Source organism: Emys orbicularis, chromosome 12 (assembly GCF_028017835.1).
Source record: "Emys orbicularis isolate rEmyOrb1 chromosome 12, rEmyOrb1.hap1, whole genome shotgun sequence".
Lineage (NCBI taxonomy): Eukaryota > Metazoa > Chordata > Testudines > Emydidae > Emys > Emys orbicularis.
Window position 1 is genome coordinate 31301088 of NC_088694.1, and position 239406 is coordinate 31540493.

At 50.1% G+C, this 239406-nt stretch overlaps 2 protein-coding genes across 3 annotated transcripts; both read left to right on the top strand.

Annotated features, from left to right (window-relative positions):
• The first annotated feature begins 81355 nt into the window (after window positions 1-81355).
• Window positions 81356-204377, top strand: NDRG3 (NDRG family member 3). Of its 2 annotated transcripts, XM_065414965.1 has the most exons (17): window positions 81356-81434; window positions 137111-137153; window positions 155563-155668; window positions 162714-162749; window positions 184349-184454; window positions 185371-185491; window positions 186035-186097; window positions 186423-186483; window positions 191586-191672; window positions 192417-192473; window positions 195384-195487; window positions 196356-196421; window positions 197471-197522; window positions 199016-199063; window positions 199925-199960; window positions 200042-200093; window positions 202746-204377. In XM_065414965.1, exons 3-17 carry the CDS (start codon window positions 155612-155614, stop codon window positions 202922-202924), a joined length of 1125 nt encoding a protein of 374 aa, XP_065271037.1. In that variant the 5' UTR covers window positions 81356-81434; window positions 137111-137153; window positions 155563-155611; the 3' UTR covers window positions 202925-204377. The 2 variants fall into 2 exon arrangements, with proteins under 2 accessions (XP_065271037.1, XP_065271036.1); XM_065414964.1 differs by lacking the exon at window positions 137111-137153 and having other exon boundaries at window positions 81386-81434.
• A 13199-nt stretch (window positions 204378-217576) lies between these two features.
• On the top strand, window positions 217577-228307 carry SLA2 (Src like adaptor 2). The gene is made up of 7 exons (XM_065414970.1): window positions 217577-217664; window positions 221381-221480; window positions 222197-222283; window positions 224465-224568; window positions 226663-226812; window positions 227653-227785; window positions 228160-228307. The coding sequence occupies exons 1-7, from the start codon at window positions 217577-217579 to the stop codon at window positions 228305-228307; spliced, it is 810 nt and encodes a 269-aa protein (XP_065271042.1).
• The last annotated feature ends 11099 nt before the right edge of the window (window positions 228308-239406 follow it).

A 239406-nucleotide genomic window follows, 5' to 3' on the forward strand; every position in this document is an offset into this window, starting at 1 on the left:
CCTGCAGTCTCCGCCGCCCATTGGAATTCTGGGTTGAGCTCCCAATGCCTGATGGGGCAAAAACATTGTCGCGGGTGGTTTTGGGTACATGTCGTCAGTCGCCCCTCCCTCCATCCCTCCGTGAAAGCAACGGCAAACAATTGTTTCTCGCCTTTTTTCCTGAGTTACCCGTGCAGACGACATACCACGACAAGCATGGAGCCCGTCAGCTCACCGTCACCGTACGTTTCCTGGGTGCTGCTGGCAGACGCGGTACTGCATTGCTACACAGCAGCAGCTCTTTGCCTTCGTGGCAGCAGTACGACTGCTAGCCGTCGTCGTCATCTCCTGGGTGCTCCTGGCCGACCTCGTTGAGGTCGGTCAGGGGCGCCTGGACAGACATGGGTGCTCCTGGCAGACCTCGGTGAGGTCTGTCAGGGGCGCCTGGACATAAATGGGAGTGACTCCAGGTCATTCTCTTCTTTACGTTTTGTCTCATGGAGATCCAGTCCTGCCTGGAATATCATGCGAGCTGGAGGCTTCTGCCTCAGGCTGCTCTACCAGCCGGCAGCACCGCGCGGTCGCACCTACCCCAGCCTACCCCTTGCTCCCATGGCTCATGAAGCCTCTACAGTAGTAAGGAGCAGTTCAACTATAGGCTGAGCAAGTGCAGAATGGTGGTAGAATGTGCCTTTGGACGTTTAAAAGCTCGCTAGCACTGTTTGCTGACTAGGCTGTTTGCGATTAGAAGAGCACAGCAAGCAGGGCCAGCTTTAGCAGGTGCGGGGCCCCACGCCGGAACGCGAATTGTCTCACGCCCCCCCCCCCGCCCCAACTCCGCCCCCTCCCTGGCCCATTGGATCCCTCCCCAAATCCCCGCCTTGGCCCCACTCCCAGCCCCTCCCACTCACTGCCCCATTGGATCCCTCCCCAAATCCCCACCCTGGCCCCGCGTCTTCCCCAAGCACGCCGCATTCCTCCTCCTCACCCCTCCCTCCCAGGCTTGCGCTGATCAGCTGTATGGCGGCACAAGCGCTGGAGGGAGGGGGAAGAAGCAGGCCGCGGCTTTTTTTTTTTTTTTTCCTGCTCCGCCAGCAGCCCCGGACGTTGCGGGGCCCTCTTAGGCGCGGGGCCCCATTCCGGGGAATCGGCTTAAAGCTGGCCCTGACAGCAAGGCGCGCTGCGCATCACAGAGGCTTTGAAAACCAGTTTCATGACTGGCCAGGCTTCGGTGTGACAGTTGTGTGTGTTTCTCATTGATGCAAACCCGCCCCCTTTGTTGCTTTTAATTCCCTGTAAGCCATGTCGTCAGTCGCCCCTCCCTCCATGAGAGCAACGGCAGACAATCGTTTTGCGCCTTTTTTCAGCGAAGACGCCATACCACAGCAAGCGTGCAGTCTGCTCAGCTCAGCCGCCGCTGTGTCCTGGGTGCTGCTGGCAGCAGACGGTGCAGTAGGACTACAAACTGTCGTCATCAAACGACCACTTCCACTGCCACTCTGCTCTCCTGCAGATGCCATACCAAGGCAAGCATGGCACCCGCTCAGGTCACCGTGGCAGTTATGAGCACTGTAAACACCACACTCATTATCTTGCAGTATATGCAGCACCAGAAACTTCAAAAGCAGGCGAGGAGACGACGGCAGCGTGGTGACGAGACTGATGAGGACATGGACACAGACCTCTCTCAAAGCACAGGCCCTGGCAATTTGGACAACATGGTGGTAATGGGGCAAGTTCATGCTGTGGAATGCCAATTGTGGGCCCAGGAAACAAGCACAGACTGGTGGGACCGCATAGTGTTGCAGGTCTGGGATGATTCCCAGTGGCTGCGAAACTTTCGCATGCGTAAGGGCACTTTCATGGAACTTTGTGACTTGCTTTCCCCTGCCCTGAAGTGCAAGAATACCAAGATGAGAGCAGCCCTCACAGTTCACAAGCTAGTGGCGATAGCCCTCTGGAAGCTTGCAACGCCAGACAGCTACCGGTCAGTCGGGAATCAATTTGGAGTGAGCAAATCTACTGTGGGGGCTGCTGTGATCCAAGTAGCCAACGCGATCACTGATCTGCTGCTATCAAGGGTAGTGACTTTGGGAAATGTGCAGGTCATAGTGAATGGCTTTGCTGCAATGGGATTCCCTAACTGTGGTGGGGCGATTAGGGAGACCAGACAGCAAGTGTGAAAAATCAGGACAGGGGGTGGGGGTAATAGGATCCTATATAAGAAAAAGACCCCAAAATCGGGACTTTCCCTATAAAATCGGGACATCTGGTCACCCTAGGGGCGATAGACAGAATGCATATACCTATGTTGGGACCGGAGCACCAAGGCAGCCAGTACATAAACCAAAAGGGGTATTTTTCAATGGTGCTGCCAGCACTGGTGGATCACAAGGGACGTTTCACCAACATCAATGTGGGATGGCCGGGAAAGGTACATGACGCTCGCATCTTTAGGAACTCTGATCTGTGTGAACGGCTGCAGCAAGGGACTTACGTTCCAGACCAGAAAATAACCGTTGGGGATGTTGAAATTCCTATAGTTATCCTTGGGGACCCAGCCTACCCCTTAATGCCATGGCTCATGAAGCCATACACAGGCACCCTGGACAGTAGTCAGGAGCTGTTCAACTATAGGCTGAGCAAGTGCCAGAATGGTGGTAGAATGTGCATTTGGACGTTTAAAAGCGCACTGGTGCAGTTTACTGACTCGCTTAGACCTCAGCGAAACCAATATTCCCATCGTTATTACTGCTTGCTGTGTGCTCCACAATATCTGTGAGAATAAGGGGGAGACGTTTATGGCGGGGTGGAAGGTTGAGGCAAATCGCCTGGCCGCTGATTACGCGCAGCCAGATACCAGGGCGATTAGAAGAGCACAGCAGGGTGCGCTGCACATCAGAGAAGCTTTGAAAACCAGTTTCATGACTGGCCAGGCTACGGTGTGAAAGTTCTGTTTCTCCTTGATGAAACACCCCTCCCCCGCATTGGTTCACTCTACTTCCCTGTAAGCCAACCGCCCTCCCCTCCCCCCTTTGATCACCATTTGCAGAGGCAATAAAGTCATTGTTGTTTCGAATTCATGCATTCTTTATTAATTCGTCACACAAATGTGGGGATAACTGCCAAGGTAGCCTGGGCGGGGTGGGGGAGGAGAGAAGCACTGGGTGGGGTGGTGGAGGAGGGAAGGACAAGGCCACATTGCACTTCAAAACTTATTGAATGCCAGCTTTCTGTTGCTTGGGCAGTCCTCTGGGGTGGAGTGGTTGGGTGCCCTGTTAGAAGGGAAAAAGGATGGAAAGGCAAAAGGAGGAGGGAGGGGGAGCGGGAGGGGGTGTGTGTGTGTGTGTACACAAGAGACCCTTATGCTTTTTGTCTCCCTAGGTTCGGTCTCCCTGTCCAGCGTCTGTCATCTGGTAGGATCCCTTCCCCTGCAAAGAGGACCCGTCCCACCCTAAATAATGAGGAGTCAATTAATAAAGGTAAAATCAAATAAAGTGCATTGAAGAGTTTATAACAAAGAGTGGGGCAGATAAAAGGGGGAATAAACAGCAAAATGGCACGATACAGTGATTACCCCCTCAAACTCAACCCAATAAACAAATAAAAAAAAAACCTTCTTCATAGATCAAAGCGACGGCAGGTGCTTGGGACCTCAATCTTCTGGCTAATGGCAAGCCTTTGGAGAGGAGCTCCAAGGAATCCCTTGATGTTCCTTCGGGATCACGGGAAAGCAGAACAGATGGGACACTCAGGAGATGTTGTTTCTTCTCTTTCTTTCTTCTTTTTACAGGTGAGGAAGCTGTTGGAGAAAATCCCTAACCCTTCTACCACCAGGATGGATAGATACCTGCAGGTAAGACCCGTGACCCGTGACCATCCCTGACTGTCACTCAGATGGATAGCCCTGAGGCCCTGTCCGGGGCAGCCTTTTATACACTTGCTCGGGAAACCCCTTAGAAAAGGCGGGATACCCCTTCTGAGAAACCCCTTAGGAAAAGGGGGAAAAAACATTCTGACTGGAAGTTGTTTACAACTCCAGGAGAAATAAAAGAGCAGGAAAATTAATCCATAGCTTATGTGGGCATAAAACTCCATTTTGGAACCAACATGGATTCTTGTAGTCACAAAACATCTGAAAGTGAACCCAACCTAACAATCCCCTCCTTGGGACCTTTTTACTTAACCAAGGATAAAAGGTCCCAAAACAACCTTAATATGATGTAGAACAGGAAAACATGAACAGAACAATAATGCATATACATAGTTTACAGACAATATAGTAGACAAACATTTACAGGGTATCTAAGACAGAAATATTAAAGAGAACCTGTTTAAATTTTCCTTTAACCTTTTTATGCTTGCACAAGTAAACAGTTAATATTATTACATATATGATTAAAAGGAACTGAACAATTCAGAGTACCATGATTGGGTGCAAAAGGATGTACCATACCGATCTTACGTTTCCCATATCAGTGTTGAAAATTGCTTCCCACCAATAAGTAGAGGTGGTTTCATCCCTAATTTTCTTGGAAATACGTTTTATTACCGAGGTAGACTGTTGAACCATAAGGAGGGTTTTTTCCCTTCAATTTTTAAGTTATTTAGGTATTGAGCCAACTTTTGGTGGTGTAAAAGCTTTTGAATGGCCTCCAAATCTGCCCCAATATGGATTGGTGTTACCGCATGGTACAGTTTATATTTGCCATGTACATTATTGGTATGCACATTATGTACCGTCACATTGATATCACAACCAATAATTTGCATGGCGTGGCATATACACAAATTTCCTATCCCTGTGTTATTGATCCTATAGAAGCTATTTACTAAAAAGTGTGAACATAAACTTTGAATACAGAAACAATGAATGTCTATTTGGACTATTGCCGAGGCTTTGCTAAGGGAATGATGAAATATCTCATAATGACAGGCTCCCTCTATGGGATTTAAACAGGTAGAATCTTCTTCCCACACCTGAGTGGTACAGGTGTATCCTAAATTGAGTTGTTCTACACATGCTTGGAGGTTAATGGGGACATAAGAATTGTTGGCATTCACATGCACCCATTTGTGTTCTTCCACAGGCACCAACAAAGATCAATTGGCATATATTCCTAAAGCAACCAAAGGATATATTGTTTCCTGATTGGCTGATTTTAAGGTAAGTACCAATGCCATGATAGTATCATTATGCTGAAAATAGGTAAAAGTTAATAACTGCCACCATTGATGGTGAGCCTTTTCGAAGTCATTGGCATCTTCATAGATAATTTTCTTTAATTCCAGAGGCAATTGTTGATTAAAACCATCCCTAACAATGGATTTAGCTACTGTTATTAACCATTGTTGTGCTTCTATACAGGCCAGAGCCTCGGAAAGATTTGATTGAAGAATTCCCAAAGCCCCCAAAATTTGCATATGATCTTGCTCTTGAACCTTGAACCAATAAGGAAGAATCTCGGTGATATTGAATGTTGTAGTGCCTAAGGCTTAGAATGCAGATGTTAATGACTCGGAAAGGGAGGCAGCATCATGGCCTAAATGTCCAATTCATTGCGCCAAAAGTTGCTGGTCCACTGTATTTAATACACCTAGTCCAGCTCCAACCCCTCCTAGGATCTTTGCGACCAAGTCACGTTTTTGCCTTTGGGATGATTTGTAGGAAGGAGGTAGCACTCCTTGCACCCAGGCTCTCCATCCCACTAACAATGGTTCAGTATATTGCACACATTGATTATATACTGATGCAATTGACAACTGTAAAGGCATGATGATCCTTTTGATGGAGTACTGAGGGTCTATCATTAGAGTTCTTGCCACATCCCTTTTTACCATTAGTGGTCCCACATGATGAATAGAAGGTGGTGTCACCACTTGTATTTCTATTGTATGTTCGAACTCTAGTGGGCCTCGTATAGTCCATAGTCCAGAATGTGTTAAGGTAACATTCATTATAAGAACATTTGTACACAATTCCTTAAATTCATTGATTTCGTTATTAGAAATACAAAATTTTGAGGTGACGTGATTCTTCAAAGAGATGTTATAACCCAATGGGGAAGAGTTACAGGTTAATCTTAACACAGTATTATTGTGATTAGGAGGTTTTACATAAATGTCTACTAAATCCACGTGAGTTTGTTGATGGTACATTTGCATTGATAAACTCATTTCTCCGGGCATTACCATGGAGGGAAATGAGATGTTAAATGAAACGCATTGGAAAAGATCTTCATTGCAATTGGTGAACATTACGGTGGGCATATGCCATACACATTCATATCCTGGGCGTATGGGACCGAAAAGCTGCACTGGGTCATAGGTAGTAACAGTGTCAGACAAAGTGGCAAATTGATTTTGAGAATATTCGGAGACGGCTAAGTAACAACGTCCCATTAATTTGTAAGCCCTTAGTGTTACCCACTCCCAATTTTCATGATTATTTACATTTCTTTTTCCTCTTCCATGATGCCTTACTCTAAAGAGTTTATTTCTTTGGCTAGGTCACTTGAGGATTTTTTGTTGTACCACTTTCTTTTATGGAACTTCCTTGCTGTTTTTCCTGGCCTTGAAGCCTTCTTGGATACCTTTCCGTACGTGGTGAACTTCTCCATCGATTTATTATTGCTGGGTTAACCTGACACTTTAAATACTGATTTACCTCGACTGAGAAAAATTTATTTCCTTGAAGAGACACATTAAGAGCAAGTTGAGCTGGCGGTAGGCTTCGTCTTCCCCGATGGCCGAATCCAAGAGTGCGAATCTTGACTGGTCCCTTAGGTGATGGTTCTGTTTTAACACCTTTTGGGACTTCAATTAGTACCTTTCTTCTCATTTGGATTTTGGCTTCTTTGTCATTATACTTTCCAACTATTAAACATTTATAAGTCCATAGGCATAACCATATTATAACTATATACATTAGAGACCTTCCAGAAGTGTTCATACTTTTCCTTTTCAGCATCCTATGAAGGAAAACAAAAACAATTAGTTTTATGTACGGTGGTTTCTGATCACTTTTCTTATTACTTTCCTTTTTAGATGGATTAGTATAGACGTTTCCCTTCCATGATTTTAGCTGTGAACTATGGAACCATTTAGTTGGCTTGTTCTTTTCCCCATTATTGATCTCAATTTGATACACAGTGGGTCCAGCCTTTTGTATAATGACTGCTGGTCCCATCCATCTAGGACTTAGAACATGGTATTTTTCCGAATAAGATTTGAAAAATACATGGTCTCCTATGTTCCATTCCTGAAATTTTAAATTATTATTTGAACTGTCATCTACTGTCTTGATGTTGCTCTTTAAATGAACTGCAGCTGCCTTTTGGATTTCAGAGATAGTTTTAAGGAGGTGTGTAGCGGGGTGGACACCCGCTCCTGCCTGAAAGGGCCTGAAAAAGCCCTGCAGAAGGCTGTTGCAGGCAGAAGCAGCTACTGGGCTGACTGGGGAAGTAGCTGCAGCTAGGCCACGCCCCAATCAGGCCTCAGCTGGCCTGTATAAAGAGGCTGGGAGCCAGGAGCCCAAGAGTCTCTCTCTGCCTTCAGAGAGAGAAGGGCCTGGCTGCAGGGAGCTAGACACAGAGTACCTGGGTGGAGCAGGGCTGGGGAAAGGCTGAGGAGCTGGGGAACTCCAGCCTGGAAAGCCCAGGCTGCGGCCTAGGAGAAGGTTAAGGGGTACTGGGGGTTGCAGAGGGCAGCCCAGGGCTAGGCCAAGGCAGCAGGTCCAAACCCAACCTTGCCGATGATGAGTGGCCTATACTGCAGTCTGCCCCAGAGAGTGGGGGCTAGTTGGTGACTGGCAGTGGCCTTATCCTGAGGTGAGGTGGGGTTAGTGGGTGGGGGTTCCCCTGGGAGGGGAGACCAGCGTGTGTGGGTATTGCCAGGGGGCAGCACCCAGAGCAAGGGGCACCGGGGTCCTGGGAGGGACACGGGGCCCAGTGGAAGAGGACAAGGCGGATCACCGGCCGGCAGAGGGCGCTCCAGAGGCTGGTAAGCTAATTCCCTGGACGACCAGCAGGAGGCGCCGCAGGGGTGAGTCCGACCTCCTACAAGGTCTTTGATATATTCACCTGTTGTTTGTCTTGGCTTAAACTCATCCGGGGGAACCCCTCCTGGCAACCACTATGCCTCTGGAGTCCTCATTGGCCTTCCAAAGAGCACTTCAGGGGTGTAAATCCATGAGTCCCTATGGTTGATCGGATGGCCATTAGAATCATGGGCAGATGCCTGTCCCAATCTCATCCGGATGATTCTATTACCTTCCGTAGGGCAGTTTTTAGGGTTCGGTTTGTTCGTTCAACTAACCCAGATGACTGTGGGTGGCCTGCTATATGAAACCTTTGCTTAATTCCAAGGGCTACATATAGTTGTTTTGTTACTTCTCCGGTGAAGTGGCTTCCTTGGTCCGAGTCAATAATGTTGGGAATCCCAAAATGGCTGAAAGCATGTTCTAGCAGCAACGTGACAGTGTTTAATGCAGTACATTTTCTAGTGGGGTACGCCTCTATCCATTTACTAAATGAATCCACCACCAGTAGGCAATGAATATTCCCATTTTTGGTGCAAGGAAGAGGCCCTATATAATCTATTTGAATACGATGCCAAGGACCTCCTGTAGCCTGATGTAGCAGAAGGCCTTTTCTTATACGGAGGTCGGGGTTATTTGCAGCACACTGAAGACAGTTATTAATATGATATTCTGTGTCCCGTATGATACTAGGCCACCATCCTACTGAAGACAGATGATGTAGGGTCTTCTGTAATCCGAAATGTCCCTGAGCATGCGCCAGTTGAATCAATTCTCCCCTCAATACTGATGGGACAACCAATACAGGAAGTTGTATTTCCTTATCTTTATCGCTTTCTTTCTCTGCCATCACTAGATCTGAGCTATGTTGATTGATGGTCCACAGCTTACTTTTGCCATTTTTGAGGAGTTGTTGTATTTCTGGGTCTTTTCGTTGCAACTTGATGATATCGCTACAATCTGGTGGAATGGAATTAGTCAAGGCCTGGATAGTAGATCCTACTTTGTCCCATAGCGATTCAGGGCCCATTTTAGCAGCCTGCTTGGCTAATTTGTCCACCTGGTTGTTGCGTATGGATATCTCCGCCAAGTTCCTCCGATGTGCTCGCACCTTAAACAGGTAAGTATCCCCTGATCTTTGCTCTGCCAATTGCCAGGCATAGTGAAGATACCCGGCATAGGCCACTGGGTGATCATCGCTAGTCCTCATGTCCCTTGTTTTCCACACGGGCATCCAGTTAATGAACGCTCTGGTAACCCAATCTGAGTCTGTACAGATGGTAATATTGACGGAAGGATCCGCATTTTCCAGTGCTGATATTACCACCACCACTTCTGCAGCTTGAGCTGAATGTTGTCTGATGGTGCCTTGAAACACCTTGCCCGATGCAACATGAATGGCTGCGAATCCCGTGGCTGCCTTTCCATCCACATACAGACTGCTGCCATCCACTACCCTGAGATCCCTTTTCTGGGTTTTGGCATCCTCAAATTTCTCCTCCAGCTTGAATGGAGATTGGATTTCTGGTGGAGTTGTTGGAAGGATAGGACATTCATGATCTGTGATGGAATCACTATCTGGGACTGTCACACAAAGTGCAAAAGGGATCTTGCCTGGTGTGTTGTTTTTTTCAACAATGATGTCTTTGTTGATAAGGGCAAGGGTCCAGTTCGCCAGTCTGGGATGGCTCACTCTCCCTGAATTTGCTTGGCCAGAGAGCACATACCTCACTGGAGTATGGGTGGTCCTCAATAGGATAGGTGACATTCCTATTATGTATTCCCAGTGGGCCATTGCCCAAACAAGGGCTAGCACTTCCCTCTCGCAAGCAGTGAACTCTGACTCTATTGGTGTCAGAATTCGAGACCCATAGGCAACCGGTTTTACAGATGTCCCTTGTTGTTGTAGCAGGACTGCACTGATGGCTGATTTAGTGCTGGCAATTTGCAAGTGGAACGGCTTACAGGGATCAGGAAACGCTAAGGCAGGTGCTTCCATTAAGGCCTTTTTAAGCAGCATAGTCGCTTCTTGTTCCTCTGTTCCCCATCGCCATTCCTGGTTCTTTCTTAGCAGGTTGTAGAGGGGTTTACCTTTTTCACTAAAACCTTCGATAAAATCCTACCAGGCCTAGGAATGATCGTAATGTGCTGATGTCTGATGGGGAAGGAAGGTTGGAGATTAATTCCACTAGGGCCTGATCAAGTTTTCTCCCTGTGGGACCCAGCTGCACTCCAAGATAACTTACTTCCTGCTTCAGCAGCTGTGCCTTCTCTGGATTTATCAGCTGTTGTTTGAATTGCCTCCAGCACCTCATCCAGTGCCTTAAGGTTGTCTTCCCTGGTGTTGGTCGCAATCAGGACGTCATCCACGTAGCTGATTACACAGTCGGCGTACCTCAGGCTTTTCCACATTGCGGCCACATGCTGATGGCAAATGCTAGGTGCATTATGCAGTCCTTGTGGTATCCGCGTAAATGTAATCTGTCTATTGTCATAGGTAAAAGCAAATTTATGTTGACATGATTGATCAAGGGGTATCGAGAAAAAGGCATTTGCCAGATCTAATACTGAGTACCATAGCGCTCCTGTTGTTATCAGAGCCATGATCTCAGGAAATTTGGCCACCACGGGTGCCATCCTTGGCGTCACCTTATTTAAGGCACGATAGTCTACAGTAAGGCGCCAGGATTTCCCATCCGATTTTCTCACTGGCCATATGGGGGAGTTACATGGGCTATCACAGGTGATCAGCACTCCTTGCTGCATTAAAGCCTCTATAGTTGGTTTAATTCCCATTTGTGCCTCAGCTGAGAACTTGTATTGCCTTACAGGCTTAGGGTCAGGTCCATTGACCTTCACCAGTGCTTTTATTTTTCCACAGCTCAATTTGGAAGTCGCAAAGGCTTTTAGATGTTTCCCAGCCACTTGGACTACTTCCTCTTCCCACTTAGGCAGGGAGAGAGCCTCGGGTGCTTTGGTGGCTGCTCCCCGGTGTGCTGCTGGGATGACATTGCCTGCTTCGCCTTCCTCAGCCTTGCATAGTGCTCTGTGCAGTAAGTCCACAATCACCCCAAATTTCCTTAATAAATCGATACCCATTATTCCTTGACCATCCAGGTCTTGCAGACCAAACAATTCTTTTGTTCTTAAAGGTCCCAATATGCACATTAGTTCCTTAGTGAAAGGAGTTAAACTCTCCTTTCCGTTAAAAGAGACTAACGATCTAATCTCTTTAATTGGAAAGTTCTTTTTGTCACGTCCTTTTATACAGAGGAGGCTGGTGGAGGCCCCAGTATCCACCAAGACTCTTTGTGTTATGCAGCCGAAATCCCCTTTCAGTAAGATGTTCACCGTGGGGCGTCCCCAATGATCATTAATCAGGGGTGCCACCATGCCAGGGCCTTGGGGATCCCAGCACCCTCAATATGGGCTTTCCAAAGAAGGTCCTGCTGAGGCAGCAACCACTGACGTTGCTGGTTGCTTAGATTCATATTTGGTTAGTCTTTTAAAAAGTTCCTCAGCAGAGAGCTTTGTTAGCTGGTCTTCAGGCTCATATTTGGCTAGTCTCCGTGCCAACACTCTTTTCATTATCTTCATCTCCTCAGAGCTACCTCTAAACATGTATTTGTCCTGGTTCACCTGCTTCTTAGACTGTTGGGATTTTTCCCTATCTTCGTTACCATTGAAAGCGGCTACTCGCTTTTTCACGGTTAAATTTGGATTGGTCATTTGCTGTAATTCATAAATTTCTTTTACTCTCCCTTCCAGATCTCTTAAGTTAGTCCGGCGGGTGTTTACATGGTCCATTGCCAGCCTTATACCAGGGTTTAATCCCTGTAAGTATAGCTCCCGCAATTCTGGGGTGTCATAGCTGACAATACCTCCTCTATCCACTCCCATACCTGCCAACCAAAATAGTAATTTTTTCCTGAGGAAATATTTCTCAGGTCTTTCATCATTCCTTTGTTTTTCAGCATAAGCCCGACCAATCACATTTTCATTAGGGTAAAATATACGATAGATCTCTCTATATGCAAAAACTTGACCTTTATCCTCATTAGTTAACACATCATAAGGAACATTTGCAAAATCTTCAGGTGACATACATTCCCTTAACATGATAACAAAATCCTCATGAGTCAAATTAAGTGTTGCAGAAACTTTTGTTAACCAGTCTAATACATTCTCTTTATCACACTTCCCAAACTGTTTACCCAGGGCCCGTGCTTGTTCTGGGGTTAAGGCTTTATTCTCTCGTTTTATAGTCGGTGGGTGATTGGTACCTTCATATCGGGTTACTGACGGTAGCACAGGGGCCAGAGGGAGGTTTTGATGGGCATTTGCCTCCTGTATGTACCCCTCTGGGGCTGAAGGGGTCGCCAGTTGAGGAGTCTCCCTGCTGTATCTGGGAGGAAGATCCTCAACCTGAGTCTGGGTCGGTGTCTTCCCCTTCTGCGTGGTAAGCAGCGAGCGGGTCACTACGGGTAGCTCTTTTTATTCCCTTTTCAAGCTGCAGTTCCTTCTGTAGCTTGCTAATGCGGTGCTGACATTCCGCATGATTTACTTGGGAGGTTTTGTGCTTATGCACCTCTTTCATTAGCGGTCTGATTACAGCTTGGGCTTCTTGTAACTCTAGAGCCCTTACTTCAGCTACTTTCTCGGCAGCTGAGGCTCTTTCACCTATCTCCCTAATCTGGGTCTCCAATTGGGAGACTTGGAGAGTCAATGATGTCCCTCTTGACTTTTCTGCTAGCAGGTCTGTTAGCTGCTGCTGAGCTAATTGTTCTGCCTGTTGTTTTCCCTCTTGGGCTTGGTCTTTTTCCTTTTTCAGCAAGGCAACCTGCTGGTGGAGCTCCTTGCTTACCATAGCTAATCCATAGAGGAGGGCACTTCGCCGCTCACTTTTTTTTGGGAGGGGTTTACAAATGGAATATCTCTCCCACAAAGTATTAAATGTTTTCAGGGAGTCCACTCCAGATATGGACCCCTGCTTCCAGGGATTACGACCTTTCCCAAATAACTCAAGACCGTGATCCACTGAATTTTTATTGTGCTCGCTCTCCCATCCTCTCATGCTGAAAACTCGATCCATGCTGTATCTAAGAACTGCTTACCCTCAGTTCTCTAAAAAAAAAAATGTTCGGGGTCTGTATTTAAAATTCAAAGGTAAAAGGGTGCCAGTACAGAGACTACCAATGAAGATAGCTCCCCGGCTGTGGAGTGGCTCACAGCAGTCCCGAGTAGGCCTTACGGGCTATCGCCCTCCCTGCTCTACTGTCTGCGATAGGGTGCCAGCCCACCTTCAGAAAAGAAGACGTCCTGCCAACAATATGGCCGACGCTTCCCCGTGACGGCACTCTTGTCCTGTCACTAGCCGATCCGCAGGGGCTTGGAGAACACGGCTACCTGCTACCGGTCAGGGTCGGACTCACTATTGGCCATTGCCCTAATTCCTGATTGCAGGATTTTTTCCTTAGACCCGAATAAGAAAAAAAATGGGAAAGAAGGTACGGTTAATCACCCCTTGCTCCGTCAGAAATGGCTTCACAGAGAAACTGTGTCCAGTCTTCGCCAGCCGTCAGGTATGGAGACACGGTTCCCGGTCACCCCGCCCCACACCGCCCATGCGGCTGACCAAGATGGGACCGCAGGATGACCCCAAAGCCTTTTTGGTGACTTTTGAAAGGGTGGCACACGTCGCAGGGTGGACACCCGACCAGTGGGCCACCCTCCTGGCCCCGTATTTGACGGGGACGGCCCAAACTGTGTACCGGGGGCTATCCGCGGAGGACGCCCGGGACTATGCCCGGGTAAAGGTGGTGATTCTAGATGCCTTAGACATCAGCCCGGAAACCTTCTGGCAGCGGTTCCAGAGTCTGTCCTACTCCCCGGGCACCCGACCCCGGTTGGTGGCCCAGGAGCTGAGAGACCTGTGCAAGCGATGGCTGCAGCCCGACAGGCGGAACCCCGAGGAGCTCACTGAGCAAGTCATCCTGGAACAGTTCGTCCATATCCTCCCGTCGCGGGGTAGGGCTTGGGTCCTCCGTCATCGGCCTCCAATGGTAGACGCCGCCGTCGCCCTCATGGAAGACTTCCTTGCGGCGGAAGTCCCGGTTGGACCGGCTACTTGGGGCCACCCTCCAGGGCTCGAGAGCCCTAACCTCGAGAGGAAGGCAAGCGCCCGGGTCGAAGTGCAAAATCCTCCGCGGAGTCAGGAGCCCCATTATAGATGTCCCGAGGGACCCGCTCGCGTGGGCCCGGAGACCGGGAGTGTCCGGGTCCCGCAAAGTCCCCCCAGGGGCCAGGGGGAGGCTCGGCCCGGCCTGGACGACCAGAACTCGGGCCCTGCTTCTCCTGTAGGAAACATGGACACCTGCAACGGGCCTGCACAGAGATGGATTGCAGCTTTGGGCACGTTTGCACAGGGGAAAACCGTGCCCAACCACCACAGGCCACCAAGGTCACTGTGCCCATAGTGGTCGGGGAATGCCTGACGCAGGCCCTGGTTGACTCTGGCTGTGACCAGACCCTAGTCCGCCAAAGTCTAGGCCTCCAGGCGGACCCCCACCTGGGAACCATCCAGTTGCAGTGCATCCATGGCGAAGTCCGGCCTTACGCCAGTGCCCGAGTCCAACTAACCGTGGATGGGGTCACACGGACGACGGTGGTTGGCCTGGCCCCGTAACTCGCCTACCCCATGATCGTGGGACGGGATTGGCCAGAGTTCCCTGGAGTCCTTCGTTCAAATGCCGAGGAAAGCCCCGACGTCACCCCAGCATTGGAGGGGGACTGCTGCGAGGACCCCGCCGAGGAGGCGGAAGAACCGGACCCTATTAGACAGGAAGGAGCGCCCGAGGACCCCTCGCCAACGTCTGCTGATGACCCCAGGGTCGACACTGACTTCTGCCGGGACCAAAGGGGGTCACCCTACCCTTAATCGGGCGTATGAGCAGCTGGCAGCCGTGGATGGCGCTCTGATTGATCCAGGCTGGGCCAAGGTCTGTCCCCATTTCGAGCTACGCCATGACCGCCTCTATTGGGTGGACCGAGATCCCCACACCGGAGAGGTCCAGACCCAACTGCTGGTGCCTCGATGCCACTGACGCGTGGTGATGAAACTCACCCATGACGTCCCAGCTGCAGGGCACCTGGGTCAGGAAAAGACCCTTGCCCGAATCCTGACCCGATTCTTCTGGCCCGGGGTGCACCAGGAGGTACAGGAGTATTGTAGTTCCTGTCCGGAGTGTCAGCTGGCTGCTCCCCCACAGACAGCCCCGATCCCCCTGATCCCCATGCCCATTGTGGAAACGCCTTTTGAGCGAGTGGCCATGGATTTGGTGGGACCACTCCCAAGAAGCAGGGCAGGGTTTCTGTACATCCTATTCATCGTGGACTCTGCTACCCATTTTCCTGAAGCCGTCCCACTCCGGAGCATCACCGCCAGGGCCATCACTGAGGAGCTCGTCAAGGTCTTTGCCCGCGTGGGCTTGCCCCAGGAGATCCTTACTGACCAGGGCACCAACTTCACCTCTAGGCTGCTGCGGCAGGTGTGCAACCTCCTGGGGATTAAGCAACTACGCACCTCCATTTACCACCCGCAAACCGACGGCCTGGTCGAACAGTTCAACCGTACCTTGAAAACCATGCTGCGCAAGTTTTCCCCAGAGGACCTGCGCCGATGGGATCAGTTGCTCCCGCCTCTGCTCCTGGCCGTCCGCGAGGTACCCCAAACTTCCACGAAATTTTCCCCTTTGAGCTCTTATACGGCCGTCGTCCGAGGGGGCTGCTGGACCTCATGAAGGAGATGTGGGAGCAAGCCCCGTCACCAGCCCAGGGCCTTCTGCAGTACATCCTCCAGCTTCAGGGACGTCTCACACAAGAAGGAGCTCTAGCTCGGGAGAATTTGAAGGCGGCTCAGGAAGCTCAAGCCCAAACGTATAACCGGGAGGCCCGAATCCGCGAGTTCAAACCCGGCGACCGGGTTCTGCTCCTCTTGTCCTCCAGCGAGTCAAAACTACTGGCCCGGTGGCAGGGGCCATATGAGGTGGTTTGGAAGGTTGGGCCAGTCACCTATGAGATTAACCAGCCGGACCGGCGAAAAAGAGCCCAGCGATACCATATTAACCTCCTGAAGCTCTGGTGAGAACGAGAAGGCCTTCTAATTAATCCCTGTCCCCCGGAGCCTGAGCTAGGACCCCGTGTAACCCCGACCAAGGACTCTGCAATGCCTCAGCTCAGAGAATCCCTGACCGAGGAGCAATGAAAGCAGACCGGATGCCTCCTGCAGGCATTCCCCAGAACGTTCTCCGCCCAGCCGGGTTACACGACCCTCATTTACCATACCATCCAGACGGAGCCAGGGGTGGTGATCCGGGAATCAAATAGGCCCTTGCCACATTGTATGCGGCAGGTCGTCGAGGAGGAAGTCTGGGCGATGTTGGTGCTGGGGGTTATCGAACCCGTCGCAAAGTGAATGGCGCAGCCCAGTAGTCCTAGTTCCCAAGCCAGATGGGATGCAGTGCTTCTGTATTGATTTCCGATGTGTCAATTCCATTTAGAAATTCGACGCGTACCTGATGCCCTGGGTTGATGAACTGCTGGACCGCTTAGGCAAGGCCCGCTTTCTCACTACCCTCGATCTGAGCAAGGGATACTGGCAGATCCCCCTTGACCCCGCCTCTCAGGAAAAGACCGCCTTTGCCACCCCCACGGGCCTCTACCAGTTCACTCGAATGCCCTTCGGGCTCCATGGTGCCCCGGCAACGTTCCAGCGGCTGATGGACCACCTCCTTCAACCTCATTGAGAGTACGCGGCCGCATACCTGGACGATGTCGTTATTTACAGCTGCCGTTGGGAGAACTACCTGGAACAGGTAGCAGCCATCCTGAGGTCCCTGAGGGCAGCGGGATTAACGGCCAATCCAAAAAAATGCCGTATCGGGTGTGTCATAACTATAAAGGGAAGGGTGACAGCTCTCCTGTGTACAGTGCTATAGAATCCCTCCTAGCCAGAGACTCCAAATCCTTTTACCTGTAAAGGGTTAAGAAGCTCGGGTAACCTGGCTGACACCTGACCCCAAGGACCAATAAGGGGACAAGATACTTTCAAATCTTGGGGGGGGAAAGGCTTTTGTGTGTGTCCTTTGTTTAAGGGGTTGTTCGCTCTTGGGACTGAGAGGGACCAGACATCAATCCAGGTTCTCCCCATCTTTCTAAACAAGTCTCTCTTATTTCAAAATTGTAAGTAAAAGCCAGGCAAGGCGTCTTAGATTTACTTTGTTTTCTCAACTTGTAAATGTACCTTTTACTAAAGTGCTTATCTTGTTTGCTATACTTTGAACCTAAGACAGAGGGGATTCCTCTGAGCTCTTTAAATTTGATTACCCTGTAAAGTTATTTTCCATACTGATTTTGCAGAGATGATTTTTACCTTTTGCTTTAATTAAAAGCCTTCTTTTTAAAAACCTGATTGATTTCTCCTTGTTTTAAGATCCAAAGGGGGTTTGGATCTGTATTCACCAGGAGTTGGTGAAAGGAAGGAGGGGGGAAGGGTCAATTTCTCCTTGTTTAAAATCCAAGGAGTTTGGATCTGTATTCACCAGGGAATTGGTGAAAGGTTTCTCAAGGCTTCCCAGGGAGGGAATTCTTAAGATGGTGGCAGCGGACCAGAGCTAAGCTGGTAGATAAGCTTAGAAGTTTTCATGCAGGCCCCTACATTTGTACCCTAAAGTTCAAAGTAGGGATACAGCCTTGACAGGGTGGCAGGAGACCACCTACCTGGGGTACGCTATCGGGAGGGGACAAGTGAGACCTCTCGTGAGAAAGGTTCAGGCCCTAGTGGCATGTCCACCACCCACCACGAAGCGCCAAGTACGCCAATTCCTCGGACTGGCGGGCTACTACCGACGTTTCATCCCCGATTTCGCCTCCATCGCAGACCCATTAACGGGACTCTTGACCAAAGCCAGCCCCCGACATGTGGAGTGGACCCTGGAGTGTGATTGCGCCTTCCAGGCCCTCAAAGAGTCTCTGCCGCGAGCCCATCCTATACAGCCCCGACTTTAACCGAGAGTTTATCCTCCAGACGGACGCCTTGGAGGTAGGCCTAGGGGCAGTCCTGTCTCAGGAGGTGGATGGAGAGGAACACCCGGTCGTATACCTCAGTCGGAAACTGTTTCCACGAGAAAGAAACTACGCGGTGATAGAGAAGGAGGCCCTGGCAATAAAATGGGCCTGTGACGCCTTGCGGTACTACATCCTGGGGGCCCTGCTCATACTGGTCACCGACCACGCCGCGCTACAGTGGTTGGCCAGAATGAAAAATAATAATATGAGGCAAACGCGTTGGTACCTGGCACTACAGCCCTATGCTTATACTGTCCGCCATAGGGCCGGTAAGGACCACGCGAATGCTGACTTCTTGTCCCGCCTGGGAGAGTTGGACGGTCTGGCCCCGATGGACAGGAGCCAGCCTTGGGGGGTGGGGGGGTGTAGTGAGGCGGTGGGATACCCCACAGCCCTGCGGAGGGACAAGCCTCCCCTAGCACCAACGTGGGCGGAGCCAGTGGGTCCTGTGCCCGCCCCCCAGAGGTCACGGCGCAGGACAGGAAGTAGAAAAGCCCCGCTGCAAAGCTCACTTGAAAGCCAGCCGCCGGAGAGGCCAGATGCCTGTGGCCTAGCTCCGGGTTGGGGAACGCCGGCAGGCCGCGCCCGACCCGAGGACTGGCCGGGCCAGCCGCGCCTACCCCTCGCCAACTACCCCAAGGAGCAGCCGAGCCTACCCCTCGCCAGCTACCCTGAGGAGCAGCCGAGCCTACCCCTCGCAAGTTACCCTGAGGAGCAGCCCAGCCTACCCGTCGCTAGTTACCCGGAGGAACCGATGGTGCTGGAAACCGCCGAGGACGCTGGCCAAACCCAGGTACCTTACAAGGGGGAGTCCGGAAGTAGCCCGGGGGCAGCCGACCCTGGCCTGGCTGCAGCAGGGCCAGAACCAATGTCAGTGTGTTGCAGTCAGGATCCCCACTGACACAGCAGCGGGTCTTCTGCCGCTGCTAGGGCCCCGGGCTGGGATGCAGTGGAGCGGGTGGGCCTGCGTCCCCCCTGCCACTCCACTCACGGGTGGCAGTCTCCCCCTTGCACCAGACGCTCAGAAGCCTGAGCTCCTGACTGTTTGTTTGGTGCCCCGCCCTGACCTAGGGCCAGGGCTCATACTGAACTATTGGCTCAGCCCCTGCCTAAGGGCCCGAGCTCCTGACTGTTTGTTTGCTGCCCCGCCCTGACCCAGGGCTTGGGCCCATAGCGAACTATTGCGAGGCAGTGGGACACCCCACAGCCCCGCAGAGGGACGAGCCTTGGCCGAGCCCTTCTACAGGCCTATTATATTTAACATTTTTATTAATGACCTGAAAGGAAATATAAAATCATTACTGATAAAGTTTTCAGATGACACTGTGTAGGCATAACTTGGTGTGAGTAGGCCTCAGTTACCAAGGACAAGGGAGAAGATAAGATGTAAAAATAACTGAATAAAATGTAGCAGTGGTAACAATGAAAGATCTGTTGAAGGACAACAAGCAGATAGGGAGGAAACTTATAAAATATGTTGTGTATAAGAACCATGTGAACAAAGCATGATATGTACAGGGATTAATTCTGAAAATAACTTTACCAATCCCAGAGCGTGTGATAAAATGTGCAAGGGAAGACGCATGTGTCAGTATACAGTTAATCCTGTATATAAAGTAACCAGTACCCATATTTTTGGATTTGTGGTGTTACCCTGTACCCTTCCCCTACACTTAAGCCTGATCAACTCAAGTGTAGTTTGATTGTATGCCAATAAAGCATAATCTGAGTGACGAGCCTGGAGTTTAACTGAGTCCTTGGGGACCCAGAAGAAAAGGACTCAGAGGGAATCCCAACATACAGAAATTGGGGGAGTGGTAAATAATGAAAGAGAACGGATCACTGGTACAGAGTAATCTGGATCTCTTGCTGAGCTGGTGCAAGCAAACTGTATGTTTTAATATGGCTAAATGTAAATGTATACACATAGGAACAAAGAAAGTCAGCCAAACTTACAGGACGGGGGGGACTCTATCCTGGGAAGCAGTGACCCTGAAAAAGATTTGCGGGTTGTGGTGGATAATCAGCTGAACATGCGCTCCCACTGTGGCCAAAAAGGCTAATGCCGTCCTTGGATGCATACACAGAAATCTTGAGTAGGAGTAATGAGGTTATTTGATCTCTATATCTGGCACTGGTGCAACTGCTGCTGGAATACTGTGTCCAGCTCTGGTGCTCACAATTCAAGAAGGATGTTGGTGAGGTTTCAAAGAAGAGCCATGAGAATGATTAAAGGGTTAAAAATCCTGCCCTACCAATTTCACGGTCACAGGATTTTAAAAATCATAAATATCACGATTTCAGCTATTTAAATCTGAAGTGTCACAGTTTTGTAATTGTAGGGGTCCTGACCAAAAAGCAGTTGGGGGGTGTTGCAAGGTTATTTTAGGGGCGGTTGCAGTACTGCTACCATTACTTCTGCGCTGCTGTTGGCAGCGGCACTGCCTTCAAAGCTGGGCAGCTGGAGAGTGGCAGCTGCTGGCCAGGAGCCCAGCTCTGAAGGCAGAGCCACCACCAGCACCAACGCAGAAGTAAGGATGGCATGGTCTGGTATTGCCACCCTTACCTCTGTGCTGCTGCTGGTGGGCCGCTGCCTTCAGAGCTGAGCGCCCAGCCAGCAGCTGCCGCTCTCCAGCCGCCCAGCTCTGAAAGCAACGCAGAAGTAAGGGTGGCAATACCGCAACCCCTCTAAAACAACCTTGTGATCCCCTGCAACTCCCTTTTGGGTCAGGACCCCCAATTTGAAAAACACTGGTCTCCCCCATGAAATCTGTATAGTACAGGGTAAAAGCATACAAAAGACCAGATTTCACAGGGGGAGAACAACTGTTATGCGTTTTTCATGGCCGTGAATTTAGTAGGGCCCTATTTATAGTGATAGACTAGAGGAACTAAATCTATTTAGCTTAACAAAGAGAAGGTTAAGGGGTAATTTGATTAAGTCTATAAATAGCTACACGGGGATCAAATATTTAATAATGGGCTCTTCAGTCTAGTAGAGAAAGGTGTAACATGATCCAATGGCTGGAAGTTGAAACTAGACAAATTCAGACAGGAAATAAAGTGTAAGTTTTTAAGAGTGAGAGTGCCAGAGGAGGAGATAGGATTTGAACAGGGGTCTCCACTCACAGGTGGATGCACTAACCACTGAGTTTATTCTCAGAATTTCTGATGTGAGGCTCCCTCAATCTCTCCTATTGAAGCTGTTCTAGTGGACACCAAAACTGAACACAATATTCCAGCAGCAGTCGCACAAGTACCACACACAGAGGTAAAATAACCTCTCTGCTCCTACTCAAGATTCCCCAGTTAATGTAACCCAGGATCACATTCGCTCTTTTGGCCACAGTGGGACCTCATGTCCAGCTGATTATCCACAATGACCCTCAAGTTCTTTTCAGAGTCACTGCTTCCCAGGATAGAGTCCCTCATCCTGCGTGTGCCCTACATTCTTTGTTCCTCAATGTATATATTTACCAATTCCTCCAGCAGTTTTGTGTGGAGCGAGGTAGGCACCTAGCACATTCCCGCAACAAACGGCTTAGGCCCTTAAGTCACCTGACTCCAAGCTGCTGGTTACTGTTCCTGGTTTGCTAAGCAGAGATGGGTACCTCCTGTGTTGCTGGCAGACCAAGTGCCAGCTCTTGAAAGGTTTTAGGCTTCAGCCGAACACTGACAAATCCCTTGCTGGAAACCAGTCTGTGTCACCTGTGTGCTAGCACGGTTAAGATAGGTATTGGATTTACAGCAATGTGTTTAGTGTTTAAACTTTAATGGATGCAGCAATTTACAAACATTTCATAATCTCACTTGTAATGGCTGTATGCCATGCTATAAGGAAATATGTCACTTTTTGCTTTGTAATTGTAAAAAATGTTTGCTCCAAAACTGTGAACCCAATCAAGAGGGATCATCTCCTCACCATCAAGAAGGCCTATCAAAACTAAGGCTATGTCTACACTGTGGACCTTACAGTGGCGCAGCTGCACCACGGTAAGGGCTCCTATGTAGCCACCCCATGCCGATGGGAGAGAGCTCTTCTGCTGGCATAATTAAACCACCCCCAACAAGCAGCAGTAGCTATGTTGGTGGAAGATGCTCTCTTGCTAACATTGCGCTGTCCACACCGGCGCTTTTGTTGGTGAAACCTATGTTAGTCGGGGTGTATTTTTTCACACCCCTTACTGACAAAAGTTTTGCCGATATAAGTGCTAGTGTAGACAAAGCCTTAATAGACCATTGTGGAACATCACAATACAAAGACTTTGTTAGCTTCTTCACGGGTGCCAGGGGGCAATTATGTGCAAAAAGGCTCATCCTATCATCTTGAATTCTGGAAGAAGGAAATAAAGATAGCTGACCAGAACATTTTTCATCCCTTTTGCTGTTTAGGTTCTCACAGGGCCGGAGCTATAAAACAGAAGCAGAGATCCCCAAGGTCAACCTCAATTAGCTCTGTCATAACTATAAAGGGAAGGGTAACAGCCCTCCTGTGTACAATACTATAAAATCCCTCCTGGCCAGAGACTCCAAAATCCTTTTACCTGTAAAGGGTTAAGAAGCTCAGGTAACCTGGCTGACACCTGACCCAAAGGACCAATAAGGGGACAAGATTCTTTCAAATCTTGGTGGGGGGAAGGCTTTTGTTTGTGCTCTTTGTTTTTGGGGAGAGTTGGCTCTTGGGACTGAGAGGGACCAGACATCAATCCATGCTCTCCAAATCTTTCTGAACAAGTCTCTCATATTTCAAACTTGGAAGTAAACAGCCAGGCAAGGCGTGTTAGTTTTATCTTTGTTTTCTCAACTTGTAAATGTACCTTTTACTAGGGTGTTTACCTCTGTTTGCTGTAACTTTGAACCTAAGGCTAGAGGGGGTTCCTCTGAGCTCTTTAAGTTTGATTACCCTGTAAAGTTATTTTCCATCCTGATTTTACAGAGATGATTTTTACCTTTTTCTTTAATTAAAAGCCTTCTTTTTAAGAACCTGATTGATTTTTCCTTGTTTTTAGATCCAAGGGGGTTGGATCTTGATCCACCAGGAGTTGGTGGGAGAAAGGAGGGGGAATGGTTAATTTCTCCTTGTTTTAAGATCCAAGGGGTTTGGATCTGTACTCACCAGGGAATTGGTGAAGAGTCTCTCAAGGCTACCCAGGGAAGGGAATTAGCACATTGGGAGTGGTGGCAGCGGACCAGATCTAAGCTGGTAGTTAAGCTTAGAAGTTTTCATGCAGGCCCCCACATCTGTACCCTAAAGTTCAGAGTGGGGAAGGAGTCTTGACATGGTGATAGCGGTGGGATAATTTTAAACCAAAAGCCAGTAAGATTTTTTTTTCTCCTTTCTAGCTGCTTGGAAAGCAGAGCTGAAGGTAGATGCATATCTTATCTATCCTTGCCTGAATGCAGAGGTGTTACGTTTTTTTAACAAGGGTCTTTGTTAAGAGAAGGGTTCAAGCAGTGAGCAAACAGCTGGCAAAAGGAATTTACAAGCGGAATTGTTTTTTTTCTTTCTACCTCTCGGGGATAGCTAGTTAGAAAGTCTCTTTTACCTAAGCAGCCCTGAGCTGAGTGCATCCCAGTTTCAGTGAACTGCAGAGGGGTGTGGCCCAGCACAAGAAAACAGGAAAATGACTACCAGTGAAGCAGCTAAGAAACTAGAACTGGCCAGACTAGAAGCAGAAAAAAATGAAAGAAAACATCAGAGACTGCTCCAATTAAAAAAACTTGAGAAAGAAGCTGATGAGAGAGCTATGGAGCAGAGAGAAAAAGAGATGGAGCAGAGAAAAAAAGAGATGGAGGAGAAAGAAAGAGAGAGGAAGCATGAACTGGAATTAGCAAGGGCTAGGCAGAATAATCCAGCCAACCCTAGCAACCCCTCTCCAGGTACCGCTTCCCATCCCAGAAAATTCCCCACCTACAAGGCAGGCGATGATACTGAGGCCTGCTTAGAAAATTTTGAAAGGGTCTGCCTGGGGTACAGCATCACTACAGACCAGTACATGGTAGAGCCGAAGCCGCAGCTCAGTGGACCCTTAGCAGAGGTGGCGGCTGAAATGCCTAAGGAACACATGAACAGTTATGAACTTTTTAAAAACAAGGCCAGAATCAGAATGGGGTTAACACCCAAGCATGCCCGTCGGCGGTTCAGAGCCCTAAGGTGGAAACCAGACGTGTCATTTAACCGACATGCCTACCACATTGACAAAAATTGTGATGCCTGGGTATCAGGAGCAAATGTTGAAGATCTGTTTTTCCTAGTGAAAATGGAGCAGTTCTTAGAGGGTGTTCCTGAGGAAATAGAAAGGTACATCCTAAATGGGAAGCCCAAAACTGTAACCGAGGCAGGGGAGATTGGAGCCAAATGGGTGGAGGTGGCAAAAAAGAAAAAAACTAGTAGCAGTTGGAGCGAATATCAGAAGGGGCAACCCGCAACAAAACCTTACCACTGGGGACAACCCAAGACCCCACCTACATCCCAAGGGAAACCCCAGACGCCTTCTCACCCCACCACACCAGTCTCCACCAACCAACATCGCCCCGGTGATACCTTAGCAGGGCGATGTTTTAAATGTAATGAACTGGGACATATAAAGGCCCACTGCCCCAGGAACCCCAACCGATTACAGTTCATTACACCACAATCACACCAAAGATCCCCAGGCCCAGATGCCTCTCAAATACCCTCGGAGCGAAGGGAAACCTTGAGAGTGGGTGGAAAGAAGGTTATCGCGTGGAGGGACACTGGGGCACAAGTGTCGACTATCCACCAATCCCTAGTGGACCCCAAACTCATCAACCCGGAGGCTCCAGTGACAATTCAACCCTTCATGTCACACTCTGTAACCTTGCCTACAGCCAAGTTGCATGTCCAGTACAAGGGCTGGTCAGGAATGTGGACTTTTGCAGTCTATGACAATTATCCCATCCCCATGCTGCTGGGGGAAGACTTGGCCAACCATGTGAAGCTAGCCAAGAGGGTGGGAATGGTCACCCGCAGCCAGGCTAAGCAAGCTTTCACACCCATCCCTGTTCCTGAGCCGTCCACCAGGGCCCCGTCTGTGTTACCAGAGACCCAGACAGAGGTGGTGGAACCGGATACCCTGCCAACGACTGCAACAGCCGTAGTGGATCCAATCCCAGAGACCCAGCCAAAGCCAGTCCCAGAACCGGAACTGGCAACACAACCAGCACCAGAACCATTGCCAGTACTGAGTACAGCGTTTGCAAACCCGTCTACAACTCCAACGCCAGAGGGCACCAGCGAGCCTGAACTGGCAGAAACAGTAGATAACCCTACCCAAGAGGCTCAGCCAGAGCCTGAAATACCACATAGTGCACCAGCGGACAGCGGTTCACAGTCAATGGAAACAGCCCCAGCACCTGCATCGCTTCCAGAGGGACCAAGCCCAAGTCCACAGTCCAAGGAGGAACTGATGTCTCCAGCATCAAGGGAACAGTTCCAGGCCGAGCAGGAAGCAGATGACAGCCTTCAGAAAGCTTGGGCGGTGGCACGGAGCACCCCACCGCCTCTAAGCTCTTCTAACCGATCCCGGTTTGTTGTAGAACAAGGACTTTTATACAAGGAGACTCTTTCTGGTGGGCACCAGGAAGACTGGCATCCTCAAAGACAGTTGGTAGTTCCCACTAAGTATCGGGTAAAGCTCTTGAGCTTAGCCCATGATCATCCCAGTGGCCATTCTGGGGTGAACAGAACCAAAGACCGGTTGGGGAAGTCCTTCCACTGGGAGGGAATGGGCAAGGACGTTGCTAATTATGTCTGGTCTTGTGAGGTGTGCCAACTAGTGGGAAAGCCCCAAGACCAGGTCAAAGCCCCTCTCCAGTCACTACCCATAATTGAGGTCCCTTTCAGCGAGTAGCTGTGGATATTCTGGGTCCTTTCCCAAAGAAGACACCCAGAGGAAAGCAGTACATACTGACTTTCATGGATTTTGCTACCCGATGGCCGGAAGCAGTACCCTTAAGCAACACCAGGGGTAAAAGTGTGTGCCAGGCATTAGCAGACATTTTTGCCAGGGTAGGTTGGCCCTCCGACATCCTTACAGATTCGGGAACTAATTTCCTGGCAGGGACCATGAAAAACCTGTGGGAAGCTCATGGGGTGAATCACTTGGTTGCCACCCCTTACCACCATCAAACCAATGGCCTGGTGGAGAGGTTTAATGGAACTTTGGGGGCCATGATACATAAATTCATAAATGAACACTCCAATGATTGGGAGCTAGTGTTGCAGCAGTTGCTTTTTGCCTACAGGGCTGTACCACATCCCAGTTTAGGGTTTTCACCATTTAAACTTGTGTATGGCCGCGAGGTTAAGGGGCCATTACAGTTGGTGAAGCAGCAATGGGAGGGATTTACGCCTTCTCCAGGAACTAACATTCTAGACTTTGTAAGCAACCTACAAAGCACCCTCCGACACTCTTTAGCCCTTGCTAAAGAAAACCTAAAGGATGCTCAGGAAGAGCAAAAGGCCTGGTATGATAAACATTCCAGAGAACGGTCCTTCAAAGTAGGAGACCAAGTCATGGTCTTAAAGGCGCTCCAGGCCCATAAAATGGAAGCGTCGTGGGAAGGACCATTCACGGTCCAGGAGCGCCTAGGAGCTGTTAACTATCTCATAGCATCCCCCACCTCCAACATAAAGCCTAAGATATACCATGTTAATTCTCTTAAGCCCTTTTATTCCAGAGAATTAAAGGTTTTCCAGTTTACAGCCCAGGAAACAGATGACGCGGAGTGGCCTGAAGGTGTCTACTATGAAGGAAAAAGTGACGGTGGCATGGAAGAGGTGAACCTCTCCGCGACCCTTGGACGTCTGCAGCGGGGTGTGGGAGCAGTTTTAATGCAGGAAGGACCAGATCAAGAATTCCATCCTGTCGTGTTTCTCAGCAAGAAACTGTCTAAGAGGGAAAGCCACTGGTCAATCAGCGAAAAGGAATGCTACGCCATTGTGTACGCGCTGGAAAAGCTACGCCCATACATTTAGGGACGGCGTTTCCAACTACAAACCGACCATGCTGCACTAACGTGGCTTTATACCGCCAAGAGGAATAACAAAAAACTTCTTCGATGGAGTTAAGCTCTCCAAAATTTTGATTTTGAAATACAACACATTTCAGGAGCTTCTAACAAAGTGGCTGATGCACTCTCCCGGGAAAGTTTCCCAGAATCAACTGGTTAAAAATTGTTCTTGGAATGTGGGACATATTGTTAGTTTTTATATAATCAGTAGTATGTCTAAAGGTGCATGTGTCTTATTAACACTGTTTTCTCCTAGAGCTCCAGGAAGAAATCACAGCCAGTGTGGAACCGGCTGTCCAACACTATCTGTGATTTGGGGGGCATGTCATAACTATAAAGGGAAGGTTAACAGCCCTCCTGGGTACAATACTATAAAATCCCTCCTGGCTAGAGACTCCAAAATCCTTTTACCTGTAAAGGGTTAAGAAGATCAGGTAACCTGGCTGACACCTGACCCAAAGGACCAATAAGGGGACAAGATACTTTCAAATATTGGTGGGGGGGGAAGGCTTTTGTTTGTGCTCTTTGTTTTTGGGGAGAGTTTGCTCTTGGGACTGAGAGGGACCAGACATCAATCCATGCTCTCCAAATCTTTCTGAACAAGTCTCTCATATTTCAAACTTGGAAGTAAACAGCCAGGCAAGGCGTGTTAGTTTTGTCTTTGTTTTCTCAACTTGTAAATGTACCTTTTTACTAGGGTGTTTACCTCTGTTTGCTGTAACTTTGAACCTAAGGCTAGAGGGGGTTCCTCTGGGCTCTTTAAGTTTGATTACCCTGTAAAGTTATTTTCCATCCTGATTTTACAGAGATGATTTTTACCTTTTTCTTTAATTAAAAGCCTTCTTTTTAAGAACCTGATTGATTTCTCCTTGTTTTAAGATCCAAGGGGTTTGGATCTGTACTCACCAGGGAATTGGTGAAGAGTCTCTCAAGGCTACCCAGGGAAGGGAATTAGCACATTGGGAGTGGTGGCAGCGGACCAGATCTAAGCTGGTAGTTAAGCTTAGAAGTTTTCATACAGGCCCCCACATCTGTACCCTAAAGTTCAGAGTGGGGAAGGAGCCTTGACAAGCTCTAATAGACATGCAGAACTGACACATTATTACAACTCTGTCACCTTTTAAAACCATAGACTGTAACCATTCTCCTGTGGGTATTCTGTGCCCCTGTGTGTCCATAATTAATGAGACATGCATATTTTTAGATTTTTTTTTGCGCAGAAAAAAGCTTCAGCTGGAAAGTGGCTGCAGTTCCACATTTTTCCCACCAGGGGGTGCTGTGGTGATAGCACAGAGAAGCAGCTCCCGGCCAGCTAGGGAAGAGAAAGAACATTGCTTTTTCACAGCGCCTGTTGGGCCAGGTCAGGAGTTAGGGACTATGGGGAGACAGACAGCGTGGGGCTGGTGCGGGGTCAGACAGTGGCTCATAAGGGCTAGTGGGGAAGGACAGACTGGGGCAGGAGCTGAATTGGAATGGACGCACAGGGCCACAGGGGGGAGGGAGGTGCAGGGCCACATAAGGATGGGGGAGGGGGTGCTGTGCCACATAGAGACGGGGTGGCTGAGTGGGGGAACAGAGACACATGGGGACAGGGGGAGGGGGTGTCTGAATGAGGGTAGAGGGACACATGTGAACAGGGGGTGCAAGGACACATGGGAGTGCAGGGACACATGGGGACAGGGGCAGATGTGCCTGACTGAATAGGAGAGGCTAGTGATCAGCCAGGGTCTTCATGGGAGAAGCTCCCTAACAATCCCTCCCTGCCCCCACAAAAAACTTGTTGCATACTTTTCCCACCCACAACAACCCTCCAAGTTCACACCCAGGCTCCTTCCCAGCAATTACTTCCCTCTCCCTCTGCTCCTCCATTACCCTTGACTCCCCCAAGCCTTTGCACTGCTTCTGAGGGGTGCAGGAAATACGTTTCTGTATTGTAATTTAAATGAATTATTACTCAGAGTTCTGTATTAATATACCTAGTAAGGAATCTATTTGTCAAAAAACATTTCCTGAATTTTTGTTGTCTGTATTGTTACAGACATACTTGCTGACAGATATTTTGAAATAAAAGACCAAAAATAATTGAAACTGGTGTGATTATATTGTGTTATTTTGACAAATAATATATGCAGAATTTGAAAATATTATGAACAGAATTTTTATTTTTTTGGTGCAGAATTCCCCCAGGAATATGTAACTCATTTGTGTATGTATGCCTGCTTTAACCCTGTAATAACTCTCTCTCATTTCTTTTCTTAGTTAATAAATTCTTAGGTAGGTTACTATAGGTAGGGCCCTACCAAATTCACAGCCATGAAAAATGCCTCACGGACCGTGAAATCTGGTCTCCCCCCGTGAAATCTGTATAGTATACAGTAAAAGAACACAAAAGACCAGATTTCACAGAGACCACCAGCATTTTTCAAATTGGGGGTCCTGACTGAAAAAGTGGCTGCAGGGGGATCACAAGGTTATTTTAGGGGGGTCATAATGTTGCCACCCTTACTTCTGCGCTGCCTTCAGAGCTGGGCGGCTGGAGAGCGGCAGCTATTGGCCGTGTGCCCAGCTCTGAAGGCAGTGCCCCACCAGCAGCAGCGCAGAAGTAAGGATGGCAATACCATACCATGTAACCCTTACTTCTGCACTGCTACCTTCAGAGCTGGGGGGCCAGAGAGCGGCAGTTGCTGACTGAGGGTGCTGCTGCTGGCAGTGGCTCTGCCTTCAGAGCTGGGCTCCCAGCCCGCAGCCGCCGCTCTCCAGCTGCCCAGGTCTGAAGGCAGCGCCGCCGCCAGCAACAGCACAGAAGTAAGAGAAGCAGTACTGCAACCCTGCCTACAATAACCTTGTGACACCCCTCCCCTCACCCCACCAACTCCTTTTTGGATCAGGACCCCTACAATTACAACACCGTGAAACTTCAGATTTAAATAGCTGAAATCATGACATTTACGATTTTAAAAATCCTATGGCCATGAAATTGACCAAAATGGACTGTGAATTTGGTAGGGCCTTAACTACAGGATTGACTACAAGCATTGTCTTTAATGTGAGAGTAACCAGAATATTTGTTGAACTTTGGTGTATAGCAACTATCTATCATTAAGTTCAGCTTACCTGGGTGGCAAGATAGACTGGAATGCGCAAGGGTAAAACTGTTATAGTGCTTTAGGAGTTCACACTTGTCACTGGGCAGGTGAAATCGAATTACAGAACATAAAACCAGTTTGGGTGCTCTGCCCTGCTTCTTGACAGTCTGCCCTGAGGTTGGTACTCATGGTAATGAGGCACTCCAGACAGTGTGACACATCTCTGTAGCCCAGCATTAGACTCCTATCTCTGCAAGAGAGGAGGAACTTGGCACACACCCCTCTGGTCGGCATCTCCCCACCTAGTGTGTTGACTTTTGTGGATCGCAGTCTAAAGAGCATCTGTCTCCTGAGTCATTGTACAGGGTGCCTGGGCATCTAACTCAGCTTTGTGGATAAGTGTGTCATACCTGTGATTTTCTAGATGCTTAAAAGTTAGGCAGTGTGATCTCAGAGCTCCCCAATACCAGATGGGAAAGGGCTCCCCCCCGTATGAACAATAAAACTCAGCTAACCTGACCAGCTCAGTACACCTCACACCCTGTCAACATGATACTTATTTGAAAGGTGTCGTGTAAGACATCATCTGAAAACTAACACCACACTGGTCATTAATACTCACTGAAATGTCTGTAACAGCACTTGAGGTGAAATTATGGACACTCCCTACATAACCAATCTGATTGTAGCCCTGACACTGCTTTTGTTCAGTTTCCAGTGTTGGATTTGGTGCAGTTTGAGGTTTTTTTTGCATGTTACACAGTCACATATTGTAGTAACTCCTGTCCTGAATCAGCAAATCCTCAGAGATGTGAGACATGCTGTTTTGGTTTCACTCACATGCAGCGGTAATCTAGAGAAGTCACCTAAACACAGGGACCCAAAGGGGAAGTGAAGGGGAAGTCTGGCACTTCGAGTATGAAGTCAGAATTTTTGGCTTGTTTCCAAACCTGAAGCTGGTTTCCTGGGGTAGTGCTTGTGTTTGATGGCCTTATTCAAGTATTCTGGATCTATATAAATCCTTAACTTGTTTGAGTTTATTACAATGCCCATACTGTTAATCTGTTCAGTCTTAATGTGCTCATTCACATCTAGTTTTACCATCCAGTCAAGTTCAGTTTTATTTCTCAGTGCTAATAGGACTTCCTGTGGTACATGCATTATATCCTTAATACACCACTAGTATGTTAAATAACTCATCAGATTCTTTGAGAACATACTTTTCATCCTGTTCTATAGGAAAGGTATCCTGCCTCCCTGCAGCCAGTGTAGTATGCCTCAGTTTCCCCTCTTTCCAGGCCCAGCTCTATTAATGGCCAAACACAATGTAAATCTTTGACATACACACTTCTCCTCCAAGGTGTGATGCTGGCAGACCAGATGCCAGCTCATGTCAAAGCACCAGGCCTCACTGAAAGCTTACAAATGCATAGCTGGAAGCCAGGCCAATTCACTTGTGTATTAGTGTAGATCAAAAGTGATTGTTAAATGTATGAGTGTATTTGGTGTTTAAACATCATGAAAACTAATGGGATACTGCATGCCTTGTTTTCATTTATCTGTATCCAGTTATAATGCAGTAGCAAACATTTACATTGTATATCCCCCTCTAACTAAATAACCCATCAATCAAGAAAGAAGCCTTGTGGAATGCAAATGAAGAACTTTAACTGGAAGGTGCTAATTTCAAAGCAAGTAGTCAGTGTGTGTGAGATGAGTGGAGATCAAAGACTTTAAATGTATTCCTCACTCTCCATCATCAAAGAAAGAGGCCATGGGGGTAGTGACCCTCTGTCAACTTGTTTTCTGTGAGAAGAAGCTATAAGTGTGGATACAGGAAAGGATCCTTCATCTCTGGACTGTCTGGATTCTAACAGGGCAGAATAACTGAACGAGAAGACAGAGATCCCCAGAGTTATTCTGGGTAACCCGGAGAGACTTTTGGGAAACTTGCAGATTACTACATTTCTGTTACCATTTGGAATTACAGACTGTGACTCCCCTGTACATGTATTTTACCTGCTTTAACCTCTCAGTAACTCTCATTCTGTTTTTTTAGCTAATGAATCTTTAGTTAGTTTAGTATAGAATTGGCTACAAACACTGTCTTTGGTGTGAGAACTAGGATGCAAATTGACCTGGGTCAGTGACTGGTCTATTGGGACTGGGGGTAACCTGGAATAAGTTGTGATTTTTGGTGTAAGTGACCATTTATCACATAGTCCATCTTGCCTGGGTGGTAAGATAGACTGGACAGTCTAAGGGAACGGTCTGTGACTTCATTACAAGACTATTGGGAGTTCACATTGGGTATTGAGTTGGTGAAATCTTATTATAGAACACACCAGTCTAGGGTGTCTGCCCTGCTTTTGACAGTCTGCCCTGAGGTAGGCACTTACGGGTGTGAGCCACTCCAGACACTGCAGAGTGACACAAGGGTTTAATTTATGACTAACAGAATATAAACACCCCTTCACCCATCTCAGGGCTCCAGTCTCAGTACCCTGCCCCTTCCTGTTTGAGTGCTTCCGAGCTTTCCTCAGCCTTTCTTCTTGGCCCTCCATAGAGAGCCTTTCCCACCACTTGCTCTGTGTCTCAGTGTGCTGGCTCCTACTGGAGGGACAGGAATATTTATTTCCTGTTTCCTATAGGTCACATGCTTGCTCCTAGTCATGTGTCCCAGGACTACAGCTCCAAACTGTTCCTCGGGACTGTATCTCCCAGAATTTTCAGCATTAAATAGCCGGGTGCCCTAACAGGCATGCATGCCACACATGTGCCCAAAGGTTCAGTGCACTGGTATAAGTTATATACCCATCTGACAACCTGTACTTGCAGAGTTTCTGTTCTGCTATTTCAAACTGCGAGGTGGCATCTGTCCTCACACAGATGTGCCAGTGTAGCTTTGCCACAGAGGCTCATTTTGTACCCACTTCATGAGATGAGCTTGTTTTGTTTTAAATGTGGTGGTCACTAATAACTTTGTGATTCCACTGTACTCAGCTCCAGGATCTATTTTGAAAATCACCTTTGGTTAATTCTTTCCAGTGTCATAAAACAACTTATTGTAAACCTCTTGCTTTGTAAACAAGAGAGCCAGCAAAGAACTCTGTTCTGCATCATTTTGGGAGCTTTGTCTTCCATCGGTATGTCCATTAATGTACAGTATCTTGCTTTTGTATTTCTTTACAACTTATGCTGCAAATGACAGGCTTTTGCAAAATGGTTGCTTCTATTGCATGAATGAAAATCCACCCTGTGTGCTAGACACCTCTGTCTTGTGTTATGACTGCCTGCAGACAAATCTAGTCTCTGCCATGTGTTTATTCTTGCTTTCTGTCGTTAAGCTTTGGGATACATGTTTAATTAGACACACGTCTGTTCTTTCAGTATTTGCTAGAACATTCATTTAGGAAGCAGCTTTCGCAGGCCCTGCAAATCCCCTCAAAAGATCACTCTTTGATCTGACCAGGTTATCAAGTACTTCAGGAATAATTCAGTTAGTCTACTTGGTGGATGTTCAGTTTTATACAATTTAGTTTGTTATGTAGCTCTGTAGCAAAATGATCAATGATCTCACATAGTTCCTTATTGGAAGTTTCTTCTAAAGAAAATGTGCTTTTCCCACGTGACATCTGGGCACTCTTGAAACTTCTGAATGCCTCTAACAGTCTGCAGTCATCCTCATGCTCCATGCCTCTTAGCCTGCTGATTGTGGTAGCGAGGGAGATTTCACCAACTCCTGTTTATCCACAATAGTACTTGCAATCCTACCACACTTTGCAAGAAGTAACCAAACATTTTCATCCAATTCTCAGCCAGGTTCCCTTCCAGACAGGAGGACTGTGGCAGTGGCTTCATTTGTTCTATTTTTGCCAAAAACAAGCCACGTTCAACAAAATTAGAGAAATTAGGTTCAGCACCATTTTGGTTTTAACTTTCGCTTTTCAATCGACACTTGCCCCTAACCTGTGTTCAGTGCCAACTCAGCTGCATCTGATGCTGACATCCATTATCAGCAAGGAGTTGTTTTTCTGGTGTAGGCAAACCAAGAGTTGTGCATGATATTTCCCTTCCAAATAAAGAACCACAGGAACAGAGGAAACTTCACAGCTAACGGTCTTCTGGCCTTTCAAGGGACTTGTTCCACTGGCAACTAAGGACTGGCTTTAAGTGTTCTTCTCCTTGACATAAGAACAGCCATATTGGGTCAGACCATTGTTCATCTAGCTCAGAATCCTGTCTCTGACAGTGGCCTGTACCAGAGCTTCGGGGGTGGGGTACAGAAAAGAGCAATCATGGAGTGACCCACCTCTACTTTTCACTCCTGACTTCTGGCAGTCAGAGATTTATGATGACTCTGATCGTAGGGTTGCATCCTTGACCATCTTGGCTAATAGCCATTGATGGACTTTGTAGCTTATAGAGATGATGCTTGTTTATGTTTATATAGAAATGTAAGTAGGCCCAAAAATCTATTTCTTAGGGTATGTCTACACTACAGGATTAATCCGAATTTAGGAAACCGATTTTATAAATTCGAATGTATTCGGCCACACTAGGCACCATTAATTCGGTGGTGTGCGTCCAAGCTACCATAGTAGCATCGATTTCCAGAGCGTTGCATTGTGGGTAGCTTTTCCATAGCTATCCCATAGTTCCCGCAGTCTCCACCCCCCTTGGAATTCTGGGTTGAGACCCCAGTGCATGATGGGGCAAAAAACATTGTCGCAGGTAGTTCTGGGTACAGCCTCCCCCTCCCTCCCTGAAAGCAACGGCAGACAACCATTTCGCGCCTTTTTTCCTGAGTGAACTCTGCAGACTCCATTCTGCATCAAGCATGGATCCCGTTGTGCTCCAGAACGCAGTCTTGAACATTATAAACACCTCGCGCTTTCTCGTGGAGTTTATGCTTACACAGGACCAGAAAAAAGAGGCGAGGAGGAGGAGGCGGCGATTGCAGCGCAGCGACCAGCGTGATGAGGACACGGACACGGACACAGAATTCTCTGAGACCGCGGGCCCCGGTGCTTTGGAGATTATGATGTTAATGGGCCAGGTTATAGGCTTGGAACGCCGATTCTGGGCCCGGGAAACAAGCACAGACTGGTGGGACCGCATAGTGTTGCAGGTGTGGGACGATTCCCAGTGGCTGAGAAACTTTCGCATGCGTAAGGGCACTTTCATGGAACTTTGTGACTTGCTTTCCCCTGCCCTGAAGCGCCAGAATACCAAGATGAGAGCAGCCCTCACAGTTGAGAAGCGAGTGGCGATAGCCCTGTGGAAGCTTGCAACGCCAGACAGCTACCGGTCAGTCGGGAATCAATTTGGAGTGGGCAAATCTACTGTGGGGGCTGCTGTGATGCAAGTAGCCAAAGCAATCACGGAGGTGCTGCTACGAAAGGTAGTGACTCTGGGAAATGTGCAGGTCATAGTGGATGGCTTTGCTGCAATGGGATTCCCTAACTGTGGTGGGGCAATAGATGGAACCCATATTCCTATCTTGGCACCGGAGCACCAGGGTACCCAGTACATAAACCGCAAGGGGTACTTCTCAATGGTGCTGCAAGCACTTGTGGATCACAAGGGACGTTTCACCAACATCCATGTGGGCTGGCCGGGAAGGGTTCATGACGCTCGCGTCTTCAGGAACACCAATCTGTTTAAACGGCTGCAGCAAGGGACTTACTTTCCGGACCAGAAAATAACCGTGGGGGATGTTGAAATGCCAATTGTTATTCTTGGGGACCCAGCCTACCCCTTAATGCCATGGCTCATGAAGCCATACACAGGCAGCCTGGACAGGAGTCAGGAGGAGTTCAACTACAGGCTGAGCAAGTGCAGAATGGTGGTAGAATGTGCATTTGGCCGTTTAAAAGGTCGCTGGCGATCCTTATTGACTCGCTCAGACCTCAGCCAAACCAATATCCCCATTGTTATTACTGCTTGCTGTGTGCTTCACAATCTCTGTGAGAGCAAGGGGGAGACCTTTATGGCAGGGTGGGAGGCTGAGGCAAATCGCCTGGCTGCTGATTACTCGCAGCCAGACACCAGGGCGATTAGAAGAGCACACGATGAAGCGCTGCGCATTAGGGAAGCTTTGAAAACCAGTTTCATAACTGGCCAGGCTACAGTGTGAAATTTATGTTTGTTTATCCTTCCTGAAAACCCGCCCCCTTTATTGACTCATTCTCTGTAAGGAACCCACCCTCCCCCTTCCCCCAGCTTGCTTTCAAAGGAAATAAAGTCACCATTGTTTAAAAATCATTTATTCTTTATTAATTGATTATAAAAAGAGGGAGAGAACCTGAGTGGGGTTTGGGAGGAGGATCTGCGGGAAGGAAAAGCCCAGTAAAAAAAGGTTAAGAAAATGGCAGCCTTTTGCTTGGGCTGTCCACTGGGGTGGAATGGGAGGGTGTACGGAGCCTCCCCCCCCGTGTTCTTACACGTCTGGGTGTGGAGGCTATGGAACATGGTGAGGAGGTAGGGGGGTTATACAGGGGCTGTAGCGGCACTCTGTTCTCCAGCAGCCGTTCCTGAAGCTCCACCAGATGCCGGAGCATGTCTGTTTGCTCACGCAGCAGCCCCAGCGTTGCTTCCCGACTCCTCTGATCTTCCTGCCGCCACCTCTCATCTCGAGCGTCTCTCCTCTCCTCACGTTGGTCCCTCCTGTCCTCACGTTGGTCCCTCCTGTCCTCACGTTGGTCCCTCCTGTCCTCACGGTCACTGGCTTCTTTCCTATACTTGCAAACCGTCTCCTTCCACTCATTCAGATGAGCTCTTTCATTCCTGGTGGATTGCATGATTTCGGAAAACATCTCTTCTCTCGTCTTTTTTTTACGACGCCTTATCTGGGATAGCCTTCGGGAAGGAGGAGGGAGGCTTGAAACATTTGCACCTGCTGGAGGGAGTGAAAAAAGGAGAGAATTTTTTTAAAAGATACATTTTTCAGAACAATGCTTATACTCTTTCACGGTGTATACTATTCACATTACATAGCACATGTGATTTCTGTGCAAGGTCGCATTTTGCCTCTTAATATTGAGTGCCTGTGGCTTTGCTGCTAGAGATCACAGACGCAGGTCCGGGCAACAGAATTCACCTTGCATGCTGCCATGGTAAGCCACTGTCTTTAGGCTTCTGCGCCCTGCTTTCCCACATACCAAGCAAAGCCCGTTGTGCTGCAGTTTTCCTGTTAGCTTATTTTCTGCTGCTGAAGGTTAACACCCCCCCCCCCCATCCAATTCTCTGGGATGAGTGCTTTCTCCCTCCCCCCACCGCGTGGCTGGTATCAGGGAACATCCCTGCAGGAACCAAACTAACAACACCCCCCCCCCCCGCCATGAATTCTCTGGGATGAGTGCTTTCTCCCTCCCCCCACCGCGTGGCTGGTATCAGGGAAGATCCCTGCAGGAACCAAACTAACACCCCCCACCACCACCACCCGCCATGAATTCTCTGGGATGAGTGCTTTCTCCCTCCCCCCACCGCGTGGCTGGTATCAGGGAAGATCCCTGCAGGAACCAAACTAACAACCCCCCCACCCCCACCCGCCATGAATTCTCTGGGATGAGTGCTTTCTCCCTCCCCCCACCGCGTGGCTGGTATCAGGGAAGATCCCTGCAGGAACCAAACTAACAACCCCCCCACCCCCACCCGCCATGAATTCTCTGGGATGAGTGCTTTCTCCCTCCCCCCACCGCGTGGCTGGTATCAGGGAAGATCCCTGCTAGCAAAACGCGAAAAGCTCTGGGCCAATCCTCCCCCCCCCCCCCTTTGCACTTGGCTAAATGCAGGGAAGGATTTCTTTTCAGCCACAGGCAAACAGCCCAGTAGGAACGGCCACCTCTGTCCCCTTAATTAAATTCCCTTATTTCAACCAGGTTACCCTAAACGATATCACTCTCCTGAGGATTACACAGCAAGATAAAGAACGGATGTTGCTTGAATGCCAGCAAACACCGGGACCATACGCTGCCAGGCTCTGTCAGGCAATGATACCAGATTACTTGCTACTAGCATGGCGTGGTCAAGTGTCCTACCATGGAGGACGGAATAAGGCTGCACTGCCCAGAAACCTTGTGGCAAGGCTTTTGGAGTACCTCCAGGAGAGCTTCATGGAGATGTCCCTGGAGGATTTCCGCTCCATCCCCAGATATGTTAACAGACTTTTCCAGTAGCTGTACTGGCTGCGAATGCATCCCAAGTGCTCAGGGCAAATTAATCATTAAAAATGCTTGCTTTTAAACCATGTTTTATATTTTAAAAGGTAAACTCACCTGAGGTCCCTTCCATGGGGTCATGGTCTTGGGTGCTGGCTTGGGAGGCTTGGGAGGGTACTTCAGTCAGGGTGAGAAACAGATCCTGGCTGTTGGGGAGAACGGAGAGCTGGGTGCTCTCTGCCAGCTCGTCCTCCTCCTCCTCCTCTTCCCCTTCCACGGAATCATCAGGTGTACCTGATGAGATTATCCCCAGCTCGGAATCCACAGTCAGAGGTGGGGTAGTGGTGGCGGCCCCCCCTAGAAATGCATTTAGCTCAGCGTAGAAGCGGCATGTCCGCGGCTCTGACCCGGAGCGACCGTTTGCCTCCTTTGCTTTTTGATAGGCTTGTCTGAGCTCCTTGACTTTCACGCGGCACTGATCTGTGTCCCTATTGTGGCCTCTCTCCATCATGCCCTTGGAAATTTTTTCATAAGTTTTGGCATTTCGTCTTTTCGAACGCAGTTCTGCTAGCACTGAATCCTCTCCCCATATAGAGATCAAATCCAGTACCTCCTGTACGGTCCATGCTGGTGCTCTTTTTCGATTATCAGCCTGCATGGTTACCTGTGCTGATGAGCTCTCTGTGGTCACCTGTGCTCTCCACGCTGTGCAAACAGGAAATGAAATTCAAATGTTCCCGGGGCTTTTCCTGTCCACCTGGCCAGTGCATGCGAGTTCAGATTGCTGGCCAGAGCGGTCACAATGGTGCACTGTGGGATAGCTCCTGGAGGCCAATAACATCGAATTGCGGCCACACTAACCTTAATTCGGATTAATAATACCGATTTTGACGCTACTCCTCTCGTCGAGGAGGAGTACAGAAATCGAATTAAAGGGCCCTTTAATTCGAATTAACTGGCTTCGTTGTGTGGACGGGTCAAGCGTTAATTCAAATTAAGGCAGCTAAATCCGAATTAAAGTCGTAGTGTAGACCAGGCCTCAAAAAGAGACTAGGCAAGTGAGTCTTGGTAAAATATGAGTGAAGTGAGACAAGTCAGAGGCAAGTTGGAGATAAGTTAGGACATAACTCAGGTCCTGTAAACATGTTTTGGTCCTAACTGATTTTTACAAGTGTTTCAGATAAATTGTTAATGTTTTGGAAAATGCTAATCTATTTTTATAGTTATTGGTACATGGGATAATTATGCATATGTTAATTAAGATGATTAATGTAAAATAGCAATGAAAAATTGGAAAATATTTAATTATGGTAAAAAGGTAGAGTTCATATTAATTAAGGGGTGTTATTATAATTGATTATAAAGAGGGTAGAATATTAATTTCAGATTAGGCACACCCATCTGCCTTCAAGGTATCATTAGAGAAAATATACCCATTCTCTTCAGTTAGGAATTGATCATCCCTAAATGCATTATTTCATTTTAGAATGGGAGTATCAGTGCAGTATGTGGTTCCATTGTAAGGCCTATTTGCTTAACTATTTCAGAGTAAATAAAGTCTTTTATCACTTGTGTCATTCACAGTCCTCCACTAATTAAATTATCTGTACCTGCCCTACAGACTCGAACCTTAAAGAATTCTGATTTTAAAGAATCCTTACTGAAGTTGCAGGAACAAACCATCCCAATGTGTAGAAAAAATAGTAAATATGGCAGGCAACCACCTTGGCTTAAACACAAAAAAGAAGCTTACAAGAAGTGGAAGCTTAGACAAATACCAGGGAGGAGTATAAAAATATTGCTCAGGCATGCAGGAGTGACATCATGAAGGCCAAATCACAATTGGAGTTGCAGCTAGCAAGGGATGTTAAGAGGAACAAGAAGGGTTTCTTCAGGTATGTTAGCAACAAGATGATGATCAGGGAAAGTGTGGGCCCCTTACTGAATGCGGGAGGCAACCTAGTAACAGAGGATGTGGAAAAAGCTAATGTACTCAATGCTTTTTTTGCCTTTGTCTTCACAAACAAAGTCAGCTCTCAGACTACTGCACTGGGCAGCACAGTATGGGGAGGAGGTGACCAGCCCTCTGTGGAGAAAGAAGTGGTTCAGGACTATTTAGAAAAGCTGGACGAGCACAAGTCCATGAAGCCGGATGTACTGCATCCGAGGGTGCTAAAGGAGTTGGCGGATGTGATTGCAGAGCCATTGGCCATTATCTTTGAAAACTCATGGTGATCAGGGGAGGTCCCGGATGACTGGAAAAAGGCTAATGTAGTGCCCATCTTTTAAAAAGGGAAGAAGGAGAATCTGGGAAACTACAGGCCAGTCAGCCTCACTTCAGTCCCTGGAAAAATCATGGAACAGGTCCTCAAGGAATCAATTTTGAAGCACTTTGAGGAGAGGAAAGTGATCAGGAACAGTCAGCATGGATTCACCAAGGGCAAGTCATGCCTGACTAACCTAATTGCCTTCTATGATGAGATAACTGGCTCTGTGGATGAGCGGAAAACAGTGGACATGTTATTCCTTGACTTTAGCAAAGCTTTTGATACGGTCTCCCACAGTATTCTTGCCAGCAAGTTGAAGAATGGGCTGGATGAATGGACTGTACAGTGTATAGAAAGCTGGCTAGATCGTCAGGCTTAACGGGTAGTGATCAATGCCTCCATGTTTAGTTGGCAGCCGGTATCAGCCGGAGTGCCCCAAGGGTCGGTCCTGGGGCCAGTTTTGTTCAATATCTTCATTAATGATCTGGAGGATGGCATGGACTGCACCCTCAGCAAGTTTGCAGATGACACTAAACTGGGAGGAGTGGTAGATACACTGGAGGGTAGGGATACGATACAGAGGGACCTAGACAAATTAGAGGATTGGGCCAAAAGAAATCTGATGAGGTTCAACAAGGACTAGTGCAGAGTCCTGCACTTAGGATGGAAGAATCCCATGCACTGCTGCAGACTAGGGACCGAGTGACTAAGCAGCAGTTCTGCAGAAAAGGACCTAGGGGTTACAGTGGACAAGAAGCTGGATATGAGTCAACAGTGTGTCCTTGTTGCCAAGAAGGCTAACAGCATTTTGGGCTGTACAAGTAGGAGCATTGCCAGCAGATCGAGGGATGTGATCATTCCCCTCTATTCGGAATTGGTGAGGCCTCATCTGGAGTACTGTGTCCAGTTTTGGGCCCCACATTACAAGGATGTGGAAAAATTGGAAAGACTCCAGTGGAGGGCAACAAAAATGATTAGGGGGCTGGAGCACATGTCTTATGAGGAGAGGCTGAGGGATCTGGGATTATTTAGTTTGCAGAAGAGAAGAATGAGGGGGATTTGATAGCTGCTTTCAGCTACCTGAAAGGGGGTTCCAAAGAGGACGGATCTAGACTGTTCTCACTGGTAGCAGATGACAGAACAAGGAGTAATGGTCTCAAGTTGCAGTGGGGGAGGTTTAGGTTGGATATTAGGAAAAACTTTTTCCACTAGGAGGGTGGTGAAGCACTGGAATGGGTTACTTAGGGAGGTGGTGGAATCTCCTTCCTTACAGGTTTTTAAGGCCCGGCTTGACAAAGCTCTGGCTGGGATGATTTAGTTGGGAATTGGTCCTGCTTTGAGCAGGGGGTTGGACTAGGTGACCTCCTGAGGTCCCTTCCAACCCTGATATTCTATGATTCTGTGTGGTTTTATTCCTTTTTTTTTTTTTTTAATTACTAATTGGGAACACATAAATCAAGGTTACATGGGACTGTGAAACCTGGGACTGAGCTGCATGATTGAGTGATTTGGAGTTTTATTGGGAAGTTTAGCAGTCAGGAGAGCATAACTTTTCCTTCTCGCTTCACTTGGAATCCTTAATAAGTTTTGTAACACAACTGCATCATTATTTTGAGCAATCTGTGGAATTCTTTTGTAAACACAGCATTTCTTGTGAATCCAGAGTACTCTCTCTTTTATTAGCACCTGCATATTTTTAGTCTTACACAAAGGAACTGATTTGATTTTTAGTGGTACTGAAGGTTATAGAAACCCAGTACTGGCTCAGGGACATAATGGGAATACCTGGATACCAACAAACAGTTATGCTGGGGCCCCGCATCTGCCCACAGACCTAACTAGGCTGAAGGTGCTGGCCAGAGAGGTAGTTTTCCTCTGGGACTGCCAAGGATGGTGACAGTGCACTAGCCTTTGATTGGCATGCCAAAGAGGAGGAATAGGGTTAACTATGCTTCCTACCCCCCTGTTGTTAATTCCAGCTCACAAAGAAGCCAAAGACCACTAATAAGGAGTCTAAAACGGGATTTATCACCTACTAAAATCTGACCCACAAAGAAGTTGAAGGCCCCCACAAGGGTGTCTTCCCCCGGCTACCTAAGAGGTGTTTTGGGAGTTAACTGCACTTCTTCCCTCCATCTATATTTCCTGGTACCAAGGAGGCATGTGGGAGATGACTATGCATCTATCCCCACCCATAGTGATTCCAGTCTAGAAAAACACTGAAGACCCTAAAAGAGGTATTTGAAAGGTGAACATGCACCTATTCTTAATTCTGGTAACTGAAGGGGGGATGGGTAATTGACTAATTCCAGTACAGGGTGACTGAAGACTAACACAGGTATTGGGAGGTGACTGAGCACCTACCTTTCATTCCCCCCAAAAATCTGAAGGACTACTGGGAACTTCCACTAGTGTTTGCATTTACTCTGGAGGATATAAAAGCCCTAAGGGTAAGAGTCTCACAGATTAAATATGTCTGGTTTCCAGAGTGAACAAGCAATTTTAGTGACCTTTAAGGGGAAAGTCTGAACTTATCCAGTTCTTTTTTCCTCCCATGGCAATGAGTTCCACGGGTTAATTGTGCATTGTGTGGAAAACACATTTTCTCTAGTTTTTATTAAACCTGCTGCCTATTAATTGCATCAGGCGATCCCTGGTTTTGTGTTTTGTGAAAGGGTAAAGAACACTTCTATATTCACTTTTTCTGCACCATTCATAACTGATAGACCTCTGTCATATTACCCCTCAATCATTTCTTTTCTAAGATGAACAGCAGTAATTTCTCTAGTTTCTCCTCTTATGGAAGCCATTCCATACCCTTGCTCATCTTTGTTACCCTTCTCTGAACCTATTCCAGTTCCACCTTTTTTTGAGATGGGTGATCAGAACTGGACACAGTATTCAAGGTGTGGGCGCGCACCCTATCTTTATATAATTGCATTATGATATTTTCTGTCTTATTTTTATCCCTTTCCTAACATACTGTTAGCCTTTCTGACTGCTGTTGTGCATTGACTAGAAGTTTTCAGATAGTTATCCATAGTGACTCCCAGATCTCATTCTTGGTAACAGCTAATTTAGAATCCATCATTGGATATGTATAGTTGGGATTATTTTTTCCAATGTGCATTTCATCTTCCATTTTGTCATCCAGTCACCATCTTTGTGAAATCCCTTTGTAACTCCTTGCAGTCTGCTTGGATTTAGCTATCTTGAATAATTTTATCATCATCATCTGCAAACTTTTCCACTTCGTTAATATCTGGGAAAGGGGGTGGCTAGTGAATATGTTGAACAGCATAGGCCCAGTTCAAATCCTTAGGGGACCCCCACTATTTACCTCTATCCATTGTGAAAACTGACCATTTATTCCTACCCTTTATAATTAATGGAGATATCCCATCTCCTAGAACTGGAAGGGACCTTGAAAGGTCATCGAGTCCAGCCCCCTGCCTTCACTAGCAGGACCAAGTACTGATTTTGCCCCAGATCCCCAAGTGGCCCCCTCAAGGATTGAACTCACAACGCTGGGTTTAGCAGGCCAATGCTCAAACCACTGAGCTATCCCTGTTTCTTGCCTTTTAACCAGTTACTGATCCATGAGAGGACCTTTCCTCTCATCCCATGAGTAGGTTCCTACCAAATTCAGTCCATTTTGGTCAATTTCAGTGTCACGGGATTTTAAAAATCATAAATTTAATGATTTCAGATATTTAAATCTGAAATTTCATGGTGTTGTAATTGTAGGGATCCTAACCCCAAAAGGAGTTGTGGGAGGGGACGAGGTTATTGTATGGGGGTGTTGCAGTGCTGCCACCTTTACTTCTGTGCTGCTGCTGGTGGCGGCAGTGCTGTCAGAGCTGGGTGGCTGGAGAGTGGCAGCTGCTGGGTGGGAGCCCAGCTCCGAAGGCAGAGCTGCCGCCAGCCGCAGCACAGAAGTAAGGATGTCATAGTATGGTATTGCCATCCTAACTTCAGCGCTGCTGCTTTCAGAGCTAGGCCCTTGGTCAGCAGCCATCAATCTTTGGCTTCCCAGCTCTGAAGGCAGAGGTGCAGAAGTAAGGGTGACATGGTATCGTATTGCCACCCTTACTTCTGTGCTGCTGCTGGCGGGGCGCTGCCTGCAGAACTGGGTGCCCAGCTAACAGCTGCCGCTCTCTGACCACCCAGCTCTGAAGGCAGTGCAGAAGTAAGGGTGGCAATACTGCGACCCCCCTAAAATAACCTTGTGACCCCCCTGCAACTCCCTTTTGGGTCAGGACCCCCCAATTTGAGAAACGCTGGTCTCCCCAATGAAATCTGTATAGTATAGGGTAAAAGCACATAAAAGACCAGATTTCACAGTCCATGATGCGTTTTTCATGGCTGTGAATTTGGTAGGGCCCTTCCCATGAGTGCCTACTTTGCTTAAAAACCTTTGGTGTGAGACCTTGTCAAAAGCTTTCTGAAAGTCCAAGCACACTATATCCACAGGATCACCCTTGTCCACATGGTTGTTCGAATTCTTCATCCTTACTACAGTCCTACCTGCACCTCATTGGCACCTCTGTTCCACTGGGTGCTGTGCCTGTGCGATGAGGAAGCAATGGAAAGGAATGCATGGCACTGGGAAGAAAAACAGGCCTTCTCCTTTCTGGGTTGGGAGGCAGAGTGTGTTCCCCCGGATTCTGCACCCCCAACCACTCTTTCAAAGAAGGAGAAAATGGGTTCCCCTAGCATCTCCACCAGTCCTCTCTCAGAGGCATCCCATATGCTTTCCCCTTGGATGAGGAAAAGGACAAATGCCAAGAACTCAGAATGTCCTACAATATGTGTTGAGACTCAGGGGGAGACTTGAGACTGTGGGAGCTCTGGCTAAAGAAAACCTCCTCACCGCCCAACAGACCCAGGAACTCTCCTATAACAAGGGAGCGTGGGTACCCACTTTCAGCCCAGGTGATTGGGTCCTCCTTCTACTCCCAAGTATGGAGTCTAAACTACTGGCCAAGTGGCAAGGGCCCTATGAAATTATGCGCCAAGTTGGGCCAGTCAATTATGAGGTCAGACAACCTGACAAATGGAAGCCCATCCAGGTCTATCACATCAACCTGCTGAAAGCATGGAAAGAACAAGAAAGCCTATTCATCGCCCCATACCCCCCAGAACCAGAACTGGGGCCACAAGTGCCTTGCGCCCTGTCCCCCAGAGGCTATACAAATGGGGGAATAACTTTGCCTTGAACAAAGGGCCAAGGTGAAGGGCCTAGTGAAAGCATTCCTGATGGTGTTCTCATCCCAACCAGGAAGGATCCACCTCACGCACCACCACATCCAGACTGAACCTGGACAGTGCGTGAGGCAGTAAAACAGGAAGTCCAGACCATGTTGGAGCTTGGGGTCATTGAGGAATCCCACAGGGAGTGGTGAAGCCCTGTCGTATTCGTCCCAAAGCCAAATGGCACTGTTCAGTTTTGCATTGACTTCAGGAAGGTCAATGCCATTTCCAAATTTGATGCCTACCCCAAGTCCCGTGTGGATGAATTACAAGACCAGCTGGGCTAAGCTCAGTATATCACCACCTTAGACTTAACAAAGGGGTATTGGCAAATCCCACTCACACTAGAATCGCAAGAATGCCACTCCATTCGGTCTCTACCAGTTTTGAACTATGCCCTTTGGACTCCATGGGGCACCACAACATTCCAAAGCCTCATGAACCATGTTTTGCAGTCCCATAACTCGTATGCCACAGCCTATTTAGATGATGTAGTTATCTACAGCCAAACCAGGGAAGAACATCTGGCACAAATTGCAGCCGTGCTCTGCTCCCCGCAGCAGGCTGGACTAACAGCAAACCCTGCAAAATGTAAAATAGGGACAGAAGAAACCACCTACCTGGGATACATTTTTGGGAAAGGCCAGATCCAGCCCCTTATAGATAAAGTCCAGGCCCTCAAGGACACCCCATGCCCTAACACTAAAACAGGTCAGGAGAGTTTTGGGACTTGCTGGCTACTACCACCGGTTTGTACAGAGGTTCGACAATTGCAGCCCCTCTCACAGATCTGGTTACAATCTACCAGCCCCACTCCGCCACCCCTGCAGCAAATGCTCCATCTGCTGGAGGAATTAAAAGGCAGGGAATTAGTCCATTTGGGTGGCAGAGCTGGAGGTGAGCAGACCTGCAGCCCACAGCTCCAACAGAGCAGAGGGAAGCCTAAGACCCTGACACAGCTGCCCCAAGGGGCCCTCCCTGAGGGAAAGGAGGACCCACCCTAAAGACAACCAGAGAGGGAAGTATCCTGTGGACTTTGCACATTGGTAACCCCCTTTACTTATTGTGGTTTGGGTTTCCCCACCAGGGGAAAGCCTTGGACTAAGCTGACCCCAGGGATTGTGGACAAGAGGAAGAGCCCCAAGGAGGACATTATTAAGCAGACTTGGTTGCCAGACTACTGGTAGCCCAAAGGGCCCTGGGTCGGACCCAGTGGAGTGGTAGGGCCCCTTGGCCATCAAGAGTTGCAGCCATGATCAATAGGCCATGATCCCCAAGAGAGGACTGTTACACCTTACATGACATACTTTGCACAAGATTTGTTGCAATTGTACAACAGTGGTAGCAACAATGATTATACATGGTCATATTTTAATCATATAACGTCACATCTGCAATGCACCCAGGCCCTAGTGTGTACACTGTGGAGAGGCTGGCTCATGTTTGTTAGCCACATACTGCAGAGAAACTTAGAAAATGAACAGGGGAAAGCTAAACACTGGCCAACCAAATACAGAGTAACGGAACATTTCTAGAGGAAAAACCAAGGGCTTTGTGAAGGAAGTGAGTTTTTACTCTATTTCAGGTGGGGGTGAGAAAAGTGTCTTACTTGGCATCACCTAGATGTGCAAACCGCAGAAAGCCTCAGCCTACCAGAGAACAATCAGTACTGCCAGATACTACTGACATGCAAGGAAGCACTTGGGGATTGTGCAGCAAATAGACTGCAGTGCATTCACAGATCCTAGACAGCGTCATCCACTGGGACTGCTGCAGAGGGAACCCAGGCCTTTTGGCTCTGGATCCCTGCAGTGTTTCAGACTCCTGGAGCCTGAGCAGAGTCCAGCCACTGCCCCAATCTCAGGGTCCCTGGCACACTCTACCCGGCACCCCCCTTCTGAGTGCTGGAACCTGCTGTCCAGCCACCTAGCCCCTCTGAACACAGCACTGACCCTTCTGACTTCCCAGTACTTAAACACACCCCTCTCCTAGGATTCCACCCAACAGGTGTGAAGCTTCTGGTTACAGTTTAACTCTCTCGGGGGTCACACAGCATCTGTGAAGCAGTCAACACACACATGCTGCCTAGTCTAACATCTTTATGCTCTTTACTTAGCAGCTATAGTGCAGGAGAGCACCGATCACACAAGACATCCTAACTGCAGTGTCCTTCACTAGCTCACCCTTCTCTTGGGAGTCCAAGGGGGATCATCTGTGCTCCAGCAGGCAGGCAAGATCCTCGGCCTTCTTGCCTAGCCTGTCCCTGCAACAGCGTCCCTCATCTTACTCTGGTGCAAAATGGCTCTCTACCTTGTTCTGTAGAGCAGAGTTCCCTATATATGTTTATTCATGCTTACTTATGCTTGTTTCACTGTTCACATTTGAATTTATTGTATTTGTATTAAAATAATTAGTTATACGGCATTTTGGACAATGGAATCCATCTTTTAAAAGGGAGTCCAGTTTTGGTTGTTTACAACTCACTTTCGCACCTTTTCGTTTGGCAGGAAACAGGGTTTGCCGCAGAAACTGCATCTGAGCAGATTGGATCAAACCAGTCTGGACTAGAACTTTCGTGACACAGAAGGCATAAAAGGGCTGCACGCGCTATCAGCGGGGCTGTCTGAGAGGCAGCCAGTGAGGGTCACGTTTGCATGGGCATCGAGGACTTCCTTCACCATCTTACCTGATCTGTCCCACCGATCCGGGTATCTTCCACCTGAATCCACTTACCTTGTTCCAGTGATTGTCAACATCATCGGTCTCCTGGTTCCAACACAGGGAAGGTCCTGAGCTCCTCCTGTCCCTGGTAACCCCTGGGTGCATAGTTGCAGGTCCAGGTCCCTACGAACCCAAGCAACGGAGAGACTGTCACTTAACACCCGCAGCTGATCCCACTCGAGATCCATCCTTCAAGATACAGTACAGTTCTGGGGTACCTTGGTTTAGTTTGTTTTGTTAGAAGTGTAAATTGCCAAGGGTTGTATTGGGGACCAGGCTTTAGGCCCATTTTGGGCAACCACATTGCTGTTTTATGGTTTTAATCTCCCCCGCCCCCTTCCCCCTGACATTGGTAGTAACCCTTTTAATAAATTTCCTGTTTGTTTTCGAAGAATTTCCCTCTCTAGTCTTCTGTTACTTACCTGGTGGGCAGTGGGAAGATTTCAGTTAACTTACTCCCCAGGTGATTAGATACTGGTATTGCCAGTCAAAGAACCTAGCCCTGTTACCTGAGACCATGTAACAGTTCCACCCTGGGATCCCCTTTATAGACTCCTGCTGGGGTCACTTGCTTGTTTTGTTCTGCCTTTTGGTAATTTTCCACAGCTCTAAACCCCCCTCCCTTCAGACAAGAGGAAGAAGTGTCTTCTCCGAGCTAAATCAAAGCCATTGTCCCAAGGTGTTTGACTTTGAACAATCACTCACCATTGTCTCTGGCCTGGCAGAGCTGTGACACAATCCTGCTAACTCAGGGGGAGCCACACATACGGGCTTTCCAGGACATGGTAATTTCATGCTACAGTGTCATAAAATCGCCTACAGTTCAGAAGTGATGCTGACAGACCCTTCAGTTCATCACAGCTCCAAGCTCAAATAACATGGAGAGCAGATAGCGGATGATTCAAACCAGGTTTCTGCTGCCTCTCAGCCCTGAAATCTCCAGCTGTGTTCACCAGTTTGGGCCCAAACAAGTTGAACTTTTGACTTCAGAACTAGTGTAGTCAGGCTTGTGGTTTGGTCTGTACTGTAGAATTAGAGTACCTCTATCCCACTAGTCAGAGCTAGAGTGATCATCCCATGACAACCATAGGTGGCAACTTTCCCCAGTGCCGGTGGGTGCTCGCGCGCCCCTGCCCCAACTCCACCCTTTCCCTGCCCCATTCCAACCCCTTCCCCAAAGTCCCCGCCCCAACTCCACCCACTCCCTGCCGGTATTGGACCCCTTCCCCAAATCCCTGCCCCAGCCCAGCCTCTTCCCCGAGCGTGCTGCGTTCCCCCTCCTTCCTCCCAGCGCTTGCCATGTGAAACAGCTGTTTTGTGGTGCAAGCACTGGGAGCTAGGGGGAAAAGCGGGCACATGGCATGCTCAGGGGAGGAGGCGGAGCAGAGGTGGAGGTGAGCTGGAGTGGGGGGGCGGTGAGCTGCCGGTGGGAGCCCCGGAGCACCCATTGAGTCAACGTCTATGGTGACAACAGTCAGTACAACTTGTAACCCTGCTGCCAGTCAGTGTTGGCAGCAACCAGGGCTGGGTTCAGTATCTAGGGGTTCTTTTTCAACAATACAACACAAAACCAGCTCAAGTCCCAACGCAGTGAGCTGGGACAATTACACACCACCCCCTGGGAACCTCTAAGAGCAATACTTCCCCTCTCGCAAGCACAGAGTCCAGGTGTAGCAAAAAAACTTAAGAAAAGGAGGGAAGTAATGGCATTAATTTGTGAAAACACCACAAACAGCGTTCATAAACATAAACCATGAGCAAAAGACCCACCCCAAGTAAGTTGTGCAGTGTCCTTTTCCCTCAGGTTCTTAAGTCCAGCAACCAAAAGTCCCTTTAACATGCCCATCCCTTCTCTGCAGTTGTCCTTGGTCAGTGCAGACCCAGAGTTCAGAGGTGCATCTGCAGAGTTCAGCTCACCCATGGTGTGTGTGTGGGGGGGTAAGAAGGTACCTTATTCGCTCCGCTGCCCAGGCTCCACTCCGATCCTCTCCACCAGCTGCCTTGCTTAGATATAGGTCAGGTCTTTGACTTAGTACTGCATAATATTCTGATTATTGATATTGCATAGTGCTATTTTTAGCGCACAGTAGAACCTCAGAGTTACGAACACTTCGGGAATGGAGGTTGTTCCTAACTCTGAAATGTACGTAACTGTAGAGGTTCGGACTCACCCCTGTGGCGCCTCCTGCTGGTCTTCTGGGAATTAGCTCTTCCAGCATCCTGAAGCACCCTCTGCAGGCCAGTGATCCGCCTGTCCTCTGGACCCCGTGTCCCTCCCTGGACCCCAGTGCCCTTTTACCTGGGGTGCTACTCCCTAGCAGTAACCCCTCAGTCTTAGGGTCTCCCCTCCCCAGGGAACCCCCACCCACTATTCCCACCTCACCTCACCTCACCTCACCTCAGCAGATGGCTACTGCCAGTCATTGTCTAGCCCCACACCCTGGGGCAGACTGCAGTATCAGCCTACTCATCACTGGCATCTAGCTCCCAGCCTTTATATACAGGCCAGCCGTGGCCTGATTGGGGCGTGGCCCAGCTGCAGCCACTTCCCAATCAGCCCAGCTTAGCCGCCCCCAGCCACAACCTTCCCCCAGGGCTGTTTTAAGCCCTTCAGGGCAGGAGTGGGTATCTACCCCATTACAGAGTGTGCTCAGTATCCTCTGGCTGTCCTGTTGGCTGGAGCTCTCTTTCCTTCTCCTTCTTCTCTCCAGCTACCCTGCTGGCTGGAGCACCTTCTCCCTTCCTTCCCTGGGCTGCTGCTGCTGGCTAGAGTGTTTCCTTCCCTGGACGACTGCTGCTACCACTGCTGCTGAGTGTGGGGTGGGGGGGCCTTGCTGGCCAGCCCCCCCTCCCCACCATCTCTGGAGGGAGAAGCCAGGACCCCACCTTCACCATCACTGCTACCACCTGTGGGGGGTCTTTCCTGCCTGGCTGCCAGGGTTGCTGGAGGAGGAGCTGCTGCTGCTGCGTGTGTCCTGGGGAGCTGCTGGAGCCTGGAGGTGGAAGACGAGGACTATGTAGACCATCGGCTGCTGGGGGAGCGCACAAGACTCTGGAGACCACTGTGGAGGGGGCCATTCAGGACTGAGTAATTTTCGAACTGTGCTCTAGTGGTGGGGGGTCTAGACTGTGTTTGTGGGGACACAGGGGGTGTGGTGTGGAGCCTGCCCCCTGGTCCATCTGTGTGTCCCCTTGGCCTCTTCCTCAACCGCCGCTGCCAAACCACCTGCCACCGCCCCCGCTGCGGTGTCGGCAGCGGTGTCGGCAGCGGCGGGCGACGGCAGGTGGTTTGGCAGCGGGGTGACCTCCGCTGCTGCCACGTCCCTCGCTCCCTCCAATTCTGGGGGAGCTGCCCCAGCCGGCAGGAAAGGCCAGGGCAAAAAGAAGGGGAAGAGCCCCGCTAGGAAGACTGGGCCCTCCATGGCAGGGGCTACCCCCACTGCCGCGGCCCCGCCACCGGCCGCGGCATCCCTTCCCGCTGCTCCCTCCACCAGCTCTGCGGGTGCCCCTCCCCCGGCCCCCAGGGCGTATGCCCAGGTGGCGGCAGCCCCCCCCGCCTGCCGGTATGCCATCTCGCCCATCCACCGCCTCCGCTTCCATCTATAGCGGCCTGGGCCCCTTCCCCACCTTGACTAGGAGGCACGGCATCCGTTGCCTCCAGGTGCCCGCCTCGCCCCATGTAGAGACCTACGTGCGGGCATTGGCGAGGGTGGTGGGGCCCACGGCCATCGTGGCGGCCTCCAAAATGTATGGCAAGGTTGTCTTTTTCCTTGCCTCGGTGGCCGCCGCCCAAGAGGCGGTGGAGAAGGGCCTGGCGGTGGGGGGCGTGTTCGTCCCCCTGGAGCCGCTGGAGGACCTGGGTGTCCGTCTGGTCCTCGCCTCCGTTCCTCCTTTCCTCCCCAATGTCGCCCTGCTGCCCGCCCTTTCTAACCTGGGGAAACCAATTTCCATCGTCCGCCCTCTCTCGCTGGGCTGCAAAGACCCCACCCTCCGTCACGTCCTCTCGTTCCGCCGGCACGTGCAGCTCCAACTGCCGCCGGCGGCGTGTGGCGGAGAGGCGCTCGAGGGGTCTTTCCTGGTCCACTATCAGGGGGCCCATCACCGGGTGCACTACTCCACGGGGGAGGCCCGGTGCTACCTCTGCCGGGCGATGGGGCACGTCCGGAGGGACTGCCCCTTGGCCCGGCACGGAGGAGCGTCCGGGACCCCCGAGCCCCGGCAGGGAGCCAGCCCCACCATCGCTGGCGCCCCTGGTTGCCCGGTACCCGGAGCCGCCCCTCCTCCTTCTCGGACCACCACTGCTCCCGCTCGGACCTTAGGGGTACCTCCCCCACCATGCCCAGACGAGCGGGAGAGCCCCGCCTCTGCTACGTGCACTGTGGCGGGGCCTGTAGAGGGTGCGGTGGGGGTTTTGCCGGGCGCAGGAGAGGGCCCTCCCCAGGGAGAATCCGCCCCCCCTCCTGCTGCCCCATTGTTACCTCCTCAGGTCCTCGAGCCGTCATCTTTGCCCCCCGACCCAACCCCTGTCACCCAGCCCGCAGATAATGCCATGGAGGGCTGGACCCTAGTACAGGGAAAGCGGGGCAAGCGGAAGGCTCGAGCTCCGCTCCTGCCATCTGGTGCGGAGGCCCCCTGGAAAACCAGGAAGGGGGGCACTGCTGCCGAGCCTTCCGCCTTGCCCGCGGGTACATTACATCAACCGTTGCCGGCTGGGGAAGGTGTGGCAGCACTGGAGGATTCCACCATCCGTCCTCTGCAGTCCCTCCTTGCGGAGGCCCCCGTTGAAGCCCCTCCTACCCCCTTGCCACCTGTACCCCCTGCGATGCCCGAGGAAAGTGTCGCCTCGGGTGCTAGCAGCGAAGACCCCGGGGTGGTGGGAGGTGAGCTCCCTTCTATCTATGAGGAGATCGAGGCCCTGGGTCTGACCCCGGTCACCCAGGGGGAGGACGACCCTCTGCCAGCGGGCCTCGATCTGGCCGACCTCACCCCGGCCTCCCCTTCTCCGTCTTCTGTTCCCCTAATTGCTGCTCCTGCTCCTGCCTCAGCGGAACCCCTGGGCTCTTTGACCTGCCCGGCTGCGAGTGACGGCCGCCGAGCCTTTTCAGGCGACGGCCGGTGCCTCGCGGCCGGGCCACAAGTTACCAGGGGTATCCCTCGTTGGCGTGGGGCAACCGAGTTCCTTCCCGGGTGGGGGCTCCGTTGCAGATTGTTCACCTCCTGCTGCCGTGGCTGTTCCACCTGCCATAGAGCCTGAGCCTGGCATCCCTGGGGACCCCCTCCCTAACCCTCAGACCCCTGAGCCCGACCGCGAGGAGCCACCTTCCAGCTGTCCAGCTCCTGGGGCCCAAGATCCCACCTCTGTCCCTTTTCCCGACCCTACTCCTGCCCCCGGCCCTGCCCTTACCCCTGACCCGATTCCTATCCCCTCCACCTCCCATGATGCTATTGCCGCCCCTGGGGACGTCTCCTTCTCTTTCCCGGAGGATAACCCCCAGGGAGCGGCCTTTGTGTTCCCCAGTCCCGACCCACTAGGGGCTGCTATCCTCCCGCCGCCGCCGCCGCCCCCCATTGAGCCGGGGTCTGAGGCGGGCCGTGTGGCGCCGATCCATCGGGCGCCACGTCGAGGGTCCGCCCCTTGCCTGCCCGTCTCGGTGGGCCACGGGGCCATGCCAGGGGCCCCAGTGGGGGATGACCAGAAGCCAGTGACCCCACCCCCCCATACGCTGCGAGAGGAGCTGCGGGAGTTTTTAGAAGACGTCCGTGGCTCCCGCAATAAGGTGCCGCTCGCTCTCCAGCGATGGGGGGATTTCCACCAGATCCTCCGGGCCGCGAGGGCCCTCATGGGGGAGGGTAAAAGGACCGGGAAGCAGGGCGCCGTGGCTTACCAGCAGGTCCGCAGCTTCCGTGACTCCTTGCTCACCTTCGGGGTGGGTCACGGTTTGCTGCGCGGCCCAATGGGGGCCGTGAGCATCCCTGCCGGCGAGGATCCCCCCCTGCCCTCCTCATGCCACCAATTACCTTTGCAACATTGAACACCCGGGGCTGTAGGGTGGGTCTCCGCAGGTGCTAGGTGCTCTCCTTCCTTCGGGAAGGGGGGTACTCTGTGGTTTTCCTGCAGGAGACCCACACGGATCCGGCCGCCGAGGACAGCTGGCGGCTGGAGTTGGGGGACAGGGTCTATTTTAGCCATCTCACAGTTCGTATGGCTGGAGTGGCTACCCTGTTCTCCCCCGACCTACGGCCCGAGGTGCTGGGGGTTGCCGAGGCTGTGCCGGGCCGCCTGCTGCACCTCCGGGTCCGCATGGAGGGGCTTGTGATCAACCTTGTCAACGTCTATGCCCCGACATCGGGCCCGGAGTGGTTGCCTTTTTATCAGCAGGCGTCCGCCTTCCTCGGCTCCTTGGATCCTCGTGAGTGCCTGGTCCTGGGCGGGGACTTCAATGCTACCCTCGAGGAGCGGGACCGCTCTGGGAGCGAGCAGTGCCCGGCCGCCGCGGACGTCCTCCGGGAGATTGTGGAACATCACTCCCTGGTGGACGTCTGGCGCGACCACCACCCGGACGATGTCTCCACGTTCACCTATGTCCGGGTGGAAGCCCATCGGTCGTGCCACTCCCGGTTGGACCGCATTTACTTGTCATGCTTCCATCTTTCACGGGCCCACTCCTCCGACGTCAGGCTGGCCCCTTTTTCGGATCACCATCTAGTCACCGTAACGGCCTCTCTCTGTGCGGAGAGGCCGGGGCCGGCCTATTGGCATTTTAACAATAGTTTGCTGGAGGATGTGGGCTTCGTGGCGTCCTTCCGGGAGTTCTGGCTGGTCTGGTGAGGGCAGCGGCGTGCCTTTCCCTCGGCGCGGCGATGGTGGGACCTAGGAAAGGTGCGCGCCCGGCTCTTCTGCCGCGACTACACCCGGGGCGCCAGCCGACGGAGGGATGCGGCGATAGAGCGGTTGGAACGGGAGGTCTTAGAGCTAGAGAGGCGTCTGGCCACCAGCCCTGAGGATCCATCCCTTTGTGGAGCGTGCCGGGAGAAGCGGGAGGAGCTCCGGGCCCTCGACGATCATCGGGCCTGGGGTGCTTTTGTTCGATCCCGCATCCGCCTCCTTCGGGAGATGGATCGCGGCTCCCGCTTCTTCTACGCCCTGGAGAAAAGGAGGGGGGCCAGGAGGCCTGTCACCTGCCTCCTGGCGGAGGACGGCACCCCCCTCACGGATCCGGCGGAGATGTGCAAGAGGGCCAGGACCTTCTATGCACGCCTTTTCTCCCCGGATCCGACCGACCCTACCGCTTGCAGAGTGCTCTGGGACGGACTCCCGACGGTCAGCGCGGGCGACCAGGACCGGCTAGAGTTGCCTCTCTCTCTGGCCGAGTTCTCGGAAGCCCTCCGCCGCATGCCCACCAATAAATCTCCGGGCATGGACGGGCTGACCGTGGAGTTCTACCACGTGTTCTGGGACGTCCTCGGCCCGGACCTAGTCACCGTCTGGGCCGAGGCCTTGCTGAGCGGGGTCCTCCCTCTTTCGTGCAGGCGAGCCGTGCTCGCCTTATTGCCGAAGAAGGGGGACCTCCGCGACTTACGAAATTGGCGTCCCGTCTCGCTCCTCAGCACGGACTACAAAATCGTAGCCAAGGCCATCTCGCTGCGGCTGGGGTCCGTGCTGGAGGACGTGATCCACCCAGACCAGACCTACACCGTCCCGGGCCGTAGCATCTTTGATCACCTCTACCTGGTCCGGGATCTTCTGGAACTTGGGTGTAGGGATGGTCTGTCGTTCGCCCTCCTGTCCCTGGATCAGGAGAAGGCGTTCGACAGGGTGGACCACGGGTATCTCCTGGGCACTCTGCAAGCGTTAGGCTTCGGACCCCAGTTTGTGGGTTTTCTCCAGGTGCTGTACGCTGAGGTGGAGTGTCTGGTCAGGCTCAACTGGACCCTGACCGAGCCGGTCAGCTTCGGGCGGGGAGTGCGGCAGGGGTTCCCCCTCTCGGGCCAGCTTTACGCTCTGGCGATCGAGCCCTTCCTCTGTCTCCTCCGCAGGAGGTTGACGGGGTTGGTGCTTCGGGAGCCGGAGCTGCGGCTGGTCCTGTCGGCGTACGCCGACGATGTGCTCCTCGTGGTCCAGGACCCGGGCGACTTGGTGCGGGTGGAGGCTTGCCAGGCCGTGTACTCGGCGGCCTCCTCCGCCCGGGTCAACTGGGTCAAGAGCTCTGGCCTGGTGGTAGGGGCCGGGTGGCAGGCGAGCTCCCTCCCACCCGCACTTCAGGCCATCCGGTGGAGCGCGGGTCCGCTGCTCTATCTCGGCGTTTACCTTTCTGCCACGCATCCGTCTCCGCCGGAGAACTGGCAAGGTTTACAGGGCAGGGTGACGGAGCGGCTCCGGAAATGGACAGGACTACTCCGGTGCCTCTCCCTTCGCGGGAGGGCACTGGTACTCAATCAGCTAGTCCTGTCCATGCTCTGGTACCATCTCAACACCCTGGTCCCGGCCCCGGGCTTTCTGGCCGACCTCCGGAGGGCGATTCTGGAGTTCTTCTGGCCAGGACTGCACTGAGTCTCTGTGGGGGTCCTCCATCTGCCCCTGGAGGAGGGAGGGCAGGGCCTGAAGTGCCTTCGCACTCAGGTCCATGTCTTCCGCCTCCAGGCCCTGCAAAGGCTCCTTTATGGTGCAGGTAGTCCGGCGTGGAGAGTACTGGCGCACGCCTTCCTGCGCCGCTTCCGAGGGCTCCGATACGACCGGCAGCTCTTTTATCTCGATCCGAGAGGTCTTCCGCGAGACCTCTCTGGGCTGCCGGTCTTCTACCAGGACCTCCTCCGGACCTGGAAACTGTTCTCAGCGACCAGGTCCGTGGCGGCCACCGCGGGGGCAGATCTCCTCGCGGAGCCCCTGCTACACAACCCCCAGCTTCGTGTGCAGGTGGCGGAGTCCCCCGCGGTGCGCCAGAGGTTGGTCCTGGCAGAAGTCACGAGAGTCAGAGACCTCCTGGACTACGACCGGGGAGTCTGGCTGGATCCCCTGACGCTCGCTCGGCGCATGGGGCTCTCCAGGCCTTGTACTCCCCGGCGCGTACTTCAGGAGGTGAGGGCCGCTTTGCCGCCTGCTGCTCGGGTCTACCTCGACCAGGTCCTGCGCGAGGGCACGCCCCACCCACCCTCCACCCCTGGTCCTCCGGACCTCTTTATTGGGCCCCTGCCCCGTGGACCCAACCGGCCTCCCCACCCCTTCTCCGTGAGCCGGCTGCACGACTTGCAGCCGGTTCGTTTCCTGACCGCGCCAAGGAAACATCTATACACGCTCGTGCTCCACACTCTTCACTTCCTCACCCTCGTGTCCCGCCCCGATACGAAGTGGCGGGACCTCCTGCCACCTGTTGAGGGTGAGAAGCCCCGGTGGGCCAGCCTCTATTCCACCCTGGTCCCGAGGCCCACCGGGGATGTCAGTTGGTGGCTCCTTCATGGGGCCGTGAGCACGGGCGTGTACTTGGCGCGGTTTACCCCTATCCCTGACACCTGTCCTTTCTGCGGCGTGAGGGAGACCCTGGCTCACGTTTACTTAGAGTGTGCCAGGTTGCAGCCCCTACACCGGCTCCTCACCGACATTATGTTGTGTTTTTGGTTACACTTTTCCCCTCAACTTCTCATTTATGCACTCCCTATCCGTGGCCCCACAAAGTCGCGGGACCTCCTGGTCAACTTCCTCTTGGCCCTGGCTAAACAGGCCATCTATAAAACCAGGGAGAGGAGGTTGGCCGATGGAGGTTCCTGTGACTGTGGGGCCTGTTTCCGATCCTCTGTACGTTCACGTATCCGGGCAGAGTTCCTCTGGGCGGTGTCCACTGGCTCCCTTGACACCTTTGAGGAGCAGTGGGCGCTGTCCGGGGTTCTCTGCTCGGTGTCCCCGTCAGGTTCCCTTCTTTTGACCCTTTAATTGCACTCCTGTCCCTGTTTTTACATTAGTTGTCCCCTGTAATCATTTGGGTTTTAGGTCCTGTGGGTCCTCCCCTTAGGCTGGGGGGAGGTTCCTTTAGCAGTGGGCTTTGCCCGCCCACTTCCCGGAACCCAATAGATACAGTAACTCTGAGCAAAACGTTATGGTGGGTCTTTCAAAAGTTTACAACTGAACATTGATTTAACACAGCTTTGAAACTTTACTATGCCAAAGAAAAATGCTGCTTTTAACCATCTTAATTTAAATGAAACAAGCACAGAAACAGTTTCCCTATCCTGTCAAATCTTTTTTTAAACTTTCCCTTTATTTTTAAGTATCAGAGGGGTAGCCGTGTTAGTCTGGATCTGTAAAAAGCGACTAAGAGTCCTGTGGCACCTTATAGACTAACAGACGTATTGGAGCATAAGCTTTCGTGGGTGAATACCCACTTCATCAGACGCTTCGTATTCACCCACGAAAGCTTATGCTCCAATACGTCTGTTAGTCTATAAGGTGCCACAGGACTCTTTGTCCCTTTATTTTTAGTAGTTTATGTTTAACACAGTACTGCACTGTGTTTGCTTGTTTTTTTTATTTCTCTGCTGCTGCCTGATTGCATACTTCCAGCTCTAAGTGAGGCGTGTCTGTAACTCTGGTGTTCGTAACTGAGGTTCTACTGTAGCCCTGTTTATTTATGTGCAAATATACCAGCCTAGCTCCCTATGTGCACTGCTGCTCTGGCAGGAATCGGAATGGGTATGTTCTGCAATAGAAGGCAAGGAGGCCCCATAAAAGGCTCCCAAATGATTTAAAGGGATACTACCCAATTCCTAAACACCAGAGATCCCCAGCACTGATTGTTCCGGCAGGTGGTTCTAAAATAACCTGGAGATGCTAATTTCTTTAACAAGGCAACACATTCTAACGAAGACTGTTGCCTGGCAGTAGTTCCCGAGTGTCTGGATCAAGCCTAGTAAGGGAGTCTCATGCTCCACAGGAGGAAGCTGTGATAGCCCCAGCACATTCTTGCCTACAGCTGTAGGGCAACAGGCACAGCAGTGCAGTGCCTCTTTAATTTCTTTGGCCAGAAGAGGCAGCTGTTCTTAGATGCCCTGTGCCCCCCCCCCCCTCTCTCTCTCTCTCTCTCTCTCTCTCTCAATACCATGCACTTTCAGCCAGCCAGGCATTCTCTGGCAGACTTCTAAAGGGCCTATCCACATTGTGGTGCCCCTTCAGTAATTGACCAGCCCAAGGGATATGCTGGGAATGGTCCCCAGCATGTTCACGCGCCTTGTAGCAGCCAAAACAAAAATGGGCTGCGGCTCCTATATTTAGATCCTGGCCTCCTGATTTCAACCTATGATGCCTCTGGTGTAGAGGCTGGGGAAGTGAATTTGCATTGTTGGCCTGAAAGGGCCAGTGTCCCATTCCATATGCCTTCTATTCCATCTGCCCAAAGCAGTACACACTACGAGTGGAGGACACAGTGGCATTAGAGTTCATGGTTCTCAAATGTCATGGTTATTCTATGGTAGGAAAATTATTCCCCTCATTGTCCATAAATCCCTTGTCAAGATATTTGGGCCTAGAACAGGGCTACTTCCCAATGACAGCAGCACACTTCCAGCAGTGGGCACCAGACCCCTCTTGCGAAAGGAGGGCTCTGCATGTATGACGGTGGGCATGCTCTCCAGATTACCTCACCCAGACATGAGAGTGTTTCCTGCATCAAGCAATGGGGTGTCACAGGGGGAAGACATACCCATTACAACTAAACAACTAGTCGTAGCTACTGTCACAAACCCCTCCTTTCACAGGGTATGAATTTGTAGCCAGGAGGTGGTCACACAACCATGTGATGCTGGCGTTAGGGCCATTCTGGCATTGCAGACATGAGTAATCTACAGTGCAAGGCTGTTTACTGTGAGGCCTTCAAATGGTAGTTCAAGATGTCAGGAGTGAGCTCCTTCAGTTGAGGACTAGCCAGCCCAGCCTCCAGACAGATTAATCAGCTCAGCTGCGTCCTGGCTGAACCACCTGATTGGCTGGTCCCTCTGATTGGTTGAAGGGAGCCAGCAGGCCTGTTTTTAACCCCAGCAGCAGGTCATTGGCTGCTCAACAAGTAGTTCCTCCTGTGTCTGCCTTGTTTCCTGTCTTGCTCCAGCCTTATTCCTGTCCTGCATCCCTGCTTGCTTCTGACTCTGCTTCTGACCATCAGCTTGAGTCCTGGTTCCTGGCTCCAACTCTGACCTTTGACTCTGGTTCTTGACTCCTGTTCTAGCTCATGCCCCATGACAGCTCATGCCCCAGTAGGACACAAGATGCCTTACCACAGGCAGTGATGTGGGGTTTTACTGGGGCCTGGCAGAACTAAAACGCTAACGTGCAGCTTACTGTGGTAGCTGTCCAGTAGAAGACAGTTAACTGAGTTTGGAACCACTCGCCCCCCATTCAGTTGTTCTGTAAATAGCCAGCAAAGGCCGCCATGCATGAGCGGGAAGCTGGGGTCTGGCCACGTCTGCATGTAGATCTTAGTGCAGAGTCTGTGATTGTATTTATTGGTTGATTGTGGGTGTCTCTGTGAAATAGGTGGGAGTTTTGCTAATGGTTGACATCTCCAGTGACCTGATAGTCAAACTCTTATAGATACTACTAGTCTTCCAGAATGAGTTATTGTTGGCCCTTGTGTCTGACCACAAGCCACAGTTCATGATCAGCCAGTCTCGTACACTTAGCCAGCCAAACAATATGGGGCAGGTTTGCATTGGAGCACCTGGTGCAATGTTCAAACGGGAAATGCTGGGACTGGAGTGAGTTTGGGGCAGCTTTGGCATTCCCAGACTCTGATATGGTTCTACTTTTCTTAGCTGCCTGTTGTGTCACCAGTTCTCCCTCTTTCTCACCATTTCCAGTTTGGCCACTCAGGTGGGTCTAGCTTCTGCCATTGGGTCAAGTAAGTTCCAGTCTAAGGAGCAGGTGTTGATCTGCCGACAGCACCGACTCCAGGGACTGACCAGGCTGCACTAGGTCAGTCACACACTTGGTGCAGCTGACTGGAGCTCTGGGCAGTCTGAAGGTTCATGTGCATCAGTTGTAGCCACACTGTATCCCTGGAAGGCAGAAGTTCATTGGAGGATGTTAATTCTTGGGTTGAAGCTGAGGTGGCCCCCTTCCTCCACTACAGCACCCTGAAAAGGTGTCTGACACCTGTCCTTCCCAAGGTACCAGTGAGTTCTGTGGGCCTCACTACAGGGATCCAATCTGTGCAACAGTTGGCCTTGTGACCCTTCGGGGTACGGGTTGTGGATGTTTTACTTATTGTTCCTATAACTTTCTATCTAACAATGGTGCTAGGAGGGCAGAAGTCAGGGAAGGTTAGTTCTGTCTGTAGATGCTTTTTGGGGTGCTTCACTCTCATAGAACCTGACCCCTCTGACTTTCCTCGGACTCCCAGAGGACAGAGAGTGCGCTCTGGGCATCCCTGAGCTAGGCAAGAGAGTCTCCTTTGCAAGAGGTATATTGGAACAAACGGGTTCCGCTGGATCTGCTGCATGCCTCTTCCTCTGCTGACACAACAATCAGATATTTTCACATTTGAAAGAGCTCAGTGCAAGTAGGTGGGGGAAATGCTCCAGCATCTACAAACATGGCTTTAAAAAGCCCAGCATTCAAGAAAATGTGACTTTTTATCGGGTGATTCACCCCTTTGATGTTCCTGGAAACACAGTTTATAGTATTAGCCATAAGGAGTGTTTAGATCAAATGTCTTTTTATCAGCACCCGAATAGTGCTTGAGCCATTGTTAGTTCCAGCTCTAGGAATGATATATCTGGGTTTCCCCTCACTGTCCCGGAGACATGAAGGGGAGGGAAAGCGGGTAAGGCAGAGCAGGAAAGGTAAAAGATAGAGAAAGAAATTAAGTGATCAAAATTGGCCAAGGACCACTTACAATATACTTGACACTTACCTAATCAGAAATAGGACCTAAGTGCAGGAGGTTTACAAGAGTGTAGCCTCGTCTCTCCCCTCCATTCCCCAAAACATCCAATTGGGGTATAGCCTTTTAACAGTCTCATCAAGGGAGGGCCTGGTTTCTGTACTATTAATAACAACAAAATTCCTCAGCGAGCATGGATGAGTCAGTAACTGGTCTCTCAACAGGGCTCTGATGGAATGGATGGCGGAGTTTGCCAGTTGCAGCACTGCAGAAGCAGCAGGGGCTGATAGGCAGTCTGCTTATTGTAAGCTGGTAGGGCTCATAGACTTTAAGGTTGGAAGGGACCATCATAATTGTCTAGTCTGACCTGCACCTTGCAGGCCACAGACCCTCACCCACCCACTCCTGTAATAAATCCCTAACCTCTGGCTGAGTCACTGAAATCCTCAAATCATGGTTTAAAGACTTCAAGTTACAGAAAATCCACCATTTACACTAGTTTAAACCTGCAAGTGACCCAGGCTGTAGAGGAAGGCAAAACCCCCCCAGGGTCTCTGTCAATCTGACCTAGAGGAAAATTCCTTCCCAACCCCAAATACAGCGATCAGTTAGATCCTGAGTACCTGGGCAAAACCCAACAGACACACACCTGGGAAAGAATTCACTGTAATAACTCAGAGCCCTCTCCATCTAGTGTCCCATTACCGGGTTCCTTTGGAACAGCCTGCCACACATGGATGTCGGAGTCCTCCCTCCTTGTTGTGGATCCTCTCTCCTTGTTCAGCTACCACGTTGATCTGACACTGTGGCTCAGTGCTGTTGCTGCTGCTCCTCACATTGTTGAGGGATGTCTCTCTTCAGTTGCAGGACTTGGTGCAACTGCCTCTGGCTTGTTTCCCTCCTTCTCCATAATGGTCTCTTCCAAACCTTCTGAGTTAGGCAAGGTCAGGAATCCTTCACCTCTCTACTCCAGCTCTTGTACTCCAACTCTGCTACATCCTGCAGGCCAGAGGTATAACTATGATTAAGGCTGCAATTCTTTCATGGAGGTCGTGGAAGTCACGGATTCTGTGACTTTGCGTGACCTCCATGACTTCCGCAGAGGCTGGTGCAGCTGACTTCAGGGCCACCCGAGCATCTGGCCCCATAGCCCCAGGGGAAGCTGCTCGGGCGCCCCCCGGCTAGCCGCACTGGCTGCTGCTGGAGTGACCCAAGGCCAGCTGCTCTGGTGGTCCCCAGGGCCAGCTGCACCAGCCACTACTTAGGAGGCAGCGGGCTCTGAGGACTGCCTGAGCAGCGGCCGGTGCAGCTGGTCCCGCAGACCGCCCAAGCAGAGGTCCTGGGGGCGCCCCGAGCCAGCCGCACCAGCCGCTGCTCAGGCGGCCCTGGGCAGCTGGCTCCAGGGACCGCTGGAACAGCAGCTGGTGTGGCTGGCTCCGGGGAGTGCCCAAGCAGCAGTCCTGGGGGTGTCCTGGGGACCACCTGAGCAGCAGCGGTCCTGGGGCGGCTGGAGCAGGGATCACAGGAGTGCCCGGAGGCCATCCAGAGAGTGGTCCTGGGAGCAGCAGCTGGGGGCAGTCAACCCCCAGCACTGTAGCAGGGCCCCCCGAAGTAGCAAGGCCTCAGAAGTAGAGATTTAGTCATGGGTATTTCTGGTAAATATTATGGATAGGTCACAGACAGTGAATTTTTATTTATTGCCCGTGACCTATCCATGACTTTTACCAAAAATGCCCATGACTAAATCTATGATTACATATTATTTCCATAGAGATTAAGGCATGAAGGAACCATTAGATCATCTAGTTTTACCTCCCGCATATCACAGGGCATTACATTTCACACAATTACCCCTGAATTAAGCCCAATAACTTGTGTCTGACTAAACTAGAGCTTTGAGAAGGGCCTCCAGCCTTGGTATGAAGACATCAAGAGATGGAGAATCCACCACTTCCCTTGGCACTTCAGTTTGTTCTAACTGTTGTTCTCACTGTTAAACATTCGTGCATTATTTCTAATCTGGATTTTTCTGGTTTGAGCTTCCAGTCATTGGTTCTTGTTCTGTCTTTCTCCACTAGATTAAAGAGCTCTTTAGCACTTGGAATTTTCTGCCCATGAAGGCATTTTCTCCAGCCCTCAAATAACGTTTATGCCTCTTTCCTGCACCTTCTCCTATTTTTCATCAAATGTCGACACCAGAACTATATGCAGTATTCCAGTTTTAAACCTGCTGCCCATTAATTTCATTTGGTGGCCCCTAGTTCTTATATTATGGGAACAAGTAAATAACTTTTCCTTATTCACCTTCTCCACACCACTCATGATTGTATATACCTCTATCATATCCCCCCTCAGTCTCCTCTTTTCCAAGCTGAAAAGTCCTAGCCTCTTTAATCTCTCCTCATATGGGACCTGTTCCAAACCCCTAATCATTTTAGTTGCCCTTCTCTGAACCTTTTCTAATGCCAGTATATCTTTTTTGAGATGAGGAGACCACATCAGTATGCAGAATTCAAGATGTGGGCGTACCATGGATTTATATAAGGGCAATAAGATATTCTCCGTCTTAGTCTCTATCCCTTTTTGAATGATTCCTAACATCCCATTTGCTTTTTTGACTGCCGCTGCACACTGTGTGGACGTCTTCAGAGAACTATCCACGATGACTCCAAGATCTCTTTCCTGATTAGTTGTAGCTAAATTAGCCCCCATCATATTGTATCTATAGTTGGGGTTATTTTTTCCAATGTGCATTACTTTACATTTATCCACATTAAATTTCATTGTTGCCCAATCACTTAGTTTTGTGAGATCCTTTTGAAATTCTTCACAGTCTGCTTTGGTCTTAACTATCTTGAGCAGTTTAGTATGGTCTGCAAACTTTGCCACCTCACTGTTTACCCCTTTCTCCAGATCATTTATGAATAAGTTGAATAGGATTGGTCCTAAGACTGACCCTTGGGGAACACCACTAGTTACCCCTCTCCATTCTGAAAATTTACCATTTATTCCTACCCTTTGTTCCCTGTCTTTTAACCAGTTCTCAATCCATGAAAGGGTCTTCCCTCTTATCCCATGACCGGGGCAGCTCCAGGTACCAGCGCAGCAAGCGTGTGCCTGGGGCGGCAAGCCACGGGGGGCGGCGTGCCGGTCGCCATGAGGGCGGCAGTCAGGCAGCCTTCGGCAGCGTGCCTGCGGGAGGTCCGCCGGTCCCGCGGCTTCGGCGGCAATTCGGCAGCAAATATTCTGAAGGCATGGGACCGGCCGATCACCCGCAGAAACGCCGCCGAATCCGCATGACCAGTGGACTGCCGGCAGGCGTGCCGCCAAAGGCCACCTGACTGCCGTGCTTGGGGCGGCAAAAAGCATAGAGCCGCCCCTGCCCATGACAACTCCAAGGATAGCATTAGCCCTTTTTGCTACAGCATCACACTGGGAGCTCATGGGTCAGGCTTTTTTCTCTATTATGACCCTTAAATCCTTTTCAGAGTCACTGCTTTCCAGGACACAGTCCCCCATTCTGTACATATGGCCTGCACGCCTTGTTCCTGAATTTATAACTTTGCATTTGGCAGGATTAAAAACTTATTTTATTTGAATGGACCCAGTTTACGAAACAATCTAGGTTGCTCTGTATGACTGCCCTGTCCTCAGCATTATTTACCATTTCCAACAATCTTTGTATCATCTGCAAATTTTCTCAACCGTGATTTCGTTTCCTTCCAAATCATTGATAAAAATGATGAATATTGTCAGGCTGATCCCTGCAGAACCCCACTAGCAATACCCCCATTTGAAGATGCTTTCCCACTGACAACGTCTTTGAGATCAGTTAGCATGTTCTAACTCCATTTAACATGTACTGTAGAACCTCAGAGTTACGAACTGACCGGGCAAGCACACACCTCATTTGGTGCAATGTACGCAATCAGGCAGCAGCAGAGACAAAAAAAACAACAACCAAAAAAACCAAATACAGTACAGTACTGTGACAAACATAAACTACTAAAAAAGGGAAAGTTTAAATAAAAAGATTTGACAAGGTAAGGAAACTTTCTGTGCTCATTTCATTTAAATTAAGATGGTTAAAAGCAGCATTTTTCTTCTGCATAGTAAAGTCTCAAAGCTGTATTAAGTCAAATGTTCAGCTGTAAACTTTTGAAAGAACAACCATAACGTTTTGTTCAGAGTTACAAACATTTCAGAGTTACAAACAACCTCCATTCCCAAGGTGTTCGTAACTCTGAGGTTCTACTGTGCGCTAAAAAATAGCACTATGCAATATCAATAATCAGAATATTATACAGTACTAAGTCAAAGACCTGACCTAAGTCTAAGTGTATTATATCTACGCAACTACTTTTATCAACCAAACTTGTAATCCCCTCACAGAATTAATTGAGGTTTCTGTTTTCCATTAAATTATGTGGACAGCTCTCAGTTTTGCTTTGCTCAGGGCCCCATTCTCATTATCACCAACCACTCCAGCCTCCATGAGGCAATGTTAAACAATTGCAGAGCACACCACTTCTTTCTAATGCTGAACAAGGAGCGTCATCATAATAAGGAAACATTATTATCCCTAAGGCTACTCTGGTTCTCTCTGCTACACTGCAGTGCTTCAGCTAGAACCTGCCTCAGACCTGTCCTGCCTGATTTCCTGCTACAGTTTTAAAGAAATAGTACACACTCACTCATTCTATTCTTGGGGGAATGCTTAAACTTCCTTCCCCTCCATACAGGATGCCCCCACCACCAGTCAGCCTACTACTTCTCTTAGGCCAGGGGTTCTCAAACTGGGGGTCGGGACCCCTCAGGGGGTCGCGAGGTTATTACATGGGGGGTCGCGAGCTGTCAGCCTCCACCCTAAATCCCGCTTTGCCTTCAGCATTTATAATGGTGTTAAATATATTAAAAAGTGTTTTTAATTTATAAGTGTGTGGGGGTCGCACTCAGAGGCTTGCTATGTGAAGGGGGTCACCAATACAAAAGTTTGAGACCCACTGTCTTAGGCAGTCCTGCTCTATTTTATGAAGGGAATTTAATTGGAAATACTATATCTGACCAATGGATGGCGCCAGAAACCAGAATTTGGGCCAGGCTAGCTTGTCGGGGTGTTGTTTTTCTAACTATTTGTGGCATATTTACTGAGAATGAATAAGAATATATAAGTTGACTGTGCACTGTGTGAAGAAGTACTTCCCTTTGTTTTAAACCGGCTGCCTATTAATTTCATTGGGTGACCCCTGGTTCTTGTGTTATGTAAAGGAATAAATAACATTATTCACTTTCACTACACCGGTCAAGATTTTATCTACCTCTATCATATCCCTCCACCCCCTTAGTTGTCTTTTCCTAGCTGAAAAGTCCCAGTCTTTTTAATCTCTCGTCATTGGAATGTAAAGTAAGAACAAATAGGTGTGCAAGTCTCAAGTGTCTGTCTGATAATGCAGGACAGGATGGCACCTGCTCCTCCAAGATGGTGGGCACGTTAAAAAAACCACTTAGGATAGTGTAACATCCTACTCATTCCAATCCTATGCTATCCCAAACTTTTTGAATGTGCCCACCACCTCAAAAAATCAAGTGCCATCCTTTCCTGCACCATCAGACACTGAAACGTGCACACCAGCTTGTCTTCCTTTTACCTTCATTTTCACAAGGATTTGAAATTTCTCCCTATAAAAGTAATTAGACAGTTATCTAGAACAAGAATGGTTACTATTTCACCAATTCTAAATTACTTTTAAATTAGTTATATTTGTTGGGTGTTGCATAACTGATTATAATGAAGGGCAGTTTGTTTAAGCATTCATGTTGGAGATGGATCCACGCACAGGGATACACTATGCTAAAGATCTATATTCAAACTATTTTGTTGGGAAATGTCTATTGAAAATCCAATTCCTAGTCCTTCATCTTTGTTTAGCAGAAGCTATGAGATCACTAAGAGTATGCTATTGTTAGAAACAGTGCTGAGAGCCTGAAGAAGAAATATTCCCTAATAGGGCTTCATACCACCAGTATGCAGTGACAAACAGTAAAAAAAATGTGTTAAGAATATAAAGGTAAAATCTTCAAAGCTGGTGTATTTTAATGGACTGCATCCAAATTAAAGCATCTAACATGCTTGGATCTAAGAGCAAGGGAGCCAATAGAGGAAGTGGCTAATCAGCATTCAAGGTCAAATCAAGTCTCACTGGCAGTGAGAAGAAATAGGTTTCCTACTCAATAAATACAGGAGATTTGGTCTTGGACATGTAAAGTTAGACAGTACTTTGGGACTAATCAATCTTCCACTCTAGCTTAAGCCCCTAACTATGCTACAAACTTAAGTTTGTAATTAGCTCCTAGCACAATTGGATCCAAGTATAGGTTATGTACACATGCCACATAGTTAGAGGCTGTTACTACCTGAGACAGTTAACAACATTTCATTCCTGGTAGATGGTTGCCTTCCTATAACCAGTTCAACACACTTTCCTACAGCATGGACAGGATCCTATAATCATGTATGTGTAACCAATTTAACTGGCCTTCCTTCTTCACAACAGCCTACGTACTATGACACCCCAGAACACATTACCATACATATCGGCAATACAATGCTGTGTGCATGTCCTGCTGGTAACTCTTTTCCTGGCTAAGGCTGCCTAGATTTTCCTAAAATGCATTGCTACAAACAGTAAGTGCTGACACATATGCACAGTTGAGATAACAAAAGCTGTTGTGTGGACAACCTATATTACTTATAACCAATTAAGGTGACCTAACTAACTGGATATAAAAATGACAGTAAAAAGCTGTAATGAAGATAAGGCCATATATATATAACATAGCTCTTTGCATTACTGCTGTGAAACCAGTGCTCTTGCCACCTCAGCTTGCTGTTGTCATTGGGTTATATACAATATTTCACAGCAATAATGCAAAGAGCTACGTTACATGCAAACACTGAATTTCATATGGAGTTTTAGATCCCCTCGGTTTACAATTCATTACTTTCGTAAGAACATAAAAACAGTCAGACTGAGTCAGACCAATGGTTATTCCAGCCCAGTATCCTGTCTTCTGACAGTGGCAAATGCCCACTGCTTCAGAGGGAATGAATACAACAGGTAATCACCACGTTATCCATCCAGTCACCCATTCCCAGCTTCTGGCAAACAGAGGCTATGTATACCTCAGAGCATGGTTTTGCATCCCTGCCCATTCGGGCTAATAGCTACTGATGGACCTATCCTCCATGAACGTATCTAAATCTTTTTTGAACTCTGTTATAGTCTTGGCCTTCACAACATCTTCTAGCAAAGAGTTCCATAGACTGTGCATTGTGTGAATAAATACTTCCTTTTGTTTGCTTTAAACCTGTTGCCTATTAATTTCATTTGGTGACCCCTACTTCTTGTGTTTTGAAGGAGAGTAAATAACACTTTCTTATTTACTTTATCCATACCAATCATGATAGAGGTATCACCTCTATCACCCAGTTTTGTGAGATCCCTTTGTAACTCTTCGCAATCTGCTTTGGACTTAACTATCTTGAGTAGTTTTGTATCATCTGCAAATTTTGCCACCTTACTGCTTACCCCTTTTTCCAGACCATTTATGAATATGTTGAACAGTACTGGTATCAGTACAGACTCATGGTGGATACCACTATTTACCTCTCTCCATTGTGAAAACTGACCATTTATTCCTACCCTTTGTTCCCTATCTTTTAATTAGTTACGGATCCATGAGAGCACGATCCCTCTTATCCCATGACAGCTTACTTTGCTTAAGAGCCTTTGATGACAGATCTTTTCAAAGGCTTTCTGAAAATCTAAGTACACTATATCCACTGGATCACTCTTGTCCACACGCTTGTTCACCCCCTCAAAGAATTCTAGTAGATTGGTGAGGCATGATTTACAAAAACCATGTTGACTCTTTCCCAACAAATCGTGTTCATCTATGTGTCTAATAATTCTGTTCTTTACTATAGTTTCAACCAACTTGCATGGTACTGAAGTTAGGCTTACCAGCCTGTAATTGCTGGCATCGCTTCTGGAGCCTTTTTTAAAATTGGTATCACATTAGCTATCCTCCAGTCATCTGGTACAGAAGCTGATTTAAGCGATACGTTTCATTGCACAGTTAGTAGTTCTGCAATTTCACATTTGAGTTCCTTCAGAACTCTTGGATGAATACCATCTGGCCCTGGTGGCTTATTACAGTTTATCAATTTGTTCTAAAACCTCCTTTAATGACATGTCAGTCTGGGACAGTTCCTCAGATTTGTCACCTAAAAAGAATAGCTCATGTATAGGAATCTCCCTCACATCCTCAGCCATGAAGACCAATGAAAAAAATTCATTTAGTTTCTCCGCAATGCCCTTATCCCCCTTGAGTGCTACTTTAGCATCTCGTTTGTCCAGTGGCCCTACTGGTTGTGTAGCAGACTCCTTGCTTCTGAAGTACTGAAAAAAATTTGCTGTTAGTTTTTGAGTCTGGTTAGCTGTTCTTCAAATCCTTTTTTTGGCCTTTCTAATTATATTTTTATACTTCACTTGCCAGAGTTTATGCTCCTTTCCATTTTCGTCAATAGGATTTAACTTCCACTTTTTAAAGGACACCTTTTTGCATCTAACTGCTTCTTTTACTTTGTTTAGCCATGGTGGCACTTTTTTGATCCTCTTACTGTGTTTTTTTAATTTGGGGTATAAATTTAAATTGAGCCGCGGTTATGGTGTTTTTTAAAAGTTTCCATGCAGCTTGCAAGCATTTCACTCTCTTGGGACTGCACCTTTTTATTTCTGTTTAATTCATTTTTGTGTAGTTCCCCTTTCTGAAATTAAATGCTACTGTCGTGGGCTGCTGTGGCGTTCCCCTTTTCCCCCCTCCCCCCACAGGGATGTTAAATTTAATTACATTATGGTCACTATTACCAAGCGGTTCAGCTATATTCACTTCTTGGACTAGAGCCTGTGCTCCACTTAGGACTAAATCAAGAATTGCCTCTCCTCTTGTGGGTTCCAGGACTAGATGCTCCAAGAAGCAGTCATTTAAGATGTTGAGAAACTTTACCTCTGCATTCTGTCCTGAGGTGACATGTACCCAGTCAATATGGGGATAGCTGAAATCCCCCCATTATTATTGAGTTTTTTGTTTTTATAACCTCTCTAATCTCCCCGAACATTTCAGTAACTATCTCCATCCTGGTCAGGTGGTCAGTAATATATCCCTATTGCTATATTCTTATTATTGAAGCCTGGAATGACTATCCATGGAAATTCTATAGTACAGTTTGGTTCATTTAAGATTTTTACTTGATTTGACTCTGCTTTCTTTCACATATAGTGCCACTCACCCACCAGCACAACCTGTTCTGTCCTATTCACAGTATCCGGAAGTGTGTGGGGCACATCAGAGAACAAATAGCTGGACCCCATGAGTGGTGGGTGAACCACTGGCTGGGGTATGCTAGCCCCCAGCCAGCCCTGCACCCCCCCCCACCCAAGGACCTGTCCCCCTTCCCCTGCCATAGCCCCCCCAGCCCCGGAGCACTGGGCAGGTGGCGCATGGCCCCCCTGACCCTCTAGCACAGGGCGTGCGGGTGACACCTGCCCCCCCCCCCGAGCACAGGGCGGGCATGCAGCGTGCAGCCCTCCCCCCCACCCCCACCCCCAGCCCCATAGCACAGGGTGGGCGGGTGGCCCTCCGGCCCCTGAGCACAGGGCGGGCAGCCCCAGCACCTCCAGCATCGGAGTGGGGGTGGGGCCGCCCTGGGCGCAGCCAGGGGGAGCACCCCCCAGCAAATTAGAAACTCAGCACCTATGTGCCTTATCCTCCTCCCCTCTGCAGTGCTCTGCCAAAGATTTCTAGGGATGGCAGCCTTATTTCTTCCTCCACAGCAGGACACTTTTTCACACTGCTCTGCAATGAGGTGCTGGTTTGTCCATCCTGAGGGGGCTGCACTACGGACACTGCCCCAGTCCAGCAGCCTGAGTGGGGTGGAGAGACAGAGCAGTTCATTAGAAGAAGCAGGGAACACGGGCACCTGCCCCCTTCTCTTCAAACTGTTCTGAACCTCGCTGCTGCGTTCCACTGCAGCCTCACTCAGGGACTGCTATTCCCTGGCACGTGTGGGACTGGAGAAAGATAAGTGAGGTGTAGTTCCTTGGTTGAACCCTCTGGGCAATCCAGTAGAATTCACTTGGCCCTTGGCATTGGCTCCAGGGTTCCTGAAATGAGCGCTCTCTGGGAATGCTGCCGCCTCATCCTTTCCTGCTCCCGCCAGAGCCCCCCACAGCTAGCCTTGCCCTTTAGGGCTTGAGTCTAGTACCAGAAGTACCCATCCAAATCCATCCTTCTCTTTGACAGCAAGCAAAGGGTCTGGCCTGATGCTGACCCCATGTCTGGGGACCTGGTGCCACCGTCTGCCCTCCCACCCCCCTTAGCTGGCTGCATCAGTGCCCCATGGAACTACATTAAGGGCTTCTCCTGTAGAACAGAAGTCCCTCCCAGGCTCTGGCCCAGCATCTGTATGTGTGGCTCCCTCCAATCTAATGTCTTCCCCAGGCTGCTGCTGTCCCAGGCTTGTGAAGGGGCCATCTCTCCTTGAAATCGTCCCCTAGCCATTCAAGCAAGGAATGGGTTAAAAACCTGCAGTGTGACTATGGAAGAAGACAGGCCCTAACTTGGAAAAAGGGCTGGGGCTGCCGGTAATGGAGAGCGTCTGCTAGCTGTGGGGGGCTCTGGCGGGAGCAGGAAAGGATGAGGCGGCAGCATTCCCAGAGAGCGCTCATTTCAGGAACCCTGGAGCCAATGCCAAGGGCCAAGTGAAGTGCTACAGAATGGGAAGGGGAGGGCAGGAGCAGCAGCTGGCTCCTTAGGGTGAGGGGCTGACCGGCTCACTGGGGAGGTGGCACAACTGACTCTCTGGGATAAGTATGTGTAGTAGTTGGAGATTCACAGGCGCACGGTTTCTAGGGCAGTTCTGTCCCACCCAGGTAGCTGTCACATGGGCTCCAGTGGCTCCAGCCACTGAGCACTGTTTCATAGGAGCACTATAGCCCAATGATCTGTACAGTGGTCAGTCCTGTGGCCGCCCTGCCTCTGCCCAGCTCCAAACCTCACTGGGCTAGTGTGCGCTAGGGATGCAGAAATCCAAACCCATCCAAAGCTGCGCCACACCACTTCTGCTGCTCTAGAGCCTGGGTGGAGGGGGCAGAATTTTACTCAAAAGCCTTGACTCCATGCCAGAAATTGACCAGCAGAGCTATTCCAAACTAACTACTCCCACGTAGCTATGCCAGAATTGAGCTATTCCAGAGGAACTTCTGCAGGTGGCCTCTCTGTTTCAGGTGGAAAGTGACTTTATTCCAGCCATTTTTAATTCAGACTAGTGTCCACATTGGGAACTATCCCAGACTAGCTACAGCCAGCTAGTTGTTCTGGGATAGCTATAGCAGAGCAGTTATTTTAGATTAGCTATGCTGATTAATTTCCCTGTGTAGGCGTGCTCTAATTGTCCAAACCTTTTCCTTATTGTCCAGAAATAGCACCAGGTTTGTTACCAGGAAGCCAAGATGCATTGCTAAAGGACTCTGCAGGCAGCAGGATCCCAAAACAATTTACAGATTCTTTCCCTCTCAAACGTTATCAATAATTCCATCAGCCTCCCAGTTCACCAGCTATGCAGTGTGGGTGTCAGGTTCAACTTCTCCCTTTCTACATCCCTGCTGTCAGTAAACCCTGCTGTTTGGTTTTCTTGCCCAAAATCTGTCCATCCCTTTCAATCCCTATTGCTGTAACCTTGCTCCATGCCTCAATCTGCTCCCGCCGCAAGTATTCATCATAGAACGTTTGGTTTGTGTTTCTCGGATTAACAAGATTTAGGTGGGAAGCCTATGACAGATACAGAGACAGCAGTGGTAGTGACCCAAACAGTGGAAGACACAATGAAGATGACTGGATGTGGAAGCTGCGGTATGTACATGATCCTGGAGGGAGTACCTGAAAAGAGTACTGCATGAAGTGCCACCTGATAGAGCTGATGGAAGAAAAGATCCAAGGATTGGAGATGCTGGTGGAAACTCTGGTTGAGTTTAGAAGGGGGTTCGAGCAGATGATGGAGCAAAGACATGAGGAGGCTGAAGGGAAAAGCTCAGACCTGCAGATGGAAGCAGGACCAAAGAACTCTGAGCGGAGACTGCTGGGTGAGGAAAGTGGACAGTGGAAGCATGTGACTAAGAGAACCAGGCAGAGGAAAAGACGGGCTAGTGAAGGAGAAATAGAGCTCAGGAACAGGTTTGCGGAGTTGGAAAATGAAGAAGGGACACAGCAGGTGGTCGCTGAAGGTGAGAGGGCAAGGAAGAAGAGAAGAGCAGCTAGTCCTATAGGAAGAGGGGAATAGTCAATGGAGATAACAACACCAAATATGAGCCCCAGGAGGATACGGGATGGGTTGCGGAGGATTGCAAGGGAGAATAGGAATCAAGAGGACTTGCAGCCAGAGGAAACAGGGGATAGACCGGAGAATCGCACCATCACCAGGAAAAGACAGGTCTACGTGGTTGGGGACTCCTTACTGAGAAGAATAGAAAGGTCTGTAACCAGAGCTGATCCAGAGAACAGAAGGCTGTGCTGACTACCGGGTGCTAAGATACGGGATGTGGACCTGAGGCTGAAGAGGATCATAACGGGAGCGGGAAAGAATCCACTGATTGTTCTTCATGTAGGAACAAATGATACGGTTAGATTCTCACTGGAACGTATCAAGAGAGACTATGCCAGGCTGGGGAAGACGCTTAAGGAAATCGAGGCTCAGGTGATCTTCAGTGGGATTCTGCCTGTTCCTAGAGAAGGGCAACAAAGGTATGACAAGATTATGATGATCAATAGATGGCTCAGGCAGTGGTGCTATAAGGAGGGCTTTGGGATGTATGGCCACTGGGAGGCATTCATGGACAGAGGACTGTTCTCTCGGGATGGACTTCACCTGAGTAGGGAGGGAAATAGACTTCTAGGATGGAAGCTGGCACAACTGATTAAGAGAGCTTTACACTAGGAATTGGGGGGAGATGTCCAGGTTATCTCCATGCTGGATTTTAACATTGAGAGGGAAGAAAACAAAGTAAGAAAGGATACAGCCGTGGGTAGGAGAATGGACATAAGGAGAAAGGGTAGTCTAGATACCAGTCTAATAGGTGATACTGGCAGTAGAATGTCTGGGCCTAATCAGGTAAAGAATGTGAGCGAAGCCAAACAGCAAAAATTAAGATGTTTGTACACCAATGCGAGGCGCCTAGGTAACAAAATGGAGGAACTAGAGTTACTGGTGCAGGAAGTGAAACCAGATATTATAGGGATAACAGAAACATTGTGGAATAGAAGTCATGACTGGAGTACAGGTATTGAAGGGTATGTGCTGTTTAGGAAAGACAGAAATAAAGGCAAAGGTAGTGGAGTAGCATTGTATATCAATGATGAGGTAGACTGTAAAGAAATAAGAAGTGATGAAATGGATAAGACAGAGTCTGTCTAGGCAAAAATCACATTGGGGAAGAAAGCTACTAGAGCCTCCCCTGGGATAGTGCTTGGGGTGTGCTATAGACCACCGGGATCTGATTTGGATATGGATAGAGACCTCTTTAATGTTTTTAATGAAGTAAATACTAATGGGAATTGTGTGATCATGGGAGACTTTAACTTCCCAGATATAGACTGGAGGACAAGTGCTAGTAATAATAATAGGGCTCAGATTTTCCTGGATGTGATAGCTGATGGATTCCTTCACCAAGTAGTTGCTGAACCAACAAGAGGGGATGCCATTTTAGATTTGTTTTTGGTGAGTAGTGAGGACCTCATAGAAGAAATGGTTGTAGGGGACAACCTTGGTTCGAGCGATTATGAGCTAATTCAGTTTAAACTAAATGGAAGGATAAACAAAAATAGATCTGTGACTAGGGTTTTTGATTTCAAAAGGGCTAATTTTAAAAAATTAAGGAAATTAGTTAGGGAAGTGGATTGGACTGAAGAACTTGTGGATCTAAAGGCGGAGGAGGCCTGGAATTACTTCAAATCAAAGTTGCAGAAACTATCAGAAGTCTGCATCCCAAGAAAGGGGAAAAAATTCATAGGCAGGAATTGTAGACCAAGCTGAATGAACAAGCATCTCAGAGAGGTGATTAAGAAAAAAGCAGAAAGCCTACAAGGAGTGGAAGATGGGAGTGATCAGCAAGGAAAGCTACCTTATTGAGGTCAGAACATGTAGGGATAAAGTTAGAAAGGCCAAAAGCCATGTAGAGTTGGACCTTGCAAAGGGAATTAAAACCAATAGTAAAAGGATCTATAGCCATATAAATAAGAAGAAAACAAAGAAAGAAGTGGGACCACTAAACACTGAGGATGGAGTGGAGGTTAAGGATAATCTAGGCATGGCTCAATATCTAAACAAATACTTTGCCTCAGTCTTTAATGAGGCTAATGAGGAGCTTAGGGATAATAGTAGGATGACAAATGGGAATGAGGATATGCAGGTAGATATTACCACATCCAAGGTAGAAGCCAAACTCTAACATCTTAATGGGACTAAATCGGGGGGCCCAGATAATCTTCATCCAAGAATATTAAAGGAACTGGCACATGAAATTGCAAGCCCATTAGCAAGAATTTTTAATGAATCTGTAAACTCAGGGAGTGTACTCTATGACTGGAGAATTGCTAATATAGTTCCTATTTTTAAGAAAGGGAAAAAAAGTGATCCGGGTAACTACAGGCCTGTTAATTTGACATCTGTAGTATGCAAGGTCTTGGAAAAATTTTTGAAGGAGAAAGTAGTTAAGGACACTGAGGCCAATGGTACTTGGGACAAAATACAACATGGTTTTACAAAAGGTAGATCGTGCCAAACCAACCTGATCTCCTTCTTTGAGAAGGTAACAGATTTTTTTAGATAAAGGAAACGCAGTGGTTCTAATTTACCTCGATTTCAATAAGGTATTTGTTACGGTTCCACATGGGGAATTATTAGCTAAACTGGAAAAGATGGGGATCAATATGAAAATTGAAAGGTGGATAAGGAACTGGTTAAAGGGGAGACGACAGTGGGTCGTACTGAAAGGTGAACTGTCAGGCTGGAGGGAGGTTACTAGTGGAGTTCCTCAGGGATCAGTTTTGGGACAAATCTTATTTAATCTTTTTATTACTGACCATGGCACAAAAAGTGGGAACGTGCTAATAAAGTTTGCAGATGACACAAAGCTGGGAGGTATTGCCAATACAGAGAAGCACCGGGATATCATACAGGAAGATCTGGATGACCTCATAAACTGGAGTAATAGCAATAGGATGAAATTTAATAGTGAAAAGTGCAAGGTCATGCATTTAGGGATTAATAACAAGAATTTTTGTTATAAGCTGGGGTCACATCAGTTGGAAGTAACAGAGGAGGAGAAGGACCTCGAAGTATTAGTTGATTACAGGATGACTATGAGCCGCCAATGTGATATGGCCGTGAAAAAAGCTAATGCAGTCTTGGGATGCATCAGGCGAGGTATTTCCAGTAGAGATAAGAAGGTGTTAGTACCATTATACAAGGCACTGGTGAGACCTCATCTGGAATACTGTGTGCAGTTCGGGTCTCCCATGTTTAAGAAGAATGAATTCAAACCGGAACAGGTACAGAGAAGGGCTACTAGGATGATCCGAGGAATGGAAAACCTGTCTTATGAAAGGAGACTCAAAGAGCTTGGCTTGTTTAGCCTAACCAAAAGAAAGCTGAGGGGAGATATAAATAAATTAATGGAGATATCCTATCTCCTAGAACTGGAAGGGACCTTGAAAGGTCATTGAGTCCAGCCCCCTGCCTTCACTAGCAGGACCAAGTACTGATTTTTGCCCCAGATCCCTAAGTGGCCCCCTCAAGGATTGAACTCACAACCCTGGGTTTAGCAGACCAATGCTCAAACCACTGAGCTATCCCTCCCCCAGCTCTCTATAAATATATCAGAAGAATAAATACCAGGGAGGGAGAGGAATTATTTAAGCTCAGTACCAATGTGGACACAAGAACAAATGCATATAAACTGGCCATCAGGAAGTTTAGACTTGAAATTAGATGAAGGTTTCTAACCATCAGAGGAGTGAAGTTCTGGAACAGCCTTCTGAGAGGAGCAGTGGGGGCAAAAGACATATCTGGCTTCAAGACTAAGCTTGATAAGTTTATGGAGGGGATGGTATGATGGGATAGCCTAATTTTGGCAATTAATTGATCTTTGACTATTAGCAGTAAATATGCCCAATGGCCTGTGATGGGATGTTATGAGCATGTGGGCAAGACTCATCAGCCAGACACCTAGGAAAGAATTCTCTGTAGTAACTCAGATCCCACCCCACCTAACATAGAATCTAACATAGAATCATAAGCGAATGTGGGCAAGACTCACCAGCCTGACCCCAAATATGGCGATCAGCTAAACCCTGAGCATGTTATGGGATGTTATGATTCTATAACTTTGCTCCATGCCTCAGTCTGCTCCTGCCTCAAGTGTGGCAACATCCTCCTTGATTCTTTCATCCCCAGGTCCAACATCACTATCTCAGATGCTAAGAGCTACTCAGACCTCCCCACCCTCCTGAGAGGGTTCATGCCTGTGAATCCTAAATCGATACAGGCACTTCCCTCTGATTAGGCACCTAACTCCCTTTGAGGGGCAGGGCTTTGGCATTTCCTATTGTCTTGTTTAGGTGGCTCTCTGCTCAGCTTGCTGGCTTTTGTGAATCCAGTTCTTAGATGCCTAAGGCCTTGTCTACACTACACAGTTTTGTCAACAAAAGGCAGCTTTCATCGACAGAACAGTGGAGGTGTACACACTGCAATGCTCCTCCTGCCGATTTAAGTCTCCTGCTACACATGTGTCTGACGAAGTGGGTATTCACCCACGAAAGCTTATGCTCCAATACATCTGTTAGTCTTTAAGGTGCCACAGGACTCTTTGTTGCTTTTTACAGATCCAGACTAACACGGCTACCTCTCTGATACTGCTACACTGTGATGGTGTGTACCTACCCCGCATCAGCCCCGAAAGGGTTAACTGAGAGAGGAAGGGCTGCTAACTGACTCCAGCCACTGGGCTGCGCTGCCCCGAGAGGAAAGGCTGCTTACTGACTCCAAATCCCAGTGTGCCTTGCTTTCACATTGCTGGGTGGGAGAGAGAATTCCAGTATTTGAAACCCATGTAATCTGCATTGCACACTTACATTCCTCATCAATTATAGCTGATTTATAGTATTGTCTACACAAAGAAATTTAAAACATTTCCTACTGTGACTAACACCGGTTAAGCTCCTTCTGAGTCAGTATCGTTGGGAGCTCCAGTATACACAGGCTAGTAGGTGCTCTCCTGGCAACAAAATAAAACCACCTCCAATGAGAGGCGGTAGCTTCGTTGCCGGGAGTGTATCTCCCGCCGACTAAGCGCTATCCACACTGGCGCTTTTTGTCATTATAACTTTTGTCATTTGGGGGGTGTTTTTTCACATCCCTGAGCGACAAAAGTTGTAACGGTGAAAGTGCGGTATAGACATGGCCTATGTCATCTAACCTTGCTCAGAATAGGTCTGAGCACTTGTAGAGGTATTAAGGCTGTTAGGTGCTGTAGAGAAGGATTTTTAATATACCCACCTCAATCTGTTTGGGAAACCATAGGTACTTTGCCAGAAGTGTAGCAATTTTAACCATCAGACCTACTGTTATGCTCCATTAATATGTGACTGAGCCCACTGTGAGAGGGAACGAGAGTTGTCCTCTACCTGCTTTGCTCAGAAGGGACTGTGCAAGCTACAGTATTCTACATGGAATTAGATTATGCCATCTGTAATAGTTAAAGCTAAGCTTTTGTCATGGTTATTTTTAGTAAAAGTCATGGACCAGTCCCAGGCAATAAACAAAAAGACTGGTATTGTTGAGAGGTCCATTCCACTGAGTATGCCACAGGGGCGAAGCTGTTGATCACGCTCTTTGTCCCTGAGCTTTAACCAGTCTGTTCAGACTCCATGGGACGCTGTAAAGCTAAGCACCGAGACCTTAAACTTGAGCTGCCATTGTACGGGAAGCCAGTGCAGAGGATGGGTGCTCTGCTCCCGGTGGCCTGTGTCGCTGAGGTGACGCACTGCAGCGCTCTCCCCTAGCCATCCTTCCCTCGTTGCCCCAGGTTCGTGCCCAGGTGCAGAGGTAGAGAGGCACAAAGGCCTGAAGAACCGAGCCAGGCCAAGGTGGGCTGTGATGGGCCAGGGGCTCGGAGCCAGGTGGGGATGGCGGCGCCTGTGATGGGCCAGGGGCTCGGAGCCAGGCGGGGATGGCGGCGCCCGGCCACGATTAGGGTGACCAGATAGCAACTGTGAAAAAACAGGACAGCGGGTGGGGGTAATAGGCACCTAGATAAGAAAAAGTTCCAAAAAACAGGACTGTCCCTTTAAAAACGGGACATCCGGTCATCCTAGCCGCGATGGGCTGGAGACTCAGTGTCTGCTCCGCAGCCAGGACAAGGTTCCAGGGAGTCTTTCCTGCCAGCGCCACAGCGAGCTGGGGTGGGGGGAACTCAGCGCCCACCCGGGCCCCGTAGCGGGACTAGCCCTGCTAGGCCGTGACCCCAGCTCGGCCCTGCTCTGGGCAGGGAGCCAGCCCCCGGGGGGTCGAGGGAAGAGGAGCCGCTGCCCACGCAGCCCCGCCCCCCGGTTCGCAGTGCGATTTCCCTTTTCCCTCAGCGCCGCCGCCATCTTGTTTGTAGTTCTGAGACCTGCCACGGCTCTGCGCACGTGCGGGAGCCCCGAGCGCTTTGGCGTGCAGTGCGCAGGCGCGCTCAGCACTCACACATGCTGTTGCCAGCGCCGGAGCTGCCTCTTCCCCTGCGAGCCCGGTAAGAGCCGGGCGGGGCTCTCCCGCGGGCCCGGGCGCAGAGCGCCCCCTTCCCAGATACTGGGGGGGCGGCACCGCCGGTCTCCGCAGCTCGGGCGGGGTGGGCGCTGCGGGCTCTGGGCTCTCCCCGCCCGCTGTGCAGCAGGGTCCGCGCCGGGCGAGCGCCCCGGCGCCTTGCAGTCCGTGCCTGCGCTGGGGTGGTCCCGGCGGCGGGGTGTCCGTGGCAGGCGCTCCCTGGGCACCGAGGGAGGGACGGTCCCTTCCCCGGGCGGCGCGAGGCCGAAGGGCAGGACGCGATTCAGGAGAAAGGGAGCAACGAATGGGGAACTACCCATGGGAGTCCTGGCGGCTCCCTGGGAGCAGCGGGGCACCCGAGCAAGCGGAGGGGATGGGCGGTAGCTCTCCACCCCGTCTGTAGTTTCAGGGCCAGTCTGCGCTGGGAGCTCCCGTTGGTATAGTTGTGTCGCAGGCGTGTGAGGGAGGTAATCTATCGCCCAGACCGTCCGCGTAGACAGCGTTGGTCCACAGAATAATTCTTCACCTCTCGGGGAAGTGGGTACCTATGCTGTAGGGAGAACCGCTTCCTTTGGCATAGCGTTTACACTGAGGTTGTGTCTACACTAGGGACCTTACAGCAGTGACTGCGCCGCGGTAAGATCTCCTGCGTAGCTGCTCTATGCTGATGGGAGTGAGCTCTCCGGCTGGCATAATTAAACCACCCCCAACGAGTGGTAGTAGCTATGTCGGTGGGACAGCGTCTCCCTCCGACATAGCGTTCTCCACTCCAGTGCTTTTGTCTGTGAAGCTTATGTCGGTCAGGGGAGTGTTTTTTCACATCCTGACCAACAAAAGTGCTAGTGTAAACGAAGCCTTTAACCTACAGTGGTGGTGCTGCTGCTGTAGTATTTTAACTATAGACCAGGAGTAGGCAACATGTGGCACAGGTGCCAAAGGCGGCATGCGAGCTGATTTTCAGCGGCACTCACACTGCCCGGGTCCTGGCCACCGGTCTGGGGTGGCTCTGCATTTTAATTTAATTTTAAATTAAGCTTCTTAAACATTTTAAAAACCTTATTTACTTTACATACAACAATAGTTTAGTTATATATTATAGACTTATTGAAAGAGACCTTCTCAAAAAGTTAAAATGTATTACTGGCCTGCAAAACCTTAAATTAGAGTGAATAAATGAGGACTCGGCACACCATTTCTGAAAGATTGCCGACCCCTGTTATAGACATACCCTCATACCTTAACAAAAGTTATCTCATGCTCAGGCAAATGGATTGTAATACGGGCTGCTGGTGAATTTCTTCAGACCTCTTAATGGTGCTAGTTGACTTTTTGGCAATTTTTTTTTTCCAATTAACTCCAGCTCCCAAAAGATCTAAGGTTTCAAACTTCTGGTGTTCCAGTTCTCAGGCCTTCATCTCCATCAACACTGATCCTGGGATTTTCAAATGTGAGCAGAAAATCTCCATTAGAAATGGATTAAGTTGTAATAGGGTTCTTTTATCCCTGCTTGAGTTGTAAATAATGCGCTCAGATAAAAATCGTAAGACCCCACTCCTATAGGGGAATAGCTTGTAAATTTGGTAACCTGATACTGGAAATGTTGGCTTCTGCACATCACCTGTGTTAAGTAACTGGATACTTGCAGAAAGGATTCTTTCCCAGTTTTTTAGCTTCCTAAACCAGAGAAGCAATGCAGTGTAGGAAACTGCTAATTCCTCTTTGAAGGAGTGATATTTAACCTTGGCTGCCAGAAATCTGCCAAACTGGGACTGATAAGGGGGGGAAAAAAGGGAAGGGGGAAGACAGTCGAGAAGCGAGGTCCAGGGCCCAAATGTCTGAGAAGTCCAGTCTCGTCTCTGGCTGCTTGTATTGGGGAGGCTGCTCCAGTTCCTACCAGGATGTTATGCCTGATCCTGGGCTTCATGTTGTGTAAAGCCTGTGCCCCACCTCTCCTTGCTGAAAAGGAGAGAAGCCAGATGTCTTCTCCATGTTAGCCAGACCTGATTGTTTAGGGAGGGCTGATTTTTACTACACCTTCCCCATCTTCTGTTTTTTGGGGTGTGCTCCAGTGCTTGCATCTGTTGCTACTCAAGGTTTTCCCAGGTAGCAGAATGAAATTGACATGACAGAACACTGAGCGGTAATGCAACTGTCACATTAGTTTCACTCTCCTGCTGCTGGGGAATAAGCATTGGCACTGTCTGTCAGCAAACTTAGCACAGCCTTGGTGTCGCATTCCAAAGGGTTTCTTTGCAAACAGAAGGGCTAGAAACATGAAAGGGTAGGTTCTGCCTGAATTATGTTTTTAGCTCCTCCCCCTACTCACCCCTAAGTGGTTTTCATGCCATGTTTTTAGTAAATAATCTCTATATTCCCATTTTTAAAAGTATATTTTAAGGCTGTGTTCTCCATCTAGTTTACAGATGGATATGATTTATTCATTGAAATCATCCATGGGAGGCTATTGTTATGGAAGCCTTCATGGTGCTGGGGAAAACTACAGCATAGATAAACCGTAGTCACTGATATACTGATTTTTTTTTTCTTGATCGCTCTGACTTCATTGAAGGTCAGCTGCAAATTTAAAAAAATCAAATGGCTTTAAAATATTGTGCTGAGAGCCTCTGATAAAGATAGGAAGGAATTCAGCACATCAGGAGTATGCAAAGTCTGCCTAAATGTAATAATTTTTGGGAGATGAAAACAAGCTGTTCCTTAAATCAGTGAGGTTTTGTCTAGGAGTGAGTGGGGAGAGGAGTTGGTTGTGACAATTTTTTCCTCATTTGCAGCTTCATTTGGCTCTGTGTCTACATTTACCTGATATTAATGTAAGGCAGAATGAGTTATTCAAAAATATGGTGGTTGTTAAATTAACTGCTTCTGGGACCATATTAAACATTCTCATAAATTATGTGCTGTAAGAGCCCAACTGTTTGGACCAGACAACCCCATGTGCAACACTGTCACTTCTAAGGAAGGTTTCAAGCGTTCAGTTACATGAATAATAAAGGCGGTCTGACAGTTGATCTTGTGGCACAGGTTGGGAAGTTGCATTGCCATGGAAGAGACTTAGGTTGTACTGCTTGGTCCAATATCTCCCCACTCAAGTTAGCAGCAGGTCTGAGAGCACAGTATGATTAGGCCTTGTTGAGGAGGGAGCCCAAAGCCTGTAGGAGAGTGACCCATCTTACTGTGGACTAGAAGGGGTTTGAGAGGGTGTGACTGAATGCACCCTGTATTCACCCAGTGGCCAACACATTTCTGTAATATACTTTGCACAAAGTATACCTTGTAAGGTATCATTGGAAAACTCATAATTCACTGGTCAATAATATGGTGAAATGTGTTTGGCATCATTATATGTAAAGTTATGAATTATGTCTAAAGTGGTGTTGGTAGGGTATGTTTAAACTCATGAAGCAACAATTAGGCAAAACAGGCCAAGCAGGTCTTAAAGGGATTTGTGTTTACCTCAAATTTACATATAAACGGTAAACGGAGTCCTCAGACAATGAAAGGGGAAAGGCAGGGGACAAAGAAGGTGTGCATTTTGGCAAACAGGAATGTGAAAAAATAGCCTGAGACTCTTCACCAGGAGATTTCATGCCAGCTGGCCCTCAGCTGGAAAGAACTTTTACCTAGAAATAACTCTCAAGAGCTTGCATTTCAAAGGGGGAAATGAGATATAAAGGTGAGGGGCAAACACCCCAAAAGACCTCCCCCCCTTCTGCATCTAAGAAAACAAAAAAATCAACTGTTGGACTTTGGGGGAGGGGTCCTGACCAAAAAGGCTGGTCAGTAATGCTGACAGGCGCATATGGGTAAGAACTTTACCTTAAATCAAGCCTAGTTTGTTAAGTTTTAGCATCAGAAAGCGTTTGGGTTTTTTGTAACCATTTCTAACTGTAATGCCCACACTTAAATGCATTTAAAATCCTATTTTCTTTTGTTAATAAACTTGTTTTCTTGTTTAATCAAATCCAGTGTGTTTATAAGTTAAACTGTTTGGGTAACTCCATTTAAGGTGGTAAGCTGTTGTGTGTTGTGCCCTTAGAGGGACAATGGACCTCATGTATCTGGGCTGTCCGGGAGAGAGCTGGACATACATGTTTTGGGGGGAAATTTGGGATTGGGCGTGTGTTGGGAAAATAGTAACCAAGGCTGATGGGAGCCAGGGTGTGGCTGGTGTTTGCTGGCAGGCTGCAGAGATCAGAGGTTCTGGATCCTGGCTGTGGCTGCACACAGATATTTGGGGAGTGATTTATATGTTGGCAGGCTGTTTGTGAGCAACTTGGGGGAGAGCTACAAAAGCAAAGCATTGTAAGGCACCCAGGTTGCAGGGCAGGTGGTTACGCAGCACCTCACTGGTGTGGATTGTACCTTGGAAGGTCTGCGAGGAGGGTGGGAAATCATGTTTGGGAAGCACAGTTGGGTTGCAGTGGGGTGTGAGAGGATGGGGGATTATACTGGGGGAAACTTACCATTGTGTAAGAATTGGCAGTTCCCCCTGCCATCCTTTTGACCTTTGTCTGACCTGTAGAGACATCCAGCACTCTCTCCCTCACTGAGTTAGGAGTTAAAGGCCCCACTGCCTCAGGGCTCTCTCTGCCCTCCTCCCTGTTGGAGTCTGGTGTCCTCCAAACCCAAGAGAGTGCAAATTGCATGCTTTTGTTTTGTTTTGTCCTAATGTGCACAGCTCATGAGGAGAGACTGATGGGTGATAAAGTACTGGGCTTAGCACACGGATATTTGTGAACTTGATTGTTTCTAGGGCAGGCACAGCAGGGAGTGGTGGCAGAGACTATGGGAGTGTGACTGAGCAAACAGCTGAAATGGGATTTCAATAGAATAAAAAGTGGGATTTCAATAGAGTCATTGGGAGGCTTGAGCTTTTCTGGTGAACTAGGTTATGGGTTACACTGTACAGGGTTGGGAAGCGGGAGGAAGCTCTAGACTGGGAACAAAATAAGTGTTCATCCTTAAAACTTGCCTATGAGCAGTAACAGAGGTACTGGAGCTGGCTGTCTGCAGACTCAAGCAGATGACATTACATCAGTTACACTTGGTTCACATTTAGAAGGCTATCTTTGCAACCATAAGAGCTGGGAAAGTTTAAATGCTGCTGACACTGACAGCTTAGGTCTCCACACTTGTCACACAGCCCTATTTGTATTCCTCATGGAACTTTGCATGTAAGCTGAGATCATTTTTCATTATTAACAAAAGCTGTTTTATTCATGTTTTTTATTCACAGGTCACCTTTAAAACTCCTCCAGTGGAGCTCTAAATAGCTCATATTTAATGTTAGTCATCTTTTTAGATGGAAAACATAACTGTACATTTGAATTTAAAGGGGCTCTGTCAAATAGGTCCCATAATTAGTTTTTTTTTTAAAGTAGAACTGAATATTAGAATTTTTCACAAAATTATTTTAAAAAGAGACAGGCAGTCATACTCCTCTCTTACATACAACGCAACTCCCCCACCTTTTCTGCCCTGCCTGTCCTTCCTGAACAGTTTATATCCATCCATGATAGTACTCCAGTCATGTGAGTTATCCCACCAAGTCTCTGTTATTCCAATCGCATCATAGTTCCCTGACTGTGCCAGGACTTCCAGTTCTCCCTGCTTGTTTCCCAGGCTTCTTGCATTTGTGTATAGGCACTTAAGATAACTCATTGATCGTCCCTCTTTCTCAGTATGAGACAGGAGTCCTCCCCTCTTGCGCTCTCCTGCTTGTGCTTCCTCCCAGGATCCCATTTCCCCACTTACCTCAGGGCTTTGGTCTCCTTCCCCTGGTGAACCTAGTTTAAAGCCCTCCTCACTAGGTTAGCCAGCCTGCCTCAAGGAATCAATTATGAAACACCTAGAGGAGAGGAAAGTGATCAGGAACAGTCAGCATGGATTCACCAAGGGGAAGTCGTGCCTGACTAACCTGATTGTCTTCTATGATGAGATAACTGGCTCTGTGGATGAGGGGAAAGCAGTGGATGTGTTATTCCTTGACTTTAGCAAAGCTTTTGATACGGTCTCCCACAGTATTCTTGCTGCCAAGTTAAAGAAGTATGGGCTGGATGAATGGACTGTAAGGTGGATAGAAAGCTGGCTAGATCGTCGGGCTCAACAGGTAGTGGTCAATGGCTCCATGTCTAGTTGGCAGCCAGTTTCAAGCGGAGTGCCCCAAGGGTCGGTCCTGGGGCCGGTTTTGTTTAATATCTTTATTAATGATCTGGAGGATGGTGTGGACTGCACTCTCAGCAAGTTTGCCGATGACACTAAACTAGGAGGCGTGGTAGATACACTAGAGGGTAGGGATCGGATACAGAGGGACCTAAACAAATTAGAGGATTGGGCCAAAAGAAACCTGATGAGGTTCAACAAGGACAAGTGCAGAGTCCTGCACCTAGGACGGAAGAATCCCATGCACAGCTACAGACTAGGGACCGAATGGCTAGGTAGCAGTTCTGCAGAAAAGGACCTAGGGGTCACAGTGGACGAGAAGTTGGATATGAGTCAACAGAGCCGCCTTGGCAACAAGAGCACAAACGGCATTTTGGGCTGTATAAGTAGGGGCATTGCCAGCAGATCGAGGGACTCGTTCCCCTTTATTCGACATTGGTGAGGCCTCATCTGGAGTACTGTGTCCAGTTTTGGGCCCCACACTACAAGAAGGATGTGGAAAAATTGGAAAGAGTCCAGCGGAGGGCAACAAAAATGATTAGGGGTCTGGAGCGCATGACTTATGAGGAGAGGCTGAGGGAACTGGGATTGTTTAGTCTGCAGAAGAGAAGAATGAGGGGGGATTTGATAGCAGCCTTCAACTACCTGAAGGGGGGTTCCAAAGAGGATGGAGCTCAGCTGTTCTCAATGGTGGCAGATGACAGAACAAGGAGCAATGGTCTCAAGTTGCAGTGGGGGAGGTCTAGGTTGGATATTAGGAAACACTATTTCACTAGGAGGGTGGTGAAGCACTGGAATGCGTTACCTAGGGAGGTGGTGGAGTCTCCTTCTTTGGAGGTTTTTAAGGCCCGGCTTGACAAAGCCCTGGCTGGGATGATTTAGTTGGGAATTGGTCCTGCTTTGAGCAGGGGGTTGGACTAGATGACCTCCTGAGGTCCCTTCCAACCCTGATATTCTATGATTCATTTTGGATTTAAACATTCCCCCATTATATCTTCAATCAAAACTTTGCAGCTATGTGGTAGTGCATGAGAATCAGAAAATGAAATTGACTACACCTAAAATATAATACATCTGTTTTAATTGCACTGTTAAGTGCAAAAAGTACACAATAAAATTGATTACAAGTAGATGGTTAACATTTTCAGCTTTAATAACTAACACTGTGAATTTTCAATTTTAGTTATCCAGTGTCCCTTTAAATAATAGCTGTCTCCTAGATTATCACGGTCTCTTTTTAAAACAGTAAAAGCTGAGTATTTAGTGAGCTCTATTTCTATAGCTTTATTCAGTGCTGACATTGTAACCTTCCATAACCAGAGTTTACACTGCTGCCAGATTATGATGAGAACAACATATTTTGGAGAATCGCTTGTACTGTGTATGCTATACCTGGGATTGAGGAGTAGCTCTGGATGTATTAGGACTGTCTGTAGAACAGCTGTCTTGGCCCAGCATAATTGTTGTAGTGAAGGAGGAAGGTAAGATGTTTTATCCTGCTGCTGTTCTAACTGCATTATTGAACACTCCAATAATGGAGGCCTTGGTTCATCTTGATGACTCTGTTTTTAATTTGGCAGCTGGAATGCTATCCAGAGATGTTTGCTGTAGCTAGATGAGCAAATGGAAACCTGTACAATGTTCTCAATAAATGACTGGTCCTTGGGCTCCAGTTTTGGATTATTCAAGCTCTACAGACAAACGATCTCAGTGGATAAACCCACATAAATGACTCATACTGAAATTTTATACTTTGTGGTAGCAGAACTAGTTTGGTTTTTAAATATAAATATTGGTGTCTCATCATCACACTTTAACTGACATTGATAATATTGCCTCAGCATCAGTACTGAAATAATACCAAAGAGCTTTATTCTAAGACTGAATGTGATCACATAGGGCTGAGACTAGTTTCGGGAGAAGGGTGTCATTGTGTCCCACTCCAAATGAGATATCAGAGTATTTGGGGCAGTTGTCAGACATTGAGTGAGGACAACGTAATTTGGGCCTGATGCAGGAATTATTGGGTGAAATTCTCTGATCTGTGCATGCTATTCCGGACACCAGTGTAGATGGTCATAATGGTCCCCACAAGCCTTAAAATCGGAGTTTAAAAAAGTAGTTGGAACTTTAATAATGAGGTACAATTGATCATTCATAATGTACCTTCAATATACAGTTTGACTTTAAAAAACAGGAGTACATTTTGCGGATACAGACTAACACGGCTGCTACTCTGAAACCTGAAGTTTGACTTTAGTGATTGATGTAGCACCATTTGAAGCAATTGTCAAGTACATGCTGAGTCAGACAGAAATAGGAAACTTTTGTCATCTGGCACTCATCCTGACACTTTGAAAGTGCTGTTCTGTGTTTACACTGGGATTCTGTAGATTGCAGACTTGTGTTCCTTAGCTTAGGTGTTATCATTAGACAGCTAAGATTGCCTATAAATACGGTGTTTAATTTTTCAGTAACCTGATTGTACACATGTATACATCCAGACTGAGGATGCTTCTCCACAATAATTAAACAGATTCAGAATATGAAATTTAGCAGGGTCTGATCCAAGGCATAGACTTCTAACTGTTCTCAGGCAAGTGCCATGGACAATCTCCTCTTTCCCAAGCTGTTGCTTCCTTCTTTACATTCTGCACTCTGATGTGTACTGGCTGGCTTCAGCTTTCTTTCACTTGTGGGCACACATTTGTGTATCTGAGGTCAAATAGAATCTGGAGTGATCTTCGGACTTGAGGCTTTACAGAAAATAATACTGCATTATTTCTGCCTTGGCAGTGACCAGGTAGGCTGTCCCTTGGCCTCAGCATTCTCACTGCCATGGAAGTCTGGGGACAGGAGGGATTGAGTTAGTCTGCTTGGAAATAGTTCTACCATCCTTCCAAATTGAGGCCTTATCTATGCTGCAGAGTTTTTTTTCACCAAAAGGCAGCTTTTGGCGATGAAACAGTGGAGGTGTACACACTGCAATGTCACTTTCGGCAACAAAAGTCATAGGGCTTTTTATGCAAAAGTTTTGTCGCTGAAGTGCCAATGTAGATACCACGCTTGATTTTATCACTTTAATTGGCCTCCAGAAGTGTCCCACAATGCCCATCCTGACCACTCTGGTCAGCAGTTTCAACTCCGCTGCCCTGAAGCCAGGTAGGCAACTGTCCATGCCTCCTCCTTTAAAGCCATGGGAATTTTTGAAATTCCACTTTCTATTTCTGTGGTGTGGAGAGCTCACATCACATCTTCCCAGCTGACCATGGCGGCTCCATGCAGCAAACGCTCTCCCACTTGGATCAATGTGCAGCTGCTGGATTTGCTCAGTATTTGGGGAGAGGAGGCTGTGCAGTCCCATTTGTGCCCCAGCTGTAGGAATTTCAATGCCTACAGGCAGATTTCTCAAAGCTTGTGCGAAAAGGACTATGATTGGGACACGCTGCAGTGCAGAGCAAAGATCAAGGAGCTGAGGCATGTGTACCAGAAGGCGAGGGAGGCAAACCGTTGCTCTGGAGCTGCGCCCCAGACCTGCCATTTTTATAAAGAGTTGGACGCTATCCTTGGCGGCAACCCCACCTCCACCGCAAAGAGCCCCATCGATACTTCGGCGGGGCTGGAGCCAGCAGAAAGTGGACCTAACCCAGAGGACGAAGTCATTGACGAAGAGGTGGAGGCAGACGATGATGTGGAGTCCACGGTGGGGTCGCCCGGTGGTGTGTCCAGTCAGGAGCTGTTCTCCACTCTGGAGGTGTCTAGCCAGTCTCGGCAGAGCAAGAAGCAGGAGAGGAGACCCCCTAGTAAGTGGTTTTGGTTTATGAAGTGCAGGGGTGGGTTGCAGGCATAGAAATGTACAACAGTAACTGTGTTTCTGTGTGCTGGACATTTCCTTGTGCAGCTAAGCAGTATGGTGGAGCAGGGTGTTGATGCACACCGAGATTTCACAGGAATCCTCCAGAGAGATCTCTAGGAAACTTTCCTGGAGGTACTTGCCAATCCTCTCCGGAATGTTCCTTGGCAGAGCTGCTTTGTTCCTTTTCCCCCATTGAAGGAAACTTTCCCGCACCATTCTGCAATCACTTGCGCAGGGACCAAAGCAGCACAAGTGTGGAAGCCGCAAGTGTGTAGTAGATGCATCCTTGCTTCCCTACTTACCCTCAGGAATGAGATCTGCTACAATGACCCCTGCCTGTGAAAAGGGTGGGAAAATTTAGATTATTGTCCCTAGTCCACTGCACCGCGATCTTTTCATATTGATTTTCTCCCAGTGTACAATATCCCGCGCCCTGGGGTAAACTCACCAAGCTTGGGGTGTTCGCCAGCATGTGTGCTTGTCAAAGATCAGTGAGAAAGAGATTGGTATGTTACTAGAGGTGTATTTTACTGTACTGTTTCAATGCTGTGCACGTACTTAACAATCATACTTCTGTGTACTGTTCCTTGTGCTTCTTCAGATGTGGCCTTCAAAGGCACTCCCTACACACTGGCGGAGTGCCTCCACCGGATAAGAGAGCACCCAAGATCGAGCAAGGAAGACATGTTCCGGGAGGTGATGCAATACTCAGGTGCAGAAAACAGGGTACGCAGACAGAGGAGGGAAATTGAAAGGCAGGACAGAAAAGAAAGTGAGGCCTATGCTAGGGACGCAACTGAGAGGATGATTAAAGTTATGGAGAGGCAAACTGAGATGATACAGTCCCTTATAACCCTCCAGGCTGAGCAGATGCATGCATACCCGCCCTCCTTTTCAGCACATTCAAAACTCTTTCCCATGCCCTCCCCAAATTCCACGTGAGAGTTCCTTTCTGCTGTCTGGGACTTCTTGCTTTCCCGTTCACTCCACCCCCACGGACACCTTTTCAAATGATAGCTGGACTTACACACAGCTCTGAAAGTCAAAATTGCCCTGGTACCTTCTCTCCCTGCCCCCCCCCCCCCCCAGCAATTGTGTGTGTGTGTGTGCAATAAAAGCAAATTTTTTTTGAATGATAAGAACTCTTTATTTCTTGCAAATTGTGATAGCAGATGGCAGCAACAAATTAACAAGCAGTTAAATCACTTGCTTACATTGAATCCTAGGCCACAAAAATTACGAGTGCTTCCTTGCAAAACTCCATTTCATTAAATATTGTAGTCCAGAGCATAGCAACATACATTACTGTTTCTCATCTTCAAAGTGTTGCTTCAAAGCCTCCCTGTTTCAAATTGCCCCCCCCCCCTTTGTGCCCCTCTAATAGCCTTGGTATCGGGCTGCTCGAAAGCTGCAGCCAAGTGTTCTGCCTCAGCAGTCCACCTCTGAGCAAAGTTTTCACCCTTTCTTTCACAAATATTGTGTAGTGTGCAACACACAGCTATGACAATGGGAATATTATCCTCATCGAGGTCTAACCTGCCATAAAGGCATCGCCAGCATGCCTTTAAATGCCAAACACACATTCCAGGGTCATTCTGCACCTGCTCAGCCTATTGTTGAACCGCTCTTTACTGCTATCTGTGTTTCCCGTGTAAGGCTTCGTGAGCCATGGCATTAGGGGGTACACCAGGTCTTCCAGGATCACTATGGGCATTTCAAAATCCCCTACTGTAATCTTCTGGTCTGGAAAGAAAGCCCCAGACTGGTGTTCCTAAACATACATGCATGATGCACCTTTCCGGACCACCCCGCATTGATTTCAGTGAAAAACGCCTGCAGTAATCCACAAGTGCCTGCAACACCATGGAGAAGTACTCCTTCCTATTGATGTATTCCATTGCAAGATTGTCCGGTGCCAAGATTGGAATATGCATGCCATCTATCGCCCAGCCACAGTTAGGGAAACGCATTGCTGCAAAGCCATCCACTATTTCACGCACATTGCCAAAAGTCACGGACCTTCGCAGCAGGATGTGATTAATGGCTCTGCACACTTGTGTTAACGCAGCCCCAACGGTTGACTTCCCGACTCCAAACTGATTTGTGACCGATCGGTAGCAGTTCGGAGTCGCCAGCTTCCACGCTGCAATTGCCATGCACTTCTCCACCAAGAGGGCAGCTCTCATTTAGGTGTCCCTATGCCACAGGGCTGGGGCGAGGTCAGCATACAGTTCCAGGAAGGTGGCTTTCCTCATCCGAAAGTTGTGCAGCTACTGCTCCTCATCTCAGACCCGCATAACAATGCGATCCCACCACTCAGTGCGTTTCCTGAGCCCAAAAGCGACAGTCCACCATGTTCAGCTGTTCGGTGAATGCCAAAAGTAATCTAATGTTGCTCCTTTTGATGTCAGGCAGCACGTGAGGCAACTGTGAATCCTATTGAGTTTGGAACTTCACAATTAACTGCACTGCCATTCACAATGTGCTACTGACAGCTAGCAGAGCATTGGAGAGCAGTGCGGGATCCATTCTTTCAGACACAGATGGCAGGATGAGCAGAAAACAAAGGGACATTGAAAAATGCCGCAAACTGAAGATGGAAGCACATGGAATGCTGGAATGGAAAAAAATGCCTCATGGGACATTGAGCCTGGACCCATGATGAGCTGTGATCCGCTTTGCCTTTCCACAAGACCTAGCAGCAGAAGGTGGAGAGCTGTGCATTGCTACCCACGGTGCATTGCTCTCTCTGTCGATGCTACTGCCCCAAGTGGTTTGGTGAAAAAACTGCCAGTGTAGACATGGCCTTAGTGTTGTTGATATCTCTTGTGCTCTACCTGCTCCACCCCACACAGCTCCCTGCAGACTGTTTTGTTGTGTTTTCCCTAGTGGCTGAGGGAAGCAGCTAATCCTGTCCTTGTTCTACTGCACTTTCCAGTAGGCAGTTGTTAGCAGTTACCTGTACTGCTACACCCAGGATGTGATTATGGGAGCCATTCTCCAGTCAGTGTAGACAGCATGAGAGTAAGTGGCTGATTGCTGTGTCCATGGGGTAAGCCCTGTGGCTCAGCCTCCTGATTACAGTGCTGTGGTGGTAACGTTCAGAAGAGGAAAGGAAAGATATGAAAACTGACAGTGGATCAGGTGATGTCTTCCTTTGAACTCTCATCAGGCCCATGATGATTGCTGCTACTCCACAGTGGCAGGATATCCACTGGGGGGAGATGCTGGGATGCTAGCGCTTGTCTAAACTACAAAGTTATAACAATCTAAGTCGACTTAGTTTTGCCTCTGTCCACACCTCGTTTAACTAAACCAATTCAATTTTTATGTGTGGACTTTTGTATCAGTTTAAATCTGTAAATTTACAGGCTCAATTTTAAATCAATGTAATCCCAGTTTTAAGCTAATAAAAGTGTCTACATTCAAATTTGCACTGATTTAACTAAGTATTAAAATCACACCTGTATTGGTACAACTTGGTGTGTACACCAGGCATGAGTGTGTAATTACTCTGATTTTTGTGAATGCATCCTGGACGTCTTAAGTTAAAGAAACACAATAAACTTAAAAAATCACACTCTTGTCTGAAAAATTGTACCCATTTCTCTTGCAACTGATGCCCGAGTTTCCTATAACTGAAAGATTAGACAATAAAAAATGGCTTTCATTTTGTTATGAATTTTGTGCATGTATTACACTGTGTACGGCCAGTTTCATTTTTGCTCCTGGATTGTAATTTTCACCTTTAGTTTGTGTGGTTCTCTTACACAGCAACAGGAGAGAGAAAAGTATTCTTAAAAATAAAACTGTGTAATTGTAAAACCATAGATTCTGGCAGCAGGACTCAGGCAAGTGAAGTACCTGAAACTATTTTGAAATTGACTGGGTTTAAGTTAATGTCCTTGTAAAGTGCAACAAAAATAGTGAAGTTTACTGACTGCTAAACAGACTTTTGGGCAGTGTTCTTGGAAGCTTCTATATTGACTCAACAGCTGTCATAAGTTACACAGTGAAAGCTGTTCTGTTTAGTTAGGTCTTTCTGATTGTGTCTGTGCAGAAATAAAATTGGAGGCTTCTGCTTCTAACAGTGGCTTTTGACTACACTAGATTTAGAGTACTATTATTTAGCCAATAAGGTTTATTTTTCATTTTGTGTAGGTGTTTTGTATTTTTGGATAGTAGGTAAAGGAGAAATTTTGATTCATGCTTGGCTGAAATTGATACAATATTTTAATCCAGAAGAAATGTATAGGATTTGTTTGTTTTTATTTGAATTTAAAGGTTGTTACCTGCAGGTGAGAAGTCTTAAATCTGCAGGGCAGTACTAAAGGTGATCCGCAGAAGAGGGAAATGAATGTGTCCTTATTGTTTTAGGGTGTATAAAGGTAGCTTGAAAGTTGTTTTTTCCTAACTGCTTGTTTTTATACTAGAAAGTCCTATTTAGGCTACAAGACTATATGGTGCCTGGAGAACTACTGCAATGGTGATACCACAAGGATAAAGCAAGTGTAAGCTGAGCAATTGAGAGAGGAATGGCTTTTTCACAATCCTGTAGCATCATGCTATATTTTGCAATGACTCAGTAGACTTGGTCCTTGCCAGTACGTGGGAATGACCCAATCAATATTGTATGCAGTGTTGTAACCGTGTTGGTCCCAGGATACTAGAGAGACTGGGTGGGTGAGGTAATATCTTTTATTGGACCAACTTCTGTTGGTGAGAGACAAGCTTTTGAGCTTACACAGAAGCTCAGAAGCTTTGTGTCTCTCACCAGCAGAAGTTGGTCCAATAAACGATATTACCTCACCCACCTTGTCTCTCTAGCATCAATATTAGTGCTCTGACACTACAGTAATAAGCACCATGGAAATACTGTAGAATTCCCAACCTGGTCTGCAAAGCTCTGTCTGGACACAGGATGCTGGTTACTGCTGATTGTTTCCAGTTGCTAAACTGCCTTGAAGAAAGTGAAAATCCATGAATACCATGCCTAGAGAAGCAACTGGTGTAGCTGTCACAGAAGTGTTATGAGATAACAAATAGGAGGGGAGGTATCTACAGGAGAATTTCTCCATTAAATGTCCCCTCTCTGACAGTGTGTGTCTGTCTAAAATTGTGAACACCATTTTGTATTGCAGCTTCCATCTTGGATTGTAACCTTCATTATGACCTTCATTTCATAGTGTAACCTTCATGATGGGCTAGAACATCAGTTTACTATTCAAGACATGGCACCTAGTTGAATGTTCTGATGGCTTTGAAGCCTTAATCAATCTAGGGCCATCAACTTTGGTTGTTTCTCAACCACTAGCAATGAGCTGATAGTTGAGACAGTCAACACACAGAAGCCTGACTAGGGCAAGGGCTGGAATATTGCAGCTGGAGCACATGGGCAAAAAGGAGCAGACTGACTGTATGGGGGCTGTCGGTTACCATGTGCCACAAGACCAAGATCATGTTGCTTCAAAATGGCCTTAGAGCTGATGGCTGTTCTGTTGGTGATGGGTTCAGAGAGGCTGGGACTCTGGGGCCTGGTCTACATTACAGCATTAGGTCAACACAACTAACCGTATAAGCTTCTACACTACAACATTCCTCCCGCCTATGCAACTCATTCGCTACACCTTGGCAAGAGACATAGCATTTAGTTTGACATAGTTAGGTTGATACCCTGACACCCAAATATTCACCACTGTCATGTAATTAGGATATGTTTTGTATAAAGTATGTCTTGTGAGGTATCATTCTAAAAGTTTTGATTTGCTAGATATTAATATCTCGTTGGATTGTATGTGTTATCGTCGTATGTGATGGTATAAAGTTTGGCTACGTGTGTGTGTTACTAAAACATATTGTGAGATTGAAAGCACCCACAAACAGCCTTTCAGGTACAACAGTAAAAAGGCCAAACAATGTTAATGGCTTATTGAGGAAATGCACACAAGCACAAGGATTACCCTAGGAACTGTGAATGATAGAAACCTCTCAGAGGTAGCACTACACAATGGGAACTGTTTGACCCAGGTCACAGTAAAAGAGCTTTCTAGCAAGTGGGAAGAAGATATAAAAGGGGGACAATGACATCATGATGGTACCTCGCTCTCCTTGCAATAACACACCTGGAAACACCTGAGGGACAAGGACCGAACTGTGGGAAGTGATGGTCCCAGGCTAGAAGGATCTTTAGCCTGTGTATGAAAACCTGGGAAAGCCAAGGCAACTTGTGCCTTAAGAGTCTGCCAGCCTGTTTATCACTCAGGGTGAGAATTTGCTAATTTATATCCTACCTATCTAGTGTGTTAAGCTCAGTTTGCAGTTTTTGTTTATTTACTAAGGTAATCTGATCTGTTGGTTATCCCTTATAATCATTTAAAATCTACTTCTTGTACTTAATAAACTTTTTTTTGTTTTAAACCCAGTTTGTGTAATTCATAACGGGGGGTGGGGTGCAGGGGTGCAAAAAGCTGTGCATATCTCTCTCCACATTGAGGGAGAGGGCGGATTTCAATTAGCTCACGCTGTAAATTCTCTGTGCAGTGCAAGACCATATAATTTTGGATTTACTCTCTAGAGGGGGAGTGTACTTGAGTCCTGGGCAATTCCCTAGCTGAAGCCTTCCCATGCAGTGCTGATTTCAGTGTCTGTGTCTTTCTGCAGCTGGGTGTGTGCTAGAGGAGGCTTGAGTGCCTGGCTTAGCAGGACAGGGTGTGGGCACCCAGGCTGGTGGAACAAGTGGTCTCAGTGGGACCCCAGAACATCAGGTGGCACCCCAGAAGGGGGGGGGAACTCATCACAGTGATGGAGATTTTAAGTGAGTTTTAAGTGTGGCGAGAGAACAGACAAAGTAGTTACCAAGTTTTCTGTTTGCTTATTTCGGGCAAGGGAAGTAGGGGCAGAAAAGCAGAAAATGAGTCCAATTGAAGCTACCAAAATGCTGGAGCTTTACAGATTACAGATAGAAGAAAATGAAAAGATGCACCAGAGTCGGGTGGAATTAAGACCATTGCAGATAAAAGAACAGGAAGCAGAAGAAGCCAGACTAAAAGCAGCCAACGAGAAGGCCATGGAAGCCCAGAAGCAAGCCATGGAATTGCAAGCCAAAGAAGTAGCCAGGCAAAAAGCTGCCCTGGAACTGCAAGCCAAAGAAATGGAGGCAGAAGCAGTGAGGCAAAAAGCTGTCCTGGAACTGAGACACAAAGAAATGGAGGAGAGGGAAAAAGAGAGAGAGCATGGAGTGGCGGAAGCAGAACCCCACACCAGGGGACCCCACCTCTCCAAAAATCCACAAATGGGAACGGTTGTGTCCTGCATACAGCGAGACTGGGGCCATTGCTGAATGTTTCATAACCTTTGAGAGGCTGTGTGTGCTCCATGCGATGACCCCTCTGTGCCGGTGCACCAGGTGTGGGGCAGGGATCCAAGTGTGGAGGGGATCAGTATGGGGGGTTCCAGATGAGGGGTAAGAGGATTCTATGTTGGACAGTCAAGGTGTAGGCCGCTCAGTGAGGAGTCTCGGGGTGTGTGTGTGTGTGGGGGGGGGGGAATCTGGATGCACAGGCTTGTTGGGGGGGGGGGGGGGTTCCAGGTGCAGGGGCAATGGGATTCTGCAGGGGCTTCCAAGTGAAAGTGGTTGGGTTCAGTGGAGGGGTCTGGGTGCTGGAGAGTGGGGCTTGGTGGGGTAGGGGTCTGGGTACAGCTAGTTGGGGATCAGTGATGTGGGATCTGGATGTGTGCACTCAGGCTCATCAGGTTGGCGGTTTGAGTACAGGGAGTTCAGTGGGGAGTGATCTGGGTGCAGGGGTGGGGGTACAGAGGCAGAGGGGCTTTGGGTGCAGGGGTTGAGGTTCAGTGGGGTGGGGTTCGGGTATGGAGGGCTAAGGGGGTTCTGGGTGAGGCTTGGCAGGGGTGTCTGGGTATGGAAGGTCCAGATGCACAGGGGTTGGGCAGATGGGGGAGCAGCTCCCTGCACCGTGACCCCTCCCCCGCAGCTGAGAAGCGATGTGGGCAGGAAGCAGGGGAGGATGCTGAGCTTCCTGCAGGTGGGGGAGCTTTCTTGGGTGTCGGTCTGACACAGCCCCAGCTACTCATTGCAGGGGAAGAGGAAGTCCCATCCTCTCCTGCCTCCAGCCCAGCTCTGACTAGCAGCTGATCCTGGCTCAGGGTAGGAGCCACTGGCTGGGATGTCCCCAGCCCTGCCGTGATTTACTTCTCTGCCAGCTGTTCTGGGTGCCTGAAACAATGTACCTGCGCAGTTAGAAAATGGTGCGTGACTTCTCTTGCAGCTTCCCTGTCAGAATGTCATTTTTATGTGGGGAAGCAAAGAAATCTGTGGGGGACATGAATTCTGCGCATGCGCAGTGGCATAAAATTCCCCCAGGAGTAAGGATCTGAAACCTAGAGGGTAAAATTTAGAAGCCTTAAGGGAGGGGCTGGAATGAGTAATGTGGCATATGTAAACCAAATGAGAGATTTATGGCAGTAGTTCTTAACTAGAGGTCTGGGGCCCCCTGGGGGGCCATAAGCAGGCTTTAGGGGGCCGCCAAGTGGTGAAATAACCAGTAGAGGTAGAGTTGCTATCTGCTTCTCATTCCCCATTACAGCTAGGCAGAGGGGGCCCTGCGGAATAGTTTATGTGCGCCAGGACATCCCATGAATCCTCCATAGAGATCTCAAGGAAACTTTGCTAGGGGTAGTCTGCAATCCTCTGCCAAAGATTTCTGGGGAGGGCTGCCACTTCTTCCACTGCAGTAGGATACTTTTCCATGCCAGTCAGCAGTTACTTCATCAGGCATCATTGCAGCACACAGACTAGCAGCATACGGACAGAGTCTGCAGCAGAGCGCATGCAGTAACTGTTCCCTTTCAGCCTCTGTTACCCACAGGAGCGAGATATCAGCTAAAATCACCACTGCTGGTGAAAACGGTGCCAGTATTCAGTTCAGTTGCCCTGTCTGCATACACAGATGGCCGTGGGCTACCGCCACTTATTGTCTCAACTCGCCCCCTTTCTCCCAGGCCGTACTCACCATGGCTGGGACTGCTGCCGTGCTCTGTGAATCCCAAGGAGAAGTGAGACTGTTGTGCTTATAACTTGTGTAGATCAAGGGGAGTGAATGCACTCATAATCGTATCTCTGTCCATTGTTTCTTTAGCAGTTGCATATGTAGCCTTGAGGATCTCTCCCTCCACACTGGACTTCTTCCCCTTTGCTTCAGATATTATGAAGCACACAGCAGGCAGCTATGACCAGGGGGATATTTTCTTCACTGAGGTCTAATCTCATGAGTAGACATCACCAGTGGCCTTTCAAATGTCCAAAGGCACATTGAGCTGTCATTCTACACCTGCTGAGCCTGTTGTTGAAGCGCTCCTTGCTGCTTTCGAGGTGGCCAGTATACGGCTTCATGAGTCACTGGAATAATGGGTAGGCTGGATCTCTGTGACACTTCCGAGGGTTTAATCTGGACTGATGAACAGCAGTGTCCCCTCAGTTCTCCAACCTGGGGTGCCTTTTACACTGCTTTGCTGTGAGAGCAACCACTCCTGGCCTGCTCTCTCTCAGCCTCCAGCAGATAAATTACTCCCAGATATACTGCAAGAGTGCTACGGCCAGCCACCCTTGAATTGCACTGCAGAGAAACACCAGCAAATTCCCAGTCCCAGACTTCCCCCAGAAATGTACATCTTGTACTGCCCAGCTCTCTCCTGGACAACACAAGCTCATATAAAGTCTGTCATTTTATTAATAGAAAATGATACACACAAATCCTGTTAGTCCAAACACGCTGGTCTAGATAAAACAATAAAACAAGTTTATTAATGACAGAAGATGGATTTTAAGTGACTACAAGTAATGAGGCATAAAAGTCAGAATTGGATACAAGAAAATAAAAAGTAAAATGCAACTAATACCCAACTTAAGAAGCTAAGTGAATTCAAAGCAAAGTGTCTCTAACCACATCTTTTAGCAGTCTTACTGGATGTATCTTTCAGTCAGTATCCCTCCCTCAGTCCAAAGCTATTGCCCTTGTATTTCAGGTGTTGTGGGTAGAGAAAAAGTAAGAACAATTTGTGGCTTCTTCTCTCTCCTTTTATAGCCCTTTCTCTTTTTTTGAGAATCATCTCCAGCTGCGGTTCAGGAGACATCAAGTCTGTGTGAATGGGAACCTCCCAGCTGTTTGTTTTGTCAATATCTAGATTTTCACCCACATCCTCTTTCCTGCGAAAGAATGGCCACTTAACAGGTGGTAGTACATTTGATTTTGTTGACACCTGACTGAGGCGTCAGCTAACCTTTTGTCTGTGGGGAACTGGTTTGTGACTCTTCCCCAGACTCAGAACATGTCTCTGGTAATATCATATAGTAGAATCCTATAACTTTACATACAGTGTTGCCACACATATTTTACTAGGACAATAATGATCAGTAAATTATGAATTTTCAAATGATAGTTCACAAAGCATACTTTGTATGAAATTTATCATAGTCTTGTAAAAGGGGTGAGCATAGGGGTACAGGTTGTCACAGTCTCCCAGGATCACTGTTGGCATTTCAACATCCCCAATGATAATCCTCTGGTCTGGAAAGAGAGTCCCTGCTTGTAGCTTTCTGTACTGGCCTCTGTTCTTAAAGATGCGTGCTTCGTGCACCTTCCCTGAACAGCCCCCGCTGATGGTCTGGTGACAAAATAGGGATATGTGTGCCATCTATCATTCTACTGCAGTTTTGGAATACCATTGCTGCAAAACCATCCACTATTTCTCACACATTGCCCAGAGTCACAGTCCTTCGTAGCAGGAGGCGATTAATGGCCCTGCACCCTTGCATCACAGCAACCCCCACAGTTGATTTCCCAATTCCAAACTGATTCCCGACTGATCGGTAGCAGTCGATGTTGCCAGCTTCCACACAGCGATCACCAGTCACTTTTTCACCATGAGTGCAGCTCACATTTGGTGGTGCTGCGCTGGAGGGCTGGGGCGAGCTTTACACACAGTTCCATGAATGTGGCTTTGTGCATCCGAAAGTTCTGCCTCCACTGCTGGCATCCCACACCTGCATAATGATGCGATCCCACCAGTCTGCTTGTTTCTTGGGCCCAGAAACAGCCGTCCACTGTGTGCAGCTGCTCTGTGAATGCCAACATCACCCTTGAGTTGTTTCTTTCCATGGTGCATAGCAAGGCAGCCTGCAGGGTATCATCATATTCTGGCTTGCAGCTCTGGAAACACTGCAGGTTCAGGCGTGTTGTGTTCGTAACACTCATCACAGTACAGCAGAGCAGTGCACAGGTTTGTGGGGCTTTTGAAAAAAGTTGCAAAATGTAACAGAATGCCCATGGAATGATGGGATGGAGAAAACTGCCTCATGGGATGCTTAACCCATGTTCCCACTCACCCTGCGGGACTCGTTTGCCCCCAGGTGGCATTGCAAACCCCTCCCAAAACACCTTGTGCTAGAAGGTGATGAGTTGCACATTGGGTTAGCTACCCACAATGCACTGCGCTCTACATCAGCAGTAAGACACGCACCGCCGATTCAAGGAGCGTAGTGTGGACATGCAAAAGCAATTTAATTACTGTGGCGGCTATATGTCAACATAACTTAAGTCAACTTGATTTTGTAGTGTAGACATGGCCTGGGTATGTGTTGGGGTTGAGGGCGGGGGGGAGAAGCAGGATGTCCTGCAGCTGATTTTTATTTTTCCACACCAGGGGTCTGTGTTAAAGTTTCCCACACCAGGGGGCATTTTATTAATTTTTACCAAAATCCCCAAAAGTTATGGCCTTTTTGGCAGCAATAGTAACTTGTTTTTGAAAGTTGTTTGTAATTGTCAACTACATGGACCTGGGATTAAGACAATAAATAAAATACTGTTTACTATAAAAGTTTACATCATGTACAGAAATGTTAAGTGTGTCTTGATTATTCACTATAATTGGCTGTGATCTTTGGAGCATGCTTATAGTAAAACCAGTTGGAACAATTTAAATTAGCTAGCAGGAAACATTGATTTAAATCATGAATTTTAATCTTGTTTTGCATTTGTACTTGTTATTTTTCTAAAGAAAGGTTGGGACTCATTGGTTATCAACCATTAAAATGTGCTGATTTACAGCTAAATATAGACTTTACCCTAAACTTGGTGTTTCTTTTTACTAACCAGGAGGATATGCTATCTGTACACATTTAATTAAGCAACTATATAGCTCAACATATTTATTCAGTCTTAATTTTTATTTTTTACTACTTTAAGGAAATAGTGAATGATATTTTTTTACTTGTGATTTGTGTATTTGTATGGAAATTGCAATTCAGTTAAAATGCATAAAAAAGTATTTTAAATTTGTTAAATAAAACTACCGCTAGGATGGACACACAAGAAAAATGAGTTTGTCAGAACATGATTTGTATTTAAAAGTAACTGATGTATTAAAGGAAATATCTGTTATTGAATTGAACTGATTGTTTCTGGTCACCATTTAGATTTTAAAACTAGTAAATCTCATCCTTTCACACGTTTGTTTTTATTCATAGACTGTAAAAGGAAAACAAGCTTTCTTATTTTTTCAACTCCCTATTGGTTTCTCAGCTTTTAATGAATTAGTCATTGAACTAAACTAATTGAAACACTGACATGAAGAAAATATTCTCTTTGCACCTACAGAAAGGGCTGCTGCCATCAAAGCTGGTTTAGTACTTCAACAAACTGGTTCCAGATGGTTAGCCAGTGACTTCTACCAGTTCAATGATTTAACTTTCTTTAAAACTTTTGCAGCAAACATGAACCACTTGACTATTTTAAAAAAAATTAATTTGATTTTAACAGATTATAGTAAGTTTAGATCTTAATATAGGTTGTTGTAACTTCAAATTTAATTTTAAATAGGTTTATTTTTTAAAAGAAAATTGTATTTATTTTGAATTAAAACTGGATTTAAATCTATTTTTATCCATTCTGTAGTAAAATAAGGACATAATGTTCAGAAATTAACTAAAAGCTCGAGCCCTGCTTTGTGTGGAGGGATGAATAATGTATTAAATGTTTAGACTTTCATAAACCAAGCGCAATTTAGGCAGGAATATGTCAAGCCTTTGGGTCTGCAGAATATGAATTTTGTGCTGTGCTCTCTGGACATGTTCAGTCTATAATAGAGGGCTTAGTTGGAAGAGGTTAATGTTACTTGTATACTTGTAGCAGAAAGCTAAGCTCGTGAGCTAAGCACTAATTGTCTGAGCTGAGAAGTGCTGTAGTGTGGATCTCTCACTTCTGTGTGGTCTGGTTGCCCTGACATAATTTCTGGCCTTCAAATGTAGATCCTCTGTGAAAAGTACCTCTACAAATAGAATTGCAGAGTTTTTGCTTCTTATCTCAGTGACTCCAGATAAAACTGGATCTGTTTACAATGTTTTTTCTACTCTAGCTGTGATCTTCCTGTGTTCTATTGTCTGTAGTAAAGATTCTGCAAGGCCAAGTTTTGCTGTTGGTTATGGAAAGGTGAATGCCCTTTTCTTCAGTTGTCTGTCATTATTACCTCTGCTCGTCTCTCCTATGTAATGTCCATCATTGGTTTTGTTCTGCATTTCTAAAAACAAAATATGAAAGCACTTTTAAAATTATGGTGGGGTTGTTTAATAAAGCCTAAAGTGAGATGTTAGTGAGAAATGATTTATGATTCTTAAACTCTCCCTTTAGTGAAGCTGTAAGTGCTTTACAGGCTAATGTTGCAAACTGGAATACATGCTTTTAGGTTGAGGCCTTGGCTACACTGGTGCTTTACAGCACTGCAACTTTCTCGCTTGGGTGTGAAAAAACACCCCCCTGAGCGCAGCAAGTTACAGCGCTGTAAAGCGCCAGTGTAAACAGTGCCCCAGCGCTGTAAGCTAATCCCCTCGGGGAGGTGGAGTACCTGCAGCGCTGGGAGAGCTCTCTCCCAGCGCTGGTGCCGCGACCACACTCGCACTTCAAAGCGCTGCCGCGGGAGCGCTCCCGCAGCAGCGCTTTGGAGTTTCGAGTGTAGCCAAGCCCTTAGATGGGGTTTTTTCAGAGGAGCTGAGCGCTTACAACATCAGTTGACACCAGTTGGCACATAGCGCTTTAGAAAACCAGTCCCTTTGTTTCCAAGGCCTACCTTTCCTCCTTTAAAGGCATAGCCACACTGCAATCAGAGCACATTGAAGCTCATGTAGACATCCCCGAGCTAGCTTTAATCTAGCTAGCACAAGTACCAATAGCGGTGATGTCTCAGCGGCACAGACTTCAGTGTGTGCTGGTGGCTTGAGTAAGTACCCAGGGCCCTAGGAAGGCTTATACAGTCCGTGCTTCTGTGGTTTCACTGCTGTTTGTACTCACATTAGCTAGATAAAAGGTAGAGCTCGATTATGTCTGTGTGTGCTGCAGCCATACCTGTGATGGCAAGGTAGACATGCCCTCAGTTGTGGGAACCCCTTCCATTTAGTCTTGGCTTCTACATTTGTTCAGCATGGTGCAGTGTCATCTGCATGTGTCCTAAAACATCAAGAAAATGAAATGGCAGGATAAACATCAAAAGCTGAAGGGGAGAAAAGGTGCCTTATTGGCTTAGGCCTGGTCTACACTAGGAGTTTATATCGAATTTAGCGCCGTTACATCGAATTAACCCTGCACCCGTCCACACCACGAAGCTATTTAGTTCGACATAGAGCTCTCTTAAATTCGACTTCTGTACTCCTCGAAAACGAGAGGAGTAGCGCTAAATTCGAAATGGCAATATCGAATTAGGCTAGGTGTGGATGGAAATCGACGGTAATAGTTCCGGGAGCTATCCCACAGTGCACCACTCTGTTGACGCTCTGGACAGCACTTCGAGCTCGGATGCTCTGACCAGCCACACAGGAAAAGCCCCGGGAAAATTTGAATTCCTTTTCCTGTCTGGGCAGTTTGAATCTCATTTTCTGTTTGGACAGCGTGGAGAGCTCAGCAGCACTGGCAACGATGCAGAGCTCTCCAGCAGAGATGGCCGTGCAATCTAATAGAAAGAGGGCCCCAGCATGGACTGATCGGGAAGTCTTGGATCTCATCGCTGTGTGGGGCGATGAGTCCGTGCTTTCAGAGCTGCGCTCCAAAAGAAGGAATGCAAAGATCTACGAGAAGATCTCTAAAGCCATGGCAGAGAGAGGATACAGCCGGGATGCAACGCAGTGCCGCGTGAAAATCAAGGAGCTGAGACAAGGCTACCAAAAAACCAAAGAGGCAAACCGACGCTCCGGATCCCAGCCCCAGACATCCGGTTTCTACGAGGCACTGCATTCCATCCTAGGTGCGGCCGCCACCACTACCCCACCAGTGACCGTGGACTCAGAGGATGGGATATTGTCCATGGCCGGTTCCTCGTCGGAAATGTTAGCGGACGGGGAAGATGAGGAAGGAGATGAGGAGGACGAGGCAGTCGACAGCGCTTGCACCGCTGATTTCCCCGACAGCCAGGAGCTCTTCATCACCCTTACCGAGATCCCCTACCAACCGTCCACAGCCGTTACCCCGGACACCGAATCAGGGGAAGGATCAAGCAGTGAGTGCTTTAAACATCTAAACATGTAATTTGAACATAACTGGAATATTTATATTGTTAAGAATGGGCTTTTCATTCACTCAGTTAAACATAGAAACTTTTATTTGTAACAAAACAGGAATATTAACTCTATTAGCAATTTGGTGTTCATGATTTATTTGGCTTAGTCAACTATTTAGTCCTAACTATGTATAAAAAATCAAATAATGTCTGGATATTCATGATTAGGCCACCACAGGACGCTCCACTCTGTAGTCCCTTATACTGCACTTAAACGAAAAGACGGTCAATGTGCCCGGGAATTGACAGAGAGTCCTCCTGGGATAGCTCAGCATAGCTCTCCTGGAGGTACCGCTCAAGCATGCGCATCAGGTTCCGTGGCAGGGCGATCTTGTTCGGTCCACCGTGGTAACACACGTTCCCACGCCATGAGTCCATTAAGTAGTCCGGGATCATGGCACGGCACAGCATGGCGGCATACGGCCCTGGCCTCTGCATGGTCTCCCAAAGCATTCTTCCCCTCTCGCTCTCCGAGATCCTCATTAGAGTTATATCGCACATGACGCCCTGCTTTAAATTAGGGAGGGGAATGTTAGTATTGGGACTGCTTTACAGCCACGCGGTGGAGGCGGCAGAGGGGCAGCATACAGTGATCTTTCCCGGGGACAGCCGCGAGGTGCTGGGACAGGGGCAGAGCTCATGCTTCCCTGATTGCTGCCAGCAGAGAGAGGCCTTGCATTCAGTGCGAAAGGAGCCCAGTGCTACTATTACATTTTTAAGCTGCCACAAGTCTACGGCTTACCATGTTTTCCTGCAACAAAAGTAGAGGTGTCCTGCCACGCTTCTCTGATTGCAACTGCAAGACCCCAGGCACTGAAGGCGAGGGCCGAAAATTCGACCTTGTCCTGAGTGCGCATGTGAAAGGTGCAGTGCATGGTGTTGTTCACAGAGAAAGACTATGTTCTTTGTTAGCAACTTCATTTATCTATCTCAGGAATTCACTCCCTTTTTCCCATTTCCACAGACACATCTGCGACTGTCTCCCAACCCAGCCTGGCATCACACTCCCAGAGGCTAGCGCAGATTAGGAGAAGGAAGAGGAAGACGCGTGAGGACATGTTTTATGAACTTATGGACTGCTCACGAGAGCAGGCAGCCCAGACGACACAGTGGAGGGAGAACTTGTCACAAATGCACAGAGCAGTCATGGAACGGGAGGAGAGGTGGCGCCAGGAGGACCAGCAGGCTACTCAAACCCTGCTTGGACTAATGAGGGAGCAAACGGAGACGCTCCGGCGCCTAGTGGATGTTCTGCAAGACCGGAGGCAGGAGGACAGAGCCCTGCTGCTGTCTATCTCTAACCGCCCTCCCCCGCCACCAAGTCCCACACCCCCCTCACCAAAAGTCCAAAGAAGGAGGGGCGGCAAGGGCCGTTAAAACTTTCAGTCAGCCCCTGCACACTGCTGCAGCAATGTAAGGCTCTCGTTCCACAAAGTTTGAAAAGTCCTTTCCTACCCATCTCACAGAAGCCCACGTCCAAGTTTCCTCCCCCCCCCCTTTCATGTGCGGTTCATAATAAAACATCTGTTTCTGTTAAGTACTGTTTCTGAGAGTGTCTTTTAGAGGGGATACTGTCTGAAGGGGGGGAAGGGGTTTGTTACTTGGACAGGACAGTCACCTTTAGCAGGCTACAGAGGCGGGGGCAGGTCCAGCATCAGGACACATACACAGTGCAGTCACCAGTTACCCTGGTCAGTCTGGGAGGCGGTTTTCATGTTCTGGGGTGCGAGGGGGTTGATCTGTGACTTTGTGGCGGGGGAGGGCAGTTAGAGATCTTATGCCGCGGTCCTTATCCTGGATCACAGAGCCACGCAGCAGGGGGTCTGTTACCCTCCGCCTCCTGCCAGAAAGTCACTTGGCCGACACATACACGCAGTCCCGCCCAGGACTGCTGGCAGGCTCCGTTGAAACAACCAATCCAGCACTGCGGAGCCTGTCAGTCCCAGAGTTTAGAAGCATCATTTGCATCAGAACACTAAACCTGCCCCCCGCCACAGTCTGCGTCCCCGGTTTAAAACATTCCCGCGAAAACAATAAGAAAGAGAACCTTGTTCATTAACAAAACGGAACAGATTTTATTTGTTGGGAAGGTGGTGAAGGGGGTATGTAACTTGGAAGGATAGTCAACAGTAACTGGGTAAAGAAACGGGGGCAGGTTCAGCATCTGTGTCCACAAAGTAAACAGTCACTGGAGACCCTGCTCAGTCAGGAACCTGGCTTTCAAAGCCTCCCTGATGCACAGCGCGTCCCGCTGGGATCTTCTAATCGCCCGGCTGTCTGGCTGGGCGTACTCAGAAGCCAGGCTATTTGCCTCAACCTCCCACCCCGACATATAGGTCTCCCCCTTGCTCTCACACAAATTGTGGAGCACACAGCAAGCAGCTATCACAATGGGGATATTGGTCTCACTGAGATCACAGCGAGTGAGTAAGCTTCTCCATCTCCCCTTGAGACGGCCAAAAGCACACTCCACCACCATTCTGCACTTGCTGAGCCGGTAGTTGAAGAGTTCTTTCCCTGAGTCCAGTGCGCCAGTGTAGGGCTTCATGAGCCAGGGCATGAGCGGGTATGCAGGGTCCCCGAGGATGACTGTAGGCATCTCCACATCCCCAACAGTTACTTTGTGGTCCGGGAAGTAAAGACCTTCCTGCAGCCATCTAAACAGACCAGAGTTCCTGAAAACCCGAGCGTCATGAACCTTGCCAGGCCATCCAACGTTGATATTAGTAAAACGTCCCCGATGGTCCACCAGTGCTTGCAGCACCATGGAAAAGTATCCCTTTCTGTTTATGTACTGGCTGGCCTGGTGGTCCGGTCCCAGGATAGGGATGTGAGTCCCATCTATAGCCCCACCGCAGTTTGGGAATCCCATCTCGGCAAAGCCATCTATGATGAGCTCCACGTATCCCAGGGTCACTACCTTTGATAGTAGTAGCTTGACGATTGCCTTGGCTACTTGCATGACAGCAACCCCCACGGTAGACTTGCCCACACCAAAGTGGTTAGCGACGGACCGGTAGCTGTCTGGCGTTGCAAGCTTCCAGAGTGCTATGGCCACTCGCTTCTGGACAGTCAGGGCTGCCCGCATCCGGGTGTCCTTTCGCTTCAGGGCAGGGGACAGCAACTCACACAGTTCGAGGAAAGTCCCCTTCCGCATGCGAAAGTTGCGCAGCCACTGGGATTCATCCCAGACCTGCAGCACTATGCGGTCCCACCATTCCGTGCTTGTTTCACGGGCCCAGAATCGCCGTTCAACAGTACCCACAAGACCCAGTGACAGCGAGATGTCCTGGGCGCTGGGTCTCATGTTTTCTGAGAGGTCGGAGCTAGTGTCCGACTTCATGCCGTCACGGTGGTGCCGTAGCCTCCTCTCCTGATTTATCTGCAGCTGCCTCTGGTAAAGGTGGATGAGAAGCTGCGATGCGTTGAGAACTGCCACAACTGCAGCGATGGTCGCAGCGGGATCCATGCTCGCACTGCTGTGGCGTCCGTGCTGTCAGTAATCAGAAAAGTGCGCGAACTGATTTCCCGCCGGCGCTTTCAGGGAGGGAGGGAGGGCGTGAGTGACGGACGGATGACGACAGGCACCAAAAAGCACCCTCGACACATTTTTTTACCCAGAAGGCATTTGGGGCTCGACCCAGAATTCCAATGGGCAGCGGGGACTGCGGGAACTGTGGGATAGCTGCCCACAGTGCACCGCTTCCAATGTCGATGCTTGACCCGTTAGTGTGGACTCACAAAGTCTCACAAAGTCGAATTACTGTCCTTAGTGTGGACACACACGTTCGACTTTGTAATATCGATTCCACATAGTCGAATTAACTAAAATCGAAGTACTCTCGTAGTGTAGACATACCCTTAGTCTGTGAATCTGGAGCTTCAGTCTATTGGATCATCAGCTCTCGAGACACCTAATTACAACAGGAGGCCACGGGGGAGAAGAGAAAGAGAAGGCCATTTCTTTTTTTCACCTGAGTGCACATAGGCAAGGGGAGCAGTGACTAGTAGCCATTACAAATCTGTACACAAAGTTCAGAACTTCATTTGATTGTTAACTTGAAAATGATGAACATTAAAATGCATTGTCAGAAAAACCACTATGGACGTTTCCTCCTCTGCATCTCGGAGTCTTATCTGTCACCGATGCAAACCAGTCATTACCATCCCTGCAAGTCCAGTACAACTATGGACGGGTCAGCCGGGCAGTACTCTGCCTCTTGCATTTTCCACAGGATTGTCAATGAGGCTCTGCCTGCAGAATTTTTATGAGTTAGTGAAGGTATAAAAAGTGAAAAACAGCAGGCTCCCAGACTGAGTTTGCAGGCTGGCAGCTAGGAAGAACTTCATCTGGCTTGTAAACAGAGCACAGACATGTTTGCTTAGGGAATGGGAGGGAGGGAGGTATTTCCCTGGAGTTCCCAGTGTACTTTTTAGTCACTCATCTGTCTACAGCTGCCCTTGAAGGAAGAATATAGTATATAGATAAAGTTAGGAGGGATGGGGTATAATTCCTACTGGAAAAATCAGAGAATATTCAGAGAACAGCTGCAACAATCATTAGTAGTCTGGAAAGCATGCCTTGCAATGAGAGAGAGAACCGCAGCTTATTAAGCTTACCAAGGAAAGAAGGTTGAGGGGATTTAATCACCGTTTATAAGTACCTAGACAGGGAGGAGATGTGATAATATGGGCCTGTTTAGTCTAGTCTAATAAAATCCAGTGGCTGGAAGGTGAAGTCAGCTAAATTCAAACTGGAAATCAGATGCAAATATTTACCAGTGAGAGCAATTAACCCTTGGAACAGATTGCCAAGGGACATGGTGCATTCCCCATCATTTAGAAAGACATCCATTGTTGATGTAAAGATTCCAAGAGAGATGCTGTAGTTCAGCCACAAGTTGTAGGGCTGGATGCAGCAATCATTGGGTGGTCAGGCTTGATGACCAGATTGGTCTTTTCTGGCCTTCCAACCTGGAAAGAGGCCTCAGAAGAATGGGCATTGGCTGAAGGGTGCAAGCAAACTAAGAGCATAACATAAAAATAGATTAAAATGCATTACTGGAGTCAGATCCACCTGTCCTGTACTACAGGCGTGAAGGCTTGTGCTGCAGTAGAATAGCACAATGCCCATGTTTGAACTGAGAGGGTTGAGCTCTAGATCAGGATTTTTCAAATATAACAGCTTGTGGATATCTCCCTTCTTGTTTGCAATAACTTGGCCCCATCTCCCCAGGCTTGTATAACATTCCTGTGGTGACTACAGCAATTGTTTATGTGGAAAAGTGCCTTTACATAAGAACAACCATACTGGGTCAGACCAAAGGTCCATCTAGCCCAGTATCCTGTCTTCCGACAGTGACCAATGCCTGGTGCCCCAGAGGGAATGAACAGAACAGCTAATCATCAAGTGATCCATCTTTGGGAAGTATTCAATGTATTTTTACTTTTTAATGCTGCTTAGCAGCTGGAAACAAGAAGCCAGCACCGTGGGACCAGCAGTTACTCCACAGACCACAATATGAGACTGTCTGAATTAAGTTATCCCAAAAGATCCTTCAAACACTGACATTACCAAGGGTATAATCTGGACTGCTGAAGTGCTATGTCCCCTCAATTCTCCAACCTCGGGTGCCTTTTACACTGCTTCGCTATGAGAGCAGCCACTCCCGGTCTGCTCGCACACAGCCTCTACCATGCAAAATCACTCCCAACTGAATTATGAGAGATCTCTTAGCTATCCATTCTGAATTATATTGCAGAGTGACACCAGCAAATTCCCAGTCCCAGACTTGTCCCCAGAAATGTGTGCTTTGTACTGCCTAGGTCTTTCCTTCTGGACAATACAAGCTCATATATAGTCTATCATTTTATTAATAGAAAATGATATGCATAAATCCTGTTGTTTCAAATGAAGTTTCCCAAACACTTCAATCCAAACACACAGTGGTTTAGCTAAAACAAGTCTTTTAACTATATAAAGATAGATTGTAAGTGATTACAAGTAATGAGACATAAAAGTCAGAATTGGTTACAAAGAAATAAAAGGTAAAACAAACCAGTACCTAACTTAACAAGCTAAATGAATTTAAAGAAAAAGGTTTCTCTCACCACATTCTTACAGCAGTCTGGCTGGATTCCTTCAGCCAGAACCCATCCTCCAGTTCAGTGATGCTTCCTTTGTCTTTCAAGTGGTGTTGATGCCAAGAGTAGAGATGAGTGGGGAGAGGTAATCTGAAGAGTTTGCTCACCTTTCTTATAGCATTTCTCTTCTTTGAGAATCATCTCCAGCTTGGGTTCTGGCAACAGCAAGTCTGTGTGATGGGAACCTCTAACTGTTTCTTTGCCAACATGTAAATTTCTTGCTCAGACCCTTTTTCCTGCAAAGAATAGCTGCTTAACCAGGTGAGAGTTCATGTGATTATGCTGACACCTGGCTGAGGTGCTAGCTAGCCTTTTGTCTCTGGGGAACTGGTTTGAAGCTGTTTGGATCATATCTTATACAGTAGACTTGGATCATGTCTTATACAGTAGAATTTTATAACTTTAACAACGTTGCCCACATTTTACCATGACAATAATGTTAAGCAAATTATGAGTTTTCAAATGATAGCTCACAAGCCATACTTTGCATGAAATTTATCATAGTCTTGTAAAAGTGGTGAACATAAGGGTACAGATTATCACAAACACTATCATCTGATTCTGTAGCTACGCTTCTTTGAGGCTGCTGCTCTAGTCACTTAGTGTGTGCGTGCAGTCAACTCTCTTCCTGCAGTCATGTCATCTGCACTCTAGAAATGTGATGCCAGGGCCTCATTCCACTCTGAGTGAACTGGTTTTGTGTATTGCAAGCACAGTGGAATTCTCCAGCTGTTGGATGATGGGTGCTTATGTGACCCTGGAACTGAGAGAACATGAACTTACAAGACCTTCTGAAACTACCATCCTGACCACTGGGCTGGAGACACTGGCACACTGTTGGTAGTTAGGAGTCATAAAGGGCCAAATTTTAGTGTGTTGGGTGGTGTAACTTTAACTCCATTAGACCCAATTACTCTCATTCTACCAATATGTAAGAGAGGCCACAGTGGTTATATATTGCAATGAAAACATAAACCTAGTCTACCCTAGAAAAGGTTTGCCAGCATAGATAAACCAGCAAATCCTCCTAAGGTAGACGCAGCTTATGAGTAAAAGGTAGACTCGGTACATGAATAAAATAAGCTATACTGGCAAAGGCACTTTTATACCAGTGTTACTGCGTCTACACTAGGGTTTTTTCCAACACAGAAGTATCACACTTCTAATTGATATTGCCATAATGGCAAAAGCTTCTAGTATGGACCTGGCCTTACTGTATGTAGCCTGCGTTGTCTCCACCCATGTCTCTGGCATGGCCTTGTGTATCCACCTGGGCTTTGAACAGGTCCTGGCTGGTGGGGATGAGTAGATCGTTGTCCAGCTCACTGTGGCTGTGGAACTCCCCTGAAGGGTCATCTGTTAGGCTACAGCAATTGGTGGGCTCCCTAGAAAAGATCCTGTCAAGTCCTGGATCACTTGTGGGAGTTCCAGGGTGGCTGCTCTTGTCTTCAATGTGTCTAGAGACATGAAATCCTTGTTCTGGCTCTCTCTCTCTGAGGAGATACCGAGTTCAGGCACTTGCTTAGACATCTACTTGTAAATTCTGGTGACTGACCGCTGAGACTGTGTGTGCGCCTCACTCTACAGAGCAGTGAGGTGCTGACCACTTCACAAGTCCAGACAGATGTGTAATGTGTGATCAAAGGGCAAAGAAATTTGCTTTCCCTCAGTAATGTGTTTCCTCACTGAGAAAGTGGCTCATGAATAGGGCCCATGTGTTTGCTAGTGCTATCTGGAGAGTGGGATGCTTTCCGACCCCATGAAGCATAGCCTGGGAAACCAAACAGGTCAGTTATGTAGACTGGTGAAATGTGGGACAGCTGCTGGAGGACTGCTTGTAACAGCTTAGTTAAATCAGAAATGTGATATGTCCATTGCTGCCACTAAATGGTTCTGTTCTGTATAGGTTTTTATGCTGCTCTCATCACCGTAGTATCTGAGTGCCTTCTTGTAGTGCGTTAAGCAATGTAACTACACATCTGTCACGTGTTCGTTCTCTCATCTACAGGAAGAAGCACATGGAACATCTTGGCTTGGTAGTGTGTGTGGGTTTTTGTGTGGGTTTTATGTGTTTTTTAATATACCCGTTGATATGTGTTTATGTAAAAGAAGGCAGGGTCAAAGAACAGCACATTGCATTTGGAGCGGAAAGTGGTGAGGTTTGTGATGGTTCTTGGGGGAGAACGTTCTCCAGCATCAGACCACCCTTGGAGAAAGTTCTGTCTCTCACACAAATGAGTTTCATTGTTCAGAGCTCCATTGTGATTGCACTACCATCAAGGCAGGGTTACAGCTGATGTGAACCAGAGTAATTTTCTGATTGAAGTCCAGAGCACCATGGATGGGAGGAAATGTATTGGCGTGGCTTGTCCTGCATTCAGATACACACGAGTTATACCCTTGCAATCTTTATGTATAGGCAAAGCTTTAGATTCTTAGACTGGGAGGGTGAAATTCAGAGATTGTGTATGTGGGGGAAGGGGCAGGCATATATTATGTGTTTGTAAGTGATAAGTAGGGCCCTACCAAATTCAGTCATGAAAAATGCATTACGGACTGGTGAAATCTCCTCTTGTGTGTGCTTTTACCCTATACTATACAGATTTCAGGGGGGAGACCAGCATTTCTCAAATTGGGGATCCTGACCCAAAAGGGAGTTGCTGGGGGGTCGCAGTATTGTTACCCTTACTTCTACTCTGCCTTCAGAGCTGGTCGGGTGCCCAGTTCTGAGGGCGGTGCCCTGCCAGCACCAGTGCAGAAGTAAGGGTGGCAATACCATACCATGCCACCCTTACTTCTCCGCTGCTGCCTTCAGAGCTGGGTAGGTGAGTTTGGCGGCTGCTGACTGAGGGCCCAGTTCTGCAGGCAGCAGTGCAGAAGTAAAGGTGGCAATACCATACCATGCCATCCTTACTTCTGCATTGCTGCTGGCGGAGGCTCTGCCTACAGAGCTGGGCTCCCAGCCAGTACCCACCGCTCTCCAGCTGCCTGGCTCTGAAGGCAGCGCCGCCGCCAGCAGCAACACAGAAGTAAGCTATCAGTACCTCAACCCCTGTACAATAACCTTGCAACCACCCAACAACTCCTTTTTGGGTCAGGACCCCTACAATTACAACACCATGAAATTTCAGATTTAAATAGCTGAAATCATTAAATTTACAATTTTTAAAATCCTATGAGCATGAAATTGACCAAAATGGACCATGAATTTGGTAGGGCCCTAGTGATAAGTCTCAGTGGCGTAACCTATATGCTGTGGGGGTTGGGAGATACCTCTCTGAATTTGCCCAAGAATCCTTTTAATTTGTAATTCAGTTTCTGAGGTGTTCTAATGATCTACAAGATGACACTTTGCTATGTGGCTTTGGTGGGAGGAAATCCTTCCTGAGTACCCATGTGTGTCATGGCAGTCTCAGTCAAAGCTCCATCCCATGTGTGATTTGCCAGGCTCCAGGATGATCCATGCTCTTAGGTGCTTTCTGCCTCCCTCACAAAATATGTAATGTGGGATAAAAACTCTAGTTGCTTAAATTCTAACTAATGGGGATAAGTTGCTTTAGATTAATCTCCCTCAAACTAGTCAGACACTGAAGATGCTCTAGAGAGTGTCTTGCTACTTCACAGTGGAATTTTCATCCCTAATTGGTGTCTGCCTCCTGTAACGTTCCACGAGGAACATTTACAAGAGCAATTGATCTCCCCAAGCTGCCTCCTGCTGCTGCATCCTACCTGGTCCAGGCTAATGGACTGCTTTTTGCACTTGGAGGGATATGTGCTGCGTACTTACTGCACAGTTCCTACATGAATCTGACTTCTTAGAGTACACAGGACAGGGGAAGAGAATGTTGCACAGTAAAAACACTCAGAAGCAGGGCAAAAAGCAAAGTGCATAAGAAGCCAGTCCAGCTCTGTTGTCTACTTATAATGTGGATTTCTGTATTATTGCCCTGTTCAGTAGTTTGTCTCATTATGATGTGCTGAATGTTTTTGTCATGTGCTCTTAGCATGGTGCAGGATAGTGAACTTTGTGAATGAGAATTTTTTTATCAAACAAGGACTCTAAAATTAATCTGTCTTATTCTGCAGTTAACACTTCGCCAAAACACCAATTACAATGTTCTTAAAGCTTTGCTCCACAACTCTGTTCAGAAGGTTGTTTTGCATTGTTGTGTATGACCATTAGTGAAGCCTGGTGGGTCTCCAGAAACAGCCTATTTGATTAATCTGCATTGCTTATGCTGTCCTGCCTGTGTAAGCACAAAACCAGTTGAATTTCTCCAGAAAATGCATTTGAGTAGAAATGTATAATGAGGCATTGTGGTCTCCCAAAATTAGTTAGTTTGTTGCAGGTATTTCATAGATGGGACTGGTGAGCATAAACTATTTGGTGTCATTACTGAAGTAGGAAAATATCGATCCTCAAGAGCAGAAGTTCTCAAACTGGGAGGCATGCCGCCCTGGGGTGGCCTGGAATGTATTGGGGGGGGGGGGCTGAGAAGTTTAGGGGGAAAAAACTTACTGTGCACATTCAGAGCTGGGTGGCCAGAGAGCAGCGGTTGCTGGCTGGGTGCTTGGGGAGGGGGGGCATAAACTACTACAGACACACAGAAGGGGGGCGTGATCAAATAAGTTTGAGAACCACTTCTCAAAAGCATGCGTGTCCTCCGTGTTCGGTTGGAATGGTGGTAGACTGCATGTTCCCAAAGTCTGAAAAACCAGTGAAACTGATCTGACCCCTCCCATCTAGCCATAGCCTGAACTACCACAGACTTACCTGTAGGATCAAATATCTGTACAGCCGTATTATAGTTACAGGTCGTCCACAGGAGGCTGCTTTACATCCTTTGCTGAAAGTGAATATTTTGATTGTACATGCCAGGCCCTTCTGAATAACACAAGTTTTACATTCGTCAGTGCCCCTTTTACTGTGACTTCATGTAGACCTCCAGCCACCATAGCCAGGGGTGGATCTTACCATTCAAGTGCCATTTACATCAGATATGGTGATTTGTTGTGCTCTTACATTCACTGGAAATAAACTGACTGTCAGTTTAGCAGATTTCTGCACTCACCCGAGCTAGGAAGTTTTTTCAGAATGTTTAACTTAAGTCTCCTTGCTGCAGTTTAAGCCCATGAATTCTTGTCTTTAGTGGTTAAGGAGAACAGTTTATCACCCTCCTCTTTATAACAACCTTTTACGTGCTTGTCTTCTCCAGACTACACAAACCCAATTTTTTCAGTCTTTCCTTGGAGGTCATGTTTCTAGACTTATGCCATCTCGCTGCGGCTAGGGTCCGTGCTGGCGGACGTGATCCACCCAGACCAGACCTACACCGTCCCGGGCCGCACCATCTTCGACAACTTGTATCTGGTCCGGGACCTCTTGGAACTCGGGTGTAGGGATGGTCTGTCGTTCGCCCTCCTGTCCCTGGATCAGGAGAAGGCGTTTGACAGGGTGGACCACGGGTATCTCCTGGGCACTCTGTGAGCGTTTGGCTTCGGGCCCCAGTTTGTGGGTTTTCTCCAGGTGCTGTACGCCTCCGCAGAGTGTTTGGTCAGGCTCAACTGGACCCTGACCGAACCGGTCAGCTTCGGGCGAGGAGTACGTCAAGGGTGCCCCCTCTCGGGCCAGCTGTATGCTCTGGCGATCGAGCCCTTCGTCTGTCTCCTCTGTAGGAGGTTGGCAGGGTTGGTGCTGCGGGAGCCGGAGCTGCGGCTGGTCCTGTCGGCGTACGCCGACGACGTGCTCCTCGTGGTCCAGGACCCGGGCGACTTGGTGCGGGTGGAGGCTTGCCAGACCATCTATTCGGCGGCCTCCTCCGCCCAGGTCAACTGGGTCAAGAGCTCTGGCCTGGTGGTAGGGGACGGGTGGCAGGCGAGCTCCCTCCCACCCGCGCTTCAGACCATCCGGTGGAGCGCGGGTCCGCTGCTCTATCTCGGCGTTTACCTTTCTGCCACGCATCCGTCTCCGCCGGAGAACTGGCTAGGTTTAGAAGGCAGGGTGTCAGAGCGGCTCCGGAAATGGACAGGACTGCTCCGGTGTCTCTCCCTTCGAGGGAGAGCACTGGTGCTCAATCAACTAGTCCTGTCCATGCTCTGGTACCGGCTCAACACCCTGGTCCCGGCCCCGGGCTTCCTGACCACCCTCCGGACGTTGATTCTAGAGTTCTTTTGGTCAGGACTGCACTGGGTCTCTGCGGGGGTTCTCCATCTACCCCTGGAGGAGGGAGGGCAGGGCCTGAAGTGTCTGCACGCTCAGGTCCACGTCTTCCGCCTCCAGGCCCTGCAGAGGCTCCTTTATGGTGCAGGTAGTCCGGCATGGAGCGTATTGGCGCACGCCTTCCTGCGCCGCTTCCGAGGGCTCCGATATGACCGGCAGCTCCTTTGTTTTTTGTTGCTCTTTTGTTGCTCTTCTCTGGACTTTCTCCAATTTGTCCAACATCTTTCCTGAAATGTGGCGCCCAGAACTGGACACAATATTCCCGTTGAGGCCTAATCAGCACGGAGTAGAGCGGAAGAATTGCTTCTTGTGTCTTGCTACAACACTCCTGCTAATACGGCCCAGAATAATGTTCCCTCTTTTGCAATAGTGTTACACTGTTGACTCATATTTAGCTTGTGATCCGCTATAACCCCCAGATCTCTTTCCTCAGTAGTCCTTCCTAGGCAGTCATTTCCCATTTTGTATTTGTTTCCCCTGCTTGTGTACACATAGTCAGAGCTAATGCAAATATAAATAGCAGGAAAGCTGCCGTGGCATGGTTAGCAGTACTGGAAGCACGGTAAGCCGTGCTGAGTACAAACCTGACTGAAACTGGTGGGTATGTACTTGGCCCGGCTCAGCTGTGCCTCCACTGCTGCTACCGTTGCTATGCTACTATTTATATTTGTGCTAGCTTGATGAGCGCTAGTGTGAATATGTGTACATAAGCAGGGGAATCACACATTGTAAGGGAGGCGTAGCCACCGTGGTGATGTATTTGAGATCTAGACAGACCTTGATGTGCATGAAATAGATGAACATTTGTGCTGAGAGCCGGGGCTTGGTGCCTATTCAACTATACTTTCCTTAAAACAGTTGAAATCTCCTTTGGCTGTTTCTGTAGAATCTATTGCCGTAGCCAAACATGGTAAGTTTAAATCTGCGTAGTGTTGTCCAAGAGCACTTCAAACTGAAGTGTGGGGAGAGTCTCGTACACTTGCGGAGTGAAAAAACTAGTTCAGATCTTGTCGGGCACCTCCTCCTAGTCACTCTAGGGATTAGTTCACAAGGTCAACGCCCCCTTCTGCCGTTTGCATGCTGTCATCCGGTCTGCAGCTCCTCTCTTATCTCAGGAACTGCAGCACCCTCTTCATGACTCAGCCCTCCAGCTAGGTCACTCAGCATTTCCCCCCATTTCAGGGAACAGTCCTATTCTCTGTCACTCCCACAGTGACCCAGGAAGTCTTCCCGTTTACTTACCCGCCGGTCTATGCTATGCTCTCAGTGGCTGGTAGGGGAACCCGGCCTCGCTGACTACTCCGGGTTCCAATCCAGGGATCCTACACCTTGCAGTTCTATGCTTTCCTTTCCCATCCCTCATTTCTCCTTCCCTGGACTGCTTCCTACCACTCCTGGTTCCCCTCCTTGCTCTGGGTGGACCAGCTCCAAACTCTCTTCCCAGGGAGTGACTGCCCTTTCCCAGCAGCAGCCCTTGTCTGTTGCCAGCTTTCTGGATTTTTGGCTTAAAGGTTCCTGCTGTTCATAGCTGTTGTCCTGGCCAATGGAGAAAGAGCTGGTCCCTGGGATAGTCAGGACCTAGCTGGCTAGTGGAGAGCTTCACTTTGAACTGCATCTTGGTATTGGATGTTGTCATCCTGGGCCGGCCTGTCCCTGTGTTTTGCATAGCTGGTGGAGACATTTCTTTACAAGCACAACAGGGAGGTGGGAGATGCAACACTGAGCTGTCGGTCCCTTCTGTTAGCACCACAAGGTGTTCTGTTGTAGGGGGTCATGTGTAGCTTCCTCTGGCTGAGCCTCTCACTGGCAAAACTGGGGTCCAGTGAGCTCCAGGGGAAATAACCAACTCTGAAATGAGTTCTGTCGCTCCAAGGGCACTCTTTACCTTATTGAGAATAGTCCACAACGGAACAAGCAATTTGAAGTTAAACCTGCTGTTGATTCTCTGCCTTGCAAAAAGCTGCTGACAGATGAGTATCTGCTCCATCTCATGCCTTTCATGTGAAGTATCTATCTTGGTCTCGTCTCTTTTAATTTTTAAACGAAGGGAATCTGTAAATACTCATAGACTTTAAGGTCAGAAGGGACCATTGTGATCATCCTAGTCTGACCTCCTGCACATTGCAGGCCACAGAACCTCACCCACCCATTTCTGTAATTGTTCTCTTAACCTCTGGCTGAGTTACTGAAGTCATCGTTTAACAACTTCAAATTACAGAGTCCACCATTTACTCTAGTTCAGGGGTTCTCAAACTTCATTGCACCGTGACCCCCTTCTGACAACAAAAATTACTACATGACCCCAGGAGGGTGGACTGAAGCCTGAGTCGGCCCAAGCCCCGCTGCCCTTGATGGGGTAAAGCCAAAGCCCGAGCCCCACTGCCCCGGGCAGGGGGCTAAAGCCCAAGGGCTTCAGCCCCAGGTGAGGGGCCTGTAATCTGAGCCTCACCACCCAGGACTGAAACCTTTGGGCTTTAGCTTTGGCCCCAGGTGATGGGGGTTTGGGCTTCAGACCCGAGCCCCAGCAAGCCTAATGCCAGCCCTGATGACCCCATTAAAACGGGGTCACAACCCACTTTGGGGTCACGACTCAGTTTCAGAACCGCTGCTCTAGTTCAAACCAGCAAGCCCCAGGGTCTCTGCCAATCTGACCTGGGGGGAAATTCCTTCCTGACCCCAGATATGGCGATCATTCAGACCCTGAGCACTTGGGCAAGACCCAGCAGCCAGGCACCTGAGAGAGAATTCTCTGTAGTAACTCAAAGTCCTCCTCATCTAGTGTCCCATTACTAAGACTACAATTTAGTCACAGGTATATTTAGTAAAAGTCACGGACAACTCATGGGCAATAAACAAAACATTCATGGCCTGTGACCTGTCCATGACTTACACTAAAAATACCTGTGATTAAATCTTGGGGGGTCGGAGGGACGCTGTTGGGGAGGGGGTAGCGCCCAAGGCCAGTGGCACCGGGGGCTGGGGACTGTGGCTGCTCCGGCCCGCCGCCCGGGGACTGCTGCCAGGGCCACCGAAGCAGCGGCTGGTGTGGCTGTCCCCGGGGCTGGTTCAGCAGTGCTTAGTGTGGGTGGCCCTGGGGTCAGCCACATTGGCCCTTGCAGAAGTCACAGAGGTCGTGGAAAGTCATGGAATCTGTGACTTCCGCGACCTCCGTGACAAACACGGAGCTGTACCCATCACCAGCTGTTGGGGATATTTGCTGCCAGCAGTCGCAGATCGGTGACATACTATTGGAGGTAGTCCCATCATACCATCCCCTCCATATACTTATCCAGTTCAGTGTTAAAGCCAATTAGGGGTTTTGCCCCCACTGCTCCCCTTGGAAGGCTGTTCCAGAATGTCACTCGTCTGATGGTTAGAAACCTTCATCTAATTTCAAGCCTAAACTTGTTGATAACCAGTTTATATCCTTTTGTTCCTGTGTCCACGTTGGTGCTTAATTTAAATAACTCCTCTCCCCCTGGTACTTATCCCTCTAATGTATTTATAGAGAGCAATCATCTCTCCCCTCAGCCTGTGGGTAGGAGGCTTTGATCAGGCATCTGCTTCTGCATTCTGCTGCGGGTGTCTGATGTTTTCAGGTCAGAAAGTTCATTTGTTCAGATCTGTACAAATCCCCTGTAAATCAACCTGGTAGTGTCTGTGTATCTGCAAGGATCAGTGTTATGGTTTGCAAATGGAGGTGGTTTATTCTCAAAACCGTGCCCTGAAGTAAAAGGACCAGGAACGATCTTTAAAAATGTGCTCCATCAACAGCTTTGTTCTGCTCTAGGTCCTTGGTGCCAAGCACACTTTCCGTTCTCATAATGAGGACTGTCTGGTCTTCTGCCAACTGAAATTAAGTATTAATCATTTGTAATCTATTCTTTCTAGGTGCTGAAAAGGGAATGAATGTAAAACCCCTCAGAGAACTCCACTTTAGTCCAGAATCTCACCCGAGAACCAGGCATCAAAGCTCACTTTAACGACTGAGTGGCTCAACTGTAATTTTGAGAACAGGAAAAGAACATTTTACAAGCCCTGAATATATTTACAGTAACTGGATTCCCTAGTGTTGGGGGTGCTCCTGACACCAAGGAATTTCAGTCTGAGCTCCTTCCCATGCCTTAGTTTTTTTGGGGGTGGGCTCATCACTCTGTTGTTTTCTATTAATATATCTTTTCTCTGTGATGAGTGAAACTGTTAAACAGTGTGCCAGGTGCTAATGAGATGCATGCTGCGAAGTTCTCTCAGAAGTGCCATGTATGAATCTATTTACTATATCAGTCCTCTGTGTTGACAAGTTCTGTTTCCCAATTAGACAAGAGTGAATATCACTAGAGTGAAATAGCTTTTTCTTTCAACTTACAGTATTTTTCCTCTAATGGAAATGATACAGCTCCTTGAACTGATTGTACAAACTGTGACAGGATGGGATACAGCTGTCAAATTATGAACTCCACTTTGTATTGTGTTGAACACAAGCCTAACTGTGCCTGAGGACAGCCTGTAGTAAGTCCTGCATTCCAGACAGTGCCCAGCTCAGACATCAGTAAGGGCTATCACTAAGAGCCATCAAGACCACAGTCTGGCGCCTCCCATCGGATAATGTTTTTTTTATACAGAGGCCAGCAAGTGGGGCAAGCATAACAAGAGGGGGTATGCGTGGAGGAGGAGGCAGTGCTGGAGCACATGCACAGAAGAGGGACCCTACTTAAAAGTTGGGTTCTGCTTGGTGTGCGGGGGTGGGGGCGGAGCATCACCATATACAAGGACTTGCCAGAGAAAGGGGATGTAAGGGACCCTACCCAGCTGGAAACATGGTGACATCTTGGACTCTCAGGGGCGGTGAGATCAGACTAGAGGAGGGAGCATTTCAGGACTTTGATTGTTTTCAATAGAAGGGACCACTGTGATGATTTTTGACTTCCTGTATAAAACAGAAGAACTGTAAATCGAGTGCTTCAACAGTAAAGTCAGTGTGGTTAAGAAATTCCTTTGCTAAGCTGTGTTCCTTACTTTCTTGCCATGTTGTTCCTGAAATGGTTAAAATAGAATCCCAGAGTGCCCACAGCCTAGATGGAACTTTGGGGGAGCATGAGCTAAGTTGGGAGGTCTCAGACACTGATTTTAGGGCCCAGGGTGGCTGGATGAAGGTGTTCCAGGTCCCAAGGAAAGGTGTGAGACACAGGTGTGCCAGAGGGCTCTAAAGCTAGAAACTGTGACCAGCTTCCACTCAGACCCAGCTTGCTTGGATACACATGATCCCCAGCGATTGAGTCCACTTGCAATGGACTGGTGACTGTACAGATGGATACTGGGCCAGGTTGTAACACAAACTATATATTCCCAGGGGGAAAAAAATCTGGTAAACTGAAATTAAGTCTGGGAACAATAATTTAAGGGTAAAATAATATTGTTGTTACACAGTAAACAAAACAATTCATAAACCACCAGATGAGTTAAAATCATGAACAGTTAAAAGTACAGTAGAACCTCAGAGTTACGAACACCTTGGGAACTCTGAAATGTTCGTAATTCTGAACACAAAGTTATGGTTGTTCTTTCAGAAGTTTGCAACTGAACATTGACTTTATACAACTTTGAAACTTTACTATGTAGAAGAAAAATGCTGCTTTCCCTTTATTTTTTTAGTACTTTACGTTTAATACAGTACTCTACTGTATTTGTGGTTTTTGTCTCTGCTGCTGCCTGATAGTGTAGTTCCTGTTCCAAATGAGGTGTGTGGCTGACTGGTCAGTTCATAACTCTGGTGTTCATAACTCTGAGATTCTACTGTTTAGAAATGTGCATTTGGCCATTTAGATCACCTTAATTCTGCCCCCACAGTGCTGCCAACTTTCCCTTGCGGCTTTGTTCCCTGCATCCCTCTATCCAGCAATGTTCCCTGTAAACTGCATGGTGTGTGGCAATCTTGTATATATGGCGCAGGTCAGAAACCGTGCTGCTCATGTCTCCTGTGTTTGGCCCCAGCAGGGATGTGGTGTGGCACTTTAACAACCTGCTCTGCTCATCCTCCTACCCCCATGACAGAGCATTAATGCCCCAGCTCCTCGCTGTGGGGGGAGTGAAAATGCTTCCGGTCTCAGGGACATGCTTAGCAACGTGCCTTGTGCGGGGACTCAGGCTGGAGGCCCGGCCAGGCTCTGTGGTGCTGGCAGGGTCAGGAGCTGCTCCCAACAGGGCCAAATCCCCAACCCCCTCCGGCAGTTGGTTTCCAGGGATGTGGCAGGAAGAGAGCTGCAGCCAGGCCCCTTCCTGGGAGCACCCAGTCGGAGCAGGGGGACTGAAACCCTTGATCTGGGGGAGATGCAGTCTGACACCTGCCCTCTCCCACACGGACTCCTGGCTGGGCTCCTAAGACAGCTGCTGCAGAGCAAATCGCCTCCCTCAGCGACCCTGCAAATGGGGGCACAGGAATTAGTGTGTGATACTGGGAAGGAGCCACTCTGCACACCCCACCCCTCTCAGTGCACATCTGCTTCACACATCCCCCAGCGCACATGCCCCGCACTTCTTTTGAATTAACTTGCCTGAGGACAAAAATGTAGGACTTGGGAGTTTGTAGGCCACTCAGTTTAAAAGAAAAAAGAAAAGAAAAAGAAGTATTAGAGGGGATGTTGCTGTTCAGTTGTTGGCTTTTGCACAATGTTTCTTTCCAAGGACTTGAGTCAGCAGCCTGTCACTGAGAAATTAAAATGTAGAAAGACCAGTGCTGTGAATATTGCCATCCTTCTGTCTTCTGCATCTGTTGTTATACGGGCTTTAGGTTTGTAGTCTGACTGTAAACATGTCTCCTTTGGAGAAGACGACATACTTGTATGGCTCACAGGAGGTGAATGGAAAATGTGACACACACAGCATTGGTTTTGTAACTGGTTTCATAGGGAAGTTCTTGTGAGTAGTGTGGTGAAATCTGTAATGACTATGAGTGGTCAGGGCCTAAGTTGTTTAACTCAACGCAACATAAAGAATTTCTCCAAGCCCCTGCCGAGACTGTATTAGAGGCCTAGAGAACCTTCCTACTGACCTCAGTTGAGACTGCCAAATCCTACCCCAAGGAGCCATCCAGGATGGTAAACAACTTTATCAATCCTGAGTGCCTACAGCCCACAACAGAACCCAGCTCCGAGTGCAAAGAACTATCATCCTACTGTGCAGAAAAGATCACACATTCAGGAAGCCTTCTCAAACAGCATGGATCCAACCCACCTGTACCAGCCGACAAACCGTCTGCCTGCATTCCCAGAGCTCAGTACATTCAGCACTCAAAAGAAGTAAAAAATAAAAATATATATATGGAGATATACCTATCTCATAGAGCTGGAAGGGACCCCGAAAGGTCATCGAGTCCAGCCCCCTGCCTTCACTAGCAGGACTGATTTTGCCCCAGATCCCTAAGTGGCCCCCTCAAGGATTGAGCTCACAACCCTAGGTTTAGCAGGCCAATGCTCAAACCACTGAGCTATCCTTCCCTGCACTCCTCGTTGAAAAATTGGAGAGGTTCAGAGAAGAACCACAAGGATGATTAAAGGATTAGAAAAATTGCCTTAGAGTGATAGATTCTAGGAGTTCAGTCTGTTTAGTTTAACAAGGGGAACATTGAGGGGTGACTTGATTAGTCTAAAAGTACCTGCAGGGGGGAACAAATGTTTGCTAGTGTGCTCTTCAGTTACTCCTGGTGGAACGTTGGGCCAAAAAATTAAAAATTCTGCGCACTATTTTAAAATTCTGCATATTTTATTTGTCAAAATAACACACAAAAATCACACCAGTTTCAATTATTTTTGTCATTTATTTCAAAATACCTGTCAGCAAGTATGTCTGTAACAATACAGACAAAAAAGATTCAGGAAATGTTTATTAACAAATATGACAAATAGATTCCTTACTAGGCATATTAACACAGAACTCTGACTAATAATTCATTTGAACTACTATACAGACCTGTATTTCCCACACCCCTCAGAAGCAGTGCAAAGGCTTGGGGGAGTCGGGGTAACAGAGGAGCTGAAGGAGAGGGAAGTAAATTGCTGGGAAGGAGCCTGGGTGTGAACTTGGAGGGCTGTTGGGTATGAGTGGGAGAAGTATGGAACAGGTTTTTCGGGGGGCAGGGAGGGATTGTTCGGGAGCTTCCCCCATGCAGACTCTGGCTGACCCCTAGTCTCTCCCATTCAGTCAGGCACATCTGCCCTGTCCCCATGTGTTTCTGTGCCCTCACCCAGCCACTCCCCTGTCCTTATGTAGCGCTGCATCCCTCACCCATCACCATGTGTCTCTGTGCCCTCACCCAGCCACTCCCCCTATCCCTATGTCTCCCCCTGCCCCCATGTTTCTCTGTGCCCTCACCCAGCCTGTCCCTATGGAGCTCTGCCCCTGATCCCACGTGTCTCTGAATCTCCCTCCCCCACGTGGCCCTGTGCCTCCACTCCCATTCAGCCCTGCCCCAGTCTGTCCTCCCCCACTAGTCCTTATGAGCCCCTGTCTGAACCCCTCCCCGCCAGCACCCCACAGCCCCAGTCGCCTGACCTGGCCTGACAAGCACCGCGAAGGCAGCTCTCTCTCTTCCCTCGCTGGCGGGGTGCTGCAACTTTGTTCTATCACCACAGTGTCCTCTGGTGGCCAAAAGGCAGAACTGCAGCAACGTTTTGACAGAAGCTTTTTTCTGCACAAAAAATTAGAAGTCTGCGGGTCTCGTTAAATATGCAGTGGCGCAGAATTCCCCCAGGAGTATTCAGTGTAGCAGAGAGAGGTCTAACATGGTCCAGTGGTTGGAAGTTGAAGCTAGACAAATTCAGACTGGAAGTAAGGTGTTAATGGTGAGAGGAATTAACCACTGGAACGATTTACAAACGGTCGTGTGGTCATGGTTGATTCTCGATCACTGACAATTTTGAAATCAAGATTGGATGTTTTTCTAAAAGATCTCTTCTAGGAGTTATTTTGGAGAAGGTCTCTGGCCTGTATTCTACAGGAGGCCAGACTAGATGTTCACAGTGGTCCCTTCTGGCCTTGGAATCTATAAATAAAGGAGTCTCAACCCAAGACCTGTGAACTGACCCATGCCCTTTCTATTGGGTGACAGAGAGTCATGAGCAACTGGTGCCCCCTTGTCCAAAATAGCCAATGCCTCATTGAAGGAGGGAATCTTCCCTTCCTCCTTAAACACACAGTAGTCTTAGGGTATGTCTACACTATGAGAGTAGTTCGATTTTACTTAAATCGAATATGTGGAATCGATATTGCAAAGTCGAACGTGTGTGTCCACACTAAGGACAGTAATTCGACTTTGTGAGTCCACACTAACGGGGAAAGCGTCGACATTGGAAGCGGTGCACTGTGGGCAGCTATCCCACAGTTCCCGCAGTCCCCGCTGCCCATTGGAATTCTGGGTCGAGCCGCCAATACCTTCTGGGTAAAAAATGTGTCAAGGGTGCTTTTGGGTAACTGTCGTCCGTCAGTACCGCCCTCCCTCCCTGAAAGCGCCGGCGGGAAATCAGTTCGCGCACTTTTCTGGTCAGTGACAGCACGGACGGCACAGCACTGCGAGCATGGAGCCCGCTGCGACCATCGCTGCAGTTGTGGCCATTGTCAACGCCTCGCAGCTTATCATCCACCTTTCCCAGAGGCAGATGCAGATAAATCAGGTGAGGAGGCTACGGCACCGCGGTGAGGGCCTGAAGTCTGAGAGTAGCACAGACCTGTCAGAAAGCACGGGACCCAGCGCCGAGGACATCACGGTGGCAATGGGTCATGTTGATGTTGTGGAACGGCGATTCTGGGCCCGGGAAACAAGCACGGACTGGTGGGACCGCATAGTGCTGCAGGTCTGGGATGAATCCCAGTGGCTGCGAAACTTTTGCATGCGGAAGGGGACTTTCATGGAACTTTGTGAGTTGCTGTCCCCTGCCCTGAAGCGCAATGACACCCGGATGCGAGCAGCCCTGACTATCCAGAAGCGAGTGGCCATAGCCCTCTGGAAGCTTGCAACGCCAGACAGCTACCGGTCAGTCTCGAACCACTTTGGCGTGGGCAAATCTACCGTGGGGGTTGTTGTGATGCAAGTAGCCAACGCAATTGTTGAGGTACTGCTCTCAAAGGTAGTGACCCTGGGAAACGTGGAGGTCATCATAGATGGCTTCGCCGCGATGGGATTCCCAAACTGCGGTGGGGCTATAGATGGAACTCACATCCCTATCCTGGGACCGGACCACCAGGCCAGCCAGTACATCAACCGAAAGGGCTACTTTTCAATGGTGCTGCAAGCACTGGTGGACCATAGGGGACGTTTTACAAACATCAACGTCGGATGGCCGGGCAAGGTTCATGACGCTCGTGTTTTCAGGAACTCTGGTCTGTTTAGACGGCTGCAGGAAGGTATTTACTTCCCGGACCACAAAATAACTCTTGGGGATGTGGAGATGCCTATAGTCATCCTCGGGGACCCAGCCTATCCGCTAATGCCCTGGCTCATGAAGCCCTATACTGGCGCCCTGGCCGCTGAAAAAGAACTCTTCAACTACCGGCTGAGCAAGTGCAGAATGGTGGTGGAGTGTGCTTTTGGCCGTCTCAAGGGGAGATGGAGAAGCTTACTGACTCGCTCTGATCTCAGCGAAACCAATATCCCCATTGTTATAGCAGCTTGCTGTGTGCTCCACAATCTCTGTGAGAGCAAGGGGGAGACCTTTATGGCGGGGTGGGAGGTTGAGGCAAATAGCCTAGCTTCTGATTACGCCCAGCCAGACAGCCGGGCGATTAGAAGAGCCCAGCGGGACGCGCTGTGCATACGGGAGGCTTTGAAAGCTAGGTTCCTGAGTGAGCAGGGTAACCTGTGACTTTTACGTTTGTGTACAGAGAAGCTGAACCTGCCCCCGTTTCTTTACCCACTTAATGTTGACTATCCTCTCCAGTTACATACCCCCTTCACCCCCTTCCAACACACGTTTAAAAATAAAATCACTTCTATTTTGTTAATGAACACCGTTTTCTTTATTACTGTTTTCGTGGGAATGTTTTAAACCTGGGACGCAGACTGTGGTGGGGAGCGGGTGTAGTGTAGTGATGCAAATGACGCTTCTAAACTCCAGGAATGACAGGCTCCGCAGTGGTGGACTGGTTGTTTCAACGGAGCCTCCCACCCCTCCTGATCGGGACTGTGTGTATGTGGGGGCTATGTGACTTTGTGGCAGCGGGAGGGCGGTTACAGATCCCCTGCTGCGTGGCTCTGTGATCCAGGATAAGGACCGCTGCATTAGATCTGTAACTTCCCTCCCCCGCCACAAAGTCACAGAGCAACCCCCCCCCCCCCCCCACAGAACATGAAAACCACCTCCCAGACTGAGCAGGGTAACTAGTGACTGCACTGTGTATGTGCCCTGCTGCTGGACCTGCCCCCGCCTCTGTACCCTGCTAAAGGTGACTGTCCTGTCCAATTACCAACCCCCTTCCCCCCCTTCAGACAGACTCTCCTCCAAAAGAACATGATGGAAACAGTAATTAACAGAAACGTATTTTTTATTATCAACAACACATGAAACTGGGGGGTGAAACTTGGACGGGGGCTTGTGTGGGGCGGGAAGGAAAGGACTTGTCAAATTTTGGGGAATGAGAGCCTTCTAGTACTAGAGCAGTCTGCAGGGGTGGAGTGAGAGTTTTCACGGACTCTGCCGCCCCTCCTTCTTTGGACTTTGGGTAAGGGGGGTATGGGACTTGGTGGCAGGGGAGGGCGGTTACAGATAGACTGCAGCGGGGCTCTGTCCTCCTGCCTCCGTTCCTGCAGAACATCCACAAGGTGCCGGAGCGTGTCCGTTTGCTCCCTCATTAGTCCAAGCAGCGTTTGAGTCGCCTGCTGGTCTTCCTGCCGCCACCTCTCCTCCCGTTCCATGTGTGATCGGTGCATTTGGGACAAGTTCTCCCTCCACTGGGTCTGCTGGGCTGCCTGGGCTCTGGAGCAGCCCATAAGTTCCGAGAACATGTCCTCCCGCGTCCTCTTCTTCCTACGCCTAATCTGCGCTAGCCTCTGGGAGTGTGATGCCAGGCTACGTTGGGAGACAGTCGCAGCTGTGGGAATGGGAAAAAGGGAGTGAATTCCTCAGAAAGATAAATTTAGTTGTGAACAGAGAACATAGTCTTTCTCTGTGAAGAAGACCATGCACAGCACCTATCACATGCGCACTCAGGACAAGGTCGAATTTTCGGCCTTCGCATTCAGTGCCTGGGGTCTTGCAGTGCAGATCAGAGAAGCGGGGCAGGACACCGGAATTTGTGTAGCAGGCCGACATGGTAAGCCGTAGACTTGTGGCTGCTTAAAACTTTAATAGTTGCACTGGCCTCCTTTCACATTGAAAGCAATGCCAGTCCCTGCTGCCAGCAATCCGGCAAGCATGAACTCTGCCCCTGTCCCACCCCCTCGCGGCTGTCCCAGGGAAAGATCCCTGTATGCTGCCCCTCTCCCGCCTCCACCGCGTGGCTGTAAACCGCCGGTTACAGTTCTGTAAAGGAACGGGCAAGCAGTCCCAATACTAACATTCCCCTACCTAATTCAAAACAGGCCACCATGAGCGACATCACCCTGATGAGGATCTCAGACACGGAAAAAGAAAGAATGCTTCGGGAAAGCCTGCAAAGACCAGGGCCGTATGCCGCCATGCTCTGCAGGGCAATGATCCCGGAGTACTTGCTTGTCTCCTGGCGCGGAAATGTGTGCTACTACGGAGGACCCAATAAGGCCGCTCTCCCCAGGAACCTGATGCAAAGGCTTTCCAATTACCTCCAGGAGAGCTTCGTGGAGATGTCCATTGAGGATTTCAGCTCTATCCCCGGACATATAGACCGCATTTTACTGTAGCTGCACTTGCAGGGACTAAACAGTAGAGCGGCTTGGGCAGAACAATCATGCTAAACCGGACATTGTTAGATTTTTTTTTGAATAGTAGCACTGGCCAGGACTGAAACGTTAAGCGCCTAGGGCAAACTAATCATGAGAAACCCATTGTTAATATTCCATTCCTGTTCTGTTAAAAATAAACGTTTAGATGTTTAAAACACTTACAGGATGATCCTTCCCCTGATTCTGTGTCCGGGTTAACAGCTGGGGACGGTTGGTAGGGGATCTCTGTAAGGGTGATGAAGAGATCCTGGCTGTCGGGGAAATCAGCGTTGTAAGCGCTGTCGACTGCCTCGTCCTCCTCATCTTCCCCATCCGCTAACATCTCTGAGGAAGCGGCCCTTGACAATATCCCATCCTCAGAGTCCACGGTCAGTGGTGGGGTAGTGGTGGCGGCCGCACCTAGGATGGAATGCAGTGCCTCGTAGAAACCGGATGTCTGGGGCTGGGATCCGGAGCGTCCGTTTGCCTCTTTGGTCTTCTGGTAGCCTTGTCTCAGCTCCTTGATTTTCACGCGGCACTGCGTTGCATCCCGGCTGTATCCCCTCTCTGCCATGGCTTTAGAGATCTTCTCATAGATCTTTGCATTCCGTCTTTTTGGAGCGCAGCTCGGAAAGCACGGACTCATCGCCCCACACAGCGATCAGATCCAAGACTTCCCGATCAGTCCATGCTGGGGCCCTCTTACTATTCTGAGATTGCATGGCCATCTCTGCTGGAGAGCTCTGCATCGTTGCCAGTGCTGCTGAGCTCGCCACGATGTCCAAACAGGAAATGAGATTCAAACTGCCCAGACAGGAAAAGGAATTCAAATTTTCCCAGGGCTTTTCCTGTGTGGCTGGTCAGAGCATCCGAGCTCGGACTGCTGTCCAGAGCGTCAACAGAGTGGTGCACTGTGGGATAGCTCCCGGAGCTATTACCGTCAATTTCCATCCACACCTAGCCTAATTCGACATGGCCTTGTCGAATTTAGCGCTACTCCCCTCGTTGGGGAGGAGTACAGAAGTCGAATTTAAGAGACCTCTATGTCGAACTAAATAGCTTCGTGGTGTGGACGGGTGCAGGGTTCATTCGATGTAACGGCGCTAAATTCGACATAAACGCCTAGTGTAGACCAGGCCTTACAAACACTGAAGAAACCCAGAAGATACATTGGTTCTTGTGCTCCATGTCAAATCTCCCATTCCTAAGCAAGTTCACAGAGAAGCTAGCCAAATACCAACTACAAGCTCACCTAATTGAAGCTAATATCCTAGATTGGATCTGGATTCAGGTCAGGACATGGCATTGAAACCGCTTTAGTGGCACTGATGGAAGATCTTCTGCTGTCAGTGTATAGAAGGCAGACGTCCATTCTCATCTCCCTGGATCTTTCTTTAGCATTGGCCATGAAATACTGTTGTCCCACCCAAGAGAGGTGGTGGGGTGCAGGGTAATGGTTTGAATCCATCCTGGAGGGATGCTTCCAACAAATAGTGGTGGGGAACTGCACCTTCAGTGTGAGACCCCTCACCTGGATCAATTTTCTTTCCAGTACTTATCAAGATCTATATGCAGCCACTAGATGAACTAGTCAGATAAGTGCCAGCAATATGTAGATGACACACAGATTGACCTATCTTTCACTACGTATGACCGAACCACTACCTAGATGCCCAGTGCTTGGATGAGATCAGCTCATGGATGAAGAACAGCTGGTTGAAGTAGAACCTGAGCAAGACAGGTTATGCTGGTGGGTAGAGGAAAGTGCACTGAAGAGCTTGCAGTCTTGTGTTGAAGATTAATGCCCACAATTGGTCAATTCAGTCCATATATTGCTGGATTTCTCACTGACGCTGAACTCTCACATAGTATGCATGCATGAGTAATGCTTTCTATCATCTCTAGTTGGTGAGGAACCTGTCCTACATTATGGCAGATGATGACTTGGCCTCAGTTATTCATGCCTTTGTCACCACCTGTCTAGACTATAGTAATGCTACGTACCTGATTGTGAAGGCATCAACCCTTAAGAAACTCCAATTAGTGCAGAATGCTGAAGCACATCTCCTCATCAACACCAGCTCCCACAAGCACATCACACCTGTCCTCTACTCTCTGTGCTGGCTTCCCTAGAATATCTTGTTCAAGGTCTTGGTCCTTATCTTCAGGGCACTCCATTTCCTGAGCCCAGCATATATAAAAGGTCACCTAAAGCTCTGGGGTGAGTACTGGTCAACAGCTCCACTCGGGCACAGTGGAATTTCCTAGCATGGGGGTAAAACCCATCTGTGCAGAAGATGGAGCTTTTGGGGGGAGGGAGTCTGTGGAATGAACTCCCAAATGAAGGACCATCACAAACCTCACTTCCTTCCATGCCAACTGCCAGGAACACTTCTCAGACCTGCTTTCTCTAATGCAAGCACTCTGTGTACATTTAAAACACGCACAAAACCCTACCAAAACAGACTGCTCCACTGCACACGCAATTCCGCTACTGGAGAGAGATTGAGAGAGAATGAACCATGCGTGACAGGGGGTTGGACTAAATTGGTGGCGCTCAACCTTTCCAGACTACTATACCCCTTTCAGGAGTCTGATTTGTCTGGCATACCCCAAGTTAAAAATGGGGTAAAAATCAGACATAGAAAAATCAGACCTAGAAATACAAAAGTGTCACAGCGCGCTGTTACTGAAACATTGCTTACTTTCTCATTTTTATCATAATTTTAAAATAAATTAATTGGAATATAAATATTGTACTTAACATTTTAGTGTATAGTATATAGAGCAGTATAAATAAGTCATGGTCTGTATGAAATTTTAGTTTGTACTGACTTCTCTAGTGCTTTTGATATAGCCTGTTATAAAACTAGGCAAATTTCTAGATGATATTTAGAGTCATACCTCTGGGTGAGAACCACTGGACTAGATGACCTATTGAGGTCCCTCCCAGTCCTACACTCCTATGATTCTATATATCCCTTAATACTTTTGCAGTGATGACAATAAAGTAGCTGAAAGGTGTATAAAGGTGCCTTAAACCAGTATAGCAATTCCTGTTTGGGAAGGAAAATAAACTATGCCAGTTTTGGGCACCTTTATAATGCATCAACACTAGGGGATTATGTTTCTAAATCGAATTTGCAGATAGACTTGCTTTCTATTTTCTTCCTTTAAGTGGGCTACGGACACTTTAAATCCTTTAAGTGTGGCCATTGGCACAGACCCCGATGTTAAAGATGGCAGACCTGTTACCTCCTCCTGTCCATCTCCCTGGGGCCACCGCAGGATATAGCTCCTTTCTAAAGTGCTTTTCACTCACTACAGCTCCTTTGGATGGCCGGTGAGTTGTTGCTCCTGTTTAAGGGCTGGCCTGCTCACAGACTTGCACTGACCCAACTGAATTGGTTCCCCAAAACTTGCGGTTACTCAGGTGCAGATTTTTGTGGATGCTCTTACTTTGAAATAAAAGTGGCCAGTGTCTGCACAGATATTTGCACCAAAATAACTATCAGTTTTAATTCGCATCTTTTGTTATTTCAGTACAAGTTTGTGTCGATCAACCCTTACTGCGGCCTGTAGAGGTCAAGTGAGTTGCTCATGGTCACACTGTGAATCCCTGAAAGATCCAGGAATAGAACCCAGGAGTCCTGGGTCATTCAGTACTACCCCCAAATAGATATTTTTATTGAAGATCCTTACTACTGGACTAGAAATCTCACATGCCAGTTCTTCAGTTCCAGTCCTATGCTCTAACCACCAATAAAAGTCTTCTGAATGGATGAATTGTGAGGGGGTGACCACAGCATCTCACTCCTGCTCACTAGGAGCAGCTTGCTGCCTCCTGTTGCTCCAGCTCCCCTCTCAATCCAGTCCCAATGCAGCACCTCAGCCCCTCTCCTCTGCCCCCCACCTGCATGCGCTCAGCTCTGAGGCACTCCAAAAGCCTGTGCAACCTGCCCTACAACCTCTTCAAAATGTGCTGCCCTGAAGCTGATGTGTGGAGGGAGGTCTTTCCCATGATACCCCTCACTCCCTTCACCCAAGATTCAGCTGTGAATTCTTACCATGACCCCAATCCCACATCCCTTTGCAACAGCAAAGGATTGTGGGATGTGGATTAGTCCTGAAAGAAACCTTGAGTGGAACTTGGATCCTGGGCAAGAAAAGGTGAGAACCACTGTACTAGACAGTGCTTCCTCCCTCCCTGTTTCCATTGTGTGCACCAAAGACTTGTAGCCTGAAAGTCTAAAGAGAATGCTTCTCCACAAACTGTCGCTGTGTGCTAGGACAGATGTAGCAATGAGGAGTGGGCACGTTCCCTTGGATGTGTACAGTGACCTGATTATTAACTGAGGAGGAAATTGGTTTAGTGCTTGGAGAATCACTTGGTAATGGCTGTTATTACTGTTGTTGGAGCAGGTTTTATTCCAGTTGGAGTTTCTCTAAAGGGTACTGCATCTTTGTGAATGAGTTATTGTAATGGACTCTGCTACTGCAATTTGCCTCTAGGGCACTAATGACTTTGAAGTTATATGGATTTTGTTTCTATCTGTAAAAAGAGACCAGCATAGATGCATATAAACATCTAAGAGAACCTTAGAGGGTTAACTGCTCTGTATCATTTTCAAAAGGGTATCTGGGAAAAATATAGCTTGTGGCAGGCTAAGATCCCCAGAGATACTCCAGGCTGCCTGGATTTACTGCTGAACTGTCTCAGCAGATGGAATTTTTCATCATGTGACCTTTGTGTTCCTGCAGGTGTTTACAAACTGCTGTTGTAACTGAACAAGGATTTTGTACGGTGAGTGAAACAAAACCTTAGATCTGTCAGTGTGTTCTAGGTGCATATTCCTGGCCTTTTAAAATGAGACACACAATAACTACCAGTTTGGCTCTTTTCTCAAAGGATTCCTGTAGATGTGTAGCTGGGGCACTGGAACAAGGCCAGGGCCAGGCCAAACCCAATGCAAAATAAGAATGTTTCAGCTCTGAAATTCTGCCACATGTGTTATCCACCATTTGAGTTATAGACCTGATACGGACTCTCAGAATGTGACTGTGAAAATATGGGGGATGTTTTGAATAAGGAATACATAGTGACTAAATTATCCAGCATGTTGATCAGACTAGCATGTGGAATAATAGTCACAGAAACCCATTAGCCTTGTATTTAACAGCAACCAGAGGCAAGGCTGTATTAGCCAGTAGGTTAGAATACGAAGCCAGAGATGATACTTTTATTGTATAAAAAGCATTTCTCTTGCCCCACTTGGGAAAAGACTGGTGTGACTCATTTGGAGCTGCTCTGTAATTTATGACTAGTGTGTATTGGCTTGGCTATTGTGCTGGTTTCTGTCTACCAGGTGTGTTGGCAGCAACAAGGGCCGGGTTCAGTATCTAGAGTTTCCTCTTAGCATTACAAAACACAATTGGCTTGAGCCCCTCTCCTCCCCCTCCTCCTCCCTCCCCCGGAACTCGAGGAAAACCAAACACCAGAGCTGGATACTTCTAAGAGGCAATACTTCCCCACTTGCAAGCACTAAGTCTGTGTATGAAAAAAGAATTTTTTTATTAAGAGGAGAGGGAACCCAGTATTAACTTGGGAAAACATCACAGTGATGCAAAAGTATGCAAACGTTAAGTAAAACGCCCATCCCACAATATCTTGGGCAGTAGTGCTTTGCATTAGTTTCTCCCACTGCGATGTGAAAGTCACAAGACTCCATAAGTGTGTTTGGGTGGGTTCACCTCATACCTGGAGGGGGGAGGGCACAGCTGAGTGATGCCTTTGCCTTCATCTGTGATGCCGTGTTCTGAGATTCCACCACCTAGCTCAGTCCTTAGTGATTTCACTGGCTAGTGGGGAACCTCACTGCTGCTGCCTCTTCTGCATTGCCTTTCTCTGCAACACCAAGAAACAAGGACTCTCAAGTCCAGTCAGCTGTCTTTAAACACTGGAGGGGGAGGGTCAAATGGCAACTAAGAAAACAGAGTCTGTGCCACCGGGTTAGGCGCATCTGTCCCAATCCCCACCCCAACTTTCACTTGGATTTGGCATCACTGCCTCCCGCTTAGCAAGTGAGATTGAGGTAGGGTGACTGTCCCCCCCACTTAGGGCCAATTAAGTACAATTCTGCTGCCCTTTAGTCATACAGTAAGGATAACAATATTTCACTATCCCTGCAGCCAAGACTTACATGAATTTTAACCCAAAACGACCACAATTATGACTCTGGCAAAGCAGGTATGCCTGCTGATCACGGAGGGAAAGTAGGCGTCTCTCTGCAAATATGGTCTGCTCTTGAGGTCTTTCCCCCCCCTGTTCATAAGTAGGTGGCAGGAGAGAGCTCATTCAGATAATTGTCTTACACTGTATTGGCTTAACTCAACTCGAATTAGTCTGGAAAAACAGGCATGAGGGAAAAGGATGGCTCAAGATTAGAGCTGTCTGGGAATTTTCACCAAAACTGTTTGCCAAAAAAAGTGCCAATTTCTTGAAACTGAAACTGTTTGCAGGAACATACCAGGTTCGCCAGAACTCGTTGAAAGGGTTTCTCAGGTCCAGGATGTAATTTCTAGTCAGAGAGTGAGATAGTTGGGCACTCTGTGAAAGGTTTCAGTTTCATCTTGATACAGAAAATTTCTGAATTCTAATATTCACAGGACGGGAACACTGTTTCCCACCCAGCTCCACCCAAGGTAGCCAGCTCTTAGTACATGCCAAACCTCCTCTCCGGCCACCCTACACAACTGGTTTGGAGCAGGACAGGAAAAAGCCTGTGAACACAAAGACAAAAGAAACCTGGCAAAATTGAAGAGGGGCGGTAATTCTTTGGGGGAAGCAGACTGAGACACAGGTCCCAGCCAGGGTATCTGGGGAAACTAGGCTAGGTCACTGTCTCAGGACGGTAGGGTTATAGGTAGAATAGACGGTATGTAGACTATTTTAAATTCCCTTTTCTTCTCTAAAAAGGCTTGCTCCTACTACTTAAAAACCCCCACAACTCTTAAGAAGGCTGCTGACTGTACGTTATTGATCACAGACTCCTGAAGGGAAGAAGGTGTCTGAACTCAGACAGACATGTGGGGTGAGAATGGTTGGTACACGGGGCCTAATCTAAGAGTGGGAGAATTGTAGAATTCCACCCTGCCAAAGGTAAAGGCCTGAGGCCTGACATTTCATAGATTCTATGGCCAAAAGGGACTGTTCTTACCATCTAGTCTAACGTCCAGCATAACGCAGGTCAGAGAACTTCCCCAAAATAATTCCTAGAGCACATCTTGGAAAACTATCCAATCTTGATTTAAAAACTGTCAGTGATGGAGAATCCACCACAACCCTTGTTAAATTGTTTCCAATGGTTACTCAGTCTTACTGTTAAAAATTTATGCCTCATTTTCAGTCTGAATTTGTCTAGCTTCAACTTCCAGCCACTGTAACATATTAGACCTTTCTCTAGTAGATTGAAGAACCCATTATTAAATATTTGATCCCTCTGTAGATATTTTTAGACTGTAATGAAATCATCCCTTAACCTTCTCTTTGTTAAACTAAATAGATTAAGCTCCCTGAGTTTATCACTCTAAGGCATGTTTTCTAATCCTTTAATCATTCTTGTGGCTCTTCTTCACACCCTCTCCAATTTATCACCATCCTTGAATTGTGGGCACCAGAACTGGACAGACTATTCCAGCAGGGGTCACACCAGTGCCAAATACAGAGGTAAAAAGAACCTCTCTACTGCTACATGAGATTCCCCTGCTTGTGCATCCCAGGATTGGATACAGTGTCATCACATAGGGAGCTCATGTTCAACTGATTATCCACCATGACCCCCAGATCTTTTTCAGAGTCCCTGCTTCCCAGGATAGAGCCCCTATCCTGTAACCATGGCCTACATTCTTTATTCCTGGATGAATACATTTACATTTAGCTGTATGCAAACACACATTGTTTGCTTGTGTCCAGTGTACAGAGTGATCCAGATTGCTCTGAATCACTGATCTGTCCTCTTCCTTATTTACCACTCTCCCTATTTTTGTCATCTGCAAACTTTATCAGTGATGATTTTGTTTTCTTCTAGGTCATTGATAAAACTGTTAAATAGCATAGGACCAAGAACCGGTCCCTGTGAGACTCCATAGGATGACAATTTCCTGTTTATAATTACATTTTGAGACCTATCAGCTAGTCAGTTGTAAATCTATTTAATGTGTGCCATGTTAATTTGATATCTTTCTAGTTTTTTAAATCTAAATATTGTGTTGTACCAAGTCAAACGCCTTACAGAATCATATAATCATGGAAGTGTAGCATTGGAAGGGACCTCGGTATGTCATCTAGTCTAGTCCCCTGCACTCAAGACAGACTAAGTAATAACTAGACCATTCCTGACAGGTGCTTGCCTAATCTGTTCTTAAAAACCTCCAAATGATGCAGATTCCACAATCTCCCTAGGCAGTTTCTTCCAGTGCTTAACTACCCTGACAATTAGGAAGTTTTTCCTAATGTCCAACCTAAACCTCCCTTTTTGCAATTTATACTCCTGGGGGAATTCTGCATAATTATGCAATGCAGAATTTGTGTAGAATTAATGTTCTGTGCAGAATTTCATTTTTCCCCACAGAATTGGCACTGCAGAGCTCCTGGCCACCATTAGGGGCTGCTAGGCCCTGCAGAGCCTGGCTCTCCAGCTCGCAAATAGAGAACATTGCCAGGGGGAGGGGGAGCTGGAGGGTTCCCGGCAGCTGCAGTTTGCAGACCACCTTGAAGGAAAGAGGTGGCATTCAGGAAACTTCATACAAGCCAGGGACCCAGCATCAGGCTGTTTCTCCCTGAGCTCTGGGGAGAAGGGATGCAGGTGTCCGGCTGGGGATGCCCCACACAGCCCCCTCCACCACTCCCAAATACCCCCTCCCAGTACACACACCCTTCCAGCACCCTCCAACTGAGCCCCCCTCCCCCCCCTTCAGCTCCCCCTTCCCCTGACAGTGTCCTCTCTTTGGGAACTTCTATATGGTAACCCTATGGGAGCAGGGCGAAAAATTGACGATCGACTAAAAGACCAGAAGGGCAGAGCTTTCTCTCAAGATGTGCCCAGCTCGCATGTGTGACACAGCCAGACTGATTGCTCAACAATGAACAGGGAAACAGAAACTGGGTTGTCGTAGGGGTTTCTTTAACTCTCCTCTCCTGGGGAAATATATTTTGTTGTCTGTATTGTTACGTGCTGACAGGCATTTTGAAATAAATTACCAAAATAATTGGAACTGGTGTGATATATTGCTTTATTTTGACAAATAAAATATGCAGAATTTTGCAGAATTTTAAAATGTTGTGTGCAGAATTTTTAATTTTTTTGGCCCAGAAATCTCCAGGTGTAAATTTAAGCCTATTGCTTTTTGTCCTATCCTCAGAGGTTAAGGAGAACAGTTTTTCACCCTCCTCCTTGTAGCAACCTTTTACGTACTGTACTTGAAAACTGTTATCATGGCCCCCCTCAGTCTTGTCTTCTCCAGACTAAACAAATCCAATTTTTTCAATCTTTCCTCATAGGTTGTCATTTTCTAGACCTTGAATCATTTTTTGTTGCTTTTCTCTGGACTTTCTCCAGTTTGTCCCTGTCTGTGTCCTGAAATGTGGTGCCCAGAACTGGATACAATACTCTAGTTGAGGCCTTACCAGCACGGAGTAGAGCGGAATAATTACCTCTCATGTCTTGCTTACAACACTCCTGCTGATATATCCCAGAATGATGTTTGCTTTTTTTGCAACAGTGTTACACTGTTGACTCGTATTTAGCTTGTGATCCACTGTGACCCCCAGATCCCTTTCTGCAGTACTCCTTCCTAGGCAGTCATTTTCCATTTTTTATGGGAGGTCTAGGTACATTATGTCAGCACCATTACCTTTATCAACCAAACTTCTATTCAGTATTGTTGTAGCCATGTCAATCCCAGGATATTAGAGAGAGAAGGTTAGGGTTAGGGTCATATTGTTTACATTACCCACTTTTGTGACCAGAAGAAGATCTCTGGATAAGCTTGAAAGCATGTCTCTCTGACCAAGAGAAGTTGGTCCAATCAAAGATATTACCTCACCCACTTTGACTCAACCAAACTCGTCAAACTAACTTTCTTTTTCTATGAGATTACAAGATATATTTTCCATAAATCCATGTTGATTTGCATTAAGTACATTACTCTCCTTTAATTCTCTATTGAGTCCAGTATCAGTTGCTCCATTATCTTGCCTGGCATCTATGTCAGGCAGGCAGGCCTATAATTACCTGGGTCATTCCATTTACCCTTATTAAATATTGGCATAACGGTATCTTTCTTTCAGTCCTCTAGAACTTCCCCAGTGTTCCAAGGCTTATTGAAAATCAATATTAATGGTCCAGGAAGCTCCTCAGGCATCTCTTTTAAAACTGCTGGAAGCAAGTTTACTGTACCTGCTGATTTAAAAACGTCTAACTTCAGTAGCTTCTGTGTAACATACTGGTGAAATGGCAAGAGTGTTATCACCATATGTGGAGACTATGTAATGTGTATTTTCCCCAGATACAGAATAGAAATATTTATTGAACACTTCTGCCTTTTCTGCATTGTTATTGATAATTCTACCATTTTCATCTAGTAATGGAACAATGCTATTGTCAGGGTTCCTTTTGTTCCTCATATATCTAAATAACTCTGTCTTATGTTATTAATGCTGCTGGCCATAGATTTCTCCTTGTGTCCCTTTGTTTCTCTAATCATTTTTCTACAATTCTTATCTTCTGATTTATATTCATTATTATCAACTTTCCCTTTCTTCCATTTGTTATATTTTATTTTTTACAGCTGCCTTAACTTCCCCTCTCAACCAGGATGGGTTTTGTTTTTTTTAACCACAGCCTTCTTCCGTGGTTGTGGGATTGAGGCTTTTTGTGCATCTAGTAAGGTGATCTTAAATAATTCTCAATTATCATTCACATTTTTCTGATTAAATACTTCCTCCCAGCTGATTTGGCTTGCAACTGTTTTCAGCTTTGTAAAATTGGCCCTATTAAAGCATCAAGTATATTTATTCCTGATCTGCACTTTTTTTCTGCCTGCATACTAAAAATGTGGTCAAGTTATGATCACTTGTACCTAAGCTACCATTAGTTTTTAGTTCTACGATCAGTTCCTTTCTATCTGTTAGGACAGGGCCTAATAAAGAATTCCCCTATGTTGCCTGAAATACTTTTTGAATTAGGAAATTGTCACCTATAATGTTTAGAAATTCCAAGGCTGTGTTAGTACTAGCAGTATCAGACCTCCAGCATATGTCACTCAAATTTAAGTCCTTCATGATCACTCTGCTTTTCTCCCTACACATAAGGAGCAGCCATCCTGTTCCTCAGTGAGATGTGGGGGTCTGTAGCAGACACCAACTAATACCCTATCTTGTGCTTTATCTGTTAGGACTTTGATCCATAAGCATTTCAAGAAACAGGTAATGGTATTCTTGATATGGAGTGCTACTTCCCCTCCCCTTTTGCCCACTCAATCCTTCCTAAATATGCAATAACCATTGATCTTTAACATTCCAATAGTGCAAGTCATCCAGCCAGGTTTCAGTAATACCAACTAGGTCGAATTTATGCTCATAAATGAGTAATTCCTGTTCCTCTTGTTTGTTACCCAGGCTCCTAGCATAGGTGTATAGGCAGTTCAAGAATTTCTTCTTTTCATGTCCTTTGGTTCCTTGATTCACAGCCCGTTGTGACGGGTTGGATCACAGAAACCCCCTTGGGAGCTGCCACCCGATGTGCAAAGACTACCCCTGTTCCTGTTTTCCCTGCCAGCTCAGGACTCCAGCACCCTGTCTTGCTGAATTAGACACTCCCGTCTGCTCCAGACACAGACCCAGGGTCTGAATCACTTGTCCCAAAGCTGCAAGTTTACCTGAAAACAGCTCACAGAAGTCTGCTTGTCTTTAGCACTCAGATGCCCAACTCCCAATGGGGTCTAAACCCAGATAAATCCATTTTACCCTGCATAAAGCTTATGCAGGGCAAACTCATAAATTGTTCGCCCTCTATAACACTGATAGAAATGCACAGTTGTTTGCTCCCCCAGGTATTAATACATACTCTGAGTAAATTACCAAATAAAAAGTGATTTTATTAAATACAGACAGTAGGATTTAAGTGGTTCCAAGTAGTAACAGACAGAACAAAGTAAGTCACCAAGCAAAATAAAATAAAATGCGCAAATCTATGCCTAATCAAACTGAATACAGATAATCTCACCCTCAGAGATGCTTCAGTAAGTTTTTTCTCAGACTGGACACCTTCCAGGCCTGGGCACAATTCTTTCCCCTGGTACAGCTCTTGTTCCAGCTCAGGTGATAGCTAGGGGATTCTTCATGATGGCTCCTCTCCCTCTTTGTTCTCTTCCAACCCTTTATATATCTTTTGCATAAGGCGGGAACCCTTTGTCCCTCTGGGTTTCCACCCCCCCTCACTGGAAAAGCACCAGGTTAAAGATGGATTCCAGTTCAGGTGACATGATCACATGTCACTGCAAGACTTCATTACTCACTTGCCAGCACACACATATACAGGAAGACTCACAGGTAAATACAGCCACCTGCAGACAATGGGAGTCATCAAGATTCCAAACCATCCTTAATGGCCCACACTTTGCATAATTACAATAGGCCCTCAGAGTTATATTTTATATTTCTAGTTTTAGATACAAGAATGGTACATTTATACAAATAGGATGATCACACTCAGTAGATTACAAAGCTCATAATGATACCTTACAAGAGACCTTTTGCATGAAGCATATCCCAGTTATGTTATATTCACTTATTACCATATTTTTCTAAAACTATCCCAGTTACATTATATTCACGTATTATCATGTTTTTATAAAACCATATAGACTGCACAACGTCACACCCGTGACCTGCCCATGACTTTTACTATATACCCCTAACTAAAACTTGGGCGGAGGCTATAGGTGCTCTGGGAGGGCAGTCCGGTGGCGCTGCGAGTGCTGGGGGAGGAGTCCTGGGGTTGGGGGGGGGGAGAAAGGCAGGCGGTGGTGCTCAGCCCAGGACCCGTGCTGGGAGGGGGTGGCATGTGGCCAGAGACCCCCACTGGTGCTGGGAGGGGGGAGGCAGGCGGCGGGGCACGGTCCTGGACCTCCGCTGGTGCTGGGAGGGGGGGCCGGGTAGTGGGCGCATGGCCCGGGACCTGTGCTGGTGCGGGTTGGCAGGTTCCCTACCCGGCTCCGACCGGCATATCCCTGCAGCTCCTAGGAGGAGGGGCGGCCGGGGGGCTCTGTGCACTGCTCCCGCCACAAGCGCTGGCTCTGCAGCTCCCTTTGTCTGGGAATTGCACCATTCATTATTTTATATTCTATTATATTCCCCCCCCCCCTTAGTCATTTCTTTTCCAAGCTGTATAATCCTAGTCTTTTTAAGCTCTCCTCAGATGTAAGCTGTTCCATACCCTTAATAATTTTTTCTTGCCCTTCTCTGTATTTTTTCCAACTCTAATATATTTTTATGTGTATAACAATGTATAACAATGTTCTGTCGTGATTAGATAGAGTTTTTCAGTTCTGTCTCAGAATGCTGACAATTTGACTTGTGTGCCAAGGAACTGGAAATATGGTAGAATATGCTGTCATCATTGCTGGTTCAACACCAAAAATGTAGGGTCTAGGGAATAAAGAGGGAGTAGCAAGCTTGGTAGAGTGTTTAGACATTGAAAGAGAAATTTGGACCCTTACCTCCCTAGCGGAAAGGTTACTGTTAACCTGCATGTATAAATATAGGACTTGGGCTGGCCTGTACAGATGGCTAATGACAGCTCAAGAAGAATTAGTGAAGAACTGAGGAAAAAGCAGAGGGCAGCAAGAATAATAAAGGGTCTCCAGGGCTATAAATGAGGGTTTTATTACTTGGAAAGAGGAATGTGCCAAGATTAAGGTGCGCATAATCAAAGGGGTCTAGAGGAGCTGTATGCACAGCTATTGGAAATAAGTGGCTCAAACACAGGGGGTTGGACAAAGGCGGGCAGTGTGCAGGAGAAACGTTTTTCTGCAGAAGATAATTGAGGAAGGGCCTCTCCAAGGCTGCAGCAGTGTGAATGCTGAGTAAATGGCCAGGATGCAAGGAAATGAGTAGGCTTCTGAGCATCTTGCTCAGTCTGCAAACCCTAGTTTTGACCTTGTGTCCCATCTCCCATTCCCAGATCCCCTTTGGAAGGAACTTCCTTCTTGGCCTCTCGTATCCATCAGAATTGCTTATTCAAGTCTGTAAGGGAGAGTAAGCAGCCCTTTGGAAGACTAACCCAGTTTGTTACAGCTTTAAACCTACACGCTCTCTGGAGAACAGGCTTCCCAACGCGCACAGTCTCTGCTAGGCTGACAGTCAGAGACAAGTAGTGCTGTAGCTGTGTTGGTCCCAGGATATGAGAGACACGGTAGGTGAGGGAATATCTTTTACTGAGAGAAATATACATTTTCCCAGGTGTATTCTTTACATGTTTTGCACCGTAGCTTAATAACTGTATTAAAGAATTGTCCCTGTGAGAGATGTGACAAGTCTAATGTAATTTGTAAAGGCAGGAGTGTGACAAGTCATGGAGCTGATAAATTAGAAGCTCTGGATTGGTTATGATGAATGTAGAAGGACTTGCAGCAGCAGAGCACAAAGTTTTGTTGCACAGTGGCTGACTCTGGAAAGTAATTATCCCCTTTCTCCCAGGTGGTGTGTGGGAGATTCTGTTTCCATGATATATGAGAATGTTAAAGCAGGTGCATTGCAAGAGGCTAGTGAGTGTTTCAGGCCTCTGATTCTGAGTGAGGAACAGCACTCTGAGGGCTTGTCTGCACAGAAACTGGAGTTAAAATAACCGACAGGGTTGTCATTCGCACCTTCAGCTATCCTGGTGCTGTTCTGTGGGTGTACACACTTCTTTCACAATAAGAGCACTCTATTTCGGTATAATTTAAATGAAAATTTTACCTGTCTATTTAGGGCACTCTTATTCTGAAATAGTATGTACATGCATGATTTCAGCTCCTGTTTCCACATAAGCAAGCTCTCAGTGGGAGCATTGTTAATGCTCTGGAGGGATAATGGGGCTTCCACTTATTATCAGCAGCGAGGATCTGATTTACTGAGGGCTTGTTTGAGTTTGAGGATTTCTGCAAGAGGGTAATTGCACCCTTCCACCCCCTGTACATCTAGGACTTTCCTGTCCCCTACTCAGGGCTCCAGGCTCCTTGTCAATTATGTATCCACCAGGTGACTTTGTCTTTATGCTTCTGTAACCCTTTTATGGAGAGTGCAGATCTATCCAAGTCTCCAAGAAGCCTTTGGGAAGGAAAAACTGGTTTAGGAGGAGTTTCCTCAGAGTGTCATCTGTGTGCAAATGCAAGTGTAGGGAGCATTTGCCCAGGATACTGTACTGAGCCATATAAAGAGAAATGCCCGTGTAGATCATTCCATATGAACCTGTTGTTTCAGCTGCACCCTGCCTTCTGCAGAGCTCTTCCTTTTCACTTGAGTGTTTCTCACACTTTTGGACACTTCTCCTTGCTGTCATATTTTGAATGAACTCTAAGGGTAATGTTATAACCCGGCAGAGTGGAAATGGCATTGCTCTTGAAGGACCCACTGGGTCTGCCTGCCTCTTCAGTTGCAGGCAGGCGATACTAGACCCCACTACCCTTTGAGGAGATGATCTGTACGGTTCTCAGCCTGCCGCATACTAAACGATGGGCCTTGGGAAGCCTGCTGTCCAGCGTGAATATGTTTAAAGTTGTGAAGCACTGGATTAGTCTTCCAAAGAGCTGCTGGCTGGCTCATAAACTTTAATGCTAGGCAGTGGTAACAATAGGAGAGTAGGAAGTGAACTGTTACCAGGCTAACCTGAGTGTTTTGTTGTTAATCACCGGTATTGCAGTAGGACCTAGCATCTGAAATTGGGGGGAAGCTAGGTGCTGTATGTGAGAGCCCAGAAAGCTACAAGCTACATCGACAAGACCAAGAGGGGGGGAGTATTATCTGCATTTTACAGGCGACACTAGTCTCTCTCCAAGTTGTTCCTGAGCCTTTCACTGCTCCACCAGCAAGTCAGAGCAGCCATCAGATGTGGCTTCCCACCCCAGATGCAGCCTTCTGGTGCGTTTTCAGTTGGAGGAACCCAAGCAAAGAAGTGTTTGGGCTGTGCATGGCTTTGGTTGCGTAGGAGACTCTGGGAAGACACCTCTTCATGGCCTGTGGCACCCGGTAGAACTCTTGCCTCAAGCGTCCACTCTGCACCAGCCGCACTCCTTGTCTGTGTGGCAGCCAGTCTAGGCCAGGCAGGAGGACTGAGTCCAACGGTAATGAGGTTTCCAAGGTGGCATTAAAGCCTTTTGCCTGGCCAGCTGCCAGAGCAGTACTCTAAGGAGTCAGAGCGCGGTGGGGTGGAGCATTCTGCTGAATGGGAGAGAGCTTCCAAGGGTCCTGTCAGCATTCCCTTCCTGCAAGTGCCTGGCCCAAAGGACATTCTCCTTCAGAGGAGAGTAAGCCAGCTGCGGGGGGTAAACTCTCCTGATCTAAGGGGCAGTCTGTCACCTTCTGCTGTCAGCTCAAAACCCGTTCAGCTCCTGTAACCTTCACCCACGCACACTCTGGCTCTGCTTTCAGATCAGCAGCTGGAGAGTGTAAAATCCTGGGGGAAGGACCCTCTATTCTGTTGCAGGATGGAAGTGGGGGGGTGATCAGATTTGTGTACAATCTAATTTTTCTTGATCTTGTGCTCTACATACTTCCTTCCCAGAATTTTAGCTAGCAGGGTGTGGCCTGCAGTGCATCTGCTGATAGTCCAGCCCCTCTCTTCATTATCCAGGCTGCCTGGATAAGAGCTAATCCTTCCTTAGGCAGGACTGATGAGAACATAGAGGATTTTTGCGCTTTGTGAGAGTGTTCCAACCACTTGTGTTGTGGGGGAGTGCCCTGGACAGGACTAATAGGGCAGCAGGAGGCGAGTGGGGCAATGGATTTTCTTAATGCAGCTCTGCAGAGAGCTTAAGCTGGAATAAAATCATTCTGGCTCTGTGCTGATTTATGTCTTGTCTCTACTGTTGCTAGGGCATTAGCTCTGGGAGGAGGGAGAGCAGTATGCTGACATTATGAGAATGACCTGCCAGACTGTCTGTGTCTTGCAGGGCAGCTTCTGGCTATGAGTTGCTTCCTCTCATGTTGAGGTTAAATTCAGAATAAAAATCACAGCTCATCCCCAATTCCCTAGTAGCAATCGGGAGGAGATGCATTCCCCTGTTAGTTCTTTTAACATAGGTATTGTTTTAACCGTATATCATATGTGGGCGAGCGGGAAATGGCAGAACCATTGTGAGGACTTGAGGCCTTGTCTACACTACAGAGTTTTGTCGACAAAAGTCAGCTTTCGTCAACACAACAGTGGCGGTGTACACACTACAGTGCTCCTTCTGCCAACAAAACTCTCCTGCTTTGCCGACAAAATAAAACTACCTTGACAAGAGGCGTAGAGCTTTTTGCAGCAAAGTCATATCGACAAAGTGTCAGTGTAGACACTGCGTTTGCTTATGTCGCTGTAAATGGCCTCCAGGAGGTGTCCCACAATGCCAATCCTGATTGCTCTGGTCAGCAGTTTGAACTCCACTGCCCTACACCCAGGTACACAGGCATCCGCCCCTCCTCCTTTAAAGGCCTGGGAATTTTGAAATTCCACTTCCTGTTTGGTCAGTGTGGAGAGCTCACATTGCATCTTCCCAGCTGACCATGGCAGCTCCATGCAGCAAACACTCACCTGCTTGGAGCACACCTAAGTTGTTGGATCTGCTGGACTGTGGGGAGAGGAGGCTGTGCAGTCCCAGTTTCACTCCAGCCGTAGGAACTTTGATACCTGGTCAGATTTCTCATGGCATGTTGGATAAGGGCTACGAATGGGACACGCATCAGTGCCGTGCGAAGATAAAGGAGCTGAGGCAAGCGTACCAGAAGGCAAGAGAGTCAAACCATCCCTCTGGTGCTGCGCTGAAGACCTGCTGCTTCTATTAGGAGATGGTCGCCATCATTGGCGGTGACCCCACATCCACCACCAAGAGCCCCGTGGATACTTTGGCGGGGCTAGAGAAAGCGGACAGCAGACTAAATCCCAAGGATAAAGTCATGGATGAAGAGGTCGAATTGGAGGATGATGTGGAGCCCATGGGAGGGTCATCCGATGGTGCAGTGAGTCAGGACATCTTTTCCACTTCGGAGGGGTCTAGCTGGTCCCAGCAGTCTGTTTCTGGCACGCATGATGCAGGAGAGGAGAGCTCTGGTAAGTGATCTTTTTGAGTTGATGCTGCTCAGTTATATGAAGTAGAGCTGTTCTTTGCTTTGTATATTCTAGAAGTGGGTGAAGGGATAGAAGTGTACAAGACTAGCTGTGTTTGAGTGTGCTCCACCTTCCCTTGTGCAGCTAAGCAGTGTGGCGGAACAGTGTGTCAATGCACACTGAGATTTCAGGGGAATCCTCCAGAGAGATCTCCAGGAAACTTTCCTGGAGGTACTCACCAATCCTCTGCTGAAGATTCCTTGGCAGAGCTGCTTGCTTCCTTCCCCCGTGGTAGGAAACTTTCCCGCACCAATCGGCAGTCATTTGTACAGGGACTAAAGCAGCTCACAGGCGAACAGTATAGGGACCTGGGCTGAAGCCGCATGCATGCAGGAGATGCACCCTTGCATCCTTGCTTACCCTCAGGAGTGAGGTATCCGCTTCAATGACCCCTGCCTGTGGAAAATGGTGGCAGAATTTACAATAGTATCCCTAGTTGCCTGCAGTGATCCCCTTAAAAAACCTGCTAGACCCTGTGCCCCATCTTGAGCATCCCCCTCCCCGGGCTGAACTCATCATGTTTAGGGCGTTCACCGAGCTGTGTGCTTGCCAAGGGACAGTGAGAAACTGATTCATATTTAAAAAGAGGTGCATCTTACTACAATAATTTGGTGCTGTTCGTGCACTAAAAATCATGCTTCTGTTTATTATTTCTTGTGTTTCTGCAGATGTGGCCTTCAGGGGAACCCCCTACACAAGCAACCAAGGAGGAGCAAGGAGGACATGTTTCAAGAGGTGCTCCAATCCTCAGAAGCCGAAAAACAGGAATGCAGGGTGTGGAGAGAGACTTTAAAAGAAAACTATAATACAGACAGGACAGAAAGGAGAGCTAGGAGTGAATTTGAATGGGCCAGGAGCGGCTGATAAAAGTGATGGAGGAGCATATGGAGATGTTGAAGTCTCTAATCACACTGCAGGCTGAATTCATACGTGCTTGGCCCCCCTCTGCAGCCAATACAGAACTGCTTTCCATGCCCTCCCCAAACTCCCCGCACACATTCCTTGCAACTTCCCAGTCCGTCTCAGTACCCCGTTCACTCCACCCCTTCAGACAGCTTTCAAAATGATCGCTGGACTTAACACAGCTATCAGAACATACACTGCCCTTCATTGTTATCTCCCTCCCCACCAAGCCTTTTGTGTGTGTTGTTAATTGGTATTTAATAAAAACATACTCTCTGAAAGATAGCCAATCTTTGTTTGTCTCCTACACACGGGTTGCTGCTGGAATTAATACACAGTTGCAATTTGATCGTTTGCTGACTACAAATCACAGTCAGGAATCATTAAAATTTTCATGCAAGGCAGCAGGTTAACAAAGCATGGCAGAGTGCGGCATAAAAAGAGACATTACTGGTGCACATTGTCAAAATGTTGCCTCAAAGCCTCCCTGATTCGAATAGCTCCCTGTTGTGCCCCTCTAATAGCCCTGGTATCAGGCAATCCGCCTCCACACTCCACCCCAGGGGAAACTTTTCACCCTTAGCCTCCTGCCAAAGGCACGTTATACCATCTTTCTGCACCTGCTCAGCCTATTGTTGAAGCGCTTCTTGCTGCTGTCCAGATTTCCTATGTAAGGCTTCATGAGCCATGGAAATAAGGGGTACGCTGGGACTCCCTGGATTGCTATGGGCATTTCAACATCCCCCATTGGAATCTTCTGGTCAGGCAAGAAAGTCCCTGCTTGCAGCATTCTGTACAGATGCGTTCCTGAAGATGCATGCGTCATGCACCTTCCTGGACAATCCCACACTGATGTCAGTGAAACGCCCACAGTGATCCACAAGCGCCTGCAATACCATAGAGAACTAGCCCTTCCTATTGATGTACTCCATTGCAAGATGGTCCAGGGCCAAAATTGGGATATGCGTGCCAGCTATCATCCCTCCTCAGGGAATCCCATTGCCGCAAAGACATCCACTGTTTCACGCATATTGCCAAGAGTCACAGTCCTTTGTAGCAGGATGTGATTAATGGCCCTGCACACTTCATTAATGCAGCCCCAATGGTGAACTTCCCGACTGCAAACTGATTCACGACCCACTGCTAGAAGTCTGGGGTCGCCAGCTTCCACACAGTGATTGCCACATATTTCTCCACCAAGATGGCAGCTCTCATTCGAGTGTGCTTGCCCCGCAGGGCTGGGGCAAGCTCCGCACACAGTTCCAGGAAGGTGGCTTTGCGCATCCAAAGGTTCCCGCCTAACAATGTGATCCCACCACTCAATGCTTGTTTCCCGAGCCCAAAAGTGATGGTCCACCATGTGTAGCTGCTCCGTGAATGTCAAAAGTAATCTGGTGTTGCTTCTTTCCATGGCACACAGCAGGTCAGGCACCTCTGATTCCTGTTCAGATTGGGAACTCATGATACACTGCATGACCAGCCACGATGTGTTCAGAGCAGTGACCACAGCAGCAGAGAGCAGAGCAGGATCCATGCTTTCAGACAGAGATGGCGGGTGCACAGTAAACAAGGGCTGTTGAAAAATGTCATGAAACACCGTCGGAAGCCCATGGAATGATAGGATGGAAAAAACTGCATCATGGGCTATTGACCCCACACCCATGATGCACTGCTATCCACTCCGCCTTCCCACAGTTCCTAGCTGCAGAAGGTGGTGAGTAGCACAGTGGGATAGATACCCACAGTGCAGTGCTCTCACTGTCAATGCTAGAGCACCAACTGTGGACGTGGTCTGCTGACACAAGGAGTGTTGTGTGAACTCGCAGAAGCGATGTAATTATAGCAGGTTTTGATCATTGGCGTAACTTGCGTCGACAAAACTCTGTAGTATTGACAAGGCCTTACTTACGTGTGTGCTACATGAACTGTTTTATTTGAGCATGAAAAGAATCTGCTGCAACCAGACCTAGAGTAAGCTCCTGCATCCATGCATGGAGAGATTGAATTCACAGCTTGATCGCAAGCCTCATCGTATCGAACCAGAAATACAGGATGATGAACATTGGGGTGAGCAAGGGGAGTGATCCAATTTAGAACTGTGAGAAAGATCACAGTGAGCTGTAATCATCATTTTAGCTGCCTCTTCTTGCTCATCCAATAGATTGGTCAGATGCAGCTAGGCATGTTTGTGTAATATGATGTAATACCAAATGGGCAGCCATTCAGTTTGCAGTGTACGTTTTCCAGCCACACTGAGCTCTTCTTCAGGTCTGGGAAAGGTACTCCCAGCGTCACAGCAGAATGCCAGGTGGAACAGATTGTTTAACATGAGTAGTTAGAACATATTGGAAGGGACCATTCAAGGTAGAGTGGCTCCGTTCACACCTCTGCAGGACAAAAAGAGGGCTCTTGAATGAAATAGGAAAATGACAACACAAAAACACCCTCTCACCTGTGGGTGAACACTTCTCACAAACCGATCACGCTTCTCACCTGTCAGTGGTTATCCTGAAAGGACACCTGCACAACCCTTTCAAAAGACGAGCCTGCGAGCTTAAATGCATAACTCTGCTAGACACTAAAACTCATGGACTGAACACACACTGGCTTTATGGCTTATACAACGATCTGTAACCCATAGCCCCTCTTTCTGTCCTGTGACGGCATGAATAGCAGTGTAGCATGTAGCATGGGCAGTGGCTGCAAAGGCACAGCTGAGCTGTGCCAAACATGCCTGAAAATGGTGGGTCCGTACTCGGCACAGCTCAGCCGCGCCTGCACTGCCCCTGCCCAGCTACGCTGCTATTGATTCATCGAGCTAGTGCAAGTATGTGTACCCGAGCTGGGAATCGCATAGCATAGAAGTAGTGTAAATGTGTCTTAAAATATCTCCCAACTCATCCTAATGCAGAAATTGCAGGGAAACATGTTAGTGATTTTCTATCACTCCTGAACATTGACCATAGGTTTCCACTGAGCTGCCCACAATGATGCCCAGGTCTTACTGAGTGGTTATAGTTAGTACAGAACCCAGCATGTGTGGGAATATTTAATATTCCTTCCAGTGTGTGTTACTTTGCATTTGTCACCAGTGATTTCCATCTGCCATTGTGCTGTTCGTTCACCTGGATTGTTGTTTAATTGTATTGTGGTAGTTCCTGAGGACCCCAATCATAGACCAGGACCCAATTGTGCTCGGTACTGTACGAACACACAGCAAAAACACCGTCCCTGCCTTAGAAGCTTACAAGTGAAGCTTGTTTAGGTTCTACTGAAGTTCCTCCGTCTACTCTTGGTGGGGCAGGTCTTGAGTAACCTAACTAATGTAGGGGTGCCATTGGAAATGGTGATGGCATTTGTCAGAGACTGCTGGGACTTAATCCCGGATCAGACACGACTGGAACTGCGTCTGTTCCATTATCCCTTCTAGGTGCTGTATCTCAGCTGTTTTTTGTTGAGCAGAGCAGTCTTAAAGCGCCAGTGCCACTAAAAGAGCAGATCCATACAACGTACTCAGGGCCGTGAGCTTCCTGCTAGGTTAAATTCTGTGGTGTTGCACAAGTGGGAAGCTCTACAGCATCAGGGCTGTGTGCCCTGCAGGTCTCCTGCATGAGAACTGATGGAGTGCGTGTGTGGGGAGGCCAGTGTGTTGCACAGTTTTCAGTGGGTGAGAGATTCCTAGCAGGGGTTCCCTGCAGTGTGGGGAGGTCACTTGGTGTGACTCACTCAAGCTGCTCTCCCCACTGTGTTGTAGACGTGCCATGTTTCACTGGGAACAAGGCCAGGAGGTTTCAGGCTTAGCATATCCTAGTAGCTGTGCTGTAAGCATAGCCATTGGTCACAGTGGGGAGGATCCTTTTGAAATGTCATCATCTCTAACCCTGTCCTTTCCTTCTGTTCCAGGGTCACTGATTTGCCACTCTGCAGATTATACGACTCTACACCCGTTGCCATGGATGAACTGCAGGATGTGCAGCTGACAGAAATCAAACCCCTCCTGAACGATAAGGTAATGCTTACTGCCCTTCCACTCTCACTCACCGGACTCGAGCTAACTCTGTTTCCACGTGCAGCCAGTCAGGAATCCTGGTGGCCAGACTCTCCAGTCACAGTGTGAACTAGCTTAAAAGCTTAGAAATGGCAATTGCTCTCCACTCCCCAAAGACTGTTTAGGAGCAGCACTGATAGGCTCTGATGAGGACCCCATCCAACTCTGCCAATGTGATGCAGCCTATGCTATGAAGTCCTGTGGGTGGGGGTGGAAATTGTGTGGCAGGTGGCATCACTAAAACCCTGGGCGGTAGGAGATCTCTAGCAGGTGATAGAAATTATAGGAGATACCAGATTCTCTCTCATGACGTGGTGCCATGACTTCCTTACCTGCAAAACGGCCTACATGCCTATTGTATGCAATGTAGCTTTAGCCATGTCTGTCTCAGGATACTAGAGAGAGAAGGTGGGTGAGGTAATGGTCCCTTACAATATGTGCTAACTACTTGTGCTAAACAATCTGTTCCACCTTGTATTTAGCTGTGAGACTGGGAGTACCTTTCCTAGACCTGAGGAAGAGCTCTGTGTGGCTCGAAAGCTTGTCTCTCTCACCAGCAAAAGTTGGTCCAATAAAAGATGTTACCTCACCCACCTGCCTATTGGCTTTCAAAGTCTGCTGTCTGCATGAGATTGATGACAGGGGAACCTCACCTGGCATTCCAACTGGATTCTGCAGAGCATTGCTGTAGCCTCTTAAGGCAAAGTAGTGCAGTACTGGGGCACTTTGGAAAAGCTATAAAAGCCCAGCAAATATTTAATCCTTTCGTGCTGTCGTCTTTGATGAGGGCACTGAACTGGCTTGTGCTCTTAAGGAAACTCTGGCCCAGTTAATGCTCCCCTGCACTGCAGCCCTGACTGTCCAGGACATGCACTCGCCTGGGCTTCCACAGTAAGATCTGGGAATCGATCATCTCAGATACTGATTGGTAGGTGGAAATTTTAGATCCCTTCTCATTTGAGTGACAGACAGCAGAGCTAATCAACAAGCTGAGATTCTTGACCTAAGCACTTCCTAACTCTTTAATGCTTAGTAAATAGCCAAATTTAGACCCCCAGCTTGGTTGTTCCAGCAATTGCAGGGATATCCACTGCTGGGCCAGAGAATGATCCAGCTCTCCAGAGAGGACCTCTCTTCCTCATTGCATCGAAGGAGAGGGCTATCCCCCCTCACCCCACCAGTTCGGGTCTTGTGGCACTATGGGAGTACTTGGTGCATCCCTTCAAACGACAATGGCAGATCAGCCACCTAATTCACTTTAGTTAGTTAGTCAAAAGGTTACAGGAGCTACTAGCAGAGTGAGGAAAAAATGGGTGGAACAGGCAGCTCCATGCCTGACAGTGCTCCAGAACCATGTCCAGTCAGAACTTGTCATTCTGCCAGGAATTGGAATGAGGAGCAAACGGCATCTGTCCCCTTGAGAATGTTCTCATCGGCCCAGTTTCTGTGTTGCCTTTTCCTTTGCTCCCTCCCCCATGGGTGGCCTCGGTGGAACGAATGCTGATGTTTGTCCAAGAACAAAATGTCTTGATGAGGTCACGTCTCTCAGAAAGGCAAAACAGAGCCTCATTAGTGCTTGAAATTCTTCCAGAGCTGATAGGGAAATGTACCCATTCTCTCCAAGCCCAGTAAATGGAGCATACAAAGGAGCTATGCCACAACAGGCCACTTTCATTCAGCATGTCAGGTTTTACAGAGAACCAAGAGCTGATGCTATTGCACACACAGATCTTCGATGGCTAAGCTGACATCACCGCCAAGACCAGGACCTCACATGCCTGTGTGACCACAGCTGCCCAAAATGTGCTTAATGGGACCAGAGTTCCCAGGGTGTGTTTCTCTAGAGCTTCTCCTCAGCACAAGGGGTGTTGGGTGGTTTTTTTTATCTTCTGCCAGGTGAGGGAAGGTACTAAAGTTTAGAGAGATGCTGGCAACATAACAGTCAAACTGCATGTGAAAATGGCAGAGCTGCTTGGAAAATGGGGAAAACCCCAGTCTGTGAATGTCTTGCCTGAACTGAAAGGACCACGGTTTCTTTTGCATCAATCCTAAAAGTAACAAACCATTATAACACGGGTGACGATTCAAAGAACACAAGCACACTTCTGTTCCAATGTAAACTTTGCCCTGTGGTGATTGCAGACATCAGCTCTCCTGCAGCAGCATGAGGCTGCGTGAAATGAAAGCCACTAGATTGATCAGTCTGTTCTCATTGTTTACGCTCAGTGAAATTAAAGCAGTGAAGAGCCTAACTGGAGAGAAATTCAACTTTAAATGTTTCAGTTTCAAATCTACAGTAGTTGTAACATAGACAGAGAAGCTTCTGTTTGAAAAATGACACTTTATTGATGGGATTGTTTGTTATACCAATAGAATAAAAACCAGCAGGATCTTATTAAGAGGGATAAGGCAAAGATGCCACATTTATTGTAAATATAATGATAAAGCAAAAGATAAAAGTAAACAACGTTGTTTGACTACTTATTCCTATCACTACTTATTCCTTATACACACACATATAGATAGATAGATAGATAGATAGATAGATAGATTCATTCACACAATCATTCATTCAAGTTCTGTATAGGTGTTATAGTTACCAGCCTAGAAGTTGCTCATGCCAAGTTACTGGCCAGGTAGCTTAGTCATGAGGATGGAGCCGAGTATGTGTCAGATGCACCTGATGCTCCTGGAGGTTGGCAGCAGAACCAAAAGACTCAAAGTCCTCAGTCTTGAGAGTCCATTCTTATAGGATTTAATTCCTATGTTAGTCTATGGGAGCTGTTTCATCCTGCTGTTGCTGACTCAATCAGCAGATGGCACACATTCCTGTCCAAAGTGGCGCATTCCTGGTGGCTCCACACTGTCCAAAGTTTGTGTTTCTTATTATTCCAGGTGATGGGGTGGATCCCAGTTTACCCTCCGGGGGTTTTCTGGTCATCCACTTGACACATTCTTCGGCCGATGGATACTTCCTTTCTAGGCTGGCACCTTCCTAACCATTCATGTATATCAAGCATTCATCAGCATACATTCCATACCTTAACCATATTTTAATGTACTGTCTCCACCACTTTCAGAGTTTGTGCTAATTCATTTGAGACTCCCGGCCCTTTAATCACAGAGGGTGGGGGGTCTGTCCTAGGAGCCCTTGAATGAAGTGAAAGTCACTTAACAGCTTATAGTGTTTGTTTACATTGTATCAATTACTTCAAGAACAAAGTCAATTAACTTGTTTGTAAGTTTTACATAGTAACAAAGTATCTTTCACAGGATAGATATAATCAATGATTTCTACAGACAGTAGCTTACAAGTTTTAACAGAAGACCCAAGAAATTTTTGTACTTGGTGAAACTGTTGGATTTTAAAGTGTGGGGGACAAATTATGAGGGGGTCACTGTCACTTGGGGGAATCACTGTTAGTACCTTCTTTAATATCCCTACATGTTCCTTCAGGTCCCTTACCCATGTTCCTTGGGGTGCTGGGTGCAACAGAATACTGAGGCTATGTCCACACACTGCTTTGGAGCCCAGGGAACCAGCCTTCCAACCCATTGTCAACAGGCTAGGGGTAGCGGGGGCATGCGCTAGCGCTCTAAAAATAGCTGTGTAGACAGCTCTTTGAAACTGCAACTCAGGCTGGAGCTTGGGCTCTGAAGTATAGGGAGGGGGATGGGCTTCAGATAAACCAATAACCAATGTCAAGAACTCAAAGGTTAGAAACTGCCTGATCTTAGGTTTCCTGTGCACCTTTAATTCAGTCTCCTTGTGCATAAGCATTATGGCGGTTTTGAGTTACATGGTCATGTAATGTTTTTTCCCCATGACCCCCTGCCTCATTCGGTGCACCGGATGCAATACTACTTTCTATCCTCATTGTTCATGTGGCCCTTCCCTTATTTATTGCACGTTATGCCAACTCTTATACTGGAGATAAAATGATTAATTTCCTCGTGCGCTTTTATATGGTGCTTATCGCCATAGTATTGGAGTGCTTGAATTTCTCTGCACAACACTCCTGTCCGATCAGGTGTTGGTTTTTATGGTACCTCACATTCAAAGCATGGCTCCCAGTGACTTAAGCTGCAGCTGCGAGTGCTCAGCACTTCTGCAAATCAGGTTCCAGGTGTCTCAAGTTGGGCATCCAGAAAATGAGGCATATGCACTTGGTGACCACCTGTGAAAAGTTTAGACAAAGTGACTTGACAAGCAGGGAACTTTGTGGCAGAGGCAGGGATCGAATCCAGTTATCCAGGGCAGCATTCAACTGCCTTAAGCATGAGACCATCCTTTCCCTTCCTGCCATCCCCTGCATCATTCACTACACAGTTTCTGATTTCGGCAACAAACAAGATAGTCTCCTTCATACACAACCCTGATTCATCCCCAGAGCAGATCCATCTTGTGCACTGAATGTGGCAGGGATCCTGTGGAAAAGTAGCATGTGATTATGTAATTAGTCTGTAACATAATGCATATGTACAAGGGGGTTGAATTAAGGTTACACAGTCTTAATTCTGGCATTTCCTGTCCTGAGTGCTTGATTTTGCAAACGTTTGTATTTAATATTGGTGGGAGGAGGGCTTGCATGTAATTTTCTAAGGTTTTTAAAAGAGTAAACTGAGAAAACTCCATCATCATCAGGGATGGAGCTTTTAGATCCACAGCACAGATGTCTGTCGCTTGAGCTACCTGCATGCACTAGTTGGCCATGATTCTCTAGATGGACAAGCCACTAGTGAGACACACTCTGCCAGAGGATTTCACAGTTGTTTGCTGGAGCATAGGAATATTGGATCTCAGGAATCCTAGGTTCTGTTCCAGGTTCTGGATTAAAGTCTCATTTATGAGATAGACCCTACTACCTCTGTCCTCCCCCTTCCTGATCCCTTTCTGCTCCACATCCGTCTGCATTTGAATCAGGCTGCTTTCTTCTTCTCCTCTACCCTGCCTGAGTACCACCTGCTAAGGGAACATTGAGAGAACAAGGCAGTGTCTCTGCTCTCAGTTCTGATGCCTAATAGTGGGAGGATCAATTGCAAGGAAAGGCCTGCATAACCCCTGCAGCTCTGGGCTGGAGCATGCTAAATTTCTGTGGAATCCGCTGAGAATTTAGCTGCCAGCGTCTGACCAACCTCTACTGACCATGTGCAAAGTGTGAGTATCAACAAATTTGCAGGGATTTTTACAGCAACAGCAAAAGGTACATATCTGACCCTGCTCCAAAGCAGGAAGGCACTAGAGGTTCTCAACGAAATGGTTGTAAGCATTTTTAACATGGGCAAAAACATACTTTTCCACAACCTTTTTCTTGGAAACAGTGGGACCAGTTTAGCTAAAATGTTCAAAACAGAAATTCAGCCTGAGGCAGACATTCAGCCTGAACTGTCAGAGTTTGGGAAATAACTGAAAACAGGGTCTTATAATAGAAAGAGTTAGGCAACCTTAACTATAGATGTTGCTGCCTGCTCTGTCTAAAATCAGAGACGGTTAAGAGGTGATTTGACCCATCTGTAATGACCTACATGGGGAGAAGATCTTATAATAGAAGGCTCTTCAATATGGCAGACAAAGGCATAATAAGATTGACTCGTAGCTGGAAGCTGAAGCTAGACCAATTCACACTAGAAATAAGGTCCAACTTTTTAATAGTGAGGCTAATTAACCACTGGAACAAATTACCTTGGGACGTGGCAGATCCTCTATCCCTTGAAACCTTTAAATCAAGATTGGATGCCTTTCTAAAAGATCTGCTCCTGTTCAGTAGTCATGGATTTGATGCAGGAATTGCTGAGCGGATTCTCTGGCCTGTGCTATGCAGGAAGTCAGACTAGCTGGTCACAATGGTCCCTTCTGGCCTTAATCTATGAATTGGTAAATATCCACCATCCCCCTAAGTGAATGGGGGTTTGGTCTCATTTAGGGTATAACAAGGAAATGGAGAATTTTGTGAAGCTAAGATTTAGCAGTATTGCCTTAAGTAATTCTGCATTCAAATTGATAATGGCAGCTGTGATGAGCAGACCCTCCTCATGAAACTAGTGCTCTTCATTCACTCCAGGTCACTTCCCTTATGGACAGGTTATTCCATAATTACTCACTGAAGGGTTCTTGAACCTGCCTCTGATGCTGGACATGGTCAGAGACTTAGGGCTTGTGTACAGTAGAGCAGTGGGTCTCAATCTTTCCAGACCCCTTGTCTTGAATACCCCAAGTTTCACCTCACTTAAAAACTATTTGCTTACAAAATCAGACCTAAAAATACAAAAGCATCACAGCACACTATCACTGAAAAATTGCTGACTTTCTCATTTTTACCATATAATTATAAACCAACTGGAATATAACTATTGTACTCTATGCATAGTATATAGAGCAGTGTAAGCAATTCTGTATGAAATTTTAGTTTGTACTGACTTTGTTAGTGCTTTCTATGTAGCTTGTTGTAAAACTAGGCAAATATCTAGAGGAGTTGCTGTACCCCCGGAAGACCTCTGCATACCCCTGGGGTGCGCGTACCCCTGGTTGAGAAGCACTGCAGTAGTCTTGGCCACTATGTCAGCAGAGCCGGCAGGAGGAGACTGCTGACCTAGTTACACTACCTCCCCAAACAGCATCAGCTAAGTGGCCAGTAGCACTCTGCTGTTGGCATAGCTGTGTCCACACCAGGGGTTTTGCTGACATAGCTATGTTGACTTTACCCAACATAGTTATGCCGGCAAAACTTTGTAGTGTAGACCAGGCCTTCAATGGGCTGATTGGCTGATCCACATGGGTCCCTGCAGTAGTGGGTTTCCAAGGAGTTTTCTCCACAGTACCAACTGTTTTTCCTTTATTTAGCTCACATTCTGGTGACACACTGGCCTTTAGAGCAGCCAGTCCAAGCTGCTGTGCCAAAGCGCAGGCCCCCAAGGGGGCCACCTGCCTAGCCGTTGACAGCAGATTTGTCGATTGTTCTGGGGGAGCCGTGCTGAACACTGACGGTTTTTCTTTTCTCATTGACAGAATGCTGCTCGGAACTTCCAGGACTTTGACTGTCAGGTAAGGAGCATGCAGCATGCAGCCATCTGTTACAGACAGCCTCTGCACAGAAAGCAGCGAATAGCCTGTCGTAACCAATGCTGAACGCAGAGATGACCCATCGAAGTTCAGATGGGCCTTTATTAGCTCAGTCTTCTGCCTTGAGCCTGTAAAGATTTCACTGAGCAGAACTAGAAAAATCTCCTGGGAAGCAGCCTCCAGTCCCAGGCCTTCTCCCTCCCTCTGTTCCGTTGTTGCTTGTTTTACTGTTTGTGTTAACAAGACCATCGCCTTCCCAGCTCAGCTTCCCCTGCAGTGAAGTCCCAGTGCCAAATGGTGACACAGTGAGCTCCATGACAAGAATGTCAAATTAGGGCTTAGTCTGAGCTGCAAGATTCAGTGAGTTGGCAAGGAAATTCCTAATACCATCAGACCCTTCCAGGGATGTCTAAAGTAGCGAAGGGAAATGGTGGGAAAGCTGGGTTTGTTCTCGGTGTGTTCCACCTGTGCACCGCATCAGTCAGGCAGTGCCTGCTCTTTCCTGTATCTCTGCCCTCTGCTCATGAGCTCTACTGTTTGGCAATGTATACTTATCAAAGGGCATGGATGTGTAGCTTTGGGAGGAGGAATGGGGGGAGTAATTCCTGTTGTCCTACAAAGTGGCAGTCTCAGCAACTAAGCAGTGTCGTTTTATATGTAAAACAGAGGCCTGGGAATGGAGCTGGAAGCTGTCACTAGGCATGACTAGTTGCTTGTATTCTGGACATGCTCCTTTGGCGCACTGTACCATGTTTGCTGTTGCAGCAACACCCAGTGCTGGACTGATTTGTCTCCTGTAAGTTTGTTACTTGCAACATGTTAAACTCATGCAGCTCTGCTGCGTGTGCCACCAAATTGGTCTGAAGACGCAGATCCCACCCCGCGCATTGGCTGGCAAGGGGGGCAGGTGGCACAATGGCTTGTTCTTGCAGTAGTTCAGTTGGTTAAGCACTCTGAAGATGTGAAGTGCTAAGTAGTGGTTGGGATCAGTTGACCCAGAGATGGGCAGATTGCCTGACGCCCATTCATGGTAAAGCTGTAGTAATTCCTCCTGACACGATTCATCCTGATAGACCAGTGCAGAAGACAACCATGGTCTCTGCCTTGTTGCTACAGAATGATCCCTATAGAGGAACAATTAAACCACATGGCTTCCTTGTATTGCAGTTGGGCTGATTCTTCGTTGGGCAGCACATGGTGTTATCTGGCAGGCTTGTCACGGGGCAGGCCCAAGCTGCTATGCCAAGTGACACCCCATCCTGCACCCAGTCAAAACAGACTGGAGCAACACATGGAACCACATATGGCCGGTGGCTTCTCTTCCTCCCCTGCTGTGAGGACTCTGCTGCTGCTACTCTAGCATTCTGCTTGTGAAGGGCAGGGCCAGTGCTCACTGCTGTGATGTGCTAGCAAAGTAGCTGCAGAAGTGGGCTGTCAAGGGCTGTCTGACTCCACTCTATATAAAAATCAGCTTTTTAGAGGAGCTTCTGGGAATGCTTCCTCTGGCTGCCCGAAAAGGCAGAGCCATAAATGCAGCAGCAATCAGGCAGTTTGTCTCACAGTGTCTTTGGAGAGTGCCCTATCAAAAGATACAAAGTACTGGTTTGTGGGCGGGCAGGATGTGACAATCCAGGGCAGCTGGGCTCCAACTCTGCCTGCTGGGCCTAGTTATCCCAGCTGCAAGTGGATTTTAAAATTGCCATTGTTCTGAAGTCCTCAGAGCAGGGGTCGGCAACCTTTCAGTAGTGGTGTGCCGAGTCTTCATTTATTCACTCTGATTTAAGGTTTCGCGTGCCAGTAATACATTTTAACGTTTTTAGAAGGTCTCTTTCAATAAGTCTATAATATATAAACAAACGATTGTTGTATGTAAAGTAAATAAGGTTTTTCAAATGTTTAAGAAGCTTCATTTAAAATTAAATTAAAATGCAGCGCCCCCTGAACTGGTGGCCAGGACCCAGGCAGTGTGAGTGCCACTGAAAATCAGCTCGCGTGCTGCCTTTGGCACACGTACCATAGGTTGCCTACCCCTGCCTCAGAACATTAATCAAACCCTGATACAGCCACAGTGTCCAGAGGGGCAGGGGAAGACAGCAGCAGTGACTCTGAATCACTTTGCTTTTGTTGCCTTCAGAGTAGCTAATGCAATGAAAACAGGCTTCCCCCACCATCCTGTTTGTGTGCAGGAAAGGGCAAGGGGAGCTCAGGTGCCAGGCCTGGTTGCGCTGGGGAGAGGCACACAGGTTTGTCAGGCTTGGGCCTAGGAGGGGAGCACTGGTGCTGTGCATGGGGCCGGGGTCTGTATGTGTGCAGGCAGCACAGATGCAGTGTGCTTGGGTCAGGAGGTGATCAGGGAGCTTGGAGCACAGGCCCTACCTGCTGGGGCCTGTGTGTGGTGAGTAAGGGGAGCACAGGTGCGGTGTGCTTGGTGCCAGGGGGTGGGAGAGGGCAGTATTAACCATTCCCTGGGCATCTTCTGAATCTCCAAAGCAGCCTAGGCTTTGCCTGTTCAGAGCTGGCTCCCTCTCTCTCCCTGCTGGCAGCTGTCCAAGCTTGGCAGAAGGTGCTGGTCCAAGAGGGGGACAGGAAAACCCCCATGATATTATAAAAGGCCTTGCTTCTCTTCAGCCCCCCTTTCCCATTAAGCCACACCACCTCCCACACGCTCTCCCCAAGGCACACCCCAGTCTGTAGAGACTGACTAGACGTGTTTGGAACACAGGGGAGCCCTACCCCATAGAAAGGGGGTGGGCAGCCAGCGAAGCCATGTGTGGACGAGCTCCACGCGGGCCTGTTCTGCCCTCACTTGTCTCAACCCCAGGCCCTCTCGAAGTGGCAGAGTAGCTGAGGCCTGCGTTTGCCCCACGCTGCTGAATCATGGCAGAGTTGCCAAGCAGCCCCATAGCCAGCAGACGGCAGTGAAGTGAGCGCCGGCAGAGGAATGCCTGATCTTGATGGGTTGGATCAGTGGAGGACCGGTGTCCATGGCAACAACTGAGCAGGAACCAGGATGCTGCTTGCAGGAGCGCTCAATTCATTGTAGTGTCTTTTTAGCATCCAGTTACAGCTGCCTTTGTGATTCAGTGCTGCCACCGCCTCCTCTTCCTCCTCCTGCCAAGTGCCACTGCGGGGCACGGCTGTCTGCCTCGGCCATCTGCCTCGGCCATCCACACGCCAAGGAATGCTGGATCAGACCTAAGCAGTGGCTTTAGGTTCCCACCACTGCTGAAGCATATCATCTGTTACATCAACTCAGACCTGAGGTTGGTCTAATTGGGTCTCCTGCCTGTGACAGTGGCCTGTACAAGGAGCACAAAATCTACACCCATAAGCCAGTTGTGCAGTGCTGGAGGGAGAGGAGAAGGGCTGCGCTCTTTCTTGGCTTGGGCGGGGGTCTGAGATTTTTACAAAGGGGGTACAAAAGGATGTCACCTGGTGACAGGGCTGTGACATAATTAGTATTCTCTTCCACAATATCCTGCCCAAGCCCCTCTTTGTAACTATCCCTGTAATCAAGGCCTGTAGCACAACTCTGCCGAAGAGCTACTTCCCAATAGCAGCCCTGCAGTGCCAGGTTTGATTACGTGTGTGTTTCACTGGCTTCTTTCTCAGCAGGCTGGGAACTGAACTGGACGAAAATGTTGTTCGCTGATTGTGAGGAACTGATGCATCAAACGCAGCACTTGGGGTTAGTGGCAGAGTCCAGACACTGCCGGAGGGTAGCTTTGCCTGTGTTTGGAGGGCAGAAGTCTCTTTCTGGGACTGAGAGGACAGTTGTTATTCCTGTTTGATTTGTATTTCATTTGTGACCAGGGTTCACGTTTTTCAGCAGTCACTATTAACAGTGACTAGCCCTGATTCCAGCTTTCCTGTCCAGTTTAACTCACCCCTTTTAGGCTTGGCAGGATGTTTCTGAAGCCATTACTTCATGCATTAACTTGGGAGTTTAACTTTGAATTAAGCAGTATGACGTTTGCCTTGTTCTTTCTGAAGTGGCGGCAGCAGCATTGCCCCTGTTGTGTTCAGAACTGTGATCTGGCCCAGGCACTCTTCTGAGTTCAGACCTGGGACCTAGAGCAGCATTTCCACTTCATTCTTAATACACCAGCTACTGTAATTCCCCCAGTGATAAATTAACAAGCCCTAAAACTGGGGCATTCTAGACCATGGACCAACAACTTTAAGGAGTAGAGGACCACAAGTTCACTAAAATCCTTTGGTGGGTCATGCTGGTTTTTCAGAGTCTGCATAACTTCAATGTTGTTGTGTACACATGTAATTGTTCTCTTGAACAGAGCAGCATGGATAAGCTTTCCACTTGTCTTTTTGCATCCCAGCTGACCAGTGGACAAAACCCTCATGTAGCCACCACTAAACGCAACTAGCCACAGACAAACTAATGGCTGACAAATACGGGCACCAGTATTTCCATTAATGCACACCTCAAATAGTCTGATACATGTTCCCTTCTTTCTGACTTGCATTGATATCCTTCTTTACCATCACCAGGAAACTGTCCCTGGCTTTAGGCGCTTTGTCCCCAGCTTTGGGCTTTGCTCACATCCATGGGCACAACACACATCTAAACCTTTACTAGCTAGAAGTAAGAACGGAAGGAAAATGAGATTCCCCCTATTTCTTCTTGGCAGGGAGCCAAAAAAGCTTTCCTGCTTCCAGATGTATGATCTGAGTGAATCGGAACCTGTCTAACCAAACGTGCTCCGTAGCTCCGTAGTTAGCCATGCTGGGCTTAGAGCCCACTCTGACAGGATTGTAGCAAATTCCTGAGCAAGGATATGAGAAATCATGTATCAGGAGATCTGCAGGGTGGCTGCCTGGTATTAGTGCATGTGTTCACCAAGCGCTACTGACTCACTGTCTCTTCAGATATGCCCCTTCGGGCAGATGTGAAGTCAAGCAGGTAGAGATGGTTTTTTCTGTCCCACCCTCCTTATCCTGGGTTTTTCACTGTAGTGAGTTCCTTTGGGATGGCTAGTCTGGAGCCACAGAAATGATCTTAGCAAGTAAAATCTTTCCTCCTGTGGCCCCAGACAGCAACTCCTCAGGCTCTCCCAGGAGCAGAATAGTGTCGTATTTTTGGTCAGTGCTTCCCCTTCATGAGGAGTGTCTGGCTTCATTTGTCTTACCAATTGGTCTGTGTGAGGTCAGAATGAAATGTAGGGCTCACAGGGGATGGATGCAAGGCCAGATCTGCCAAAAGGTCTAGTCCCTGATGGGCTCAGCTGTTACCTAGACCCACAGAAATGACATTAGCAGGTAAATTCTCATGTACCCAGTTACAGTGATGCAAAGGAACAGGGTCCCAGACTAGATGGGCCAGTGATCCTGCATGACAGTGACTGTTCCTATGGAAACAGCATGACCTTAAACAGAATGGTCCAATCCACACGAATGGGGGGGCAGGACACACTGCCCAAAATATCCCATGCTTTCACCTTATAGGTTCTATGGGGTCCCTGAACCACCACCATAAGATTTACCCTTCTGTTTGGCTCTTGGGAAAACATTTTCATTTAGTGCAGACAGCAGCCTGGGCATGGAAGCTATTCCCACGTGTATTATCTCCTAACTGACACTGCTGGAAAGAGACTGGTTTCATTTGACCGCTGCTTGGCATAGCACAAGCAGCATAAAACCTACACCAATGAAACTCCTCTTCAGTCACAAGTTAGTCATTCACACAGAAGCATGCATTACTTTGTGCTGCGTCAGAATGAGAAGCTACTATTGCTGTGAAGGCTTCATGTGGCTTTATCAGTAGCTGGTCTGAGAATGCAGTCTGATACGAATGGCTTCACCGAGTGAGAATGCAGGCTCGGCTCTTGCTGCGAGTTCGGCTAGAAACCTGCTGGTGAGCAGAGTAGGATTCTTGTTTAACTGAACACCTACAGGTGTTGCCATGTCCCCTTCAGGTCTGACACATACATCTTTATCCAGCTCATAGGTTTGCATGCAGTAGATCCCGGGTTCCCAAACTGTGCTACATGAGTTTCATGTTCCATCAATTCACTTCATGACAACTTATAAAGAAGGCTGTGTGTGAATTAATAAAGTTTGGAACTATTGCAATAGATGCTTCTTACATTGTTAAATGGGCTCGATTGCTGTGCCTCTCCTGTCCCTGTGGACCCTGCTAACCAGCCACTTTAAAAGGGCAACTTTTCCTTCATGTTTAACAAAATACAAAGTTGGGGAGGAGTGGGGGGAGGGAAATCCTTCCAGGCCTCCCTGAATCACAACAAAATCAAAAAGGGACATGTCCAATTTTTAAAAACCCTGTAGGGCTCATCTGTAAACTCTTTCCAGTTTGCTGTCTGGCTTTCTGTGCTTTGCTCATGCAATGAGTTGCCCAACTTGCCATGAACTGTAAGTGACTGTAAGTAACTGCAAAAGCGCTTCAGGCTCTATCTTCCTGAAAGACAAGTAAATAGAAGGGGACCCAATTTTTTTCCAGCTGGGGGAGCACACGGGCAGATACCAGGAGTACAAGGGCAAGTTCAGTCTGAAGTTATTGACCTAAAAACCCACTATACATTTTGAGTCAATTTTCAGAATAGAACTGCACTTTGGAGACTTCCTTATCCAACACAAGCCATGAATTGTGATAGAGTCACTAACTTGCCCATGGAACTGGTCAGTTTTGGTTTTTCACAGTCCTGTCCCTCAGGCTGTATCTTTACCTGATTTTTCACCCTCTCCCTCCATGTTTCTGTGGAGTTATATGGTACGTTCCTATTTTTCTCCCCCAGCATACATCTTCATGGATTTCCAATACTGTCACAACTGCACTTGTCTTGGTACTGAGCTTTGAATCACAGTTTTCATAGATTCTGGGGGCTTGTCTGCATGCAGAGTGGCACAGGTTGAACTTATGGTATGATTTTTAAATTGATTTAGTTAAACTGGTGCAAAAGACTGGATGAGCAGAGATATTGGTTTAAACCAGGCTTCTTTGCTTTAGCTTAATTCCATAAGGAACAGGTTTAAATGAAATCTAAATAAGTCTGGTTTAAGTGGAAATAAGTGTGTTCCCACAGGCTACTGTTTTAACTAAATAGGTGCACAAAGGCCCATGCTAGAAGTGAGTTTTCCTCACTCTTCTACTCTGAAACTGCCTTAGACTGAGCTGGGCTAATATTATGAACATCCTTCTTCAGCAGGATGGTTTCAGAGAACGCAATCTTACATGATCAGTCTTGTTGGAACATGAACCCTTTGGTGTTCAAAGTCTTGCCTTTCCCAGACAGCAAGCATGAGGAGACATGGACTGAGCAGAGCAGAGGTCAGGAGTGTACCAACCGTGGGTAAGCAAATCTCATGCTTCAGGCCATAAGCTGATTTGCCTGCAGGGTCAGAAGTCATTTTCCTCATGTCTGAGCCTTTCACAATTGACCAGGGCCACTGTGGACTTTTCTCTTGGTAGAATATTACACTGGATGGCACCATGTTCTGATCTGGTATGACAAATCCAGAACTCATTCCAGGTGAATGCTCGAGTTTCAGGGTGCTCCACGTTAGTTTGTCAGGTGCTCATGTTTTGGGATAAATATTTAGCTGCTAAGAAGATAAATTAATTGAGTCCCAGCTCCTATTTTCAGTCTTGCTTGGAATGTCCTTGGTGTAGAGGGAGATGTTCCGCTGAACAGCATGGTGCACAGAGCACATTTTATACATGCTGCTCTCACTAAAGCTTCAGCACTCGTTGCTGTGTGAGGCTATGTGCACTTCCCCTTTTGTAAGCTGTTGCTAACTTCCCAGGCGGTTGGAGTATTTATTTTCAGTCATGAATAAATCTAGGCTTGGCCTGACTGGTCTGAAACAGGTCTATGCTAATCCAAATTGCAAGCCCCTCCTCTTGCTCCAGAGACTTGTTTTTCTGGGTCGGAGTGGTGTGGAGGGGCTCCCAGCCTGTCTGCCTGCATTGCAGCTGACCAATGGAGGACATTGTGCTCTTTTTCTGATACCCATTTAGCCACCACTAAACACAACTAGGTGCTGATAAACAATGGTCAGGGTACCATTACTCCATTTAAAACAACCCCTGAATAATCTGCTAACCATTTGACATGAGAGTAAACAGTAAATGTCTTCCTTTTTCATTAGTAGTAGTAATCTAGTTCATTCTCCAAAATAAAATGTATTAACCTAGAATCTCAGACCCCCATCACGCTCCAGCTTTGTGAGCTCTAATGAAATGCTGGGCTGAGCTTATCCCCCCTTAGCAAGCAGATGGCAGATTAAATGGTCTTGTTGAGGGCTGTCTGTCTGGCTGATGGGCAGATGGTGTTGGTGACCTGCAGTTAGTGGAACTGAGTTTGTGTCTTTATTGTGCCGGTGCAACCTTTGTGTTTGTTTTTGAGAGGTGAATGCCCTGTTGACATAAAATTCTCCGCCTTTTCCAGACACTCCTGACATTTGAAATGTACGTTGTCGTTTAAAAAAAAATGCACTCTAAGGCTGTGACCTCTGCCTGACACACAACAGCATTTAATCCAGTCTGTCTCTGGTACTGCTCCCTTGCCCCCCACAGAGAGAGAAAAGGGGGTGCTGAGGTCAGCATGCTACTTATGAAAGGTGAGCTGAGACCTGGAACTGCTTTCTTGACCATGCTGCCTGGCTGAAATGGTTCACGAGGGTTGGAAAGCCAGAATTCTGCAATGCCCAAAATAACAAGCAGCATTGTAAAGCCAGGAAATTCAGAGTCCAGGTTAACCTGAAAAGAAATCCAGACATGATAAGGTCATGAGGGAAAAAATGAAAAACTGTCTTTAAAAATCAGTTTACTCTGAAATGACAAACCCTGTTATGTATTAATCGTAGTTGTATAGTTATTTCATGATGTCACTACAGGACAGAGTTAAAGTTGTGTGGGTGCTTTCATTGCATTTCCAGACCTTCACATGTTTGGATTTATTTTATGTTTGCATTTAACTCTGTATTTCCCGAGTTTATAATGGTTGCGCTGGGGATAATTACAGTTCTTCCCTAAATCACTGATACGTGCCCTCCACCTTAACTCTGTCTTAATGTAGCTTTTAGGGCTGTCAAGTGATTAAAAAAATTAATAGTGTTTAATCGTGCAATTAATCACGCTGTTAAACAATAATAGGATACCATTTATTTAAATATTTTTGGATGTTTTCTACATTTTCAAATATATTGATTTCAGTTACAACACAGAATACAAAGTATACAGTGCTCACTTTATATTTATTTTTATTACAAATATTTGCACTGTAAAAAACAAAAGAAATAGTATTTTTCAATTCACCTAATACAAGTACTGTAGTGCAATCTCTCTATCATGAAAGTTGAACTTACAAATGTAGAATTATGTACAAATGTAGAATTATGTACCAAAAAAACTGCATTCAAAAATAAAACAATGTAAAACTTCAGAGACTACAAGTCCACTGTGTCCTACTTGTTCAGCCAATTGCTCAGAAAAACAATTCTGTTTACATTTGCAGGAGATAATGCTGCCTGCTTCTTGTTTACGTCACCTGAAAGTGAGAACAGGCATTTGCATGGCACTGTTGTAGCTGACGTCGCAAGATATTTATGTGCCAGATGCGCTAAAGAGTCATACGTCCCTTCATGCTTCAACCACCATTCCAGCGGACATGCGTCCATGCTGATGACAGGTTCTGCTCGATAACTATCTAAAGCAGTGCAGACCGATGCATGTTCATTTTCATCATCTGAGTCAGATGCCAGCAGCAGAAGGTTGATTTTCTTTTTTGGTGGTTCAAGTTCTGTAGTTTCCGCATCAGAGTGTTGCTCTTTTAAGACTTCTGAAAGCATGCTCCACACCTCGTCCCTCTCAGATTTTGGAAGGCACCTCAGATTCTTAAACGTTGAGTCGAGTGCTGTAGCTATCTTTAGAAATCTCACATTGGTACCACCTTTGCGTTTTGACAAATCTGCAGTGAAAGTGTTCTTAAAACGAACAACATGTGCTGGGTCATCATCTGAGACTGCTAAAACATGAAATATATGGCAGAATGCCAGTAAAACAGAGCAGAAGACATACAATTTTCCCCCAAGGAGTTCAGTCACAAATTTAATTAACACATTATTTTTTTAACGAGCGTCATCAGCATGGAAGCATGTCCTCTGGAATGGTGGCCGAAGCACCAAGAGGCATATGAATCTTTAGCGCATCTGGCACATAAATATCTTGCGACACTGGCTACAACAGTGCCACGTGAACGCTTGTTCTCACTTTCAGGTGACGTAATTAGGAAGCTGGCAGCATTATCTCCCATAAATGTAAAGAAACTTGTTTCTCTTAGCGATTGTCTGAACAATAGGTAGGACTGAGTGGACTTGTAGGCACTATAGTTTTACACTGTTTTGTTTTTGAGTGCAGTTATTTCTTTTGTTTATAATTTTTACAGTGCAAATATTTGTAATCAAAAATAATATAATGTTAGCACTGTACACTTTCTATTCTGTGTTGTAACTGAAATTGATATATTTGAAAATGTAGAAAAACATCCAAAAATATTTAATAAATTTCAATTGTTATTCTATTGTTTAACAGTGCAATTAAAACTGCGATTAATCGCGATTAATTTTTTTTAATCGTGATTAATTTTTTTTGAGTTAATTGCATGAGTTAACAGTGATTAATCGACAGACCTAGTAGCTTTTTCTCTGGGAATTTCAATTATTGCTTATATTGATCTGTCTCTCTAAGGTACTTGTCTGGCCCGTTTCTGTAGTATCTGAGCACCTCACAATCCTCACAACACCCTGTGGGGTGGGGCTATTGTCCCCATTGTACAGCTGGAACTGAGACACAGAGACACTATGGTCTTGGCCAACACAAAAGTTGTACCACTTGAGCTACCCCGGTATAGCTATATCATTACGAGCCTCCTAGTGTGGACCCAGTTATACTGTATAAAGGTGTTTATACTGAGCTTATTCCAGTGAATGTGGGGGAATAGGCTATACTGGTATAAAAGCATCCATACTAGGAGGTTGTACTGATTTAACTAGTTCTGTAATAAATCACACGTCTAACTGACCCAGTTAAATGGTACAAAAAACTGTGTGTAAACCAGGCCTTAGTGACCTGCCTGAGACTGTGGTAGGGCAAAGAATTGGCCCTAATCATTGGACCATCATTATAGTGTATTGCTTCATCAGAGAGGAGAGAAGCTCAGTGTCATGCGTTTGCATGGGCCTTAAGGAGCCTAAAATACTGATCCGTAATCAGGTGGAGTGATTCCGAGTGAGGAGTTATACACAAGTGGAGAAGTGACTGAATCCCTGAAGCTTCATTTCCTCACTCTTGAATATTGGATCTTTTGAAAAGTGTCGAATTTTTGTAAATAAAATGACATTTTTAGAGAGTTAGCAAGACTCCATGGAAACCCACTTACAAGTTACATTTTAGGACATGTGAATGTAATTCTTGCATGAAGCCTACTCAAAGAAATAGGAGCCCAAGCATTCACAACAGCTTTCTAACCTCTGACAACGGCGTGCTCCACTGGCTTCTCTTTTGAAGAGATTGGCTGGACGGGGATGTTAAATGTAAGTTCTCAAGACCAGTATAACAAGTTGGTGTCTGGAGCTCCTGTGCTGCTGTCTGTCGCAAGGAGAATACAGGACCCTGGGCCGGGAAAGGATTCTGTGCAGTTCCTGCCTGCAGAAAATTGGTAGTGCCATGCCATTAACAAAGGTTGATCTGTCTTCATCTGTTATGCAACAGCCACTAACAGTGCTTCAGAGTAGCTAACGAGCAATCTCAATACTTGCTATTACCATGTGCAGCTGGACTCTGATCTAGTGTAAAGGGACACTGTCAAGGTATGACCGTGCTGTTCTCATCTGTTTTCAGCGTTCATGTACTTGCTATTTTAACACACACACGGATGTTCTGTTTTTAAAGCTGGATGATGCCTTGGCCGTGTCCTTCGCTTTCACATCTTTCATCGTGGTGCTGCTGGCACATGCTGTGCTTCAGCTTAGGAGGGAGGCCTTCTGAATGCATCATTTGTGCGCAATATAGCTCAACAATAAACTATTGGGAGTTGTGGGGGAGGAGAATGATTGAGGGGAGTGGAACTGCTCAGGCAAATGTCACTCCTCTGTGGTGTGGAAGTGCACTTGCGAAGCACATGGGCCATTCATAAATTAGCCCCCTCTTGTGATGGGAGTCTCAGGCAGGTCTACACTATAAACTTACACGGTATAACTATATCGCTCGGAGGTGCCCCTGAGCAATGGGTTATACCGACCTAGCTCCCAGTGTAGACAGTACTATGTTGACGGGAGGGCTTCTCCCGTCAGCATAACTACCGCCTCTCATGGAGGTGGAGTAACTACTCCAACGGGAGAAGCTCTCCCATTGGCATAGTAGTGTCTTCACTGAAGCGCTACAGAAGCGCAGCTGCACCGGTGTAGTTGGCCACTGCAGTGCTTAAGTGTACACCTGCCCTCACGCTTCCCAGAATTCTTCCCCTCAGAGAGAAAGGAAAGACATGGCGTGAGTAAACTTGGGGGAGGGAGGAATTTAATAGCTGAGCAGTGGATGGCGAACTTCATTACAGCATGTTTCTGGTTCCAACAGTCACCTGGAGAATTTCCTTTGTGGTGTATGGAGTGAGAGGAAAGGAACTCGAACTTCTTGCTAACTAGAGCTTGTACTGTGTTGCTTTGCTGTTACAGCAGTGTTTCAGATCCATACTGGTCATGCAGCCAGCCAAGTGCTCTCGTGGTTTGCCGAACAATACACTGTTCGGACTTTCTTCTGAGGGGGAGTCACACTTAGAGGCTTGCTGTGTGAAAGGGGTCACCAATACAAAAAGTTTGAAAAACCACTGCTCTAACAAAACATATAACCTACAGTGACTCCTGGTGGGTCAGCATAGTAACCTCTACTGGGTCACCAGTTCTCCTAATTTCAACAAACTATTTATTATCTCAAAACATTTCTAGTATTATTATTCCTAGCTATGAGATGTTTGGTTTTCAGCTGGCAGTGGCTGAACATACAAAATGGCTGACTGCAGTACTGTCAAGTTCTGGAGTACACTCAGGGGTGTCATATTCCGGTGCAACACAACCAGCTACATTGTGGCACATCTGTAGCTTGCCAGTTTACTCTAGGGTTTTACAGCATGATAGCTATCGCACTGTGGAGGTGGAGACACACCCTTTGGTCTGAGGTCACTGAAGCAGAGGCTCTTCAGATAGGTGGCTTCCTTTCAGGCAGAAGGTGGAAATGGATCCCAGTGTTCACCTCCCCAATTGCATAGTTAATGCTGGTTGAAACACAGGTGTAGTGGTGGGGTGGGCTGTTGTACCTGCAAACCTCTTCTGGGCATGGATCTTGGGGCTGCTCTGAGTCAACCTCTGCTGTTTATGAATCTCCACCGTCCTTAGAGTTCATCATTGTCCTTTGATTCGTTCCCAGCCTCCAATGCACTTTTAGTTTTTTGCAGATGATTTAGCACCTCTCATTCTGCTGGACCTTCACCCATTGATATCCTAATTCAGGACCCGGATACCTGGATTACATAATATGGTGTGGGCTTGTGGGTTAGAAATAAACACTTCCTTTGAAGCTGATGGTGGCTGGCACCTTCTCCAAAGGGACTTCCCAAGCCCACATTAAACATGTGCTCCTGTTACTTGCTTTTCTGACTCCAGGAGTGCAGGATCTGCCAGTCACTCATGACTCAAACGGACACTGCAGACAAAACATGAGCCCTTACTTCTGCAATTTCCAAACAGCCCTTGTTCAGTGTACTCTTCCTGTTTGCTCCCTGCCAGCCTCTCTCCCCTCCCCGTCCTGTGATGGGGAGCGCTCTGAGGCTATCTGAAACAGTCCTCTTGGTGCATTGGAATCAGCCTTCCTTTTTCATGCCACCAGCGGTGTTGCCCATTGGAGTCGGAGACGGAGCTCCGGGTCAGCTTGTGGTGCTGATGTGAAGTATAACAAGTTGTGCTTTGATGTGGCTTATCTTCATGACCTGAGCTGTTCTTGTGGTGTTGTTACCCACGTAATCTAGGGCATCCCGCCTATACCTTACTGAGGGCTCAAGGCGTGACCCCATCTGCGGGACATTTTCCCAGCGAAAGAGCCTTACACAGCTGTACTCTAAACATCTACTTATTAGCAGCACACGAAGAACACATATGCCAAGCAAATCTCTTATGTTCACCACTCCCAATGTTCAAACTAACTTCACCTGAAGGCCAGTCAGGATCCACTCGTCTGGGGATTCCCGGCAATGCCTCTGCACATCACGGTCGTGCAGGGGGGTAAGAATTCCAGGAGCTTGATGTTGAACCACAGTCTGGAAATGATTCCCAAAGAGCATTGTTTTTAATTTGCATTATATAGGTAAAACTAACTACTTTTAAAAACAATTAAACCTATCACATTATTCAACATCCCTAAGTAACAAAAATTTGAACCATACACACTGGCACCTACATGTCCTCCTGCCTGCTTAAGTCTTTTACATTTTTTTTATGTTTAAATTGTAACATAGTTGTGACTTTGTGTTTGTTTGTGCAGATGGTCAGCATAAAAGCTCTGGCTAGAGCTTATTATACCATTTGTTGAGTCTCTCTTTATATCCTTCCTAAAATTTCCCAGCACCTGGGTGTCTTTACTTTACAACCTTGGTGGTTATAACTTTGTTAGGGACGTTCCTGAGGAGTGGGGGGGTGCTTTATCAGCAGCAGAACTTTTTTTATTTATTTATTTTAGTGATGAACTCCCCGAGTTTCACCCAAGACTGGTTGATCAGATCCTAGGCCTACAGTGTTACATGGCCCATAGAGCTAAGATAGCACAGAGTGGGATTAATGTAACATTTGCTTTGCTTTATGCAGAAGAAAATACTTCACCCTTCTCTAGTAAATGTGTTTGCTGAGTTTTCAGTAAAGATGGATGTGACATTACCCAGGGTACAATCTGGACTGATGGATGGCTGTATCCCCTCAATTCTCCAACCTGTAGTGCCTTTTACACTGCTTCGCCATGAGAGCAACCACTTCTGGTCTGCTCACAAACAGCGTCCAGCATGTACATTACTCCCAGTCCCAGACTTTCCCCCAGAAATATGTGTCTTGTACTGCCCAGCGCCCCCCGGGACAATACAAGCTCATAGATAGTCTGTCATTTCATAGATAAATAGAAAATGATATGCCCAAATCCTGTTCTCCCAGATGAAGTTTCCCAGCATTTCAATCCAAACGTACAGGTTTAGATAATTAATACATTTGTTTTATTGTTTTATAGAAAGATAGATTTTAAGTGATTTCAAGTAATGAGGCATAAAAGTCAGAATTGGTTACAAGGAAATAAAAGGTAAAACACAACTAATACCTAACTTAACAAGCTAAGTGAATTCAAAGCAAAGGTCTCTCTCATCACAAGTTCCAACAGTCTTAGGCCTTGTCTACACTACGCAGTTTTGTCAGCAAAAGGCAGCCCCGGATGAGGCTGTGGCGGGTACCTCCACCACACTGCCTGCCATGGACACCAGGGGGCATCAGGACCTGCTCAGGAGGGTGAACCAGAACCTGAATATGCAAGTGGAGGAGGTCTCAGAGGAGACCGATCCCATGGTGGACATTCTGGCCCCGAAGGACCTTCGAGGTTGGCTCTGCCCCTCATTAAGACAATCCAGAACTAAGGTGTTATGGCAAACACCCGCCTCAATTCCCCCCATGGCTAAAGGGGTGGAACGCAAGTACTGTGTGCTGTCTAAAGGGCATGAACACCTCTATACCCACCCTCAGCCGGGTACTGTGGAGATGGCTAACCACAAGGAATGGTAGGGACAGCTGGGGCGGACCCCCAAGTCCCAGGAAGCTAAAAAGCTGAATCTCTTCGGTTGGAAGGTGTACTCCACTGCGGGGGCTCCAGCTTCGCATATCCAACCAGCAGGCGTCCTCAGCCATTATTGCTACAATTCCTGGAACATCTTGTCCAAGTTCTGTGAATTGCTTCCGGAGGACCCCGCTCCGAGTTCGGGGCAGTCCTGGAGGAGGGCAAGGTGGTCGCAAGGACCTCCCTACAGGCCACGTTGGACTCAGCAGATTCGGCCACTCACACGATGGTTCCCGCCATAACCATGAGACGCAGCTCCTGGCTTCAGGTCTCGGGCCTCCCGAATGAGGTCCAGAATACTATCCGGGTCCTACCCTTTGGCTGTTCAGGACTTTTTTCAGAGCAGACAGACTCTAGGCTCCATAGCCTTAAGGACTCGCTGGCAACCCTTAAATCTCTGGAGATTCACACACCGGCCCTCCAAAGGAAGCTTTTCAAACCTCAGCCCGCCCCATGCTTCTACTCTGCTCCTCCCAGGCAGGACTATAATAGGAAGCAGGACAGGAGTAACAGGAGGCATCCATCTCAGTCCTCCTCAGGCCAGGAATGAAACCGCCAGGAATACGTCCAACCAAAATTGGCAACCCTACCCAGGGCTAGGCTTCTCCTTTGCAGGAATTGGGCAGAATATCAGTTTACACCTTGGAGCACTGGGGCCTAATTTTAAGGATCCTGCCTTGAAGTGTGATGAAGCCCTGGGTTCCGTAGCGAGCCCTGGTTGCCTTTGAGAATGTGTGGAGCGAGCTGGGGATTGTTTGGGCAGTAATGTGCGTGGTGTGTTGCTAAGAACACAGAACTGCTCTGTTGTGCTTTGGATTTTTCTCCTTTCCTTAGTACATAGGGGCGGCAGCAGCAGCATGTTTCCACCTGGAATAGGAGAGAATTGCAATCACTCACTCCCCGCTGGCTGGGGACAGCCTTGCATCTGATCATCCAGGTACTTACTGACAGCGGTCAAGAGTGGAGAGTTCAGATGCTGGGTTTCCAGAAGGAGTGTCCGCAGGCTGGCCAACCCCCAGCGATCAGGGAGGGAGGTGGCACCATCTGCTGTTCATTGCACCAGAGTTTGATGTCTTTTTACCTACACCACATTTGGCCATGATTTCTGGGTCACATCCGTATTCACTCTTTTAAAAAAAATTCAGACGCTTTTAAAACTAAACTGTGTCTTAGCTTTGTTTTGATTGGCTATTAGTTGTGGTGTGCCCAGTCTAGAAAGCTGTAATTCAGGACTGGCAGGGTGGAGACCGGGGGGTTCTGCACAGTGTCCTGTGGCTGCCCCCAACACTAACATGGAGGTGTGGCCACAGGATCAAGCCCCAAGATGCAGTCCTTCAGCGTGACCCAGGCAGTCCTTCCATGTGGCTCAAAATGGAGCACTGCATGCTGAGCTCTGCCAACTCCAGGGGCACCGTCTCTGCATTAGTGAGTTGAAGGCAGCTGCAAAGCATTCTGATTTACACCACCAAGGGCCGGCCCTCTGGGCGGCATGTGGCTGCCTCTGCAGCTCGGGGCCTGCTGGGCACTGAGTGTTGCTCCAGCCCCTTGATGGAACAGCTGCAGAATTTTCTCTCTCTCTCTCTCTCCTGCATCCTGCTGAAATATCCAGGCACTTTGCAAGGACAAACAAGCCCCAGGGAGAAAATGTCAGTGTGTTTATCCCTCTGCTCCAGTTATGGGTGTGGCGTGAGGCTGAAGTATGTGTGTGATTGTGATGATTGTTAATTGGTATTGTGATAGCACCTAGGGGTCAGGGCCACATTGTTCTAGGCCCTGTACAGCCTGTAACTGAGGGTCTCTGTTTGCCATCTAAGGAAGATTACAGTATAATCTAAATTGTGTTCATGTGCACACCGAGAATGTTGTGGTAAGGCTGCATCAGAGGGGGTTGTATATTTTCATGAGAGGTGGTAGCCATTCTGGCAGTCTGGTTTCTGATGGCTCTTTTGAATATATGATTGTATCCAGGGTTACATTCCTTACCTCTAGCACACCATCAGGGCCGGCTCTAACTTTTTTGCTGCCCCAAGCAGCAAAAAAAAGCGCCGCCCCCCCCCCCCCCCCCGCCGAGTGCCGCGCTGCCGGAACCCCACCCCCGAGCGCCGCGCCCCGCGCCACCCCCCCCCGCCGAGCGCCGCGCCGCTGGAGCCCCCCCCCCCCCGCCGAGCGCCGCGCCGCCGGAGCGCCCCCCCCCCCCCCGGAATGCCGTGCCGCCGGAACCCCCCCCAACGCCGCGGCCCGCGCCGCCCCCCCGCCGAGCGCCGTGCCGCTGGAGCCCCCCCCCCCGCCGAGCGCCGTGCCGCCGGAGCGCCCCCCCCTACGGAATGCCGCGCCGCGCTGCCCCGCCCCACCGAGCGCCGCGCCGCCGGAGCGCCCCCCCCCCCGGAATGCCGTGCCGCGCCGCCGGAACCCCCCCCCAACGCCGCGGCCCGCGCCGCCCCCCCCGCCAAGCGCCGTGCCGCCGGAGCGCCCGCCGCCGAGCACCGCCACGCTGACCCCCCCCCCCCCCCGCCACCCCAAGATTGGCCGCCCCTTACCAGGTGCCGCCCCAAGCATGTGCTTGGTTGCCTGGTGCCTGGAGCCGGCCCTGCACACCATTGAAAACTTTTTCTGTACGATGGCTAAAGTGAAGATTTTGTCTCAGTTAGTTTTAGTAAAAGTCACAGACAGGTCACGGGGAATAAACAAAAATTCACAGGAGCCTGTGACCTGCCTGTGACTTTACTAAAAATAGCCAGAGGGCAGGGCTGGGGGGAGAGGGAAGACTGACAGCATGAACTCCACTGCCATGGGGGAGGCACAGCCCCGGATCCAGTCTCATCCACAGCCGCAGGTCAGGGGTGGGGGGGCACACAGCCTGGCTGAAGCCGTGGGGCAGGGGCGGATGCGGTGCGGATGGGGATGCACAGCCCCAGCTATGGGGCAGGGGCGCATAACCCCGACCGCAGCCACGGAGGGAGGGAGAGCGCACACAGTCTAGGCCCCAGCCACAGGGCAGGGGCGCACAGCCCCAGCTCTGGCCCCGGTGGCAGCCGCTGACAGCTGAAGCCAAAGGAGTCACAGAGGTGGGGTAAAGTCGTGGAATCCATGGCTGCCATGATCTCCGTGACTAAATCGTATCCTTAGCGATGGGCGCATTAGCAATGCCGAGAGGGAGACAAAGCTGAATTCCACTCCCATTCTAATCCCCCTAGTCTAGTTGCACAGAACTTTTTACAAAATTACTTTGGGGCTGAGATTTTCCATGCTTATGCTTCCACCCAAAGCCAATTAAAAACGTGTTTTAAATGTGGACTGTTTGGGGTTCTACAAGCAGGCAAACCCTCTCTCCTTAGGGCTTTCCTACATCAGGAAAAGGGTTAGAGGTCAGACCAGGGAGCCAATCTCTCTGGGATGTCGCCCCTGTTCCAGGGCTTGGTCTGCACACAGTTACGCAGTGCAGCTTTGTGCGTGAGTGCTCGTCGATAGGTCAGCTTGCCCGTGCTGCAAGCTCAACCGATGCAAACCCAGTTTAACGAGTGTGCAGACAGGCGACAGGAAGTTGCACTGGTTTAGTTGGTGCAGCACGACACCTTTGTTAAGCTGGTGCAGTGTGTGGAGAGCAGGCCTTGGCACTGTCGTGAAATGGGTGCACAAACTGTGTGCCTGCAATCCCTACAGAACAGGAACGTGGCCGTGTTGTGCACACGCAGCACTGCAATCTGTGTATACTGCGCTCTCCTCCATGCATCCCATACGTTCCCCAGGCTGTGCAGGATGGCCAAGTGTTCTGGTAGAGTGTCTAACTTCTGGAATATCGTGCCATTTGTCTATTTGATCTTGCACCCTTCCCACTGCATTCAGCTGATTTTATTGTATTTCATTTATGTTATTATTTAACATATTGCTGCAGTCCTGTGGTTAAGACATTGGAAAGGACCGAGTTCGGAGTATTGTAGCCAAGGCGTAACTGACTAGCTCTCGGGTACTGTAGTATGGCGGATATAAAAGCAGGTGGATGACTAGAATAGATTAGATAGGCAGGGAGGCTGGTAATGGGTAGACCAGAGTCTTCCCATTTACTGTGTTGGGGGGGGGAAACCTTGGCCAGCTATCCTGTAAATTGATACTGCCTCTTTAAACTCCACCAGGAACGCCTGCAGTTGAGCTGCAGTCTGGAAGGATGCTGCTAGACTGGCTGGTGGGGCAGTTGCTGGGCATTCAGATGCTTTTAGGCACCTTGGCTTTGGTGCCAGGATGCCAGCGGGCTCAGAGGTCAGGGGACGTAGACAGAGACAGGTTTGATTATCTGTGAACATAGCAAAGCATATGAGGGGCTATGCCCCCTGTGGGGAGGAAGGCAACTCAGGTTCTGGGATAGACATACTCTTCTGCATTAGAGATCTCAGCTCTGATTTGCAGTAGAGTTTGAAAGCTCTTGTCACCAGCTCTTCAGTTTGACTGTGGTAAATCCTGAGAGTAAGCGACCCCCTGCCTGGTCTACAAGTCACCCTGCTTCTAAAACAACCTCTTGCTTTTGGTCTCCAACAATTAGGTTTGTCGCCTGTTCTCTCTGGTCGTTCAGTTTAAGAATGGCTGTGGTCATAGTGCCGTATCCTCTCACTTGGTGCGAGCCTGAGGCCTACTCTATGCACATTTTGTACCAGAGTAACTGTGCTGGGCAGGTGAGCTAGTTATACTGGTGCAAGCCTTAACATGGATGCAGTTAGACCAGTATAAACATCCGTTATTCCCCTTCCCGTTCAGGAATAGCTATACGGGTAATAAACACCTTTATAATAGTGTAACCACGTCCACACTGGGGGATGTGCCACTAGAACTGCAGGGAGAGAGCTGGGGAATCCCCCAGGCTGTGGTGTGAGGCGTGCAGGCTGCTCACATTTCCAAAGGCCTTGGCTACACTGGCGCTGTACAGCGCTGCAACTTGCTGCGCTCATGGGTGTGAAAACGCGCCCCCCCCCCCCCCCCGAGCGCAGTGAGTGCAGCGCTGTAAAGCGCCAGTGTAATCAGCGCCTGCAGCGCTGCACGCTCGCTCGCAGCGCTGCAAGCTATTCCCCTCGGAGAGGTGGAGTACTTGCAGCGCTGCGAGAGAGCTCTCGCAGCGCTGGCGGCGCGACTACACTCGCGCTTCACAGCGCTGCCGCGGCAGCGCTGTGAATTCTCAAGTGTAGCCAAGGCCAAAGTTAAATCCTTGGAGGAGTCAGAGCAACATACCTGCTCCCTGGGGTCGCTGCTCCGAGGCTGGGGTGCCGTTGCCGCAGGAATGCTGTTTGGCCAGCAGGCGCGGTGCTATTGTGAATGTTCCTAGGCAACAGTCTCTCTGTTGTGTGGGTTCCACTATGAAAACCTCTGAGGAGAAGCTGTGTTCTGTTAATTTCTAACCTTGTACCAGCATGTGACCAGAAAGACCCTGCTAAAGTGACCGAAAAGAGACCTTAACATTGCAAACGGCCTGGTCCCAAGCCCTCCTCCCAACTGTGCGCCAGTGAAGTGTAATAACTGCCTGGTTGCTGTGGCCAGTGCTGGCTCTGCAGAGCAGTGAGCGAGATGGGGCGGGAAGTACTGCGGGATACCTCGCACTGAGCGGTCGTGGGGGTAGGGCTGTGAGTCTGAGGAGCTGAGAGTTCATGGGGCTTCACCAGTGTTAGTGGTGCTGTGTCGTCCCTATAGTGAGACTGTTGTCTTCTCTCTGCAGGAGCATGACATCGAGACAGCTTTTGGAGTTGTCCATGTCACCATGCGGGGCACTCCGAAGGGGAACAGACCTGTCATCCTCACTTACCACGACATTGGCCTCAACCGTAAGTCCTCTTGCTCCAAGAACTCTCTCCCCCATCAGCCTGTATTGGTTCTAAAGAGTCAGTTTTAAGGCAAGATTCAGAGTCGTAGTGGTCCCTGGGAGCCTCCTGGTCCCCTGATGCAGAGAGCACAGAAATCAAGCTCGCCTGGAGCTGAGATGGGGACAGAGCACGAGACAAGGTCCTTGTCAGGAGTGCAGCTCTCTGCAGGCCTTGAAGGCCCTGGTGGGGGGAGTCTCAGTGAGGATGCAGAGCGGCCAGCAGTCCAGTCAAAGGCCCCGCTGAGTTGAGCACTGATTGATGGAGCTGGCTGCCCGAGGCCATCCCATGCGCCGCCCCCTCCTTTATGGAGAGGCTGGGCAGACTAGTTAGTGGCAGACATGCTGTGGTGCTGAGAACCGTTCTAAGGCAGGCACTGCTATTTATAGGTCCTCATCACCCCAGCCACTCTTCCAATAGGTTTCACCCCCACGAGCTTCCCAGGCCCCTCACGTAACTGCTTTTAGGAGAAGCCCAGCACCTGTGTACATGAGTAACCAGGGGCTCTTGGTCTGGCTGCAAACCCGTGTTCCTCAGTCCTGTGTCCTCTTGCTATAGACTGCGTCTGTGTGAGCTGAGCAATGCGGTGACTGGCTGATTGACTGGGCGGTGAGGTTAACTTGCAATTGTTTCTGCCCCACCCCCACCATCTGCTCTCCCAACACCGAACACTCCCTAGATTGCTGTCACATGGACTTTAACAGACCCCTGGTCACAGCATGCACCACCGGGCTTCAGGTGTCCAAACGATGCACAGCAGCAATGGGGTTTCCAGAGCAGCCTGTTTGGGTTGGTGCAGGTGGGTGGCACTGCTGTTCCAAACATGAGTTGTTGCAGTATTTGGGCAGGGTCCAAGGCTCACTGGGCATTTCTCTTGCAGACAAATCCTGTTTCAATGCATTCTTTAACTTTGAAGACATGCAGGAAATTACCCAGCACTTTGCTGTGTGCCACGTGGATGCGCCAGGCCAGCAGGAGGGAGCTCCCCCTTTTCCGACTGGGTAAGAACTCTCAGAAGCCCTTTCTCAGAGCTCCAGGTGTGCTCAAGGCCTGCTCACACCAAGATGCTATTTAATCCAAATGGGGCTCCCAATGCTGGCAGAGGCAGGCTGCCACCTGGTCAGCCCTGGCTGTAGGGGGAGGGGAAGCTGGGGAGGGATCACTCCAGCCACCAGGGTCTCTGCCCTCTGGAGCAGAGGAGGCACTTGCTTCGCTAAGAGCCAGTGCTGGAAGCGATGCTGCTGGGAGCTTTTTGATTTAGCACATGATCCCAACTGACCCAAACTAATATATAGCTGGAGTTGCTTGGTCCACCCCTCCATTCTCCAGCATGGGATCTGTGCTGTACAGATCTCTGTGAACACAGCTTATAGGGCGAGATCCGTAATGTGCCATGCTGCTTTTCACTGCACCATAGATACCAGAGCCCACGCCATTCGAATGCTCCTGGCTTTTGGAATGTCATCGGAAGGCTGGCGTCTGTGTCGCCTCTGGAGGTCAGTGTTCGGAGGCTCGCTGATTCCAGCCTCTCCTTTGGGTTTCAGGTATCACTACCCTAGTATGGATGAACTGGCTGAAATGCTGTCTGCTGTTCTAACCCACCTGAGGTGAGTGTGCAGAGGGGCCCAGGCTGACTCCTGTCAGATTATTGCAGGAGGCCATGCTGCCATTTCAGCAGCTCCTGCGGGGCTCTGCTTGTGCTGTGTGCAGTGGACAATGGCTGTCCCAAGGCGCTTGCCCAGCGCACACAGCCTTGGCATGGAGTGTCTCTGCAGGGAACACGTTCCACCGCACGCCTGCAGTGTGACTGCAGGCCCTAAAAGAGAACAAGCCTTTGATCCAGGCGAGATGGTCTGAGGCTTGGATGGGGTGGGGATACCCAGGGCTTGAGTTTAGAGTGTCTCTTCTGACTCTGATGTGTCTGTATTGCAGCCTGAAAAGCATCATTGGGATTGGCGTTGGAGCCGGTGCTTACATCCTCAGCAGGTTTGCAGTAAGTAGGTTTTTTCCCACCCTGCCCCCACTAACCATACTGCCTCTTTGCAGGGCATAGGCTGAGAAGCAGGGATTTCAGGATACATCCAAATGGCCAAATGAAAGCTGCTTAGGGTACCTGAGGGGTTAAACAGAGGCAGTGCTGCTCTACAGCCTTGCCAGACTGGGGGTGAGTGCCTGGCATGGGGATGCCGTTAGAGTCAGTGGAAAGCTGCTGGAGAGGTCAGTGGGGTTAGGGATTGGTCCCTTGCACACGTAGGAGAGGAGACAAGTAGATGCTCCATGGTCACACTGTACTGAATCTCAGCATTCATAGCTAGAAAGATAAATCCCATTTCTAAAATCTGCAGTTCAGACTTAGGGTATGTCTACACTACGACATTAGATCGAATTAATAGAAGCCGGTTTTATAGAAATCGGTTGTATACAGCCGATTGTGTGTGTCCCCACATAAAATGCTCTAAGTGCATTACGTCGGCGGACCGCGTCCACAGTACCGAGGCTAGCGTCGACTTCCGGCGCATTGCACTATGGGTAGCTATCCCCCAGTTCCCGCAGTCTCCGGCGCCCATTGGAATTATGGGTTGAGATCCCAATGCCCGAATGATGCAAAACAGTGCCGCGGGGGGTTCTGGGTACATGTCGTCAGGCCCCTCCCCCTCCGTCACAGCAACGGCAGACAATAGATTTGCGCCTTTTTACCTGGGTTACCTGTGCAGACAACATACCACGGCAAGCATGGAGCCCGCTCAGCTCAGCTCACCGTCACCATATGTCATCCGGGTGCCGGCAGACGTGGGACTGCATTGCTACACAGCAGCAGCAGCTAACTGCCTTTTGGCGGTAGACGGTGCAGCATGACTGGTAGCCTTCATCGGCGATCTGGGTGCTGGTAGCTGTGGGGCTGGCAGCCGTAGGGCTGCATTGCACCAGCCCCTTACCTTTTGCCTTTTGGCAGTAGATGGTTTATTACGACTGGTAACCATCCTCGTCGTACAGCAGTGGCTGTCAATCATGGGCACCTGGGCAGACATGCTCTGTCCTATTGAACTGTCTTGACAATGATGGCTATCAGTCGTAGTATGCTATTTTCTGCCAAGCGCCCAGTATTTTCTGCTAAGCACCCAGAAGAGGCCGAGGGCGATCTGGGTGCTGGCAGACATGGGGCTGGCAGACGTGGGGCTACATTGCTACACAGCAGCAACCCCTTGCCTTTTGGCAGTAGATAGTATATTATGACTGGTATCCGTCATCATCATACTGCAGTGGGTATCAGATCGTGCAATAGGCCTGAAGGCTAACTGCCAAGCGCCCAGTATTTGCTGCCAAGCACCCAGAAAATGCCGAGGGCTATCAGTCATGCTGCACCGTCGTCTTAAGATGTAAAAAATAGATTTGTTCTGTATTCATTTCTTTCCCCCCTCCCTCCGTCAAATCAACGGCCTGCTAAACCCAGGCTTAGGAGTTCAATCTCTGGGGCGGGGGGGCATTCTGTGTGATAGTTGTTTGTGTTTCTCCCTGATGCACAGCCACCTTTCTTGATTTTAATTCCCTGTACCTGTACGCCATGTCGTCACTCGCCCCTCCCTCCCTCCCTCCTTCCCCTGGTCCGTCAGATACTAGTTTCGCGCCTTTTTTCAGACCAGACGCCATAGCTAGCACTGGGATCATGGAGCCCGCTCAGATCACCGCGGCAATTATGAGCACTATGAACACCACGCGCATTGTCCTGGAGTATATGCAGAGCCAGGACATGCCAAAGCAAAACCAGGACCAGCCGAGGAGGAGGCGATTGCAGCGCGGCGACGAGAGTGATGAGGAAATGGACATGGACCTAGACCAAGTCACAGGCCCCAGCAATGTGGAAATCATGGTGTTCCTGGGGCAGGTTGATGCCGTGGAACGCTGATTCTGGGCCCGGGAAACAAGCACAGACTGGTGGGACCGCATCGTGCTGCAGGTGTGGGATGATTCCCAGTGGCTGCGAAACTTTCGCATGCGTAAGGGCACTTTCATGGAACTTTGTGACTTGCTTTCCCCTGCCCTGAAGCGCCAGAATACCAGGATGAGAGCAGCCCTCACAGTTGAGAAGCGAGTGGCGATAGCCCTGTGGAAGCTTGCAACGTCAGACAGCTACCGGTCAGTCGGGAGTAGGCAAATCGCCTGGCCGCTGATTACGTGCAGCCAGACACCAGGGCGGTTAGAGGAGCACAGCAGGGCGCGGTGCGCATCAGAGAAGCTTTGAAAACGAGTTTTGTGACTGGCCAGGCTACGGTGTGAAACTTCTGTTTGTTTCTCCTTGATGAAATCTCCGCCCCCCCACCCACCCGGTTAACTCTACTTCCCTGTAAACCAACCACCCCACCCTCCCCTACCCTCCCCCCTTCGAGCACTACTTGCAGAGGCAATAAAGTCATTGTTACTTCACATTCATGCATTCTTTATTAATTCATCACACAACTAGGGGGATAATTGCAAAGGTAGCCCGGGATGGGTGGGGGAGGAGGGAAGGAAAAGGACACACTGCAGTTTAAAACTTTAAAACTTTAACACTTATTGCTCGGGAAATCATCTAGGGTGGAGTGACTGGGTGGCCGGAGGCCCCCCCACCGTGTTCTTGGGCGTCTGGGTGAGGAGGCAATGGGACTTGGGGAGGAGGGCTGTTGGTTACACAGGGGCTGTAGCGGCGGTCTGTGCTCCTGCTGCCTTTCCTGCAGCTCAACCATACGCTGGAGCATATCAGTTTGATGCTTCAGCAGCCGGAGCATCGACTCTTGCCTTCTGTGTGCAAGCTGACGCCACCTCTCATCTTCAGCCCGCGATTCAGCACGCCACCTCTCCTCTCGCTCATATTGGGCTTTTCTATAATCAGTCATTGACTGCCTCCACGCATTCTGCTGTGCTCTGTCAGCGTGGGAGGCAGTCTGTAGTTCTGTAAACATTTCATCACGCGTCCTTCGCTTCCGCTTTCGAATATTCACTAGCCTCTGTGAAGGAGAAAGATTTGCAGCTGGTGGAGGAGAAGGGAGAGGTGGTTAAAAAAGATACATTTTAGAGAACAATGGGTACACTCTTTCACGTCCCTGTTATGGCCTTGGAGACCTTTTCTAATATTTTGCCATTTCGTTTACTGCTTCGGAGTTCAGCCAGCACTGATTCATCTCCCCATATGGTGAGCAGATCCCGTACCTCCCGTTCTGTCCATGCTGGAGCTCTTTTGCGATCCTGGGACTCCATCACGGTTACCTGTGCTGATGAGCTCTGCATGGTCACCTGTGCTCTCCACGCTGAGCAAACAGGAAATGAAATTCAAACGTTCGCGGGGCTTTTCCTGTCTACCTGGCCAGTGCATCTGAGTTGAGAGTGCTGTCCAGAGCGGTCACAATGAAGCACTGTGGGATAGCTCCCGGAGGCCAATAACGTCGAATTCCGTCCACACTACCCCAATTCCGACCCCCTAAGGCCGATTTTATCGCTAATCCCCTCGTCGGAGGTGGAGTAAAGAAACCGGTTTAAAGGGCCCTTTAAGTCGAAAGAAAGGGCTTCGTCGTGTGAACGTGTCCAGGCTTAATTCGATTTAACGCGGCTAAAGTCGACCTAAACTCGTAGTGTAGACCAGGCCTTAGAGCAACAGAAACAGCTTTCCTGTGCTGAAAGTCCAGTGATCCAAGCCGGATAGGAAATCCAGGCTGAAAGCTGTCATTGTGCAGCAGTGGATGCTCTCGCTTCCCACAATAAGCAGTCTGGGTTCAGGTTCTAGCGTGGTCATGGGTATTAGGCAGTATCCAGCTGCCCAGAAAATGGACATCTCAAGTGGTTTTAATGTGTCTTGGTCTCTTCCCTGTGGGCAGGTGCGGTGGCAGAGCTGTGTGGGCAATGTAAATACAGTACCTGAGTTCCCCGTGCCTTGCTCAAACCAGCTTCTTTCCTTCTATCAGCAGATTAAAACTGAGAAGACTCTAGATGTAACTATATTCCCCAAACTGTCCCTGCTGAGAATTCTGGGTGCTGACAACGTGTCCCGTGTCATGGGCCTGCAATTTACAGGAAGCTGAGTGGGGGCATGGTTAGGGTGCAGCACTGGAAATTGTAGTAAGATGAGTCCCTGAAACATAAACCCTTGGTATCAGAGGCCTGGTATGAGGCCTGAGGCCTGAACTAAAGTAATGGTCAAGACCGTGCTAACATAAAGCAAAGTTATGCTGTGAGCCAGAGGCAGGCCCTGCTCACAGAAGTTGGCAAGAAGAAGGCTGCTAAAAGCACGTATTCACATATAAGCACTAATAAGATGAGCGTGTGCCAGGATGGCACCAGAACATCCTGGTACGAACACATTCCACAGAGATAATAAGGAACAGGCTGACCCGTCCTAAAGACAGGGTCAAAAGGACAATATGATGGTTCGAACAAACAAGTCTATCCAACCTGTACCAGGGGAGAGGCAGCACCCTAATGCGTAGAGGGGCTGTACCTCAATATGTCAGGAGTGATGTGTTACCTGTTTGTACCTGTGTATAAGAATGCACCTCTGAGTGGATGTCTTTGTCTGGCCTAGGGGGCAGTGGAGGGTCCCGCCACTGACTGAGCCGGTCCATTGTCGGGCCACATATTCGTAGTATGTCCTGTAGAGTCTGCGGGAAACTATTACTGTGCTTCATTTGACAATAAACCTGGCCGGATGCCTTCGTACCTTATCGGAGTCTGTGGTCATTGGCGGTTCTCTCAGGGTCTGCTGTGCCAGCGATCTGCACAGAGCCGGGGCAGCACACAGAGGGAACACACATACGCAGCTCACTGTTATCATCGTTGAACAGAGCAGAGCACCACACCGGTAGCGTCTGACAACAGAAATCTCTTCCTGCTTTGCTATGGACCCCCTTCGTGTGACCCTGGGAGAGTCACTTCGATTTTCTTGCTTCCGTAGAATGGGATGAGGCTGCTGCCCCTGCTCTGTGAGAAGTATTGTTAGCAATGATCTAATCAGGGTTTCAGTTACAGGTTCTCCTTTTATTTTGCTGTCACTGCCTCTCCCAGGGAGTCCCCAGCCATTGTGCCTCCTGGTCCCCTGGGGCCCCTCACACTGTGTTTCTCTCCCTGCAGCTCAATCACCCTGACCTGGTGGAGGGGCTCGTGCTCATCAATGTTGATCCATGTGCAAAAGGCTGGATGGACTGGGCAGCAGCCAAGGTGAGACTCTTCTCTCTCTCTGTGCCTGAGTGCTGCAGACCATACTGTACAAGATACTGAGCCAGGCCTCTCAGGCTGAGTTCTCAAACGAAGCAGGGTTGGGATTGGTCATGCTTGGCTAGGAGACCCTGGAATATTGCAAGTGATGTTGGGTATCACCAGTCAGCTCAGAGTCACTCAAGGCCCTAGCATGGCCAGGGGGTTGGAACATTTCTCTCGGATGTGCTGGTGAACTCCAGGGAGCTGTGTTCTTTATGCTTCTCTGGCAGGAGCCAAGTGCTTCCGAAACTCTAGGGCAGGGATCGGCAACCTTTGGCACATGGCTCTCCAGGGTAAGCACCCTGGCGGGCCGGGCCAGTTTGTTTACCTGCCGCATCCGCAGGTTTGGGTGATCACGGCTCCCACTGGCCGCGGTTCGCCGCTCCAGGCCAATAGGGGCGGCGGGAAGTGGCGGCCAGCAAATCCCTCGTTCCACGCCGCTTCCCGCCGCCCCCATTGGCCTGGAGTGGCGAACCGCGGCCAGTGGGAGCCGTGATCGGCCGAACCCACGGACGCGGCAGGTAAACAAACCGTCCCGGCCCGCCAGGGTGCTTACCCTCGCAAGCCGCGTGCCAAAGGTTGCCGATCCCTGCTCTAGGGGCTCATTCCCCATACCTAAAGTTAGTTTGGCCTTTACAGTTTTTCTGTCATTTGTCGCTAAGTTTCACAAAGGAATTTGCATGAGATGTTTTTGTTACTTTTCAGTTTTCAGGCTGGACAACCAACATAGTGGACATTGTCTTGGCTCACCATTTTGGTCATGTAAGTAAACTGCAGGCTGCATTTCATTCCATTCTCAGCGTCAGGCAAGGCAGTAAAATTTGAATGAATTCCACTGTCTCCTGCTGGAGAGCTGATTTCCTAAACAGCCCCGTCCCCTGCCTGCACCTAGGAAAGGAATGGTAGGGTCGTGTGGCATATGCGGATGCCAGTCTCTCAGCTGTGATGCCATCCAGGCATTAGAAGCTCTCTGAGAAGCAGCATCTTTCTAATAGTCTGCAATGCAAACTCAGGTCTTAAAAAAAAAACAAAAAAACCCTCTTTTCTCACAGCTCCCTTTCCTCTGTGGTCCCAGTGCAGAGCAGGTCTCCACTGGCTTCTGGGGAAAAGCCAGCGATAACGGAAGCTGTCTATGCTCTTCACCATAAACTCTTATATTTCCTGGGAGCTTATCTAGGGAACAGCTCTGAATTTGGGCAGAACTCGGAAAATGTTTGAGCCCATCCTTTGCACGGCCATGTGCAGTGTTTTTTTCAGGAATGCAGTAATCTGGGTGAGTTCTTTACAAACAAACTCGCTCTTTTATGGTAAACGGGTTTTCCAGGCCAGTGTGTTCCAACAGTGGCCTTTTGTATGCAAACTTCTCTCCTGGTCTCTGGTTTTCGAAAGCAACCCTTCTGCTCCAAGTGTTACCACTTAGCAGCTGTTCCTCTGCTGCCTTATGCTATCACTGCTACTTAGCTTTGAATCCTGCCCTGAATTCCCCCACTGGTTAAGAGGTCTGAGGAATTTACATGAGTGTCTCCAGAAACGGGTTCTGTTGGTGGAGTTACAGATGTGCCCAGCTGCTATGAACAGAGGGTGTGAGTGGCAAGTAAGCCTGCAAACAGGGCTTTCCTGCCTTTCCTGGGCTTGTCAAATCCACACAGGGTCAGACATTTTGTTGACCCAACAATTAAGCTTCTCCCAGTCCCTGCAGACCCTGTGCTGCTGGTCTGTCCATGGAAACTAGTGCAGTGGGCACCTGGTGTGTGTTTGCCCTGGTCCTCCTCCATATTTACACAATGCAGCTGATAAGAGAGGACCAGCAGGTTCCTTTGTGTAGGGTCTGGAGACATTTTGGTTGCTATGAGAGTTGTGGGGACAGTGGGACAATGTGTCCAGCCACATACCAAGGCACTAACCTGCCCTGCTCCCCCTGTCAAGCTCTTCCTTTTGACTCAAGGACAGCAGCCCTGTGCTGCCCTCGGGGCTCTTTTCCCCCCTCCCTGACCTCAGGGGCAGCAGGGCCGGGCTGCATCCTGCTGAGCCATTCCCAAACTAGTTGTAGTCACAGAAGGGGGAAAAACAGATCCATGCTTCTTGGAAACAATGATTCTCTCTGGAGGCTGACTAGTTCAAGATAATTTCATACCAGTCTCTCTCTTTCCAGCCATGGCTGGCTTTCTCTCAGTCAGGACCTTCCACAGAAGTACAAAGTGATGCTTCCTCTTGTCTTCCTAGGCGAAAGAGCTTTGCCTTAATAGGCTTTTCACTTATATTCAGTTCCTGGAGACTTCAGCCCCCTTGGCGAAGGATCCATCTGCCCCAACTTGCAAGAGCTCTGGCCCTCGTGTCTATCCAGTGATGGCTTCTCCTCTCTCCTTATGTCTCCCCAAACTCCCTATTTTGTCCCCAGACTCAGGATGACCTCACACTGTTTTTCCATTCCTGTGGGCTTCCCGTCCCCCTGCTGATTCGTATGTAAATGGGGCTGCCATGTTTTGATTCCACCATGCCTAAATTACACAATCTTCCGTCCTATCTGGGAGAAATCCTGTTCTCTCCCTTTGTTTGGGCACAGACTTTAAAGCATAATATTAGTGAGGCTCAGTAATTCCTTGTCTGTTCTTAATGCAGACATTTCACAAGGATATTAATCACCACCGTGTGACCAGTTCATGTATGATACCTTCCGTGCCCTTGCAACACAGGCTGGGTATAGTGAATATGTCAGGCCTGGCAGGAGTTGCTGGCACACTGGAGCAAATGCCTAGTGGGTCTCTGTCACAACAACCAAACCTCCTGCATCTGTAAGTCACTGTTTAGTGTATGCTCTGCTCTCCCCACTTCACCTCCTCATGTCCGCTCCTTTCTCTCCCTCTCCCCCTCTCCCTACAACTATATCCCACAATCAGGGCTTCTCTACTCGACAAATGCTCTGCTGGTGTGGCTGCGCCAGCAGCGCCCCTAGTGGAGAGGCAGCATAAGCCTCCAGAAGGAGGAGTTCTACCAGCATAGCTACACCACCTCCAGGAGCAACATTAGCTGTGTTGACAACAGCGCTCTGCATCTACGCTGGGGTTTGTCAGCACAGCTGTGTCAGTGAGGGAGGGGGATTTCACACGCCTAACAGACATAGATATGCCGGCAAAACTTCAGAGTGTGCACTAACCTTAGGTGAAGCATCTTTACAGGCCTAGACAGTGGGGTGAGATTTTTCTCTGCAAATAACACCATTCTAAGGGCTTATCTATATAGAGTATCTATAGAGAGAAAGTGACAAAAGCCCCTAATTTCGAGGCAGCTATACTAATATGAGTGCTTATACCAGTACAGCAGAGTCCAGTTCAGGAACCAAAATAAGCTACACTGGTATAAGGCATCTTTCTACTGATATAACTGCATCTCCACAGAGCTTGTACCAATATAATCATCTTGGTAAAAGATCATACCCTTAATGGACCCGGTACTACCAGCAAAACTTGTAGTGTAAATCAGTCCTGAGTGTGGTGTGGGGTTTTTACCATTTGCTTTGTTTATCAGTGGATTGAACTGTTTATCTGAACCCAGCTCAGTAATTTGTTGCACAGTCAGTGACGTTCATTTCTCAAATTGCATTTTTAAATGTATAATAGTAACAAAGAGGTTGATCAATGTCTTTTTCTAAACTCCCCTCCCCCCCATGTGCAGGAAGAACTGCAGGCTAATCTGGACCTGATCCAAACGTACAGACTCCATATTGCACAGGATATTAACCAAGAGAACCTTCAGATGTTTCTTGCCTCATATAACAGGTACAGGACTCCATTCTGCCGACGCGTAGAAGTCCGATCTCAGAGTTACCCTCACGCCTTGTGCATCACTGGGTACAAATAGGATTGTAGCAAATGTAACACCAGGGAGCAGGGGAGGAATCCATGGGGGATGAACAGTTCAGCTCCAAAAGTGCCCTCAAACCTTTCCTAGTGCCTCCTGATTCTCTTCAGTGAGTCTCTTCCACATATGAGCTACTCTGTGTGAAGCTCCCTGCAGGGCTTAACCCTTCCTTGACTTCAGCTCACGGCCCTGGACTCTTGTAACTAATGATTTTCTCTTACAAATCGAGCCTCCTTAGCCTTTATCCCCAGATCAGCCTCTCTGCCCTCCGGTGCATCATCTCTTCAGAAGCAGGGTAAGCACCGCAGAGTGCTCTGTATTCAGACATGGCGGCTCAGGAGCACTCTACGCCTGGGCAAAGGGCTCACATCCACCTGTTGTTTCCCTTCAGATCCTCTCAGGTTTTGACCTGTAAGTGCAAATCAGTGCTTTGTGTGCTCTGCTGAGTGAGTCACATGGCTTTGCTAACCTAATACCACCGCCTCTGTGGGTCAGGCCTAGGTTGTTTCTGAAGCTTGGAGACCAGGCCCTGTTTTCTGACTTATTGCTGCTCCTCTGAGCAGCACTTGCATGGGGTGTGGGGCATCGTGCTGCGTTTTCAGATGAGGCTCACAAATTCCTCTGTGTGTGACCTTCGTCAGTTCGTATTCTGGTCTCCTTTGGGGAGGCTGTCCTCTCGTTCCATGGCCCTCTCTCCAGACGGAATCCACAGGATCACATTGGCACCCACCACATCCGGATTACCTGGGTTGGTCTGATGGAGATCTGTTCTCCTTTGTCTTCCAGCCGCAGAGACCTGGAAATTGAGAGGCCAGTTCTGGGCATCAGTGAAAACACAACAAAAACATTCAAGTAAGTTGCTGTGGATCGATCTGTGCACCCGTTGCAAACCGCAGAGTTAGTTCAGCAGAGAGGCTGCTGCTTCTCAGCAAGAGACAGAATGCTGAGAAGAATTCAGCAGCACTGGCTCAGGATGCAGAAATATTGATCTAGAGTGTAGTGTGGTGGGGGCACATCATGGCTCCAGGGCTAAGGTTGTGCTGATGTTCCCCTTAAAGAAGGAATTACCCCTTTGTTGCACATGGATGACAGTGTCCCCTCCCCAAGCTCACAGCACTTACTTTAGGAGCAGAGTTAATGTTCTGTTACTGGGTTCTAAGCAGTTCTAAATAGCTCCTTTAGGAGATTTCTTAATGTACTTTTCTGTCTTGATTTTTTGAGATTTGCAAATTGACTCACTTCTGGGTTATAGCAAAATCTAAGACCCAGGCTAACTTTAAGTTTACTAATGTTTTTATTTTTTGAATACTCAGACATAAGTAAGACCGTGACCTCTGTGACTTCTGCAACGGCAGGTGCAGCTGGCCCGGGGGCTGCCTGAGCAGCTCGGGCAGCCCCTGGGCCAGCCACACCGGCCGCTGCTGGGGCGGTCTTGGGCCACCGCGCCCCTTCCCCCTCACCCCCAGCAGCAGTAGGAGTTTGGGTGTGTGGAGGGGTTGGGGTACGGGAGCAGGTGAGGGCTCTGGGCGGCACCTCCCTCGGGGGCTCCCCAGAAGCGGCCAGCATGTCCGGCTCCTAGGTGGAGGCGCAGCTAGGCAGCTCCATGCACTGCCTCCGCCTGCAGGTGCCGCCCCCGCAGCTCCCATTGGTTGCAGGGGTCCCGGGCCACGGACTGCTGCCCAGCCCCCTGCCCCCCGAGCAGCAGCAGGGGTCCCGGGCCACGCACCGCTCCCCCCCCCCCCCCATACCAATGGGGGTCCCGAGACACAGTCTAAATTAATAAAGGTTTTTGAGAGGCTAGAGGAGAATAAAGCCAAGCTGGATCCATGAAAGCTATGAATAGATTAAAGGTCTCCCAGATGCACTGCAATTAATGTACTTCTCTGCTGGCTTTTGCCCAGGTGCCCTGCCTTATTAGTGGTTGGTGACAGCTCGCCTGCCGTTGAAGCTGTGGTACGTATACAAGGTCTCTTTTGCACTGAATGCTCTTCTTAGTCCCAATGAGCAATTAGCAGCCCCCCACCTCACCCCACCTACTGTCTCATGGGCCGGCTAGTACTCAGGACTCTCACTAAACGTCTCACAAAAAGGACTTGTCTTTTATTTATATTAGTCAGTAGCGCTGCTTGTGTTTCCCAAAGGAAGAAACCAGGCTGCATGCCCTGGAAGTTGAGAGAGCGGTCAGCTATTACTTATAGCAGTGGTGTACAAACTGGGGAGTGCACCCCTCTGCGGGGGCGCAAGAGATTCTCTGGGGGGGCACGAAGAAACTGGGATCCCATGGGTCCCGCAGGATCCGCTGCCATAATAGTGGGAGCAGGATAAAAATAGAGTGGGTATTTCAGGACAGGAGCAGGATTAAGAAAAATAGTCCTCCCACACTGCAAACAACATGAACGCCCTGGCCAGCAGCCACCGCTCTCCAGCCGCCCAGCTCTGAAGGCAGCGCCGCCACCAGCAGCAGCGCAGAAGTAAGGGTGGTAATGGGCATGATACATTCCAGGAATGGTAAGGGGGGGCGTGACTGGAAAAGTTTGCGCACCCCTGATCTAGAGAACTGAGCATTTCAGGAGCTCTAACAGCCTCCTTGGGGACAGATCTAAAGTGAGTTTGGCTGAAAAGTGTATTGACTAAAGTCCTTGTACCTGACCAGCTCAGGGCTCACGCAGCTACGGCCGTGGCAGTTTCAATGACATGTATCTTGCAACAAGCCCTTAATGTAGATCTGTAGGGCTGCTACATGGCGCTTAGTTCACATCGCCATGGGTCCCTGTTCTCTTGACCAAGAGTCCAAGTCGTTCACAGGGTTTGATTTTGCAGCAGTGATAGTGTCCCCGAGGACTCCAGTCGCTTCCCAGCTGGCAGCAGGGGAGGCAGCAATGGGCTCTCCCAGGCCTCAGCCTCCGTGGATGTGACATAGCACAAAACAGCCCGATTCCCAGCTCCTGGACAGCACAGTAACATTGAGACGCACCATCCCTTCAAAATATTGCATAATAATCTGGCCGGGCCTGGCCTCACTCCACTAGCTCTCCTGGGCTCAGCTGGCCTACGTACCACTCTGTACAGGTCTCCTGGGTGGCCGGGGGTCCGGATCAGGATTCCCCCTCCATGGTGTGGTGCCTCCCACTAGCTGTGGCTGCCGTAGCGCAGGCTGTTGGTGGATCAGTCTTTAGCACAAGGAGGGTTTAATTCTTTCTGCAAGAAGTTACTCGTGCCCCTGCTGCTCTACAACCCGTCTGCCCCGTGTCGTCCTCCGCCGTCTGATCACCTCCTCCCATGCTGAGATTGTGCTGGCGGCAGCCTGGTCCCCGGATGCTCCTGTCACTGAGAGTGGCTGCTGTCTCTTGGGGAGCAGCAGCCCCGATGAAAGCACCTGCCCCATGCTCCAGATCTCTCACTTATGTGCATGTGATGCCATTTGATTTTTCCCTTTTTGGTTTTAGGTTGAATGTAACTCGCGGCTGGACCCCACCAACACTACGCTCCTGAAGGTACCCAGCAGCTCCAGGGGCCTGCCACAGGCTGCCTTAGGGATAGTGTCTCTGCTGAGAGCCCAGCTGTGTGCATTGATCTCCTTCAATGCATCTGGCTTTCACAGAGGTGTCTAGAGAGACATTCTGGGTCAGATGCTGTCCTGAGCCATGCTCCACTCAGCACAGGAGAGGGGGCAGGCTGCTAGGTTCCCAGAGTCTCTGCACTGCACAGCTCTGGCCTTGGCACAAATTAGGGCAGCCTCGGAACTGCTTGAGCGTACACTGACTGGAAAACAGTCCCCAGGGGAGCACCTGCCAGCTGAGGACTGGAGTGCAGAGGTGTCCCAGCCATGTGCTCTGCATGCCCCTAGTATGCCCCCTATGCCAGGGCCAGCTGGGGTGGAAGAGGAGTCGCTTGCACTGCAAGTCCCTGCCACCTCCACCCATCGCCAGGGGATTTCTCAGCTGGGCAGACCCACCCTTCTCTCTAGGGGGCAGAAAGGGCCTGGATATTAGGGTGGGGGAGTCTCTCTCTCTGCTGGCAGGAAGGGCCGTGGCACATGGCTGGTGAAGGAGTTGCTCTCTGACTCCTAGAATATGGCCCGGGACACCCCTTGTTAATGGAGATGTGCAGCCTGTAAAGACTAGCGGGCCATGCTTCTTGAGGCAAATGGAGACAGTCGCGGTGAAGCGCTGCATGCTGGAACCCCCAGTCACCAGAGGCCACGGCTCTGTGTTAAAGATGAGGGGGCAGCCTCTGCTTTTTGGTCAGTGAGGATCGAGTGGGCCCCAGCAGGGCTGGCAGTGTTAGCCCAGCCCCTGGCCTGGCCAGATGACATGGGGAAGGGACACTTCAAAGCCCCTCTTTATTTTTTGCAGATGGCAGACTGCGGAGGGCTGCCCCAAGTGGTTCAGGTAAGAACTTGTCTCTGTTCTCTGCCTTGTGTTTTGGCCCCAGCTCTGCACATGTTAACGCCTCGTGTTTTGTCTCCTCAGCCCGGGAAGCTGACAGAAGCCTTCAAGTACTTTGTGCAGGGAATGGGCTACAGTAAGTAGTAAACACAGCTTCCCTTGCCGAGTGGGGCTGGTGTGGGGGGTGATGGGTCTCTCCTGGGGATCGGCTTTGCCTGTATGTCTACGATGGGCAGTGTCCCGTGGCACAGCCAGCCACATACCCTCAGGGGCTCAGCTTAGCCTGGAGAAATGATTGTCACGCTGACACGTATGCAGATGTGTGTATCGAGATGGTAACCACCCTTAGCACCTAGCAGACAGGGTGTCAGTTCTAGGGCTAGTGCGTGGCAAAGCCTAGACAAGGTCTGCTGCCTTCAAAAGGTAACCGCTCTGTGCTGGGTCCCGCAGGCAGCCCCTGGGGGAATGTGGGGCTCCTGACAGTGGTGGCAGAGGGCTAGCTCCAGAGCAGTGTGTGATCTGGTCTGAGCTCTGCTCTGGAGCACAGGCACAGCTGTGCATGCACTGTCCTTGGACAGGTGGTACCACTAACCGCCCAGTGCACGAGACAGCTCCCGAGGCACCTACAGAAATCAGCCCCAATATCTCTGGGAGCCTGGTGAGAGCCTCCTCATGCTCTGGGCCCAGCAGGTGCTTTGCTCTGAGGTGGGGGCATGGGCTGAGGTTATCTTCCCTTCCCCCAATGAACAGTCCAGAAGAAGAGCCTTTTACCTGCCTATACTGGACACATCTCCATTGCAGGGCCCCACCACTCTGGGTGTCAGTCACACTGGCTGTGGTGCTGCCATAGCAGCACTTACTGAGACAAGCGCATGAGCTGTAAAGGCAGGTGCTCAAGCCCAGGTTGCTGTAGCCACTGACATCACAGAATGGCTGCTAAACCGGAGCATCTTTGTGGCAGGGCAGGGTGTGTGCCTAGCCACGTAAGGGGAGGGCAGCTTTGCCAGCAGCTGGTCAGCATGGTTGGGTGGGGAATGACAGAGATCTCCTGGGCAGCTAGTCTCGCTAGTCCAGTCACCCCTGAGGCCAAGGAGCCAGCACTAACATGCCGGCAGCTGCCAGGGCCCCAGAAGAGTCATTGCCCTCTCCAGTATGCCAAAGACATTGGCTGGGCCCACAGTACTTCAGAGCCAGCTGTGGTCCCACAGATATGGACGTGGGAAGACAGGTCTTATCCTACGTGGCACCTGCTTGGCAGGTAAGACTGGCCCCCTAGAGAGAAGGTTGTTGGCTGAATAGACACCATCCACCAGCAAACAGAGACATCAACGTGCCGTGATGTCAGAGGTTCCCCGGATCTTACGTGGACTAAGCGGAGTTCCCTGGGCCTGAGTGTGACCCTTGCTTCCCTGATGGCTGAGCTGCCAGTGCTGTTGTCAGGCTTCAGGCAGGGCATGGAGTGCCAGTGGAAGCGAGGGCACCCCTCCTTCAGCCTATCAGGGCGACATGATGTCTGATAGGATCCAGGTTGTGGCCCAGCAGAGCCCCGAGCGAGGGCCCTGCTACTGGAGAATGGGTGTAGGCCAGGGCAGAAGTCACTACCAGCAGGACACTTGCCCCAGGTTAAGGAGCAGGGGCCTCCCAAGTGGAAGGAAAGGCTCCTTCCTGTGTGCCTCCTTCCCCTTGTCCAAGGCAGCCTGTGCTGCTCTAGCTGCTGTCCCCATCTCAAACACCAGCGTGGAGGGGACACCCTGTGCTCATGGGCAAAGCTGCAGGCCTTTGGCAGAGACCATGACTGTCAGCTCAGGGGACAACACTCTGATCCCCTGACTCCTGAGGGTGCCCCATGACCCCCATCTCGGGGGGGAGGCTGGGCTGTAAATACTAAACACAATCTCTCATAAGGGGCCCTGCTGTTCTGAAAGCCCAGTGGAGCCACTAAGAACATGGCTTTTCCTGCGATCTTCAAGGGAATCCGATTTCCTTTCTTTCTAATGGGCAGAGAGCTGAGTAACATCTGGGGCGATTTCCTCTCCACAGGGAAGCTCCTAAGAGACTAGCAGTGTGGGGCGTGAGCCCAGCGCCCGGGAGCACTGGCTGGCTGCAGACCTGGTACTGGGGTTCGCTCCAGCAGCACAGTGCGTTCCAGGCTGACGGGGGAATTAACTTGCTCTCTCTTGTGTTCATCTCTTCCCTGTCTCACGCTGTTTCCAGTCCCTCATGTGCAGCTCAGCCGCCTGAGCCCTGAGTCAGGTACCTGCAAACCCACGCCCAGCACGGCCAGGGCTGCGCACTGAGCTGAAACACGCTTTTCTTTCGGGTGCATTGCTCTGGCTGCTTACAGCATGTCTTGCTGGCGCTCTGGATCCTGGGCCATTCCATTGTACATTGCGTGCGTGCACTGGGCGTTTTCACCTCTCCTTTGTGTTTTGGTGACGGTTGCATGGTTCGCAGCTCTCCGATTATCTGGAGCAAAGGCCTCATTTTCAAAAGGTCACATGACCAATCACTACCTAATTTACAAGTTGCCATGGCTGCACTTGCAAATGGCCAGTTATGCAATTTGCAGTCACCCACCTCAGACCTTTTGAAATCAGGCCATAAACCTCCCGCTATTGATGCATAAAGGCCCATTTGGGGCAGCTGAGAGTAACTGTTCTGATCCTGTGTGTAGCTCTTTTCACGCTTACCCGGCGGGGTGCTGGCACAAGCGAGCCCAGTGGTATCGGCTGTAGTTCACTAACTCCGTGACCTTGCTCCTTTTGACAGTCCTCTTTCTTTCCTGCAGTGCCAACAGCGAGTATGACTAGACTGATCCGCTCCCGTACCCACTCCTCCTCCAGCGTGGGCTCTGGAGAGAGTGCCCGCAGCCGGTCGCACATCAGCAACCAAGGGGAGGGGACTGCTGGGCCCCCAGAAGCAGCTGATGTCCAGGACCCACCTCAAACCATGGAAGTATCCTGCTAAGAGGAGCCTTTCTGGATCCAGACAACTTCATCCTCCCCCACTGACCCCACCCAGAATCTAGCATTTCATCCAGCAAAACGACAGGTTTCTCTAACCTGTGCATGCCCATCCAAGCCGCTGCCTCCTTGATAGTCTGTGCTTGGTGCTACTTTGGTCCTTTTTGTATGTCTCTGGGAACAGAACCACTTTAAAAGTCATTAACATTCCACAGGCCAAGTGAATCCAGTTGCTGTACATGCTAGTGCCCCCTCCTTCCTGTGCTTTCTGTGTGGTGTATCGATCCGATGACAGCCATTGTTTCCCTCTTTAATTTACATCTGATGTCTGTGGCTTTGTGAGGGTAGAATTGCTTCCTAGTTGTGCTTCTGCTAAAGGACATTAGGACTTTTGTGATGCAGTTCTTAGGGCGTTTTGGGGGTGAGGGGAAGCGAGCCCACAGTGGTGCAAAACTCCAGGCACGGGAGGCGAGTCTTATTCCACATGGTGCGCTGAGCACGGCAAAGCGTCCTGGCACTCCTCGGGCTGATGGGGTTCAAAGCACTCCGGGGGGGATGGGACAGTCATAACTATTGTCTTGGTCTCGTGTGTTCAGAATGAGCAGAGCCATCTCTTACCTGAACCTCTTGAAAGGGCAAAGCAATTAATGAGTTAATTCTCACTAATTAAGATGCACTATTCAGCAGAATACAAGGGATTACACTGCTTGACAGCCGTGCGAGCATGGCTTTGTCGACCCACAGGGACCCTCCAGAGCAGTTTGCAGGAGGGCCGGATGCAGACGGGATCGTTTATCACATGTGGTCACGTCTCCTCATAACTGGACTCTTTGCTGTGACTTTTGGAAATCTCTAACACTCAGTACGTGGTGAAGTGGGCAGCAGTGCCCAGCTGCAGACCTGGGATCCAGAAATGGGCCGTGGGGGAGTTTGCTACTCCTGCTGTGCCAGCATCCACTTAGCACTGCCACACGGCCCAGCTAGATTGCCAGAGCAGGGTATCCCAATTCAATTGTTGCTGCAAAAATGCCAGTGAATCTGACTCCAGTCAGAGATGGCCTGAATTCCCAGGCCTGGAGCGTGTGGCTAACCAACGGCTAGGGAATGTCACCATGCAGATTCTGTCTTCATTGAATTCACAAGTCTGTTGCTCTTTTTGTATGTGGTGAATCACAGAGGAGAGCAGGCGAATTAATGACCCTGTCACGCAGCAGGGGAGCTCTTTACTGAGATGAGGGATAAGCTGTCAGGTCACTGCAGGTCTCTTGATAAAGTCAAGGTAACGCATCCTCTTTCCGCTGCTGCCCAGTTCTGACTGGTAGGGAACTGGCTCCTCAGAGCTTTCATACTCTGCTCCGCTCAGGCAGGGAATGGGACCGGGAGGCTCTGCCTGAGGGGCACTTTGTACCAATTATTAAATAAAGCTACAAATGAGTCATTGTTACCTGGCTCCATGTGTTCCTTCTGCTGTTGTTTATTTAGTCACTAATTGCCATCAATGTGCTGGGCGCCCTATAGAGCATGGAATCCATCAGGAACTGCCCCAGCCACTCACACGGAGCACTGAGTGTGCCGGTAGGTGGGAGCAGTCTGCCGATAGCTGCCTGCGTCATACTCAGCTAGCTGGGCCGAGTTCATTCGCAGGGCTCAGCCGCTCGTCCTTAATCTCCCGGCTGTAACTATACTGCCGCCCTTTCCTGCCGTAGATCACCAAACACTTCACGGAGGAGGAGCTGTATCGCTATCTTCATACATGGGGTAGTGAGATTTCCCCCAGGTCACACAACAGCTCAGAGCAGGTTTGGTCACAGACTGCATATGGTACGCTGGTCCCAAGGAGTCCTGTATGAAGCAGCTGGTTGTCCAACAGTGTTGGCTTTGCTGTACAATGCCAAAAGAAACGTGCAGCTCCAAAATAGATATTTGAAGAGTAAATACAAAACTGGGAGCGGTCTCTGGGTTGGAATAGACTCTCACCAAGTTTCTTCCCTAGTAGATAAGGGCTGGTCTATACTAGAAAGCTTTATCCTAAAATCAGTTTTAAAAAAAAACCCTAGTATGGATGTAGTTATAAGGGTATAAAAGTGGACCAGTGGGTGCTAGGAGTGAACATTCCTATGGGGGCAGGACATTCATGCAGGTTGTGGAGAACTGGGGAACTTCTGATATATTTATGGAAAAACAGGTTTGACTCAGTTTCCTCTCTTGTATTGTTCCCTGCTGCATGTGAAGGGATTAATTCCTTTCTTGATGGAGGGGGAGTCACTCAGCATGAATGAACCATCAGGAGCTAATGTCACTGGTGGTGACTGGTGCAAAGTATTGCCCCTCAAGAGGCCCAGCAGCCTGAGAGCTGGGTCAAGTGGGCAGCTTACAGTTGAGGAGGGGTCACTCAAACATGATGCAAGGACTGATTTGAGCCTGTGACCAAGAGGGACAGAATTGGCTGGAAGGGTTTGGAGGACACGGAGCCCTGCCCGGGGCTCCTCGGGGAAGATGGGTGATCCCTCTAAGCCACACACACAGGCTGTTTGTTGTGTAATTGTGTTTTCTTTGTAACTGGTTTGTCCTAAATAAATGTGCTGTCCTCTCTGCCAGCGGGGCAGTCGCCCAGCCATAGCCCTTGGGAGGGAGCAGCTTGGCAGATGCAGGACTAAACTCAGACGTGCTAAAGGGACCACAATGAAGGGCAGCAGGAGCCATGACCCGAATCCCGGGTGTGCGGAGAGAAACGTGGGTTCCTGCCCCAGAAAGGTGACCGCCAGGGGGGCAGTTACCCTGGAACTGAGACACCAGGCTCCTTGGTACCTGCTGTTGAAGCAGCTGGCACTGGCCTCGTCAGATGCTCTGGGAGGAGTTCGAGAAGCACCTGTGCTCCAGGGCTGTAGCTAGGCTGCTGCTGTAGTATAAACACGGCCTAATTCTTTGGTAGAATCTGCCCCCTGCCCCCCCCACACTCAGGCAATGGGACTACTCGGCGTGAGGCCGGAGGGCAGCCTCTGGCCAACCCTGCTGGGGTGTGGAACGTCTGCGTTCTGTTAGTGACCCAAGCCAGCGCTGCGGAGGATCAGCAAGCCACACCTGGCTCCCTCCCAGCCCCATTCACGGCTGCATCCACACCCCTTTGTCCTACATGATAGAGGAGAATAGGGCTTGTCCACACTGCCTCCCCAGCCAGCCAGCACCTTGCTGCAGAACCCAAATGGGGGTGGGGGCTTCCCTCACAGCAGGGAACAGCCTACCCCCCACCTGGGTTGTCCTGGAGGTTAGTCCAGCAATAGTCTGGCCTCACTCTGCTCCCCAGCTGCAAGGCACAAGGCTGCCCAGTTTGCACAAAGGCCTAGGCCTGGATAGCAGGGGCAGCTGCAGGGCAGGACAGAACAGTGCTGCCTGCACTGTGCCCCCTCCACTGTGCCCCCTCCCCTGCCCCTCGCCGGCTCGCTCTGGGGCTAGTTCCCTGCGGTTCCAAGAGCAGCAGAATCTGGTAACTATGAGACTCCATGGTTACAAACAGCCTTGCTGCCGTGCTAGGAGAGCTGGATTCTGCATTGCCGGGGCGGGGGGGGAGGGTTGCTCCTGCGGGCGGTGAGGAGACCTGCCTCCCCCAGCACTGGGCCAGGTGCAGGCTGCACAGGGCACGCAGCAGCCACCAGGAGTGTCAGGCCCCAAACCCATTCTGGCGGCTGGTGCCGTGAAGCCTCTGGCTCCCTCCCACAGCGTGGCCTGGGCTGTGACCTGACCGACCCAGTTCTTGGGGAGGGACGCAGAACCAGCTGTGCAGCTCAGCACCGGGTCTGGGCAGACATCGCCATATCAATGCCAAACGGGCAGGGCCGGGGAGTTCTGCAGGGAGCCAGGATGGGGGCTGGCTTGCACCAAACCCCAGCCAGGCCCCTCGCAGCTGGGGCGAGTGAGCCTGAGAAAGCGCCGCCTCAGGAGCTGAGGGCTGGAGACGTGCGCAGACTCCAGCCAAATGCCCCTACTTATAGGTTGGCTGGCTCCAGGGAGCAGGCATGTCTGGAGCCAGACACGGGGGTCCCAGGCCCTGTCGGAGCCTGGCTTGTACACAGCACTGTGCTGTGTATTCTCTCTCTCCAGCTGGCTGCTCCGATTCAAATCTCTCTCATGGTTCTTCTTTGAGTGATTGCTCATATCGATTCCAATTAGGTGTGCGCACCGCATGCACAGTCATTGGAAAGTTTTTCTCCTAGCAGCACCAGTCAGGTCGGCTGTGAAGCTCTCTGGAGTGGCGCCTTCATAGCGCTCAATATATGACCCTGCCAACCCGGCACCTCTTCAGTTCTTTGAGTGATTGCTCATGTGTATTCCACAATAGGTGTGCGTGCTCGCCATGTGCACCGGTGCCGGAAGTTTTTCCCCTAGCAGTACCCGTAGGGGGGAGTGCCCCCCGCGACCCCTGGAATGGCGCCTGCCTGGCGTGGTATAAGGGGCTCTACGCGCTCCCCCCACCCTCGGTTCCTTCTTGCCGTCAGTGAAGGTGCGTCGAAACTGCTCAGCCCCAGCTTTGCTGCAGCTTGGCCCCAGAACTGTTGTTAGTTCATTAGTACCTGTAGTCAGTTAGCTTTTCAGTTAAGTTTAGTTGGTTAGCGAGCCCGGGCCGGGGCATGCCCTGTCCCCCAGGATTTAAGTCGTGCAGCTCGTGTAGGCATTCTATGCCAAGGAGTGACCCGCACACGGACTGTCTGCGCTGCTTGGGAGAAACCCATATCAGCGAAAGGTGCAAGATCTGCAAGTTGTTCAAGCCCCGGACTAAAAAATGAACATTAGGCTCCGGGCCATCCTGATGGAGTCGGCGCTGGCCCTGACCCCGGCACGAAGCTCCGAACCGGTACCTCACACCGCGGCGTCGGTACGTAGAGAGCCTCCGGTACCTTTGACTAGTTGGCACTGCTCCCCTTCCACGGGGTGCGCCAAGAGGACCGGAAAGACTCCCTCTTTGCAACGGCACCGAGGGAAGTCTGGTAGGCCCATGTCAGGTAGTCCTCGATCCCCACCAGGCCCTAGGCCTCCGACTCACGTTGAGCGGAGTAGCCTGGCCCCTTTGGAGCAGGCCTCTCCAGATGTCTGGATGTCTTCCACGCCTGAAGCCCTCCAGATGGCCCGGGATGTTATGTCTATGCCGGTGCCTGGAGCGCTGCCGATGTTGGCCCCGCGCTTCAGAGGCAAGCCGCCACTGGGATCCCCGCAGCCGCCTCCGGCCCGGTACCGGTCTCAGTCGAGGGAACATTCCCAACGCCGATCACCGCCCAGCAACTGCTCGGTGCAGGGTCCAGGTGGATCACCCTCGACGACGACCAGACTGTCTGGCTGGGTTCCGTCCAGCCGGGACTTGCGGCACCGTTTGTCCTCAAGGAGCGAATATCGACGGGACCGCGGCGGGCGTCACCGCCGGTCTTTGTCTTGGAGAGGGTTCCGCAGTTGGTCACGACACAATTGTTGACGCAGTTCCCGCTCGGACTCCCGCTCCAAGTCTCTGCCAAGACATCGCAGCCCCGGGCGTCGATCGCCGGCGTCTCGCCATCGCGACCATTTGCGGAGCAGCTATTACCATCTGTACCAGTCCTCCATGTCGAGATCGCGGTCCCAGGGCTGTCGTAGATCCCGGCACCGCCGCCACTCCCGGTCCAGAGGCAGCAGCGGGTCGTACGCCAGCCCAGCCTCCACTCACAGCCGCCCGTCTACAGGCCAGGCTAGCCAGCCCGATCAGCCGGCCCCCCCGGTGCCTCAGCAAGTGCAGTGGCACCGAGCGTCGTGGCCGGCCCAGTGGTACCAGTGGGCACCGTGGCCTCCGGCGCAGCCCCCAGTGGTGACTCGCTCGGTGGCCAGGGCGTCGGAAGCATTGTCAGCCTCCATCCCTAGACCGCCAAGAAAGGAGTCGGTGGGACCCGTATCCTCTGCGCCGTGCCCGGAGTCCGACCAGGTGATGGATCCGCTGGTGCTGGCCGACACCCAAAGCACCCCACCAGCCTTCTCGCCCCATCCGGAGGAGCTGATTGCGTCCCCGCCCCACTCCGTCCCGCAGGAGGACTACCGGGCCCACCAAGAACTCTTAAAAAGGGTGGCAGCGAGCCTCCATCTCCAGGCAGAGGAGATGGAGGAGCCCTTGGACTCCCTGTTCAATGTGCTGTCCCCCTTGGCACTGGGCAGGGTGGCCTTGCCGCTCCAGGAAGGGGTGGCAAGAATTTCAAATGCCCTGTGGCAAACACCAGCCTCGTTGGCTCCCGTCTCTAAAAAGGCAGAGCGCAAGTACTTTGTACCCACTAAAGAGCATGAGTATTTGTATACCCACCCGGCGCCCAACTCCTTGGTGGTCGAGTTGGTCAACCACAGGGAACGGCAGGGGCAGCCAGCCCCGACCCCTAAGAACAAAGACTCTCAGAGGCTGGATGCTTTCGGGAGAAAAGTTTATTCATCGTCAAGCTTCCAGCTAAGAGTAGCAAACCATCAGGCTCTCCTGGGTCGCTAAGAGTTTAATCTCTGGGGATCCCTCCCCAAGTTCGAGGACTCCCTCCGGGAGCGCGATAGAAAAGAGTTTAAGGCACTCGTGGAGGAAAGGGCAGCGGCCGCAAGGGCATCCCTGCAGGCCGCTTCGGATGCAGCGGACACGGACGTATGGTCCATGGCCTCGGCGGTGTCCATGAGACGGGCGTCATGGCTCCTGTTCTCTGGGCTATCCAGCGAAGCGCAGTCGTCAATGCAGGCTCTCCCTTTCGACAGGAAGGCTCTGTTTGCGGAGGAGACGGACACAAGGCTGCATGGCATGAAAGACTCCCGCACGACACTCCAGACCTTGGGCCTCTATGTCTGTGCTCCAGCAAAACCCAAGGGAGAAACCCATATCAGCAGGCTCCCGCCCAGGCCACCTTCTTGAAATACGAGGCCGCCCAGAAGAAGCAGCGGGACTATAAAAAAATGCCTGCAAAGGCAGTATTGGCCTGCCCCCCAGCCTGGGTCCTCTAAGGGCAAGCAGGCGGGTAAAAGGTGCTTTTGACGGGACTCTCAGGGGTACCCCGCCAGTTCTCATCAGGGATCCATCCCCAATAAAGCTCCCTTTTTCCAATCGATTGTGTGCTTTCCTCCCGGAATGGTCGTGGCTCACCTTGGACCGATGGGTCCTCAACACCATCTTCCGAGGTTACATCCTTCAGTTTACCTCCTACCCGCCCAATCACCCCCCGCTCCCGTCTCTCTTGGGGGACCCATCGCACGAGGCTCTGCTCGAGCAGGAGCTCGGGAGGCTCCTGGAACTAGGAGTGATAGAGGCAGTGCCCAAGGAGTTCCTGGGCAAGGAGTATTATTCCTGGTATTTCCTTATCCTGAAGGCCAACGGGGGGCTCAGGCCCATCATGGACCTGCGAGGTCTGAACCAGTACATGGTGAAACTCAAGTTCCGCATGGTTTCCCTGGCCTCCATCATCCCCTCCTTGGATCCCAGTGATTGGTACGCTGCCCTCGATCTACAGGACGCGTGCTTCCACATCCATATATTCACGGGGCACAGGTGCTTCCTCCATTTTGTGGTGGGACAGAATCACTACCAATTCACGGTCCTCCCATTTGGCCTGTCCACTGCCCCCGGGGTCTTTACAAAATACATGTCAGTAGTAGTGGCCTACCTCAGGCGCCGGGGGGTCCAGATATTCCCCTATCTGGACGACTGGCTGGTCAAGGACATCTCCCGGTCGCAGGTGAGGGATCATGTGGCACTCCTCCTGTCCACATAAGCCACCCTGGGCCTGTTGGTAAACAACACCAAGTCCACGTTAGTCCCGGTCCAACGCATAGAGTTTATCGGGGCGCTTCTGCATGCAACGCCAGCCAGGGCCTCTCTCCCCTCAGACAGATTCGAGACCCTGACAGGGCTCATTGACTCGATCGCAAGGTTCCCGGTGATGACAGCCAGGGCTTGCCTGCAGCTGCTAGGTCACATGTCGGCATGCACATATGTGGTCGGCCAGGCCAGACTCAGGATGAGGCCCCTCCAGCTCTGGCTGGCCTCGCAGTTCTCCCAGGCCACGGACCGAATGGACAGGGTCCTCACCATGCCGAACTCGGTGATCACCTCCCTGCGGTGGTGGTCCACACCAAGCAACATGCTCCGAGGGGTCCTGTTCAGGGACAGGGCCCCATCATTGGAGTTGGTGTCCAATGCATCGGACCTGGGCTGGGGGGCCCATGTGGGGAATTCTCAGACCCTAGGCCTGTGGTCTCCGCAAGACCTGACCCTTCACATAAACGTCAAGGAACTCAGGGCAGTGCGGCTGGCATGTATGGCCTTCCACTCGCACCTGAAGGGCAAGGTAGTCAGGGTCCTCACAGATAACACGGCCTTGATGTTCTATATCAACAGGCAAGGCGGGGCCCGATCCTCTGCCCTCTACTACGAAGCCCTCAGTCTGTGGGACTTCTGTATAGCCCATGACATCCACCTGAAAGCCTTTCACCTGCCGGGCGCCCAGAACGTGAGGGCAGATTGCTTGAGCAGGGACTTCTCCTCAGCATGAGTGGTCTCTACACCCAGAAGTGGCCCACTAGCTCTTCTGAAGGTGGGGAACTCCCCAGGTGGATCTGTTTGCAACCCGGCAGAACCAACGATGCCCTTGGTTCTGCTCTGGGGGGGCCTAGGGAAGGGCACTATCTCCGATGCCTTTATCCTATCCTGGTCAGGCCAGCTTCTCTACGCCTTTCCCCCATTCCCGCTGATCAGCAGGGTCCTGGAGAAAATAAAGACGGACAAAGCCAGGGTCCTCCTCATTTCCCCGGCGTGGCCCAGGCAGCACTGGTACGGGACCCTCTCAGGCTGGCGGTGGCTCGCCGTGGTCATTGCCGCTCCGCCTGGACCTGCTGTCTCAGGACCAGGCCGCCGCCTCCATCCCAACCTGGCAGCTCTTCACCTCATGGCGTGGCTGCTCAGTGGCTAGGTGACGAGGAAAGGACATGCTCAGAACAGGTTCAGCGTGTCCTCCTCGAAAGTAGACGGCTCTCCACTCGCTGCTCCTACATGGCAAAGTGGTCTCGTTTTTCTAGGTGGGCGGTGGACCAAGGTGTGTCCCCAATGGCCGCCCTGATCCAGCTTATCCTTGATTACCTCCTCCGCCTGAGGGCCCAGGGCCTGGCGCCCTCGTCAGTTAGGGTACACCTGGCGGCCATATCAGCCTTCCATCCCCCGGTGCAAGGACACAGTGTTCTCCCTATGACAGGCTATGACCGTCCGGTTCTTTAAGGGTTTGGACCGGCTTTACCCATATCCTAAGCCCCTGGTCCCACAATGGGACCTGGATCTGGTGCTGGGGGTCTGCAGACTATGTCTAAGATTTCCAAAGGGTTCTGCACCTCCATTCAAAAAATTTTAGGGGTCTGAATATGGGAAAAAAGGGTGAAAACCACTGCATTAGAAGAAGGGGACACCCAATGAAACTGGCAGGCAACATGTGAAAGGAAATCTGTTTCAGCACACCATGTAACCAGCCTGTGGAACTCATTGCCACAAGAGCATAGCAGGAGTCAGCAAGGACTGGACATTTATATGGATCAGGAGAGCTGCCACAGACACTGCACCAGAGGTACAGCAGCTCCAGGGCACACGCTGACCTCTCATGGGGTTAGAAGAAGTTTCCCCTATGGGCTGGGTATTCCATTATTGTCCACCACAGGCTCCTTGCACCTTTCCCTGTAGCATCTGGGCTTAGCCATTGTTGGCTAAAGGATACAGAACTAAATGGACTGCTGGCCTTGCTTGGTCAGGGATTCCCTATGCTCCTGGGATGCTTCCTTATGCCCCCAGGGGCACCATCCTGGAGCTGGTTTAGGGAAGTTGGTCTGTTACTTCCTCTATCCTTGGCCAGGTTTTCTAAAACTAGGAGAGGGCAAGTCATGTGTGCGCTCGGTTTGTGCCCTTCAGTTGCAGGTAACTTCCTCCAGTAGAGCAGGATTGCCCTGCAGAACGTCATCGCCCGGCCAGTGGGGCTGTGTCTCTTTTGAGCCCGGCCTCCACTGCACAGCATGCATTGCTCTCACACAAATAGAATATCCAGCTTCACTCAGACATTCAGAGGACGCCCCCTGTGAGCAGCAACGGAGCCTGGCGCCTGCCTGCATCAGAGCTTAGGCAAGGGAGCGGCTGGAACCAGCGAGCAGAATGGCCCGTGACCTGCATGCAGGGGCTACGGGCTTGGCAAGGAGCCAGCACTGCTGGGACTCAGGGCCCTGTGTGAGTTGGGAGGGGGCTCTCGTGAATTGCCCCAACGCTCAGCAAGCCGCTGGCTGGCGGGTGTGCATGCTCATAGCACCCAGGCACCGTCACACAGTTTCCATGAAGCTGCCTCCTCCTCTTCAGCGTAAGCACATGGGCTGGAGTGTGGTGACGGCGTGGTGACACGCAGGCTATTTTAGGTGCTGGGGCAGATAAGATCTCCTGCACTGCAGCCGGGAGCTAAGCAGCCCTGCACGGCATTCACAGCCCAGTGTGCTGACTTGTTTGGAACCAGCCCACTGTTTTTCCATTGACGGGGGGTTATCGCTGCCCTGAGCACAGGGCAATGCTGCCCATCAGCCAGGAGTACTGTGCCCGTGCCTCTAGCCTGCCCCTTCCTCCCCGCTGACTCCAGCCCCATGCCTGGAGCAGCATGGCGTGTGCATTGCAGTGGAGGCTCTGCACCCAGAGTGCCCTGCTTCAGGCTGGGGCACCTGCTCTCAACTGACAGGTCAGAACTGGGGGCCAGGCCAAAGCACGAGGGGGCTCTCGGACGGGCAGAAGGACTCAGACGCGGAATCCCGTTAGGGAGCGAGCTGTTAGCGGGTAATAAATGGGTAATGGCCCCCATGCGCCCAAGGCCAGCAGGTCACAGCTGGCACCACAGCTGGTCCAGGGGCCTTCACGCTGCCCTGCCTGGCGCTTTACAGAGCGGCTGACCCCTGTGCCAAGCCAGCGTGAAACATGGGAGCAAAGGGAGGCCGCTCAAGGAGCATTTCCACCTGCTTGGGTAGGCAGGCTGGACTGCTGAGGAGCCAAGGGGCTAAATGCCTGGAGGGTTATTTTATACCTGCACCAGGAAACCAAGGGGCTGTTTGAAGCTTGTGGATGTAAGTGCAAATGCCTGTACATGAGTGGGTGTGTTCAGATGTCTGTACCTGTACTGGGGGGAGGGGTTCAGCCATACCTGCCTATACATGGGGGGAGGAGTCAGGTGTACATACCTATATGGGGGGAGGGGTTCAGGTGTAGGTACCTGTACTGGGGGAGGGGTTCAGCCATACATGGGGGGGTTCAGGTGTAGGTACCTGTACTGGGGGGAGGGATTCAGCCATACATGGGGGGGATCAGGTGTAGGTACCTGTACTGGGGGGAGGGGTTCAGCCATACATGCCTATACATGGGGGGAAGTCAGGTGTACGTACTGTGACAAAGTTCCTCCTCTATCTTGGTGGGTCCTGCGCTTATTGGCGGATTTTCTTGCCACAGAGATTCACCATGTGGGTTGGGGAACAGCCCAGAGACCTTCCCCTCTGGGAGAACCCACAGTCCAGGTCAATTGGGAGGTTTGGGGGGAACCCGGGCCCGCCCTCTACTCCAGATTCCAGCCCAGGGCCCTGTGGACTGCAGCTGTCTATAGTGCCTCCTGTAACAGCTGCATGACAGCTACAACTCCCTGGGCTACTTCCCCATGGCCTCCTGCAAATATCTTCCTTATTCTCACCACAGGACCTTCCTCCTGGTGTCTGATACCGCTTGTGCTCCTGTCCTCCAGCAGCACACCCTCTCTCTCAGCTCCTTGCGCCTCTTGCTCCCAGCTCCTCACACTCGCACCACAAACTGAAGTGAGCTCCTTTTAAAACCCAGGTGCCTTGATTAGCCTGCCTTAATTGATTCTAGCAGCTTCTTCTTAATTGGCTCCAGGTGTCCTAATTAGCCTGCCTGCCTTAACTGGTTCTAGCAGGTTCCTGATTACTCTAGTGCAGCCCCTTCTCTGGTCACTCAGGGAACAGAAAACTACTCATCCAGTGACCAGTATATTTGCCCTCTACCAGACTCCTGTACCCCACTGGTCTGGGTCTGTCACAGTACCTGTACAGGGGGAGGGGTTCAGGTGTCTGTACCTGTATGGGGGGGGAGGTTCAGATGTGCATGCCTATATATGTGGGGGGCGGGAGGGGGAGATGTGTGTGTGTGTGTGTGTTTAAACCCAGAGTCCAGTCCCGGGGAGGAATTCACCAGCTCGCTGGTGCCGACAGCTCCAGACCAGCCATTTTCTCAAGGCTGGCTCCAGAGGAAGGGGTGTCTTGCCCCTGCGCCCTTCCCCAGGGCCGCCAGCCAGCATCCGCAGATATGGGTCTGGCCCCATCCACAGGGACACCTGCCCCCATGGAAACAGGATGCTGCAAGCAGCTGCTCTCTGAGCAGAAACAGAAACCAGCACTCCAGCCTCCTCTCCAGCACTTGCGCATGTCACAGGAAATGTGAACGGGTCGTGGCTCCGAGGCCCCAGCCAGCTCCCTCCTGTCACACACCTCACACTCAGCAATAAGCTGCGCAGAAGTTTCTAGTACCAGAGGACAGCAGCACCTAGGAGAGAGACACGGGCCTGCTGCCAGGGGAGTTCTGAACAGCATAATCCAGCAGCTGGGAGCGCCTGCAGTGGTGGGCTCTGCCCTGCACAGGGGAACCACCAGCTGGGAGCGCCTGCAGTGGTGGGCTCTGCCCTGCACAGGGGAACCACCAGCTGGGAGCGCCTGCAGTGGTGGGCTCAGAGGAGTCCTAGTGCCTCCCTGTGTGCAGGTGGATTTTGCCCAGCACTGGAGTGACTCCTGCCCTAGGCAGCCTGCCGCAGCAGGAGGGACGACACTGCAGACTCTGCACTGCATCTGCCAAGCTCTGAGGAGCCCCATAGCATCTTCGTTGAGATGAGAGTCAAGTAAGTGGGACAAGTTTTTCCTTTGGGGGAAGCAGGGGATGCTGGGGGCTGGTGAGCTCTGGCCCAGGGTCCTGTTCTGAACGGATGGGCTGCACGTAATGAAGACGGTGCTTTGAATATCCTGCCTCCCGCCTGCTGTCAGATACCCTAATGAGGAAGAAAGGAAAGCGTGCAGCTGCAGGCTGGTCAGCCCTCACTCCAGTCCCCTCCTCAGGGCAGCAGGGCCAGCACGTGCCCTGTTCAGTTGCTGCAGCTCTGTCGGAGCCCGTTTGCCGTGGGCCCGGAGCTGAGTCAGAGGAAACAGGGAGAGCCATGACTGTACGATGGGACGCTGTGATAACATGCTCATCCCATTCAGCCAGGCGCTCAAAGCCCTTTACAAACCGTGATGAACTAAGGCTCACAGCCCTCCCTGTGAGATTGGGGTCATTTCACCCACCACTGAAATGCAGCCACCTCTAGGGTGTAGTGCAGCAGTTGTTTAAAAACTTGCAGCACCACCACACCCCAGTTTGGCACTGGAGGTGGGGGGGGTGGCAGCGGGGGAAACCGATGTCCCAAGGGTCTGGGTGTATGTTCTGGTACTTAGGCGACAGGACAATGCGGCCTGCCATGGCCAGCTGACGCTGCTGGGCGTGGGGGGCAGTTAGCTACACAGGGCCTAGACCCCCACAGTGGCAGTTGGCCACCAGCCCTCTCTTGTAAGAATTACTCTGGTATCTTCAATGACCAGAGACAGGCAGGACCCTGGGGTGCTCTTAGGCACGAGATCTCCATGGCACCCGTGATCACTGCCCTGAGCCATTCCCTTGGGTCTCATTAGGAGGGGCGAATGCAGTGCTGCGTTGTGCAGCCCCTGGCCATTCTGTACCGCTCTCCGCACCAGCCGGCTGCCCTGACCTTGCAGCCTGCCTGCCTCAGTGGGGCTGTGGCGTTCCTGACCCAGTTAATGGGGGAGGCCCTGTCCAGATATGTCCAACTCTTCTCTGGCATGACTCTGGGGCGATGCCCAACTGCCATAAGCCCCCAGTTCCCCTTCGTGTTGCAGCAGGAACCTCTGGGCTCGGAGTGTTCCCAAGCGACACGCTGGGGCTGGTTAGCCCCACTCAACGGCCCCAGTGTAGCAACTGGGCTGCAGGTTAAACCCAGAGCAATGACACAGAAAACCACCCAAACAAGGCTCCACCCGCCCTGTTGGCCCCAGTGCCTGTGCCCAGAGGGGCACAGCACATAACAGCCAAATGGGGCCATTTTATAAACATCGCCGAGGCTAACGCGCCAATGAGCGGGGGGTTGTATGGGCGGGTGTGAATGCGCAGGCCTGTACCTGCGTGTGTGTGAACAGCCAGGGCGAGCAGCCAGCCCCAGCAGCGCAGGCAGGCCACCGTCTCTCACGCCATGTAGACCTGGCAGTGCAGAGCTCAGGGCACGGCCCACCCTAGCAGGATGTGGCTCTGCCTGGGCAGCTGCTTGGGCCATCTTACGTTGGGAACCAGTCGGCCATTTGAAAGCCTCGCTGAGGGGCGGCAGAGTACCCTGGGCAGCCCTTGGTGTGTGTGTGGGAGTGGGGGGCAGGGATCCCGCAAGACCAGGGGTGGACAGGGAGCAGCGCAGGCAGCAGCCCACAAGTTCAAGCATTTAGCCGTCCCTTGGTTTTTCAGCTTTCTCTCCCTGCTGCAGAAGGTCAGAGCTGTTTGCTGAGGCCCCACTGGTGCCCGGGAGTGATGGGAAGTTTGCCCAGCAGGAGCAAGCAGCTTGTCGTTCAGCCCAGCCCAGCTGCTGCCATGCAGGCCACTGCCCCAGTGCAGACAGGTAGGAATCATGGCCCCTTTGCAGCCCTGAGCACCGGTGAGACGTGGGCTCGGAGTTCCGAGCCTGTGCACAACAGCCGCATCCTGCATCCGTCCCATGGGGCACTGCAGCGCCCCCTTCTGCCCCATGCCTACCCTGTCATCATGCTAGGCCTGCTGGCTCAGCGCAGAGCCCTAGGAATCAGCCTCTTCCGTTGCTGGCAGGACACACGCGGCTCAGGTTCCAGCCTGCGGAGCATCACTGTTCAAAGCCGCCTGAGACCCTGCCATGTCCAGCGGCGAGGGGGGCAGGGGCCTGGCTGCCCAATGGCCAGACCCAGCTTCTCTAGCATGGAGGAGCAGGACAGGGCACCGAGCAGCTGCCTTTAGCGTGGGGAAGGGCTAGGGTTACCATACGTCCGGTTTTTCCCGGACATGTCCGGCTTTTTGGTAATCAAACCCCCGTCCGGGGGGGATTGCTAAAAAGCCGAACATGTCCGGGAAAAATGCCGGCTGGGCACTTCCCCTCCCGCGGCTGCTCTGCTCCTCCCCTGACTCTTCGGCTCTGTTTAAGAGCCGAGCTGCCCGAGCGCTACGGGCTTCGGGCAGCCCCCATGCCTCCGGACCCTGCGCCGCCGGAGCCCGGGAGGGGAAGTGCCCGGCCGGGGGCGCAGGGTCCGGAGGCATGGGGGCTGCCCGAAGCCCGAGCGCTACCGGCTTCACGGTTTGCCGGGCAGCCTCCAGACCCTGCGCCGCCGGCTGGGCGCTTCCCCTCCTGGGCTCCAGCTGCGCTGGGGAAGCGCCGGCCGGGGGCGCAGGGTCTGGGGGCTGCCCGGCAAACCGTGACGCCGGTAGCGCTCGGGCAGCCCTTTTCGCGTGGCTGGGAGTGGGAGGGAGGAGGGGGCGGGAAGGGGCGGAGTTGGGGCGGGGCTGGGGGTGGGAAATGGGCGGGGCCAGGGCCCCGTGGAGGGTCCTCTTTTTTTATTTGTTAAATATGGTAACCCTAGGAAGGGCTGGCAAGATGCCAAAGTTGCAGGCCCCTGGGGCACCAGTAACCTGCTTGTTTCCCCTGGCTGGTTTGCACAAGGCTCCTCTCCCTCCCTGCGCTGCTGCCCAGCTGATGTGCACTTCGGGGTGTCCTTTGCTGGGAGCCTGCCAGCGTCCATCCGCCCGCTCTGGCCCAGCACTGAGTCACTCAGCACAGGCTCAGTCGGGGAGGAGTGAGGCTGGCAGGAAAGGCCGGCACCTCTCCCTGCACAGAACGAGGGTTGCATTTGACACGGCTCCTGCTTGTTTGCACTGGGCCCCTGCGGCCTGCAATGACCTGGGACCGCGGTCTGAGCCAGGGAGTGCCCCAGGAGAGCTGGGCTGGCAGGAGCATGCAGAGCCTGGCAGCGAGGCAGCCCCAGCTATGCAGGGGATGGCAGCAGGTGGCTGCATCCCAGCCCCACAGGCAGAGCGGGAGGAGAAAACAGGCTGGTTCTTGGCTTTCCTAGTGGGGTCTGAGAGCGGCTGGGGGGCCTGGCCTCAGCTAAGCCAACCTGCTCCAGCAATCCAGGCTGTGCTCCAAACAGGCAAGTCTATTCCCCCTCTATTCAGCACTGGTGAGGCCACATCTGGAGTATTGCGTCCATAGACACCGACTTCTAATGGCACCGGTGGGTGCTCGACCCCCTGGCCCCGTCCCGACTCTGCCCCGCCCCCCTCCTGCCCCCATTCCAACCCCTTCTCCAAAGTCCCCGCCCCAACTCTGCCCCCTCCCTGCCCCTATTCGACTCCTTCCCCAAATTCCCGCCCTGGCCCCGCCTCCTCCCCTGAGCACGCCACGTTCCCGCTCCTCCCCCCTCCCTCCCAGAGCTTGCTACAGCTGTTTGACAGCGGCAAGCGTTGGGAGGTAGGCGGAGGAGCTGGGACGTGGCACGCTCAAGGGAGGAGGCGGAGGAGGAGGTGAGGTGGGGGGGGCACTTGGCTGCCGGAGGGTGCAGAGCACCCACTAATTTTTCCCCCAGGTGCTCCAGCCCTGGAGCACCCACAGAGTCAGCGTCTATGATTGCGTCCAGTTTTGGGCCCCCCACTACAGAAAGGATGTGGACAAATTGGAGAGAGTCCAGCGGAGGGCAACAAAAATAATTAGGGGGCTGGGGCACATGACTTATGAGGAGAGCAGGAGCGGCGCCCGGGTTTTTGGCGCCCTAGGCGGGGGTCCTTCTGCGCTCCCGGTCGTCGTCGGCAATTCTGCGGTGAGGGGGTCCTTCCGCGCTCCTGGTCTTCAGGGCACTTCGGCGGTGGGTCCCGGAGCGAGTGAAGGACCCGCTGCAGAATTGCCGCCGAAGACCCAGAGCGCGGAAGGACCCCCGCCGCTGAATTGCTACCCCCCCCAAATCCTGGTGCCCGAGGCGACCGCCTAGGTCGCCTAAATGGAAGCGCCGGCCCTGGAGGAGGTGCTGACGGAACTGGGCTTATTTAGTCTGCAGAAGAGAAGAATGAGGAGGGATTTGACAGGAGCCTTCAACCACCTGAAGGGGGGTTCCAAAGAGGATGGAGCTCGGCTGTTCTCAGTGGTGGCAGATGACAGAACAAGGAGCAATGGTCTCAAGTTGCAGTGGGGGAGGTCTAGGTTGGATATTAGGAATCACTATTTCACTAGGAGGGTGGTGAAGCCCTGGAATGGGTTACCGAGGGAGGTGGTGGAATCTCCATCCTTAGAGGTTTTTAAGGCCCGGCTTGACAAAGCCCTGGCTGGGTTGGTTTAGTTGGGGTTGGTCCTGCTTTGAGCAGGGGGTTGGACTAGATGACCTCCTGAGGTCCCTTCCAACCCTGGTATTCTAGGATTCTCTGAACTCGTGGGCATGAGCAAAACCCAAGTGACCCGTGGCTGGCTGGGCCTGGAACCAAGGCCTCTGGGGACGCTGTGTACACTGCAGAGCAGACATAGCACCCTTCCCCCAGCACTGCTAGAAACCCTGCCCCTGCCCAGCGCCCTCTAGTGGTCATCTATAGCCCCTGCAACTAGGCAAGTCCCACAGTGCCAAAGGCAAGGGGCCCAGTGTGGGGCTGACACCCTCCCCCGGAGGTTGCATGGGTGGGGGGTGTAAATCTGAGCAGGACCCCTGCAGTGGGGGCTAGTGCTGTGCTGCTGACCTCTCGCACGCCAGGCACCAAAAAAGCATGAGATTGGCTTAAAATCCTTCAATTTAAAAAAAAAATCCTAATAGTTGGGTGAGGGGTGTCTTTGGCTGTAACTTTCTGAGGTGGAAGGGACCGTGCTCTCCGGCTTGGGGGAAGGGGTGCGCTCCAGCTTCGGGACCGTGCTCTCCAGCTTCAGGGCCTTGCTTTCCGGCTTGTGGGGTTGGCTCTGTGGCTTCTGAGGTCGTGCTCTCTGGCTTGGGGTGGGGGGGTCACGCTCTCGGCTTGCGATCTTCAGCTTCGGGGCCATGCTTTCTGGATTATGGGGCTGGCCACTGACTTTTTCCTGAAAGCCCCGATTCTCCTGCACCCCTGGCTCTGGGAGCTGGGGCTCTAAAGAAAACACAACCTCTCACAAGAGTCGGTACCGCTGCCGGGCCAGAGGCATACCACAAAGTCTGTTCCTGACACGCCCCTTCTCTGGGCACCTGCTGGGAGCCGTGGGCCCGCTCACCCCGGCACTGCTCTGCCCCTCTCACCAGGCCGCGGGCACTGCCCCCGTGGGCGGGGAAGGGCAGTGCTGCGCGCTGAGGTGCTGTGGTCTCTCGGCAGGTCTGAACAGCTACGTGGCAGTTGCCTTGTGCTCTTTCCCCGCGGGTGGGGAGGCAGAGACCGTCCTGCGACCAGGCGAGCAGCTGAACGTCCTATCTGAGTAAGTCCCCCATGGGAGCAGCCTAGTTGCCCAGGGCTAAGCCCCAAGCACCACCCCAGGGCCCGGACAGGAGACCTAGGCCTCCCCGGCACTGGGGTGCTCACCAGGCTGTGCCTGAGCTCTCATTGTACTGTGCCAGGTTGGCGCATCAGGGCTCTGCCCCCAATCCCCTCCCTGAGACGCATGGCCTCTAAACACATGGCCACGGCAGCCAGCGCTGCAGCCTCCGGCTTCCCCAGGCCCTGGGGCGCTCTAGGAGAGGCTCTTGTCATGTATTTCCCATGCCCCGCAATCCTGCCTGCTGGGACATGCGCTGGAGCCTGCCTCTGGCCTGGGGCTCACACAGGCCTCTGCCAGGCGCCAGGGCACGGAGCCATCACAGGGGAGCAGCCTCTGCTGACCCATTCCTGGCTCCCGGCAAGCCTCGTGCCCCACGGGAACGGCGTCGGGCTGTGTGGGGACCGTGCCCTGCAGGCACGTTTCAAGCTCCCATGGCATTGGGCCCCACTGCTTTGATTTCAGGAGTCCCCAGAAACTCAGACACAGCAACAAAGAGGCCCTTAGTGAGCTCAGTGGGCTGAGATGGCTGGTTGTACATGGGGAGGATGGGGGGTATAGCCAGGCAAGAAGCTGCGTGTCTACCAGCACAGCACAGCCATGGGCCTTGGTTGGAGGCATGTGACTGTGGCATTCCTGGAAACTCTTCTCTCTTACAGGGATGGGGAATGGTGGAACGTGGTGTCGCTAGCCACCGGCAAGAAGTGTTCGGTCCCCAGCAGCCACGTGGCGAAGGTGTGGCACAGGTAAGAACCCGCGGGCCTGGCGTTATCGGTGCTGCTGTTTAGTGCTGTATCACGGCAGTGTGGGGTCAGGGCCCCTGGCGCCGGGTGCTGCACAGACACAGGAAGGCACGGCCCCTGCAAACACTCCCATGCAAGCAGGTGCGGTGGGAATGCACAGGAGAGTAACGCTACTGCTGGCTGTTTGCAGGCTGGGTGAGTCACCCCGCGTGGCTGTGCCAGACAGGCAGCGGGGCTGGAACAGCACCTGGGGCTCTGCAGGCTGTAGGGGCCCATGGGCTCAGTGCACTCAGGCAGTGCCGGGGGCCCAGAGCCCCACCCAGGTGCCTCACGGACACAGAGCTAGGGAGGCGGGGAGGCAGTCTCCATGCTCCAAGCCACCCCTCCTGTCTCTGCTGGCGCTGTCCACATGGGCTCAGGGCATGGGGGGCTGAGATGGGGCCTGTCCCGAGAGCGAGGCTGGCGCATGCAGGGGCCACCCAGCTGCTGTCAGAGGGCGAAGCTGCATGGCCTCTCTGGTCAGCTGGGATGTGGTGGAGGGGGTCGGGCTCTAGGTGAAGCGCAGGCAGCCCTAGAGCTGAGCGTGTGGCGCACTCTGCTACCCAGATGGCAGGGAGCTCATATGCCCCCTCAGGCTTTCTGATGCAGCTGAGACCCCCTGAGCGACACCCGCTGAGCCACAGCTTCCTCTCCCCTCCCCCCAGCTATTGTCTCCTGCTCCTTTGAACAGCGCTGGGGTTGAAATGCAGAACACGGGCCCCACTAGATGCGAAACCAAAGACTTTGCAGCTATTCTCCAGAACACGCTTTGGCATTTGTTCCGTGGCAGCCCCAGTCCCAGCCCGGGCCCCACCGTGCTAGGCGCTGGCCACACAGAGCGGCACTGATGGCCCAGCACGCAGGAGACCCTCAGCTATTCCTTGGAGTGAATTTCAAATTGGCCCATGTGTGTCAGTTGGCTCCATGGCGCTGGGCTTTCACCCTGGACTAGCCACATTGCCAGGCATGGTGGGGTGGGTTAGGGACATTCGGGAAGTGGAGCAATGCCAGCTGACTTAGGAATTAATAATTCCACTATAATAATTGCTTTTTATGTAGTGCCCAAAACATGTAGGTGCTTCACAGATCTGGGCCCTGGCCCAGAACGTCCAGCGTCACTAGAGCTCCCGCTCGGCAGCGGCTCCGGAGCCGCAGAACGACCCATCAGGAGCAGTGACACTAAATGCCCTGGAGAACTGTGCAGTTAGTTCACAGCCAGTAGAAGTCAGCTGAGCAGACCCTCTGGCCCCGCTTTCCCACCTCCTGAAGGGTTCCCATGGTCCTGCTCCTCTCCGCTGGATCTGCCCCCAGGGCAAACACTGCTCTGGAAGGCAGGCTGAGGGAGAGCCTGAGAAACCAAATACTGGGCTTGTGTCCTGAAGCTGCAGAGTTTCTGCTGCCACCTCGTATAGGCCGGCTGTGGCCAGTGATCAGCTTGCAGCCCTGGGTGCTGCGAGACGTAACGCTGGTGTTGCTGAAGCCTCAGCGTGGTGCCGGCTGGGGGCTCTGTGCTGCCTGTAGTGTGGTGCTGACAGGGCCAGCGCTCCAGGAAGATGCAGCCGGACGAGTTGGGTTCTTGGCTGGTCTGAACACCATAGTTAGCTTCCTGGAGACCATGTTACGCCCTGGCCACTGTGCCATTGAGTCCTGACCACTTGTGGGCATGGAAGGCACCTGTGTGTGGGGGAGGTGTAACAGTGCTGGCCTGGCCCGTCCGCCTTCCTACATTCCCCTTCATGGGGGCGTTGCTTTTCGTTGCCGGTCTCCAAGCCCACGCTGTGTTGCTGTGTGCTGTTAGCCAGCGCAGCCATTCCAGCCGGGAGGCAGCTGCATTGCGCTGCCGGGTGAAGTCGTCCCACGGTGTGATTCCCCCCAGAGGAAGCCTGGGCCAAGTGTAACGAACCGCCCGGCCATGAGACTGGGCCCCAGGGAACATGTGGCTCGGGTGGGAGCCAGGAATGGGACCACCCAGTCTACCCTGCAGTCTGTCCCCTGCCAAGGCAGGGCTGTCCCCATAGTGGGGGAGGGCTGAGCCCTGCCTGTCCTGGGGGGCAGCTCCACAGTAGGGCGGGGCGCTGGGATGGCACAGGAGTGGGGCTGCCTGCTGCCAACCCCCGGTGCTCAGTGTCCTGTCATTGCTGCCAGGTGGCTGTACGAGGGCGTTAGCCGGGAGAAAGCCGAGGAGCTGCTGCTTCTGCCGTGCAACCGCAGCGGTTCCTTCCTGATCCGAGAGAGCCAGACCAGGCAAGGTAAGTGACTCCACAGAGCCGCTGCCAAGCGCCCACCACCTGCCAGCCGGGCTGGAGCCGAGGGGCAGGAACCATGCGGCTGGTTCCTCTTAGCGAGCAGGAGTCCTGCAGCGAGATGCCTGGGCACTGCCCCACCCACATGCCCACCCCGAGGCTACCAGCCCCACATTTGGGCAGTGTCCCAGCCCCAGAGCTCACCCCATGGCGCCTCCTGCCATGCCCAGGCTGTCCCTGACGGGGGAAGGGCTCCAGGGTCCCCGAGATTTTTGGGCTGCTGCCGTCAGCGTGGCTCAGGACAGAGTCTAGCCTGGGCTGGCGCCTGTGGCACCTGAGCAAGGAATTGCTGTGCACCCCCAGCCCAGCCTGGCCTCTCCCCAGAGGGCGGCCGGCCACTCTCGTGGGGAATGACAGAGACGGGGCAAAGGGCTCTCGGGGCCCAAGCGCATGAGAGCCGCAGCTGCTGCCGGAATTGCTGCTCGTTGATACACACAGCCACCAAACTGGCCCCCACACACCCTGTGGGAGCATAGAGCCCGGGGGTGGGCCTTTGCTGCTCGCTGCTTGGGGCTGCGGGCGAAAGGGAGGGCTGGTGTGAGGGGAAGTTCACCCATTGCGGCGGCTGTTTGCCAGGCTAGGCGAAGCGGCAGCAGCACACCTGTTTCCACTGAGGTCAGATTCCTGCTCTCAGGTGTGGTGTTGGTGCCTTTCCAGTTCTGCGCTCCTGCAGTACGCTGGGGCTAAAATGGTCCCAGCATAACTTAGAGCGGCCCCAGAGCACAAGCAAAGATTTTGCTGAAAATCCTGGGCTCCCTTAGAAGTGTTAGCTCCCCCTCGGTGCTAGTGGAGCAGGGCTGGGCCCAGAACCGGACCTGTACCTTTCCCAAAGCCCTGCTAAATCAATCATTAGCGATCCAAGGCGGGGGCTGGCTTTCTGCCAGCACTGGCCCACTATGCAAAAGCACTACTGCTGCGGAGTGACAGCCCAGCAGGTCAGAGCTGAGTCAGGCCCGGGCAGAGCTGCCCAGGACAGTTCGGTCCCGGCTGGCCCAGCATGGCCATGGCATGCGCCATCCCCAAGGGAAGCACTGGAAGCTAAAGCACAAGCTCTTTAAAAGTGGGAGCTTGTCCCTGCACACACCAGGTGCTGTGTGTTGTGCTCACGGCTCCTGTTGCCTTCCCCAGGGCCACTTACGGTACGAAGCAAGCGCCTGCTGGCTCAGGGGCCAGACTGTTTCAAGGGCTGAATTCAATGTGTTATTGACTGAGGCCTCCTGCCTCATCTGCGGTGCACATGACGGGGATATGTAGAGCAGTGGCCTTATCTCTGATCATTTGCACCTGCAGCTTTAGCTGACTGCCGAGCCCAGCGGTTTCCTGAGTACACTGGGTTTGTGTCACACTTCCCTCCCCCCCACCCCACTGTCCCCCGGCAGAAAGCTTCCTGCAGCATTCAGTTACCAGTGTAGGAACTGAAAACCGTGCTGTGCGTGCCGTGACAGGGGAGCGACCCCGCCACCGGGCTGGCCAGTGTGTGTCAGTGCGCTTCCCGTGGGTGGGACGCCCTCCCGCACTGCTCCAAAGGGCTAAGCACACAGCCCAGGGTGGTGCCCATAGCCAGGCAGCCGGCTGGCTCTGGGCCCCGGGCTCAGGCACTCTGGAGCGGCTGTTCCAAGGACAAGAGGATGTCTCACCTTGTCTGATGTGGGGGCAAGAGGGAGGGGCGGCGTAAGGGCGGCAAAGCCTAGCTAGGCCAGCAGCCCCATGGCTGTCCAGCAGCTGATCAGCTTGGCTTGTGGCGCAGAACATTGGCCAGTCAGACCCCAGCTTGTGAAAATCTCATTTTGCTGTTGTCAATTGGCCGATGTGCCCAATAAGTCTGTTCCCTACGCCAATCAGCGTGCAGCGTTCAGCTCCGCCCCTAGTCTGCAATGGTCCTAACCCCCGGGGCTGCTGCCATGGGGTTGGGGCCAGTGCAGTTGCAATGAAGCCGACGTGCTGGCGTGGCAGGAGCCCCCTGCCCCAACTCAGTGCTGTGTCCCCAGCCGTGGCAGTGTGCTGGAGCCAGGCATTGCATTGTGATCGCTCCCCTTGCAGGCTGCTACTCCTTGTCGGTCAGGCGCACCAACCACTCCTCCTGGGACTCCATCAAACACTATCGCATCAACCGCCTGGAGAACGGCTGGCTCTACATCGCCCCACGCCTCACCTTCCCCAGCCTGCAGGAGCTGGTGGACTATTACTCCGGTAACAGCCCAGTTTCTAACGAGCCCCTGCCCCAGTGGGAAGTGGGCAGGCAATGGGCGCAGCCCTGGGCCTGCAGGGCCCCAAGGATGCTGTGATGGGGGGAGAAAGGGAGACTCACCAAGGAGCTCTGGGTGCCAACCTCACCCCGGGACAGCCAGAGCACAGGGACTGGGCAGGCAGCCCCAGCTCCCCCCACCCCCATTCCTCCCCAGCCTGGGTTCTTAGCCCCATTTTCGGGTGGGGGGCAGGGGTGCCGTGAATCCAGGAATAGACCCTTGTCTTTAGGGAGGGTGCTGCTTGGAGCAGGCATAAGTGCCCCGGGTTAGTATCACCCCTCCGTGCTGTGCTCCCTCCCAGTGCCTACCCTGTGGCAGGGCCACTCCATGGGCCCTACTACCCATGCTCCAGTCAGGAGCATGCGGCCCAGAGCCAGGCTTGACCACATCTGACTACGCTGCCCCCAATGTACTTGGGGGGCTGCATGCTCCGCCCTGCTCACCCCAAGCCCGTCCCACTGTGCACGTGACTTGCAGGGGTCATGGCTGCAGAGATGTGTCTGCAAAGCAGGCCCGTGGGTGCTGGGTGTAGTCTAGCAGCCCAGCACCTCTCGGCAGAGTGCTCCAGCCCCCCCAGCAACGAGCAGCCTGCACTACGTGACCCTGAGCGACAGTGCTCACCGGCCGGCTCTGCCCATTTCCAGCTGCCCCTTGGCGTGAGCAGAGGAGCCAGCCTGCGTGGCCATGCACCAGGGCGTGTGTCTGTGCTGCACGCAGGGTGCGCATGTCCCGGGGGCAGGTGAATGGGACACCATTGCTGATGCTCCCTGCTTCTCTGCCCCAGAAATCGGGGATGGGTTGTGCTGCCTCCTCAAGGAGCCGTGCTTCATCCAAGGAGCAGTTCGAGTCCCAGCCCAGAACCTGGCCCCGCCTGTGGTCGTCAAGAAATCGGCTCTCAACTGGCAGGAGCTCGACAGGTAGGAAGCTGCTGGCAGCGGAGGGTGCTGCCCCTCCCTCGCACGGGGGCAGGAGTGGAGTCCTCCTTGTGCATTGGGGGGAGCCCTGCAATACCCCCTGCCCACTCCTGGCCCGTCTGGGTGCAGGCTCTAGGGTGCACGGCTCCCAAGGTCTGGGTGCTGAGCGGGGAGGGGGCCTCCAAGGACCCACCAGATACAAGGGGACGCAGCAGCTCAGGCTGGGGCCTGTCTGCCTCTAGGGTGGTGCTGGTGCTGAGCCTTGGTGCCAGTGATGCTGACACTGGCTAGAGCGGGGGGCAGGGCCAGGTCCAGCGGGTGCCGGGCTGCTGGTGAATAGCGTGACTGTGCTAAGCATCCCTCTCTTCTGTCTGTAGCTCGGCCCTGTTTTCGGAGGCTCCACCCCCAGAAGGGGAGTCCCCTGTCAGCCTGGGCCTGCGGGAAGCCATCAGCTCCTACCTCTTTCTGACGGAAGAGCTGCCGCCGGAGAAGGGCGAGAAGGGCAGTCTGTGGAAGAGCGCCTGAGGGGGCCGTACCCAGCACATGGCGCCAGGGACCGTGGGGCTGCAGTCTCAGCCAACCAAGCTGCTTCCCCAGCCCCTGGACTTTTACCGCACACCCCCCACCCCCACCATATAAATTATTGGCCTGATGCAAAGTAATTTATTGCAGCTGCGCTGCTCTGAGCTGTCCCCCCCGGCTGGCCTTGTCTCATGCTTGAACCCAGCTGGGTGGCTGGTTGGGTGGGGAGGTCCTGGTGCTTTGGGCCTGACTCGAGCCCAGCTGGACCTGGATCCACCGCTCGCCGCAAGGAACCCAGCACCTGCTGCTCGGAGTCACTCTCTCACCTCCAGTGCTGGCAGCGTTGGCTGAGTAAGCTGCTGCCTGGAAATCCCCGCACACAAACAGCCTCTGAGGACACCTTACTGGGCCCAGTGGCCAGATGGAAAGGACTTGCTAGAAAGAGAAGTTTTGGGTGAATTATAATGCACAGAGGCCCTGCTATGTGCTGTGTGTACGAGAGTTCGATGCCAGTGCACGTGACGGTCTGACTGACTGGCCTTGCCTAACACTGAATATAACAGACAGAGATGGGGCAGAATCAGCCTGCGCCCCTCAGTCCAGACCTGCATGGTCCATACACAGCTCTGCCAACTCCAGACTCACGGCCCCTCCGAGCACCAACAACGGCTAGAGAGCTGGGGCCATCGCCAACTGCAGGCTCCCGTGTGTCTGACGTCAGCCTGTCATCGTGGGCCTGCAGCAGCGAAAGCCGAGTGCCTCTCCGCACATGCTGCAAAGACAAGCTCCCCTCAAGCCAGGCCATGCAGCCCTGTAAGACACTGGCCCAGCCCAGGCGGTTCATAAAGGGGCCATGAGCCTGAGGCCAGGAAATGGCCCCCAACTACTGGGCTGTAGCTGTCAACTGAAATAAAATGCAAATATTGAATAACTGAGCTGTGTCCTGTGGCAACGGCACCAGCACGCCCCACCCCCACCCCACTACAGGTAATGGCCCCAGGGCAGGACTTTCATGCAGTTTAGCTCATGAAATGTATCCAATATGCTGGGCAGAGGCTGCGTTTCCAGATTGCATGTAAAAATTTGGCCTATTAAAGTGGCTGAGGTTTGGGCTCCTGGCTCCCAGCACGGGCGAGGGCGAGTCCAAGGCCTTCGCCGTATGGCTGTCGGGGAGTTGCTCTCTCCTCCACAGCGTCCCTAGACCCCCTCAGTCTCCTGGCCTTTTCCTGCCAGGCTGGGCCAAAAGAAAATCCAACAGAGTTTTGAGACTAACAAATTTAGAGTCAAGAATTGAGAAAACAGTATCAGGCACGTCACTCAGCCTCTGGCTCTGCGCTAGGGTGACCAGATCGCAAGAGTGAAATATCAGGACACACTGGGCGAGCGGGGCGGGGGGAGGGGAGAGGATGACAATGACAGACACAGGTGCACAGAGCCATGAGAGGGGGCCCTAGGAAGCTGCGAGAGGGGTTGTATGGCCCCCTGCTGCAGCCCGCACCACAAGCCACAGGGCAAGGACACCTATTAAATTCAATGAGAATTTTGCATGTGAATTGATGTACCTAGTTCTGAGATTATAAAGCCAGAAGGGATCCGGTGATCACCTGGTCTCACCGCCTGTGTAGCACAGACATAGAACTTTCCCAAAATAATTCCTAGAGGATAGCTTTTAGAAAAAGCTTTTAGAAAAACACCATAACCCTTAGTATATTGTTAATTGATAATTACTCTTACCATTGAAAAGGTATGCCTTATATCCGGTCTGAATTTGAAGTTTTTCCTAATGTCTAACCTAAATCTCCCTTGCTACAATTTAAGCCCATTGCTTCTTTTTCCTGCATGTCCTGAGTGGGATGGGGGTGAGTCCAGGCAGTGGGATTGGGGGGAGGGAGGTCGAGGAAGTCGGTGGATGTGTGGGGATGGACCAGGGGAAGCAGGGTGGAGGAACTGAGGGGGGACAGGACTGGGATGGGGGGAGCAGGGTAGGGGCTGAGGGGAGCATGAATGGGACAGGGTAGAGAGCTGTGTAGAGTGGGGCGGGGCGGGGGAGACAATGGGGCTGGGCTGGGGAAGGTCGGGGGGTTGGGGAGAGGGACAGGGTCTGGAGGGGATGAGACAGAGGGGAGCAGGACTGGAATGGGGGGAAGTTGAGGGGGTGGGACAGCAGGGGGAGCGATGGGGGTGGGATGATGGGAGAGGCTGAAGAAGAGATTTGGGGTAGGGCAGGGACTGAGGGCAGTGGGTTCGGGGTGGGAGGTACAGGGGGAACTGCGGGGGAGGCTGAGGGAACAGGGTCAGGGTGGGGGCTGAGGGTAGTGGGTCGGGTCTACACTGGCACCTCTCAGCATTGCTGTGCCGGGCGGCAGACCTGCGCCAGCGCTACCCTGGCAATGGAAGAGTACTCAGTGGAAATGCAGACTTCATGACACAGACCCTCCTCGTCACTTCAAACCTGATGCTGCTCTGGTCAGGCGCTAGGCTCTTGTCACTTTCAAACCCATGCAGGGTATCTGGCTCTTTTTCAGTTCTCAGGTTAAGAAAAGCCTCTGCATTTTGTGAGGGCTTCAACATTCACATTCCTACTTCACAAACTGTCTGCCTGACACATTGCTCCCAGGGCATTCATCTTTATTCATTATCGGCAGGTCCATCAGATTAACGAGCAACACAGGGGGAAGCAACACAATGGTGTCAAGGATTTTTAATTTTTCAAACCACTTTGGCCTCAACAGGGATAACAGCAAATCTGGACAGAGCAGATGGGTGTCAGGATGGGTTTGGGTATTTATTTATTTATTTTTTTAAGTGAAAATGTTTGGGTCTGAGCAAAGGCTGCAAACTTCCCTTTGGAAACCTCTGCTGATCTTTTGCCCCAGGGGCTAACGACAGCCTGGAATCCGGGACAGATTTCCACATCCATGCAGGGTGAGATGATGGGGGGAGGGGAGGGACTGGGGGGGAGGCTGTTGGAACAGGGGCAGGGACTGAGGGCAGTGGATTGAGGGTGGGGGGCACAAGGGGGACACTGCGGGGGAGGCTGAGGGAACAGGGTCAGGGTGGGGGCTGAGAGCAGTGAGTCGGGTGAGATGATGGGGGAGGGGAGGGCCTGTGGGGGAGGCAGAGGGAACAGGGGGGGGGGGCTGAGGGCAGTGGATTGAGGGTGGGGGTCACAGGGGGGACGCTGCGGGGGAGGCAGAGGGAATAGGCTCAGGATGGGGGCTGAGGGCAGTGGATTGAGGTTGGGGGGCACGGGGGACTGCGGGGGAGGCTGAAGGAACAGGGTCAGGGGGGCTGAGGGCAGTGGATTGAGGTTGGGGGGCACAGGGGGGACTGCGGGGGAGGCTGAAGGAACAGGGTCAGGGTGGGGTCTGAGGGCAGTGGATTGAGGTTGGGGGGCATAGGGGGGACTGCGGGGGAGGCTGAGGGAACAGGGTCAGGGGGGCTGAGGGCAGTGGATTGAGGTTGGGGGGCACAGGGGGGACTGCGGGGGAGGCTGAGGGAACAGGGTCAGGGTGGGGTCTGAGGGGAGCCCCCCCAGAGGGACCTGCCAGGGGGCCAGGTGAGCCCAGCAGTGCTTACCTGGAGTGGCTCCCAAGAAGCATCCAGCAGGCAGGTCCCTCCCAGTCCCTCTGGCCCCTTCCTCGGGTTGGGGCGTGGGGGGGGGGGGCTCTCTGCCCGGCGACTGCTGCCTGCTGCCGGAGTCTACAGGTCCCGCCCCGCTGCAGCACGCAGGGGAGTGAGACCTCCCTGCCTCTCTGTGTGCCGGGGCAGGGGCAGGGCTGCGCTCTGCAGGCTCCTGCCGGCCTGGCGGGGGCCCCGTGGGCTGGCGCCGCCGCGCCGGGAGCTCACTGCGCGCTGCCCCAGGGAGGGAAGGTGAATGGTGCCGGCGGCGCCGGCTTGCCGCGGTCTCCCTCATATAGGGTGACCAGACGTCCCGACCAATGTAAGGTCGGGACGCGGGACAAGTCCCCTAAAATCGGGGATGTCTGGTCACCCTACTCTGCGCAGCCTGGCGCCGGCTGACCTCAGCCAGTGCTGCCTTTTCCCATACTGGGGATTACGGAGCTCTCTTCGGGCTGGACGCTGAGCTGGGTCACAGTGTCATGTCCTGGGGGACAATTAGGGCTGCCAACCCTCCAAGCATCAGAATCACTCTCCCGGTGGCCACTGAAACCAATCTGGGAGATTTTAATAGGCTGCTAAAAGTACGGTCAGCAGGGCTAAGGCAGGCCCCCTGCCTGCCCTGGCTCCGCACAGCTCCCGGAAGTGGCTGGCACGTCTGGCTCCAAGCCGCAGGGGTGGCTAGGGGGGTCTCCATGCACGGTTGGACATGCTGGCTGTGTCTGGGAGCCGCCCAAAGTAAGCACCGCCTGGCCAGAGCCCGCACTCCTCACCCCCTCCTGCACAGGGCCGGCTCCAGGCACCCAAGCACATGCTTGGGGCGGCACCTGGTAAGGGGCGGCGGGGGGAGCGCAGCGCGGCGCGGCATTCCGCGGGCGGGGGCGGGCTCCGGCGGCGCAGCGCTCGGCGGGGGGGCAGCGCGGGCGCGGCTCTGGGGGGGTGTGTTCCGGGGGCGCTCGGCGGGGGGGGCGGGCTCTGGCGGCGCTCGGCGGGGGGGCTGCGCGGGCGCGGCTCTGGGGGGGGGGGTGTTCTGGCGGCGCTCGGCGGGGGGGGGGCAGCGCGGGGCGCTCGGGGGGGGGGGTTCCGGCGGCGCGGCGCTCGGCGGGGGGCGCTTTTTTTTGCTGCTTGGGGCTGCAAAAAAGTTAGAGCCGGCCCTGCTCCTGCACCCCTGCCCCAGGCCTGGGCCCCCTCCCGCATCCAAACTCCCTCCCAGAGCTCGCACCCGGCACCCCCACTTGCACCCCAACCCCCAGGCTCAGCCTGGAGCCGCCTCCCACACTCTGAACCCCTTTACCCCCCCACCCCAATCCCTTGCCCCAGCCCGGTGAAAGTGAGTGAGAGGCAGGAGTGGGGATGGAGTGAGTGGGGGTGGGGCCTCAGAGAGGGAGCGGGGAAGAGGTGGGGCGGGCCAAGGGTGTTTGGGTTTGAGCAATTAGACAGTTGGCAACCCTAGGTGAAATTCAGGCCAGTCAGAGGGCATGTTGCTGCCTACCCTGCAACCCTGGCTGCCTTAAATGCAGGGGGGATTACAATATGGACCCATGGGGCCTGGGCCAGTTGAGGTGCCCCCCCAAGGCAGGAACTCTGGCCCTGCCCTGCCCCACCTCTACCCCCTGATGCCCCCGCCCTCTGGCAAGGCCAGAGGAAGGAGAGCACTGAGCATATTGCCCCTGTGCGGAACCCCCCGCCCCAGCCACTCTCCTGCCCCCTTTCTCCTGCATGGAACTTCCCCCCCCAGCCCCTCTCCTGCCCCCTCCCTCCCGCACGGAGCTGCCTCCCTGCATGGCGCTCCCCCTAAGCCATTCGCCTCTCCCCATGCAGAGCTGCCCCCCAGCCCCTTTCCTGCACCCCTCCCTCCCACACAGAACTTCCCCCACCCCGAGCCCCTCTCCTGACCCCTCTCTCCCCCTGCACGGAGCTGCCCCCCCCCGCACAGAGCTGCCCCCCGCCCTCTCTCCTTCCCCCTGCCTCACTCCTGTGCACAGCTGCCCCCTGTGATGGAGGCACAGGTCTGATGCTCTGGAACTGCTCTGTGTGAAGCCAGCCAGGTCTCGGGGGCGGGGGGGTCGTGACTCCCCGCAGGTCATGCTGTCCAGGGCAAGGAGCCTCCTCAGCTATGGCCTTCCTGATTTGACCTTGGAGCATTCAGCATCCCTGTTTACACTGTACCAGACACCCTGGTGGGTCCACCTGGACGGGACCCTTGGGGAAGCCAGAGGGCCCTGCACCCCCACTCCGCAGTCAGACGTGACTCTCAGCCAGCTTGTAAAATGGAAGGTTTATTAGTCAACAGGAACACAGCATAGAACAGAACTTGTTAGCACAGAAATCAGCGACTTTCAGCAAAGTCCATTTGGGGAGGGGCCCGGGCAGATGCACTGGACTCCCCCCACCTATCTGAGTCCCAAACGGGAAATTGCCCAGCTTCCAGCAACCTGCCCACCAACCCACCCATTGCCCCTTCTCCTGGTCTTTGTCTCACTTCCTGGGCAAAGTGGCACCTAGTCGCATCCCCCTCCTGGGTCTCTGGGTACGAAGGGCACCATCCATCTCTTACATCCAGGCAGCTGGAGCCGCCTCACCTGCCCCCAAGGGTCTCAGCACAAGTCACACACCCTTATTCGCAACACCTAGGCATTGGTGCAATGCACAGGGACACTGAGGCACACACATTAATGCAAAACAGAAAGACTCACACATGTTCACATACAACATAAGGGGAACCCTCCCCTTCCCCCTCCCCAGCCCCACTCCTCCCCTCTCTCTCACCCGGTTACCCCCACAAGCCCCTCTCCTGCCCCCTCCCTCCCAATTGGAGCTGCCCCCCGGGCCCGTCTACTTCCCCCATGGAGCTGCCCCCTGGGTCTCTCTCCTGCCCCCTCCCTCCTGGTGCTGCTCCTCCCTCCCCCCCCGCACCTCTCCTGCCCCCTCCCGCCCACGCAGACAGTAGCAGTCTGCTGGCCCTTTAAGGCGGGCCTGCATTCCAGTTGTGCTCTGGTCCAGGTTGCTATATGTTGGGAGAAATTGTTAAAGGGCAGATAGGTGTCCAACTCCCACTGGCAGTGACCTGCCCTCTACCCTTGGGAAATCTCCCTCGGGGGTCATTGGGCTGCCTTAGAAATCATGACTTACAGCTGCAAGTCATGCTGGGTAGGGGCTGGGTATATAAGCAGCACCACTTATTGAGAGAGGCTGCTCCTGTCCAGCTAGGGTGACCAGATCACCCAGGTCAAATATCGGGATGCGGGGGGGGTCAGAGCAAAAAAAAAAAACGGCAGAAGAGCAAAAAAACAATCCCCCCCTTCCTCCTTCCTCCTTCCTCCGCAAGCGCTGGAGGGAGGCCCCGGAGACGCAGGGGGAGCGCGGGGCCGGGGTGAGTGAGAGTCCGGCCTGGCCCCGAGCGCAGGCAGGACTCAGTGGGGCGGTACCTGGAGGGAGAGGAGGGGGGTGGCCCGCGGGGCCAGGCAGCGGTTGTTCTCCCCCCGGGCAGCGGGACTCGGGAGCAGCCGCTGCTGCAGCTCCTACTGCCGCGGCCGGAGGAAGCGGCCATGGCGCTCGGCGGCTGCGGCTCTGGCGCGCGGGCCCGAACCCCCGGAGCCCGGGCCTGCTGCGGGGACCCAGCAGCGCGCACGCTGCCCCCAGCCCCTGGCCAGTCGCGTCTGGGCTGGCTGCTCAGCTGGTGCAATCCCGCGGGCGGCCCCAGAGTGGGGGCAGCAGGCCCCAGCACCCCTGTCCCGCTCGGGTCCCGCAGGGGAACGAACGGGGCTGGGCTGCCGATGCCTCTGCCCCGGGGCCGCCCGCGGGATTGCACCAGCTGAGCAGCCAGCCCAGACGCGACTGGCCAGGGGCTGGGGGCAGCGTGCGCGCTGCTGGGTCCCCGCAGCAGGCCCGGGCTCCGGGGGTTCGGGCCCGCGCGCCAGAGCCGCAGCCGCCGAGCGCCATGGCCGCTTCCTCCGGCCGCGGCAGTAGGAGCTGCAGCAGCGGCTGCTCCCGAGTCCCGCTGCCCGGGGGGGAGAACAACCGCTGCCTGGCCCCGCGGGCCACCCCCCTCCTCTCCCTCCAGGTACCGCCCGACTGAGTCCTGCCTGCGCTCGGGGCCAGGCCAGACTCTCACTCACCCCGGCCCCGCGCTCCCCCTGCGTCTCCGGGGCCTCCCTCCAGAGCTTGCGGAGGGAGGAGGGATGGCGTGCTTGGGGAAGAGGCAGGGATTTGGGGAGGGAGCCAATGGGGGAAGAAGGGGGTGGAGTTGGGGCAGGGGGGCGCGAGCCCTTCCGGGATCCGGAGCCTTTGCTTGTTTGTCCAGTGTCCCAACCTAGCATTGGTTGGGAGGCGGGACAAACAAGCAAATATCGGGACAGTCCCGATAAAATTGGGACGTCTGGTCACCCTATGTCCAGCTCCCTAACTCTCCCCCCCCCTTCCATGCAGGACTCCATTCCCCAGAAGCAGGAGCACACTGCACTTCAGACAGGCTAAATACTGCGGCAAGGGATCTGGGGGATATAGTGGATCACACGCTAAATATGAGTGAACTGTGTAACACTGTTGTAAAAAAAGCAAACATCATTCTGGGATGTATTAGCAGGAGTGTTGTAAGCAAGACATGAGAAGTAATTCTTCCGCTCTACTCTGTGCTGATTAGGCCTCAACTGGAGTATTGTCTCCAGCTTTGGGTGCCACATTTCTGGAAAGATGGCAACAAATTGGAGAAAGTCCCAGCAAAGAGCAACAAAAATGATTAAAGGTCTAGAAAACATGACATATGAGGGAAGATTGAAAAAATTGGGTTTGTTTAGTCTGGAGAAGAGAAGACTGAGAGGGGACATGAGAACAGTTTTCAAGTACATAAAAGATTGTTACAAGGAGGAGGGAGAAAAATTGTTTTTCTTAACTTTTGAGGACAGGACAAGAAGCAATGGGCTTAAATTGCAGCAAGAGAGGTTTAGATTGGACATTAGGAAAAACTTCCTCTCAGGGTGGTTAAGCACTGGAATAAATTGCCTAGAGAGGTTGTGGAATCTTCATTGTTGGGGATTTTTAAGAACAGTTTAGACAAACCCCGTCAGGGATGGTCTAGACCAGGGGTTCTAGGGATCACAACCCTTCAGGGGAGCACAAGATTATTACATGGGGTGGTGGTCACGAGCTGTCAACCCGTGCCTAGCGGGGCTCCAGCTGTTAGTCATGCATGGAGAGCAGCGGCTGCTGGCCGGCCACCCAGCTCTAAAGACAGCACTGCCCCCAGCAGCAGCACAGCGGTCAGGATGGCCTGGTGGGGGTGGGAGTGGTCATCACTTTTTGGGGGGGGGGGGGTCATCACAGCCTGAAATATTTTGAAAGCATATATGCTTATGAATGTATATATGACAGAACTGGAATATGTTTTATGCTACATATGCCATGTAACATCTCTCTGTAAAGGTTATGATCTACTTAATCTATTCATCCTAGTTGTATGCATGGGTCATTGTTGTATTCAAATTTATGAATACTGGCTGTGTACGTGCTTGATTTCTAAGTAGCCTTAGTAAAGCATTCGGTCAGCTTCTCGAGAAAGGAATGTGCAAGTTAAGTGCCCAATCAAGAAACACTTAAAGGACAATGAATCTTGGAAGGCTCCAGTCCACATAAGAAGTCTACCTGAGGATGTTCAGGGTAGCATGTAAACAATGGCTGCTGCCTGTAAAAACTGAGTCATGCATGGACATGTGACTTGCCCATGTGACTCCAAAACTCCATCTTGGAGCTGGACTTTGCATAGGAGAGAGGAGGAGGTCTCTACCCACAAGAGAAAGTCTATTTAAACCCCTGGGAGACCCCTCCATTTGGTCTTCAGCTGGCTCAAGGATACCTGCGAGAAACTGTAGTGTGTATTTGGGTAAAGAAACATTCATTAAGCTGGGAGGTAATGGGTCTGATCCTTTGGGATTGGTAGAACCTTTTCTTTTATATGATGAAATAAAAGTTTGAGAAATTATCATATTTGCCTTAGGAACCTGGATGGAGGCCTGAGGCTGGATCACTTTAAGGGAACTGTGTTGTTTGGACTTCTGAGTAACCAGTAAGGTAATAAAGAAGCTGTTTTATGCTGCCTTGGTAAATCTAAGTTTTGGAATATCCACCAGATTTATGGGGATTGTCTGCCCCATTCTTTGCAGTTCACCCTAATTGAGTGACCATAGCTGGCCCCACTAGGACCCCAGTCACAATGTGCTACACTGATAGAGAGAGAGAGAGAGAAAGAGCACCAGACTGCTCCTTATTTAACCAGAATGTCATGTGGGACTAAGTCAAACACCTTACGGAAGTTCAAATATATCAGATCAACAGTTCCTTTTATCAACCAACCAACAAAACCCCAAACAAAACCCCCATTTGTTTGATAAGAGTTATTTTCCATGAAACCATGTTGACTAACATTAATAATGCTGCCATCCATTAATTCTTTATGCTTACATCCCACATCTGCCTTTTCATGTTACTGCCCAGGATCAGTGTCGGCTAACTGGCCTTAGTCGTACTGGCTAGGGTGACCAGCTGTCCCGATTTTATAGGGACAGTCCCGATTTTTGGGACTTTTTCTTATATAGGCTCCTATTACCCCCCATCCCCGTCCCGATTTTTTCACATTTGCTGTCTGGTCACCCTACCACTGGTCAAAGATTTATTAAAGGTAAAAAAAAAAAAATGATTAAGAGCTTTTTGGCTAATTCTTTTAATATTCCTATGTGCACTTTACATGGTCCTGGAGTTTTTAAAATGTTTATATGTTTAACAGAATAATCACCCTAGAGCCTTTTAAAATATATGCTGTTGCCCACCAATCCTCTGGTCGCGTAGCTGTTTTTAGTGAGATTATAGGGTTTTGCAAGTAGCTCTGCCAGGCTCCTTCAGAACTCTCAGATGTAACCATTAGTGCGTGATGATTTCAGGCTTTTTAAATTACCAGTTTATTCCAGCACTAACACTTCACCTCAATCGCTGCTACTGCTTCATGCTTATTACCAGAAAAAACAGCCCTGGGGAAAGCATCTTGCGAACATCCTCTGTGGTGAAGACTGATGCAAATATTTAGTTTCTCAGAAATACCCTTCTCTTTCTTAACTGCACTTTTAAACTTAGATATCCCAGAGACCCACCTATTCTTTTGTACGAGTTCTTCTTTTGATATACTTGAATTTTTCACTGTTTGCTCTTCAAAATCCATCTTAGTCTCCTGATCTCGCTCTGACCTATCACCTGCTGCTGTAATTTGTGCTTCTGCTTATTGGCTTCACTAGGGTCCGATTTCCAGTTTTTGAAGGATTTCTGTTTGGCTTAAATTACCTCTTGAATCTTGCCATTTAGGCAGAATGGTTTCCACCTGGCATTCCTGGTTCCCTTTTCGCTCCGTGGTCCGCATGCCTTCTGAGACTCAAGGACTGTTTCTTTTAGCAGCATCCAACCCATCTCTGAAGATTTCACTTCCTTTCCTTCTGCCT

What these genes read in the sequence shown, in the direction of transcription:
- NDRG3 (XM_065414964.1), top strand. Translation starts at nt 81,391, where the DNA reads ATGCTGTTGCCAGCGCCGGAGCTGCCTCTTCCCCTGCGAGCCCG. An exon ending in TTTCTTGCCTCATATAACAG is followed by an intron (nt 195,488 to 196,355) that starts GTACAGGACTCC and finishes TTTGTCTTCCAG; the next exon opens with CCGCAGAGACCTGGAAATTG. An exon ending in CCAACACTACGCTCCTGAAG is followed by an intron (nt 199,064 to 199,924) that starts GTACCCAGCAGC and finishes TATTTTTTGCAG; the next exon opens with ATGGCAGACTGCGGAGGGCT.
- SLA2 (XM_065414970.1), top strand. Translation starts at nt 217,577, where the DNA reads ATGGGAAGTTTGCCCAGCAGGAGCAAGCAGCTTGTCGTTCAGCCCAGC. An exon ending in CAGCTGAACGTCCTATCTGA is followed by an intron (nt 221,481 to 222,196) that starts GTAAGTCCCCCA and finishes TCTCTCTTACAG; the next exon opens with GGATGGGGAATGGTGGAACG. An exon ending in AGAGAGCCAGACCAGGCAAG is followed by an intron (nt 224,569 to 226,662) that starts GTAAGTGACTCC and finishes CTCCCCTTGCAG; the next exon opens with GCTGCTACTCCTTGTCGGTC.